The sequence below is a fragment of the Mesoplodon mirus genome (assembly GCF_964341445.2).
Source record: "Mesoplodon mirus genome assembly, chromosome: 4".
Lineage (NCBI taxonomy): Eukaryota > Metazoa > Chordata > Mammalia > Artiodactyla > Ziphiidae > Mesoplodon > Mesoplodon mirus.
In genome coordinates this window covers 59,113,158-59,368,603 of record NC_138979.1, presented here as the reverse complement: position 1 = coordinate 59,368,603, position 255,446 = coordinate 59,113,158, and the positions used below count along the sequence as shown (strand labels likewise).

Below are 255,446 nucleotides of genomic sequence, written 5' to 3'. Positions count from 1 at the left end.
CCTGGCCCCCCCAACACAGTTCCCTGTGCCTCCCAGTCTGTGCTCCTGCCCTTCCCTCCACGAGGCCTCTCCTCATCTCCAGCCACCTCCTCCAGGAAGTCCACCCTGAGAGCCTGCTTATTTAACCACTCACATGGTGACAGCTCTGGAGCCCCACTGGGACCTGCAGTTTACTCACCCTCACACTCTGTCCTGTCCAAGGGTCCCTCTTGTCTTAACTGTACCCATAGGATTTTAATTTACGGAGGTGTCTGAATGGCACACGGAGAGGCTAATGATGTTGAAAGAAGAACGTATTACTTACATTTCCCAAGAGAAGGGGACACAGCACCCAGGACTACAAGGGAAGCACTAGGCTTTGGTCAAGAGGCAGAAGCAGGAGCAAGGGGAAGGCCTAAGGCCAGAGCCTCTTTTGGGGTTTCCACTGGGAAATGCATGGCAAAGAACCTTGGGATTGGCTGGTTTGAACAGTTCCAGTGGCCTCTGAGGCATCAGGGCTGTCCCTAGTTGCCTGGTACCTGGCACTGGATTGGTTTAGGGCAGGGGAAATATTGGCTTGTGACACAGTGAGATAAGCAGGGGATTCAGAGTATGGGGTCTGATCGCAGGGGAAATGTAACCACGTTGGCCGTTAGCCTGGCCTGGTGATTACTGCGTGCCAAACAGACAAGTACCCTATCTAAGAAAACACAGAACACCCATCCACTCACTTCCCCTCATCTTGCTCTGGTGTCAGCGTTCATTAATCTGATCACTCTCTCACTAATACAGTAGTTCTCCTCCACTCTAACTTTCTGATAACTTGTTAACACTATCCCGTGCCTGGACGAACCCAGCTATCTGCCCTTGCTCTCGAAACTCGCTGCCACTAACCCCCTGGCACCGGCACCGTTCTCCCACCTGTCCTTCTGCCTGTTACACAGCAAAGGTGTTTCCCATCCTGGTCTCAATCTGGAACCCACTCCAATGCTTCCTCAGGGACCCCTGAGCCAGGGACCCCCACACCCCAGCAAATCTCTCCCATCAGCGTTCATAATTCTGAAAACATAGCAGCAACAGCAAAAACAAAACAAAACAAAAAAGTTCCTTGATTAACTGGCGGCGAAAATGCTTGTAAATTACATTCCCAACAAAAGACTAGTTTCCCCAATACACAAAGATCACCTCTAATTCAATGAGAAAAGAGCCAACAACCTCACAGAAAATGGGCAAAACATATGAATAGACAGTTCATAGAAATGGAAATACACATGGCTCTTATATCTATGAAAACATGTTCAACCTTACTCAGAGCAAGAAAAATGCAAATTAAAACTACATCAAGAAACTATCTTTGGGACTTCCCTGGGTGGCACAGTGGTTAAGAATCCGCCTGCCAACGCAGGGGACACAGGTTCGATCCCTGGTCGGGGAAGATCCCACATGCCGCGGAGCAACTAGGTCTGTGCGCCGCAACTAATGAGCCTGCGCGCCACAACTACTGAGCGCACGTGCCACAACTACTGAAGCCCGCGTGCCTAGAGCCCGTGCTCCGCAACAAGAGAAGCCACTGCAATGAGAAGCCCGTGCACTGCAATCAAGAGTAGCCCCCGCTCGCCGCAACTAAAGAAAGCCTGCGCATAAATAAATAAACAAACAAATCAATCAATCAATCAATCAAAAAAACCATCTTTGTCTTCCGGATTGGCAAACATCAGTAAGTTGGTAACACTCTATCTTGGAGGGTGTAGAAAAATGAGCGTCCTTGCACACTATTGGTAGGAGTGTACATTCTTATAAATTCTATGGAGAGCAACCTGCTGATATCTTTCAAAATACAAACCATCCGACTCACCAATTCCATTTCTGAGACATTTCCCCACATGCACCCACCAACACGGCAAAATGACTGAAGCACAAGGAGACTCACTAAGACACTGTGATGTCCCCGAACAGGGGATTTGTTAAATAAATTACATGCCATCCATATCATGGAACATCATATAGCTGTAAAGGAGAATGAAGAAGCTCTCCACGTACTGATCTGGAAGCTTCTCAAGAGAGCTAAGTGGAAAAAGACCAAATCAGGGGTAGAAGAATACATATAGTGTTGCTACCATGTGGAGGGAAAGACCACATATGCGTTTACTGATCTGTGCATGAGATATCTCTGGAAGAAAATGTTAAGAAACTGGTAAAGTTGCCTCTGAGGAGGGGAGGGTACTGGGAGGCCAAAGGAGATGGGGGTGGAGACTTCTTCACAGCGAAATCTTCACAATTTTTTAATTCTGAACCATGTACTTTTATTTTCTAAGAAAAAATAAGGGAGGGTGGGCGCAAAACAAGCAAGATTAAACAAATAAAACAAAACCCTCCCTAACGTACTTCCTTTCTGATTTCCATGCTCTCTCCTCACCTTCTGCTGACACAGGTTTGGAAAAGCTGTCTACCAGCACCCCCCCTCCTGCCCCTTCCTCAGCGACCCCAGGCTGACCTCCCCCGTGGCAGCCACCGGACTCTCAATCCAGCGGCCACTTCCCAGTTCTCATCTTACCTGAAGGCTCCAGAGACTTCACCGTGGGCCAGGCCCCCATCCTTCAGCATCCTCGGGCTCCTCCAGCACCGGGCTCCCCGGGTTCCCTGCTCCCTCTCTGGGACACCTCCCCGAGCTCCGTCTCTGAATGCTGGCACCCCTGGAGCTCACTTCTAGGCCCTCCTCTTGGCTCTTCTCTTCTTGGTCCACACACTCCCCTTGGGCCATGTGGTCTACCCAAGGCTAAGCTCATCATTTACCCACATGTCATCCCCAAATGTGCATCTCCAGCCGGACCTCTCTTTTGAGCGCAGGACCCCACCTGGAGGACTCCCAGGTATCGCTCACCCAACAGGCCCAAAATGTAACTTGCCAGCTTCCAGCCACTTTCATCCTCCACACCCAGGAGGCTCCCTTGCCTGTGTTCCCTCCTGAGTATCCCTGAATCCATCCGCTCTTCCCTGCCCCCACCACTGCCTGCCTAATGGAAGCCTTCCTCATCGGCTCCCCCAGCCTCCTCACTCCTTCCCACCTCAGGACCACTGCACACAGTTACCTGTGCCCCGAATATTCCCCTCCACTCCCCACCCCTGCTTTATCTTGATTCTTATCTAACTTCTAGAACTCAGATTACCATCATTCTCTCAAGAAGTCTCTCCTGGCCCCTAGGCAAATGGCTCTCAATGGAGGGTGACTTTGCCTACCAGGGGACATTCGGCAATGTGTAGAGACGTTTTTGTTGATCACAACTGGGGGTGGGTTGTGTGTGGCTACTTACTGGCATCGTGTGGGTGGAGACGAGGGAAGCTACTAAACATCCTGCAACACACAGGACAGACCCCACGACAAAGAATTACCTGATGCAGAACGTCAAGAGTGCCCATGTGAGAAACCCTGCCCTAGATTAAGCAAGTCCTCTGACACACTTTCATAACATGCTCCATTTCTCCTGCATAGCACCTATCCCAATTGTGTCAATATTTAACTGTGCAAAGGCATTGGCCAAGTTCCATTTTCTAAGCTTTATGGGATGAATAAATGAATTTAAGTCACTGGCTTGGGTTTATCTCTGTATCTCCACCACCTCCCGTGCCCAGCCTCAAGCTCACAGCCTTGAGCTTGGCAGTGAAAATGTGCGGATCAATATGAAATACGCAGGGCAGGGACTGAGCGGTACTGAGCAGAGGCCTCCCTGTGTCCTGGCCTCCAACTCCGCTGGGTCCTCTGTGCCATCCGATGGCGGTCCTTTCCCTGCCCTGGACCAGCTTCTCCCCCTATTCCACAGCACCTAGCTCTGCCCAGCTTTGCCCAGCCCTCAAATCCTGTCTCTACCCAGGTGGCTCCATGGCCCCTTCAAGCCAATGGATATGCCCTCATCATCTTGTCAACCCGGCTGCTCCTCCTATAAGCTTATCGGCAGCCTCACCACCACTCACCCAGCACCAAAGCACAAACCTGGGCACCCTGTGCAGCGCACCCACCCTCCAGACCTGCTCCCTCCACCCGCCCCAACCACGAGGCTCCAGTGTTACCCAGTTTTCTCCCACTTGGTTCTTGCCTTAAGCCTCTTTCCCTCCCAGACCATCTGTGACATCACTCCCAGTTCTGTCCATCTAAGATGATAATAGGCCTGTATCACTTCCTGATTAAAACCCCCTTCAGTGCTTCTCACTGCTTACAGCGTGGAGCCCAAGTTCCTCGCCTGGTCCGAGACCCTTCGCACTTTACCCGTCCGGGGCCCCATCTCCAGCCCCAAGCACAAACACCCACTGTGGCACTTGCCTCCTGCCGCAGTCCAGGCTCTCTCCTCCCCTGCCCTCCCTCCTCCCCCTCCCCCTTCCCTCCCTCTTCCTCTACCTAGAGGCCTGGAGAGCTCATGTTCATCCTTAAGATCTAGTTCCAACACCTATTCCTCAACGGTATGGTGGTTACTCAAAAAATGAAACACAGAATTTCCATATGATCCAGCAACTCCACTTCTGGAAATAGACCCCAAAGAACTGAAAGCAGGGACCCAAACAGATATTTGTACACCCATGTTCATAGCAGCAGTACTGACAACAGCCAAAAGGTGGAAGCATCTGTCCATCGACGGATGGATAAACAAAACATGGGATACCCACACACTGGAATATTAGTCAGCCTTCAAAAGGGAGGAAACTCGGATGTATACCACAACACTGATAAACCTTTAAACATCGTGCTAAGTGAAAGAAGCCAGACACAAAAACTCACATGTCATAAGACTGTGCTTAGGTGAGGTACCCAGAAGAGTCAAATTCACAGAGACAGAAAGAACCATGGTGGTTACCAGGGGCTGAGGGGAGGAGGGAAAGGGGAGTTAACGGGTACGGAGTTTTGGTTTTGTAAAGTGCAAAGAATTCCGGAGCTGGATGGTGGTGATGGTCGTACAACGATGTGAATGTCCTTGATGGCACTGCACTGTATACTTTGAAATGATTAAAATGGTAAATCGTATGTTATGTATATTTTACCACAATAAAAAAGGCAAAAACACAAACCCAAACCCAGCTCTCCTCACTGAAACCCTCTGCACGCTACCATTACCTCCCCTAAAGACCCCATGCACGCCCCCACCCGCCATCCCCAATTCCCTACCTCACACCCTGGGTGGAGCCGACCAGACCCTCCTCTGGGCACTGCAATTACAGACTGACCTCTGTCCTCCCAGACTGCAGGGTTCTGAGGCAGGGGGCTTGTCTGACTCCCTGCTCCTTCCACAGCATCTAACCTGCCGTCTAGAGCAGTCTCTCGTCCTTCAATGAGAACTACAAGAATGAATAACCCAAACCGATCATTTTGGTTTAACACTACCCCAAATTTCTGAGCCTGTTATCCTCAGAACAGTGATTTACTTCCAAGATTCATTGACAAACTCCTCCCATTCCTAGAGAAGATAAATCTTCACCCTTCCATTAAGCAACAAGGTCAGAAGGGGCTTCCATGGGCGGGTTAATAAACAACTAACTTGGGAGGAATAAACAAAATAAAACCAGGGATGGGTTGGAGTAAGGGCGTGTGGCCCTTGGGTCTAACACTGCTGTGCTCCACCTTCCCCTTCCTCTGCACTGCGGGTGGGCTGATTCACTTCCTGTGTCCCCTCCCAGGGCAGTGGGAGAGCGGACCATGGAGCAGCTAAGTCCTTAGGACATGTAGAGATGAATAGTCACTGGCTGGAAGGCTGCTGACCTTAGTGCCTGGGCCAACCACAGGCCTGCTTCCCCGCCTCCTCCCTTCTTATGTAACCCAAGGTCTGGGAGGCGAAGAGACCTTGGCCCTGGCTCTCAGCAAGAGGCCCAGTGGGCCCAGAGCCTTTCCTGTTCTCATAGCTCACATCCTACCCTGTAAGCCCTCGGAGACCCCATGCCCAGGCTCCTGGTTCTCACACAGTCAACATCTCCAAAACAGGGGCTGAAAGAGAAAAGTGTCTTCCTGGTCCTGAGGGTAATCAGTGGGAGGGTCTTCAGAGATCATCTAATCCCGTGGTTCTCAACCAGAGATGGTGGGCAGCATCGTGCTGCCCACCGCGGTCATTTGGCAATGTCTGGAGACACTGCTGTTTGCCAGGAGAGAAGTGAGAGGTGGTGTTACTGGCATCTAGTGGGTAGAGGACAGGGCTGCTGCCGACATCCTACAAAACACAGGACAGCCCTGCAGCAAAGAAGTATCTGGTCCAAAAGGTCAACAGTGTCTGATCTCAGCTAAGCTGTCTCTTCTACAGATGAGAAAACTGGGGCCCAGGAAGGGACAGGGCCAAAGTCATACGGTGAGTTAGATCGTGTCAGAATCCAGGCGGACTTCCCTGGCAGTCCAGTGGTTAAGACTCTGAGCTCCTGCTGCAGGGGGCCGGGGTTCAATCCCTGGTAGGGGAACTGAGATCCCGAATTCCACACAGCACCGAAAAAAAAAAAAAAGTATATATATATATATATAAAAAAAATTAGAATCCAGGGCTCCCCACCTGCCACACCAGACCTTCAGCTCCCCAGACTCCAGTGACCGACTCAAAGACTGGTGGCAAGCTGGCTGAGTAGCCGAATTCAGGCCCCTGGGATCTAGACACCCATGATGGCTGGGCTCTGTGCCTGTGGCCGGCTCCAAATGCATCCCAGCAAAGTCATCCTGAACACAGGGCTCCCACATAATCAAAGAGGAAGAGTGTCTTAAGGGGCTACAGTGTATCCCAGCAAGATGCCCATTTGAGGCTTAGGCAAAATTCATCACGCAAGTTCCCCACAGAGCTCGCTGGGGGTGGTCCTAGCCTGGTGTCAAGGACGGAAGAAAGGACAACTCTGTAAGATAAACCCTGGGTGAGAGGACAGAGCATGGGCAGAAATCATACCTAGGATCACTGCTTTGGGGGAACGCTGTCTTTTTCCCTAGCTGCCAAAAATGACTGTATCTGGGCTTCCCTCGTGGTGCAGTGGTTGAGAGTCCGCCTGCCGATGCAGGGGACACGGGTTCGTGCCCCAGTCCGGGAAGATCCCACATGCCGCGGAGCAACTAAGCCCGTGCGCCACAATTACTGAGCCTGCGCTCTAGAGCCCGTGCTCCACAACAAAGACAAACCACCGCGATGAGAAGCCTGCGCACGGCAACAAAGAGTAGCCCCCGCTCGCCGCAACTAGAGAAAGCCCGCGCGCAGCAACGAAGACCCAACGCAGCCATACATACATACATACATACATAAATTTAAAAAAAAAGAATGTACCCCTGCTCCTCCAAGCAGTTAGGAAAGAAGGAAGGGTCTACATTCCCAGTGAGTGTCAGGAGGAAAGACACTTCCTGCAATAGCCTCTTTGGGGGGTCTTCTTGCCATAGGTATCTTTTCCTCCAATCAATTCCACACAGCCTAGAGTTCTCCCTTAGAACACAGACAAAAGTCCTTTACAGAAACAACACTGGCCAGCAGAATGATGGGGTGGGGAAGGAGACTGAAGTTGCTTGGTGTTTGTGGATATGTCTCCCATATTTTCTATCCCATAGATAGTTCCAGCTTCTACCCTATCCCCTCGCCCATACACACATGCAAGCTTCTCCATCCTGCTTCTCCTGACACAGTGCCTCAGAATTTCAAGCTCTTGGGGCCTCCAGAAAACCACTCATCAGATTCCTAAGTGAGGCCTCAGAGCCCCCCACCTTCTCCCGTGCCTTGGGCAGAATAATGTCCTCCCTCTTCCTGGCCCAGACATCTGGTTGCGTCTTCTCAGACTGGTTTGTTATCCTTGACCCAGCAGATCTGAAGCTCCACCTCTTTGCCCAGGGCTGCCAGGGACTTGGCTTGTCCGCCTGGGTTGTCCAGTGCCCCGAGGAATCTGAAAAGGCTGCCTGGAGACGGCACTATTTTCACCACTAATAGAGGCACCACTCACCTTTGGAAAGCAGCATTAGGAGGTTTCTTTTGGGGATGGGGGTCTAACCGGGGGCGCTCCCCGCTTTGCTCTCTCAGATCACTCTATGTGGATGGTGATCTATTCAGCTAGGAGCAGCCCCTCTGAGTAACTGGAGGCAGCTGGTCTGAAGGTTCTTTCCAAGGCAGCTCCTAAGCACCCCTAGCAACCTGGTGCAGGGGACAGAGACCCAGCTTAGAATGAACTCGAGTCCAATCAAGAAAAGCGCCAGCTCTGTCTTCAAGAGGTCACTCCTATCTCTGGACCTCAGTCTCCCCAACTGTACAATGAGGAAGGGTGGCCTGGATGTATTCATTTACTCAATGCATATTAACTAAGCACCCACTGCACACCAGGCACTGCCTGACTCCTGGGAATAGAGCAGAATAAAACAGACTGAAAGCCCTGCCCTCATGGAGCTGATACTCTAACAGGGAAGACAGCCAAGAAACAAGATTCTTCAATATTCTTAATATACAGGATGTTAGATGGTGATATGTGCTATGGAAAGTAAAGCAGGGAAGGGGTGTAGAGATGTGACCTCTAAGGCTTATTCCAGCTGAGATATTCTGTGTCTAAAGGTCTTACTCCACTGGGTTCTTGTTAAGAGCCAGGAACAGGCAGTAGGAAGCTGGGTGGGCCCTATGTGTGCACAAGCCCCTGGGGAGGAACAGGTGGGGTGTGTGGGGGTGGGTGGGGGGATGGGAGTGGGGATGTGCAGGAGCTTGAATCCCAGCTATGTTCTCAGTGGTCTCCCCCAAGGAGCAGAACTGGTCAATTCTGGGTGTCCTGGCCTGTCCTCAGGCCAAAGCAGACACCACATCTGCTAAGGAGTCCAAGGTTATAAGGTTCCTGGCAGAGCCTCAAAAGTCTTCAGGGCACTGCCATGGAAAGTCTGCTACGCCCTGGCTTCCCACTCGTTCCTGGTCTTGGATCTCAGACCCCTCCTGTCCCTCCTAGACCCTCCCCTGTATTGTAGAGTATCCCCTCTCCTTACATGGGGGCAGGGGTGGATTTTTCACCAATTTTAGCAATTCCTCTTCCATTCCTGTGAACCTACTGTGTGCTCACAATGAGGAGAGCTCTCAGAGGGATACCAAGTTGTATGATCACGTCCCAGAAGGAATTTACAGCCCACCAGGGGAGGTCAGGCTAACAAACATGTGAGGAAAGAAAAATCATCTCTCTCAGTCTGCTTTGCAGCTTGCAGAGCTCTTTGGACCACACTCTCATGTAAAGCCATGCAGATTCTATCGTCCCCATTTTACAGATGAGGCAACTGAGGCTCAGAAAAGCAAGTCCTCTTCCCTGAATCCATGAATCCATGGATCCAACCTGAATCCATGGTTGCCCCATGGAAGGATCAGGGAAGAGGCAATGAAGATTAGAGTTTCCAAATAAGATTTCCTGGAGAGATGGGTAAGACTTTGGTATAGATGGGCCAAGGGTCCTCTGCCTCCAACCTAGAGCAGGGCCAAGTTGGGCATGGAACCCACTTCCTGCTGCTTCTCCTAACCTGACAAGAAGTAGATTGGGGGTAAGGTGAAAGCCTGGCTGTCTGGAAAGGCACATGGGATTATGAATGTGCTCATTGGCTTAAAAGAACCAAGTGGGGTAAGGATTTCAAGGACCCACAGTGATGGCATTGGACCCCTTTCTGGTCTGACTTTTCAGAATGCCCTTTCTGCTCACCAAGGGCAAAGATCCATCAGCTGGAAAAGAGTCTCTGCTATTTCAGGTTAATTCATTCCATTCTTGTGGGGCACCTTCCGAGTGCCAGGTACTATGGTTACCGCCGTGAACAAAACAGGTCCTCGCCTCCTGCAGACCTCCTAGCTTAGCAAGGAGCCAGCCCTCTCTTGGAGGAGCTTCCTGACCAGATTTTTTTTTTTTTTTTTTTTGCGGTACGCGGGCCTCTCATTGCCGTGGCCTCTCCCGTTGCGGAGCACAGGCTCTGGACGCGCAGGCTCGGCGGCCATGGCTCACGGGCCCAGCCGCTCCGCGGCATGTGGGACCTTCCCAGACCGGGGCACGAACCCGTGTCCCCTGCATCGGCAGGCGGACTCTCAACCACTGCGCCACCAGGGAAGCCCCTGACCAGATTTTATTTCTTCTCGGAGGTGCACTCTCTGGGCCTACCCCTTTCAGGGAAAGAAGCTCAAGGGAGGGGGAAAAGAAATAAACCCCTGCTGATAAGGGGCCCAGAAAAATGGAGAACCAACCATCTGACTGTGGTTTGTGGTCCAGGTCCACCACTTTTCTCCAGCAAGTTACTTAACCTCTTGGAGCCTCCTGTTTTGCTCACCTGACAATTAAGACCTACTACCTCACGGGTTAATTAGGGAAGGGGTGTGGATGAAATCAAGGAAGTGTCCATGTGAACGCTGCTAGCTCTTCTCTGATCCTCTGATCTCCCCCAGCTGTCCTCTCTGCTTCTGCGTGGTTAGGACCATCTTTCATCCCCTTTCCCACACACAGCTGAGCCCTCCTCGCAGCCAAGGCAAGAGGAAGCCCATTCTGTTCAAATCGTCAAGGGTTATAGAGGTCGCTCTAGATCCCTGCCTCTGCCTACCCTCTCCCCAGTGCTCATCTCGAGGAGTGCTGGGGGAGCCGAGGATGCCCAGCCGGGCTGTGTGACCTGCGGGAGACAAGACAAAAGCCCGGAACTCCCCGTGGCAGGGCACCCACTTCAGCACGGCCCAGACGGCGCCCGCCCCCCACCCCACGCCCGGCAGAGGGCCGCCCCCTCACCCGCACCCTGTCTGGCTCAGCCCAGTCTCCTATCGTACATCTTGGCCGCAGGAGGCGGGAAGCACAAACGTAAACATCCCTTAAGAAATCGCCAACTCTGCCGTCCCCATCTAAGGATATCTACATATTTTTAAAGGAACTGAGGGACACGGGGGAGGGACGCAAACGCTCAGAAGAGTGAGGGATGGGAAAAGCGAGAAGGCAAACTTCCAACCGATCTCAGCGGAGACCCCGTGCACCGGCAGCGGCCACCCCACCGCATCGGCTCCCGGGCGGAGGGCGCGAGGGCAAAAGTGGCTGCATTTCGCCGCCGTCTGGTGCACGGCTTTCCGGGCGCAAACTTTCCAAGAGCCGCCCGGGGAGCGGCCGGCAGGCTCCGGGGAGCCTGCGGGGCGGCCGCCGAGGTGGGGTGCGCGTGGACAGGGAGGCGGGAGGACGCGTGCCGCGGGGGAGTCCCGCCCTCGGTTACCTGGGTTCTGAGTGTCCCGGGCATCCGGCTGAGAGGGCGCAGGGACGCCGCACATTCAGGAGGAGACCCGAACTCTTCTCCCGGCCGCGTCCGCCACGGGACAGCCCGCGCTGCACCTGGCTGGTAGGTCTGCGCGCTTCCCCGCGGTCCCCGCCCACCCCTCCCGCGCGGGGCGGGGCCGGGAGGGGCGGGCGGGGGAGGAGCCGAGGCAGGGCACAGGTCCCATCGTGGGGCCTGCACCTAACAGTGTGCCAGCCATGCCGGGCTCCGTGACCTCCAAAGGGTCGCCCCCTCACTCGCCAACCTGCGGTGCGAGGCAAGCCCGGCGCCCAGGTGGAGTCGGGGGTGTCCATAGGCCCCCTCTCCCCTGCACCTTCCACGCCCTTCATGCCCACCCCCACTTTCAGGGGCAGAGACCTGGGAGCCCCGAGGCCTCCTGGAGGGCAGGGCCACTGAGCCTGCTCTTCGGAAGAATGCATGGGGTGGAGCACAGGGAAAAAAACAACTGGGTGCCCGCAGCCCCACCCAACCATGAACTCTCCCCCGTGGGAGAGGCTCCTGGCTGTTCTGGGCCCCTGTCATCAGTTCCACCCAGCTGTCTCGGGAGTGCCCCAGCAAGGGGGTGCTTTGCCACCCTCACCCTTTCCCCAGGTCTGGAAGGTGCTGGGCCTGGACCTCTGCCACTCAGAGGACACGGTGATAAGAGTCAAAGGCACACAGAGGACAAAGAAAAAACATTACCCCCAACCCCCGCCACCCAGACTCCGTGGCTACTCCCATGTGCTGAAGGAACAGGTTGCAGCTACTTCCGGCCCTCCCCCTCCCCCTCCCAGAGGAACTCAGGAAAGTCCACTCTTTGGGTAAAACTCCCAGACTGAAGCCGAGGTGCGCCCCACCTGTGGCCCCAGGCTATCTGAGCTCCTTCTCCCTGCCTCGCCTTGTTTGCTAGGTGTGCAGGCAGTGGCAGGAGTACTGGACCTGGAGTCCAGACACCTGGGCTCCAGCCTCCATTTAGCTCTGTAACCTGCAGCAAATCTCTGTCCCTTTCTGAGCCTCAGTTTCCCCATTTGCAGTGAGTGGGTTGCAGCTGATGATCGCTAAAGTCCTTTCTATGGATCCTCAATCATGCTAGTGAGCATCCGGCTTATTAGGTTTTCCTGTGGCTACATATCTTGTAAAGGGGTGTGTGTGTGTGTGTGTGCCCCTCAGTCTAGACTAGCTTGTCCTCTCAGACTTATGTTCTTGAAGGACAAGTGATGTGACTGTACCAACAGGGAGGCAGTTATCCTGTGCAAACCAGAGCTTGACAAGGGAGTGTGGATCCCAGTCCCAGCTTATGCTGAATTCAGAGTGGCCTCAGGCAGGTCCCTCGTTAATCCTTGCTCTGCCTTCCCAAGGTTACTGGGGGACTAGATGAGCTATGAGCTATGAAGGTCTTTGAAGGGGGAAGGCAAAGGGTGTGTGCTTTCTTTTGATGCCCATGGCAGCGAGGGGCTTCGGAGACAGAATGGGGCATGAGCTGCTTGAAGCCTGTAGAGCTGGCTCGTCCCCACCCTGTAGGCGCTGCAGCAGGTACAGGTACCCCCACATCCCAGCCATACACAGACACCAGGAAGGTGAACAGAGATGCAGTGCCTCACCAGACTCCAGCCCCCTGCAGGCCTCCGGGTGTGTGGCTTGGGAAGCGAAAGAGGGAAGATGAGTCTCCCAACATAAAGGGAAATGGTCAGTGGGTTTCTTTCTTTCTTTTTTTTTTTTTTTAATTAGCTTTGGCTGCGTCGCGTCTTCGTTGGTGCGCGCGGGCTTTCTCTAGTTGCGGTGAGCGGGGGCTACTCTTCGTTGCGGTGCGCAGGCTTCTCATTGCGGTGGATTCTCTTGTTGCAGAGCACGGGCTCTAGGCGCATGGGCTTCGGTAGCTGTGGCGTGTGAGCTCAGTAGTTGTGGCTTGCGGGCTCTGGATCGCAGGCTCAGTAGTTGTGGCGCATGGCTTAGTTGCTCCATGGCATGTGGGATCTTCCCGGAGCAGGGCTCGAACCCGTGTCCCCTGCATTGGCGGGCGGATTCTTAACCACTGCACCACCAGGGAAGCCTCGGCCACCTTATAAAACGTAACTCATATAATCCTTTTTGGGAGATTAGCCCCGTGCATCCATATGACTTGGAGTCTCCCATCTCTCCCTCTGCCCCTCCCTGGCGCCTGCGCTTTTAGGGTGCAGGTATAGGAAGTTATTTTCCCAACCAGGCACCTACTCCTCAGGGGGCCGGCCAGCTCCTTCTGGGTGGGCCCAGACTGTCCTCTTCTTTCAAAAGTCTGTCTGAGGGGCTTCCCTGGTGGTGCAGTGGTTGAGAATCTGCCTGCTAATTCAGGGGACACGGGTTCAAGCCCTGGTCTGGGAGGATCCCACATGCCGTGGAGCAATTAGGCCCGTGAGCCACAACTACTGAGCCTGCGCATCTGGAGCCTGTGCTCCGCAACAAGAGAGGCTGCGATAGGGAGAGGCCCAAGCACCGCGATGAAGAGTGGCCCCTGCTTGCCACAACTAGAGAAAGCCCTCGCACAGAAACGAAGACACAACACAGCAAAAATAAATAAATAAATTACTAAACGCCTACTCCCAACATCTTAAAAAAAAAAAAAAAAAAAGTCTGTCTGAAGGCAGAACAGTGCCAAAGAGACCCTCAACCCCGCTTAATAGCAGAACGTGGGTCCCTTGCGCGTTCTCGGCTCCCTTGCACCCAACCCTAACTTAAGCCGTCAGAGCCCCTCCCACTCTTATCTCGCCTGTGATGGCGTCATCAGGTCAGGGCTTACAGCTCCACTTTGAGAAAACTGAGGCGGGAAAGCTGCCAGGACTCACCCAGCAGTGGCGGATCTGGCACGGCACCTCCCGCACACTGTCGGAGCTGCCCTGCTGACAAGGCCCTTTCCCGGGCATCATCTCATCAGGGCTGCAACCATTCGTCTCCTTTCACAGAGGCAGAAATGGCCACTCAGGTAGAGCGTGTGGTTGATGGGAACTTCTCGAAGAGCATTCCTTTCAGCCACTGTGTTCACACAAGTGGGCAGTGCTGGTATTAGTTTCCTAGGGCTGCCGTAACAAATTACCACAAACAACAGAAGCTTAATCTCCCACAGCCCGGGAGGCTGGAAGCCCCGAATGTAGGTATCAGCAGAAGTACACTCCCTCTGAAGCTTCCACAGGAGGGTGTGTCCACGTCCCTTCCAGCTTCTGGTGGCTGCAGGAGTTCCCGGGTTGTGGAAGCATCACTCCAGTCTCTGCTTCCGTCTTCCCGTGGCCTTCTCCTCTGTCACTGTGTCCTCTCCCCTTTGTGTAAGGACACCAGTCATTGCATTCAGGATGATCTCACCCTGGGATCCTTAATTCCATCTGCAAAGACCCTTTTTCCAAATAAGTCACAGTCACAGGGACTGGAGGTTCGGGGGTGGACTCAACTTTTCAGGGGAGTCCCAAGTGTGCTGTTTTTGTTGGGTGGGGGCTTTATTTGGGGTGGCTTGGGGGGAGCGCACTCACAGAGATTATGAAGGGGGTTTAGCCCACCCTTCCTTGCAGGCACCATTGTTACCCCACAAGGTACCTTCGTTTTCCCCTACTAGCCTCAGAAGGTCTCTGTCCCTGCATCCAAAGATGCCCTAACAAGAAAATGTAACACCTGATCCAGTGGTTCTCAACCCTGGCCAGATGTCAGCATCAGCCACCAATTCAGTGGGAATCTCTGGCGGTGGGCCGAGGTCTTCTGTAAAGCTCCCCAGGTGATTCTGATGTGCAGCCGGGGTGGAGACCCCCAGGTAGTGCAACTCCCTCGGCTGCCTGACTCTGGAGTGACTAGCGAGCCAAGGCCACGTCTGCGTCATCGTCCTGCCCCGAGGTGCCCTGGGATGGCCCAGCACGCAGCAAATATAAATACAAATAAATGTGTGAGGGGGCAGGGGGAGCCCACCCCGACGGCTCCAGCGCCCAGCGATGGCGGTGGATTTTCCCAGCAGCGATGGCACTTGCACATGCCTGATTTCTGGGCCGCTCATTGCTCACCACTTCCCTGTGTTTCTCCCTCTCCCAGCCCCCTGAGCCTGCGGGGCACTGGGGGTGGATGCTGCAGAGCTGGAGGGCAGTCAAGCACTCCAGAAGGGGTGGGAAGATGGGAGCTCCTCTGGGCAGCCTCTGGCTTCTGCTGTCAGCCTGAGGCTGCTGACTCTCCTACATGGCTAACGGCCTATAAGGATTGCCCCCCCCAAAGTGTTGACTGCCCCCAGTGAACCCAGAGATCTCCCTCCCTGACCCCCGGCTCTCTCTCAGCCCCCAGGCACCAGCTCTCTGCAAGCTCTGGGCAAAACCCGGACTCAGCTCTCTTTCAAGAGCCACACAAATATCCATCACCTTTAACCCCGCAATCCCATGCCTGAGAATGCATCCTAAGGGAATAATCCTCAAGGAATGAAAACGCTCTTTGAACAAAGTTTCAGCGTTCTAACAGCAGGAAATGAAGGACCCTACGTGTGCAGCTCTAGAGCGCTGGTAAGCAACAGCGCACCCATTTTAAAAGCTAATTGTGAAGACCGTTGCACCATGGGAGAGCGCCAATGATACTCTGTTGAGTGCAAAACTGCACTGGGCAGGAGGCCAGCTGTGAAAAAGTTGTATATGTGCATGTACAAGGGCTGGAGGGGAATTGCGGGGAAAAGAAGGAAAACCGAAACGCCCATTTACTAGGTTTGGGATTGTGGGTGATTATTTTTCTAACTTCTGGTATTGTTGTAATATTGTTTGTGCAATAAATATTTGTATGAGTATATAATAATAGTAATTATTGTTAGTCTTGAGATCAGGAAAGGCTCCTGAAGGCACCTATTCAAAGCAGGTGTAAATGAGCACATGTCCTAATGTGGGCTGCCTCAGTGAAGTATTTGCATTTGAAAGAAGCTAAAGTTTCAGACAAACAGTGGCCTTCAGGCTGGGGCGGTAGAGCTATTTTACAGGCAGGGTAAGGTCCTGCAGTCCCCACCTGTGGATGAGCCCCTGTCTCTGCACGCCCACTCCCGGCAGCCTTCTTTAACTTAGTGTGCCCACTTTATGGGGCAACGGAGGAAGGGAGAGCTTACAGGTTACTCAGCCTCTGAGCATCACCTCCTCTGCACATTATTTTATCCAATAATAAGAATATCTGTGGGGGCACTTCCCTGGTGGTGCAATGGTTAAGAATCCGCCTGCCAATGCAGGGGACCCGGGTTCAAGCCCTGGTCCGGGAAGATCCCACATGCTGCAGAGCAACTAAGCCCGTGCACAACTACCAAGACTGCGCTCTAGAGCCCGCGAGCCACAACTACTGAGCCCATGTGCCACAACTACCGAAGCCCGCGCACCTAGAGACTGTGCTCCACAACTAGAGAAGCCACTGCAATGAAAAAAAAAGCCCATACACCGCAACAAAGAGTAGCCCCCACTCGCCGCAACTAGAGAACTCTGCTGTTCTCGTGCAGCAACAAAGAACCAACACAGCCAAAAATTAAATAAACAAATAAATAAATTTATTAAAAAAAAAAAAAAAGAATATCTGCGGGGTCAAACAGGAACACCCTGACTAGGTTCATGGCTAGTAAAAGGCAGGGCAGAGAGCTGAACCCAGGTGGGTCTCAGCCAAAGGCAAGGGCCTCCTCCCCTGTTTTGGGGTCTTCCCCCTGAGGTGGGGAGGTGACCCAGTGCTGTCCACAGCCACCTCAATGGCAGCCTGGATGGGCAAGGACACTTCTAGAAATAGGGCTGGGAGTGCTGACCCCAGGGAGGAGGGGGGTTGGCACTGGGCCTGAGGCTTTCTTAAAGTCTGGGTGTGGACCTTTTGAAGTTTGTTCTCAGGAAAGGCCGGAGAAGCCCTGCTGTGTTCTCTGTCCCCACCCAGCTCAGGAGCTGTGAGAGGTGGAGACAAAAGTGCTCCCCTGTGCTCTCCCGGGGGCTGACCCGCTGGGCAGGGCAGCTCGGGACAGCTGATGAGCCCTGTGACGTACCCGGCTGCTTACGGTGCGGAAGTCCAGATTTACACAAAACATTTAGCAGAGCGAAAAGGCTTCACTTTGACAGGAGGATTTCAAGTGACAGTCATAACCACTGTTTACCAAGCTCTTACTACAGGCCAGGTGCCCAGAGCTCTGTAGACACGGAATCTCATTTGACGCTCATCAAGAGCCATGTCTATCTTTATCGCCATTTCATAGATTGGAAAGTTGAGGTAGTGACTTATACAAGGTCACACAGCCAGGACTCAGGACTGGTCCATCAATTGCTGTGCTACAGTCTTCCTTGGGAACCAGAGGGTACATTTCAATTTCCAAAAATTAAATATATATACAATTTTCCCTGGAGCACATCTGCTCTGAGGTTCACCACAGCATATATCCTACAGGTAACATTGAAAATATGACTCCTATTCACATTAGCCAGCCAATCTTGAGGCTTTCACAGGATCGAGCCTTTGAGAAATGGTCCACTTATGGGAAATAGGGCATGCTTGTAGTCAATTTCCTACATTAGAATACAGGGATGTAGAGATCTATTAGGTATTGTAGGAATAGTGAACTCCTAAAAGAGCAAGTGACTTCCACGAATTAAAGGCTGAGTCTGCATTAGATTGCCATCTGCCCTGCTCGAGTTTCTCCCTCCTCAAAAGTTGTTGTGCAGCTATTTTCGAGGTGGTTTCTGAATGAATACTAGAAAGTCCCTTTGGGTCCAGCCTGTGTCAGACCTAGCCTACATGATTTTTTTTTTTTTTTTTTTTTGCCTTTTAAAGATTCAAGTGCGATATCTTTCTTCTAACACACAGATCTGGGAATCTGCTAAAAGCAAGTGGTCACCATCACCCTCACTCTCAAGTAACTTTCTGCACCACAGCTGGGTTTGAGAATACTCCTGAAATCCCTGCTAAAGATTTTAGCATGGGGAGGGAGCTGCTAAGAGAGGGAGAAGATAATTGAGAGCTGTGTAAATATTTAATTTAGCCCCAAGCTAGTATCCTTAATTACAGAACACTGATGGCTTTATCATAATATTCTCCAGTCTAACTAATGACAAACAGCCCTTTCTCAAGCTCACTTCAAACCCCGGGTCAGAAGACTCCAGGCAGAGCCTCTTTCTGTTACTTGCACACTCTGTGCCCTCTGTCCTCCCAGTCCGCTCCCGTGTTACCCTTCACCTCCCTGGCACGTCCTCACCACCCAGGGCCAAGGGAGGGGTGGGATGGATTGCATCATCTCTGCTTACAGATAGGGAAACTGAGGCTTAAAAGGTCAGCAAAGCTGACCAAGCCCAGGTGTCCTCACCCGGATCCTGAGTATTTTCTGCCCCACCTTGGGGCCCACAGGGAGGCCCTCTGGATCATTGGGGCCCCTATGGCTCCTCCCCCACTCTGAGTTCAGTTCTCTGTAATGAATGAGTAAAGCAAATTGCACAGAGAGAAAGGGTCATGGACTGCCTCACTCTCGCCCAGGACTGCCAGGGCTGGGGGCCAGGGGCCTCTGGGTAATTGCCAGGCAACCAGGCAGAGTCAGCACCCGTCCCACCACCGCAGCCCAGGCCCTGGCTGCAGCTCCCCATTTTGCACCCTCCCTCCCTGCCCTCATTCACCCCTCCAGAGCCAGGTACTTCATGCCTTATCTCTGGTTCTCACCACAACCTGAAAACCTGGTGAGGCTGGCATTGCCATTCCACATTGCAGATGAAGTCACTGGGGAGGTGCAGAGTGGTGAGGTGGCTTGTGCAAGCTCGTGCACTTGGCAAATGGCTGAGTAAGGACTTGACCCCAAAATGTGTGTTCTCCAGACACCAACCTCTCCATCTGGCACCCCAGTCTTCCCCTCACAGCCCTTCCGATCGCGGCTCCGCCTGCCCCAGCGCTTGGTGGGGGCCGCCTGCCAGGCTCCGTCCTGGCTGGTAGAGCCTCAGTTTTGAGCCTCACCTGCCCAACAAACACTGCACCTAGTCACTTGCATTGAAGGATCGATGTGCTGAGAAGCACTGCAGGATCCCATCACCCCGGGGAGCAGGTCAGATGCTCACAGGTGGGCTAGGGCTCACAGGGTAGGGAGGATGAAGTTTCCTCTGTCTCTGATTTCTTTCTTCATTCACTCACTCATTCATTCTTTCTTCAGCTCCTTGCTGAGAATCTGCTCTGTGACAGACGCTGAATAATGGCCCCTCAAAGATGTTCACGTCTTGATCCCAGATCCTGTGAATATGTTACCATACCTGGTGAAAAGGGTTTTGCAGATGTGTTTAAGTAAAGGAGCTCAAGATGGGAAGATTGTCCTGGATTATCAGAGTGGGCCCCTTGTAATCACAGGGTTCTTACAAGAGGGAGGCGGGAGGGTCAGAGGTCAGAGAAAGAGTGTGATGATGGAACTAGAGGTCAGAGGAATGCAGCCACGAGCCAGGGGATGTGAGCAGTCTCTGGAAGCTAGAAAAGGCAAGGAAATGGATTCTCCCCTAGAGTCTCCAGAAGGAACACATCTGTGCTAACACCTTGATTTTAGCCCAGGGAAACTGATTTTGGACTTCTGATCTCCAGAACCATAAGATAATAAATTTATATTGTTTTAAGCCACTGTGTTTGTGACAATTTGTTATAGCTGTACTAGGAAACTAATACAGATATGAAGATAAATGACATGTGGTTCCTAACCTTGAGGAACCCTTTATGAGGCCCGTGCAGAAGCCCCTGAGGGTTTGTTAAACACAGATTCTGGGCCCTACCCACAGAGTTCCTGTTTCAGTAGACCTGGGGTGTGGTGAGAGTTTGCACTCTGACAAGCTCCCAGGAGATGCTGAGGCCGCCGGCTGGGGAACCACACTTTGCCGCTGATGTACAACAGCGGTTCTCAAGTTTTAATGTGCATTCAACTGTCCTGGGGACCTTGTTAACATGCTGGTTCTGAAGTTAATTTGTTCATTTGTTTGTTGCCATGTTAACTGCCTGAACCCTCTTTAGAATGTCAGGTCCGTGAAAGCAGCACCTCTGCCGTTGCTGTTAGAACAGGGCCTGGCAATAGATACTCGATAAACATCTGCTGTTAGGACGGGTGAATGAGCAAGGGTTTGGAGCTTGCAGGAACAGTTTAGTCCAGACATCGTAATGTGGGTGTTCCGGGTGCCCTTGCTGATGCCACAGAATGAATGAAATCCCAGGGGGACAGAATGAAGATCAGAAAGGAAAAGGGGGTGGAAGGGATCCCGGAGGACCCCATCATAGGAGAGGGCTGCAGGAGTATCCACAATGGAGAAGGAGCAGCTAGATGAGAGGGGAGAGCAAGGAGACAGCCAGGGGAGAGGGTATTCAGGAAGGAAGGTCTGCAGTGCCAAGAGCGCAGAGAGCTAGAAGGGGCTTCTGGATGAGGCTATAGGGAGGGAGAACTTCAGCATATACCTCCTGCTATTGGGAACTGGGGAGGCATCTCCTAGGTGAAGGACTGAATGATTAGGGAGGACTTAAGGGCTCAGCTACTAGGCATCCATTTTTTTTCTCTCCTGACTTAGACAATTTGTAAAAGCAATATGTGTATGTTGGGAAATATTTTGGAGAATTCTGAGAAGTATAAATAAGAAAACTGAAATCTTTTATCATTGTCATACCCAGAAATGACCCCTATTTACATTTTTATGCATTTCCATCTTTATTGAATACATGTATGTAATACATAAAATTTTCCTTCAGATTGGGATAAGACTGTTTATATGTTTATATCCTGCTTCTTTTACTTAATACATTGTTCTATAAGTATTTTTCATGTTATTTTGAAGAGCAAAATATAATTTTGAAGGGTAGATAATACACTTTTGCACAAATACACTGTAATTTAACCATACCCTTGTTTTTGAGGATTTTGCATTGTGGTTTTAATTTGAATTACCTTAAGGCAAATGATGCTCAGTATCTTTCATGTGTTTATTTGCCTTATTTCTTCTTTTGCAAAGTGTCTGTTGAAATCTTTTGCCTATTTTTGGATTGGCTTATTTCTTTTCCTATTTTTGAGTCCTTTATATATTCTGAGTATAAGTCCTTTGTCAGAGATGTGATTTGTAAATATTTTCTCCCAATGTCCCAGGACATTTTCAGTGTCCTTTGCAGAGCAAAAGTTTTTAATATCGATGAAGTCCAATTTATTATTAATTTTTTTCTTTTAAAGATTATGCTTTTGATATCTAAGAGCTCTTTGCCTAACCCAAAGTCACGAATATTTTCTCTTGTATCTTCTAGAAGTTCTATAGGTTTGCATTTTACATTTAGAACCATGATCCTTTTTGGAGTTAATTTTTGTATAAGATGTGGAGTAAATTTTGTATAAGATGTGGAGTACCTGGTCTTTTTGCTTTTTTTTTTTTGTCTTGCAAATACATGTTGAATTGTCCTAATCATTCATGCACTCGTACAAAGCCCGTGAGTGTGCACCCTGGGGCTGGCACATCCCCATTTACACACAGCATGGACACAGGAATTTGCCTTTGCACCACACTCCCACACAAGGGGAGACCATGCTTGGCAAGGAGCGCCCTAGGCTCAGGATCAGATCTCTACCCTGTTTCCAGCCTGCCCCTGACTCTCAGGAAGAAGTTACACCACCTCCCTGGGCCTCACTTTCAACATCTGAAAATGGCAATAACAATCCTTACTTCACTGGGTTGTTGTGACGCTGCAGAGGTGTAACTTGGTAGCAGGATTCTAGACACACACACGAACAAACTGAGGAGTTCTGTAAGGCAAGGAGATGGGTCTGAGCGAGAGTTTTGGGTGGAGGGATGGGGTCGGCTTGAATGGGAGAGGAATTTTTTAATGCATTTTTTATGTATTTAAAAATTGAAGTATAGGTAATTTACATGTGTTAGTTTACAAGATATTGAGTATAGTTCCCTGTGCTATACAATAGGTCCTTGTTGTTTACCTATTTTATATAAATCAATAGTAGTGCATGTATGTTAATCCTAAACTCCTAATTTATCTCTCCCCTCACCCCATCCCCTTTGGTAACACAGTTTGTTTTCTGTCTGTGAGTCTATTTCTGTTTTGTAAATAAGTTCATTTGTATCATTTTTTAAAGTTTCACATATAAATGATATCATATGATCTTTGTCTTTCTCTGACTTACTTCACTTAGTATGATAATCTCTAGGCCCATCCATGTTGTTGCAAATGGCATCATTTCATTATTTTTTATGGCTGAGTACTATTCCATTGTATATATGTGCCACATCTTCTTTATCCATCCATCCGTCAATGGACACTTAGGTTGCTTCCATATCTTGACTATTGTAAATAGTGCTGCTATGAACATTGGGTTGCATGTCTCTTTTCAAATTAGAGTTTTCTCTAGATATATGCCCAGGAGTGGGATTGCTAGAGCATGTGGTAGCTCTATTTTTAGTTTTTTAAGGAACCTCCTACTGTTTTCCATGGTGGCTGCACCAATTTACATTCCCACCAACTGTGTGGGACAGGAATTCTTGATGGATTTCCAGGGAGCTGTATCTCTGCAAACCCTGGGAAGCAGCTACAGAGACTGCCTGGGGTTTGTCCTATTCTCTGTTTCCCTGCAGTGAAAAGGGCTTCCATTGCAGTCTGAGGGACTGAGGTTAGACGTTGGGAATAACTTTCCCTCTGGCAGAGGAAGAAGTGAAAAGGGATCACTGAGTTCATGGTGCAGGGAGTAGCGTGGGTCTTTCCTGGTTGTGCCTGTCCAGACTTCCTTCCTTCCCTGAGGGACCCAGCTGGGCCTCTCCAGGCTGGGGTCTGACTCTGAGGCAGGCAATTTGCTGGAGAAGGGCCTCGCTGCCCTGCAGGTGGCGCCCTTGAGCCGGCCCGGGAGGTGGCTCGGTCTGCACCCAGCTCTGCAGCAGCTCGAACGGGCGGCCGGATTCTGCTCCCCACCCTGTGCTCGCAGGGCCTCAGGCTAGGGGTTGCAGGACCCCAGGCCTCAGGCCTGAGTGAGCCAGAAGTAGCTGCTGTAGCATCAATGTGAAGACGGAGAAAACCCTGGGTTTGGGGGCCTCCCACCTGCCCAAAACAGTTCAGAAGCCCCGCCCTGTGGGCCTTTCCAAGGGTGGCGCTCAGTGTGTGGTGACTCAGAAAAACCTGGTACAGATCTTAGTTCTTCCCCTCACTGCCTGAGGACACCCGGGCATGTCCTTAGTTTCTCTGTTTTCCCCCCCAAAAAAGTGAATGATCCGTCCTCCTTCATAGGGCCGTCAGAACACCTAATAAGCACTTAATAAATGTTAGCAATTATTGTTATTCAGCAAACGCGATGTGTCAAAGCGTCAAGAAAGATGATATTGCCAACTAGATGGATACTGAACGCTAGAATCACAAGTGGTTTTATTTTTAGAAAGTATTTAAGAAGATTTAATTATAATTTCAAGAAATTAAATTGAGAATTCCAGGTTTAAGTAAAATTTTGATTTTACATTTTGATATCCATTACTTATCATTTGTATTTGGCCTTTAAAGTTTAATAGATATGTTTTAATATTTTAGAAAAAATAAACTTTTTTCACATACATAACTTTTCAAAAAAGTTAATTTTTACAACTGATTTAATTTACATTTCTATGACGAAAATGTATTCAAATTTTATACTCTGGATGTAATTCATTTTATTTTTAATCCCTTGGATCATTGAGAATGAGTGCAAATAGACATGATGGTAGAAAGAGCAATTATGGAAGTGGAACTCAGACAAAAAAAGGCACAAAGAAACAGAAAATCTTGAAAGAGACAGTCTGCTTAAAATTTTAAAAATTGCCAACAACAAGTGAGCAGCTTTCACTGTACCCCTCCCTGTCAAAAACCCCACTTACATGATTACTAGAAACGAAAAAGGAGCTGAATAAACCACCAACGGTGGATAGTCTTCAATAAAGATAATAGGGAACGTTGATGAGATGTTCTTTTTTTTTTTAAGATTTTATATTTATTTATTTTAGCCAAGCCAGGTCTTAGTTGTGGCAAGTGGATCTTCACTGTGGCATGGGGGACTTTTTAGTTGCAGCAGGCAGGCTTCTTAGTTGCAGCATGCATGCCGGATCCGACCAGAGATCGAACCTGGGCCCCCTGCATTGGGAGGGCGGAGTCTTACCCACTGGACCACCAGGGAAGTCCCCAATAAAATGGTCTTAAAGGCATCAGAGGTAATTTGGACAAGATACAGTAGCACTAGAAGAGTTCAATGAAACAGCAGATGGTCCTCAAAGAGCAAACCATGGACTTTGGCAGAAAATGAAAGTATCTTTAAAAGTTTGTTAATTATTTGCTTGCCACTAATAATGTTAGCAAAGGGTTATTTTTAAAAAAAACAAACAAATCTAAATTGGCTGTGTCATTTTTTAAAAGACTAAAAATATTTTTAAATGTTTAGAGAAAATGTTTTTATAAGTAGAAAGAACCTTCATATATAATATGCAGTAAAAGTAATATTCCAATAAAATGTAAGGAAACTAGAAAGCAGAAAGAAAACGCTCATATGAGCGTAAAGGAGAAGATTCACATTCACAGAGTCCAGTTTATAGAGACTATTTTCTAGCCATTTCTGCCTAGATTAAGGCAGAATCTCAATTGAGAGATTTGAACAAATGAGCAAAATACTGGTATTTCGGGTTTTCTTTATAATGTCCCAATGTTGAAAAATGTGAAAGAACTTAAGAAATGCTTCATGGATTCTTCATGCTAATCAAGGAATATAAATTAACACACTGCTTCCTTTATCTGGAAAGTCCTGCTATGAAAAAATACCAGCTGAATTAAAGAGTGTGCTTGCGGGGGTACAGTCTATCATAGCCTCCCTGCCTCATCACAGACCTGCAACAAATATTTTATGGCTTGGCATTTGGGGTACAACCAAGCTAGATTCTGCTTCAAGAGATGTTGAAATCTATAATGAGAGAAATTCCTAGGGGACAATTAGAATATTATGTAACGTTTCCTGTGATAATGATGAGTTATTCTATATAAGCTTATTACACTATTTGAACATGTAAAATTTATGATTCACTTCTGAACCTAAGGACCACTTTAAGGAATATATGACTAATTCCAGTCGCTACTGTCTCAGAATATTGAACTTTCTCCATACAGAATTTAAAGAAAAACTAAGAACTCAAGAAAGGTTGTCTAACTTGGCAGTAGAACAAAATTTTGTTACCAATTATTTAACAATATTGTGATTTTGTTGAAACAAAGGAAGAGATGCACTAAATGAATAATGAATAACTTACTTGTTTTTATTTTATTAGTCTTTCAAACATCACGAGCCCATCAACAGAACACTCAGACACACATAGTAATGATTAAATTCAGCCATCTTTGATATTTTACTAACTTTCAGCCATATAAAAGCCAGTTTTCAGTCACATGAAAAACACTATTTTCAATTTTGTCATTATTAAGGTATATCTGTTAAGGTAGGAGGAGAAAACAACTTTCTTTAAAGGGCTTGTGAGCCTGATTAAGAACTTTGAAATATTTAGTCATGTGGTTGGTGGGCCTCCATTTGTACTCTTGTTCCAGGCCCCAGAAATGTTAGGAGACCACCCAAAGACCCTTCTTCAGAGAGGCTGTGAGGCATAATGGAGAATCACTGAGTATGGAACAAGAAGACCCACCTTACTGGACTTATTTTCCTTCCTCGTCCATGAATCCGAGGTGACATGGCCTGCCTCCCAGCACCATTTAGAATTCCCAGGACATAGTACATGTGGAAGTGCTTCCTGACACGGAGACAACTCTCCAGGTTGTCTGGCCCAAGATCCCTGGTTTCATGCCTTACCTCCTTCGTAAGGGACACTGGCTTGCCCCAGCTGTTGACTCACTGGCAGTTCTAGGCCATCATATTTTATACCACAGCTGTCCTCTTACCCCTGGTTGACCAAAGGGTAGTCAACTGAACTATGACATAAGAGTAGACAAAGATGAGCTGGAATGGAGAATATTTCCACCTTCCATCGACCCCACTCCCTTCCCCAGGACATCCTGTGTATACGCAGCAACTCAGGAGTGCTGCTAAACTTCTGTCTACTCTGCCTGCCCTCTGGCCCTACCTCATCTCTCTAGCTCATAAATGTAGTCTCAATTTTTTTGTGGTATGAGCTAGGAAATTGTTAGAGACTCGTCTTTTATCTAATGCAGAGAAAAACTGAGATGGTTAAATTAGATGGGTTGTTACCTACTACAATTATGAAAGAATCAAATGATCCTGACCAAATTTCGAACAAAACTTGGCCCTAGAAAATGGACTTGGTAGAAATAAAGCTCACAAAAGAGAACTTGTCATGACAGAAACTATCATCAGTGAAATCTGGTACTGACAAAAATGTGATCTATGAACCAAATTTCTAACCTAAAACTTATGTGAAAAAGAATTGGTCCCCATGAAAATAGTTTTAGTCAACTTGAAATGAAAAAGTGAAAAAATTGGAAATGGCTTAACTGGGCTTTATAGAAAATTGATCAAGGAATTAAATTGACTTAATGGAGTCCATTCCGGAAAGCCCTTTCCCAAGGAAAAGTCATCAAAGTCAGCGTACTTCCTAGTTACATCTTTATATTCAAAATGTCTCCAGTGGATTCTCTGTGGAATTTTCAGTAAGAAACAAGGTGAGGTGGTTCATGGTGGCTGCACCTGAAAGGTCACGGTGTAGAGGGGCTGGGGAGGGTGTGGGCAGGGTCTTTGTAGGTGGGCTCCTCTCTCCCTAAAAATGTACTGGAATTATATGACTACATTGGTATTATGACAAATATAATCCAGGCTGGATTCATTGTTTTCTATTCACCATTATTATTATTATTATTTTAATTAATTAATTTATTTATTTTTGGCTGTGTTGGGTCTTCGTTTCTGTGCGAGGGCTTTCTCTAGTTGCGGCAAGCGGGGGCTACTCTTCATCGTGGTGTGCAGGCCTCTCACTATCGCGGCCTCTCTTGCTCCACGGCATGTGGGATCTTCCCAGACCAGGGCTCGAACCCATGTCCCACGCATTGGCAGGCAGATTCTCAACCACTGCGCCATTAGGGAAGCCCTGGCCATTATTATATTTGTCTTTTTCTTCTGATTTTAAAATAAATTAAAATTAAAACACTTCTGTGGGCTCCTAAAAAGCATTGAGGGCCTTAGGTGCTGTGACTAATGGATAAGTTGGCCCTGGTAGGGGCCCAGGTCAAGGGTAAGCAGGAAAGTCTGAATGAACCTGGGGGTAGGGTGGGGCCGGATGGAAGGAAGAGACAGGGCTTTACCTTCATCTTCTTAATGGAAGTTGCCAGAGTGACAGCTCCCAGTCCAGCCTTCTTGCAGCTGCTCTGCTTTTCCTAAGGCCTGGTTTCTATTCACATATCTCTTTACAGCGAACGTTCCATCTCTCAAGGAGCCCTGGGTTTCTGTTCTTGCTACCTGAAGAGCCCAAGTAAACAAACAGTTCTAAGGCCCTCTACCCACACTCGTGAAGCCCCTCTCAGCAATCCACGTCAGGGTCGTCCTGTCTCGGTTGAGTTGAGTTGTTTGTGTGGAGGAGAGCCGTGTGCATGTGGTTCCCCCCACCCCACCCCCGACTCAGTTGTGCACTACTGGGGCCAAGATTGGCTTTCTCTTTAGACCCGCCCCCTAACCATTCCACCTCATCAACATTTGAGTACCTCCTGTGTGCCAGCCCCTGGGTCATAGAGCCTGAGGCAAGCATTAAACAAGACACAGCCCTGCCCTCAAGGAACACATTCAGGGCCAGCTCAGGACAGAGTTTCTCAACCTCAGCACTACTGACATTTGGGCTAGATAATTTTTTGTGTGGACAGCTGTCCTGTGCATTGTAGGATGCTCAGCAACACCCCTGGCCTCCACTCACTAGGTGCCTCCCCCAGATCATAACCATAAAAATTCCTCCAGGGCTTCCCTTGGTGGCGCGGTGGTTGAGAGTCCGCCTGCCGATGCAGGGGACACGGGTTCGTGCCCCGGTTCGGGAGGATCCCACGTGCCGCGGAGCGGCTGGGCCCGTGAGCCATGGCCGCTGGGCCTGCGCGTCGGGGAGCCTGTGCTCCGCGACGGGAGAGGCCACAACAGTGAGAGGCCCGCGTACCACAAAAAAAAAAAAAAAAAAAATTCCTCCAGACACTGCCAAATGTCTCCTAGGCGGCAGACACTGCCCTAGTGAGAACCACTGGTTTAGGCAATGGGTGTTGACAACTGAGTCAAAGGGCTCAGGGATCACAGTGTAGCTCATCGTGGGCACCCCAGAACGCCCATAGGAGCTGGAGGGGAGAGACATGCAGGGATGCAGGTCTGGCTGTCAGGGATGCTTCATGGCTGAAGTGCTGTTTTAATTCGGGTCTTGGAGCTGAGCAGAGCCCTGAAAGAACTGTCAACAACATGGAGGAGAAGAATTGAGAGAACTCTTATGACGTAAGACTGAGGAGAAACGCTTATGCTCCAGTAGGAATGATGGGGGTTAGATAATGGGTAGCTCTCATTATCAACTGGAGGGCGGGGCATGTGTAAATACCTAGGAAATCCTTAGACAATACTTAGGTTACCCATGAGTTAAATCTAGTCTCAAGATGCATTTTGTTTGGTTCATCTACTAATAATTTAATTTTTTTTTTTTTTTTTTCTGCGGTACGCGGGCCTCTCACTGTTGTGGCCTTTCCCGTTGCGGAGCACAGGCTCCGGACACGCAGGCTCAGCAGCCATGGCTCATGGGCCCAGCTGCTCCGCCGCATGTGGGATCTTCCCCGACCGGGGCACGAACCCATGTCCCCTGCATTGGCAGGCGGACTCTCAACCACTGCGCCACCAGGGAAGCCCCTAATAATTTAATTTTTGACATGATTTTTTTTTTTTTTTTTTGGTACGTGGGCCTCTCACTGTTGTGGCCTCTCCCGTTGCGGAGCACAGGCTCCGGAAGCGCAGACTCAGCGGCCATGGTTCACGGGCCCAACCGCTCCGCGGCATGTGGGATCCTCCCAGACCAGGGCTCGAACCCGTGTCCCTTGCATCGGCAGGCGGACGCTCAACCACTGCGCCACCAGGGAAGCCCTTTGACATTATTTTAAATGCTTTATTTTAGCCACAGTCCCCACTATTCTTTATCACTCACTGACCCAATTATTCTTTTACAATTATTTCACTTGCCAGGTTTCTGAAGGCTTGTAAGTTTACATCTTTAAATATAAACAATATAGTGACTTTTCACTTGGGAGTTCATAGATACTTTCCAGATCTTTGGGTAAAATTCAGGACATCAGGAGGCTCAATAATCAGCTGAGACCATGGGGCCCAAAAATGTACCTAAAATTTTCTGGGCATTTTTCTGGTGAGAGAGTCTCTGGCTTTCATAGAGTTCTCCAAAGGGTCTGCCCTTCTCTCCTAAAAAAAGGCCTAGCTAGGTGGGGCAGAGGTCTTTGCAGGTCCCTGGAGACATTTTGTGCAATCAGCAAAGGAGACACTCAGGGCTGACTTCTGTTCACCTTTTCCTCTTAGCCTCGGTTAATTCAGTTAGTAATTAAAAATATGAATGCACTGTGGGATCTGCTTAGAGCACGGGCAGGCGTTGCGGCGGTCACCAGAGGGCTGGGCGCATTGATTTAAGATGTCTGGGCAAACTTTGTGAACCAGAGAGAAAGCCTTCAGTTAAAGATTTCTTCCAACAATTAAGAGGCCACTTTGAAGGACACAGAGCCAGAGGCAAGACAAGAATTGCAGCTTGGAGGTGCCAGTCAGCCAGGGAGGACACGGGCGACGGTGGTGGTCGGCAAGTGGTCTCCCTCACCCTCCTCAGCCCCCTGGCCCCAGGGCCCGCTGGCTGTGCCACCTCCCAGCAAACCACTCTCACAAAGGATCTGGTCACTCCATTTACACCAAGGTGTACATGATGAAGCAGCTTACAATTAGGTTCGCATTTTGACTGTAATCATGTTTTAGCCCAGGAGTCTCTGATTTCACGGGTAGCTTGCTGGGGGTGAGATAAGGGTGGAGGATAACTTTGGGGAAGGGTCCGTGAGGTGGGGATTGGGGGAGGGGGCAGGGGTCCTGTCCTCAGACTCAAAGCCCTTTTCCTCAACTGAGAATTGGAATTGTTCTTTGAGCTGCAAGGACAGCTGGGGCATTTCTTCTGGGTGGTTCCAGTGTGGGCAAAGACTCTCCTTCCCACTGAAAAGACAGCAGCTGTGTGTGATTTCCCTAACTTCTCTGGGTTTTCTGTTAATCCTACCTCTCTGTAGTTTTTGCTCTCAGGATCTGCTGGGCCCACCAGGCCTGGGCTGAGTTCTGAATTTCCCAAGAGGGTGGGCAGGCTGCACTGTGTATGTGTGTGTGTGTGTGTGTGTGTGTGAGTGTGCTCACACACATGGGTCTGGGGCTTATCGTGACCCTGACCCATCTCCCAGAGAACTCTGTGCTGAGAACTCTGGGGAACTGGTTTGTTCTGGGGGATGGAGAAAATGAGCAGCTGTAGGGAGGCCTGCACTCTGCCATTAAAGGGGATGCCCACTCCATTTGTCCCCTAGGACCACCCTGAGGATAAACTAATGTAAGGATGCTAAAAAGTTTAATGTAGGAAAGTTCTTGAGAATTTCATTAATTCAAACTCTAATTTGGAATTTGTAATATTTTTAAATGTTTTGTTTTCATAGCAAAGAATAAAAACGTGTGCCTCCTGAATCTGTTACTTTTGCAGATTATAGAGGGCAGGGACCCATTCTTACTCATCACTGCCTCTCCAGCTGCTGACAGGCTGCCTGGTAACCGCCCGCTGAATCCTTCCAGATGTTTCTTGTGCATTTACATACGTGTGTGTGTATTTGCACACACAAACACACTCTACTTACATCTTACTCTGTAACATACAGAGATTTTGAAAGTCCATTACGGAAGACGGTAAACAGCAGGAGGGTGCCGGGGGGGCTGTGATGCTGGGTCATCCAAGACCTAATGTATACAGATGGTCCAGAGATGCAGAAGGAACGGGGCACATACCAAGGAGACCTGATCGCTGAAACCTCCTGTTTCCTGGATCTTCTAATCATTTAGTGGAGCAAGTATCAATTTCAGCAGATCTCATAGTGTCCATAGAGGAAATGGGCTCATTTTCCCATCTGTGGGCCAGCATTGGGGCTGAGATCTGCATCCCTACTTGAGCCCCCTGGGGTGGAGTCAGGAGCTAGTGGGTCATGGCTATTGCTTGGGGATGGTGGCTTGGAACATGGAATCTGGGGGCAGACATACCTGGCTTCCAGACCTTGGCTGTCAAATTACTGAATGACTTCTGGCGAGTCCTTTGACCTCTCCAAGTTTGTTTTTTCATCTGTGAAGTTCACATAGTACTTCCTCCCAAGACTGTCAAAAGAATTAGGAGTACATGTGGAGTCCTTTTGCCAGAGTCCGACTGTGGGCACGCAGACACTTGAGCTGCCCATATTCCCACTATTACTTGGCTTTGATTTGGGTGGGGGAGGATACCCAAAGCCTACCAGAGGAAAAGCGCTCCCGGCTGTGGCTCAGGGCAGGCACAGCATCTTCTTACCTTTGCTGTCCTGGCACCTAGCACGTGAAACGAACTGCATGACCTTGAGCAAGCTGCTTAAACAGTGTTTTGTTTTCTCATCTACCACCCGAGTCAGGCTGAGTGGTAAATGAGGTTGAGCTTGGGGGGCACCTACAATGGTGCTTATTCCCTCTACTTATTCCTAAACAAAGATCAAGAAACACCAATCTAGGGACTTCCCTGGTGGTCCAGTGGTAAAGAATCCACCTTGCAGCGCAAGGGATGCGGGTTCAATCCCTGGCTGGGGAACTGAGATCCCATATGCCGCAGGGCAACTAAGCCCGCGCGCCGCAACTACTGAGCTCGAGCACGTCAACTAGAGCCCGTGTGCCACAAACTACAGAACCCATGCACCCTGGAGCCTGCGTGCCACAACTGGAGAGAAGCCTGCGCTCTGCAATGAAGAGCCCACGTGCCCCAACGAAAGATCCCGCATGCTGCAACTAAGACCCGACGCAGCCAAAAATAAATAAAATAAAATAAAATAAATAATAAATCTTTAAAAAAAACCCTTTCTATCATTCTACTTTAAAAAAAAAGAAAAAGAAACACCAATCCAGAGCCATTGTGGGCTGTACTTTGCTGTACCCTGATACTCAAGAGTTCTGAATATTTACTGACAAGAAGCTGCCTGGGTGACACCTCCTGGTGAGTATTTCCAGATGGAGACAGTACCCTCCCTGTTGCCTGCAGGAGTTGAGAAGATGCACTCTCCTCCTCCTGATTACCTTGCCACACCATTGATGGGATTTGGGAATTAGTTTGGGGCTTCCTACTCTGTATTTGACTGAATTGCAGAGATTTAATTTCACCAGTGTTAAAAAAGGAAAGACAGAGTAACAGGCATTAAATTAAGCTCCTGCGCTTTTGCAAAGACCCCTCCCCCCCCCACCAGACCTCAGGGATTTACTTCCTTCTCTAGTGCCCAAAGAGATTACCACTCTAGTAGATTTTCTAAACTGAAATGGAAGAGCCGTTCTTATCTCGGGGATTTCACTAGGTGCTGATGAGAACAGAGCAAAATCCCAGGAAGGCACTGGCTCTTCCAGGTGCACTAGAGGCAATGTGCGCGGGGTTGCCTAATAATATCCTCCCTAAACCGTGTGTTTACCAGCAGTTCCTGGGCTGCTCTATTTCTGATCGTTCCCAGGACTTTTTTCTTCCTCTTTCGCTGTCCTCTTGGCTACTGCTTGATGGTTTGCTTTGCAGTCCTGTCATTTCACAAAATCTTACTTCTGGAAAAGGATTAGCAAAATGACAGTGTTGCTGCTACTTAACATTCAGGAAATGCAGCATCCACACACAAGTTACCAATCATACTTACCAGATGGTAACTGTATCTTTTCACCAGAAAGTGAGCCGCAAACATTGAAACTCATCACCAACACATTTAAATTCACATCCATTTTCAATTTGACATCCTTAATGAGTTGGTATAATGAAAATCAGTATTTTATCCCTATATTGTTAACTATTTGTAACAATAATGCTACAATAATGCAGACTTGATATTTTTAAAATGGTTATGAAACAAAATCTCACAACCTACAATTCTGATATACTCTGTATCTAAATATATTTTTCAATACTTCAGAGTTCTATATTCAGAATGGGCTAATGGAAATGGCACATGGCAGGAAGAATAAAAATCTTGCAGCTGATGCTGGTGTCTATATACTTTTTTAGCACCACTGCTTAAGCTTAGTGGTTACTTTTTGATCAACTATTTCCCTAAAAAACTTTAAGATCAACTAGTTCTTTCTTATTGGACTTGTGTTAGGAGCCAACTGAAGCCCATGGGGGTGGAGTAAGTTCCTGATGTGATAACAGCAGAGCCAGAGAGCCTTGCCTCCTGGGTCCCTGGTCTCGATTTCAGTCCACCTAACACTCCCTAAAGGTTTCTGAGTTTTGGCCTTAGCTGGTTGTCAATAAATTAAATGGCAACCCTAGCTAGTTTGGTTTCTGTGCACTTAATGAGGGAAGAATGGTTGCTAATGGGCTGAATTGTGTCCCACCCAAAATACCTGTTGAAGTCCTAACCACTAGGACCTCAGATTGTGACTGTATTTGGAGAGAAGACCTTTAAAGAGGTAATTAAGGTAAAATGAGGTTTCTGAATTAATGGACCCTGATTCAATATGACTGGTTAGGACACAGACAACACACAGAGGGATGACCATGTGTGAGGACACAGCAAGAAGGCAGCATCTGCATGCCAAGGAAAGAGGCCACAGAAGAAACCAACCCAGGTGACACCTTGATTTTGGACTTTTACCCTCCAGAATTGCGAGAAAATAAATTTCCACTATTTAAGCCACACAGTCTGTGGCTTTTTTTTTTTTAATGGCAACCCTAGCAAATACAGTGGTCCAGACTGAAAGAAAATGTAGAACTCACATTACACTTTTCTTTATAATAGAGACATTATGTTATTAAGTAGGGCTCATTTATCCTAAGGATACAGTGGAATCTCATGGAACCGGAGTAGAATGCCGATGGCCTCAGAAATGCATTGGAGGGACTTCCCTGGTGGCGCAGTGGTTAAGAATCCACCTGCCAATGCAGGGGACACGGGTTCGAGCCCTGGTCCGGGAAGATCTCACATGCTGTGGAGTAACTAAGCCCGTGCGGCACAACTACTGAGCCTGCGCTCTAGAGCCCACGAGACACAACTACTGAGCCCACGTGCCACAACTACTGAAGCCTGTGCACCTAGAGCCCATGCTCCGCAACAACAGAGCCAGCACAATGAGAAGCCTGCACACCGCAACAAAGACCCAATGCAGCCAAAAATAAATAAATAAATTTATTAAAAAAAAAAAAAAAGAAATGTATTGGACCCAGGTCCTGGAGCATTGTCAAGATTCTATGTTAAGGCTTCCCTGGTGGCGCAGTGGTTGAGAGTCCGCCTGCCGATGTAGGGGACGCAGGTTCGTGCCCCGGTCTGGGAGGATCCCACATGCCACGGAGCGGCTGGGCCCATGAGCCATGGCTGCTGAGCCTGCGTGTCCGGAGCCTGTGCTCCGCAATGGGAGAGGCCACAACAGTGAAAGGCCTGCGAACCGCAAAAAAAAAAAAAAAAAAAAAAGATTCTGTGTTCATATCTGCTTTTCATTGTGTATCTGCTTCAGTTTTGTTTTGTTTTGTTTTTTAAATCCACCCCAATTTCCACTTCCTGGGGAAGAGACTGATTGGCCCAGCATGAGTGAGGGACTCACCCCTGGTCTAAGAGTCATGTTAGAAATGACTGTTAGAGGGAGGCAGAGTCACATGGCACACCGTGGCCATCACAGCCCTGTGGAGGGCTTCCCTGGTGGCACAGCGGTTAAGAATCCGTCTGCCAATGCAGGGCACATGGGTTCGAGCCCTGGTCCGGGAAGATCCCACATGCCGCGGAGCAACTAAGCCCGTGTGCCACAACTACTGAGCCTGCACTCTAGAGCCCGCGAGCCACAACTACTGAAGCCCGCACGCCTAGAGCCCGTGCTCTGCAACGAGAAGCCCATGCACTACAACAAAGAGTAGCCCCCGCTCGCCGCAACTAGAGAAAGCCTGCGTGCCGCAACAAAGACCCAACACAGCCAAAAATAAATAAAAATAAAATAAATTAAAAAATAGAAATAAAAAAGCCCTGTGGAGACAAAGGAGGCGTTCTCAGGAAAGGAGAGCTCACCAGACTACGGGATAAGTCCTGTGCAGCACGGAGGGTCTGTCTCCTCTCAAGGGCAATGGGGAGGCAAACATGTGATGCTCAGTGTGCTAAAGCAGAATGGCCGATGTATTAACAGTTTGGCTAAAGATAGCAAAATTAAGGCAAGAGCAGTGCAAGACCTCATTCAGACCAAGGACTGCTTGCAGTCTTATGGCTGTTTCCCAACTGAGGATGAGAGAACAAGAGATGACAACAACGTTGATTAGCAGCCTGTCAAAGTATGTGCACCCATCAGGTAGAAAAAGTTGATTGGTGATCAACTGGAATTCCATTATAGAAATGGTACAGAATGTTTATAATCTAAAAAGTAATGTGCAATGAAACATAACAGGAAGCCAGACTAGTCTCTGGTTTCATACACATTAGGGAGCCTAAATCATTACTTTCTGAGAGGAAGAGGTGGGGGAGATTAAATAATGCTTTTTGTTCTGGAGAAGGTTATGTATGGGAAATACAGCAAGAACAAAACTTTCAAATAAATCGGAATCAGACAAAAGTGGTTACCTGAATTAGCATGGGAAAGGGCATCCTCACAACTGTCACAGCACCTTGCTTTTGTTCACGTTACCCCTTCTTCTTCTTCCACCTGGTACCCAGGCCTGAAGCCCCTGCTTAGGCTATCTCCTCTGTAACACCTACCCTGACTGACCACACAATTTGGCATTTTATTTTTCTGAAACTGTTTTGTGGACATTGTGTTCCCCCTATAGACTAAACCTCCTTAGGATGAAGGCCTATATGATATTCCCCACTTTGTCTTAAAGGGCCTGACACACCTTTAATGAACATTTGTTGCCTGACTAGTTGTCACCAGCTGAACAGAAAATGGTCAGAAATATGCTTGCTGGGCTCAAGTAATCTTAGAATAATCAGAGAAGAAAGAGAAACATCCAGGTATGTTCCTTTTAAGATAAAAACTTTATTTTACAATTATATAAAGCTGCTTTACATTAAGCACAAACAATCCATTTACTTTGTATAGAAACAAAATACCTTTTCATCTGCAAAAAATCAAGTTTTGCTGTATATAAAACTAACATGTGCACATTGTGCTTAAACTGCAAAGTCTGTACAGCTTTACAAAGGACTACCCTTCAAAAGGGCATCCAGTAAACACTTTATTGCATATTTAACACATGGTCTATAACCCACATGTACAATGGAGGAGAAACAAGAAAAACAATTAAAAGGAGGATGAAAATAGCAGCTTTCAGTGAAAGTTTGCACACCAACAAAGAAAAGGGTCTGCCACATCTGTAGAGTTGTGCTTGTGTGACAATTTTTATTTCCTCACATACACTGGATGGTTTTTGGATGAAGCCTTTATGTACAATAACTCTGAAAGGGTCAAACCTGACCTTCATCTGGAAACTTCTGGCTGGTTTTATAACTGAAGTGGCAATAGGTTTAATTTAATATCAAAGCTAACTCAAGGTAAGTGTAAACAACTAATACCCATATTCTTGGAGCAAAGAAAAATTTAAAGAAATAAAACAAAACTTTAAAATACCTTCCCCATTCTCACAAAGCTCAGGCTAAATAAACATTTTGTATGATTTAAAATCCTAGAAAACTCCACAGGTGCTTAGGAAGAAAAATGTGATGGGTGGTCTTGGGCAGTGTTTCTCCACAAATATCCCCCGGTTCACTTGCATCAGAATTACCTGAACACTTTTTTAAAAAATGCAGGTTATCATGCTTCACAGGCAGATTTACTGAATATCTGGAATCTGTATTTCAGTAAGCTCCCAGGTGATTCTGAGGCATTAGTCTGAGAACCACTGGTTTGTACTGACAGTGCTGCTACAGGGTCAACTCACCCTCTTCGAAAATTCTGGGATCACAGGAAAAATCGAGCTGCTGTCGCAACATGGAAGGCAGTGCGAAACCAAGAGCAATGAAGTAGCAATGCCATTTCTAGATCAAAATGTCTTTCTTTTTTCAGTGGGAAAAGACAGCCACATTGTTAAGGCACTGATATTTGTCACAGAAGCAGTACCATACTGTTTTCTTTGATTCCCTCAATGTGAAGTACCAGTATGCAAACACAAGGCAGAAGTCTGGACTGCTCTAAATAATAACAAATACGATGGAGTAAAAACGATTTCCAGATTGGAGAAGGTTTATTTTTGAGCCCTGAAATAAAAAAAGGAGTCCAGATATTCTTGTTGAGACATCTAATGTATAAGAACTACAAAGGTCAACATCTAGGGGGAAACCTAATAACCCACAACTGTTTTGTTGTGGGCAAAATCGACTTGTGGTCACAAAAATTGGGAGTTTAAACTTACTTTTTCATGGCCAATTTAATATTATCTTCAGTTGTAGATCTTCGTTCCTGCCCCCCTTGCCACTGATACATATATTTTGTACATAGGTATGTATGTATTGTCTAGTTTCCAAGTGGTGTTGGTAGGCTGAGTTCAATCAAGATGTAGCGTGCAGGCAGGTGCCCACCTGGCTCTTGATGTGCATTTCATACAGGTCACACACACACTGCACGGTGTTTGTCAGACTCAGTACCCTGAAAATATGGGGTCTCATATTTCCATTCTGTATAAGTTATTATATTGATTTAGTGTATTGTCATACATTAAAACAAAGACAGCAAAATCAGCCTCCCTCAATTCTGACCTACTGCCTGAAGTCTTATAGCAGACACTACCCAGGGTATGAGGGCTATGATATCTATTTATGTGAGGTATAAAACCAAAATAAAGGTCTGATTACACATGTACAGCTAATGCAGTAGCATCACTTTTACCCAATAGCTGAAATAATTTAAAGTTAAAATTGCAAGGGAAAAACACTGATGCACAAAAGGCAATAGTTTGGAAAGTTGTCGACCAAGAATGATCTAAGTAGAAAAAAAAACCTGCTATAAACCTTATAATATCTGACCCAGTAATCTTCTTTAAAGGGGAAAAAAAGTCTTAAAAAGACAGTGGTAGTGGAGTTATCAAAATTACCACCTCCTCCCCAAATTTAGGTTTATAATAAAAATTCCCAAATGTCCCCCCCAACATAGAAAAAACTCTCTAGCATAGTCTGAAATGAAATACAAAATTCTAGATAGTGACAAAAAGAAGCCACCACAATGGGGGGAGAGGAGGGATAGAATGATTATCAAACCTTTACTGATTGTAGATCAAGTTTCATAAAACAGATAACATTTATGTAATTTCTTGTGCAGTCAACAAGTTTCATTTTAATTGTGCTTACATTATATAACTGTGAAGCCTGAACACTGGTTGTGTTTTTAATTTACACGTTTCAAGAAAACCATAAATTCAAAATATTCTCCATATATAACAAATTGAACAAATGCAACAAATGCTCATTCACTCCCAAGAAATTAATATATAGAAAAGAAACATTCTTAAAGTTGCACACAGTCCACTATTCAGGCTACAAGTACATATTTACTGTATTACAGCACATTATTTTTTTAAAGTCTGCTTTCAACATAAACATAAATAACCACATTTTAAAAGAGCCCCATACTAAGTTTGCAGGCAAGTGCTGGACAGTTGGCCAGTAAGAGCTACTTACCATTGTCTTTCCCAAACCGAGAGGACTGGACTATCTGTGGAACTATCTGTATAGGGTGATAAGCAAGGCCAAGTTAAACATTTTCATTCACCCATTGACTAAACACTTTTCTGCTCTAAATGCCACCTACATTTCTAAACACCCAACTCATGGAATGCAATTATCTTAGAAGACTGGTTTTAAGGATCATTTATCACTTTGATGTAATCCACAAAAACCTAGTATACAACCTTTTAAAATGTGCCTATGCTCTGCTGACAGAGAGCCCGTAGTTTTTGTGTACAGCAGAGGCTGAAATATGATTTTGGTTCTGAGCTCTAGTTGTGCTTTGCCCTGCTGCCTTTAAGGTAGCTTTTCCACCTCTTGACAAATTCTTTGAAGATTGGGGACTCATCAATGGTGCTGAGTAGCTGCAGTTGATTGATGTGGGTGGTGTGATAGTCCCAGCGGGCCAGGTTGGGGGCAATGCCAAGCATGAAGTGCCGGAGGTCATAGATGGTTCCTGAGCCAGTGTCGTACAAGGGGAGCATGGCTTTAAGGGATTCCATGCCACGCTCAAACAAGGACCTCGCTTCTTTCCCGAGTTTTTCCCCTGCAGTTTCTTTTAAGTCATACAGCCCAATTAAAGAATACATAAAGCCATTTAAAACAAAAGAGCTAGGTGTGGTTGGATATTCTTCATACCAGTCATGTTTATTCATAAACACAGCTTTAACTCCATGCTGCTCTGACAGAAATTTGTACGGGGCTGTTGCCCTTAAAGCTGAATTGAGGAATATACGGTCTTTTGTTAAGAGATAGGCCCTGACTAATGTAGAAATGGCTTGACCTTGGGCCATGGCAGAGTACCACCCTGGCTCTAAAGACTTGAACCCTTCCCCTAACTTACGGGTCACCATAATTGGCCAGCCACCTTTCTCATCCTGGTTCCTCACCAACCAATCACTGGCAGCAAAGAATGCGGCCATGTGGGCTGTGGTAGAGATGGTAATGTTGTCGAGGAAGCCTTTCCCTTTTGCAATCAACCTAACTACTTTCTTGGGCATTATTTTGGTTGGCTTGACAGCTTTTGTGTTGGAAAGACCCACTCCTTTCCGGAGGTCAGTGACCAGGTCCCTGGTAACCGTGCTCCATGAAGTTCTGGGCCCAATGCCATAGTATATGTCTCTTTCTTTAAAAGCAATTAGCTGGGTATTTGAGACATAATGTACAGTGAAGAGCTGATTCTTTTCTGTGGTCTCCAGAACCACAGACACACTTCCGTTTGTTAAGAACTTGAGGTCAAATGAAATAATAAAATCTTTTGTGTTCCCCAGTTGCAAGGATACACCATCACTGGTTTCTGTAGGGGGAAAATATACCAAAAAAGACTGGTTAGAATGGAAGCTCTTTGTATTTAAAAGTTACTTGCAATTCATCCTTGATAATCACTGAGCATACAAAATTAATACTTCAATATTTTATATGTCAGGTTTTTTTTAAAATTTATTTTTACTAAGTTAACCATAAACAGATGACAATTGTTGAGTCCGCGATGGCTTGTGAGCATCAGGGCAAAGCTCTTACCTTTTGGCCTGTCTAGTTTACATTAGAGGGGTTAATGGCCTTAGCAGATAGCTAAGGTACTGTGGTCAAACTGCCTTTTCTAGATCAAATACTGGCTGACCAATAATCAATGACTATCTAGTATACCCATTCTACAAAAAGAAAACATATAGCCAAAAGCTGGCTCAGCACATAATATTACAAGAAAGAGCCTAGAAGAAAAGAATGGTTAGACGTGAACTAAAAAAAAAAATTTTTTTTTTTTTTTGGCTGTGCTGCGCAGCTTGTGCAATCTTAGCTCACCAACCAGGAAGAGAACCTGGGCCACCAGCTGTGGAAGCAGGGAGTCCTAACCACTGGACCACCAGGAAATTCCCTAAAAAAATTTTATGTACTCAATATTTAGTAAGTATTTACTATGTTCTAAGTGCTTGACACATATTAACTCATTTAGTCACTATAACACTTAGCAAGAGTAGTGCTATTATTACTCTTACTTTATGAATGATGAACCCAGACACAGAAGTTAAGTAACTTGCCTAAGGTACAAAGAGTTGAACACAGGTTGACTAGTCTGGCTGTATAATACATGCTCTGAATCACCAATCGATGTTGAAAATGATAGGTTTGTTTTCAGATATTCATTGGAATTGTGAATAAATTCTGGAAATTAAGCAATCGGCTCATGTAGTCAACAAAAAGTGAGGAATACTGGGGGAGGCTCTGGAGTTAAAACAAACAATCTTCGTTTGGATTCTCACTTCACCACTTACTAGCTTTGAGATGTTCAACAAGATACACCTATTTGACCCTCAGTTTCTTCACGTGTTAAGTAGAAATAATATTACTTTGCAAGGTAACTGTGAGGATTAAAAAAAAAGGATAGTGGCTTGAAACATAGTATAAAATGATGATGATGATGATGATGATGATTCTGAAGCCAATGGTTTCAGAGGCTGATAAAATAGCAGAGCTGTTTTACTTGGCAAATCGTCAAATAGGAAATTTCTCTTGCATGTCTATAGTACGATGATGGCTGACTCTCAGAAAGTTGACTTCTACCAAGAAAAGAAACTGAGCATATGAAAACCAAACAGTAGCAGCAGCAGGAAGAAGAAGAGGAAGAGGAAGAAGAAAAAAAGGAAGAAAAACAACAAAAATATATGTAGTACAAATTTTATAACATTAAAGGTAAATGTGAATATCTTGGTCTATACAGAGCTTAAATCTTTTTAAAATTTATTTAATCAATTAATTTATTTTGGCTGCGTTGGCCTTCGTTGCTGCACGTGGGCTTTCTCTAGTTGTGGTGAGCAGGGGCTACTCTTCGTTGTGGTGCACGGGCTTTTTTTTTCATTGCAGTGGCTTCTCTTGTTGTGGAGCACGGGCTCTAGGCGCGTGGGCTTCAGTAGTTGCAGCACGTGGGCTCAATAGTTGTGGCGTACGGGCTTAGTTGCTCAGTGGTATGTGGGATCTTCCCAGAACAGGGCTCGAACCCGTGTCCCCTGCATTGGCAGGCAGATTCTTAACCACTGCGCCACCAGGGAAGTCCCCAGAGCTTAAATCTTAAAAATACATTCACATGTATTATCTCATTTGATCCTTACAATAACCTTCTGAGGCTGGTAGAGCAGGAATTACTGCTTCCATTTTAGAGATGAAGATATGGAGGCTTTGCAAGGGTAAAAGGTTTGCCCAAAGCCAAATGCTAACTAGTGGTAGAGCAGGGACTAGAAACCAGGGTTCCTGGGTCTAAGCTCAAAGACTGTGAAAAAGAAATGATATTGGAAATACCATCCTCATGAAAATAACCAGTGGAAGAATTATTTCTCTTAAACATAGCTATAGAATCAGATCTACTTTAAGGCGTCCTTGAGGAAATCTTGGGTGCTCCTTATTGGAGCAATGATTGGGAGTGTGAACTGATGATAGTGTAAACAGTGTGATTAGCTTGGACAGTATTATCACCATGTTGAGCTGATCATTTAACTCTTCCAACACTGGACTCTACCAGTGTGGATATAATTGACCCAAAGCTCTTAATTACTTCATTTGATGGAATAGACAATTATGGAAGTTGTACTGAGAATGAGAACATCTTGCTAGATGTATGATGCTTTGACTTTTAAAAAAGTGATTTCAGAAGTATATTTCTAACACAGTAAAAATCCATTTTATCTGGAGAAATGTCAACATGCAACCTCTCTCTTAGCTGGCATTTTCCTGTATCTATAGTAAATGGAATCTGATGCTCAGTACAACATACTTGATGTTTCAGGATGTTTCGCAGGATTCTGAATTGACTTATGAATTACTCAAGATTAAATTATATTCAGCAGAGGCTATCTTGAGTGGTACTTATTTTTTTATTCTTATGGTAATGCCTCATTAATCAGACAACACTGTTAACTATGGCATCCATTCTCACCACCATCTTCAGAAGTCCAAATGTGAGAAAGTTGAAGAATTATATTTTCTTCTCAGAATTCCATTCTAATTTTCACTTTATGCATACAAATCTAATGAAATGATATAGTTCGATCAATCACCTTATGTTTCAATGTAACAGATTATGTAGTTCAAAGAACTCAGTAATGAATGATGTCATTTAACACCACCAGAGGGGGTTATTGAGCCACAGAGGAGAAGTGACAAAGAAGTCACAATCCCCAATTTAAATCAATCCACAATCATATGAGACAGGTCTTTTAATTCCTATCTTATAGGTGTACAGAGAGGTTAAATATCCTGTCTACGTCACTCAGAAGGGTCTGAATGGTAGCAACTGGGACACGACTGTGGTTATGGCAACCACTTTGGAAATATACCAGGCAAGATTTTGAGCTCTACTGGAGAGTCCTAAGCTATCTGGAGACCTGTGCTTTAAATCTACTAATAGAAAGTTTTGAGCTTCCTGACGCTTGAAATCCATGACTACTCTCTCTGACCAGTTATTCCCAGGAGTCACTGTAAGTGTCTATTTTTGGTATATGTGGTACATATAAATGTACTTTACGCAACAAAGGATGATAAACATTTAAGAATAGTCTTTAAATCAATGTTTTCACACATAACATGAACGGTTATTAATCAACAGGTTTAGTATGTGGAGTGAGAAGAGGCCTTAATCAGAACCTCAAGGAACAGAGAGACAAGCGTCAGGCAGAAGAAGAGAAGTTCATAAGAAGCCTCAGAAGGAATGGCTACACAGAGAGGAGAAAGTGAGGTCATGGAAATGAAGTGAAGGGAGTGCTTAGGAAAGGGAAAGCTAATTTAATAAAGCAGGACAGGTATAAAGTTTTAATTCATTCAATTTTAAAATTAGGTAGAAGGAAAAAAAAACATTCTTCAACAAACAAAACAATAAAAAATATGCTGCAGACCCATGTTATGGTTTTTCCCTCTAGATAATCTTATTTCCTTTCAGGGAAAAAAAATCAAGGCCAAAAAGGAAAAAGACCAACAGCATGTAGCCTCTGGTCTTCCAGAGCCTTACTTCACTTAGGCCTATGCTTTTAGGCACAAGTTCCAATTCCTTCTCATCAATGATTCTCTGAATTTATCTCCCAAGAAGACTATATCATCTAAAAAGCCTCATTTCCCATTCCTACGTTTCAATAAACGTCTCACCTTTTTGATTTCCTTTTCCTGCTCTGAGCAACAACTCCAACTAACTCTCCCTCATATACCTGTATCAAACACAACTCCAGACACATCCAAGATATCAAAACAAGCACCACATTCTGAGGTAGCACACTCCTACCAACAGAGAGTTCCAGTTGTGAGTAGCTAGTGTGCCACTGGCAGAATGTCTGTCACAGACAGTTCTCTCCTCCATATGCTTAAACCCACCTTGGGAAGCAGTTTCATCTCTGGTTGCTGGCTGCAGAATGAAGGACTAAAGTGAAGGTCCTTCACTTAGCATGAGGAGACCTATTGTTTGTATTAACCAGGGTACCCAAAAGTGCACAATGAAATCCATTGCTCTGAATAGGGCAGAGTTCAAGAGATGGTTCTAGAAAACCTCCCAGCACTTGAGGAGATCGGGATGAGGTGTGCTGTTTTCCACCCTAATCCAGACTACATTATTAATCAGTGTAAAAATAAGCCCTCTAGATGCAACCAAAATCAAATGTCCTTTTCAATCTAATAATTTCCTGCTATAAATCATAAGCTAAATATTCTTAAACATCTCCATGTACTTTCTCACCCAGTCAAGCCTGTTGTTTTACAATAAGCAAAGATGCTCTATGTACTGGAATACCACAGAATGCCATAGGATAAAAGAAGTTTTAGTCACAGAATAAAAAGTAAAGGTCACCACTCATTATTTGCATTGCATTAAGCACTCATAAATCCATTACTTAAGGCCATCTAGAATGAGTAGATTTGTACTGCTGTTTTCAAGGTCTGTGAATCACACAGTCATCAATAAAGGACAAGGACAGAATACAGAAAAGGTCTTATAACCTTTTCTCTCTTTTTATTTACCAACTGGCAAGGTTGGTGGGAGGGAGGATGAGTTCTGTTCTTGACAACATTTCCCCCCCCTCCACCCACAGAAAATTAAGCCTGAGGTGCTAACTAAAATTATTCCATTGTCTTTTTAAGTAATGAACTCATTAATTCTCATGGATATTGATTAGTGGAGAGAAATACATTACATCCCAATTAATGGGACCGTCTTAGAAAAAGGGCAAATATTGCATAAAGTTAATTTGATTTTATAAAAGATTTTATTAATGAAATGGCTTTATATGAAGTTTGAAACAATCTAGTACATTAACAAAAGTCAATATAGAAAGCAGGCCTGGTTGTTAATGCTATATTACTTTGAAAAAATAAAAAGCTACTGGTAAAAAATAGGCAAAGGAAAGGATGGCTCTCGCTATAAAGAAAAATTTCTGCCTTAATGCAAAATAGTTTAAAAATTAAAGGATGAGTGCTGTGCTGAAACATTAAAATAAAACTGAGAAACTTTATTCCTGTGGGATCTGGTTCCCTGGAAGGAGAAAGACATCATGCAGTAACCTGGTTCTTGTGGCCTGGCTCTTCATGCAGTAAATATTCCTTATATAACCTTAAATTTTTTAGCTAAAATCCGTTTTTAGATTTCACTTGGGTGACACTATTTGTTTCTTCATATATGTAATATCAAGCATCTGCTAATGTGTTTTTTAAAAACCATAAAAACAATTTTAAGGGAGTATCAGGTGCCATAAATCAACATAAAATTAGCAAACACATATAAAAACACATCACTTACCCGGAGCAGTGAACTGTTTAACATTGGTGAATCTAGACTTATCAGCCACACTAGCCATAAAGCAGCCCTTTGGCACGGTCCAGTCATTGGGCTTGCTATTTTTGTCCCTGTCTTCTGCTGTTTCATATACCTCTATGTGAGGGGGTTTCTCAGTTAGATTCTTGCTGTAATGACTTAACCCATACTGTGCAATCTGGATTGGGTAGAAATAGCCTTGAGGTCCCCATTGTGTAGACAGAGGTACACCTATAAAACAGAGAAACAAAATAAATAACTATCTCCAGACATTCATAATCCTATTCTGAATACCACTCTTCACTGTTTTACTTCTGGGGGAGTTATAGGGTTATCAGCAACTTTTAAGCTTCCTTATTACACTGTTTTCATAATTACTAAAAACAAGTACCAAATTAATCAGAAATGAAAAACAGAACTAAATGCTCATTCACTCTCATTCATTATTTGTTGACAGATAGCAATGCAATGTTGTAGATCATCCTTTGAAGGACTAATTTTTAATGTGTGCTACTTTTGCTCATAGCTACAGATGTAATTTCATAATTCTGTTTCATACATTCAAGTTTTACACAATTTAAATACATATAGTTAATGTTACCAGCTTTATTCTAGAATATTAAACCTGAAATTTTCTTAACATCTGTACTTAACAGTCAAGTTAATTACATACTAATCTTTCCCTCCGGTGTCAAGATGTGGTCTAGTAACTTTATCATCTGACGGTTAAAAGCATTTGCTTAAGAAGCCAGCTATGGGGGGCTTCCCTGGTGGCATAGTGGTTGAGAGTCTGCCTGCCAATGCAGGGGACACGGGTTCGAGCCCTGGTCTGGGAGGATCCCACATGCTGCGGAGCAACTGGGCCTATGAGCCACAACTACTGAGTCTGCGCGTCTGGAGCCTGTGCTCCGCAACAAGAGAGGCCGCGATAGTGAGAGGCCTGCGCACTGCGATGAAGAGTGGCCCCTGCTCGCTGCAACTGGAGAAAGCCCTCGCACAGAAACGAAGACCCAACACAGCCAAAAATAAATAAATAAATAAATTTATTTATTAAAAAAAAAAAGCCAGCTATGATTAGGCAACTTGAAGTATAAACACAGTTTGCAATTCTTTTTCATATCCTTCACATCAAAATGTAATTCTTGAGAACAAAGAGTGCTTTTTTTAAAGAATGAATTAAAGTTGTATATTTAACCATAGATTCTTCATAAATTCATTAATGGATTACCTCTTGTAAAGTTCTAAGCAAAACTTTTAAATGTTTGGTATTAGTGTTTATTTTAGTAATTTTCTACATGGGAAATACAATAATACCACACTGTACAGAATAGTGTATTATTGCATCATGGTGTATGTGTTGAGAGATAAACTCCTATTTATAGTCCTAAAATAAATTAACAAGCAACAGATGGGCATGGCAGACACTGGGAACCTACAAAACTATATGTGTTTTGATGTAGTTTCAAAATAGTTTAAGGAATTAGAGACCATACGGGCTAAGAAACCTAGGCTACAGATAAGCTTTTTAACTTCAATATTCTTTCTCCAAGGGTAGATCTTTTTTTTCAAAATTCAAACAATTATTTTCACTTAATAAAAGCAAGGTTTATACTATCTCATTTGATGGGTAATAACTACAATAATGTGCAATTGGCCTAAGAAGTGATAGACTGATCAATGGAACAGAATAGTAGGCCAGAAACATACTCTAGTAAAGATTTAGAAACATACTCTAGTTTCAAAATATTTTAGTATAACGATAAAGATTGAATCATTGATCAGCAGGGAAAAGAGGAGATTATTCAATAAACGTTAAGGGAAAAAAAATCTAAAATTAGGCCCTGACCTTGTACCATTTGTCAAAATATAGATCAGTTTAGCTGGACTAAAAAGTTAAATGTAAAAAAACCCCCATAAAACTATTAGAGAAAATACAGATGAACAGCTGATCATGGCATGGCAAATGATTTTCTAAGCATAAAAGGAAGAATTTTTTTAAAAAACCCTAAGTTTAGTAAATAGAACTAAAAATTTCTAAAACTAACAAATCATAAATAAAATGAAAAGACAGCCAAATTAAAGGAAATATCTTTAACAAATGCAATAAGGTGCTACCACCCTTGCTATATATATAAAAGGTCTCACAAATATATTTTTCTAAAAAACAACATTAATCACATTGAAAAAGGGGGAAAGAACATCAAGCCCATTCTATAATGGTTAAAAGCATATGAAAAAGATATCTGACCTCACTAATTGCTAAAGAAAGAAAATTATAAGATCCCTTTGTAAACAACAGATTAAAAAATAAACTTTCATGATGGCAGGAGTTGGGTGACAGGAGCACCCTTATACTCTGCTATTGGAAGCATGAATAGGGTCAACCTTCTTGGAAAGTAGTTTGGTAAAATAGATTAACTGATACTATTTGACATGACAATTTATTTCCTAGGGAACTACTCTGAGAATACAATTAAAACAGCAAATGATTAACTATGAATATCTATACCATTATGTATAATGGCAAAAAAGTGGAAATGACCTAAATGTCCAATTAAAGAGAAAGGTTCCATACATTATTATGGCATGTCCTTATTATGAATACTAGTGATTAAAATATTCAATAACAAGAGGAAATAATCATAACATGTTGAATGAAAAAAGAATACAAAATTGACTATACAGCATGATTCTAATTTGTTTAAAAATGTATATCTACAAAAACAACAAAAAGATTGGAAAAGACATCAAAAGATTAACAGTGGTTATGGTTGCTTTTTACTTTTTCTTTAGCATCTAAGCACCTATTAAGCTTATACACTTCTAAAAATTACTGGAAAAAAAAAAAGGTTTGGCGATGGATATCTTCCAAGCCTCTAAAAAACTATTACCCTCCTGAACACTGCACAATAAATATCATTATAACTATGTTAAAACATATACCTAGGTATAAAGACCTTTTGAGAATATACAAAAATGGTAATAATTATCTTGAATGGTAAGAATATAAGTGAATTTGCCCCCTTCCTTCTTCTAAACATTCAGTAAAGATATTATAAAAATTAAAATATTAAGGTATTAAAATCACTTTCTATAACAAAATGAGAAAAATGAAATAAAACCCAAACTAAGCAATCTTAAAACACACCAAGTTCTTTCCTCTGATTAAATGATATACTTTAAAGTCAAATTCAGTTTGGCTCTCTGATCAATCCTAGGTTTGAAATACAAATTCCAAAATGTATTAATTATACCCATAAGGAACCCCCAGGTTTTAAAGACAATGAAAGACAATATGTAATAGACTATAGGAGTTCATGAAGTTCAGATAAAATGGTATTATGTATTATCTTGTTCTGAGAACTGTAAACCTCCATCCAGGGATGATACCTGGCTAATCTGGTAATAAGACTTGGTACATTGATGGGTCCACTGGATCGTCTGTCTCCCTTTCCCATCTCCTCTCATAGGATATGATAATAACCTATGACGATAGGTTATTAGGATAATAACCGTACAGGATAATAACTGTATATTTTAATGCAAAATTTCTGGAGATGCTGTGCCTTGACTTTACTGATGATAATTTTAGTTTCTGGGGCAGGTTAATGGCATAATCCTATTTAATCAGGTATGATCTTATTGTAGCCCTTAAATCACACCATCTAGAAAGTTCAGGTTTAACCTGTTCCTCCCTGCTAAGTCAGAGTGATGAAAGGTCTCTTGATAGTAAGCTATGTAAGTACTTGCTATATAATTAACACAGTCTCTTATTCCTCAACACAATCAGGACAGAAAAATGCAATGGCGTAGATGGATACCAACCTTCAACCCCACTTATGCACTTGACTCTGTCTCGGACTTCCACATTGTAGCCTTCAAAGGACATAAATACACCATCAGGGTGATAAGGGGCTCTCTGTGCATAGACTTTGGAGTAGCTATGAGAGAATTCAAACCGATCATAGCCATCGTACTGAACCACCTTTCCGTAAACGTCAAAATATTTCTCTACCCAGGTGAATGGAAGAAAGACTTCATTCCCCTCTCGTCTCCCTTTAATTGTGTGTTCATCATTTATGAGACAGTCAATTTCTTCATATTTGAGCCCTAACACCTTGCTTCCCCCATTGCTATTGAAGCCCCCAACAACAGGGGGTGCTTTCTGCTGTTCCTGAGGGAATGCCTCCTCAGAGTGCTTGGCCATGTGGTTCACATAGTTGTTGCTCTCAGATGCTGCTGCTCTTTTTTCTAACGCATCCACTCTGAAGCCACTACTCGAGTGCCGTGGAAACTGGATCGCTTTGTCGCTGGAACACTTATTCCACAAAAGTACTGTGACCAAAGTGAAGAGTGCGCAGATGACAATCAAAGTCTTATAGTTGACCCGAGCTGCCAAGCAACGCATATTCAGACCATACCTATGGAGGCAAGAAGAAAAATTCACACAAAGATGTACTTACTGACATTTCATAGGATAAGATTTACTTTTTTATACTGAACCACCACATTAGGGCAATTTTATTAACTGCACGTAATCTGATCAGATTTAAAATTACTAACTCAAACTTTTCAGCAGAGACAAAGAAAAGGCAAGAGGTGCTTCCCCCTCTTAAAATGCTCAGTTAGCATGATCCTCTAAAGCAAAGATGCCCAGTCTTTCTGTTTGTGCCTCCCTTGGATTCTTAATAATTTTTTCATGAAGCCCCTAGGTCAAAAAAAAATACCTATTGGGCTTCCCTGGTGGCGCAGTGGTTGAAAGTCTGCCAGCCGATGCAGGGGACACAGGTTCGTGCCCCGGTCCAGGAAGATCCCACATGCCACGGAGCGGCTGGGCCCGTGAGCCATGGCCGCTGAGCCTGTGCGTCCGGAGCCTGTGCTCCGCAATGGGAGAGGCCGCAACAGTGGGAGGCCCACGTACCGCAAAAAAAAAAAAAAAAACCAAAAAACCCCGTATTACTTCCATTTGTGAAGCAGTTGGGCTCAAACAACTTAATACATATTTTTGCCAGTAGCCGTTTGAAAAAAATATAACAGGTCATGTCAAGATAAACACTGACATCCATGTTGCCAAATCCAACAATGAATTTTTAGTGCTCACCCTATGTTGCTTCTCAGCAGCATGGAATAGTAAACGACTTTTTCCTTCCTGAAACACTTTCTTCCCAGGACTCCCGGGGCACCTTGCGTTCTTGGTTCTCCTTATACCCCAGCTGGATGCTCTTCCTACCTAGTCATCTCTGATCATTCCTTCTCATCTCTCTGAACCTGAATGCTGAAATGCCTTAGGGCCCCAGTCCTCAGACCTCTTCTTTATCTCTATTCACTCCCAGGTGATCTCACCCAATCTCATGGCTTTAAATACAATTTATATGTTGACTTTTCCCAAAATTCTATCTCCAGGCCAGACCTTTCTTCAGAACTGCAGGCACATATACCGATGTGCCAATCCAAGTATCAATAACTGACATCTTTATTTGAAGGTCAAATGGACTTCTGAAACATAACATTCAAAATTTAATCCCTAATCTTTCCCTTCAATCTGCTCCTCCTTTACTGCTCAGACCAGAAATATTGACTCCTTTCTTGTTCACCCCATATCCAACCAGTCAGGAAATCCTGCTGTCCCTACCTTCAGATTATACCCAGAATCTAATCACTTTTCACCAACTACACAAGTTACCAACACATCAGAGCCACTACCATATTTCACTTGGAATGTTACAGTGATGTCTAACCTGCTCTCCCTGCTTTTACCCTTGCTCTACTATTCTACCCCAAAGTCTATTCTCAACATAGCAGTCAGAATGATGCTTTTAAATATAAGCCAGATCCTGTCTTTCCAGTCATGATGGGAGAAGAATTTGATGCTGTTGCCCCTACTGGCCATGTGGTGTACCAACCAGTTGTGATTGTACTGTAGGTAGTCCTGGAATGCCTGCTGCTGGGGTCACTGGGAAACATGGAAAATTATGGGTTAGTTACATGTGCAACATATGGAATATCTCTGCCCACTGACAGTAAAGAGAGTAGGCTTACTGCTGTTTGCTATAGTAGCTCTGTAATTTATTTTATGGTGTAAATCCAAAACTACTTATTTTATGGTTGTAATCCTTCTTCCCCCTTTTCCTCTCAATAAACCCTTCTGGCAGCAATGAGATTTAAAAAAATCAAACCGTAAAATGAAAACGTTTAATGAAAAATTACACAATGATTTTCTGTTTTTCAAGAAAGCTGATGGTGTTTTTCAATTAAAAGCTCATTTCTTTTAATTCCAAGAGGAGGTAAACCCTGAGTCCTTGCATGTCTGAAAGCAACTTTATTCTGTTCTCACCTTTGATTAATAGTTTGGCAGGATATAGAATCCTTGGGCTGCATGTTATTTTCTTTCTAAATGCTGTAGGCAATGTTTTACTTTCTTAAAGCATTACGGGCTACTGATGAGAGGTTTGACTTCAGTCTGATACTTGCCATTTTGTACATGACTTCCCTCTGAATCTTGTGTTTACCCTAGGAATTCTGCAGTTTTGCGAGAAAGTGTTAACAGTATGATATTTGATTCACTACTTCAGCACTTGGTGTGCCCTTTCAACCTGAAACCTTGTGTTCTCTTATTCTTGTTTAAGGGATGTAGTATCTTCTTGCAGCTCTGAGTATGTTAGGGTTCTGTTTTTGTAAAGTTCTCTCTGATTATCTCTGTTTTCTTTGTGGTCATTTTTCTGGTTATTTTAGTCTCTTTCATGGTGTTAGCTTTCCTCACACGCCTGTGATCTTTGTTTACTCATTCATCTTTAGGCTTGAATGACTCATTAGCCAACACACATTTCCTCTGTTATTGTGAAGATGGTCTGATTTTGGGCTAGATTGTTCTGAGAGGGGCTCTGTGTGGGTTGGGTACAGGCAGAGTGACAGTGTTCCTTTAGGGTGTGTGGGTGGGTAGCCAGCAGGCCCTCTAAATACCAGAATGAAGATGACTTTTTCTTTTGTCCTGGGGATATAATTCGTACTCTAGAAGCCTTAGCTTTTCCCAATTTCTCTAAAGAAAATCTGGCTGGTGTTTTGGCTGGGGTTCACGGCCAGCTATCTATAGTTCAAGTGCAGGGGTGAGAGAGATAAGGGGAAGGAAGGAGAGGGTACAGCCGTGCCTTCTAGTACTGGAACAGAGATCTGGAAATCTGTTTAATTATCACCCTATGGTAATCTTCCTATTTACTGTTATTGGCTTCTTCATTTCTTATTTCTCAGTGGAGCATCAGGAGGGAAGGGAGGCAAAGATATGGGTCTGGTACAACTTGGAAATCATACACAGATTGTAAGAGCTGGAATCCAATAATATATTTCATCATCTGCATTATTGCTATGAGAAAATGTGTCTAATGCTAAAAAAATAAGTGTGGTACAAGCAAACCTTCAGAAGTCATATATTTATAAATTGAGGATTTCCTTATATAGTAGCATGGGCAAACTGATAATACTAAGTGATGTTCTTTGTTTTAATTTTATTTATTTCTTTTTATTTTTGGCTGTGTTGGGTCTTTGATGCTGCGTGCGGGCTTTTCTCTAGTTGTGGTGAGCAGAGGCTACTCTTCATTGCGGTGCGCGAGCTTCTCATTGGGTGGCTTCTCTTGTTGCAGAGCATAGGCTCTAGGCGTGCAGGCTTCAGTAGTTGTGGCGCTTGGGCTCAGTAGTTGTGGCTCGTGGGCTCTAGAGCATAGGCTCAGTAGTTGTGGCACACGGGCTTAGTTGCTCCGTGGCATGTGGGATCTTCCCAGACCAGGGCTCGAACCTGTGTCCCCTGCATTGGCAAGCAGATTCTTAACCACTGCGCCACCAAGGAAGCCCCTAAGTGATGTTTAAACAAACAAACAAAAAAAGCCCTCCATTAAAAACATTTATGTGCTAACATTTGAATCACCCGTCAGCTATACTAACATTTAGACCAGTTAAAACAGAAATATAAAGCTTTTGTCCCACCTTTGAGACGTGCCCTTCCTCCATGACCCAAAAGAGAGTAAACCTGCTTATGGAACTAGTAGGCTACCATTATGATGAGGCATGTGATGGGAAAATAAAGAAAAGTCAAAATTAAAAACTTTCAATAACCTTTATGTCCAGATTTTGTATCTGATACCATTCCTTACTAAAAGCAATCAGGAAAAAAAATTATAAAAGCAATCAGGGCTTCTTAGAGAAATCAGTCGGAAAGGTCCCTTTCCCCATTAAGTCAAAGCTGTGAGAATTATGACTGACGTTGACTGAAACACACTGAATCAATAAAGATCCATGAGTCTATAATGATATTCAAAAAAGGAGATAGCCAGAAAAAATACTTAAATCATCTTCTGACGAAAACTGGTAACTAAATGAAAGAATTTATTTATCTATCTTTGCAGGAGAACACACCAATAGCCCCAGATGACAAAAGAATTCTATTTTACAGAAAAAGGGTGGCTAATAATGTGGAAGAAAAAAATTAAAATCAGAAAATTAGTATTATGCAATTCCTCATGAAATTATTAATTTAGGCAAGTGTTATATTCAGGCATATGTTTGATAGGGATTTAGTGATTCATACTGTGCAAAGTAACACCAAATACATTATTTCCTAGTCACAAGGAGAAAAAGGTGAAACTCTACAATGAAGGGATCAGTCAGCACCCTAATTCAGTGATCAAATTCAGTCTCATTAATGATGACTCATGCAGATGTTGTGTCTCTTGATGAGTTAAAATAAAAAGTACATAACCTATTGTATATCCCAGCCAAAAATGTTTAACTTGGATCTCTCTGACCCTACGATTTAATTTCTAGTTAACAGGAAATACAAGGGAAAGAGGAACAAGTTAAGTGCAGATGCAACCAGTACATCAAGAAGGTGAGAAACCCTGGAGGAGAGTTAGCCCCATCTCCTCAATAAATTAGTGGTATGAAAAGAAAAAGGAGACTGGGTTAGACTTTTTGAAAAGAGACTTAAGAAATATAACAACCAGATGTGAGACTTGGTCCTAAGCTGGGAAATCTGACTATGGCTTTGGTAAGAAGGAAGGATGGAAGGACATATGGAGGTTGTTAACTGAAAAAAGGAGGTTACAGAACAGCACATATAGTATGATTTTCTAATTTTCCATGAATATGTTTAATGTGTTTTTAAACCATAAAAAAAGAAAATTAAGAAGGTCAAAGTCACTTTTGTTAAAATATTTAAAGAAAGAAATATAAATTTTCTTTTAAAATTTCTTTTAAAATTCTTAGCTTTCAAAATAGGCACTGACATTTTTTGGAGGGGAGGATGGAGAGAAAGAAAACTCTGAGTGTTGACATGCAGTACTAACTACCAAACAGGCTTATCTAAAGGTAAGTACAATAATTTTATTATGTTTCTCATATTATAGAAAACTGACTATAGAAACTTTCAAATTTTGAAAACTAAATTGCATTGACATTTTGCTAAGTATAAATGATAGTAACTTTAAAAGCTAAAACCAGGGTTTTCTGCTGAGTGGTGATAAGCTTCCTACTCATTTTAAAGCTTTTGCTACATCCATGAACTAGATTAACCTTTCAAGTTAAAGTAAAAAAAAAAAAAAAGTAAATAAATAAATTCAAAAACCTTGAAAGCTCATGTATTGCTGATCCTAAAGATTTATTTCATTAGAAACATAATCCAATAAAATTTAGTTTTAGTAACTTTAGAGCTCTACAACAGGAAATAACATTCAGTAAACATCATAAAGAAACTGTGGAATAAGTTCTTTGCACAAACAGTTAAAATTAAGTAAAGCAAAATACAACTTAGTTTTCCTTTGGGAGAGCAAACTGTTCTCTTCTAAAATGATGTGCAATTCAAAGAAATTTTCCTGATACCTTACTTTTCAAATTCATTTTCCTGAGTAATTCAGTAAACATTAAAACTGTGGATATCACCATGAGTTTTTAAAATATGAAGTTAAGAAGTTAACAGTTAAGAACAACCTTCAAATAAATTTGTAATAGATTTCAGTGAAAGAAATTATTGGCTTTTTCCTTCCTCTGAATAATGTAGACCAATGCCTGCTTGCCCATTATTTTCTTTTTTATTTATATGTCCAACAATTTATATTCATATAATCCTTTGGTAGCAAGTAAATAGAAGGAATAGTAGTTGCTCAATAGAAAATCAAACTGACTGGTTCAATCAATATCTATTCGGCAGCTAACATGTGGCAGGTAAGGCACAATCCCTGTCCCTAAAGGCCAGATTGGTAGGAAACACGGGCATAAGAAACAATAACGCAATGATACACAAACTGTAAAAAAAAAAAAAGTTATGTAGAATGTGTTATGAAACACAGTAACGTTTTAAGTGAAAGCTTCCAGGTGGAATGAGTAGACTTACAGTCAAGCATGCTCCAAAATCAGGGTGTTTGCATTTGCCATTCCCTCCGCTTGGCAACTGTTTCCCCAGATATCCACTTGGCTTGCTCCCTTACTTCTTCAGGTCACTGCTTAAGGGTCAGTTTATTAGAGAGGCCCTCTCTGACCACCCTATCCTAAATAGCAGTTCTCACCCATCATTCTCTAGGTCCTTACTTGGCTTTATTTTTCTTCATAGCATTTATCACTACTTGGTATTATACATATTCAGATTATAAACCCTCTCCAATCCACTAGAATGTAAGTTCCACAAGGGTTGAGATTTTGCTTCTCCTGGTCATTGCTGCATCCCCAATGCCTAGAAATGTGCCTGGTTCAAGTAGGCATTCAATAAATATTTATTGAATGAACACTGTTAAACATGCAATTTTAAAAAATAACAGACATTTGAAATAGACAGTTTTGTTTCCTTCCCCATATTTGGGTATTCTGAAATCATAATCCAAATAAAAATGAACATAACTGACATAACAGAATACGGATTGTGATGCTGTATATTGGCGAACTCTTTAAAATGGATTTATAATTTAAGTACTGCTGTTAGTAATGTTCCATCTGTTTACTGCTTGATAGACCAAGATTTAAATTACACAGTCAAATGTTTAAGTATTCTGTGATAGCTCCAACTCAAAGGAGAACTGCTTAATACTTTTGGTGGTCAGGACTCTTCCAGTAATGCAAGCAAGTAGTATTCCCTAGCAACTACTGAAAATAAAGGACAAAACGAAATGGTAATTCTGCTAGTCCATTAAAAAAAAAAAAGTTAAAATAATCTTTGATACAAGTGGCTCACAATGCTTCAAATGAGATTATATTCCTAGGCAAACATCCCAAAGAAATTGAGCAGGGGGTTTATAGTATATTATATTATTCACATTTTAAGGATGAAGAGACCAAGGTATAATAGCCCACAAGAGATTCATTAAAACAGAGGACAAGGACAAAGCCAAGATAGCTGAGAATTTAAGATTAAAAATTATATTTGTATTTTACAGATGATGAAACTGAGGCTCTGTGATGTTAAGTAATTTACCCTAGGTCATGTGATTATTTGATGGTTCACTAGAGATCTGAACTCCAAACCCTGTGCTCTGACGTTCACAGGGTATCTTTGAGCTGATATATATTTTATTTCAGAAGCTGAATACCACCCTTTCCCAGAAGATACTCTAATTTATAGCAGGTTACCAGATTGTGAATTGAACTCAGACATTAACAGATCTTATTCTAGATAAAGCTGAATTTTGACCTTGAATCAACAGTTTACACAAGTAGAGTACAATTTTAGAAAAAGTTATCTAGTTATTTTAAAAACGTATTAGCATTTCTAAATGAAGCTACTGTTATTTTTGAATCTTCTTCAAATCTAACAGTATAATTACAAACCATGTTACCATCAGAAAAGAATAGAAAGGGAAGTCATAATTATGATATTTAGGTATACATAGCCCAGTAAAGCTACCTGGTCTGCAGGTGGATTAGAATAATTAAGCTCTTGAAAATAGGATTCCCATTGGCCCTACAAATCTAGCAACAGCTTACAAATTCATTACAACGCTTCATTCTGCCAATAATTATAATGATGTTCTGGGATAGCTTGTTGAAGCAAAACCTTTCTCCAGAGATAAAAATGGAGCTTAATAACAGTTTCATCAGTCCATGTTAATTTGAGGCTTTGAAAATAATGTACTGGTGTTCTAAAAACCCCACAGTGGCAGTATTTATAAGAGTAACTAACATTAGTATAAGGACTAATTACTAAACTAAAATTAGTAACTAACATTAGCTCAAGTACAAGAAAGTAGAAATCTTAAGATAAAAATTTTTTATTCCATGATTGCATTTTTATTAGCTGGGGGGCAGGGAGAAGAAACAAAGAAAAACCCGGAATATAAATGCTTTACGTTTTTTTTCTACTTAGCTTAATTTCTGATAAGAACATAGAATCTTTGATATAGATTATTTGTAATAACTCTCAGAATGAAAATTACCCAAGACATCAAAGCTCAAATTTATCTGCTCGGTTACTCAACACAAATCTGCTTAGAAGCAACTTAAACCAATACTTCTGCTTTCCATTCTCTTATAAACATTTCCATTGTCATGAAAGGAAAAAACAAAACAAAAACGAAAAACTTCAAACTATAGAGATAAAGGAGAACCATGTATACAGCAGCAATTAACACATTATAAATCAACTATACTTCAATAAAAAAATTTTTTAAAGGGAGAACCATCTAATGAAGAATATATTAATTGTATTTAAAAAACTCAAATTAGAACTCAGGAGTTAGGGGAAGGTATACTTGTGGTTCTGTCTGTGCTCTATTTGCAAGGAGACCTGAGACCACCTGGTATCTTCTATTAGCCCAGAGTGTAGAAGTGCACATTTTTTTTCCAATATTTTTTCTTGGGTGGTAAAATGCAAGTAACATAAAATTTACTATCTTAACCATTTTTAAGTGTATAGTTATGTGGTATTACATACATTCACAATGTTGTGTGGCCATCACTACCATTCAATACCATAACTCTTCCCATCTTGTAAAACTGAAACTCATACCCATTAAACAATAACATTTCCCTATTCCTCTCTCCCCACCAGCCCCTGGCAACCACACTTTCTGCACCTATGATTTTGACTAGTCTAAGTATCTCATATAAGTGGAATCATATAGTATTTGTCTTTTTTGTGCCTGACTTATTTCACTTAGAATAATAAACCCAAGTTTCATCCATGTTGTAGCATATGTCAAATTTCCTTCCTTTTTAAGGCCGAATAATATTTCATTATAGGTATATACCACATTTCGCTTATTCATTCATCAGTTGATGGGCACTTTGGTTGCTGCTGTGAATAATGCTACTATGAACATGGGTGTACAAATATCTTTTTGAGACCCTGTTTTCAATTCTTTTGGACGTAAATCCCAAAATGGAATTGCTGGATCATATGGAAAGTCCATTTTTAAGTTTTTCAGGAATCTCCATACTGTTTTCCACAGAGATTGTAACATATTAACATCCTCACCAAAAGTGCACAGGGTTCCAATTTCTCCACATCTTCGCCAACACTTGTTATTTTTTATTTTATTTTTTAAAATAAAACCATCCTAATGTATCTCATTATAGTTTTGATTTGCATTTCCCTAATGATTAGTGATGCTGGGCATCTTTTCATGTGCTTATTGGCTATTTGTATATCTTCTTTGAAGAAATGTTTATTCAAGTCCCTTGCCCATCTTTGGCTTTTTTTTTTAAGCCGGGTTGCGCTGGCATGCAGGATTCTAATTCCCCGACCAGGGATCGGACCCATACCCCCTGCAGTGGAAGCCAGCACAGAGCCTTAGCCACCAGGGACCACTAGGAAGTCCCCCATTTTCGATTTTTTTTTTTATTGTTGAGTTTTAGGAGTTCTCTATATATTCTGGATTTTAATCCCTTATCAGATATATGATTTGCAAATATTTTCTCTTATTCACCTCAGTCTACTGTCTTCTAAACTCATTTTCCATGTCTTAATCCAAAGACTCCACAATTTTTTAAATTTCCAAGCATAAAAACCAATTTCTAAAATTTCCTTGTTATTGAAGTAACCTGTGATATCAAGAGTATGCTTCTGCCTAGTATTGAGTGCTACCTTCCTCTCTTTTAGTGGCTGCAATGTATTAACTCTGATTCCATCCCTGGGTACTTCCTATAAACCAGCAGCTGATTCCACAGCTTGACAAAAGTAGGGTTTGATTTTTCAGCAAGAATACTTTATGGTAGAGGTGTGAACTTTCATCAGGAAATATATGTCTGCTAGTCTCTCTCTTTTTTTTTTTTTTCTGTTAGGATTAATCTGTATGTTCAGGTGTTGTCAGCCTGATCTAGTCATTATAAAGTTCTGCATTAGCAGTCCATCAAATGGTTTTAGCAACCACTGATAATTCTTTCATTAGGGGGACTGCAAAATGGTGATATTATAATTCTATCAGCCTTTCTTAATGTAGTAGCTGAAATATTTCTGAATCTTGCCCTTAGCAGCTATTTGGTTATCCCTATACAGTTTGTACAGGAAAGCCAGAATTAATGCTTGAATCTTTCCTTTACCAATTTTTGAAATAATGAATTGACTCCCTAATAACCTCCAAAAATAAACAATGACTTTTTAAAAGTAACATCTGAATTCATTAATTTTAAACATACTTGATGTGTTTCAATCCACCACAGTTACTACTTTTTCTTTTTTTTTTTTTAACATCTTTATTGGAGTATAATTGTTTTACAATGGTGTGTTAGTTTCTGCTTTATAACAAAGTGAATCAGTTATACATATATACATGTTCCCATATCTCTTCCCTCTTGCGTCTCCCTCCCTCCCACCCTCCCTATCCCACCCCTCTAGGTGGTCACAAAGCACCGATCTGATCTCCCTGTGCTATGCGGCTGCTTCCCACTAGCTATCTATTTTACGTTTGGTAGTGTATATATGTCCATGCCACTCTCTCACTTTGTCACAGCTTACCCTTCCCCCCCCCCATATCCTCAAATCCATTCTCTACTAGGTCTGTGTCTTTATTCCCATCTTATCCCTAGGTTCTTCATGACCTTTTTTTTTTTTCTTCGATTCCATATATATGTGTTATCACACGGTATTTGTTTTTCTCTTTCTGACTTACTTTACTCTGCATGACAGACTCTAGGTCCATCCACCTCACTACAACTAGCTCAATTTCGTTTCTTTTTATGTCTGAGTAATATTCCATTGTATATATGTGCCACATCTTCTTTATCCATTCATCTGTCGATGGACACTTAGGTTGCTTCCATGTCCTGGCTATTGTAAATAGAGCTGCAATGAACATTTTGGTACAAGCAGCTCATGCAGCTCAATAACAAAAAAAACACACAACCCAATCCAAAAATGGGCAGAAGACCTAAATAGGCATTTCTCCAAAGAAGATATACAGATTGCCAACAAACACATGAAAGAATGCTCAACATCATTAATCATTAGAGAAATGCAAATCAAAACTACAATGAGATATCATCTCACACCAGTCAGAATGGCCATCATCAAAAAATCTAGAAACAATAAATGCTGGAGAGGGTGTGGAGAAAAGGGAACACTTCTGCACTGTTGGTAGGAATGTAAATTGATACAGCCACTATGGAGAACAGTATGGAGGTTCCTTAAAAAACTAAAAATAGAAATACCATACGACCCAGCAATCCCACTACTGGGCATATACCCTGAGTTACTACTTCTTGATGCTCAGATTATCCCATCTTTAGCCAGTGCAAATCTCTTCAAGTTGATTCCTAAGTCCTTTTGACACAACCCAAGTAGTTTCTGAGAGCTTTTTTCTATGAAAAGGTATCCCAGGTTCATCACGTACATTTTCTACCAAAGACCTGAAACAGCCATTCTTCAAAGAGCTCTAGTTGCTTTCAGTGGGAATATTTAGGTTATTTCTAATAGAAATTTCTTGAGATTTCTATATTTCAGGTATATGAACATGCCTCTTCTATGTTTAAGTGCTGGTGTACTATTTTTAGATATTTTAGTGGTGACTAGAGGTGGGTTTAGAAGGGGTCAGATGTATCCAGCCTGCTATCTGAATCAGTATGGATTAGGTTCTGCTGCTAGTAACAGACACCAGAAACAAACCCTTATATGTTCCACCCATTGATATTTTTCACTTATGCAAAAGAAACCCAGAATTAGGCAGTCTAGAGCTAATATACAGCTACATGGTCAAGGACCTGGGCACTCCCTATCTTTCTACATCACACTATGGCCCAGAAAGTTACTGAAGCTTCAGCCATCACGTCTGTGTTGTAGTTCAGAAAGAAGAGGAAAGACAGAAGGGCAAACGAGCATACCTCTCAGTCGAATGTCTTATCCATATCCACTGTAGTACGTACTCCATAAATATTAAATTGGAATGTGTGTTAGTCACGCAGGAGGTCTGTATCTAGTCACAGTGTTTATAGCCATGTACATTTTCAAACTAACCTAGTCTTCCCATAGTCCAGAGTTTGTGCTGAAAATCATTACCAGCACTCCATGAGTAGGTCAACTCTGCTATCTTCATCTATCTCAAACCTTCAGGAGACATATTTAGGTTAGCAACAACAACAAGAAGTCACATTTGAGTGATAAAGGAAGTTATTCTTTTTTTGAGGGTGTAGGGGAAAGACTACAGGGAAAGGAAATATTTAGTGTCTTACCATCTGCCAGGTGCTATACATACATTCAGTTACTGAAATCAAACCCTAAGAAGGAGCTCTTATTATCACTACCATACAGTTGAGGAAACAGTGCTGAAGAAAATTTAACTCTGCTGAAGAAAAATTGTTAGCAACCACATAATGGGATTTAAACCTAGATTTATCTGGCTTCCAAGTGTAGGTTCTTTATATCAGACCACAACAGCATATTATCTGGCCCCAAATCACTATTTATTTTCTCACAAACTAGGTAAGAGCAGAATGAGTTGCCCTTGGTTTGTGCAGACATTTTAAACTACTAGCATTATGCAGCAGCTTCTGAAACTAAAATTTGTTTCTGAAAAGAGCTTCCAAATGTATTCAGCTTAATTCTCTCTAGCACTGAAAGCAGTAATATAAAGAACTAGGATAGGAATGTTTTTTAAAGAGCAGAGAGCCGCTTTGTATCCAGAAAAGCTGAACAGCTACAGCATAGCTAAAATGTTCTTTGAAGTATTATACAGTACTTAACTAAAAAAGCTCTCTGCTTCTTCTAAGCAAGTGTCAAACTAAGCATATGCTATGTAAATATATCAGTTCAGAAAGGAATCCCAGGCTGCTTCAGCTGTGTAAGATTTCTCCCCTCATTAAGAAAGCCAAGAGAAAGAAAAACTAATGATGTGTTTACTCTTCATGGCTCATGCATAGGAGGACTTTACAGCACAAATTGGTAGAACTATCCTAAGAGGTTCTACAGAATAGCTGCTGATAAAAAGTTTTTATCAAGATTGGTGCAATCCTGCAAAACAGGAATGACAGAAGGGGAAAGGTTCATCAAGTTGCTTGCTTACAGTAATTTTAAACACTCATAGGGCATAAAGATAAGAGTCCTGGCCATGCAGAAGAAGCTGTATGTGGAAGAAATCAGTGCCCAAGCTGATTTTCAAATATGAGTAATTACTGGGCTGATTGTTGACGCAGAAGTAGTAGAATGCAGTTTTGAGCTACTGCACAAAGCAATGCAGAAAGCATCACATTGGAAAAAATGATTGGAGAACGTGCTAACAGGAATCATGTGAGAACAATCTGTCAGGTTGTTAGACTATATGGTGAAATTCTATTTGCTAGTCAACTTATTAGTGTTTTTCTAATGTTTATGATAAAAAGAAAAATCTAATATACCAGCCCACTGACATTGTATAATCTTTTGCAATTAAAAGAAAAAACATGGTAAGGTTAGCTCCCACATTTTAAATTCTCTTAATAAATAACAGAATAGCTGGGCAGGAGACAAGGAAAGGGGGACCTTTATAAAAAGGGAAGGAGAACATACAAACTACTATATATAAAATAAATAAACAACGAAGTCCCACTGTATAGCACAGGGAAATATATTCAATATCCTGTAATAAACCATAATGGAAAAGAATCTATGCATATGTATAAGTGAATCACCTTGCTGTACACCAGAAACACAACATTGTAAATCAACTATACTTTAATTTAAAAAGTAGGGGGGCAGGGGAAGCAAGAGACTAGCAGTTTTGAGTCTTATTAATGTAATCACATTTGATTCTCATTAACTACAAAGTGAGTATTATCTCCATTTTCCAGAAGGAAACTGTAAGGAGTCAAATGTTGACCCAACCACCATTGCCAGCTGCTTCACTTCTGTGAATTACAGTTTACTCACCAGTAAAATACGACTAGTACTATATACCTCATAGGTACATCATATGGTGATCTTTAGGACTAAATGAGATAATGTATATACTTAAAAATGTGGAAATGTTAGCCCCATTTTTCTTGCAGAGATGTTACTAATTTGCTCAAAGTCACGAAGTGTTAGAAGTCTAATAAGAGATAAAACTGGAGATTGAAACCAGATTAAATGACTAGAACCCAATTTTTAAACTCTTAGTCCAGTGTTTGCCATCACACTACATTTTCATTGTACTCCACTTTGTATTATTTATCTTTCTACTACTACAGCATGCTAAATTAAACAACAAAAAAGTATGTCCCAAATGTCACATACTACCCTCCAAATTTTCATTGAAAATAGTCAACAAGTTTCTTCATTCCTAATTGCTAATAGAGGGCTCATATTTTAGATTATTTAAGACTAAGGAATCCATGAACTAGTCACTCAACAGAATGCCATGTCCTCAAGATAATGCCATATTAACCCAGATATTCTAAAACTAAAAAGGTTATAAACATGAATGTATAGCAGTTTATTCACAATAATCCCAAACTGGAAACAAATCAAATGTTCATCAACTGATGACTGGGCAAATAAACTGTGGGTCATCTATACAATGGAATACAACTCAGCAATAAACTGATACCTGATATCGGCAGCAACATGGATAAACCTTAAAAGCATTTGCTAAGAGTAAGAAGCCAGACACAAAAGGTTACTTATCCACTTATGATTCAATTTATATGACATTCTGGAAAAAACAGTTATTGGGATAAAAGATCAGCAGTGGCAGAAAGGGAATGACTATAAAGGGGCATGAGGGACTTTTGGGGGGTAATGGAAATGTTCTAGATTTTGATTGTTATATATACATGAGTATATACATCTGTCAACTCATCTAACTGTACACTTTAAAAGAGGTGCATTTTAGGGACTTCCCTGGTGGTCCAGTGGGTAAGACTCTGCGCTCCCAATGCAGGGGGCCCGGGTTCGACCCCTGGTCGGGGAACGAGATCCCACATGTGTGCTACAACTAAGAGTCCGCACACTGCATGCCGCAACTAAGAAGCATGCGGAGCAGCCACAGATAGATAAATAATAAATAAATAAATAAATAAATATTTTAAAGGGGTGCATTTTATTGTATGTAAATTATACCTCAATAAGTCTGACTTTTAAAACAACTTGTAAAATTAGTCAAGAATAAATGCATTGCCATTGGTTTTTTTGAGCAATAAATGTTATGAAAGTATAGAAGAAACTAATAAAATAGGTCAAATAAGCAAAAAGAGATAGTATATTTTGGAAAAATTCTGAAATTTTGAGCCTGATAGGCCTAAATTTGAATACTGGTAAGCTAGACAATGCTGGACTAGTTAGGTAAGCTTTCCAAATCTCAATTTTCTCATCTGTAAAGCTGAGATAATACTTTCTACTTCATAAGGTAGTTGTAAGATTAATTGAACAATTTGGTTCCTACCACATAGTAGGCAAACAAAGGAAAATGTCTATGGATGAAGTGGTGTTTCTCTTTTTAAGTCAATAAAGAGTAATCTTCGGGGGGCTTCCCTGGTGGCGCAGTGGTTGAGAATCCGCCTGCAGATGCAGGGGACACGGGTTCGTGCCCCGGTCTGGGAAGATCCCACATGCCGCAGAGCGGCTGGGCCCGTGAACCATGGCCACTGAGCCTGTGTGTCCGGAGCCTGTGCTCCGCAATGGGAGAGGCCACAACAGTGAGAGGCCCGCGTACTGCAAAAAATAAAAAATAATAAAAATTTAAAAAAAAGAGTAATCTTCATCTCTCTATCTGTATCAGTCCATTTAATCACCACATATTTGTTAAATATCTATTATATCATATATTAACATTTTCTCAAATAAGCAATCTCAAAAAAAGAGAAGTATATGTGTCCCCTGAAAAGAACACCTTCCTCTAAGCTTCTGTAATTTTTATCATCTCAGAAAAGTTGATAAGAACAGCAATCAAGAAACAGTACAGGGCTTCCCTGGTGGTGTGGTGGCTGTGAATCCGCCTGCCAATGCAGGGGACATGGGTTCGAGCCCTGGTCCAGGAAGATCCCACATGACGCAGAGCAACGAAGCCCGTGCGCCACAACTACTGAGCCTGTACTCTAGAGCCCGCGAGCCACAACTACTGAAGCCCGCGTGCCACAACTACTGAAGCCCACGCACCTAGAGCCTGTGCTCTGCAACTAGAGAAGCCACCGCAACGAGAAACCCACGCACTGCAACGAGGAGTGGCCCCTGTTCTCCAAAACTGGAGAAGGCCCACACGCGCAGCAACGAAGACCCAGTGCAGCTATGAATGAATGAATGAAACAGTACAATCTGCCTTTCCACAGAATGATATATGGGTAAGGAACATAAATTTTATCAGCAATAAATGTGAATTAAATAAGATTTAAGCTAAGATTTCCCAGATATACAATTTTCTAAGCAAATAGGAAGGTTACCAAATTAAATTAACTTCAGCACTGTAGGAACTTTCATTTAACTCGTACTTAAGACCCTTCTGCATGCTAAGCAAGGGGTATAGATACACTGTGGGTTTTAAAATTTGAGATGAATGTAAATTACACAGAAATTCCACTTACCTACATAAATAAGGTGACTGAAGTAGAAATAAAATGTATACAAAATAGAATTTTTTAATGTGTAGAAATACATTTCTATACATTTACTAAGGGTTGAAACTAAGTTTTCAGTGACATTTTAAATAAACAGTCTCAGATCTTGGCACTAGAATTATTTACAAAGGTGAAACTTGAATTACAAATATTTGGCAAAGATAAAATTATATCTTCTGTTTTTCTTCCCAAATCAAAATCTTTTCCTCCACGTATGTAGGTGTATATCATGTATACTTCATATATATATACATACATTGTTCTTGCAACAAGCCCCATCATATAGCCCATACACTGCTTCATGTTTTTAAAAAATTCCTCCTTTAAAACAGAATTTAAAGTATTATCCCACATCTCATAAGCTTTAGGTTTCAAAATGTAGCAAGTATTGATTAAGGAATAAGAAATTAAGATGACACACAAATCTTCCCGTCTCTATAAACCCGAAAACAAAGCAGATATGGCCTCCAAACAATCCAATAGGAATCTGGGTTATAAATCGAGCTTCTCTGTGATGCACATTTATAAAAAGGATAGAGAGCATTCTTTTTTGTTAGTGCTAAAACTCCATCTCTGGGAAGCAGAATGAGTTTAAAAAGAAGCTTAACATTATACACTAAATTTGAAGACATGGCATCAATGTTTTCCATCTCTTTACTATCGCCTGGAGAAAGGAAGGGGAAGGGTGTTCAAGCAAGTTATTGACGTCTATTTCTTGACTGAAAACTAAATTCTTCTAGCAGTTTCTTGGTGTAAATTTACAGTCTGAAATCAAAAATCAAACAAAGGGACTTTGTTTATAAGCTAAAAACAAATGTAAAGTCCATGAAACTTTTATTTCTCATTCTCCACTTTAGTCATAAGAAGTAACTACAGAGGTCACAGGAATTTGGTGGTTTCAAGATTTTGGGGGGTCATATGGAATCTTTTACATGTTTTTCATATATTTTAGAAGTTAAAACTCTTGGAGGTTATAGAGTACCCTAAAGTTAAATATGCCCAACTTGAACATAAGGAACTCCTTTTCTATAAGGAACCCCTTATGGTGACTCATCTAATTCTAAGCCAGTATAACTTCCTTCAGCCTTTCCAGGAAAATGAGAAATTACCCTAAAATACCTAAATATGGATATTCTACAATATTTAATAATGCCAAATAAATTATTTCTTTACATTATTAGGAAATTATTACTCATTTGTATATTCTCTGCCTCATTCCTTACTGTCTGCTCCGCCTCCCCAAATAGTACATACTCTACTCAAACAGACACACTAACAATTAGTCTATGATTTTAGACTAACCTAAAGCTTTTAACTCTCTTGGGATGAATTTTACATGCCCTCGCTGTTGCATTTATATCAGAAAATAAACTCCTTAAGGAGAGAAACCATGTGTAAATGGATTTTTTTCCCCCTTCTGAAGTGCCTAGGACAATAATGGGTTTTTGTTTTGTTTTTTTTTTTCTTTCCATACAATGGTCTAATTATTCTTGGAATACATTTGAATACATTTCTATGGATATAATTCCCACCCCCAATTCTACTTTGCTAGCCTAAACATGGAGTTATTTTTTCCCTGTAAGGAGAAGTAGCTAGTTTGGGAAGTGCAAAGGATCCCAAGCTCTGCAACAATTAAAAACATTTAAAGAGCAATGCTTCAATTTTTTTTTAAGTACTTGAAATCTTTAAGACAAATGGCAGAATAAGATACAAGTACAGCAATTTCTATTTTCACTACAAATAAACCTAGGAGGAAGGAAGGAAAATGGGCACATGAGTGTACACATATACACACACACACGCACACACAAAGAGGATTCATGTAGTTACATAAACCCCATTGTACCAAGTGACAAATCAAGATCTGTTTTCCTGGAAAAACATTTTGTAATATAACATAATATTATGTATTTCATTTAAGGTGCTGTTACCTAGAAGTATCACTGATTATTTAAAATAGAATATTACAGCTGGATCAGTCCAGAGCTGCTAATGACTATATTCAACCATATTCTTCTACCAGACTGATACTATTGTCTTGACCCATCAACATACTAGCTACATACAGGAAGTTGTCCTCTAGCTTAAATAATTAGAAATACGTTATTTTCCTGCAAATAAAAGGGAACTATGATCACTTAGACAATATTCTGTTTTACTCCATCCAAAGGTGTATATGAAAAAATGAAACACATATATATCCTAAATGGGAAAAGCTCATAAGCATATATAAAGATATATATCATAAATGGGTGTTGAATCCTGTCAAATGCTTTTTCTGCATCTACTGAGGTGGTCTTATGATTTTTGTCCTCTATTTTGTTAATGTGTCATTTAGGCCAGTGTTTCCTTATTGATGTTCTGTCTGGATGAGCTATCTATTGATGTAAGTGGGGTGTTATAGTCCCCTACTATTGCCTTACTGTCAATTTCTTCCTTTTTGTTTGTTAATAATTGCTTTATATATTTTGGTGCTCCTATGTTAGGTGTCTTCTTTATGGATTGTTCCCTTTATCATTATATTATGCCCATCTTTGTCTCCTGTTACCTTTTATGGCTTGAAGTCTATGGTGTCTGGGTATGGCTACATTCACTTTCTTTTGCCTGCCATTAACTTACCGTATCACCTTCCAACGCTTCACTGTGAACCTGTGTTTGTATTTAGAACTGAGATGGGGCTCCTGGAGGCAGCATCTAGTTGGATCTTGTTTTTGAATCCACTCAGCCAGTCTAGGTCTTTTGATTGGAGCATTTAGTTCATTTACATTTAAAGTAATTGATAGATATATATGTACTTATTGCCATTTTGTAAATTGTTTTGGGGTTGTTCCTGTAGTTCTTTTTGTTCTTTTCTTCTTCTTTTGTTCTCTTCCCTTGTTACTTGATGACTCTCTTTAGTGTTATATTTGGATTCTTTTCTATTTTTTTTTTTTTGTGTGTGTATCTATCATAGATGTTTGGTGTTTGGTTACCATGAGGTTTATATATAGCTATCTATGTGATTATTTTAGTTGCTAATCTCTTAAATTCAAAGGTATTTAGACAACTCTGCATTTTTACTCCCCTCCCTGCACAATTACTATTTTTAACATATTTTACATCTCTTTGTTTTTTGTATCCTTAACAACTTATTGCAGATATACATTTACTACTTTTGTCTTTTAACCTTCCTACTAGCTTTGTATGTAGTTGATTTACTATCTTCACCATGGATTCGCTTTTACTGATGAGCTTTTACCTTTCAACTTTCTAGTTGTGGCCTTTTCCTTTTTGTTTAGAGAAGCCCCTTTAACATTCTTGTAAAGTTGATTTGGTGGTGCTGAACTCTTTTAGCTTTTGCTTTGTCTGTAAAATTTCTGATCTCTCCATTAAATCTGAATGATAGCCTTCTTGGGTAGAGTATTCTTGGCTGTAGGTTTTTCCCTTTCATCACTTTAAATATATTGTGCCACTCCTTCTGGTATGTAGAGTTTCTGCTGAAAAGTCAGCTGATAGCCTTATAGGAGTTCCCTTGTACAAGACCTGTTTTTTCCTTGCTGCTTTTAATATTCTCTCTTTAATTTTTACCATTTAAATTATAATGTGTCTTGGTGTGGTCCTCTTTAGGTTGATCCTGTTTGGATCAACTCTGTGCTTCCTAGGCATGGATGTCTGTTTCCTTTCCCAGGTTAGGGAAGTTTTCAGCTATTATGTCTTTATATTCTCTGCCCCTTTTTCTCTCTCTTCTTGTGGGACCCCTATAATGCAAATGTTAGTACATTTGATGTTACTTCAGAGGTCTCTTAAACCCTCCTCATTTCTTTTTATTCTTTTTCTGTTCAGCTTCAGTGATTTCCACTACTCCTTCTTCCAGTTTGCTGACCTGTTCCTCTGCATCATTTAATCTACTGTTGATTCCTTTTAATGTACTTTTTATTTCAGTTATTGTGTTCTTCATCCTCCTCTTTATATCTTTTAACTCTTTGTTAAAAATTTCTAACTCCTAACACTCTGTTCGTACATTCTTCTCCTGAATTTATTGGTCATCTTTATGGTTATTACTTTGAATTCTTCATTGGGTACACTGCCTATCTCCACTTCACTTAGTTCTTCTGGGGTTTTATCTTGTTCCTTCATTTGGAACATGTTCCTCTGTTGCCTCATTTTGCCTAATTTTCTGTTTTTACTTCTATGTATCTGGTACGTTGGTTATGTTTCCCAGTCTTGGAGAAGTGGTCTTTTTAGGAGATGTCCTATGCATCCCAGCAGCATACTCCCCTCTGGTCACCAGGGCTATATGCTCTAGGCGTGCCCCCTATGTGGGCTACATGGGTCCTTCTGTTGTAATGGGCTGACTACTGTGGGCAGTCTGGTATGCATGGCTGGCCCCTGGTCTGCTTGGCTGCCAGGTCCTGCCTTGAACAGAGGCTGCTGGCTGCTGGTTGGCAGGGCTGGGTCACAAAGAGGCTGTTTTCCAGGGTGCCTGAGGGTCAGTGCTGGCTCACTGGTAGGCAGAGCCAGGTTCCTGGGTGGGTGGTTGCCGATTCCAGGGTTTTTCAAAGCTCATGCTGGCCTGCTGGTGAGTGAGGCTGGATCTTGGGCCGGTTGGTCCAAGGTATCTCAGAGCTGGTGTCTGACTACTGGGCTGGGGCCTGGGTGTCCCTGGGCTAGTGTCAGCGCATTGGTGAGTGGAGCAGGGCCCTAGGGTTCCCAACACTGGTGTCAGTTTGCTTGTGGGTGGAGCTGTATCCTTGAGCTGCTGGCTAAGGGGCCCAAGGTGTCCCAAAACTGGAGTTGGCCTGCTGGTGGGCAGGGCTGGGACCTAGGAGGTCTCTGAGTTGGTGTCGGCCTCCTGATGTGTTGGCAGGGTTCTGACAAGGCAGACTATAGGGCAGTGGTACTGGGGCCAGTGTCAGCCTGCTGGTGGGCAGAGTTGGGGTCCAGGAGATCCCAGGGCTGGTGCCTGCCCACCAGTGGGTGAACCTGGGTCTTGGGGATAGTGCCGGCCCACTGGCCAGCAGAGCTGGGTCCTAGGGTCTCTGGCTGCAGGGCCCAGGGGTCCCAAAGCTGGTGTTGGACTGCTGGTGGATGGGGCCAGTTCCTGACACAGCTGGCTATGGGGTCCTGGGTGTCCTGAAGCTTGTGTTGGCCTGCTAGTGAGAGGGGCTGGATCCTGGGGCAGCTGGCTGAGGGGGCCAAAGTATCTCAGAGCTGGTATTGGCCTACTGGTAGATAGGCTGGGTCCTGACACAGCAGGCTTCAGTGGTCCTGGGGCTGATACCCACTGGTGGGCAGGGCCAGGGCAAGGGGGTTCTGGGGCTATGCCTGCCCACTGGTGGGCAGAGCTGGGTCCTGGGGTCTCTGGCTGCAGGGCTTTGGGGGTCCTGGGTCTACTGACTGTGCACTGGTCTGTGGGGCCAGGTCCTGGGCCCTCTGATGTACAGGGCCATGTCAGGGGAAGCTCTGGGCTCAGGGGATCTTAAGGCAGCCTGCCTGCTGGTGGGCATGGCTGTGCTCAGCTAGTTGCTTGGCTTGAGGTGTCCCAGTACTGGTACCTACAGGCTGGTCAGCAGGGATGGGGCTAGGTCTTGAGCCTAATAAGCTAGAGAGAGGATTACAAAATGGTGCTCATTAGCACCAGTGTCCCTGTGGTAGAACAAGCTTCCAAAAATGGCAGCCACCAGTGTCTATGTCCTTAGGGTGAGCTCCAGCTGCCTCCTGCCTCTGTGGGAAACTCTCCAAGATCAGCATGTGGGTCTGACCCAGGCTTCTTTAAAATTACTTCTGCCTTGGGTCCCGGAGTGTGTGAGATTTTTGTGTACACTCTTTAAGAGTGGAGACTCTACTTCCCACAGCCGTCTGGTCTCCTGAGAGGCCCATGTTGGGATCCCCAGGCCTGGGGTCCTGTACCAGGAAGATGAGCCCTCAGACCATTTGGCTTTGAAGGCTAGTGGGCCTTGCTTTTCTTTTTTTCCTGCCATTTTCTGAGTATTTTTTATGATTCCATTTTCTCTACCACTGACTTATCAGCCATACCTCTTTTTTTCTTCCACTTACATTGTAAATACCACAATATATTGTTATTCTTGATTTAAACAATTATCTTTAAGAAAAAAATTTCTTAAATGAGGAGGAAAAGGCTTTTATATCCACCTACATGTTTACTCTTTACAGTGCCCCTCATTTCTTTTCATAGATGTAAATTTCCATTTGATATCATTTTCTTTCTTCCTGAAGAACTACTTTTAACATTTCTTACAGTGCAGGTGTGTTGGTGACAAATTCTCTAAGCTTTGTTTATCCCCAAAAGTCTTTATTTTGCCTTCATTTTGGGAAAATCTTTTTTGTCAGGTACAGAGTTCTAGGTTGAGTGGGGTTATTTGTTTGTTTTTAAAATTTTTATTTCCAGCACATTAAGGATGCCACTTCTGGCATGTTTCGTTTCTGACAAGAAGCCTGCAGTAATTTTTATATATTTGCTTGTCTGTTATTTAAGGTGATTCCCCACCCCCCACCCCTGGCCGTTTTTAAGGGCATTTTTCCACGATTTTTGTCATTAGTTTCAACAATTTTTGTGCCTGGTTCTTCTGCTTAGAGATTTGTGAACTTCTACAATCTTTGGGTTTATAGTTTTGAACAAACTTGGTAAATATTTGCCCATTATTTCTTGAAATAGTCTTTCTGTCTCCCTATCTCCTTCTGAAACTTGTTACACTTACATTAAACTGCTTGATATTGTCCCCATAGCTCATTGGTACTGTCATTTTTCTTTTTTTTTCCCCCCCAAGTATTTTTTTCTCTTGGTGCTTCATTTTAGATAATTGCTATTGCTATGTCTTTGGGTTTTAACTAATCCTGTTCTCCTGCAATCTGCTGTATTTTTCATTTCAGATATTGTATTTTTCATCTCTAGAAGTTCTATTTGGGTTTCTCTTTTTAAAAATAACTTCCATGTCTCTTCTTGGCATGTTCATGTTTCCCTCTACCTTCCTGAACATATGGAGTATACTTATAATTGCTGTTTTAATATCCTTGCCTGCTAATTCAATCATATGTGTCATTTCTTTCTCTCTTCTTATTGGTTGATTTTGCCCCAGTTATGGGTCATACTTTCCTGCTTCTTTGCATGTCTGGTAAATTTTTTAGGATACAAGACATTATTTTGTATTGTTGGGTATTGGATATTTTTTTCAGATTTGTTATGGATATATTTATCTTTTGTGCTTCACTATATGGATATGTAGCAGATTTTTAAAAAGCAGAAAACAGTATTTATAGCAAAAAATGAATGAACAAATGAATTTGTGCAATTTATTTAATTATTTATTTGCCCTCAACAAATTTTTAAGTGTACAGTACTGTTAACTACAAGCTCAATGTTGTACAGGTGATCTCTAGAACTTTTTCATCTTTTATAACTGAAATTTATACCCATTGAACAGCAACTCCCCATTTCCTCTTCCCTCCTGCCCCTGGCAACCACTATTCTACTTTCTGCTTCTATGAGTTTGTCTATTTTAGATACCTCACACAAGTGGAATCATGCAGTATTTGTCCTTCTGTGACTGGCTTATCTCACTTAGCATAATGTCCTCAAGGTTCTCCCATGTTGTTGCATGACAGAATTCCTTCTTTTTTAAGGCTGAGTAATAGCCCACTGTATGTATATACCACCATTTTCTTTATTCATTCATCTACTGATGAACATTTGGGTTGCTTCCACCTCTTGGCTATTGAATAATGCTTCAATTAACACAGAAGTGTAAATCTCTCTTCAAGATCCTGATTTCAATGATTTTGGATAAATACCCAGAAATGGGATTGCTGCATTACATGGTATGGATTTTTTTTTTTTTTTGCATTCTTTTAAGTGTTTTTCAGCTTTGTCCTGTGTGTAGTTAAGTTACTCGGATATGGTTTGATCATTTCAAGGCTGACTTTTAAACTTTATTAGGTAGGGCCAGAGTAGCTTCTAGTCTAGGGCAATACTCTTACAACTTTACCCAATGCCTGTCTATTAGAGGGCTTTCCACTCTGGCTTGTAGGGCCACCTTACTCTCTGTAATCTCTGAGGATTCTTCTTCCAGTGGTTCTTTTTCTGGTGTTTCGTAGTTATTTCACATGTATGCACAGATTGATATTTAGCCAAAGACTTGAAGGGGCCCTCTATAGGTCTCTGGAACTCTACATTTCGCAGGCCTCTCCTTTCCAATATTTTACCCTCAAAATTTTAGCTTCCTTGCCACATAGCTGAACCCCAAACTCAATCCTATGAGACTCCTGGGCTGTTAAGGTTCCCTCTCTCTGCACTGTGGCTTGGAAACACTGTAGGATCACCTCATTTCTCTTCTCTCAGAGATCATTATCCTGGATTGACTTTTACCTAATATCTGAAAAAAGAACAACTAGGAAAGGTGAAGTAAAATTGAGAAGTCAGTTCTTACCACTAATGTTTCATTTAATCATTATGCCATTGTTTTGCTGCAACTTAAAAAGTTTCACTTCATTTGTAGCTGACTTCACAGGGGCAAGTGTTAATTACTAAACTACCTCATAAAATATAGTTCTTCTAAAGAGTACATTTAACTCAAGCATGACTGAAAAGGATAATCTTCCATGGAAATATAAATTTTTCTTTGTTTCTTCTTGTGCTATAAACAACATGAAATCTTTGGCCATCACTCTAAATATGCTTTTAATTTTTTAAATATTAAACTTTTAAAATAAGCTTTTAATCACAATGTAATACACACAATGTAGTTAATATACATTGATTAATTTTCATAAAGTGAATGCACCCATGTAACCATATCCAGATCAAGAAATATACTATAGGAACACAAGGTTGGCTTAATACTCGGAATTCAAATTAACAGAAAAAAGAGAGAAAAACCATACCATCTCAATAGATTTTATCAAATAGAAGCATTTAATAAGATTTACCCAGTCATGAATTTATTAAATGTTTATAGCAAACTATCAGTAGAACAGAATTTCCTTAACCAGCTACAGAGAAGATTGCCTCATGTTATTCCCCTGTCAAAACGCTTCTTCCTAAAGTAACAACTCTCCTGTCTTCTAACACAATAAATCATTTTTTCCTGTTTTTAAACTTTATATAACTGGAATGATATAAAATGTATACTCTTGTGACTGGATTTTTCCACAGATCATTATGTCCCTGAAATTCATCCACATAGTTGTGTACTGTAATACTTCATTTCTTCTCATTGTTGTATAGTATTCCATTGTACAAATATACCACTATTTAGTTATCCAGTTTGTTGTTGTTGAACACCTAGACTGTTTCCAGTTTTTGGCTACGTGAATACAGCTCTATGAACACTCTTATACATGTGTTTTAGTGAACATATATTAGCATTTCTATTGGGTATACACCTATGAGTGAAATTGTACAGTCATGTGGTTTTGAGTACGAGTAAGTTAAGCTTTAGTAAAAAACAATTTTTAAAGGTATTAACCAGAGTGGTTAAAGCAATTTATATTCCAACCAACTCTGGAAAATGTGTTGCAGATGCAACATAATCTCACCAACATTTGGTATCGTCAGTCTTTTAATCAGGTGTATGTAATGCAAACTGCAAATGCCCTTTCCCAATCTGTGGCTTGCCTTTTCATTCTTAATAGCGTCTTTTAATGAACAGACTTTCCTAATTTTAGTGCAGTTCAATGTATCATTTTTTCCTTTTATTGTTAATGCTATATGTATTTAGTTTTAAGACTCTTTGCCTACTTCAGGGTCACAAAGATAATGTTTTCTTCCAGAAGCTTTATTGTTTTACTTTGCATATCTATAATTTATCTTTTGATTTCTTTATATGTTTTGAGGTCAAGATTCACCTTTTTCCCCCCCACATGGGTATCTAATTGACCTAGTACAATTAATTGAGAAGAATGTCCCTTTCTCTCTGCACTGCAATGTTATCTTTGATATAAATCAAGTCACTATATATGTGTGCATCCGTTGGCTCCATGTTGTTTCATTGGCTTATTGTCTTTTCTTGTGCCAGAACCATGCTGTCTTTACTATTGTAGCTTTGTAAAAGGTCTTGATATCTTGTAGTAAAAATCCTCCAGTTTTGTTATTCTTCAAGACTATCTTGGCTATTTTTCCCTTTGCATTTTTATAATTTAAGAATCAGCTTGCCAATTTCAAAAGCTAACAAACAAATCTTCAGGGATTTTGCTTGAGACTACACTGAATCTATGTGAGAACTGAAATCACAAAACACTGACTCTTTTGATCCATGAACTGCTATCTTCTTCTATTTTTTTGTCTCAAATTTTCCTAATAATGTCTTAAATTTTTCAGTATAGAGGTCTTTTGTTCGATTAATTTTGTGTATTTGATATTTTTGTGTACTAATATGGTATTATTTAAAAATTTTTACTTTTCATTTATTGTTAGTATACAGGCCTAAAATTGATTTTGTATACCAATCATGTATCTGGCAACCTTGCAATATTAAAATTCACTTTTAATTCTATCAGTTTATAGATTCTTTCCAATTTTCTTTGTAACAATCATGTCATCTGTAAATAATTGCAGTTTTATTTCTTTCTAATCATTATGCTTCCTCCCTTACTGCACTGTCTAGGTCAACACTATCCAATAGAACTTTCTGTGATAGTGAAGTGTTCTATATTTGCAGTATATAGTAGCCACTGGTCACATGTGCCTACTGAGAACCTGACACGTGGCCAGTGTGACTGATGATCTATAATTTTAACTAATTAAAATTTAAATTGCCAAATATGGTACTGGATAGCTCAGGTCTAGGATCTCCAATATAATGGCGATACACATGGTTATGGCAGGGATCTTTGTTTCATTCCTAATTGCAAGATAAATGCCTTCAACGTTTTGCCACTATATGTGATACTTGCTGGAGGTTTGCAGGGGAGGCAAATAAAACACCCTATCAGATTAAGGAAGGAATAGTTTGCTATAAGCATTTAAAAAAATCATAAGTGGGTAAAGTTTATCAAATACTATTTGATAAAACCAATTGAGATGATGTAATTCTCTCTCTCTTTTTCTATTAATTTAGTCAGTTACATTCATTGAGTTCTGAATGTTATAACAAAATTATGCTCCTATAGTAAATTCAACTTGGTCATGACATCTATTTCTTTATCTATCTATCTAGATTTGATCTGCTAATATTTTTAGAATTTGTTCACCCATGTTCCCAAGAGAAGTGGACTTGAAATTTTCCTTTCTTATGATGTCTTTATCAGGTGTTGATATTAAGGTTATGCAAGCCTCAAAACGGGTTGGGAAATATTTTCTTCTTATTCTCTGAAAGAGTTTTAGTAATATTGATGTTATTTTTTCTGAACATTTCTTGGAAAAATGTATTTGTGAAGCCACCTGGACCTAAAAATTTCTTTGTGGAAAAGTTCCAAATTACAGACTCAATTTCACTAATAAATATGGAACTATTCAAATTTTTAATTTTCTGTAAAGTTTTAGTAAACTTTTTTTCTAGGAATTTGTCCATTTCATCTAAATTTTCACATCTTCTAGCATAAAGTTACTTTTTAAATTCTCTTATTATCTTTTTTCTTTTTTTTTAGAAGATGTTGGGGGTAGGAGTTTATTAATTAATTTATTTATTTTTGCTGTATTGGATCTTCATTTCTGTGTGAGGGCTTTCTCTAGTTGTGGCAAGCGGGGGCCACTCTTCATTGCGGTGCATGGGCCTCTCACTACCGTGGCCTCTCTTTTTGTGGAGCACAGGATCCAGACGTGCAGGCTCAGTAGTTGTGGCTCACGGGCCTAGTTGCTCCGCGGCACGTGGGATCCTCCCAGACCAGGGCTCGAACCTGTGTCCCCTGCATTAGGAGGCAGATTCTCAACCACTGTGCCACCAGGGAAGCCCTCTTATTATCTTTTTAAATGTCTGTAGGACCTGCTAAGATGTCCCCTTCTCATTCTTGAAATTGGAAATTTATGCCTTTTTCTTTTTTTCTTCATTAGTCCTCCAGAGGGTTACCACTTTTATTAGAAGTACTGATTTTGTTGATACTGTCTTTTGTACTTTTGTTTTTACTTTATTAATTTTGTCTCTAACTTTTATTTTCTGCCTTCTACATTCTTTGTAGAAGAATGCTTCTTGCAGGGCTTACGTATGGCCCAAAGCTTTTGCTTAAAAAAGATTACCCTGTTGTTTTTTTTACTGTCATGTAAAAAATAAATTGAAAAAAATGACTTCCCTGATTTGAGTATCTAAGAGTTCATTCTAGTGAATGTTGTGTTTTCAAAAGCTTCCACTGACATACTCTACAATGAGCAGTCAGTGACTAGTGACTTGGTGTGTTACAGGGCTTCACTAATTCTGCGTTCTCTCTCCAAAGTATCATTTTATATAAATAGAGGTCTCTACTGATTAATTGGATACCCTTAGTATAGAGCATATGAATTAGCTTAGTCAGCATATTCAAGGCCTGGGACAGTAACAAATATTCCCTACACTCTTAGTGACTTAGCAAAACAAATTTATTTCTTGCTCACACAGGGTCCAATGACTCAAATTATATTTAAACAATTAGTCACCATTGACTTAAGCAGGCAATAATTTTATACATGTATGTATGTGTATGTATGTATTGATATATATGTATATATACATAAAATAAAAATTACATATATATATATTTGTCTACTGAAATCTACTCGAGAAAATACTAATTAGTTAGCAGGCTTACTCTGGCCATAGACAGAAATCTATATTAAGAGTCCTGATTTACAGATTAGGAATATACATGAACTTCGTGAAGTCCTTATAATGTTTCTATATAGCCATATTTTGACTTTCACTAAGGAGTTGGGATTTATTTTAGTATAAACTTTCCTGCTGGCAATTTAGCTTTACTCTGAAGACCCATTGTTCCTATGCTGTTTTGCAATAAACACTATGGACAAAAAAGTAAAAATGCTACATTTAAACGGTGACCGATTGACTATATTATTGCCTCAGATTTTCCCATCTTCTGCATCTGTACATTTGTGAGATAGACAAGGCTTATACAGACCAGGAGGTTTATGAGATATTTGCAAAAATACTCTATTTGCAATGTCTACCTTAATACAGTACTCAGAATTCTATCTAGCATGACACTTCTAACAACAGCAGTGTTTGGAACTTTGCCAAAATCACGTTTATTACTCATGGAATGGTTCTAAAATGTCAATAGTTTGGAACAAAAGACACATCCTTATCCAACTCACCTAACGATAAGCATGTTAGTGATAGAAAATGCCATGACCACAAGATAGTCTAATTACTCTCCCTAATAACGAGGAATTGAAATAGGGCGTGTCTCTGTGTGTGTGTGTGTGTGTGTGTGTGTGTGTGTGTGTGTAGGAGGCTTAAGTTTGATGAATTTAGAGCCTTAAGTTAGACAAAATCTGAAAATTCACATATATAATACTGGGAAGCTGTACAGCATAGTTAAGGATGTAGGCTTTTAACTGTTCCTTCTCAGTTTGAATTCTTGGCTCTATCACTTATTAACTGTGTCTCTAAGAAAGTTATTTAACTTGCTTACATCTCAGTTTCCTCATATACCATATGCGTTTAAAGAATAACTACTTCATAGGGTAGGATTAAATGAGTTAATGTATGTAAAGTGTTTCAATCAATGCCAGGCACATACAAAATAATCATACTAAATTTTTAAAAAGTGAGAGAAAGAGTCTTTAATAATTAAAAATGTAAGTCAAAGTTCAAAATTTAAACATACTTCACAGGAAGCCATACACACTTTCAACCTAATGTCTACCCAAGTTTCAAAACCTTCACTACTCCACAAAATAATATTATGCTTTATATATGATGACCTTATCAGTAAGTATTTATTGAACATTTATTAGGCACTGGGATGTAAAAACAAGAGGCATAACAACTGCCCCTTAAAACCTTATAATCATCATTAACAAACAAATTATTTAGAATATAAGACCATATATAATTAAGTGCTAAACTCTGTGGGAAAGAACATAAATCCTGACTAAGAAGACAGGGAATCCCATGAGAGCTGATGTAGGGATGCCTAGTGTACTGCAGGCATTCCCATAACTCAGGGTTTACTCTGCATTATGCCAAGTCCTCGAGAGAACTAAATAGTCTAACCGTTCCCTACCATCCTGCAAAAAAAAAGCTTAAAATATATTTGGCTAATGTTGTAGTCTTTTACTTCTAGTGGTAAGAATCATACTTTTTACATATGGTGTACTACTATAGGTATATATAGTACTTTCAGCACCTAACTTCACCAGCATAGTTGTGTTGGGCTGCCCATTCTAAAAACAAAATACAAAATGAAAATCACTATTTATTAGTTAAGAGCCAGAAAAGAAAAGTAGACCAACTATACCTTTTAAGTTAGGTTTAGTACTGACATAATTTCTGATGTAAGAATCCTAGAGCTGAGAATATATATACTGAAACAATTTTCCATGCAGTTTTATCATACTTGAAATGTTTTCTATATTTATTGAGAATTTCAATATGCTAGAAATAAATACTAAATAACTAGCGACTTGCCTACATATAAATTTACATTAAGTGTACAATAAGACCACTAACATAACGAAAATGTTAAGGAAAACACTTACAGCAATTCTACACATAGTTGTTAATTCTGACAGTATGACATTACTACAGGGTAAAATACCATTAAGATAAAGACGGTTTAATCATTGTGCAAATGGAATTTATTGATCTACCATAAAATGAGCTTATTGACAAAATAGTTTAAAGTGTTATTTGCAGCTATACAACACTTTGTCTGCAAATGTTATACTATGAATCATTTTTCTAAGAGTTTAATTAGACTATTAAAAAGTTACTGCAAATGTCTTGAATTTGTGAGATGAATATTTTTACTGCTAACACCACTGCAGGCATGTGTTGTTCGATTTATAGATGATTTTTATTTTCAAGAAAGCTATTATCATTAATATCATTAGAGAATCGTTCCGGAGACATCAACTGGAGACCCAGTCATATGATTAGCATTAATGAGTATTATGCTGGCGGTTCTTTCATATAACATGTGTAAAATAGGTTTTCCAAAAGTGAAGCCGCTTGAGGTTGAAGAAAACACTATATAAGGTTGAGATAATCTCAGTCTTATCTAATTATTAGTTTCCCTCCCAGAGGCTTAAAAGTTTAGAAATATTTTCTAATAATTTGCATGACTCTTCTAGTCTTAGGAGAAGCAGTATAGTCTAGTGGACAAGCACGTAGATTTTTAGGCCAGAAAACAAAAGCTCACATTCTAACGGTGCCACTACTAGCTGTGTTACCCTGGATAAATTTTCTCTATTTGTGAAATGTGGACATTCCATGTAGGCTAACTGTGAGGCTTAAATTAAATAATATGGAAAACAAAGTGCCTGACTTGAGTCAACCAAAGAACAGCTGCTCAGAAGAAGCTAAACTCCATCCTTCCTCCATGTTGCAATTTTGGAATGCTGAGTTCAACACTGGAAGGTAAAACTGATATTGTCAACTGACACACAAGCACAACTACTTGTAGGTGCTACTTAATAGTCTCAGACTCTAAAGTACACTCAACTGAAGCCACAAAGTTCACCTGCCTAGCCTTCTAAATGTAATAAGGAAGTAGGCTGCCATCAAACCCCTAAAAAACAAACAAAACCCCACACTCTTTTTTTCCTGTTCAGGAAAAGGGAAGAAGGAAATTTAAAAAAAGAAAAAATATATAAACTCTTCTGGTGTTCTGAGACCAATTCTCAGGACCAGCAGGGCATCCAAGAATTCAACTCAATTCTGACTATCTACTTGGAGACAGAATAAAATTCCACAGGTGGGCTCAGTCCCACAAGATGGCCCTCTACTTCAGAGGCCAATCAAGTCCAGGTTGTTACCTGTACTTCTGACTGACTGGCTATAAATCAGAGGTTCACACAATCCCTTCCTCAGGTTTGATTAATTTGCTAGGATGGCTCACTGAACTCAAAGAAACACTTTACTTACTGGATTGCCAGTTTATTATAAAAGGATATGATGAAGGATACAGATAAACATTCAGATGGAAAGGATGAGTAGCACAAGGTATGGGGAAAGGGAGTAGAGCTTCCATGCTCTCTCTGAGCTCACCACTCCCTCTAAACCTCCACATGTTCACCAACTTGGAAGCTCTCTGAACTCTCTCCTTTTGGATTTTTATGGAGGCTTCATTACATAGGCATGCTTGATTAAATCATTGGCCATTGGTGACTGATTCGACCTCCAGCCCCTCTCCCTGGAGGTCAGGAGTGAGACTGAAAGTTCCAACCCTCTAATCACATGGTTGGTTCTACTGGCAACCAGTCTCCATCCTTGGGTGAGAACCAAGAGTCACCTTCCCTGAAGCGTTTTCAGGAACTGAGGACAGGAGACCAAATATTATCCCGCTCTTATTGCTCACGAAATTCCAAGGGTTTTGGGAGCTGTGAGACAGGAATTGTGGTGAGAAATTTTTCTGTAAATCACAATAGTACTTTTTTCCCCTTTCACAGGGCTAGGAAAACACTGTTTGTCTTATTTGTATCTTATTTACAAAGAGAGCCTTGAAGATACAAGAATATAAGTTATGTACAGTGATCAGAGCAGCCACCATAGAAAGATCTGCACTTTCCAATTTAAAACTTGCAGGTTTAAATTCAAAGACTGTCATCATCATAAGAACAACAACCACCCTGGTTTAACCACTAGAAATATCAGTGGTGTAATCATGCTGTCAAATACCATATTTAAAGAGATGTGCTCATTCTAAAGCATACAAGAAAGCCATCCTCTCATTTGTAATAACTTCTAATCCTAACATCATTTTCAGAATCTATGTAAATAAAATACTGCTTGGCTGGCTTTCTCCTACTGAAATACGGGATAACTTACTCAGTTAACTAGAATCTATCAAGAGAATCAATCATAATTACCTAAACAATGTGACAGAAATGCTATCCTTTAAGGCATATAGCATTTTCCAAATTTAAGCATTATTTTATGCAATATATTAAGTTCTTAAGAGGAGTTTAAACAGCAAACAGAAAAATCTATTTAAACAGTATGGTGTCCCTGCACATATTCTAAAAGATCAAGTATAGGTCTTTACAAAACAGAAAGAGTAAATATAAAACTCAAATAGGGTAAAAATCACTCACTAAAGCTAAAAAAATCACTTACTCAAGTTTAAAAATTAAAACATGATATGACTTTATTCCATTCTGATAAAAGCTAAATGTAAACCAAGAACTCATTTACTGAATTTCAGGTTTTTTAGCAATAGTCTTTGAAATGACAGAAAGTAGGTTATGAGTATTCCATACATTTTTATTAATTCAGATCAATGAAGCAATATATTAATATATTTTTAAGCTGTCAGTCAATATAAATGTTTATGTAACGTGGCCCAAGTTTAAAACATGCATTTTTTTAAAATTAATTTTTATTGGAGTGTGGTTGCTTTACAATGTTGTGTTAGCCTCCACTGCTCAACAAAATGAATCAGCCATACACATACAGATATCCCCTCTCTTTTGGACTTCCCTCCCATTTAGGTTACCACAGTGCATTAGGTAGAGGTCCCTGTGTTATACAGTATGTTTCCATCAGTTATCTACTTTATAAATAGTATCAATAATGTATATGTGTCAATCCCAGTCTCCCAATTCCTCACACCCTACCTCATTCCCCCTTGGTATCCAAACATTTGTTCTCTATGTCTGTGTCTCTATTTCTGCTTTGCAAATAAGATCATCTATACCATTTTTCTAGATTCCACATAAATGCATTATTATACGATATTTGCTTTTCTCTTTCTGACTTATTTCACTCTGTATGACACTCTCTAGGTCCATCCACGTCTATACAAATGACCCAATTTCATTCATTTTTATGGCTGAGTAATATTCCGCTGTATACATGTACCACATCTTCTTTATCCATTCCTCTGTTGATGGACATTTAGGTTGCTTCCATGTCCTGGCTATTGTAAACAATGCTGCTATGAACACTGGGGTCCATGGTTTTTTTGAATTATGGTTTTCTCTGGGTATATGCGCAGTAGTGGGATTGTTGGGTCATATGGTAGTTCTATTTTTAGTTTTTTAAAGAACCTCCATACTGTTTTCCATAGTGGCTGAATCAATTTACATTCCCATCAACAGTATAGGGTTCCCTTTTCTCCACACCCTCTCCAGCATTTGTTGTTTGTAGATTTTCTGATGATGCCCATTCTAACTGGTGTGAGGTGATACCTCATTGTAGTTTTGATTTGCAATTCTCTAATAATTAGTGATGTTGAGCATCTTTTCATGTGTTCGTTGGCTATGTGTATGTCCTCTTTGGAGAAATGTCTATTTAGATCTTCTGCCCATTTCTTGATTGGGCTGTTTGTTTTTCTGATATTGAGCTGTATGAGCTGCTTGTACATTTTGGAAATTAATCCTTTGTCAGTTGCTTCATTTGGAAATATTTTCTCCCATTCTGAGGGTTGTCTTTTCGTATTATTTATGGTTTCCCTTGCTGTGCAAAAGCTTTTAAGTTCAATTAGGTCCCATTTGTTTATTTTTGTTTTTATTTTCATTACCCTAGGAGGTGGGTCAAAAAAGATGTTGCTACGATTTATGTCAAAGAGTGTTCTATGTTTTCCTCTAAGAGTTTTATAGTGTCTGGCCTTACATTTAGGTCTTTAATACATTTTGAGTTTATTTTTGTGTATGGTGTTAGGGAGTGTTCCAACTTCATTCTTTTACATGTAGCTGACCAGTTTTCCCAGCACCACTTACTGAAGAGACTGTCTTTTCTCCATTGTATATTTTTGCCTCCTTTGTCATAGATTAGTTGACCAGAGGTGTGTGGGTTCATCTCTGGGCTTTCTATCCTGTTCCATTGATCTATTTTTCTGTAAAACCTGCATTTCTAATCTCTTTCACCTAACACTAACTGATTAGTTTTGAGAATATACCAAAAGTTTCATATGTTGACAGACATTCCAAGAAAATATCAGGTTTGTTTGTTTATTTGATAGTCAAAGGAGAAAAGATCTCACCTAAGACTCTAATATTTCTTTTTCTAAAGTGACATTTGTCAATCCAAAGCCAACTATTAGCACTAGCAGAGTTTATTGCACTTTACCTTGCCCTACAAGTCTTTTTAGCCACAGATGTAATCTATGAATGCATTCTTATAAAGTAATCTAGCTTTGGACAACAATGAAATTATCATTCAAATATTCAGCTATACAAAAACTATACATTCATTCCATTGTAATAAGTACAGAAAACCAAAACTCGTATATGGAAATGTGCATTTTATTATAAAATATAGCCAAATATTCAGAGATGATGGCAACCAGTACAATAAAAAATATATTGGAAAAGATACTATCTACCCAGTTGATCATAAAAGGAGAAAATCAAGAGAAAATAAGAGGGACCAGCTGCCCATCCACAAACATATGGATGGCATATCAACATCATTAGTCACTGGGGAAATGAAAATTAAAACCACGAGATACCACAACACAATATTAGAACAGACAAAAACAAACTGACAATACCAAAGTGATGACAAGGATGCAGAGGAGTAGAAACTTTCATACACTGGTGGTAGAATGCAAAACTGTACAGCCACTTGGAAAAAAGGTTGGCAGTTTCTTGTAAAGTTAAATACATATTTAAAATAAGGTCCATAAGCCCACTCCTAGATATTTACCCAAGTGAAAAAACAGTGACAAAAAAACCCACACACAAAAAAACCTTTATGTAAATGTCTGTAGTACCTTTATTCACAACTGTCCAAAGCTGAAAACAACCAGATGTCCCTCAATAGGTAAGTGGATAAACAAATTGTGGTAATATAAAAGAATGCTACTTGGCAATAAAAAGAGAACAAACCAATGATTTATGCAACAGATGGATGAATATTAAATGCATTTTTAAGTGAAAAAAGCCAGTCCTAAGAAGCTACATATTAAGGCTAACTGAAGGTACAGGAAACACATCAGTGGTTGCCAGGGTTTGGGGTGGTAAGAGGAGTTGACTACAAAGGGACTCACAACACAAGGCAATCTGTGGAGTGATGAACTGTTGTTCGTAGATACATGACTCTATGCATTTCTCAAAACCCAGAGAACTGTACAACACAAAGAGTGAATTTTACTGGATATACATTAAAAAAACAAACAAACAAGGGTGTCAGGGAACGAAAGATGGAAAACAAACTGTGACAAATGAATCTAGCTGCATTACAAATGAATGACATAGCAGACTGAAGGAGATATGGAAGAAAAGACCTGACTTAACTAACTTTGGAAAAGAGCTAGGTAGTGTGAGAATAAAGATTAAAAGATATGTATACAAATACTGTATTCTATTTGGTAAATTTGTTTCTCACAGGAGTATGGGTTAGCAATTCTGAAACTATTATACATGTATAGCAAATACATAAATATGTTGTAGATAATAAGAATCAGGTTTCTCGCTGTGAGGGAAAGAAATTACAAATAAGCAAAAGCGGAATGCTAGGATAGTCCCTACAATGCTAGACTGGAGTTGGAGGTATCAATATGAACTTATTTGTTTTATGTATATACAGATAGATAGTATATACAGAAATAAACATAGATGTGTGTATACATGCATACACTTCCTAGCTCTGACCTCTGAAAGGTGTAGAAGTAGTGACCCTTCAGTAGCAACCTAGCACCCAGATGTTGGTCTCTAAATACTTTTCTCCAATAAGATGGACCTGGACTCCTTGGAGAAGTGGGTGATTCCAGGCCTGGGTCAGGGAAAACACAAGATGAGCCCGGAGTATCTTGTGGAGCCAGAAAGTAAGAAATTGCTTTAAAAAAAAAAAGAGAGAAGACGTGTTGAAAGGACACAGAAGCAAACTTCAAAGGCTCCCAGGGGAACAATTTAAGCAACAAAATAAATAACAACAGTACTGATTCCAATCCACAGAATGAAATAAAACTCCATGAGTGCACACTGATATAAATTATTAAATAAATAAATATGAAAAGGGAAAACTCTTTCTTACAGAAAAATTATAATTAATACATGTAGAAGGAAGGACTGGAATAGAAAATCACCATCAGAACATCAGAGTATTAATTGCTGCAGGCAAGATCCACCAATCAATGCTAAAATTAGTGGCCAAAAAGTTAAGGAGAAATAGGGTATATGTGTAACCTCAAAGTATTTTCCCTCAAATTAAGGGGAAAATAATTAAGGGAAAAATAGTAACTTTACAGTGGAGAAATCTGGCAAACACCACCATAATCAAGTGATCATGGTTAATAACATCACCAGTAATGAGACATACTGACATCATATAATCCCTGATACGATGCACCAAGAAGGACACATTACCTCTCTGGTATTCTTTCCCAAAAGCTGTAAGTTCAGTCGAACTCTGAGAAGACAAAATTGAATGATATTCTACAAAATACCTGACCAACTGTCTTTCCAAAGTGTGAAGGTGATGAAAGACAAGGAAAGACTGGGGAACTGTCAGAAATTAGAAGAGACGAAGGATAGAAATGTAATGCGGGATCCTAGGAAAGGACATTAGTAGAAAAAAATCAGTGAAATTCTAATAGTCTATAGTTTAGTAGTCAATGCTGATTCTTTAGTTTTGATCATTGTACCAAGGTTATATAAGATGTTAATACTAGGGAAAGCTGAGTGAAGAATATACAAAAACTGTGTTATCTTTAGAACTTATCTGTATTATTAAAATTATTCCAAAATAACAAGTTGTTAAAAAAAAGGAAGCTTTAAAATAAAAGAAAAATAACCTTGATTTCTCTCTTTCAATTGTGTATATACCTATCTTGACAGTAAATTCTATGAATAAAATTGTTTTTTCCCTCTAAAACATATTTGGTAGAAAATAAAATGACTGTGTTGAAAAATAGCCTTATAAAATACATTACTTAAAGTTTCTTCAAGAAAAATCCCATAATGGACAATTAAAATAAGATATTTTTACATTATCTCTTGTGAGGATAAACCTTGGAGGTTCATTTCCAAACTAGTTTCTTTATTGCCCTAAAGCCTATATAATAACATTGATCGGGGTCTACAAAATTAAAAAGTTGATTGTTATAGACTGTTTGTGTCACCTCAAAATTCATGTTGAAATCCTAACCATCAATGTGATGGTATTTGAAGGTAGGGCCTTTGGGAGGTGATTAGGTCATCACTGCAGAGCCCTAATGAATGGGATTAGTGCCCTTATAAAAGAGGCCCTTGAGAGCTCCCCTACGCCTTCATGTAAGAACACAACAAAAAGACAGTCATCTATGAACCAGAAAGCAAGTCCTCACTAGACCCTAAATCTGCCAGAACCTTCATCTTAAACTTCCCAGCCTCCAAAACTGTAAGAACTAAATTTCTATTGTTTATAAGCTACCCAGTTTATGTTATTTTGTTATAGCAGCCCAGATGGAATAAGACATCAACATTCTTTTTTAGTCTGAATACCTTCGAAGATATGAACAGAAAAAATTCCAAAACAAAACCATCCAAGCCCTTTCTTATCCAGCCATATATACTCTAAAAGACATGTATATTCAACTTGAAGAAATTCTGCCCCTGTCTTCAACACACACATATCTAATTTCAATGATACTGTCAAACTGGCAATGACTCTGTATTTGATTTTTTAAATGAAATATTTTACGTTGACCTTGAAAAATCTAAATAATCTAACTTTGTATAGAAAATTATATGAAGAAAATTATCAAAATGTAAACTTTTCTGTAAGCTTATTTCTCCTTCTTCTACTTTTAAGTACCACATTGAAACATAAATTAGGGAAGCTTTTAAAAAAATGTCTTAAGATATGGTCTTGCTAGAGGTAAAAAGCTTTAGCAATACCCACTTATATCACCCATTATTTAAAAAAGAATTCTTATTCAGGAGAAGCCCTCTAGTTCTGGCACTAGCAGAAGGAAAGGGATCTTCCAACACTCATAAGAAAGTGTGGAAATCCCTCCCCCCGCTTTTTTCTCGATTCTCTCAAGCTTACCCTCCTGTGGCAATGGAGGCCATCAGGAACCTACATGTCTGAGGCAGGGGAACACCTTCCTCTTTGATAAGAGGAGCTGTGTTCCCAAGAGGATGTGATGAATCCCTGATGCTTTTCTTTTCTTTTCTCTTTCCTCCTGCTACATGGCCTTGGCTATGGGCACAGTTGTAGTGAGTGCACATTAGAGAGGGATAAATAAAGCCCTACCTTTCTGGTCAGAGAATGTAAAGGGGAGCTCCAGGGAATCCAAAATTACTGGCAGATGCCAGAGAAGGAGAAGCTTGGGAAAGCAATGCTTCAAAGTTGTTTACGAACTCCTGGGCTCACCCTTCAGCAGCACATGTGTAGATTTGACCCAAACAAGCATACACAGACTTTGAGACTTGAACTATGGGACAGACCACTACCCAAGTTCCGACTGGCCAATGGTGCACATTTGGGACATAACCAAATAGCACAGCAAAGGCTTTGAAAATTGAACCAGTGTTGTAATCACGACCCACAGGAACTTGCAATCTGAACCTAACTGGGCTGATTGCTTACTAAAACAAATATATCAACATTCTGCATAGGATTTAAACAAGACCTAAAGTCTCTCATAACATAATAGTCAAAATGTTCAGGGTATAATTGAAAACTACTTGGCATTTGAAGACCCAGGAAAATCTCAACTTGCATGGGAAAAGATGCCTACACCAAGAAAACACAGATGCTGGAATTATCTGAGGAAAATATTAAAGCAACTATTATAGAATGCTTCATCAAGTAAGAGCAAACATTCTTGAAGCAAATGGAAAAATAGAAAGGCTTGGAAAAGAAATAGAAGATATAAAAAAAGAACCAAATGTAAATCTCAGAAGTGAAAAAAATAACAACCAAAATTAAAAGCTCACTAGATGAGCTCAATAGTAGATTGGAGATGACAAAAGAAAAAGTGAACTTAACATACATGAACAGAAATTATCCAATGTGAACAGCAGAGAGAAAAAGATTGAAAACAAAAAATGAAGAGTACCTCAGGTCCAGCATTTGTGACACTAGAATCCCAATGAGAGAAGAGTTTGGTGTAATAAAACATTTTAAGAAAATAGTTTCCAAATTTTAGACATAAACTTACAGATTCTAGAAGCAAACCCCCAAACAGAATAAATACAAAGAAATCCATGACCAGATACACACTAATAAAACTTTAGAAAACTGAAGATAAAATTCTGAAAGCAACCAGAAAAATTTAACATTACCTATACCCCTATAGAAATGCTCAAATGACTATGGATTTCTCTTAAGTGAAACATTTTTAAAGCTCTGAAAGAAAAAAACCCATCAACCCAGAATTCTATATCCAGCAAAAATATTCTTCAGAGATGAAGATGAAATAAAGACATAAAGGAAAACTAAGAGAACTGTGTTGACAGTGTAAGTGCTTTGAAAGCACTGCTAAAGGAAGTTCTTCCAAAAGACGGTAAAGACACCATAAGGAAACTCTGAAACATCAGAAATGAAGTTTACAGATGTTAAACATCTGAGAAAATGTAATAGACTATTCTTATCCTCTTGAGTTCTTTGAAAACTTTTGATAATTGAAAGCAGAATGTATAACCACTATCTGATGGAGCTTTATACATATAGAATATGTATATTGTAATATATATGTAATTTATATACAATATATATAAAACAACTACTACATAAAGGAGGAGGGAGTAAAGGGACTTGTATGGTGGCACAGTTTCTATGTGCCACCTGAAGTAGTAAAATAGTGATTAGAAGTAGACTGTGAAAAGTTAAGTACACTGTAATCCCTAGAGCAACCATTAAAAAAAAAAAACCACACATACACACACACACACAAAACTATACAAAGATACAGTAAAAAACACAATCAATAGATTATAATGAAATACTGAACCAAAAAACAAACAAATTCAAATAATCTAAAAGAAGGCAGGAAAGGGAAAACAGAGAAACAAAAAAACAGGCAACAAATGGAAAAAAAGAAAATGATGACATACATTCAAACATATCAATAATTACATTCAATGTAAAAGATCTAAACACACCAATTAAAAGTCAAAAAAGAACAGTAGAGGGCTTCCCTGGTGGTGCAGTGGTTGAGGGTCTGCCTGCCGATGCGGGGGATGCGGGTTTGTGCCCTGGTCCGGGAGGGTCCCACATGCCGCGGAGCGGCTGGGCCCGTGAGACATGGCCACTGAGCCTGCGCGTCCGGAGCCTGTGCTCCACGGTGGGAGAGGCCACAACAGTGAGAGGCCCACGTACCGCAAAAAAAAAAAAAAAAAGAACAGTAGAAAGAAACATTCTTTAAACATAATACCATAGGTAGTGAGGCCATTGCTGAAAGGAACCATGAACCAAGGAAAATGAGTATCTCTAAAAAGTGGGAAGAACAAGGAAACAAATTATCCCATAGAGCATCCAGAAAGGAATGTGGCCTTGCTGACACCTGCAATCTAGCTCAGTGAAACTGGACTCAAACTTCTGACCTCCAAACAATAAGATAATACATTTGTTTAAGCCACTGTTCATGGTAATATGTTACAGAAGTGATAGAAAACAAATACACTGGATCATAAAACAAACCTTCACAAACTTAAATCATACAAAGGATGTTATTGGACCATAATAAAATTAGACTCGATATTAATAACAGAAAGATAATAGGATAATCTCTAAGCAGCATGAAATTTTAAAACACACTTAAAAGTAATCCATGGGTAAAAGAGGAAGTCTCAGGGGGAAACAGAAAATATTTTGAACTGAACAAAAAAAATAAGACAACTTAGCAAAATTTGTGGGATGCAGCTAAAGCAGTACTTAGAGGATAAGTTATAGCACTAAAATGCTTATATTAGAAAAAAGTCTAAAATTAATAATCTAAGCTTTCATTTTAAAAGACTAGAAAAAGGAGAGCAAATTAAAAAGCAAGTAGGGGCTTCTCTGGTGGCGCAGTGGTTGAGAGTCCGCCTGCCGATGCAGGGGACATGGGTTCGTGCCCCGGTCTGGGAGGATCCCACATGCCGCGGAGCGGCTGGGCCCGGGCGCATCCAGAGCCTGTGCTCCGCAACTGGAGAGGCCACAACAGTGAGAGGCCCGTGTACCACAAAAAATAAAAAATAAATAAATAAAAAGCAAGTAGGAGAAAGGAAATAATAGAGAGCAGAAGATCAATGAAATTGAAAAGAACAAAATAATACAGAAAAGCAATAAACCCAAAACTGGTTCTTAGAAAGGAGCAATACAAGCAACTGACAAAGACAAAAAGGGACAAGATACAAATTCTCAGTATCAGTATAAATGAGATTTCAAAATAGACCCTACATGTATTTAAAGAATAATAAGGAAATACTGTGAACAATTCTATGCACGTAAATTCAACAACTTAGATTAAATGGACCAATTCCTTGAAACCACAAACTGCCAACACTTACCTACAGAGATATGGATAAGCCGCATAGTCCCATAACTATCAAATAAATTGAATCTGTAGTGAAAGAGTTTCAAAAAAAGGAATTCTCCAGGCTCAGATGGTTTCACTAATGAAATCCAAAGGTTGTTAGAAAAAATGATTAAAGAAAACAATTTAGGTGATACAAACAAACATTTAACACTTCATGAGGTAGACAGTCTCTACTCCTAGAACTGCAAAATGGTGTGGAAGGCAGGAAGCTTTTATAGGATAATGAATAAAGAACAAGGAAGAGAAAAGTAGAAAATACCTGACTGGCTTGGGCCACAAAGTCAAGTTTGTTTGGGGTGAGAAGGCCCAGAGTTGGCTTGGTGTTTGGGGATTGGCTGACTGGATATACCCTTTCTGGTCAAGCGGAGCATTTATAGAGGACTTGAGAAGTTTCAGTTTGCTGGTGTGGCACCTGGGGCAGGAGCAGCTTCATCTTGGGCCTAGAAAGCTATTTCAACAAGAATGGATAAACCAACTGGGTACACCCATACAATGGAATACTCTGCATGAATAAACTATTTGATTCATGCAGTGACATGGATAAATCTTAATGCATTTTGTTAACCGAAAGAAGTCAGATCCAAATGCTACGCATTATATGCCTGCATTCATATGACATACTGGAAAAGGCAAAAACTATGTGAAAAGAGATTAGGGATTGTCAGGGATTGGGGAATTCGGGAATGGCTGACTACAAAGTGGAGGCACATGTGCAATATTGTGATTGATAAGAAATATACACATTTGGTTATTCAGATGACTAAAATATATTTCTCATATATATTCGGTCTTCATCTGTGGTAAAACTCTTGGAATTTCCTGAGCAATAAGAGCAATGGGAGCATCCTTTGTTATAATATTTGGGCTCTTGTCCTTGGTTCCCATAAATGCTTCCAAGGTAGAGGAAAAATGAGCTGATGTTAAGTAACCTCGGGAAACAGTGTTTTGAATGGAAACTTTAAGGCTAACTACAAAAGAACCTGTATATTAACACTGTACTCTAGTTGGTAAATTTATTTCTCATGGGGGTACTGATCAACAATTCTGAACTTGCTCTACATGTATACTGGGGTCGAACAAATAAGTAAATGGATGACTGGAACCAGGTTTCTCACTGTCAGAGAAGTTACAGATAAACAAAGGGGAGAAGGCTAGAGTAAACCCTGTGGTAGTGGATTAGTCACAGACATTGTTATGAACTTAAACATAATACTGCTCATTATGTAATACAGATGGATAAATACAGAAACAACTACAGATATGTACAGATAGATGGATTAGTATACAGATGAATAATTCCTAGCTCTGTCCTCTGAGAAGCCCTAGAAACAGTGCTGACCCAATAGCAAGGAGTAAACACATAACCCAAACATTGGTCTCTAAACAGAGTTCTCTAGTAGAAGAAACCAGAGCTCAGAGAGATGACTGATTCTAGGAGCAGGGCACAGAAAATACAGGATGAGCCTGGAACATCTTGCAGTACCAGAAATCAAGAAAGGACTCAAAAAAGAAAAAGGATGGGGACAGTTTAAGAGACATGAGGGTTAACTCTGGAATAATTTTAGCAACAAAATAAATAACATGGTATTGGATTATAAGTCAATGTATAAAGTAAGTACACATACTGAAATAAATGATTCAATGAATGACTGAATGAATGGAAGAGAAAGGACAAACTTCCTTACAGAAGAATTCCTAATAATACATGTAAATACACTCCCATCCATAACGTGAAGCCTAATCACCCCAACCCCTTGAATGCAGGCTGGAATTAGTGACTCACTTCCAAAGAACAGAAGATGGAAAGGCAAAAATAATAACTTTACAGTGGAGAAACCTAGCAAACACTATGTAGTCATGTACTCCCTGATATAATGTAATGGGAAGGGCATTTCACGTCACTGTCACCTCTGATATTCTTCCCTAAAACCCTTAACTTCAGTCTAATCATAAGAAAAAAGTCAGACAAACACAAATTGAGGGACATCCTACAAAATACCTGCCTAGTACTAGTACTCAAAACTATCAAGGTCATGAAAAACAAGGAAAGACTGAGAAACTGCCACAGACCATAGGAGACTAAACAGACATGAAAGTTGCCATGTGGAATCCTGGACTGGATCCTGAACAGAAAAAGGAGACTAGTGGAAAATCTGCCAAATATGAGTTTAGAATTTAGAATTTGACTAATGTACCAATGCTGGTTTCTTGGTTTTGATAAATGCACTTGGTTTTGGTTTTGTAAAATGTTATCATGGGAAGCTGGATGAGAGATATACAGGAACTATCTGTATTATCTTTGCAACTTTTCTGTAAATCTAAAATTATTCCAAAATAAAGTTTCTATTATTTTAAAAAATGGACAAAAGACTTGAACCAAAGAGGATCTGTGTATAGCAAAAAAGCACATGGCAAGATATTCAAAATCATTAGCTATTAGGAAAATGTAAATTAAAACTACTATCAGATATCATTCTAAACCTATTAGAATGGCTAAAATTAAAAAGACTGACCATACCAAGTGCCGATAAGTAGACAGAACGACTAGAACTATCATACATTGCTGATGAAAATACAAAATGGTACAGCCACCTTAGAAAAGTTTCGCAATTTCTTATAAAGTTAAATTATATACTTACCATATGATCCAACAGTCCCACCACTATATATTTACCCAAGAGAAATGAAAACTCACATTCACACAAAAGTCTGTACACCAATGTTTATAACATCTCTATGCAAAACAGCTAAAAACTTTAAACAACTCAAAGTCCTCAATAAATGAATGGATAAACAAACTGTGTTACAACCACACAATTGAATACCACTCAGCAATGAAAAAGAAGGAAATAGTTACACAAAACAACTTAGATAAATCTTAAGGCATTATGCTGAGTATATGCATGTGTAACAGTCTCAAATGGCTACATTCTGTATGATTCCATTTAATAGCTATTTTTCAGAAGACAAAACTAAAATGACAGGGTGGTTGCCACGGGTAATGTGTGTGGGATGGTACAACTACAAAGGGATAGCACAAGGGAGTTTTATGAACTAATGGAAGTGTCTGGACACTGACTGTGATGATGGTTACATGAATCCACATACGTTAAAATTCATCAACTGTACACAGAAAAAGTCGGTTTTACTGCATGTCTATTTAAAAACATAAATTTCTGATACTTAAATAAACTTAAAGTCATCAAAGTTTTTCCAAGATATTTAGTTTGGATTCTTATAGTCTGTAAAAATCCTCTTGTTTATTTTGGCTACTTTTAAGATAGCAAGTGACAAATTTCTCGGCTCAGTCCTGACATGTAGAATCACTGGGGAAGCAATAGCCTAAAGGTCAGTTACTCTAGGCAGTGCATCACCTGCAAAGGAGTCTAATCAGCTAACAATCATAATCCCACCTAATTGAAGAGTAAATCCTAACATTTACTTAATGGCATCATAAAAAACTTTCATTGAAGTTTTTTTTTTAAGAATACTGATTTATACTCAGAGAATTCCAGGGAGAGAAAAAATGTGATTAGTTCCACTTCAATTGCATAGACAGCATTCTTGAAAATGAAAAGGTCAATCATTTGTTTCCACCTTTATTATCAGGGAAAAAATTGTTTTATTTGAATAAGTAGGATAAAGTGAAGCAAGGATATAAATCAGATAACATAATATTTCAGAATTAATTCTATTCTTCTGCAAGAGTTTGTCTGACATCAACTAATATAGTAGTACTATAAGCTTCCATTATATTATACATACAGATGGCACAAAACATTCAAACCTACATAATACAGGAATTAAAAAAATCTAAGTACAAAGGTACTGCCTCTCTTGAACATCTTTATCATATCATCTATTTGATTCCTAAGTTTATCTTAGGTGTTATTTTAAAAAATCATATTTAGCCAACTACTTGTATTTAAATGAAACAATGATTACTTGTTTTTAAGGATATAATTGTTCTCAGTTGTGCTAGTAAATTTAGCAACAATTTCACATTGTTATACTTTATTTAAAAGAAACAGGGATTTTTTAAAAAAGCCAATCTGCAATCACGCTAATTTCAAATTGAAAACAAAAACCTCTATGAGGAACAGTTTTTGCCTTAAGGCCTTTGTTTTTCTAATATTACATTTAACTAGAAGTGAAATGACCTGCTTTAAGAATTTAGCTTTATTTTCCCCAGAAACACATTTGGAAAAATATATGAGTTACACCTAGAATCATACTCTTGCTAACTGAAGCCATTTGTGTGCAGTCACTATGACGGTTCAGTAAGGCCAGTTAAGTTTTGACATCCATTAAAACAATGCCTACTGTAAATCTGTATGCTTATTCCTCCCTGTAATCTTCTCAGTAGATGTTCAATGTACTAAACAAAGGCTACTTTAATCATTCAAACCTGACTTCTAAAGATGCAATGGACCTGTCAAAAGCTTTCAGAAAGCCAGTAAATTTCATCTGTCTATCATGGCATTGCATACATTTAAGTCACTCTTATATTTTAATGTCGAAAACCATGGAGGATTTTTTTCCCTCTCTTTGTAAAATAATCAAGAGAACCCCAGTCATTTTTATTACTGCACGATTCACTGTTATATTTCTAGCTTTCTTCAAAAGTTTCTATTTAATAAAAATGTTTACATATGAACTAAATCCAACAGGATACGCATTCCTAGACACTGAGGCACCAAAAAAAAAAGTCCACAGAAATCAACATTATCTAGTACATTAAGTCACCTCAATAAAATAAAACTAGCTATCATCTCCCTTTACTCAAGTTAATATCACCCAAATGTAATATAATAGCCATCTTTATATAGGCAAGTCAAATGAATTTTCCGTCCACCACTCCAAAATTTCTTTGACCAGGAATGAAATCTTATATAAATATATTTAGGCTATTTGTTTGGAGAGTCATGTTGATAAGAAATTATTCATAAATAATGTTAAACTGCCAAAGAATCATGAAGGAATTTTGGACAGAGAGCTTGGTGTATATTGCAATTTAGAAAGTATCTTAAGACCCCATGTGATATTTACACTCTGTAGCTCAGACTTGTGTAACAAATATATTTAGCCACTTACCAATAGTTCTGATAAAAAGTTCTGTGATGGTCTCCTTTGAAATTACTGCCTGCGTATATTATCCATAAATCTCACATACACTTACTCCAACCCGTCACTATTACTAAAGCTCCCCTCTGCTGCTTCCGGAAACTATATTACACAGAATTGTAACCTTGACCATCACTGAAAAAATTAAAAATAACTGTCATCAGAAGTCTTTGAACAACTGATAAGAATCCTGTGGTTTTCCATAAAGAGTAAACTGATACCCAGCACATAATGGGAGCATACCAGGGCACTGTATATGAGGAAGAGAGCTCTAAGAGTAGTAAATAACAGACAGTACATCTTTTTTTGTTATTTTAAAAGTCTATCCATCCACAAAAAAGCATATTGAAAAGTTTACTTTAATGTGCTTCTGGGTTGTCAATTCTTCACTATCTATTGATGAATACTGGTTTAGAGCAACTGCTGGTGTTTTAAGAAATTGGGTAAATAACTACTTTCTGGCTGTTGAATCCGGGAGGGGGGGGCCGGAAGCAAAAGTTTGCCACTTAATACAATGATAACATTTGTAAAGCTGCCTTTAGCACTTTAGTGTTTTTACTAAGAAAAGGAAAATGGAGTACAAGATAATACTTAATGCTTTTTAAAAAATTCTTCAGTAGGTGTCTGATTAAATCTTACATTACCATCTGAGTCTGGATTGCTGAACTCAAAACTCCTCTCTTCTTTTGGAGTAGAAAATAGTAGAAAAGAGAGACAAGTTCCTAACAATGCAAAGGAAAAACAAAGAAAGCCTCTGTGAACAATAGCTATTGAGCATGTAAAACACTATTGTAGTGGTAGGGTGAGGAAAGGGCCAAAACAAAGAACATTAGTACCTGCTTTCAAAGACTTTGTGTAACTATGAAATATGTGAAGAATCCTTTATAAAACACTGCTACATCTGTTTTGCTTGTTTTTGTAAGTATACTGCTATATACGTAAGGGCAGGGACTGTGTCATGTCTTGTCCATTCACCACAATAAGCCCAGTGCCTACTGCGATGCCTAGCACAAATAATTCAAAAATTATTTTTTTGATAAATGAAGACTTTCAACAGCTATGTCAATACTGTTACTTGGCTTCCTTGATTTCAGTGACCTAGTCCCTTCTGACAGGCAGAATAGTGGTCCTCCAAAGATGTCTTTGCCCTTTCCTCTCCCTCTCCCAGCCAAGCTTTCCTTACTTGGCAAAAAGGGTTATAATTAAGGTTAAGGACATTGAGATGGAGAGATTATCCTGAATTATCCAAGTGGGTCTAATCTAATCACATGAGTCCTTTGAAGTTGAAGAGAAAGACTGAAGGTGGGTCAGAGAGATGAGACTGAAGAAAGAGGAGGAGATAGTAGAAGTGTGAAAGAGACCTGACCTGCTGTTGCTGGCTTTGAAAGTGGAGGAAGGAAGGCCACAAGCTGAGGAATGAGGTGGTCTCTAGGAGCTGGGAAGGGTGCTCATCTGACAGCCAGCAAGGCAACTAGCATGTAAACCCCCACTGCAAGGAAAAGAAACCTGTCCTACAGCCTCCAGAAAGGAGCACCGCCCTGCTGATTTTAGCCCAGTGGGATCCCGGTGTTGTCCTACCGACCTACAGAACTGTAAGATAATACATTTCTGTTGTTTAAACAACTAAATTTGTAGTGATTCACTATGGTAGCGATAGAAAGCTAATATATCCCCTTTAACCTCTACTCTAGCAACCCAAATATACAGCCTCTTGCCATCACCCTGACACAACTTCAATAAAAGATCTAAAATTCTTAAACGTTTCAATCTGATCACAATCTCCTATTCTTAACTCTTCTACTCCATATTCTCATACCTGTCATTATGAAGGAAAGATCTTGTGTAAAAAAAGTGATATTTTGAAACAAATGTCATTTATCCAGCATGAATTAGTATTTTCTAGTTACGTTTGGTCAGCATTGTACCAAACAGTACATGATAGCCCCACAGAATGATTATAACCAGACTGCAAATTTCACATTCCTTACAACATGCAATATGAAGGACATACACAGAAATGTATTATTAAACTACACAGTGTGTCAAATCCCGACTAACTTACTTCAAAGGAAGTCTTTTGTGTTTTAAATCTGGAACTATTTCTTTGCCTCTTGATATTTATACACTTGCTCTAAAATATTAAAGACAACCTCATAAACAATCTGTTTAACAGTAATTAGAATTTTATCTAGTTAAAACAACAGCAGAGCATGCCACAACACAGATGGCAGAAGACTTTCTCCTTGCCTGATCAGTGTCAAAAAACTGTTCTCCTATTCATGATTAAGAAGAATTTTATCACAGGCTATCTCATTTACAAAATATATACTAGTGAGTGAAAAGAAACAGCTTTATTAAGAAAGCCTTTGTTTAGCAGAACTCTTGGCTATTTCTCAATGTAAAGACTTCTCTTACTGCCCAGATAAAACCTAGCCAAATATATAATTAAGGAATCAGAATGGACGGAAGTCTACACTATTGATTTCACTCTGGTTTCAAGTGCTTAAGCACACTAATTCCTTATGGAACAGTTCCCAAACTTGGAGCTTTTAAAAAATGAGGTGGATCAAGTTCCACCTCATACCAATTAACTCAAAATGTCTGGGGATGGGACAGGCATAAGTATTTTTAAAGATTCCCTAAGTGGTTCCAGTATGATTTATTATTGGCAATGTGGCATGGTACAATGCACTGAATGGAATCAGTAGGCCTGGGATCTGGCATTGGCTCTGCTACCAGCAAACTTGGGCACATCACTGGGTACCCATTTCTTCATCTGTAAAAAGTTAAGATAGGAAAATTCATTTCTAATATCTAACATGTTATGAGTCTCGGGTGAGGTTCCTTAGTTCTCTTCTAAAGATTAAATTGCTTCAACATTTAAACTATCCAAAAAAAGAAAATCAAAACCCATAATCTGATATTTATTCCAACCTATTAGGAGCTTATTTTTGTAAGGAAAGATTATTTTACAGTAGATTTCAAATTTAACTGTACTTTAATCCCACAGATTTTGATATATCATTATGTCTATCCAGGTCATAAAATGACATGTGTGTTGGCAATGACTGGGAAGCTTGAATTATCTCCAAATGTAGCTTGTTATTAGACTATTTCTTGAATTCCCATTAAATTATATACTGCGCATATTCTGATTTTCTTAAATAGAATTTCTAGTTTCATAAATATAAAATGATTTTACCTCTTCACTAAATATTGACTTATTGCATAAAAGCACATCATTAATGACACCAGGAACATGGGATAAAAGAATCCCTGAGTAGCAAGTTATTGTTTGATAGTCTCAAACTGAATTCTCACCCTTGGCCAGCCCTCTTACAAATGTATGAGGGTGCTTGGGAAAAGGTTAATTCACTCAACACATTAAGCATTTTATACTACCAGGATCTGAGGACTGAGTGGCAGACTTCTAAGATGCACCTCCAGTGATCCCTGAGTCCTGCTATTCATACGCTTGTGTAATTCCCTATTCCTTTGAGTGTGGGATCGGTCTAGTGATATCCTTCTAAAGAACAGAATATGGCAAAAGTGATGGGATGTCATGTCTGCGATTAGGTTATAAAATTGTGATGTCCTTCTTGCTAGCATTCTTTTTTACTGGCACTCTTTTTTGCCCTCTTGTGTACTTGCATGGAGGGAGATGCTCTATGGAGAGGTCCATGTGGCAAGGAACCACAGGAAGCCTCTGGCCAACAGCCCATCGGGGAAATGAATTCTGCCAACCATGTAAGTGAGCTGGGAAGTGGATCCTTCCACAGCAAGCTTTTAGAATAATGCAAGCTCAGCCAACACATTGATTTTTGCCTTGTATGAGACCCACCTAGGCCATTCCTGCATTCCTGGCCCACTGTGAGATAATAAATATCATTTTGTGCTAAGTTTTGATGTAATTTATTATGCAGCAATAGGTAACTAAGATAGGCATGTAGCAATGAATAAAAACACTGTACTGAAGAAACCAAGAGTTGAGTAATAAGTAGGTTCAAGGTAACAATAATCTAGTAATGGGTGAGAGACATGTAAATAAATGTAATAAAGTGTTTTAGGCTGTTTGACAGAAGTACACACGTGAGGGTATGTGGGGACATAAGAAAGGGTTTGTGTCAGGAAGGGCACAGGCACTGAAGTTCTTTAAAAGAGAGGAATGTGAGTTATAAGCATAAAAGTAGGAAATATAATGGTCAGCTTGGGAAACTATAGGTAATCCAGTAAGACTGGAACATAGAGGGAAGAGATGATTATTCATCTTCCAACTTCAAAAGTGTACAAACATTTACAGGTAGCATAAGAATCAAAGAGGTCTCTAGCACTGTGTATAGTATAATTTTAGTTATATCAGTATAGTAGACTCCTAACCTACACTAGATTACAGATCATCATTTTATTATGGAATTCTATCACTGATTATGAATAAACTGGTCCATACTCCAACATAGGATCTGACCAGGGCCAACCCTTCTACCGTATACTAGATCCCGATTCTCTCCCACCTATTCAAGGAAATTGCTCCAGCAATTATCTCTTCTCTCTACTGCACTGTCAAATATCCCCTCTCTACTGGATCATTCCCATCCCATATTCTAAACAAACAAAAAAGCCCCTCCCTTAACTCTACATGCCATGTATGCATAGCTCCCCCTTTATAATAAAACTCAGAAGTGTTGTCAGTACTCACCATCTCCACATCTCCTCCCATTTTCTCCTGTATCCATAACAACCAGGTTTTTTCCTCTACCTATCTGCCAAACTCGCCCTTATTAAAGTCACCAATTGACTTCCACATTGCTAAATACAATGACCGATTCTCCGTCTTCCTCTTACTTTACCTATGACCAGCAGCTGACACAAACAATAACTCCTGCCTTGAAATACACGGCTCCCAGAACACCACACTCTCCTGGTGTTCATCTTTCTCATTCATTTTCTTTTGCTGATTCCTCATTTCTCTACCCTCTAAATATAGAGTGTTCTAGATCTCAGTCCTTGGACCTCCTGTCTCTTCTGTGATACTCTGACTTATAATATTATATACATTTTTATTTGGTATTGGTCCCTGTTTCTGACACACAATTCCTAAAACTCTTGGAATTTTGGAATTTCCTAACAAATGGAGAGCTATAAAAGGTGTCTTTTGTTATGTTAATGAGGTAAGGTGACTTGGAAAGCACTAAAGATGGGGGCTAGTTGCCAGGAGAACAAACCATGTGGTTAGAGGGTTAGAATTTTCAGTCTTATCCCCTGACCTCCAGGGAGGGAAGAGGCACTGGAGGTTGAACCAATCGCCAGCTATCAATAATTTAATCGATTGTGCCTATGTAATGAAGCCTCTATAAAAACCCAACAGGAAGGGTTTCAGAGAGCTTCCGGATTGGTGAACACGTGGAGATTTGGGGAAACTGGCATGCTCTGAGGGGACATGGAAGCTCTGTGCCCTTTCCCCGTACCTTGCTCTATGCGTCACTTCCATCTGGCTGTTCCTGAGTTCTAGCCTTTTGTAATAAACGAGTCATCTAGTAAGTGAAATGTTTCTCTGAATTATAGAGTGAGCCACTCTAGCAAATTAACCAAACCCAAGGAGGAGGGTGTTGGAACCCCTGATCTATAGCTGGTGGGTCAGAAACACAGGTGACTACCTGGGCTTGCAACTGGCATCTAAAGTGGGAGCAAGGGTAGTCCTGTAGAACTGAGCCCTTAACCTGCGGAATCTGATACTATCTCCAGATAGACAGTAAAACCTGAGCTGAACTGTAGGACCCCCAGCTGGTGTCCAGGAATTGCTTGGTGTGGGGAAAAAGCCACAGTATGAAACTGGATGCAGAAAGTACTTCCATTTACACCTACTCCCTATGTGGTCTCCTCCAGTCTGAGGTCTTTAAATACCACCTACAAACTGATGACTCCCCAAATTATTCATAGATCGATAAATAGTTCCTCACTCCATAATTGTCGTCTAGTACAACCAACTGCCTACTCAACATTTTTTACTTGGACATTTCTTACCATTTCTTTTCAAAACCAAACTCCCAATTCACCTCTCCACAACCCCACCCACAAACCTGCTTCTCTCCCAGTCTCTCCCATCTTGGTGAATGACAACTCGAAGCTGCTAGGAGCTCAGACCAAAAATCACCTGTTAGCCCGATTTCCTCTCTCCTTCTCCCTCTTATCTCTCATCTATCAGCAACACCTGTTGGCTTTACTTTTAATATAGAATCCAACCATTTATTACCATCTCCACTGCCACCAAGCTCACATTTAGTCTCCTAAATGATCTATTTCTGCCTCAAACCCCCATTTGCCCACCAATGGTAATCTTTAAAAAAATAAATAAATAAGACAGGCTATGTGATCACTCTGCTCAAAAGTCTCCAATGGCTTCCCTTTTCAGATTAAAAGGCAAAGTTCTGGGGCCTCCCTGGTGGCGCAGTGGTTGAGAGTCCGCCTGCCGATGCAGGGGATACGGGTTCGTGCCCCGGTCTGGGAGGATCCCATATGCCGCGGAGCGGCTGGGCCCGTGAGCCATGGCCGCTGAGCCTGTGCGTCCGGAGCCTGTGCTCCGCAACGGGAGAGGCCACAACAGTGAGAGGCCCGCGTACAGCAAAAAAAAAAAAAAAAAAAAAAAAAAAGGCAAAGTTCTCATAAAGTTCCATTAACTAGATGTCATTACCCCTCTGACTTCATCTATTACTCTCCCCTAAGCTCACTCCACTTTAGTCACACTGGCCTCCTCCTTGGCCCATGACCACATTAGGCACACACTTAGGGCCACACACTTGCTTCACCTCAAAACAGGAATGCTCCTCCTTGAGATATTCATCTGTATAGACTGCTCCTTCAGGCCTAGGGTCAAATGTTATCATCTTTCTATGGCCTGTGCTCCTCTGATCCCCAAGCCTCCCAACACTCCCTATTCCCTACCCCTGCTTTATTTTTCTCTACAGTACTTATTGCTACTTGACATACTATGTATTTAATCTGCTATTATCTGTCTCCCTTCACCAGAATGTAAGCTCTATAAGGGCAGGAATTTCTGTCTATTTTGTTTACTGTTGGGTAGTGTTGTAGAACAGTATCTGGCAATAATAGGCACTGTATTTGTATTTGTTTAATGAAAGACTAAACCAACCAAGGTGATTCTCTCACTGATCCATTCTAATACAGGGGAGTAATTTGAATAATTTCAAAGGTACCAAAATATTACGTTGATTGTGATTACGTTCTGACAAAATTTAACTCTCTAATTATACTCACACTGGGCTTATATTAAATTAGTTTGAATTGCCCTCACTACATATTAATTAGGAAGGAAAGAGTAGTCTATAATCATCCTAGACAAAAGGAACAATTAGACTGATTTAAAAAAATAACATTCCATAGATAAGCCAAAATTGGAAAATCCACACGCAACATTTCACAGAATCTAACTGTTAAGGATTTACAAAACATGGGACTAGAAAAGAGGATAAGTAAAAATTCCAATCAAATTTTATTAGTACCAAAAAAACCAAAAACCTTTTAAGGAGATTTTTTTTTTTTTTTTTTTTTTTTTTTTTTTTTTTCTTTTTGCGGTATGCGGGCCTCTCACTGTTGTGGCCTCTCCCGTTGCGGAGCACAGGCTCCGGACGCGCAGGCCCAGCGGCCATGGCTCACGGGCCCAGCCGCTCCGCGGCATATGGGATCCTCCCAGACCGGGGCACGAACCCGCATCCCCTGCATCGGCAGGCGGACTCTCAACCACTGCGCCACCAGGGAGGCCCTTAAGGAGATTTTATAAATTTTCTCATAGGTAACTTATAACCTTTGCCTAAGACACCATCATATATTTCCATCCATTTTTTAACCTATGTCTTCTTCATTTTCCTTTTTCTAAACTATCAGTGATAAAAGAAATAAAGTATTTAGATGAAACTATATTTACACAGTCTCTCAAAGAAGAGGACTTAATTGAACTGAGATAAAGAAATTTTATAAATATAGTTTTACATTTTTATTCATAGTGTTTTACACATTTTCCAAAGTGCTTTCACATCTTTACTTATGATCTTCATACTGACAAGTACAATAAGCAGACAGATATTATCACAACCTCCCCTACCTCCCACATACTTACACTTTACAGATGGAAAGAATTTTCAGTCTCGAAGAGATTAACTGACTTGCTCAAGGTCAGAAAGCCTTAAGTGGTTCAAACGTGACTATAACTGAGTTCTTTCAAACCTAAGTCCACTGTTTTCTATCATAATGACCTATTATCTCACTCAGTGATTAAGAAAGGTACCACTGCATAAGTCTACAAAGACTTGACTGTAAAACCATCTTCCTTCAACATCAGGAATTTTTACATTCCAATCTATTATAAAAATGCTTTGAAGATGGTACAAATGTGCTAATATTCTTAGAGAAAAAAAAGGAAAAAAAGCCCAAGAAGTCAATAAAGAAAATTTAGGATCCAAAGCAGGAGTAACATGAGATTAATATTTATTCTCTGCATACAAGATCAATGTTTTAGAACCTCTGAACTGTCAAACAGATGCCTAATACCACTGCACCCAGACAGAGGAAGACATTTAACAGAAGCATTCCAGGTAAAATCACTTATTACCACTAGAACTCACACTAGATTCCTATCTGAATAACCCTGGAAATCTGGACTGAAAATATAAGAATGAATGTTTTCTGCCCTTCTGTCCAAGGCTTAGCTCAGTTTCAGATAAACAAATGGCTCCATGACTCATTTCATCTGTATTTCTTCCTGGTCTTCTCTAATATTCTAAGATGAAGAAAGAGGGATTTCTTTTTCATTCCAGCTGCACCCTAAAGCAATCCAACTGTGGGTCAAGAGTCAAAAGAACTCAAAAAGAGTACATTCCATGTGAGATCAAAAGCTTCAATTTTCTCATCATCAGAGCATAACTGTGTCTCTGACCCATATTAAAATTTCTCCTAGTAGAAATCAAGACTCATTTCTGAAGCGAAGTCAGCCTTACTTGGGACTCTCAAATTGCAAATAAGGGTGCAAGCCCAGTGGGTAATAGCACACATGGAATTAACAGAATCTAGCCCAGGTGGGGAGAGCCATTCATTTCTAGGGCCAGGACAGACTAACCTAAAAATAGATAAGCCTTCAGTACACATGGTTTGGCTCTGTGGTACAGTATTTGCCACCTCAGATACTCTTTTCTTTCTTCCACTTCTCAGCCAATACCAAGGGACTGACATGTTACATCAGATTTTATTACAGTTCCTTTAAGAAAATAAGTGGTTGGAGAGAAGTTAAAGTAATTTAACTATGAAGGTTAAAAAAAAAAAAGACTTAAACCTATGCTAAAGGAAATACATGATCTAGAGTTAACAGTGATTTGGAACCAATGTCCTAGGTAATGAAAATGATCTTTGTCTAGAATATCCCCTGCAAAGCCTAAAATAAAGTGAGGCAAGCAAGGCAATACGTAGGAGAAAAGAATTTAAGGAGGCACTGACTCCAAAGGCTGTGCAAGTGCAGGACTGGCACCTGAGAGTGAGCGCCTCCTTAAATTTTGTACCCTAAATGCCCCACTTGCCTCACCCGATTTAGAGCCCTGATCTACTAGGAGATATATATATTCCTTAAAGGCTAGCAGATTTTATGGCTACAGCAAGAACCTGAGCAGAATGTGAAGTCTAAGATCCTGATCACATTCATCATGGCTATCTTCTGAACACAGTTAAGAAAACAATTGGCTTGACATTGTTTTTTCAAGAGAGGCTTGACATTTTTGCATATATTCTGAAATAAAGTTGCCTTAGAAAAAGGAAAAGTTTATAGTGAAAATGGAAGTTTAGTGCTTATAGGGAGATTTCCACTTTGAATGTGAAGAACAAAGAGGGTCTGAAATTACCCTTCTGTGTAAACAACTAAAAATTAGAAAAAATATAGGAAACAACTATTTTCTGATGCTGAACAAAGGTAGCACAATACTGTGATCCCAGATTATTGCCCTAAAAGTGCAATAAATGAGACAGCCCTCCAGCTTTATGCCTAGAGGTAATTTCCAGACAACAGTACAGAGAAGGGCAACCTCCAAAGAACCCACTAACCTTTCTGAGTTGAAAAGACACATATCAGAGTTTGGCGAGGCCAAGGTGAGTAGAACAGGGGGCGGGGGGCAGAATAGCTGAGAGGAGAGATCTACACAAAGAGATTCAAAACAACTCTCGCACGTGGAGAATGAAACCCCAAGAGGCAGGGCAAAATCAAAATCAACCTCTAGGGAAAGAAAATTACCATCGGCCCTCTGTATCTGTGGGTCCTGCATCCATGAATTCAACGAACTGCAGATCAAAAATATGTGGGGGGAAAAATTCTAGAAAGTTCCAAAAAGCAAAACTTGAATTTCCTGCACTGGTAACTATTTACATAGCATTTCTATTGTATTTACTACTATTTATGTTGTATTAGGTATTATAAGTAATCTCGAGATGATTTAAAGTATATGGGAAGATATGCGTAGGTTATATGCAAACTCTATGCTATTTTATACAAGGAACTTGAGCACCCATGGTATTGGCATTGGTGGGGGTCAAGAAACCAATCCCACACAGATACCAAGGGACAACTGTACCAGGAGACTATAAGATAAACAATTGTCAGAGCTCACAAAAGGCCAGGAACTGTTAAAGTTCCCACTATCCAAAGCAGAAAAATCTTGCTGAATACAGAAGCCAACAGTGACCCCAGAAGGGCCATGCCTTAGAAGTGAGGTTAAATTAGCCCTAAAGACTACTATAGGTTTGCCCTAAAACTCTTAAAAATAAACCACAAAAGGATCAAATTTACCTGCCAGTAACTAAGCAGCTTACCAGAAAAATATCCAACATTCTTTAAAGATAATACAACAAAATCCAGCAAAAACCACAAAATTCACAATCATGACCATACAATCAAAACTTATTAGACCTATGAATAAGTAATGAAATGTGACCCAGGAACTAGAAAAACAGTCAACATTAACAGAACCAGAAATGAAAGAGATGATCAAATTAGAAGACGAAGATGTTAAAACAGCTATAATAAATGTTTGCTCAGTGACATGACAGAAAACGTGAACATAATGAGACAAGGAACCATATAAAAAAAGAATTAAATGGAACTTCTAGAGATGAAAAATACACTATCTGAAATAAAAATATCACTGAATAGGATTTATAGCAGATTAGCTACTGCAAAAGATTAGTAAACCCAAAGACTCAGGAAAAAAAACTATTCAAAAGAGGAAATAAAGGGTAAAAAAAGATGTCTCCTTCCCCCAAATGAACAGTCTCAGTAACGTGTGTGACAGTAAGCAATCTAACATGTTTAACTGAAGCATGAAAACAAAAGAGGTGGGGCAGTGCTGGAAAAAATAATGGCTGAGAAAATTTCAATTTGTGAAAACCACAAACTCACATTTCCAAGAAGTTCAAGGAATCCAAAGCAGGATAAACACAAACACACATTCATACATGCAGGTAAGGCACATCATAAACAAATTACTGAAAACAGTGATAAAGAGAAATCTTAAAAGCAGTCAGAGGAAAAAAGGTACTTCACATACAGAATAAAGGTAAGAATCATCACAGATTTCCCCCAGAAGGTCTGCAAGCCAGAAGACAACAAAATAAAATCTTTAAAGTGTAAACAAACAAACAAACAACAAAAAGGCAACCTAGGATGCAGAAAAGAGTCAACATAGCAGTCCCAAGACTGCCTGCAAGGTTAGCCCCTGGCTGGTGCCTGTGAACTGGGATTTCGGGAAGATTCCTAACATTCTCTAAATAATAAGGTCGTTTTCTGTCCCTAAAGTGTTTGTGCAAACAATAACAATAAGATTTATGCTAAATACCAGTTTTGCTTCTGGAGTCTAGAATTTTGGTACTTGCAAGGGAGAGGATGCCTGTGTGACTAGTCTTCAATAAAAACCTTGGGCACTGAGTCTCTAATGAGTTTCCCTGTTAGACAACATTTCACAAGTGCTGTCACAATTCATTGCTGGAGGAATTAAACATGTTCCCTGTGACTCTACTGGGAGAACTCTCCTGGAAGCTTGTGCTTTGTTTCCTCCAGACTTTAACCATGCACTTTTTTCCTTTGCTAATTTGGCTTTGCATCCTTTCGCTGTAATAAATCTTGAGTACAACTATATGCTCAGTCCTGAGAGTCCTCCTAGTGCACGACCAAATCTGAAGGCAGTCCTGGAGACTCTTGACATGCTAAAATTCAGTACCTAGCAAAAACATCTTTCTGAAATGTTGATGAAATACTTTTTCAGACAAATAAAAGCTGAGAGACTGTGTCACCAGCAGACCTACACAATAAAAAATGTTGTGGAAGAATTTTTGCAGAAGAAAAATGATACTAGACAAAAATGTGAATCTATACAAAAGAATGAAGAATGCTTAAATGAAAAAATTTGTGGAATAATGTACATTTTCTTATTTTTAAAGGCTTTTAATAGAAAACTATTTAAAGTAAAAATAATAATAATCTATTATGAATTTGTAACATATACAGAAGTAAAATGTATGACAACATTTGGACAAAGGATGGGATAAGGGAAATGAAAATATACTGTGCTTAAACTCACACGTTACACATGAAGTGGTATAATATTATTTGTGGGAATACTACGATGAATTAAAGATGCATATTATAACCCTACAGCAATCATTAAAAAAAGAAAGAAAAGAAAAAAAGGTACAGTCAATAAGGCAATAATGGAGGTAAAATGGAATACCAAAATGTACTCAATCCAAAAGAAGGCAGGAAAAGAGAATAAAATGCAAAGAACAGATGGGACAAATAGAAAACAAATAGCCATATAGCAGACATAAGCCCAATCACATCAGTAATCACATTAAATGTAAGTGGTCTGAACTCCTGTTTGAAGGAGAGAGATTGTCAGATTGGATAAAATGCTGTCTACAAGAAACCCACCTTAAATATAAAAAGGTTAAAATTAAAGGATTGTAACTAATCCTTTAGGCTAATACTAATCAAAAGAGAGCAGAGTGGGACTTCCCTGGCGGTCGAGTGGTTAAGACTTCGCCTTCCAATACAGGGGGGGTGGGTTCAATCCCTGGTCAGGGAGCAAAGATCTCATATGACTCGTGGCCAAAAAACCAAAACAGAAGCAATATTGTAACAAACTCAATAAAGACTTTAAAAATTGTTCACATTAAAAAAATAATAAAATAAATAAAAAAGAGAGCAGGGTAATTATATTAATATCTGATAAAGCATATTTCACAGAAAAGTCTATTACCAAGCATAAATAGGGTCATTTCATGATAAAGGAATCAATTCATCAAGTGTATAAAAGAATCTGAAACTAATAACAGTTTCAAAATACATAAAGCAAAAACTGACAGAATTGCAAGGAAGAATAGACAAATCCACAATTATTGTCAGAGATTTCAACATTCCTCTCTCAATAACTGACAGAACAGAAAATTAGTAAGGATATAGCAGACTTGAATAATACTACCAACCAACTTGATCTATCTGACATTTATAGAACATTTCACCTAACAACAGCAGAATACACATTCTTTTCAACTATACAATGAACTATTACTCAAGATAGACTATATTCTGAGCCATAAAACCATTCTCAATACATTTTAAAGATTTCAAGTCATACAAAGTATATTCTCTGACCACAATGGAATTAAATTAGAAATTAAAATAAGAATAACATCTAAAAAATCCCCAAACATCTGGAAACTAAATGATACACTTCTAAATCTTAGATAAGAAGAAAAAGTCTGAAATCAATGATGACCTAAGCTTCTACCTTCAGGAATTAGAAAGAGGAGAACAAATTAAACCTAAGAAGTAAGTAAAGTGTTCCCTCCTTTTCTGTAAGAAAAGTAAGCAGAAGAAAAAAAAGAGAGAAAAAAAAAAAAGAGTGGGGGAGGAGGAGGAAAAATAAATACATAAGGACAACGAACTAGAAAATAGAAAAAACTCATTAGGACCAAAAGGTAGTTCTTTGAGATCAGTAAAATGCAAAATGGTAAAGACATTCTAGAAGACAGTGTGGTAGTTTCTTTATAAAATTAAACATATTATTACCATGTAATCCAGCAATCATGCTACCTGGTATCGACCCAAATGAGGTGAAAATTTATGTCTACATAAAAACCTGCACACAGATGTTTATAACAGCCTTATTCATAATTGTCAAAACTTGAAAGCAACCAAGATGTCCTTCAGTAGGTGAACGGATAAGCTGTAGTACATCCATACAATGGAATATTATACATCACTAAAAAGAAATGAGCTATCAAGCTATGGAAAGACATGGAGGAACCTTAAATGCATATTACTAAGTAAAGGAAGCCAAAGTGCAAAGGCTACATATTGTGATACCAGCTCTACGACATTGTGGAAAAGGCAAAACTATGAAGATAGTAAAGATCAGTGGTTGCCAGGGCTCAGTGGGGAGGGAGAGATGAATAGGCAGAGCACAGGATTTTTAAGGCAGTGAAGCTACTCTGTATGATGGTAAGTACATGTCATTAAACATTTGTCTAAACCCACAGAATGTACAACACCAAGCGTGAACCCTACTGTAAACTATGAACTTTGAGTAATAATGATATGCCACTGTAGTTTTATCATGATGTGTCACATTATGTAGTTTCATTGATTGTAACAGATATAGCACTCTGGTGAGGAGTGCTGGTAGTGGGGGAAGCTGTGCATGTGTGGGAGCAGGAGGTATGTATATGGGAAATCTATACTTTACATTCAACTTTGCTGTGAACTTAAAACTAAAAAGCTCTGAAAAAATAGTCTATTTATAAAAAGTTTTAAGAAGTCAATGAGACCACCAGTCCCTCCCATCAGGAAACTTCCACAAGCCTCTTAGATAGCCTCATCCACCAGAGAGCACACAGCAGAAGCAAGAAGAACTACAATCCTGCAGCCTGTGGAACAAAAACCACATTCACAGAAAGACAGACAAGATGAAAAGGCAGAGGGCTATGTAACACATGAAGGAACAAGATAAAACCCCAGAAAAACAACTAAATGAAGTGGAGGTAGGCAATCTTCCAGAAAAAGAATTCAGAATAATGATAGTGAAAATGATCAAGGACCTCGGAAAAAGAATGGAGGCAAAGATTGAGAAGATGCAAGAAATGCTTAAGAAAGATCTAGAAGAATTAAAGAACAAACAAACAGAGATGAACAATACAATAACTGAAATGAAAACTACACTAGAAGGAATCAATAGCAGAATAACTGAGGCAGAAGAACGGATAAGTGACCTGGAAGACAGAATGGTGGAATTCACTGCTGTGAAACAGAGTAAAGAAAAAAGAATGAAAAGAAATGAAGACAGCCTAAGAGACCTCTGGGACAACATTAAACGCAATAACATTTGCATTATAGGGGTCCCAGAAGGAGAAGAGAGAGAGAAAGGACCCGAGAAAATATTTGAAGAGATTATAGTCAAAAACTTCCCTAACATGGGAAAAGAAATAGCCACCCAAGTCCAGGAAGCGCTGAAAGTGCCATACAGGATAAACCCAAGGAGAAACACACTGAGAAACACACAGTAATCAAATTGGCAAAAATTAAAGACAAAGAAAATTTACTGAAAGCAGCAAGGGAAAAATGACAAATAACATACAAGGGAACTCCCATAAGGTTAACAGCTGATTTCTCAGCAGAAACTCTACAAACCAGAGGGAGTGGCATGATATACTTAAACTGATGAAAGGGAAGAACCTACAACCAAGATTATTCTACCCAGCAAGGACCTCATTCAGATTCGATGGAGAAATCAAAAGCTTTATAGACAAGCAAGAGCTAAGAGAATTCAGCACCACCAAACCAGCTCTACAACAAATGCTAAAGGAACTTCTCTAAGAGGGAAACACAAGAGAAGAAAAGGACCTACAAAAACAAACCCCAAAACAATTAAGAAAATGGTAATAGGAACATATATATCAATAATTACCTTAAACGTGAATGGATTAAATGCTCCAACCAAAAGACACAGGCTTGCTGAATCAAGACCCATATATATGCTGTCTACAAGAGACCCACTTCAAACCTAGGGACACATACAGACTGAAAGTGAGGGGATGGAAAAAAGATATTCCATGCAAATGGAAACCAAAAGAAAGCTGGAGTAGCAATACTCATATTAGATAAAATAGACTTTAAAATAAAGAATGTTACAAGAGACAAGGAAGGACACTACATAATGATCAAGGATCAATCCAAGAAGAAGCTATAACAATTATAAAAGTATATGCAGCCAACATAGGAGCACCTCAATACATAAGGCAACTGCTAATAGCTATAAAAGAGGAAATTGACAGTAACACAATAATAGTGGGGGACTTTTAACACCTCACTTACACCAATGGACAGATCATCCAAACAGAAAATTAATAAGGAAACACAAGCTTTAAATGACACAATAGACCAGATAGATTTAATTGATATTTATAGGACATTCCATCCAAAAACAGCAGATTACACTTTCTTCTCAAGTGCACACAGAACATTCTCTAGGATAGATCACATCTTGGGTCACAAATCAAGCCTCAGTAAATTTAAGAAAACTGAAATCATATCAAGCATCTTTTCTGACCACAACACTATGAGATTAGAAATCAATTACAGGGGGAAAAAAACGTAAAAAACACAAACACATGGAGGCTAAACAATACATTACTAAATAACGAAGAGATCACTGAAGAAATCAAAGAGGAAATCAAAAAATACCTAGAGACAAATGACAATGAAAACACGATGATACAAAACCTATGGGATGCATCAAAAGCAGTTCTAAGAGGGAAGTTTATAGCTATACAAGCCTACCTCAAGAAATAAGAAAAAAATCTCAAATAAACAATCTAACCTTCCACCTAAAGGAACTAGAGAAAGAAGAACAAACAAAACCCAAAGTTAGCAGAATGAAAAAACTCATAAAGATCAGAGCAGAAATAAATGAAAGAGAAACAAAGAAAACAATAGCAAAGATGAATAAAACTAAAAGCTGGTTCTTGAGAAAAACAAAACAGATAAACCTTTAGCCAGACTCATCAAGAAAAAGAGGGAGAGGGCTCAAATCAATAAAATTAGAAATGAAAAAGGAGAAGTTACAACAGACACCACAGAAATACAAAGCATCCTAAGAGACTACTACAAGCAACTCTATGCCAATAAAATGGACAACCTGGAAGAAATGGACAAATTCTTAGAAAGGTATAACCTTCCAAGACTGAACCAGGAAGAAATAGAAAATATGAACAGACCAATCACAAGTAATGAAATTGAAACTGTGATTAAAATTCTTCCAACAAACAAAAGTCCAGGACCAGATGGCTTCACAGGTGAATTCTACCAAACATTTAGAGAAAAGCTAACACCCATCCTTCTCAAACCCTTCCAAAAAACTGCAGAGGAAGAAACACTCCCAAACTCATTCTATGAGGCCACCATCACCCTGATACCAAAACCAGACAAAGATACTACAAAAAAAGAAAATTATAAACCAATATCACTGATGAATATAGAGGCAAAAATCCTCAACAAAATACTAGCAAACAGAATCCAAGAACATATTAAAAGGATCATACACCATGATCAAGTGGCATTTATCTCAGAGATGCAAGGATTCTTCAATATATGCAAATCAATCAATGTGATACACCATATTAACAAACTGAAGAATAAAAACCATATAATCATCTCAACAGATGCAGAAAAAGCTTTTGACAAAATTCAACACCGATTTATGATAAAAAGTCTCCAGAAAGTGGGCATAGAGGGAACCTACCTCAACATAATAAAGGCCATATACAACAAACCCACAGCAAACATCATTCTCAATGGTGAAAAACTGAAAGCATTTCCTCTAAGATCAGGAACAAGATAAGGATGTCCACTCTCACCACCATTATTCAACATAGTTTTGCAAGTCCTAGCCACGGCAATCAGAGAAGAAAAAGAAATAAAAGGAATACAAATTGGAAAAGAAGAAGTAAAACTGTCACTGTTTGTAGATGACATGATACTATACATAGACAATCCTAAATATGCCACCAGAAAACTACTAAAGCTAATAAATGAATTTGGTAAAGTTGCAGGATACAAAATTAATGCATAGAAATCTCTTGCATTCCTATACACTAATGATGAAAAATCTGAAAGAGAAATTAAGGAAACACTCCCATTTACCATTGCAATAAAAAGAATAAAATACCTAGGAATAAACCTACTGAGGGAGACAAAAAACCTGTATGCAGGAAACTATAAGACACTGATGAAAGAAATTAAAGATGATACCAACAGATGGAGAGATATACCATGTTCTTGGATTAGAACAATCAATATTGTGGAAATGACTATACTCTCCAAAGCAATCTACAGATTCAATGCAATCCCTAGCAAATTACCAGTGGCATTTTTTACAGAACTAGAACAAAAAATCTTAAAATTTGTAGGGAGACACAAAAGACCACGAATAGCCAAAGCAGTCTTGAGGGAAAAAATGGAGCTGGAGGAATCAGACTCCCTGACTTCAGACTATAACTACAAAGCTACAGTCATCAGGACGATATGGTACTGTCACAAAAACAGAAATATAGATCAATGGAACAAGATAGAAAGCCCAGAGATAAACCCATGCACCTATGGTCAACCAACCTATGACAAAGGAGGCAAGGATATACAATGGAGAAAAGACAGCCTCTTCAATAAGTGGTGCTGGGAAAACTGGACAGCTACATGTAAAAGAATGAAAGTAGAACACTCCCTAACACCATACACAAAAATAAACTCAAAATGTATTAAAGACCTAAATGTAAGGCCAGAAACTATAAAACTCTTAGAGGAAAACACAGGAAGAACACTCTTTGACATAGATCACAGCAAGATCTTTTTTGATCCACCTCCTAGAGTAATGGAATTAAAAACAAAAGTAAACAAATGGGACCTAATGAAACTTAAAAGCTTTTGCACAGCAAAGGAAACCATAAACAAGACGAAAAAGACAACTCTCAGAATGGGAGAAAATATTTGCAAACGAACCAACGGACAAAGGATTAACCTCCAAAATATATAAACAGCTTATGCAGCTCAATATTAAAAGAACAAATAACCCAAGCCAAAAATGGGCAGAAGACCTAAATAGACATTTCTCCAAAGACATACAGATGGCCAAGAAGCACATGAAAAGCTGCTGAACATCACTGATTATTAGAGAAATGCAAATCAAAACTACAATGAGGGGCTTCCCTGGTGGCGCAGTGGTTGAGAGTCTGCCTGCCGATGCAGGGGACATGGGTTCATGCCCTGGTCCAGGAAGATCCCACATGCTGCGGAGTGGCTAGGCCCGTGAGCCATGGCCGCTGAGCTTGCGCATCCGGAACCTGTGCTCCGCAACGGGAGAGGCCACAACAGTGAGAGGCCTGCGTACCTCAAAAAAAAAAGAAAAAAAAAAAAAAAAACTACAATGAGGTATCACCTCACAACAGTTAGAATGGGCTTCATCAGAAAATCTACAAACAACAAATGCTGGAGAGGGTGGGTGCTCTCTCTTGCACTGTTGGTGGGAATGTAAATTGATACAGCCACTATGGAGAACAGTATGGAGGTTCCTTAAAAAACGAAAAATAGAACTACCATACGACCCAGCAATCCCACTACTGGGCATATACCCAGAGAAAACCATAATTCAAAAAGACAGATGCACCGCAATGTTCACTGCAGCACTATTTACGATAGCCAGGTCATGGAAGCAACCTAAATGCCCATCGACAGATGAATGGATAAAGAAGATGTGGTACATATATACAATGGAATATTATTCAGCCATAAAAAGGAACAAAATTGGGTCATTTGTAGAGACGTGGATGCATCTAGAGACTGTCATACAGAGTGAAGTAAGTCAGAAAGAGAAAAACAAATATTGTATATTAACGCATATATGTGGAACCTAGAAAATGGTAGAGATGAACTGGTTTGTAGGGCAGAAATTGAGACAAAGAAGTAGAGAAAAAACATATGGACACCAAGGGGGGAAAGTGGCGGGGGGTTGGGGGGGTGGTGTGATGAATTGGGAGATTGGGATTGACATGTATACACTGATATGTATAAAATGGATGACTAATAAAAACCTGCTGTATAAAAAAATAAATTAAATTAAATTAAAAATAAAAAAAAATAAGAAGTCAATGAAACCAAAAGCTGGTTCTTTAAGATCAGTAAAATTGATAAACTTCCAGCTGGGGAGGAGTGGGTGGGGTGTGGGCAGGCAGGACAAAATATCAGTATCAGAAATGAGAGAGAGAAATCACAGACATAAAAAGAAGGGACTGTCATGAACAACTTTATGTCAATAAATTTAATAACTCGGATGAAATAGACAAATTCCCTGAAGACAAACTACCAAAGCTCACTTAGGAAGAAAAAGATAAGTAAATAATGCTTTATCTATTAAAGAATTTGAAATTATAGTTTAAAATCTTCCCATAAAGGAAATCTAAGCCCAACTGGCTTCGTTGGTGAATTCTACCATAAATTTCAGGACAAAATAATACCAATTCTAAAAGACATCCACAAAATTGGGAGACATAAATGTTATTTACTTGGTATGCTTGTGCATAGTAACAAAGTCAACATTTGTTAGTTCTCTTCTTATGTGTGTAAGCCAATACACATTATCTCCCATGTAAAAGAAGACATACTGTAAGGCTGGTCTTCTCATTTAGAAAAGGGTACTGCCCCAAATTTAATATGATAACAGCAACTACCTCAAAACAAAAAGTTGAATGATATCAATTGAAGAAGCACAAATGCTGTTTCACCAATAGTAATAAGACACAAAGAGAAACTATTTAATACTCTATAGTTTATTAACACTTTCAGGTTCATTATGTACAGTAACCTAAGACATGATAAATAAATAGTATTTTAAAACTCAAGTTCCTTATCATCATCTTAACTTCATTCAACTCTAAATACAAAGTTTTGCTTTTTAGAGTTCTCGGTTTAGTAATAACAACAAAACTCCACCCACATTTCTGTGTGAAACCTCAGGGTTCTTATAAAGAATAATGTTCCAAAAAGGAAGACAACAAAGTGCATATGAGAAAACAGTCGATAACTGGAATAAATAAATGTATCCATCATACCCTCGAAGCCACATAAAGCACTTTAGTTTACAATTTACTCCATAGTTGTTATCTTCAAAAACATCTTTAACCAAAACAAAAAAACACAGCAAAAATTTGAAGTAAACAAATTCTGGGGAATACTTACCTGAAAAGTAGCTGGTAGGATACACTAGCTAGAATCAAGTATCCAAATAGCTGTTCTATGATAAACCTATTTTATTCACTAAGCATCTAATGTGAAAAAAGCTACACACATCCCTTATCATCTACTGATACGTCCTGAATACGCAGAATCTAAGATCAACTATTTGCTTTTTAGGACCAGAATCTCCTGTGTTATTTAGTTCCCCTCCCCTTAAGTCTTTTTCATTAATGTAATAATTAAGACATTTAAAATTGTATGCTAGTCTATACTTTTCAATTCCTTGAATTGAAAATCACTTTATTTAACTCCCATAAGAACAACTTGGTGAGAAGATAGGTACTATTATCTCAGCTTATAGAGAAGGCAGTTGAAGGTCTGAGAGATGAAGTGATTTGTCCATAATTACATAACTGGAAAGTTGTGAAGCTAGAATTAAAAAGAACCTTAATCATAACCCAGTTCACTTTCTACTTTAACACAATGTTCCAGGCGACTTTTGAAGAGAGAAAGGAGATACAAATCAAATCACTAAAGTCTCTATGTAAATGGTAACTAAGTCAATTACGTGGAGGTAAAAGAGGTTAAATATTATGGGTTACAAGGAGATACAGACTCAAATTTGCCAACTATCTTCAGTCTTTTCACTACTCTTTTTTTTTCTTTTTATAGACAGAAATGCTTAATATTGCCGTATTGCTTTATGTGATAGAAAGCTCTGAACATGGGCAATTATACCCATAAAGATGACTTAGCATATTTTGACTCATTATAGGAGTACAACAGAAAAAGAATGGATTAAAAAATCTCAGAGCACTAGGACACAACCAAAGCAGACACTGTTACTGCTCCAACATCCATTCCAATGCCATTTGACTCTAAGTGGCAGCAACCTGAAGAACTGACTTCAGCTCAAAGATGGGCCTATCCCACTGCCAGAAACTGATTCAGACGTGAGGAGAAATTGTGCCAGTGAGATATGAAAAGAAGTTTTCTGGCAGCTTCTGGTTAAGTTTGTCCTTTCTGATAAGAGGAGGCCAGATTGTTTCTTATTTGTAGAACATATGGTTCCTTCCTGGCAACCATAAGACAACTACAAAGAGAATCCTACTTGGTATAAAGCCAGCATTAAGGAGTGCACAGTGGAACAATAGAAAGAATCTGAATCCTTGGTGTCTTCATTAAGGTACTGACCAACTAATTCTGAAGCCTACTGTGCTTCTGGACTTCCACTTAACGTTAACCTATAAATTTCCTTATTGCGTGAAGCTGTTTGAACTGGACTTTCTGATACTTAGAGCTGAAAGAAGGCTAACTGAAACAGACATTGAAATTAATACACCTAGCTGATGGACTACAAAAGGTACCTAAGAACCAAGATGAGCTCTTGAATTTTTAAAAAGATTTTAAGAACACTGTTATTAGTAGGTAATTTAGATGTAGTAATATAAAATAGATAAAACCAATTATAGAACTGGAAAAGAAGTGGAAACTCTATGCTTATTTTTTATAATTATAATTTTTCTCTGATTTGGATAGTCCTGAAAAACTTGGAGGGATGCAGGGTTCACCAGGGAGGCATCATTATTCTGCACTGCATGCCCAGAGCTGCGACTAAATTGAGAAGGTGGTTGGGAAGCTTCAACAAAAATCGTTGTTAATGTTTCAGGATGAGTCCTAGGAAATAATAAACCAAGGCCCTGCTGATTTCAGTCTTGGGGCTGAAATTTTCTGGATGCTGAAATACAGAGAATGCTTGTAAATTCTAAGTACTATGAAAAGGGATAAGGCTACAAAGACATCAAACAGGGGTAAAACTCAAATTCCAAAACTGCACTATAATTTTTGCTGTTCTCCAAAATTAGTACCTTCTATGCCTCTATTTGGGATGATCTTCACCAGCTCAACCGGCTAAACATTGTAGTGCCCCAAATATCTGTCCTGGGACCTTTGCCTATTTACCCTTACTCCCTTGGTGAAGCCATCTGGTCTGATTTCTTTAAACACCATGTAGACATAATCCCCAAACTTAAATCTTTAGCCCATACATCTCTCTTGAACTCTAGACTCATACATTCAGCAGTCTCTCCACTTAGACTCCTACTGCATATCTCACATTTACGTTGTCCAAAATCAAACTTTTCTCCCCCCAAATCTTTTTCTCCACAGTTTTACCCATCACAGCAAATGGGTAATTCTGTTCTTTTAGGTGCTCAAGCCAAGCACTCTGTACCATCCTTAACTTCCTTCACTCTGTCTCCCTCTTTCTCCCCCTCACAACAACTCCTGTTGACTCTACCTTCAAAACACCAATTACTTACCATTTCCACCGCTACCATTTTGGTCTAAGTTGCCATCTCTCACCTAGATTATTGCAACAGCCTCCTAAGTGGCTTTACAGTTTCTGCCCTTGTCCTTCTTCAGTCTATTCTCAAGACAGTAGCCAGAATGATTCTTTAAAAGGGAAGTCTAACCACGTCACTATTCTGTTCAAATCTACCCACTGTCCTTCTATATCACTTACCACTTAGACTAAAGGCATAGGTCCTTAAAATATCATGTAAGACCCTGCTTGATCTAACCACCATCCACCCACCACCACCACGCTCTGACTTCATCCTCCATTTACTCCTTTACTAAAGCCAAACAGACTTCTTGGAATGTAAATACCTCAGGCATGCCCCAGCCTCAAGGACTTGGCATTTGCTACTTCCCTGGACCTAGAATCCCTTGCATTGGTCTGCATACCTCATTCACAGACTGCCTTCATGTTGTCATTTAAATGTTGCCTTCAGCAGTGAATTTTCCTAGCTATACTTTGAAGTGCAACTCCTCCCATGCTCTACTCCACCTTCCCTGCTTTATTTTTTCTCTTTATTATTGACCATCTGACATGCTGTATATTTACTTATCTTTTGTTATCATCCCATCTAAAATGTAAGTTTTATGAGGGTAGGTAATTTTATCTGTTTCGTTCACTGATATATTTCCAGGGCCTACAGGAGTGCCTGGCATAAAGTGGTCATACAAACATTTGCTAAGTGAATGAAATCATTTCCCTCCTTCAAGGATGATATCGAATTATCCACAGTATCAAGATTATATTGAAAGGGGCCAATGAAAACCTCTCTCCCAACTTCCTTATTTTAAACATATCTCGTTAGTTAGCAGCTGGTTTATGCAGGATTAGAACTAGAGCTAGTTCAACTAATAACTATACTAATGCTGTTTCCATAAAGATTTTTCTGATCCCTCTTTTCTAATCTTTGATCACCCTGAGCTCTCAAAGCAATAAATATGTTCTGCTCTTTTGGTATTTGCCAAGTTCTGTTCTTTGTTCAGGATTGTTTGTATATCTCTATTATCTCCCCATAAGCCTATATACTCTTTACATCCAAGGACTCCATCTTCTCCATCTTAATACCTTTAGCATTTAGCACAGTAATTTATTCTCAGTAGAGTCTCAAAATATTTGTTGAAATGAATATGCAAGAAAGTCAAACAGAAACAAGTGCTAGGAAGCAAACTATTCTGTTTTGCTTATGACAATACTGAGGCCCAAGAACCAGAGACAGTGACTGATTTAGCAGATTATATTCATAGACAAGTTACAGACCTAAAACCTACAATATGAGTGTTTAACTTGGGGTCCAAGGAAAGGATTTGGAGAATATGTGAACTCCCTGATATTATACATAAAATTTCCTTCTGGGTTGCAACTTTTAAAATTTTCTCGAAGTCTATGAAGAAAGTGATTGCAAGCAAGCTTTTTAAGGAAACCATTCTAAAGTTGCACTTTCTACTCTTTTCTAATGTGGTACTGACTGAATCAGCACTTTTTAAAAATTTAATGAATGACTCCAGAACACATTTCACTACAATTTAAATTTTATAGTTCTTCATAATCCCATGACTAATCAGATGGCTAACTATAGCACTGCACCTAAGAACTGCCACAGTGATTTACCTTGTTTCTAAAATAGTAAATTCTATAATATGTAATTATATCATTTAAAATCATAGTTCAACATCAATACCACATTTTCCAGACTACAACATATGGCATCACAGATATTAATGCTGTTTAGAAAAGGAAAGACAATTATTATCTGACCCTAGCCTGACATTTTTCTTTAAGAAAAGAATTGCTCCCAGGAAGGTGGTTTGGGCTGAGAACAGTAAATGTTTAGTAAAATGCATTCAAGGCAATTTAACAACAGAAATAAAAGCAAAATGAAGTTCACATAAGTTTGCATTTTACCTTTTTAAAAAACTTTACAAAACAGATTATTAGCCTTAGGTTTCCTAAAAGGGAAAATAAAGGTTTTTAAATTTGTTCTGTTTTGATTTAAATACAAAGGATACCAACGACCCAACAAAATAATTTTTGAATATTCATCTGACAAATTCCTAAATGTACCTAAAGAAATAGGAGTATTTTTTTTAATGAATAAATCATAGTCCCTGCCATGATGAAGTTTAAATGGAGGGATAACAATTAGTGGTTTCATACATCTTAAAATACAAATCATATCTTAAATTCAGTGTCTTGGTCTGTTTGGGTTGCTATAACAAACTACCACAGACTGGGTAGCTTAAACAGCAAATATTTATTTCTCACAGTTCAGGAGGGTGGAAGACCAAGATTCAGGCACCAGCAGATTCTATGTCTGGTGAGGGCCTGCTTCCTGGTTCACTGATGGTCTTTTGCCATCACATGACAGACAGGGGCGAGGGACGTCTCAGGGATCTCTTCTATAAGGACACTAATGCCATTTATGAGGGTTCTGCCCTCATGACCCAATCACCTCCGAAATGCCCCACCTCCAAATATCCTCCCCCTGGGGATTAGGTTTCAACATATGAATTTTGGGGAGACACAAACATTCAGTCTATAGCATGCAGTAAGAGGAATATAAAGTACCATAGGTGTCCACAACATAAAATGATACCTAGTACATATATCTCTGACACAAAAAATTCATAAAATAAGCATATACAATACATACACTATACACGACAATACACACAATCTGGTATATCTACTACATATACTATATACACACATGTTAATATACTATGTACTTAAATATATCTCCTGGTGGTTCTGCTTATTCCATTGTCTAAATTTATAGTAAATAAGCCATTTCCCATTGTTCACTTTACTTGTCAATTGACACAGACACCAAAGGTCACAACAGCAAGCAGAACTATGTGGCCATAACAGTAGTAACTAATATACCTGTCACAACTTTCACAGATAGCTATATGAAACAAACTTAATAATCAAGTTTAAAGAGTAACTTCTTATACACCTGAAGTCCCATATTAATAAAGTATTATGCAAAATCCCTATATCACCAGATACAAAGCAAAAATGCCCCCTTAAATCTTTTTATAGAGATCTTACTAAGTGCAAGGTACTGAATGTACCCTCAAGGAGCATACAGTCAGCCTTTCTTAAAAGACTATAGTCAACATACCAATAATTGCCTCTTGGCTTACACTCCCATATTAGAGAACCCACCCTGCTCAACCCCTGGATGGTAGAGCCCTATGTACCAAGTCACCTGGTTCACCTAAACCAAATGAGCTACAGTCTCTCTCCCTATAATCTGGAAAATGACACAAAGAGAATGACTAAGTTAAATACAGTGATCTTGGAAGTAAGAGGAAATATATTCAGAGTTGGAGTTAGTGCCAGGGCAAATCAACCCAAAGTTACGTACAACCCAAAGTTATGAGGTAACAGATACTATGAGTATACAGAGGGACCTACACTGCAGAAAAAAAGAAGAATGGAGCAAGCATGCAGAAAGAAGCAAAGACAGAGAGCATATGGCACCAGGAGAAAAGAAAGAAGTTACAGTCATTCACTTTAGTTGAATGTCCCCCATGGAAGCACAGCTATATTTTATTTTCAGTCCTTGGTCACTGGTGAAGTTGCTCGTTCAACAGCAGGGAAATGGCTTATTTACTATAAATTTAAACAATGGAATATTGGACAAACATCGAAAAAAACTTGTATTCAAAAATGTTTTATCACATGTAAAAATGTTCATGAATATTGGTAAAAAGCAGGATAAAAAATTATACATGCATAATAATACCTTTTGTTTGTTTAAATGCACAGATAAAAAACAGTGCACAGGAAAAATAATAGAAGAAAAAAAACCCAACAGTAAACAGTGGTTGGTTTTGGAGGCAGGAAATACAGCTGATTTTTGTGTCCTACAAATATATTCCAGTAAACTGATAATAAGATTAATACTGCAAAAAACAAGTGAGGTTATAGTGGCAAAATGTAAATACTTTAATTCAGTTGCACGCAGATGTTGTGTGGTTATTTAAATGTTATATAGTTAGTATTCACACAAATGCTTCTACATTCTAAAAACTAATTTTGAAAAAAAAATCTTTTTCTTCCCCTTAAATGACAAAATTCTTTCTTCTGTTTTAATTTTGTTTCTAGTCTTTTTTTGGTATGTTTTGCCTCTTATCACTAACAAATGATAACATTCCCATTCATAAGAGGAGCCTATACATACATACTCTATTACAACATTCTTAAGAGAATTTCATGCTTCTTAATACACCTAAAAAAATTCCATGGCATGAGTATATCAATGCATCTAGCGACTATTCAATGTAATAGACTTATTAATCAGTACTATGAAGTAAGAACTAATACAGGTATAAAATGTTTTGAAGTTGTCCTTTTATTACAGAGGTGTATTTATGAAAGGTAGGAGCAGAAGAACCAACAGCAGGAAAAAAGATTCAAAGCTTCTGCAAGACCAATGTTATTCAAGGATCTAAAGACAGATTTTAAAAATAGAGCAGTGACATAGTAGCATTCTCTCATGAATCAAACCAATTTACTTTAGCTGCATAGATTTATTCAATTAAGAAATTTAGGGCTCCCCAATAAAGTAAAACACACTGGTCTCAAAATCCACCCTTTAACAAGTTTCTCAAAAGGAGCACTTTTAACTTCATTCACATTTACTGCAGATACATCATTACACAGGTTGTAAAATTCAGTCTTTTCGATCTCCAAAATTCATCGGCAAAAAATAATCTGTTTTTTTAATAAAAGGAATAAATAAAAGATAAACTGTTAGATTTTAATCACTGTTGAAACATGTTGGATTTTTAAGATAGAATAATTTAGCATACCCACTCCTTTGACCAGGACATTGATTACTGAAAACTGTTACTGAACTTTCTTACAGTTTATCAGAAAAACAGTAACAAAGAATTTGGGAACACTGGGTTCTTGTTACAGTTGTATGACTTTGTGCAACTCAACAGTCTCCCTAGGTATTGTTTTCTCCACGTGCAAAATAAAAAGTTCAAACTAGATTATCAGTGGTTTCTAAACTATTCTATGGAAGTACTTCAGGTGTTTTGCAAAGATCTACTTTGAATTTCACTCCTTTATTTTAGCTATAATTTTAAAAACATACTCAAATGTGTTACACCCAAGGGATACAAGTAACATATTATGAACATAGCAGAGTAACTCATTTTGAGCAAACTTCAGAACAACTTTTTTTATATATAGTAGGCCTTTTTGTAAATGTGTCATTATTTAGCAAGACTGCAACTCTGAACTACTGTTTTATTTAATCCAGGTCCATGTATAGCCCCTGATATAGAATTCATTACCTAAGCAAACTAGTAAACAACATACAGGTACAAACACATTTTCAGTTCACATGGGCTCAGGCTCATTGCCTTGTCAAAATGTACTGACACAGTTAAAAAAAATAACTAAAATCTACCATTTCTAACCAAAATAGAGTAACAGGGACCAAATTTACTCTCTAGTCTGAAAATAGAAAAAAAATATACTAAATAGTTTCAAGACATTGGCTATCAGGCTATGTAGGGCAGTGATCCCTGAAATGAGAAACAATTAAGGATGAGTCCTATTATTAGCCCCATCTTCCCTTCCTGCCTTGAGAGAGTTTCCAACCCATGGTGCAGGGAGGGAGAACTGAGGCAAAGCACAGCACACTCTTTGAGTTAAGATGGAGCTGAAAGTCTAAAAGACCAAGGCAACTAGAGTTAACAGAATAGAGTACTAGAGAAGTACACAGCGAGTACAGAGAGAACATCAGGTATCTGCAAAGGATTCTTCTCAAGCATTCAGCAGAGTACTAAGCAGTGCTTGCATGTGAGGAAACTACTGGAAGACGAGGAAAGAACCATCTGAAAGGATTAGACAAAACAGTCCCAGCACACACATGGGGTCAGAACAGTGTCTGTACCCACCAGCCAGACTGGAAAAACTCCATAAGTCATGGATTGGGTATACTACTCATGAAAGTCTTGACTCAGTAGTGGAGAATACTGCCTCTTGTCTGAGCACTGCTCCAGGCCCATCTAACAAATCACAAAGGCAAGAACTGAAAGGCTCAAACTGTTTTCAAGTAACTTGATGGAAAGTAACCTAACAAAAATATGTTAACATGAAACTATCTAGCATCAAAAAAGAAAAATTCACACTTTCTGCCATCTGAAGACTAGCAGGCATAAAATAAGATAGAAAAAGATGATCTGTCATTAGAAGAATAATCAAAACTGACCCAGAAGGAGTGGTATTACTGAAAATGGAAGAGCAGACAGCTCAAGGATCCATCCCTCCTCTAAGGCAACAAGTAAACTGGCAAAAACTGTTAGAATCAACTTTTTTAAACTCTGGAAATTAATCAAAAATGTACAACAACCACAGGAGTGCTTATGAAGAAAAAAGTTTACATAGTTCAATAAGACATTCAAAAGTTCAAAAGCACTGTGGCATTCTGGTTTAGCAGCCTACCATCCCCCATTCTCCAGCTCAGAGGTAGACTTGTGGATAGCAGCCCACATTACTGGTGTGACTTGCTGGTGCCAGATGGAGCAATAAAACCTTGTTCTCAAAAAGTATAGTTGTGGGTTTTAACCTGTCTGGTGGCTTCCTGAAGGAATGGCTCAGGGGTTTGTCTGTGTTTTGCACACCCTTGGAACTCCCTCAGAGCTGAGGTGGCCTCCCATACAGCATCTGTTGAAAACATTTAAAGGCATATCCGTGGTTACCTGGGGCAACAGAGCGGTTAAATAGCCAACAGAGCAAGAAGCCTAGGAAGACGGTAGGGAAGGAGACAGAGCTGTGAAAAGCTCTCCTATGAACTGGGGAATCTAGAAGGCCACACACATGTCCAGGGCTAGATGCATGTCAGAATATAGCTAAAAAGATCCTAAGCTTTCACCTCTCGCTCATTTTTAGGCTCCATGTAAGCAAAAAGCGAGGAACTGTAAACAGCCTCACTAAGCACTGAAGGAGCACCCCCAACTCAAAGTCAGTCTACAAAGTCCAGAAGAAAATTTTTTGTTTGTTTGGATATTGTTTTTGTTTTCTTTTTGGCTCCAGGTGTTTAGAGAAATCTGTCAGATAACTAGCTGACCACTAAGCTAATGGAACAGAGATGTCAATGACCATACACTAAAAAGAATACTCTTTGCAAAAATAGTTTAGAAAAATAACTAAAAAACAAAAAACTACAACCCATAACAAGCAGCAACAATAAATACTGGGGTGGTGGGAGACTTTGTTCTCTAAAATTACATTATTAAAAATGTTCACATATTAAAAATGTCCAGTTTTCAACAAAAAATTATGAGGCATGCAAAGTAACAAGAAAGTATGGTCTACTCACAGGAAAGGAAAAAACAGAAACTGTCCTTAAGGAAGGTTAACATTAGACAGACATATTAGACTAACTGACTTTTTTTAATTTTTAATTTTTTCAAGGTTACTTTCCATTTACAGTTACTACAAAATATTGGCTATATTCCCCATCTTGTGCAATACATCCTTGAGCCTATATTACACCCAGTAGTTTCTACCTACCACTCCCCCACCCCTATATTGCCTCTCCCTCTTTCCCTGGTAACCATTAGTTTGTTCTCTATATCTGTGAGTCTGCTTCTTTTTTGTTATATTCACTAGTTTGTTATATTTTTTAGATTCTACATATAAGTGGTATCATACAGTATTTATCTTTCTCTGTCTGACTTAATTTCACTTCGCATAATGCCCCCCCAGTCCATCCATGTTGCTGCAAATGGCGAAACTTTGTTCTTTCTTATGGCTGAGTAGTATTCCACTGTACATATACACCACATCTTCTTTATCTATTCATCAGTTGATAGACATTTAGGTTGTTGCCATATCTTGGCAATTGTAAATAATGCTGCTATGAACAATGGGGTGCATGTATCTTTTTGAACTACTGTTGCTGTTTTTTTCAGATATAAACCCAGGAGTGGAATTGCTGAGTCATATGGTAGTTCTATTTTTAATTTTTGGAGCATCCTCCATACTGTTTTCCCACAGTGGTTGCACCAATTGACATTCCCACCAACAGTGTATGAGGGTTCCCTTTTCTCCACATCCTTGCCAACATTTGTTACTTGTGTTCTTTTTGATGACAGCCATTCTGACAGGTGTGTGGTGATATATCATTGTGGTTTTGATTTGCATTTCCCTGATGATTAGCAATGTTGAGAGTCTTCAAATGCCTGTCGCCCATCTACATTTCCTCTTTGGAAAAATGTCTATTCAGTTCTTCTGCCCATTTTTTAATCGGGTTGTTTGTTTTTTTATGTTGAGTTGTATTGAGCTGTTTATATATGTTGGATATTAATCCCTTATCAGTCATATAATTTGTAAAAAAATTTTTCCCATTCAGTAGGTTGTCTTTTCGTTTTGTCAGTGGTTTCCTTTTCTGTGCAAAACTTCTAAGTTTAATTAGGTCCCATTTGTTTATTTTTCCTGTTATTTCATTTATTTTAGGAGACAGATCCAAAAAAATATTGCTGTAATTTACATCAAAGAGTGTCCTACCTATGTTTTCCTCAAGGAGTTTTATAGTATCTGGTCTTACATTTAGGTCTTTAATCCATTTTGAGTTCATTTTTGTATATAGTGTTAGAAAATGTTCTAATTTCATTCTTTTACATGTAGCTGTCCAGTTTTCCCAGCACCACTTACTGAAGAGACTGTCTTTTCTCCATTGTATATTCTTGCCTCCTTTGTTGTGGATTAATTAACCATAAGTGTGTGGGTTTATTTCTGGGCTCTCTATCCTGTTACACTGATCTATGTGTCTGATTTTATGCCAGTACCACACTTACTGTAGCTCTGGAGTATAGCCTGAAGTCAGGGAGCATGATTCCTCCAGCTCTGTTCCTCTTTCTCCAGATTGTTTTAGCTATTCAAGGTGTTTTGTGCTTCCATACAAATTTAAAATTTTTTTGTTCTAGTTCTGTGAAAAATGCCATTGGTATTCTGATAGGGATTGCCTTGAATCTGTACACTGTCTTAAGACTAACTGACTTTAAATCAACTGTCTCAAATATGCTCAAAGAACGAAAGGAAATCACAGACAAGGAACTAAAGGAAACCAAGGGAATGAGATCTCATCAACTAGAGAACACTAATAACGAGATATAAATTATAAAAAAGAACCAAATAAAAATTCTGGAGCTGAAAAGTACAATAACTTCGAAGAAAAATGAACAGAACCAGTGGGATATCATCTTACATACTAATGTATACATAAAGGGAGTTCTAGTGGGGAAAAAAAAGGCAAAGGGTCAAAAAGAATACAGGAAAAAATACTAGCCAAAAACTTACCAAATTTTATAAAAGCTGTAAATTTACATATTCAAGAAGCTTAAAGAACTCCAAGCAGGATAAACTCAAAGAGATCCTCATACTGCCAACCCAATAAAATCTGTCCAAAGATAAAGACAAAGAAACAATCTTGAAAGCAGTAAGAGAGATGCAAGATGTCACATACAAGGGATCCTCAATAAGATAACAGTTAATTTCTCATCAGAACCCATGGTGGGATGATATACTTATAAAGTGCTTTTCAAAAAACTCTATAAATGAAAAAGTTTATATTCAGCAAAGCTCTCCTTCAAAAAATGAAGGAACTGGGAATTCCCTGGCAGTCCAGTGGTTACGACTCAACACTTTCACTGCTGGGGCCCAGGTTCGATCCCTGGTCGGGGAACTTAAATCCCACAAGCTGCGTGGTGCAGCCAAAAAAAAAAAAAAGAAGAAACTAACACATACTCAGGTAAATAAAAGCATCACCAGTAGACCTGCCTTACAAGAAATGTTAAACAGAGTCCTTCAGGCTGAAATGAAAGGAAACTAGACAGTAACTCAAAGTCATACAAAAAAGAACTCTAGTAAAAATAACTACATAGATAAATAAAAAAGCCTGCATTGTTGTATTTGTGATTTTTAACTCCTTTTTTCCCTATATAATTTAAAAGACAAATGCATAAAATAATTATAACTCTAGGTCAATGGACACACAATGTACAAATAAGTAATTTTTGACAATAACAATAAGAGGGAGGTTGGAGCTATATAGGAATAGTTTTTGAATACTACTGAAGCTATGTTGTTATGAATCCAAACTAGTTTCTTGTAAGTTTGAGATCAATATAGCCTTCATCCTCAGGGTTAAGGGAAAGAACTAAAAAATAAAATGAGAGGGAATCAAAATAGGACACTAGAAAAAATAAACTAAACACAAAAGAGGGCAGTAATGGAGGAAATGAAGAACAAAAAAGATATGATGTTTTTTTATTAAAAAGAAGACCTTACCTATGAATAGTTATTTTATTTATTTATTTATTTATTTATTTATTTATTTTTTTTGTGGTACGCAGGCCTCTCACTGTTGTGGCCTCTCCCATTGTGGAGCACAGGCTCCGGACGCACAGGCTCTGCGGCCATGGCTCACAGGCCCAGCTGCTCCGTGGCATGTGGGATCCTCCCGGACCGGGGCACGAACCCGTGTCCCCTGCATCGGCAGGCGGACTCTCAACCACTGCGCCACCAGGGAAGCCCTGAATAGTTATTTTAAATGTAAATGGTTTAATTCTTCAATCAAAAAGCAGAGATTGGTAGAACAGATTTTAAAAAGTGATCCAATTATATACTGTCTACAAGGGACTCACTCTGGATCCAAAGACACAAATAGGTTGATAGTGAAAAGATAGAAAAAGACATTCCATGCAAACAGTAACCAGAAGAGAGCTGGGGTAGCTATACTCATATCTGACAAAATAAACTTTAAGTCAAAAATAATTATGAGACAAATAAGGACATCATACATTGATAAAAGGGTAAATCCAACATGAAAATATGTCAAACATAAACATATGAACCTAACAATATATCTCCAAAATATATGAAGCAAAAATTGACAAAATAGATGTGAGAAATGTTCTATAATAATAGTTGGAAACTTTCAAAAATATCTCACTTTCAAAAAGAAAAACCTGGCAGATAACCAATAAGAAAATAGAAGACTTGTTGAACAACACAATAAACCAACTAGACCTAACAGACACATACAGAACACTCAACTCAACAACAGCAGAATAGTGCATTCTGGAATACTCTTCTCAAATCCATGTGGAACATTTTCCAGAATAGAAACACAATAGAGAGAATCAGCAAAACCAAAAGCTGGTTCTTGAAAAGATCAACAAAATCGACAAACTTTTAGCTAGACTAACTAAGAAAATAAGAGAGAAGACTCAAACTATGAAAATTAGAAATTATTAAGGGGCATTACTACTGACCTTTAAGAAATAAACAGGATTATAAGAGAATACTGTGAACAACTGATTGTGAACAAATTAGACAACCTAGATAAAATTGATGGATTCCCAGAAAGACATGATCTACCAAAATTTACTCAAAAAGAAATAGAAAATCTGAACAGAACTATAACAAGAGATTGAATCAGTAACCAAAGACCTCCCAACAGGAGAGTGGTAAAGATGGCTGAGTAGAAAGACCCTGAGCTCACCTCCTCTCACAAGCACACCAAAATCACAACTATCTGCAAAACAACCATTGATGAAAAAGAATGGAACCTACCAGAAAAGGTCTTCTACAACTTAAGACATAAAGAAGGAACCACAATGAGACAGGTGGGTAGGAGGGGTGAACTCACAATATAATCAATTCCCATACCCCCAGGTGGGCAACACACAAACTGGAGGATAATTCTATTGCAGAGGTTCTCCCACAGGAGAGTTCTGAGCCCCACAACAGGCTCCCCAGCCCAGGGGTCCTGCACTGGGAAGATGAGCCCCCAGAATATTTGGCTTTGAAGGCCAGCAGGGCTTTAATTTCAGGAGCCCCACAGGACTAGGGGAAATAAGAGACTTCACTTTTAAAGGGTCTACACAAAATCTCATATGCACCAGGACCCAGGGCAAAAGCAGTTATTTAACAGGAGCCTGAGCCAGACCTGCCTCCTGGTCTTGGCGAATCTCCTGGAGAAGTGGGAGATGGCTGTGGCTCACCCTGGGGACATAGACACTGGTGGCAGTCATATTTTGGAACGTTCTACCACATGAACGCTGCCATCTTGGCTCATTATTGCTAAGGCCTCGCCCCACCCAACAGCCTATAGGTGCCAGTGCTGGGATGCTTCAGGCCAAACAAGTAACTGGGCAGGGACACAGCTCCACCCATCAGCAGACAGGCTGCCTAAAGACTTCCTGAGCTCACAGCCACCTCTAGAAATGCCCCTAGACACAGCCCTGCCCACCAGAGGCCCAAGACCCAGCTCCACCCATCAGTGGGCAGACACTGTCCCTTCCCTCCAGGAAGCCTGCACCAACCTCTAGACCCACCTCACCCACCAGGGACAGACAACAGATGCAAGAAAACTAAGATCCCACAGCCTGTGGACCCAGCCCACCCACAGAAGGCCAGACTCTACCCTGGAACCAGTTGGGCCCTGTCCACTTACAGGCCAACTCAAGCTTCCGGACACCGCAGACCCCAAACTCAACTGTGTCAGGACCCCTGCCCCAACAATCTGAAATGAACTCTGGGATCCCTGGGCTCTGCAGCCAGACTCTAGCACTAACCCCAGGACCTGGCTTCACCTGCCAGTGGGTGGGCAACAGCTCCGGAGTCTTCAGGACCCTGCCTCTGTCCACCAGTAAGCCAGCACTTCATACCCACTAGGATGGCTATAATTTCAAAAACAAAAATAACAGCTAGGATGTAGAGAAAGTGAAACCTTCATACATTACTGGTGAGAAAATAAAATGTTATAGTTGCTATGGAAAATGGTATAGTAATTCCTCAATAAGGTAATCATAATTTCATATTACACAGCAGTTTCATTCCTAACTAAATACATTCAAAAATTGAAAATAGGTGTTTAAACAAAAAAATTTACAAAAAAAGTTTATAACAGCAGCATTCACCATACCCAAAAGGTGGAAATAACTAAAATATCCATCAATGAACAAACAGATAAACAAAATGTGTTATATCCATACATGGAAGTATTGTTCAGCCATATAAAGGAATAACATGGTGATACATGGTATAAAATGGATAAACCTCGAAAACAATGTGATAAGCGAAAGAAGACATAAAAGGACACATGTTGCATTATTCTATTATATGAAATATCCAGAATTGGCAAATCCATGGAGACAGAAAGTAGATTAATGGTTGTCAGGGGCTGAGGGGATAGGGGGAATGGGGAATGATTGTTTAAAGGGTACAAGCTTCTTTTTGAAGTTATAAAATGACTATGACTAGATAAGGGTGATGGCTGCACAACACTGTTAGTGTATTAATTTTCACTGATTTGTACACTTAAAATTATTAAAATTATAAAATTTATGTGATGTGTATTTTACTACAATGATTTTTTGAAAGACCCAGAACTGCCACAGATACTGGAATTAAGATAGAAGGACACTAAAATCGTCGTTATAACCACATTCCACGTATACAAAAAGTTTAGCAGAGACATGGAAGATATTTTTTAAATAGAAATTTTAGAAATGAAAAGTACAGTGATTAAGATGATAATACACTAGATGAGATTAGCACAGAATAGACAATACAGAAGAAAAGATTAGTGAACCTGAAGGCACAGGAACAGAAACTATCTAAAAGAAAGAAAGAGAAAAAAGAAATTAAAAAAAAAAAAAGAACATAGGTAAACCACTGAACTTCAAGTGGCCAAATATATGGGTAACTGGAGTCCCCAAAAGGGAGGAGCAAAATATATTTTAAATTTGCAGAAATAATGGCAAAACTTCTCAAACTTAATGAAAATTATAAAGCTAGCTAGGGTTTTATAGCATATATAAAAGTAAAATTGATGATAACAATAGTATAAAGGCCAAGAAGGGCCTTATAAACTAGCTCAACAAAACCCTACCACACACACACACACACACACACACACACATATCAACAAAACTGCATCAACATACATCATAATCAAATTGCCCAAAACTACTGATAAAGAGAAAATCTTAAAAGTAGCTAGAGGAAAAAAGACATGTTACGTACAGAGGCATAACAATAAGGACACCACCAGATTCACAGAAACAATGTAAGTGAGAAGACACTGGAGCAACATCTTTAAAGTACTGAAAGAAAAAAAAATCAACATAGAATTCTATACCCAGAAAAATTATCTTTCAAAAATGAAGGCAAAAGTAAAGCAACCACACCAATAATAATTAATTTTTAAAAAAGAGAAAAACTAACAAACAAAAATGAAGGCAAAATAAAGACATTTTCAGACATTCAAAAATGAAAAGAATTCATCACAAGCAGACCCACATTACCAAAAATGTTAAATGAAATCCTTCAGACAGAAAATAAATCTTGATACAAATATGGATCTACATAAAGGAATGAAGAACACTAGATATGGTGATTTCAAAGATAAATATATATTAATATTTAAATCTCTTTAAAAATAACTGACTGCTTAAATAACAATGTACTGAGGGTTTATAACATATTTAAAAGTAACATGTATCATAACAATAGCATAAAGACTAACAGAAGAGAAATGGAAGTATACTTTTCTAAGGTTCAATACTATATATGAAGTGGTATAATATTCTTTGAAAGCAGATAAAGATGTATTATTATAAACATTTGTGTACTAAAAACCCTAAGCAAACACTAAAATAACCAAATAAGTAGTTATAGCTAATAAGGTAACTGATGTGATCAAATAGAATCATAGAAAATACTCAACTAATACAAAAGAGGACAGGAAAAAGAGGAATGAAGGAACAAAGAACAAATAGGACAAATAAAAAACAAATAGCAAGATGACAGACTCAAACACAATCACATCAATGATCATATTAAATGTAAATGGTCTATACACTCCATTTAAAAGATATTATCAGACTGGATTAAAAGCATGACCCAACTAGAAGCTGCCTCCAAGAAACTCTTTAAATATAAAGACACAAGTAGGTTAAAAATAAAAAGATGGGAAAATATATACCAGAAAAAAAAAAAGCTGTAATGGCTATATTAATGTAAGACAAATTCTTAGAGTAAAGACTATAACCAGGAATAAAGACAGTCATTTCATAATGATAGGTGAGTAATTTCATCCTAAAAACATAATAATCCTAAATGTTTATGCCCCTAATAACAGAGCTTCAAAATACATGAAGCAAAAACTGATAGAACTGTATAAGAAAATAGACAAATCCACAATTATCCAATACTTCTCTCTCAAAAACTTATGTAACAAATAGGCAAAAAGACAAAAACCAGAAATGAAAGCATGGATATAGTAGATTTGACAACACTATCAATGAACTTTATCTGACTGACATTTCTAAAACACACTACTACCCAATAGCAGAAGAATACACATATTTCTCAAGAGTACACAGAGACCTTATGAAGAGAGACCATATTCTAAGAAATAAAACAAGGCTAAATAAATTAAAAATGATTCAAGTCGTACAAAGTATGTTCTCTGACCACAATGTAATCAAATTAGAAATCAACAGCAACAAGATTATAGGCAAATCCTCAAATATCTGGAAATTAAAGAATACCCTTCTAAATAATTCATGGATTTAAAAAAAGGCGGGTAGGGCTTCCCTGGTGGCGTAGTGGTTGAGAGTCCGCCTGCCGATGCGGGGGACACGGGTTTGTGCCCCGGTCCGGGAGGATCCCACATGCCGCGGAGCGGCTGGGCCCGTGAGCCGTGGCTGCTGGGCCTGCGTGTCTGGAGCCTGTGCTCTGCAACGGGAGAGGCCACGACAGTGAGAGGCCCGCATATCACAAAAAAAAAAAAAAGGGGGTGGTGTAAACTAAAAGGAATTATTAACTGAATGAAAAGAAAAGCAAAACACATCAGAATTTGTGGGACTGTGCTAAAGAGGTATTTAAGGAGAAATTGACAGCAATGAATGCTTGCTTCTACCTTTTAGAAACTAGAAAAAGAATAGCAGGACTTCCCTGGTGGCGCAGTGGTTGAGAGTCTGCCTGCCGACGCAGGGGGCGCGGGTTCGTGCCCCGGTCCGGGAGGATCCCGCATGCCGCGGAGCAGCTGGGCCCGTGAGCCATGCATGGCCTGCACGTCCGGAGCCTGTGCTCCACAGCGGGAGAGGCCACAACAGTGAGAGGCCCGCCTATCGCAAAAAAAAAAAAAAAGAAAAAAGAAAAGAATAGCAAAGTAGGGCCTCCCTGGTGGCGCAGTGGTTGAGAGTCCGCCTGCCGATGCAGGGGATACGGGTTCGTGCCCCGGTCTGGGAGGATCCCATATGCCGCGGAGCGGCTGGGCCCGTGAGCCATGGCCGCTGGGCCTGCGCATCCGGAGCCTGTGCTCCGCAACGGGAGAGGCCACAACAGTGAGAGGCCCTCATACCGCAAAAAGAAAAAAAAAAAAAAAAAGAATAGCAAAGTAAACCCAAAGTAAAAAGAAGAAAGGAAATAATAAAGATCAGAGCTGAAATCAACAAAACAGAAAATAGAAATAATAGAGAAAATCAATGAACTCGAAAGCTGGTTCTTGAGAAGAGTAATAAAATTAGTAAGCCTCTAACCAGAATGATCAGGAAAAAGAGAAATACACAAATAACCAATATCAGGAATGAAAGAAGAGACATCATTACAGATTCTACAGATACTAAAAGGATAACAAACCATGATAAACAACTTTATGCCAATAAATTTGACAACTTAGATAAAATAGACAAATATTTGCAAACCACTTATATGACAAAGAACTCATATCTAGCATATATAAATAATTCTCAAAATTCAAGAGTAAAAAACCAAAGATTCAAGTAAAAATGAGCAGAAAACATGAAGAGACATTTCACCAAAATGGATATACAGATGGCAAATATAATAAGTTCAACATCATTAGTCATCAGAAAATGAAAATCAAAGACATAATGAGATACCACTACATATCTATTAGAACACCTAAAATAAAAAAGTGACAATACCAAATGCTAATAATGAAGATAGAAAAACTAGACCTCTAATACAATGCTGATAGGAACATAAATTGGTACACCACTCTGGAAAATGGTTTGGTAGTTTCTTAAAATACACTTAACACTTTTTAAAATATATTTACCATACTACCCTGGAATTTACACTCCTAGACACTCATTCCAGAGAAATGAAAACTCATGTGCACACAAAAACTTGTATACAAATGTTGATAGCAGCTGTATTTGTAATAGCCAAAAATGAAACTGCTCAACTGTCCATCAGTGGGTGAAGATTAAACAAACTCTCATACATTTATACCATGGGATACTGTTCAGCAATAAAAAGGAACTATTGATACATGTAACAACTTGGATGGATTTCAAGGGAATTATGCAGAGTTTTTAAAAAGCCAGTCTCAAAGGTTACATACTGTATGATTCCATTTATATAATATCTGGAAATGACAAAACAGTAATGGAGAACAGATTAGTGGTTGCCAGAGGTTAGAGGATATTTCTGGTGATGGAATAGTACTGTATCTCAATTGTGATGGTGATTACACAAATCTACACTTGATAAAACTGCAAAGAATTACACACACAAAAGAACACATGTAAAACTGGCGAAAAAGGAATAAGATCTGTGGATTGTACTAAAGTCAATTCCCTGGTTTTGATACTGTACTACAGTTATTTAAAATGTTACCACTGGGGGTTCCCTGGTGGCGCAGTGGTTAGGAATCCGCCTGCCAATGCAGGGGACACGGGTTCGAGCCCTGGTCCTGGAAGATCCCACATGCCGCGGAGCAACTAAGCCCATGTGCCACAACTATTGAGCCTGCGCTCTAGAGCCTGAGAGCAACAACTACTGAAGCCCGCACACCTAGAGCCTGTGCTCTGCAACAAGAGAGTCCACCGCAATGAGATGCCTGTGCACCGCAACAAAGAGTAGTCCCCACTCGCTGCAACTAGAGAGGGCCTGTGCGCAGCAACAAAGACCCAATGCAGCCAAAAATAAATAAATAAAATAAATTAATTTAAAAAAATAAAATAAAATGTTACCACTGAGGGGAACTGGATGAAAGACACATGGGACCTCTCTGTACTAATTTTGGAAGTTCCTGTGAATCTATAATTACTTCAAAGTAAAAAAATCTTTTTACAATACACTTTTCAAAAAAGAAAAAAGAAAAAAAAAATCAAGAAGTATAAAAGTGTACACAACTAAACCAAACCAGTCTTACTGAGATCTCAGACGTCCAATCTCCTAACTCTTTTCCAGAAAAGTCTATGCACACAGAAACATAACTGTGTTTATTAATGTGTGAATATGTATGTTATTTAAACCCACACATACACAACTGTTTTGCAGTAATGTCAGCATACATAAACATTGTCCTGCCACTTATTTTTTTCACCCAATAATATGTCTTATCATTTTATTAATAAGTAAAGCCAACTTGCCCTGCAAAGAAACTGCACACATTTACATTCCTGCCTACAGTGTATGAGAGACAGTGATCGTACACATCCTTGCCATTATTGAACATTTTAATCTTTGTCAATCTGGAAAGTGAAAACATGCTCTACTGTTGTTTAAATGTGCATTATAATAATAATATTATTATTATATACTAACGTTTGATACTATATGAAACCATAAGATGTTGAGAATAAGTGAGGTACCCAACAGAAAGTTTTGCTATGGGGAATTATAACCAATAAAAAAATTTTTAAAGGTTAGAGTTGGAAAAGTCCTTACGGGATAGCTTGAGTAAACTGTACTCAATACATGCTTTAATGCCTCAATGACAGAATGTCCACACTATTTTCAGTTCAATTGTTAAAAGCATCCTCATTAGTACCAGTACTTCCCTTCCTCTAACTTTCACTCATTGTTCATAGTTCTACCCTCTGGGGATGCAAAAGATATGTTTAATCCCTCTTCCATATGCCATTCCTTCATGTGTTTCACAGAATCACATATCTGAGTCAGGAAGAATATTAAAGATCATTCAATTACCCAATTTGAAAAGCATTACCATATACCCCACTGAAGTCTTCTTTCTTCCAGGCTGAAAACCTCAAATATGTCAATTATCGTGCAAGCATCTGTTTCAAGACACTGCTTCATTCCAATTACTCTCCTCTGAACACACTGTCTATCAATGTCCTCCTTAAAATGTGGCAAACAGAACTGACTGCACTAAGCTAAATGCAAAGTAGAAAAGGAAAATCAACTGCGTTTTGGACAACATGCCTCAAAATAACACTGTTAAACGGGTGTTAGCCTTTAGGGCAGTTATAATAAACCATGGACTCACCAACTTCAGACAAATAAGAAGACACACCCAGGCACACACCTGCTTTGAAAAAAAAAATACACCTACACCTACTGCTGTTAGCCCTCCTAGTCTCCAACCCTGTATTTGTGCAGATTTTTTTTAAAAAAATATTCAATTATAGGGCTTTGTTTGTCCCTATCAAATATTAACACACCAAAAATAAAATTATCATAGGGACTGCCCTGGTGGTGCAGTGGTTAAGAATTCGCCTGCCAATGCAGGGGACACGGGTTCAAGCCCTGGTCCGGGAAGATCCCACATGCCACGGAGCAACTAAGCCCGTGCACCACAACTACTGAGCCTGCGCTCTATAGCCCGTGAGCCACAACTACAGAGCCTGCATGCTGCAACTACTGAAGCCCGTGCACCTAGAGCCCGTGCTCAGCAACAAGAAAAGCCACTGTGATAAGAAGCCTGCGCACCGCAACAAAGAGCAGCCCCCCGCTCACCGCAACTAGAGAAAGCCCGCGCACAGCAACGAAGACCCAACGCGGCCAAAAATAAATAAATAAATAAAATAATTTTTTAAGTGTGAAAATAAATAAATAAAATTATTATAACAAATATTTTCTTAGATACAGTCCACCGTTCTAATTATTAAAAATAAAGTGGGCTGGGGAGGACCCTGATTCTGTCACATAACATACTAGCACTCCCTCACAATTTTGAGAATAACTTACGATAAACATCTTAAAAGGACATGGGGGAAGACAGCATCTTGAGGCTCACCACTAAGAATGAACTGCAGTTTAATTTTAACATCAGCCCATTCATTAATCAATTAAAAATCCACCTGCCTATGCAACTATTAACTACATTTCTGTAACTTTTCTACAAAGATATAATAAAAAGCTATCAAATGCTACCTGTATAACCTTTGGGGTCCCTTTCCTCATTTGTAAAACAGGACTAAATGAGGCAATCTATGTAAAGTGTTTAACCCAGTACCCAGCACAAAATTTAAAATCCAATAAATGTAGCTATAATTCTAGATATATTATGGCCAGAGCATCTCCTGATGTACCTACCAGTTTACATACCCTATAAGAAAAAAAGTGAGGCTAGTGTGGCATGACTTGTCCTCTGTGAACCCATGCTGGCTCCTAGTGATTAGTGTCTTCTTTTTGGGGTACCAAAAATATATGTGTTCAATAATCTGACAGTTTGTTCAGGAATAACACCAACTTCACCATTTTATTATTATTATCTGCAACCTTTACTTCTTTTCCAAATTGTGTATCAGCAGCTAAAACACTCTGTTACACATAATACGTATTCAAAAAAAAAAGTTTGCTGAATTCCCCTTTAAAAAAATCAGGATTACTTTCTTAGTTTTGATAAATTTGCCATGGTTATATAAGATGTTAACATTAAGGGAAGTTGGGTGAAAGGCGTATGGGAATTCTCTGTACTTTGCAATTCTCCTATAAACATGTAACTATTTCCACATTCAACGTTTTTTTTTTAAAGTCAAGAGGATCTTTTCCCACCTCTGGTAAATTCTTTCTTAAAACCACTCATATATTACCAACCACTATTAGGTGCAAATTCTTTAGCAGCCTTTACAGCCCTATAATTAATCTGGAATAGGAGACATGAATTCCAGCAAATAGGAACTCTCATAATACCCCTAACTTATCCTGGCCCACACAGAGTTAGTATTCAGTAAACAATAGTCATCCCCAAATTTTATCTTTGGAAACATGGGCTTAAAAAAAAAATCTATCCCCAAAGCAAATATCTTTTCCCTAAAGCATTAAAGCTCTGTAGAATCCAATTAAAACCTCTCTTATTGTTCAAATTACTTATTTAGCAGTGGCCTCCAAGTCAAGCTCAAAAAGATCTTTGATTGTATGAGACAAATTACTACTATATTATTAGCATGAAAATCTTTTAAAAATATGTTCTAAAATATTTTATATCATGGCTGATTGGTTTTTGAATTAGGTAAATAAGAGTTTAGGGAAATGATGAATTTCATTTATAATTATTCAAGCTCAAACTTTCACTGTTAAGCAACAAAGTCATGAAAATTCTGATACAACTGTACTTGCCAAAGAAATCCTAAAATACCTAAGAAGAAAGTATCTTGTTCCTAAATACCTCCAAATAGCTTTTGTACTTTAAAGAGTTTCTTTCAGGCATCAACTAATTTTCAAAAACTTGGCTTTCCTTTTTGGAATAGAACTACAGAATAGGTACTATAAACAGAAGTGCTATTGTCAAAGAATCGATCCAATAATAAAAAGAGCTAAGGCCACTTGTCTTATAGAAAATTACTGCCAAACGCTGCCAGACCTTGCTTTTCTTCCTTCTGGGCCAGTAGCCAGATACTAATCATTTTTAGACCCTTTCTAATATTTAGTACACAGTTTAGTACACAATACCACACCTGAACTAGACAGTATTTTAATGAATGTTCTCCATAATTCGTCTTATGTTTTGGCACACACACACATGATTTACAATACCTTTGGAAGTACATATAAGAAACTGGTAACAGTAGTTGCCTCTAGGGCAACTGTTTGGGTCTTTGAATTTTGTAAGTTTTTTTAATAACTATTCAAGAAATTAATTTATCTATTAAAAGAAAAAACTACAATAATAAAACATTAATTCCAGTTAAAACATTTTACCTTATAACATAATGCATGTGGTATTCTTTTTAAAATCTTTTCTTTTAATATGTAACTTCAAAAAAAATTTTTGCAATGCTCTTCAGTTATAATCAAAGAAATACAAATTAAAGTCAGATCATTTTTGCTTATTAAATTAGAAAAGGGTTCTTTTTTAAATTTTTTAATTAATTTTTTTGCTTGTGCCACACAGCATGCAGGATCTTAGTTCCCCAACCAAGGATCAAACCCGTGCCCACTGCAGTGGAAGCGTGGAGGCTTAACCACTGGATAACCAGGGAATTCCCTAGAAAAGGTTTTTAAAACTAATACTGATATTGGCATGTAAAGTGGCATAACCTTTCTAGAAAGTAATGTGGCAATACCTAATTTTTTTAAGATCTTCTTACCTTTTGACTCAACATTTTTATTCCTATCCTAAGAAAATAATCAAGTATGGAGAAATATTTATGCACAAAGACTTTCTTCAAGTGTTATCTGCAGAGGAAAATATATTCAGTAATTGGGAATGGTTAAATCATTACGCATCCGTTCAACAGAATATTATGCTGCTATTAAAAATTCGGTTTTGAAACAATTTTGACAAAGTACGAAAATCTTTATGATATAAATTCATGGTGGGAGAATAAACAGTATACAAATGAATAAATATATTCATGGAAGGAGGAAGAATGTGTACCATAATGTTAGCAATGCTTATATTTGAGCTGAGGCATTAGATCTTTGTCTTTAGTATTTCTCCACGTATTTAAAATGAGTTCCTAGAATTTATAAAATAAGGGGGAAAAACAAGCTACACACACATTCCTAAGTTTATAATATTGGAAAACTGACTGATATTTAAACAGCTGAAATAAACTAAAGCTTTCTAATTAATAACATTTACAAAAGCTAGTGACAAACTAACTCAAATGACTATGTATCATTAAGATCATTCCTACCATATAATAAGCACTACCAGCTAGCTTATTTTTTAATCAATACAATAAAAAAGAAGACTTTGAACTATCATATGGTACAACATGGACAAAAATTAAATCCCATCAAACAGGGTTAAAAATGTAATTATGAGTTAAATTGTAATAACACTTATTATATAATAAGTAATAATATCCCTGGAAGAAAAAAAAGATTAAGCTAACATATAACATCTAAATTAATAAACATAACCAAACTTCTCCTTTAAATGAACTGAATCTGCCACTGGGAAAAACAATAATTATTAATGAATGGGTAAACTATCATTGCTCAGACATTCAACTGTACAGTTTCAAATGTAGATGGAGTTTACCCCTAAAGATGATTTCCACCACTACTGCCCCCTCGAAAATCACAAATCTCACAAGGTCACTATTCTGCTTAGCACCCTTCAGTGGGTTACCACTGCCTTAAATCCAAATTCCTTACATTAGTTGTAAGATCCTCCATGATATGGTCCTTGCTTTCACTCCCCACTCCTTCCTTCTCACTTGCTTCCTATACTCTGGCCCAGTGGTTTGCAAAGTGTGATCCTTGAACCAGCGACATCTCTACCACCTATGAACATGTTAGAACTCCAAACTCATGAGCCCCACTCCTACCAGGAGATTCATATTCACATTATAGCTTGAAAACCACTGCTCTAGTCCTCCTGAATTGCCTGCAGATTCCCAAATCTGCCCTGCTCTCTCTCTGCAAAGACAGCTCCCCACCTACAGTGCTTTTACCCCATTCCCTACCGGGCATCTCATCCACCTTGTTTCCTACTCATCTTTCAAGTCTTAGCTTAGAAATCACTTCAAAAGGGAACTGAAAACTTTTCCAGAATTAGAAGAATATTTCTCATGATTTCTTCTATTATTGTAGGGGTTCTCATTTGCATTCTTCACCAACTAAAGCCATTTCTAAAATTTCTTAAGACCATCAAAGAAAGCCTTTGCTTGACATATCTCAAAACATAACTTATGCATTGGTATAAATGATTTCAAATGGTACAGAATAGTAAAAAATATATATAACGTACAGTAGAACCAAACTGTCAAAAAGAAATGACTTTTTTAAGTTGGGAAAATATAGAAAAATAGCCAACCAGTTCTGAAATTCACACCTTAAAATTAATTAATTTGAATTTCCTCTTTTCTGGACATATTTCTCCCATCTTCTGGAGAAGGGGCATCAACTAATAACGAACATGATTTTTAAAAAAGAGGCTAATCAAGAGGAAAGAGAAATGTGTACAGCCTGGATAAAGTTAAGTGCTACATGTTTTAAGTCAGATATAAGAACAAAAGCATGGACCAGAAGCTGTTCTCCAATATTTTTAATAAGTTTGAGATAATCTCACAGTACATGATTAGTTAATAATTTATCTTCAGTCATTTAATGATCATCTATCATGTGCTAAGGACCACATGGAATTAAGAATTATGTGTATGTATCTATATATCTATATCTATATGAAGATGAGGTTAACTTCTAGTTTTTTACCCAAGAAATGAATCTTTATGCCCACAAAAAGACAGGTACAAAATTGTTCTTAGCAGCTTTGTTCCTAAGAGCTAAAACCTGGAAATGGCCCAAATGTCTATAAATAGTACAATAAAAAATATACACTCACACAATGGAATACTATACAGCAATGAAAAAGAAGGACCGTCTGCTAACTTAAAAACTGATTTGATTCCATTTATTGGGTTGGCCAAAAAGTGCCTTCAGTTTTTTGGTTTTTTGTGGGGTTTTTTTGCAGCACATGGGCCTCTCACTGTTGTGGCCTGTCCCGTTGCAGAGCACAGGCTCCAGACGCGCAGGCTCAGCGGCCATGGCTCACGGGCCCAGCCGCTCCACGGCATGTGGGATCCTCCTGGACCGGGGCACAAACCCGTGTCCCCTGCATCAGCAGGCAGACTCCCAACCACTGCGCCACCAGGGAAGCCCACCTTCAGTTTTTAAGTAAAACTAAAAGACACGTTTTTCATTTTCACCAAGAACTTTATAGAACGACCTATTCACCCTTTTGTTCCACTACCTTCTGCCATTTTTCAGGCAACTTCATAATTCTATCTTCCCAAAACTTTTCAGCTTTTTGAGCAAAGAACTGTTCCAGGTGCCTTTTACAGTCTTCCAGGGAATTGAAATTTTTTCCATTAAGAGAATTTTGTAAAGACCTAAATAAATGGAAATCTGAAGGTGCAATGTCTGGTGAATATGGCAGATAAATCAGAACTTCCCAGCCAAGCTGTAACAGTTTTTGCCTGGTCATCAAAGAAACATGCAGTCTTGTATTATCCTGATGGAAGATTATGCCTTTTCTGTTGACTAATTCTGGATGCTTTTCATCGAGTGCAGCTTTCGGTTGGTCTAACTGGGAGCAGTACTTGTTGGAATTAATCGTTTGGTTTTCCGGAAGGAGCTCATAATAGAGGACTCCCTTCCAATCCCACCGAATATACAACATCACCTTCTTTGGATGAAAACCGGCCTTTGGTGTGGTTGGTGGTGGTTCATTTCGCTTGCCCCGCCATCTCTTCCATTCCACACTGTTGTACAGTATCCACTTTTCATTGCCTGTCACAATTTGTTTTAAAAACAGAACGTTTTCATTAAGTAGAGAATTGTATGTGGAAATACGGTCAAGAAGGTTTTCTTTGCTTAACTTACGTGGAACCCAAACATCAAAGCGATGAACATAACCAAGCTGGTGCAGTGATTTTCAACACTTGATTTGGATATTTTGAGTACGTCAGCTATCTCCCACGTGGGATAACGTTGACTGTTCTCAATTAATGTCTCAATTTGATCGCTACCAACTTCAACTGGTCTACCTGATCGTGGAGCATTGTCCAGTAAGAAATCTCCAGCACAAAACTTCACAAACCACTTCTGACATGTTTGATCAGTCACAGCACCTTCTCCATACACCGCACAAATCTTTTTTGTGTTTCAGTTGTTTTTACCCTTCTTGAAATAATAAAGCATAATAGGCTGAAAATGTTGGCTTTTTTTCTTCCATCTTCAATATTAAAATGGCTACACAAAAATTCACCAATCTTGATGTCTTTCTTTAAAGGCATGCTGATATACAGCTGTCACATAAAATCTAACAAAATTGTTTCGAATGAAGTTAAAGACAGCTAAGTGCTACTAGAGCCATCTTACAGAAAAAATTGAATGAACCTTTTGGTCAACCGAATGTATGAAGTTTAAGAAAAAGCAAAACTAATCTACTGTGATGGCAGTCAGAATAGTGGTTACCTTTGGGAAGTACTAACTAGCAGAGAGTAAGGAAGGATGCGGAGGTCCTAGAAGTGTTCTATTCTTGGTGTGGTTGGTGATCACATGCTTACATATGTAGAAATTCATTGAGCTGTTTATGATTTCTGCACTGTATACAATGTAAGTCCTAGAAAAAAAAATTTTTTAAATAGAAGAGAAAGTTCTTCGTCCTCCATGCCAGCCAGCAAGGAAGGAAGGAAGGAGAGAGGTTAGATCAAACAATCTTCAAGTTTCTGTATTAAAGTTCGATTGTCTTACTCATTTAACAAAAATGTGAGCACCTACTTTGTATCCCCTGGGTGCTGGGGATATAGCACTGAATAAAATGGGTAAAAATCCCTGCTCTCATGGATCTTACATTATAGTAGGGTTAGAAAGATAATAAAAGCAGTGTGTTGGACTGCAGAAAAGCACAAAAAAGAAACAAAGCAGGGAAGAGGGATAGGAAGAGTATGTATGGGAGGGATGCTGTAATTTTAAACAAGGTATCAGTAAAGGCCTTTCAGAAGGGGTGATACTTTAATTCAGACCTGAAAGAAGGAAGGGAAGGAGACATACAGATAATCTGGAAGAACATGTTCCAGGCCTTCTAAAACAGCAAGGAGGCCACTGTGGCTAAAGGGAAGTGAACAAGGGTTAGATTAAAAAAAAATACACACACACACACACACACACACACACACACACACACACACAGCCAGATATTCTTTTCCCCAGTCTTTCCCTCCAATTCCTCATTTAAAGACTAACTTAAATCAAACCTTTTCTACATAGAAACTTCTGCAGCCACTAGCCCAGTCCACATTTACCTTTACCTTCTGAGCTCCTAAAGCTGCATCACTCATGGCATCTTTATATACTGCCCTGCAATTAAATACTTACTGCCTCCCACTCCCAATAAACTGAGCCTCTTCAGGGCAGTGACTGATTGTATGCTTTTTTGTATCCCTGTTAGTTAGCCCATGGTTGGCATGTAAATGGTTACTGGTCAGGCTGCTGCTAATAACTTTAGCAGGCAGAAGATTAGTAAACTGTGAATAGATTTTTAAAAAGTAAAAAGAGGAAGGAAAGAAACCAAGACTAGGGAGCTACGCGAGTGAAGAGGCACTGAAGCGTCTCCATGTGTCATGATCCAAAGTCTGGATTTTCTCTGAGCCGTGTCCTTAAGACTCTGAGATCCTCAACATCACTTTTCTAAAAGCCACTGTAGGCTTTTTTCCTGGGGGGAACATCAGGCACCTGGTTTCCTTTCAAATAATGGTTTTACAACACCAATGGTCATAACTAGCTTAACAACAACAACAAATCTTAACCAACTACAAAGCTGTGTGATCTTGAGCAAGTCATTTAACTATTCTTGTGTATGTCAGTTCCCTCATATGGTAAATGTAGGAGTTGGATTAAGTGATCTCTAAAGTCCAATCAATCTCAAATCCTCTAGTTTAGCTTTTTTTGAAAAAGCTGAATGGATAAACCTCACAACCTACTTTTTCAATTTATAAAATGAATAAAGTATCTATTAATAATTTTAAATACACTGAATAAGAACTCATATTCAGAAAGCAGTGTAGCATTTTGAAAAAGCATAGAATCTGGCATAAGACAGACCTGGATCTACATAGCCTGCTTCTTAGTAGATAATAACCCTGAGAAAGTTACTAAATTTGCAGGATTTGTTTTGCAGAATTAAAGGTAATATATGTAAAGCAACTATTAAGCCACTATAAAATCCCATACACACTGGCAACAATCATTTCCCATACAGAAAGCAGCCAAGGTAAAATATCTACCAAATCACTGATGTCTAAGATCTGAAACACTCAAACTAGTTCATAACTCTGCTAACAACTTTAGATACAGGGATTAGTAATTGCCTCAAAATTCTGCATGACTCTTCTGCAGGTTTATCAGAGTAACTCCTAACTCCTACAGTGCTGATAGTCTCTTTTCTTAAACATGAGGATAAGAACTACAGATCTAATGTCAGTTTGTGGTCATAGGGGCAAGAGAATAAGATAATATAGAAAGCCCAAAGTTTTAGAAAAATAGGACAAGACTGAGATTTGGGCTTAACTCAGACTTTATGAAGATATTAATCTTGGCACTGAGAGTTCAAATCTGTAATGAGAGTCAACTATGTAAACTAAGCAATAGATATTCAATAAGTAATAAGACAAATATACATCGGCTTTTGAGTCCAGGAAGAGAGAGACATACATAATTACAGCATATTAATGAACATAAGAGAATGAATGAACAAGATACAGAGAGTGAATACCTAGTGGGGCTGGAAGAGCGAGGACCAGAGCACACAGAAGACTCAAAAAGCAGACAGCGCTTAAGTTGTATCTTGAAAAATCACTAGGGCTTCCCTGGTGGCGCAGTGGTTGAGAGTCCGCCTGCCAATGCAAGGGACACGGGTTCGTGCCCCGGTCCGGGAAGATCCCACATGCCGCAGAGCGGCTGGGCCCCTGAGCCATGGCCGCTGGGCCTGCGCGTACGGGGCCTGTGCTCCGCAACGGGAGAGGCAACAACAGTGAGAGGCCCACCTACCGCAAAAAAAAAAAATCACTAGACTCTGTCAGTAAGACAGGAGAAGGAAAGGCATTCTAAGCAGCAGGGAGAATATATAAGAAGGCTCTGAGTCAGGAAAAAGTATGGCTCTTTCAGTAAACTGATGTTATTAGTACAGTTGGAGCTTGAGATGTATGGTGGGAGAAATGCAGGAGATGAGCCCGACGATGAAGGGCCTTATAACCATAGAACTAAATACTGTAGGTAAGGGAGAAGTATGGGTTTTAAGAAAAAAGCACTGAACATATTTGCATTTTAGAAAAATCACATTGGCAGCAGTGTAAAGGATAGATTAAAGGGGGTCAACCACTAGAGACCTCATTCTACACACAGAGTTAAATAAGGACATTACATTATCATATAGATACTCTATTACAGAACCAGGGATCAGAAGCAAAAATAATAATGCTTTTAACAGATAAAGCTAAATTACCAAAAGGAAATCATTTACCTTCATGAATGTATATTCTTGAATTAAATATTTCTTATATATCTTAAAATAGAAGAGGCTCTAAAATTAGGTGTGATATATAAAAGTTAAATGGAACTAGTTTTACCCTGAGAACTAGCTACTCTTGCGGCATCTATCCCTTTTTGTACATATAATACTGTAGATCCGCAACATGTAATAAAAACCTTGGAAATGGAATTTATATTGATTACTGACAGGGACTTCTCTTTCTTTAATTTTATATATACGGAAACTGAGGCCCTGAGAGACTAAGGAATCATCCAAGGTCAGATGGTTAGCAGCACAGTTAAGACTGGAATTCATGTCTTATGATTTCCTTTCTAGAAATTGGCTAGTACGTCACATTTATAATTTCAGAACTTTGAATGATAATCCAAAAGACACTGGTATTGTCATTTTCAGCAGTGTAATAATGAACTATAAAACTATTTTTGTTTCATATGCCTCACAAGAAAAACATCTGTTAGGTGTCCATATGTCTGACAAAAAGAAATCCCATCCTGAAATCTGTGCCACAATAAAAACACCTCCTGCCCCGCCACAAAAACACAACCTATTCTTCTCTAGGGAGTCTAAAAACTTCCTTTTTCAAACTCGGGAAACAAATTTGAAATAAGAAAGGCCTAAGATTAATTTATCTTTGTATAATTAAAGATCCAACATCTTTACCATGTTTTAAGATTTAACTTGAGCCTCAGTCTTCTACTTATTCTGCTGTGCTCCCCTCCCCACCCCATTCCTATGATTTTACATATTTGAAATACATTTTTCCTTCACTAGTACGCACAGTAGAAGTGGCAACACTGACAAAATGCCTTATAAATACAGTACATTTCACAAATTTGCATAGTGACCAAATTTTTAATTTTTAGACTTCTCTAATTTACCCTTAAGTAATGTCTGCTCACTGAAGTAAATTCAAATAGTATAAAAGCATATATTAATAATTAATAACTCTCTTCCATGCCTTTGCAACTCTCTCCTGAAGAATCCCCCGAACACTTAAAAGTCTGATGTTTATCCTTACAGACTTTTTTATGCTTATATAACAGAAGGTGCTAATCCTCAGAGTCAAAATATATTTAACACTCAAACTCTACTGATCATAATTTAATCTTTATTAATTCAGAAGGTAGATCGTTATCTTGCCTGGTTTCTGGTTAACATGACAGACATCAATTATATTATCATTCAGAGGTTATTTTTTTTTAAGTGAGCAAAACCCCAACTATCCTGTTTATTTCTTCCTTATCAGCATCTCAGTTATTTTATGTATTTATTTTATTTATTTGTTGTCTTTCTCTCTCTTGATATAGGTTTCATGAGAGCTGGAATCATTGTGCCTCCATGCTGTGACACCTAGCAGACAATCAAATATTCTTTGACTGATCAGTATGTTTACTTAGAAATTACGAAAGCTGCTTTTTAAAAAGTTACTGACACCTGCTTAATTTTTCATTGGCTTTCAAAAATAATGAGGAAAAAAAGATCTGCTTAGAGTTTTTTTGGCTGTGGTTCCAATCAAATATCTGCTCAACTGATCAGTTTTGATAGTCAAAACTATCTTATAGAAGTCAATCAGGCATTTTGGTTTGATCAGGAATTTATAAACAAAACAAAAACCAAAAAAACTTAAGCTTTTCAGAGAGTTATGCATTGCTATGCAGAATTCCCTTGTTTTTTAAAAATGATTACAAAAGTCAAGTATTAAGTAGATTATCACTAATGTTTCTGGTTCTAAGATCAAAAGAAATGCCATTAAAAAAAAACTGTCACTAAGGAAAAGAATGAGGCAGGCAAAGTTCTCTGCTTTGGCATACTCAAATTTGTCTGTTTATCCCAAATTACAGAATTACTGTGAGTACAGGTTCCACTGCCTGCCACATACAGACTTCATTTACGGGCCTCTATGATAAAGGAGCTATCTAACCAGGAGAACTGTCAAGCAAACAAACAGACTGTCTGACTTAAACATTAAAAAAAAAAAACCCACATACACATATATACAGGTCATTTTATTTGAATTCCACCTAAGTCTGGGCTAGTTACCAAGGACTCTGCATAGGAGTCAAGACTAACTGTACCTTTACAATAAAACTGTTAAGCAGGATTCTCTAAAAGAGCTGTTAGCCATGCTTACACGTCTCAAATGACGCTTCTGCAGAGCTCTAGCTTTGGAACTTCGAATTCCAATGCGTTATTTGGAAGCTGAACTTGAAGTTCCCCCTCTCCACAAATGCTTTTCAAAGGACAGGGAGAAGCCAGAACACACTTCCCAGCATTGCTTGACTGCCTAACACTGGAGCAAGACTTCAGGACAGATCTAATAATGCAGGATCAGCAAAGCAGACCACCTAGGAAAGGAAGCCAAAACCTCACAGCCTTCCCTGTCCTCATTGGCTTCCACGCTGACCCGGAGGACACTCGCCTCCTTAAGAATCTACAGTCTACATGCCCACTTTAAGGTGCTGCCTGCCACTCTCCCGCTCCCAGAGCAGGGAGACCAGCACGCCTCCACAGGGATCCCGGGACAGAGAGAAGGAAACTGCAGAACAAACCCACTATTTCTCCAACTAGGCAACAACACGGATCAATCCTCCAACTAAGCATTGAGTAAATCTCATCTAGAAAGAGATTTGTTCCAGGATGCTGACCAGCCACAGACTGTGTACTAGGCTGGCTCGGGATGTCACCAGAGTCCCCTTCCCGCCCCGAGCCGACCCAGCGCCTGCAGAGCCGCGCCCTCCCTTCGAGATCTCCCGGGGACCCGCTAACTCGCCCAGTCGCCCCCGAAAAGACTGGAAGCCGTGCCAAGTTACCGCCCCCCTCTGGGCAAAGCAGAAACCCCAATAAAGACGCTGGTCTCCGCTGTAAACCCTTCCGCCCCCAGCAGCCCACCAAGGCTGTCCCGGCCACTGCAGGACGCAGATACATCGCCCTCTCTCCCGGAGACCCCGATAAACAGACGGAACCCCAACACACTGCTTCTTTATCCCAGGAATGCGAAACGAGACGCCCACTCTCGCTCAAAGGACCCCCAAAACCCCATGGATTTGCCCCTTCAGAGACCTAGGACCTTCCTAAACTGAATCCTCTGCCCCCAAAGAGCCTGAGACCGCAATAAAAGGAGCCCTTGTCCCGGAACCGCGCTATACCACCTCAAGGAACCGAAGGATCCTGATAAATCTCCTTCGACCCCGAAGACCCGGGACCCAATATGCTGCCAGCCACCACCACCCCCCAAGCCGGAAAAAAACCCGGACCCCCATTAAACCGCCTCCTCACGCCGAGGAGCCCTGGCACCCGCTACACCGCCCTTGGGCGCCCGCACCCGGATCCCATCCCACCGCCTCCTCGACCCCCGCACTCACGAACCCCTCCAAGCCTCGCGCCCACCCGGCAGCGCCGCGCTGCCCGCGGAGCCGCCCCCGTCGGGAGCCCCCCTGCCCCGGCTGCTCCGTGTCCCCGCTCCCCGACCGCTCCTCAGCGAAGACGAGCTCCGGGCTTCCTCACCTGGGTAGCGTCGGAGGGCAAGAGGACCGGGGAGCCCTCAGGAAGAGAAGGAGGCGGCAGAGAAGGGGCTGCCCAGGCCTGCGTCTGCCGCAGCTTCAACCCCTCCGCGAGGAAGCGCTTGTGTGAGAAGAGCCCTCCCGCTCCGCGCGCAGCCGGGAGACGGAGCCACAGCCGTGCCCACCGCTCTTCCCGCGAGATCCCAGCCACAGCGAGGGGCGGGGCCACGGCGAGGGGCGGCTGCAGAGGATCGAGTGACAACCCCGAGAGCCTGTCTGCGGCGGGGCAGGAGGCGGGACTTGGAGCCTAATACTACCAATCGTAAAATAGGAAAGGTGATTCGCCTACCGCTTCTCTTCTCCCTCGCCCCTCATCAATAAACTAGGCAAAAGGAGCAGTGGCCTTAAGTAGTCAGGGGCAGAGGGAAGGTATCTTGGATGGAGAGGTTTGGCTTGTGTCTGGTCCTGGTCAGCCTCCGCAGATATACCTGGTTAGGGAAGAAGGTGGTTTTCACACCGCCGTGGACTGGGGCGCTGTTACCCTCGGTTACCGCGCGGCCTGAAGTGCTCAAGAGGTTCGCCTCTTCCTGGTTGAAGGCGCACCCTCCTCGGGTTACCCAGGTCTAAACCTGTTTTCCCCCCATCGGGGCCTCTCCTCCCTCTCCACCTCAGACAGGGCGCCATTGTTGAGATGCCAGTGTTTTCCCAACCCCTACTAGGGACGTCTGGTCTGACAAAGGACACCCTTCTGATTCGTGTTTATTTCTACTGAAAGCCTTCTAGAAGAGTAGAAAGTAAATCTCAGTCACCATTATAACAAATTCCGAAATTAAATGAAAAGTTGTATCTGTGTGGACCCCAGTGTCTGGCACACGCAGGGCACTGAATAAATGTGAAAGGAATGACTGATGAATGTGATATTTAAATACAGTCCTCTCTCAGTATCCTGGGGTATTGGTTCCAGGACCCCTGCAGATACTAAAATAGTGGATACTCAATTCCCTTATGTAAAATGGCTGTAGTATTTGCATATAACCTACCTCCCATATCCTTTAAATCATCTCTGGATTATTTATAATACCTAATACAATGTAAATACTATGTAAATAGTTGCCGGTGCAACTTTTTAGAACTTTCTGGAATTTTTTTTCCTGAATACCATGATTGGTTGAATCCGCAGATATGGTGGCCAACTATGTATGAAATCTGAACCCACTCCAGAAAATTTGGGCTTTCCTAGCCTTTCCTCTACAGTGACAGTCAACTTTTTTCACCCTTAAGCCCAGTCTCTTCATTATTATGCCTATCCTATAGCCTTCATTCGTTCCCTGTCCCACAGCAAGAAGTGTCCTTTCTCCTCATCAAGGTTAATCCCTGAACCTGTACACTGGATCACAGCCATTCCCAGATTTGATGAATAAACTATCCTTTCCTTGTTATCAATTTTCCCCTCTAATCTAGCTCTTTTCTCCCACAAACACAGTCTCCTCCATGCTTTGAACAGAACGAAACAACTAACCTCCTCCACCCTTTCAAACTACTCTACCTCCTTTCTTCTCAGAAACAGTGCTTAAGAGACATGAAACTGTATTTGCTGTCTTTACTTTCTCATCTCTTGTTTTCCCCACTGCAATGCTGCTTACACCCACACAATGGGCTGATCTCTCAGTGATCACAAAAGACCTCTTTCCTCTTTCTATTTTGGGGGATCTTTCCCAATGACCATATTGCAGCCTTTTGACAATGCCAGACATCTCCTCCTTTGGTACCTGCCTAACTACTTTCTCCAGATTCTCTAGCTACTCTTCTGATTTTTTTTTTAATCCTCTTTCCTCATTCAAAAACTATTGCATATTGCAATCTCCTTATCTTATAGCCATGCCTTGTGCATAATAAGAAAAATGGTTTCCACACATGGTTCCACACTTTGAGTGTCAATAAGTGGCTCAGACAAAAGCTGTTAGAAGAATCCAGAGGGAGGAGACATGACTGTGAGGCTGGTCTTAAAACAGTAGTTGGCCCATACAAATGCAGAGCAGACACAGAGGCTTTTCAGAAAAAAAAACTGAGTGAACCTGAGCACAGAGGAAAGGATGTAGGCCGAGCCTGGCTATGGGTGCACCAGATTGGTCTACAGAGGATTCCTGCAGAAGAGCAGTAAAAGGTAAGTTTAGGGAAGAACCAATAGTAAAAGGCCTTAAAAACCAGGCCAAGTTGATTCAACTTGATTCTATATCAAATGGGAAGCCAGAGCCAACCCTAGCATTTGTAGGGCCCACAAAAGGCTACACATGGAGTTCCACGTATCAAATGTCTAAATATTATGTAAAAGTTATAAAACAAGCTAACAAACTGTGAAGTTAAAAAATATATCCTTTTGCTTTGACAAATTTTCCTAACCACTTGGAAGGCCAGGTTTGAACTTAGGGTTCTGGGACTTTTCAGAGTTCCCTGCTTGGATCAGAGAGAGCTGGACCACACACAGAGCAGTCTTCCCCCCTTTTCTTCCCACAGCCAGTTCACCCCCACTCCATGGGTACCCCAGCCCACATGTCCAAGCTCCATTCACACTTTTCCCTCTACAAAACTATAATTTCTTAGCCACTCCACAAGTTCAGGAGTTGATATTTCAGGCTCAAGGGGGGAAGACCACAGAGGCCCTGGAAGTGAGCTCAGGGTCATTGGGGTAAAGAATTTGGGCTTCCAATACCTGAAGCGAGGTCTGAAGGGGTGAAGTCAGCTTCAGGTGGGCATATTCCTTTGGTTTGATGGATTCCCGTCCCACGTAGGAGTGCAGCTGGAGAAGGGCCAGAGCAGAGCCCCTTAAAAGTAGGCCCCTCTCACCTGCATCTAAGGTGGTAGCAGGTAGCAGCAGAGCCCCTGAATGTCTTCAGTAGGGTAATGACATATATAGTAGATCTATAGCTTGAAATATAAATCTGTGTATTTTCTGTTTCCCACCTCCTCTCCTCTTGCACTGGTATCTTAATGGCAGGAATGTACTGGAAAGAAAACTCGATCCTTGACTCCACTCTCTCCTTATGTGGCAACTCCTCTCCAATGCCTGGTTTCACAAATTATACTATTCTATGACTCCCTTATTAATCAGTGTATTAGAAACCTGGGTGTCTCTAAATGTGAGAAAACAGAAAAGCTATGAAGCACTCTTAGCCTGGACTGGAGCTTGGAACACTCACATTTGACTTCTAAATTAAAATGCTTTGGAAATAGAAGCTCCTGAAGAGGCCCAATGTGAAGAGTACACAGGCGTGAAGAGTACACAGGCAGGAAGAGTACTAAAAAGGCAGTAAGCCACCACAGACGGGGGCACCCCTCTCACCATCTGTCTTTATGGCACGACGCTTCACTCTGTGGCCTGACAGTCATGCTCTGTCCTCACAACCTCTCCATCTGGTACCAAGTACACCCTTCAGCACATTGTATGTTAAGAGCTGCCAAGGAGCCAGAACTACCATGGTTTCTGTTTTCAGGATCCAAGCCTAGAATTCTGCCTGTGGATCCTGTACATCTCTCAGCGGTGCTGCAGATGATTTCAGCAGGAGGCTCCGATGCTTCCTTAATCCCAGGACCGACATCTACTCATAGCCACACTCTCACTCACCATCTGTGGCTGGTCTTCGCCAATCAGCAGCAGAAGAGAGCCAGCTAACTTCTTATTCAGGTCTTACCATCTGCTGCCTGTGTCTAACCTGTTAGTCCAGGTAAGGACAATCCAACGCTTCGATCCCTGTTCCTTTCTAGCCCTTCCATCCTTACTGGTGTCCCCCTCTCTGAGCATGTGCTGGGGAAAGCTTCCTCCTGGCCGCTGCATATTCATGAGGGGCATAGAAAACAGTATCGTTGGAGAATCTGGAAGAAGAAATCTGGCTCTGTTGGACCCAACCTCCACTCCACCCTTTTCAAGTTTTGGAGGAACACCTATTTGGTTAGGTTAGAAGGCTGAAATTCTGCATGAATTACCCCAAGATTGAGGGAACAGTATTCACCTGTCCATTTGCTGACCACACGCTAAACCTCTGAGTTTGGTTTATTTTGAAGATACCCAGTTACAAAAGGGGGAAATCCAGAGGGTTGTAATGGTTTATAAATATGTCCACAAAACTTTTGATACATCTCCCTTCAAGAGGTGGAGCTTAATTCTCTTCCCCTTGAGTATGGGATCAAGGGGAAGTGCTAGAAGTGAGTGATTCAATTCTAGCAAAGAGAATATGGCAGAAGTGACAGTGTATGACTTCTAAGACTAGGTCGTAAGAGACGTTGCAGCTTCCTCCTTAGTTTCTCTCTTTGATCACTTACTCTGGACGAAGCCAGCTGCCATGCCATAAGGACATTCAAGCAGAGGCCCACATGGCAAGAAACTTAGGCCTCCAGCTAACAGCTGTGTGAGTGAGCCATCTTGGAAACCTCAGTCCAGCTCCGGTTAAGCCTTCAGATGCCTACAGCCCCAGGCCAACACCTTGACATAACCTCATGAGCCGGGACCACCCAACTAAGCCTCTCTCAAATTCCACACAGAAACTGTGTGAGATAATACCTGTCTGTTTTTTTTTTTTTCTTTTATTGAAGTATAGTTGATATACAATGTTGTGTTAGTTTAAGGTTACTCGTCTATTGTTTTAAGCCATTTCCTTTTGACATCACTTGTTATCCAGCAATAGATAGCTAATACAAAAGTGTTGAGAGTAGTTTAGTCTACTCCTACTCCTAGGCAAATATCTAAAAACTCACATCAGGCACTAACATTACCTAAAGAGCGAGGAACAACAGATTTGTAGCTATAATGGCTACATCTAAACTTCAAGCGATACTGCACCAAAAGAATGTAGAAGAAATCATTTCTTGGTGGGAACAAAGATTCCAAGGCCTTCAGACTGTTAAGAGTATCAGAGCAGATTGGAGATTGCGACAATTGCGGAGCCATTTGGAGGCAGTTGATAGTAGGTCTTGAGCAGTAGGAAACTTTTCACCCTCAAAAGCTTAGAGTGCTTCACAAACATACTACTGTCATCCAAGTTTATGGGAAAGTATATATTTCCATGAAAACAGAGGTGGAAAAAACCTCAAGCATCCTCTTATCCATCCATATTAACCGAGAATAAGAAGTTGAAGATTCCATCTACAGGGATCCTGTCAAAATGAAATTGACATCCTGACACCATTAGTACCCATATGAGAGCAGAGTATGTTTGACAGCAAGAATATTGAAATTCTTTCTTGCATATAAAACTATATTTCTGAAGTCTTAACATTGTGAATTAAGATTCAGTGGGAGAGCAATTTCCCTATTAAGTAAAAAATGAGGAAAGGACATAAAAAGGAGACCAGTTAACTGAGTTACATACATTGCCTGTCTAAATTCATCTTACATCTGTAAGAACCATCTAGGTGGGCCATATATACAAAGAGTCAAATACTTTACAAGTTAACCAGAAGATAACTTAGAACTAAGAAGATATACTTGAGATTCATTTGCAGGTCCATGATTCAAATGACCACAGCACAGATGTGGGATCTTTCATTTCCTGCAGCAGTGAGGGCAAAAATTAAGTCTTTGAACAACAAGGCCTTAGAAAGACTCTGAATTCTATACCTTTCTCTCGATCCCTCACCATCAGATTTTTTTAATCAGCAAATACTTATTGAATAGCTACTAAGTGCAGGGCATTGTGATGATGCAGAGTACAAGCCACTGTTCCTGTCATTAAAAAAAAAAAATCATATGAACGAGATGAGAATCTAAAACATGCTGTGCCTTGCACGTAGTACTCAATTGCTAGCAGGTAAGTTGATGAAAAAGCATCCTGGGCAGTTACTCTTGGCTACCTTTGAGATTGGCCTCATCATTTACAACAGAAAGGTTCTAACATAGGTGGCTAGGGACTGTTATACAGAGAAAATGGGATATAAGCTATACTCTTAGGTCGGATAGAAGTTTGGTAACAGAAGAGAAGATGGCGCTTCTGGGGGGAGTAAATAATATAAACAAAAGCTTAAAGTCAGTGGATAAAAATGTCTGGTGGAACAAACAATTTACCTTAGAGAGTAAGTAAATACAGAAATTTAGGTCAGAATCAGATTAAAGATGGACTTGAAAGTCACGTGAAGTCTGAGTTTATTCAGTAGCCAACTCTTTTAAGCAGAAGAGTCACCTGGTCTAATCAGTGTTTGGGGAAGATTAATCCAGCAGGATCTCACAGGGTGGACTGAAATGGGGAAAGCTCAAGTGTGAGACAATGAGGGCAGAATCCAAGTACAGCGTCTGCCCAAGACAAGAGGACTTAAACAGTAGGTAACCACTCAGCAGGGCAGAGCTAATCAGTTTTTTTGTTTTGTTTTGTTTTTTTGGGTTTTTTTGGGCTGTGTCGTGTCTTAGTTGTGGCACACGGGCTCTTCGTTGTGGTGCCAGGCTTCTCTCTAGTTGTGGCGTGCGGGTTTTCTCTCTCTAGTTGAGGCCCACGAGCTCAGTAGTTGTGGCGCAAGGGCCTAGTTGCCCTGCAGCATGTGGAATCTTAGTTCCCGACCAGGGATCCAACCTGCATCCCTTGCATTGGAAGGTGGATTCTTTACCACTAGACCAACAGGGAAGTCCCTAACCAGTTTTTAAATTACCAAATAGTAAGGGAACTCTTGATGAAGTTTTGACTTAGAGACATGGTACTTAAGATTAGTAAGTACTTACGATTAGTACCTATACAGTACTTATGATCGGTCGTGGATATGTTCTACAGATATTTACTATGAGTCCAGCACTCTGCCAGATGCTTGGTACATAATAATAAACATGACAGCTGTGAAGACCAGTTGATGAGGTATACATCCATGAAACAAATAACTGAACACAACCATGATAAGTGCTCTGAAAATTACTGGGTATTCTGAGATCATGTATCAGGGAACCTAATCCCAGCCTCACTAGGAGTCAGGGAGGGCCCCCGAGAAGAAGTAACATTTAAAATGAGACCTGGGGACTTCCCTGGTGGCGCAGTGGTTAAGAATCTGCCTGCCAATGCCGGGGACACAGGTTCGATCCCTGGTCTGGGAAGATCCCACATGACGTGGAGCAACTAAGCCTGTGTGCCACAACTCCTGAGCCTGCACTCTAGAGCCTGTGAGCCACAACTCCTGAGCCTGCATGCCACAACTACTGAAGCCTGCACGCCTAGAGCCCATGCTCCACAACAACAGAAGCCACCGCAATGAGAAGCGAACGCACCACAACGAAGAGTAACCCCCCGCTCACTGCAACTAGAGAAAGCTCATGCACAGCAACAAAGACCCAACGCAGCCCAAAATAGTAAATAAGTAAATAAATTTATTAAAAAAAAACAAGAGACCTGAAGCAGGAATAGGAGTTATTACGGTGAAAGGGGTTGATGAGCAGTACACTCCAAGCAGAAGCATGCTAAGATTAGATGGTATTTCTAACAAAGACCTGACAAAATTCCAATGTGGCTTTCTTCCAATGGTGCAGAAAGAGTCTAAAGAGTTAAGTAGGAGGCTGGATTATGCAAGGTCTTATGCGCTAGGAAAAGGATTTGGAGCTTTATCCTAAGAGCAATGTTAGCATGTTTTTCTGAGATTGGTCAATTCCATTCTCTGATGTGATGACAAAAAGGAGCCAATGAAGGCACCAACCTCGTGCATATTCTACGTGGGTGGTCACCAGTTGATGGGACCTAAGGTTTTGGAGAAGTTCCTCTGCTTTGAAACTATCTCTCCTGCTTGCAAACTGATGTCTAAAATTTATTGAACATGGAATATTTGATACAACAAATGGAAAATCAAATGTCAAATGCTGATTTCTCCAGCAAGAGGAGCACTAAGGTGCAAATGACTGATAGCTCAACTGCCCTGAGAACAGGTTTTGAGGTCACTGAGAGGTGGAGGAAAGGAGGAAATCTGATACAGAAAGCAGTCACAGAGAGGGGAAAGGGATACACGAAAGAAACACTGGAGGCACCAGAGAGAGTACCTATCACGTAGTACGTGCTCAACAAATACTTGTAGGAAGAAATGGAAGAAAGGAAGAAAGAAATCTCATAGTTTTATCAAGACTTGGCATCTATTTGGGGCAAGCAAATTGGCTCTTTTCTCCCTGATCCCACATATGTTACGTATTAGGAAGACCAGGGGCAAGGAAAGGAGAGGAGAGAGCACAAATACAACCTCTAGAAGTCCTCGGGGTACATGGAACATGAGTTGTGATTCAGTTGGTTCCTGGGACCACAAGGTAAGACAATGGGTTTGTCTTCCAATGAGGAAGACATCCAAATTTTCCCCAGGAAGGTGGGGAGCCTGGGAAATGGGCAGGGATGGAGCCCTGTGAGAATAGTGGGCAGAAAACCATGGCAGACCCTGCATTTCTGTGCCTGCAAGGTTGAGGCCCAGCATCTGGCCTGTGGGACACTATATCTCTGAGGCCTCGCTCTCAAAAACCACCGCCCTTCTTCTGACATTTCTTTAGTAGCACCTGGAACAAACTGTTCATTAGCAACCCCCAGAGGTTTTGTTTAAACAGCCATATTGAATCATTATTACTGACCAAGAGTCACCCACACCTATGGGCTTTAGTTGGGACAGAAAAATCTAAGAAAAACTGCTTTTGAGTAGTTAAGGATGGTTTCTCTTTTTCTTTCCATGCAATACAAAAGATACACATCCCATTTTCCTTGCGCACATTTCAATTAAATATGTGTTTTCACCATATAAGCCTCTGCTGTCAGAATAAAAATACTTCTGGAATAGCTCAGTAAACTCACTGTGTTACTTGGTAACTTGACCTTTCGCTGCTTTTAAATTAACCAATGGGGAAACAGTAAGTTTAATATAATAATTAAAGCATTATCTTCATTAAAGATTATTAGATAAATAGGAAAAGGGCTCCCTGAAAACCAGCGCGTGCTCTGTGGTTATAACAACCCCAGCATTTTGAAAGTAGCATGATTGAAGGGTCTGGAATTGAGTTTGGTGATTGGGTATCTCTGTAAAATATGAACCATGTTAACAATGATTCCTTCTCCCTAGTGTGTTCTAAAGATTGTTTCCATGGCAATCTACATTGTTTTGTCTAAATTATTCTTCATGCCATTTTTTTCTCTCCATCTAGGTATTTGTAAAGCACCTATCACTTGAGTATCTCTTCTCTGAACAAGTCCCCAGGAGGGAAAAGAGAATATTTCTTGGAAGAAATGAAAGGCTGACACTTGTCTAGAAGAGCCCAATTTGTGAGATTATGTAGGGCCTGAGGTTCTCTGTAGACTGCCCCACCACCTCCCACTGGGATCCACCTTCTGCTCAGGTGATGGGAAGGCAAAAGCCCTGGTCTACATATCTGTCACTTCTGAGATGTCTTCTCAGGAGTCCAGTCCTTTCTAGGCTTTGGACAGAATGATAAACTGGGGGTGGGGTGGGAGAGATGGGCTCTTAGAAAACAGATGCCTCTACTGTGTAGCAGAGACAATGCAACTTGTACACCAAACAATTCTATTTTCTCCCAGCACACAGGAAGATTTCATTTTCGAGGTACGGCCAAGTACTAGTTCTAGCAGAAGCAATGAACTCATCATTGCTGCCTCATCAGAGCAGAAGCAATGAACACTACTTCTTGGCCGGGCCCTAAAATGTCCTGAGATATCCTTTGCTATCTCTCCTCCCTCATCTACTGGCTGGCTGGATACGGAGGAACCAGTGAAGGATTCCAAGGTCCCAGAAGATGGAGGGACCGCTGGATGGAAGGAGAGGGTCCTGAATCACTGTGTGGTAAACTGTCATACACTTGAACTGATGTGAGTGAGGAATAAACCTGTTATGTGTTAAGCTACTGACATTTGGCATTGTCACAGCAGCTGGCCTAATGGATGAGATATGGCAGGTTTCTGGGCAGAACCAGCAACAGATGGCAGCAGGAACTCTGTGTAGGGAAACAAAGTGTAGTGACTAGAGGTAAAATGGACAGGAAAATGGTCAGAGTCCAGATCAGGGTCTTCAAGGTGGTATTAACAGCCATAGCTTGACATTAGCTGAGCATGACAAGAGAGGGTCTTGGGATCCAAGGATTGGGGCTCTCACTGGACTTCAGCCCCTGAGGGCACAGTTTGCACAGTAAGGGTAAGACAGGGCCTACATTTCAAAGGAATGAAGTGAAGCATTTAGGAAGGAATCAGGCAGGGCAGAGGTTTGAGCAAAAGGATAAGACACAGACCTGGTGACTGGGATTGCAGCACAGTGCAGAGGCTTGGACACGGGAGAACAAGGTAAGAACTTCTTCCCAGGCCCAGGCACATGTCAGAGGAACAAAAGTGGCAGCTACAGCATGGCTGACTCAATGTCAGTCTCCTGGGGTAATAATACTCAGGGAGCAATCTGGTCGAGTTGTACTTATAGGAGGGTACAAAGTGGCCTTGGCAGCAACAGAGGACAGCAGAGCATGGAGAAAAACCCATCACACGGTGAGCAATCAGGAAATCAGAGCTCAGGAAGTGAGACAAGAGTCAGGAGACCATCTATGGAGTCAGGAGCTGAGAGATGGTGACAATAAGAGGTTAAAAGAGTAATCTGAGAAAAAGCAGCAAGAATGGAGCTTAATGATCATCAGTCAATTGCCTTCGAAGGCCAGGTCAAGTTGACTTCAAGGATGGCAACAGGTGGGCGATGAGAAGGGGCACTGATGAGCCAGGAAGTCAGGCTGTACCAGACACCGATCAACAAGGAAAGGAAACCAGTCACTGCGAGGAAGCATCCTCATTTCTCCCTTGCAGCACTGTGAACGAACTGTGTCAATGCGCTGGTAAGGTCTGGCTTTCCCCGAACATCACTATAACCCACATGTTCTCACACAGAGAATCAGCACTCATCTCATTCAGCTGGTAGGAGGTGGAATTATCACTCTAACTGCAGGCACTGGACAATCGCCTGTTACTTAGACACTCATAAAAGAGTTTTTATAGGCAATGAGCTATGAGACTGTTAACATTTACATTCTGACCCATGCCTAGGAGTTTGGCTTGCTGTATGTGAAGGATATGAGTTCTGCAGGTTGATCATTATGAGTTGGACTGTATTTTATTGGGAGACGTCGTTAGCTTCTCTTGGGATAATTAAGCTCTCATCCAGAGAACAGGGAAGCTCAAAATGACCAGGAATGGTACAGGCACATTGAGTTGGACCAATGGCTAGTTGAACACAGGATTCTGTCTCTGGTGAAGAGTGGTAGATGTTTCCCCACAAGACACTCACTGTGGGCTGAGAGTTCATTGGTCACAGGAAGGATCTCCACAACATTCTTTCAAACAAGAGGGACACAGCCTTTTATTTTATAAGCTGAAATCAAATTTCTAATAATAATAAAACTCTCCAAGAAAGAACTCACTTCTTATAGGCTATGAATAATCTCATTTACACTATGGTGTAAATGACTGATATCAGACACTTTCCAGAGTAGATTTTAATTGTGGAGAGGCAGAGAACAGGGTCAAAGAAGTGGGAGAAAAGTGAGACTATAAGGAAGGGGAAGCTCACGGAAAGGGTATAGCTAGGGATGCTACTGGTACTCCTTTACAAGGTGACCTCAACTTACTGCTCCAGTCTCCTCCCCTGCTTGTCTACTCACCTTTCACACCTATCCTCCAACACTGACAGGTGTCTGCCTTTCTCAAGACACATCGTAACCTTTCTTCTCTGCCTCCCATGTGTATTCTCCATGCTTGGGACTTCTTCCATCACACAGTCTCTGCCTGGACAGCTCTTACTCTCCAAGTCCGGGTTAAATGTTATCTCCCCTGAGAAGCCAGCCATCTCTCAGGCAGTGCCTGTTGCTGCTTCCTCTGTGTTCTATCAGCACTTTGCTCCTTTAGCACTAGTTATGTTAGATATCTTCTCCTCTGGGCTGTGAAGCCCTCAATGGCAGGGACTGTTGTTAACTTGTTTCTGGATCCTGTGTCCAACACAGGACCAGGCATTGCCACTTCCCAATCAATGGTTACTTGATCGGTAAAAAGTTTTCTATTTCACAACTTCTCCCAAAGTCCAACTCTTTCCTCAGCCTCCACCCTGTATCCTAAGCTCTCCCTTGGTCTCTCAGCTCTCATTTTTCTCATTGGTGAATTGGAAGTAAATATACTTAGGTGTTGTGAGAATGGATGAAGAGAGAAGTAAACTCCAAGTAGGAACAATCAAAGCATCAAAGCAACCTAAAAGAATTGTTTATATGGCCTTGACTCTGGAAAGGATTTAAAACAAAATGCTGATTCATTTTTAAAAAAGCAACCAGACAACCCTTTTCTAAGTACCAATTATGGTCCTGATGCTGGACTGGAAAACAGCCTTTTACCTCAATTTTAATAGAATTTATATACATTTTCCATTCCAATTTTCTTTTTTTTTTGAGGTGTAATTGATGACAACATTATATTAGTCTCAGGTGTACAACATAATGAGTCTATATTTCTATATATTGCAGAATGATCACCACAATAACACTTCAATTTTCTGAGAAGAGACAAGACCAAAATGTTCCATCCACTAAAATATATAGTTCTCCTTGGCTGGTCATGCACCATCATGATGAAGATTCATGTTTGAATCAGTCTATTCACTAAATTAATGACCTGTTAATTCAGAAAGATAAAACCCAGATCCAAAAGCAGCATGGGAAAGTAGAAGGAGCTCAAATCTGAAGGACTTGGTTCTAGTCCCAGCTCTGCCCTTAGTAGAAGGGTACCAATTCTTTGTCTATCTCTTCATCTCTCAAATGAAAAGGGCTTGACTATATTCTCTAATCATGGCCACAACACTAGCTCTCATTCCACAATCTTTTCTTACAGTGTGATAATGACTCTTGTCCCATCTTGTTCTTTCCCTTGATCATGGGACTGCTTCAACCAATAGAATATAGCAGAAGCAACACTGTGTGACTTCTGAGTCTGGATTATAAAAAAGCCATGCAGTTCTGCCTTGCTTGTGGAACACCAGCTCTTTGAACTTAGCTGCCATTATATGAGGAAGCACAAACTAGACCATGTGACAAGACCACAGAAAAAGGCCATATATAGGTGTCCCAGTCAACAGACAGACCTGTGAGTGAGACACATCCAGGGGAGCCTAGCCCTTGGCCATTCAGTCATCTCCAGCCTTTGAGTCTTCCCAGCTGAGGTCCTGGACCTCATGGAATTGAGAAAGCATTTCCTGCTGTGCCTGTCTGAAATTCGGACCCAAAGAATCCCTGAACATAATAAAATGGTTGTCTTATGCCATCCAATTTTGGCATAGCTTGTTATACAGCAATAGGAACTGGAAGAGATGGTAATGTCTCTCCTGACTACCTTACAACGTTGCGAAGATCAAGTGAGATTAGTATGTAAGACCATGCTCTGCACAGTTAAAAATAGCCTACAATAAAATTCAATAAGTGGGACTACCCTGGTGGCGCAGTGGTTAAGAACCCGCCTGCAGATGCAGGGGACGTGGTTTCGAGCCCTGGTCCGGGAAGATCCCACATGCTGCGGAGCAACTAAGCCCGTGCTGCACAACTACTCAGCCTGTGCTCTAGAGCCCACGTGCCACAACTACTGAAGCCCACACGCCTAGAGTCCATGCTCCACAACAAGAGAAGCCACAGCAGTGAGAAGCCTGCACACCACAATGAAGAGTAGCCCCCGCTCAACTAGAGAAAGCCCACGCAGCAAAGAAGAACCAACACAGCCAAAAATAAATAAAATTTAAAAATAAAATAAAATTCAATAACCTGGTATGAAGCAGCTGTGCCTGGCTTCACTAACCTCCCCATTTCCCTGCCCTTGTAGGTTCAGAGGCCCCACTACAGAACGGTAAGACCTTGAGGAACCCAGTTTGAAAACCACCCTTCTCATCCAACCCATTCATTCTATGGATGAGAAAACAGGCCTAGAGCGACTCGTCCAAAGTCACACACTGGCTATGTGCTGGCTTTGTCACGCCGCCTCCAAAAAGAGAACTATTTCAGGTAGGACCATCCTTGTCTGAGAGCCAGAAAGTTGCAAGAAGGGACAAGTAAGATCATTGCGTGATATTTCTTTACAAGTGTCCAACAGACACTTTGAGCTGTTGCCCAAACATGCCAAAGATAAGCCTACTTTATTCCCCTCATCCCCTCCCTGCTCCTCTCCCACTCAGTCCTGGTAGCATAGATCATTCTGTTGGGTAAAACAGAAAGACCAAGCTTCATGTTCCACGCAGAGCTCTGCAGGCTGTCAGCCTGGTGATGAATGGAGATCTGAGCTCATGCAGAGGTCTGCCTGGTTTGGGTGAAGCTCTGATCACCCGTCATTGGCATTAGGGAGAGTTCCTAATTGTCACTTGGTGATGGGGTGCTGCTCTGTGGTTAAGTGCGTGGCAGCCTCTCTCGATTATTAACCTTTATGTTGCCCCAGTAGCAGTGAGGGCAAAGGCAGGCTGGGATTCTGATCAAGTTATACTTAATGCACTGCTTCTCTTACTCAGAAAATATCCCAACTATTTCAATGGAAGGAAAAAAAAAAAAAAAAACCCAAACCAAACCAAGCAGAAAGGATAAAGGTGAAAACTATTGACCCAAGTACAATAATGTCTTTCCATCTGATGTGATATGTTCCTCTACCTGGGAAGGCCCTAGAGGTACTGATGAAGGACCCCTGACATTCTGAAAGCCACAGATTCATAAATCATTGAGGCTGAAAAAGGCTTTTGTTCCTGTCCCCTGAAATAAGGGTGTCATTCATTTAGGATTTATGGCTCCGGGGAAGGCTATTTATCTAAATGACTACAGAGAACATTAATGGGAAACTTTAGTGTTTCTGATCCAGTGGGAGCCATGGAGCTGGAAGCTTTACATGGGAACCAGGGAATATCAGGTTTCAATGAGCTTTCAAAAAATCTATGGATGTAGTAATTACTGAACAATCATTTGGTTGGAATATTAGTGTCAGCATACTCGAAGAAGAGATAATGAATTATCTTTAAAGACAAAGCAAGATGTTTATTATAGTGTTTCATGGCAGAGTACTGGGATTTTAAATTTTAAAAAGATTAGAAACAAGCATTTTTTTTACTATAAAAGTGCATGTTCATTGAATAAAGCTCAGTAAATACAGAAAGTCTAAATAAAAATTAAATCACCCATACTCTCACTCAGCAATGATAATCACAGTAAACATGCTGGGTGTCTTTCCTTCCAGTCTTTTTTTCTGTGAGTATGTGTACACACACATACACACACACACACACGATTTTATGTTATAGGTATATATATATAATTTAAAAGTAAGAGTTTTGCATTACACCTTTGCATTCTACTTTTTTTATTTGACATTATGTAAGATCATTTCACATCCTTCAAAAGTATGTTTTGTAGAAGCCACATCATATTTAGTCACATACGTGTACCATAGTATATTCAACAGTTCCCCTTTTATTAGACATCTAGTTGTTTCCAGCTTTCACACTGTCTCTGAAATTTTCTTTATGTTAAATCCTAGAAGTGAGATTTGTGGAGGAAAAGATCTATACTTTTTTATAAGGCACTCAACACACATTGCCTTTACACTCTTCCAGTCACCTTATTTTCTCTTTTCTTATGCAGTGGGCCATGTGTGAGCTATGGGACTTCAGCCTGACTTTGTACCCCTTCTTCAAGAATGATCACTGGGTGTGTCATTCTGCCCCATGACTCCTAGCCCCAAGGTTCCACGGTTCAGTTGTTTGCCCTTGTGTTTACTTATTCCCACACCTTCCCTAGGAACTTGTTTACTCAGTGTTCTTTGTGTTTATGTTGCCTTGCCACCCGCACTCACTTTCCCCCTTTTCACTTCTTCCAAAAATCACACCCATCTTCAGGGTCCAGTTTAACTCTCTCCTCCCTCACAGGGCCTTCCCAGTATACTCTATCCACAGGCTTCTCTCCTGAACTGTTCCATATTTTATTGTCTTCATACCACTCCCCTGATAATCACCACTTAACAGCTGTGTGACCTTCAGTAATCCCAGAAACTTGTCGTGAGAATTTAATGAGATCAAGCCTATAAAATAAATACCTATCACAGAGTGGGGCACATGCTGCAGTTGAGCAATAAATGGAAGCTGTTATTGTTATTATGGCCAGTTGGCCTTGTGACATTTCTTCTGTGGAATGTTACATACATCCTCTTCCACTGCTATTTAACTGTGTGTAACCTAGATTCCAAATTCCCTGAGGCCAGCTGCTCCCTGGCACCCAGAGCTGTGTCCTCTCGGAGGAAGATCACAGGGAATATTGCCCAAGTGGTAGGGTCATCCAAGTCTCTCTCCCTTGCTTTCCTCAGTTAGTTTTGCTTCTTAGATGACCTCAGAACCCAAAGCTCTGAACTTTTCTGCCTCTTAAATGACTGTATATGCTGCTGGAGCACATAGCAAGATTCAGCAGGATGCAGTGGTTCAGGGCTAGTTTTGTATTTAATTTGATTGAGGAGTAGAAATGTGAGTGCATATGTGCATCAGAGTTTCTGAGTTGGAAGGACACTTAGAGGTCTCCTTGTCACTTGCACCCATTTTCCAAATATGGGGAGATACCTTAGTGCTGTGCCTGGGTGGAGTGCTAGGAGACCTGAGCTCTGGTTCTTCTATTTACAAATCTTTGTGTCCTCGACAAGTCACTACCCTTTCTGGTTTTCAGCTTTTTCATCTATAAAATGAGACAGTTGGACTACATAATATCTTAAGTGCCTTCCAACTAAATTTTATGATTCTATGAAACTGAAGCCCAGAAAGGTTAAGAAACTTTCCCTAAATTATGGAGAACACAGACTAGAATAAAAATCTGACTTAAATTCCAGCTCTTTGCCTATCCCTCTAGTCTAACTTGCCAATCACAGACACTCATCTAGTGCCTTACATATGCTAGACAACCAGAAGGATCACAAGCAGGGATAAGTCAAGGGCCCAGTTTTCATGGAGTTCATAGACTAGCTGGGAACACAGACACAAACAGAAAATTACCAACCAGCTAGGTTCTTCCCCGACATCTATTCTCCCCTTTCACTCACACAATTCATAGAATCCCCAGTTTTAACCGAGCATGTATTCATGCAGAATGAAGTTGAATCTCTCAACCTTTGTTGCAGCTAAGTGTGGCCATGGGATCAAGTAGTTCTGGAAAGGGCAATGTTCTCAGAATTGTTCTGTGCAACTCCTAGGTCACTGCTCTCCCTTATCTCATTTTCCCACTGACTGGGATGTGGACGTGGTGCTGAGCCATCTTGCACCACGTGCACAAAGACACTATCCTAGGGATGAGCAAGAAGATAGCAGAAGTCTGGGTCCTGGTGCCCTGGAGACACCACTGGACTGATTATTCTTGCACTGTTACAGAATACAAGCATATTTCTAGGTGTTAAATGAGGCAAAACTGTTATTTTGGGTCTCTGTTACAGCTTCTAAACTCACATCCTAATATATTTGACAGCTAAGGACCAAAGGTGTTCGTGGAGTACAGATGAGAGGGCCATTCCTGGAAGCCGTGATGGTCAAGATCCTTATAGATGGAGCGTGAGCTGGGTTAAAAGAATGATGGGTAGTAATAGAGAATAGCCTGCCTAAGTGAGGTTCATGGCAATGAGCCAAGTCACCGAAATGGGAGTATAGGTGGTAGTTTGGAAAGGGACTAAAGAGAAGTCTTCTGTAAGATGATGATCCCCAACTTATCATCATAGTCAATTGGGAGGCTTAAAAACAGATTCCTGGGTCCCAGCAACAAATATTATGATGACAGTAAACCAGACATGGGATCCAAGTATCTGTACTTTAAAGCTTTCAGGTGATTCTGATGATGGAAAGCACTGTGTCTACAATAAGAAGCAGCTAGAATGAGACTAGGCTATGGAGGACTTTAAAATCCATGCTAAAAATTTATTGCTCCCCCAAGACTGTGCTTGGAACCACCCGAGCATCTTAGACTGTGCTTTTAAAACAAATTGTCAGGACTTCCCTGGTGGTCCAGTGATTGGGACTCCATGCCTCCACTGCAGGGGGTGCGGGTATGATCCCTGGCCGGGGAACTCAGATCTCGCATGCTGCATGGCACAGCCAAAAAATTAAAAATTAAAAAAAGTTTTAAAAAATAAAGCTAATTGTCAGGTAAGAGGAATTCTAAGAGGAAGTCCACATGGTATCCTAGAAATTTCAGACCTGGGCTCTCATTCTGGCTCTACCCCTCATCAACTGTGTGACCTGGAGAATGAGCGTCAATGTCTTTATTAGGAAAAATAGAGAAAATAAGCATTGCTGTGGAGATGAAATGGGAAAATGTATGCACAAATATCTAGCTCAGTGTAAACACCCTATAATGTCGTTGACATGTTAGTTGCCCTCCGGGCACTGAGCTCTTGCTCTGTCTGCTGTGCTCGAGGTGGGTTGATTAGGAGGTATGTACGGGTGGAGGTGGGGGTGAGGGTGGGGCTGGGGGTGGTGGTCTAGAGACCAGGATTGCAGTCCTGCCTCTGGCATCCACTCACCTGTGACCTTGGGCCCCTAGCACTCTGCTAGCAGTGGACCACACCATCATGAGTCTTTGGCCCCTGTATAAATAATTCAACCTTGTTATTATTTAGCATTCTGTAGTCAAGGCTGGAGACCCGCCAAAGTCAGGCCAGGCCTCTGTGGCACTGAAGGGCTCTCGTGGACTCCCCTGCAAGCTCAGCCTTCAGCCTTGATTTCCATCAGTTCAGGATGGAGGAGAAAGGGCACATTCTAGAAGCTCCCAGGGTTCTACATTGTGACTTGGAGAAAATAAAAAGGCTTAATTAATTTGGGCTAAAGTACACAAGCCTTTGACATTTTGAAAAATGGTTTTATGACATTTCTTTGATAGGTCTGGACCAAAGGCAGCTGCTTGTACTTTAGGGAAGTGACAGAAAAGGGGAAGGAGAGAGAGCAAGTGAGGAAAACTAGCATTTTAACAATACCCCTAACATTTACATTTAACAGCTCCTGGGAGCTGCGTTATACTTTTCAAAGCAGCTTTACATTCATTACTAAATTATTTGATTTTTACAATTACTGAGCAAGAGAGAGAACAGGGGTGAAGAAGTTCTGCCACTTACTAACTGGATGTGCCTTGTCAGATTAACTTCTCTGACCTCAGCTTTCTCTCCTTTGAAGTGGGGATATTGCCTGCTGTGCAGGCTTGTGGTAACAATTAAATGAAATGCAAATTGTAAACAAAGTCCCTAGCGTAGCTGATGGCACAGAGCAGATGCTCACTAGCTGTGAGTTTCCTTTGCCTCTCATTATATAGATGTGCCAACTGATGAGAGAAATAATTTGAGCCCATGTCGTGTTGAAACAAGTGCCTGGCCCAGGGATTTTTCTCACTACAGCATATAGACTCTCAGGAAAGGCTAGTTCCCAAAATACAACAAATGCTGCTTGTGGCTTTCCCTCCAAATTCCATACTGGAAGTAGAATCTGAAATTGGTTTGTGGGGCTCCTAATAGCAGAATGACAGGCAAGTAGGAGGAGAGAGATTCACTGTGGAAGGCAACAGCCAAGCAGATGGGTGAGGGGAGAAGGAAGCTCATGGTGAGTCTGGCTTCAGGCAATGCGTCTTTCTGCCAAGCTACCAATAGAACAGGCTGGCAGAAGGTACAGAACGAAGGGCATCCAGAGATATGGCAAGTTCCAGCACCAGGCTGGGAAGACCTGCCACAGCAATGCAACACGAAATCAAGGCCGGAAATTATCTTGACAGATCGAATGAAATGAGTAGGATGAGATCCAAAAGAACTAAACGCAAGGTCATGCACTGAGTTCAGAAACCCAAGGGCACAAAATACTGAATGAGAAAAACTGACTTTAAAGCAGAAGATGCTTTCCACTTCCTTTTTGAAATGTCAAGCAATCAGAAGGCAGCCTCACGCAAGAGAAAGAGTACCTGACCAGTAGGGGTCCCTATTCTGTCCTCACTCTACATAAGCTGTGAGTCATTTAACCTCTCTGGACCTCAGTTTCTTTTCCTATAAAATTAGTGGCTTGGACTACTAGATAATTCTTATGGTTTATATTAACTTTAACATATAACTCTCGCATTTTATCAAGTCAAGAAGACTTGGTAGGGCTTCCCTGGTAGCTCAGTGGTTAAGAATCTGCCTGCCAATGCATGGGACATGGGTTCGAGCCCTGGTCCAGGAAGATCCCACATGCCATGGAGCAACTAAGCCCATGTGCCGCAACTACTGGGCCTGCGCTCTAGAGCCCGTGGGCCACAACTACTGAGCCCGTGAGCCACAACTACTGAGCCCACCCGACTAGAGCCCATGCTCTGCAACAAGAGAAGCCACTGAAATGAGAAGCCCACGCACCACAACGAAGAGTAGCCCCCACTCGCCACAGCCAGAGAAAGCCTGCACACAGCAATGAAGACACAATGCAGCGATAAATAAATAAATAAATAAATAAATAAATAAATAATAAAATAAAATTTAAAAAAAGAAGACTTGGTAGTTTTAGTTGGCTGTAAGTTCAATAATAGCCAGTAGGATGCAAATAGCAGTTGACAGTAGGAATATAGTGGTCACTTAAGACAAGGCAGTAGCCCAGCTGACCTCAGTTGCTGGGCAGACCTCTTTATAGTAGTCAATTTGAGGGGAAAGTGCACATTTTGAGGGGTCTATAGGAAAGCTAGAGTCTGTCCAGAGAAAGCTCTTCAGGATTGTGAGAGCTCATATTTGAATTTGGAAAAGTTGAGAAAACTGGAAATATTTACTCTCAGGAAGAAAACCCTGAAAAGGCACGGAATAGCTATAATTCCAATATCTGATGGGCTGCAGCTCAAAAGGTGAATCAGGATTATCCTGAGCTCTAACTTCTGTGGTCCAGACAAAGTGGGTCAGCTTGCACTCAACATATGAATCTGCCACCGTGGAGCTGGGGCAGGAGGCCCATCCCTCAGAGGGAGCAGGCTGCTGCTGGAGGTGCCGGCCTGCACCCTGGGAACAGCCTCGGGATGCGCAAGGGGAAAACACATGCATCCAAGATCTCTTTTAATTCTGAGATCTGAGGATTCAAATCAAGGAAGGAGCAGGAGGGACTGAAGACAAGACCACTGGAAAAATGAGAGAAGCAGGGTGAAGGGGGGTAATGAGCAGAGAGGGCCTGGCTGCCTCTGTAAATGCCTCATTCATCCCATGGCCACTGCAGGCAGCGCTGTTAGACCAACTAGCAAGTGGGCAAGAAGCAAAGCAGCATGACCAGTGGACTGCCCCTCACAACCTGAGTGGGGGGAGCTAGTTAGGGTGGGAGTGATGGGACAGCAGAGCTCAGTGGCTTCCGGTTTCTGTTGGTTTTGTCTTTAGTTGGTTGATCCCCAGAGAGCAGGGATCTTATTTAGATCTTTCTGCTCCCTCACCAGTTAGCTCCTGGCTCCACTTCACACACACCACCGGTGCTCAATAAACATCTTGTCAAGTGCCTGCATGAATGGACGAAGGAACAGCTGGAGCTCAATAAACAGCTATTGACACAATTAATTAATTAATTAATTGATGGGAAATTGACCCGGCCTTTCATTCTGCTCTCAGGAGGGTGAAACTATAAGAAAGGAAGCTCACAATGGAAACAAAGATGGAGGAGATGAAAACTAAGGAAGTAAGAAACATATTGGCAGAAGGAAAGGAGAGAGAGGTGGGGAGGAAAAAATTGCAAATAAAGATCAGTAATAGGGGACCACCAATACTGGCTTCCAGGCGCTCCATCCATTCATCCATCAGTTCATTCCATGATTCCTTTATTCATTCCCTTGAGCAGCCTTTTTAAAGAGCCTACTATCACTCCAGCTTGTTCTTGAGACTACCTGAGACACCACGAAGCATAAAATCCAGCTACTGTTTCTAGTGTCTATACCAGAGGCTCATAAAAAGAATACTGCTAGAAAATAATATAAGACGCATGATGGCTCAAGATCACACACCAGCTCTGTAGTTTCCTAAATCACCAGGGGCCGGATTGGAGGCAAGCTCTAGGAATACTATTTTTAAAATGTTTGTCTGGCTGCCTCCATATTCTCAGGCACCTCAAATTTCTTCCCACATAGTTCTGAGGGTTATCAATGGGTGACACACTATGTTTATAGGGGTCTCAGGGCCCCTGACACCAGCCTGCTCATCGGCCCTGCCTTGCTGAGCTGAAACCTTCAGTCACCTTGTGCAGCAGCCACGGAGCGTGCCTGCCAAAACCTGGTGCACCGGGGGCACCACCAAGGGCCCTGCTACTGCTGCTGCTGGTGCTCTCCGGTACTTGTATTGAAGCCACTCATGTCCCAAACCTGCCCATGCTCCACACTTGCCTATATCCAACACCCAGCATAGGTGACCAGGCTGGAGACGCTCCTTCGCTTCCCACTGTGGCAGCAGTTGCTGGCCTCAAAGCAGCAGCTATCTGAGACCATTAGCACCCATGACCGTCATTATAAGGCTGTCCTTTTACAATTTTTTGGTAGCTCTTCCTACACAAAAGGGCTCAGACATTAGACCAGTGGACTGGGCATAAGTCACTCTGAGTGGCAGAATCCACATCCCCACTCCCCACACCCTGGGCCGTTACTCTTAAATCTAACTTCTTCTTCTCTCTTCTCTTAGGGTAAACTCTTTTCCAGGAGACTCCTTGGTTCCTCATGTAAATAGAGCCTTAGTGGGTCTCCCAATATCTACAAAAATGGGACTGCCCCACCATCAAGGAATGAACCATATTAGTTGTACAGGAAGTGGTCTAGGTCCTAACTCGTTATGCAGACTGGAATGGTGGGTTGAGGATCAAGGCCTACAGAGCCCAATGCAGTGATTGATTATTGATGCCTGCCACATGCACTGGAAGGGCAGGGGTATCACATGTGCCAAATGTAGGCCCTCCCTGAAATAGGCGACTGTTTGCCTTAGGAGGGTAATGAGTGAACAGGAAGGGAAGGGACTTGAGATTTGATTATACAAAATATTTTCACAGTGAATATCTCATTATATCTCACAACAACCCTGAGAAAGAGATACTACTAATAATCCCTTTTACAGATGAGAATCTAAAACTCAGAAAAGGTAAATGATTTGTTTAAAGCCAGACAGTTACCAAGGGCACAGGCAGGATCCACACACAGGTTTACTCGACACCAGAAGCCATGCTTTGTCCACCATGTCTCTTAGTGCTTAGGTTGAAATGGGATGGACCACAAGACCATTGAAGGCAGTGATGAGGATTTGGGTCTTATCCCAGACAGAGCTTTATCCAAGCTCCACACGTCAGCAGGCATTTCAGTAACTTACCCTGGCAACGATGATGGCTGTTAATGATAAAGACTGTGGGGCTATGGACCAGGTCCCCCTCCTCATAAAGGGATGGACTTCACAGCAGTAGAGAAAGGGTTAGTTGCCCCCAAAGGCATCTTTATATGTGATAGATTATCAGACTAACTCCTGATCATTTCAAAACGCACATATTCATCAGCATTATCCAAGCCCCACAGGAGCAGTCTGCCAGGAGATTCACCCAGATGCTTTTCCTAAATGCAGACTCTGTCTTTGTCCTCCTTGCTGACTCCGACCACTGTGGCCGGTCACCTTTGACTCCCTGCTGTTCTTGACCATCAAGGTGTCTGTGTGCAGTAGCTGGATTTTACGCCTGAAGCTTTCCTGTGGCAGTTTCCAGTTTAACAAAGCACAGCACACACATGCTTCGATTTGACATTTATGTATCTGCAAGTCTAGCCATTTCAATTAAGGAGTGTTAAGGTTCCACGAGAGGTATTAGAGTATGCTCTCATGTTTGCCCTGCTCCGTGACACAAAGCAGCAAATTCCCCCTTCCCCTATTCCACGCCGCTCTGGGGGCAGGAAGTGGAGTTACAGCCCAGCTCGGCTACTTTCTTCAATAACGGTGGATCATCACAGATGTACTGAGCACTCAGCCCAGTGCTGGTCACCGTGGAGAAGACAAGAAAAGATAGAATTCACAGTCTCTGACCTCGGAGAGATGAGGCAACAACCAGGCACAACCACACCACGCAGCAGAGAATAATGTGCTGGATTTTGAGGCAAACAAAAAAAAAAGAGGGTTTCCTTCTTGGCGCAGTGGTTGAGAATCTGCCTGCCGATGCAGGGGACACGGGTTCGTGCCCCGGTCTGGGAGGATCCCACATGCCGCGGAGCAGCTAGGCCCGTGAGCCACAACTACTGAGCCTGCACGTCTGGAGCCTGTGCTCCGCAACAAGAGAGGCCGCAACAGTGAGAGGCCCGCACACCGCGATAAAGAGTGGCCCCCGCTTGAGGCAACTAGAGAGAGCCCTCGCACAGAAACGAAGACCCAACACAGACAAAAAATAAATTAATTTTTTTAAAAAAGAAAAGATTTGTAAAGTCAGAGGTAAATGTAAACCCGCCTTGTCAGGGGAGGCCTCATGAAAGGTGGCAGGGGCTGGGAGAATTAAATCTGGGTCTTAAAAGAGGCTAGGATTAGAATTCAGAGACAAATATGGGCTGGGGGGCTGGGCTCTGTCCCTCACTAGCTGGGTAACCTTGACCACATGCCTTCTCTGTGTCTCAGTCTCCTAATCTACCAAACAGGATAATCATATGCCCTCCTAGGATGGTGGTCCTGGCCACCCCCTGTCCCCCAACAAGTGCCCAGTAAAGTGTCAGAATTACAACACAATCCCTTAGCAGCGATTCTGATATCCCTAAGGCTCTGAGGATCCAAAGTGGTTTTTATAACTCATTTGGCAGCCACATCTAACCCGACTTGATGTATTGAGTGGTAGAACCTGGCCTGAATTGATGGGAACCTGTGGATGATCTTATTTATCCCACGTTGCGAGAATAGTCATATATTTCACTACAGAAAAACACTAATGTGTTTGATTATGGCATGCTGCCTCAGACCCCACAGGGTGATATATAATACACTACAGAGTATGTATTCATATACCAAACTCTGAACAGTTCTGAGGTCTGAAACACCTCTGGCCACAAGAGACCTCTATTATTACACCTGTATTATTATACAGCCTTGTCTAAAGGGAGAGCAGTGGGCATTTCCAACGACTAACCCCTATGACTGTGACAGTTGCTATGTAGAGCAAGGCTCGGCAGACTTTTTTCTGTAAAGGGCCAGATAGTGAATATTTTAGTCCTGGTAGGACACATATGGTCTCTGTTGTAACTGTTCAACTCTGTAGCATGAAAGCAGCTACCACAAACGGGCATGGTTGTGTTCCAATAAAACTTTATTTGCAAAAAACAGACAGCTGGTTGGGTTTGGCCCATGAGCTGTGATATGCCAACTCGGATGTAGAGGAACAGGTTTGAGACCTGGAAAGAGCTCCTGAGGTCACCTACTTCGTCTCACCCCCATTTCATATTCTGATCTCCGAGAGGGGCAGGAAAAGGCTGACCTAAGTCTAAAGGGCAGGCCTCTGGCCCTGTCAATACCCGTGTCGGGTGGCAAGTCTCCCCTCCTCCCTGGAAGGGACTCCGGCCTGCCACACAGACCTTCCAACACCTGGGAGCAGGGCACAGAGCCAGTGAGCCTCTTTGGATCCTGATTCAGTGCCAGGGAGCGTCGGAAGCAGAAGAGAATCTGAATTTCCTCATTCAACAAGATGAAAAATGCCAACTCAAAAATCAAAAGCGATGCGAAGTAGAAAACCAAGTCTCAGTGCTCTTGGCCCACTTGCCAGGCTGCAGGGTGGGTGTTGCCAGCCCAGACCGCAGCCAGAGTGAGGGTGGCAGATGACAGCCACCCAGGGCCCGGGGCAGGGGCAGCTCTGCTCGCCATCTGCCATGTTCCTTCCCGCTCCTCAGCCAGCTTGATAAGAGCCCTGCCTTTTGGCCAGGCACCACAGGATGCCAGCCCCTCCCAACTTCACGCCAAGAAGCAGAAAGCAGTGACAGATGCACACCGAAGGTCCTGGCGTGGGGTGAGAGGGCACAGCTCGAGTAGAAGCCACAACCCTGTGCCTGCTGAGAGAAGGGCAGCTGAGGGCAGGAGCTGTGCAGCCAGCCTAGGCCCAGGAAGCCAGTGGAAAGACAAGGCCCTGAGGGGAGTACCGGAATCACAGAGCCTTAGCACAAAGAGCTTAAGCAATGCTGCACTTCAACCCCTGCTCCTATTTTACAGGGGAAAAGACTGAGACTCGACATCACACACTCATCAGCAGCAAAGTGGGATGTATAAGCCTGGTGTCCTGACTCTTCTCTTACCTAAAAGGCTTTTGCCAATGCGAAATGTGTCAGCCTATTGAAATGGATATGACAGTAGTGGCTACATCACGGGGTTGTTTTGAAGGTTAAACGAATAACTACACAGTATAAGCTTTCCCAGAACTGGATTTCATCACTTGGGCTGTCCTGTTGCTCCTCTTTGTTGGTTCAGACTGACTAATTGATTTTTTTCGTGGATGAAAAGAATGGCCTCACTGGTCATTGATCGGCTCAGCATAAAGGCTTCTGCCTTTGTATTAGCCAAGAGAGGAGGGATGATATGCTGCTGACTGTATGTATATATCTCCATCCTCCATCCATATCTGTCTTCTATCTCTATCTCCCATCTTGTTTTCATATATACGTATATTTAACCTTGTCCTGGAGACCTGCTTAGAAACCAACCAGTCAAACAAAACAGTCACTTTCCACTGTCTACTCTTCCCTCCCCCAGAATAGGGAGAGGGTGAGCAGATAGCCCAGAACACCTTCTCAGGTGCCCCCCTCTCTGCAGTAGCCCTCACTCTCAGAAGCCCCAAGAGGCATCATCAATTGCCAGGTGGATGCTTCCACCTCAAAGCCACAGGTCCCAACCTGGAAGCATCAACCTTCTCATACACTGGCACCCTTTCTTGATCATACTGATGAAGCCAGGATCACATAGTGGCTAAGAACTCAGGATCTGGGACCCAGGATGCTGGGTTCACATGTCAGCTCTACCATTTATTTGCCAGGTGACCTTGGGCTAGTTAGCCTCTCTGTACCTATCTGTAAAAAGGGAAGAAGAATGGTACTTCCCTTATAGGACTGTTGTGAGAATTCACCAGTTATACACATATTCAGCACCATACAAACGTGAGCTAATAACATTCCATGCCTACAGCCACCACTCTTAACTCTTCCCAGGCCCAAAACGCGGAGCAGGCTTGGCTCCAGTCAGAGTGGGCCACAACTCTGTGCCCCAAGCTTGCTTTACACTTCCGGCTCTGCCCTCACATATGCCAGAGCCTCCGTCGTCTTCTCCATCCCATCTCCCCTCTGAGTGGCCCCTGTTGACCCCTGTTGAGAGAGGGCTTTCCTTTCTCGGAAATCTTAAGCACACCAGTTCTGCCTTCCTCAGGGGCCACTCTCGGGCATGGCCTTGCACGGTTGGTTTCCTTCTGTTTTTCATGAAGAAGAAGAGTCTGCTTTCCAAAATTTTTATTTCAGGACCCTTGAATTTTACTTCCTACCACTGAGTCAGCTCTGCTAACAAGGTCTGTCAGTGTAGACACTCATACCCTGTTCCTCTTTCCTTCCTTTAATATTTAAAGTCACTGGGCAGCTTTCAAGAGTGGCTCACTTTTTAGAACATGTGACAACATTTTCTCTCTAAAAAAGGCCTCAAGGCAGTGATCAAGCACCTCAGTTGGACTGTGTTCCCCAGAACACCTTGAGAAGTGCTCAGCACAGACAGAGTTATTGGTCAGGTGATTGGCTGGCTGACTGACAGTCCTTCCAGTGAGCTTGGCGCAAAGCCCCGGGTCCAGCTCACATGGGAGGGGTCCTGGTCCTGGGCCACAGCATCCAAAGGAAGCGAATGTCAACTCCACCCTAGTTCCTTTGATCTTACTTCGGTTTCCCCTCTCCTTGGGGACACACTTAGGCTCAGACTGGCTCCTGCATAGAGCCTGCTGGGCTCCTGTTCTATCAGGGCAGTACTCTGCTCCCGTGATTACTGGTGCAGCCTTGATGGATTCTGCCTGGCAGGGGGACTGGGGCCTAGTTGCCCAATCGATACTGCTCAGCAGAGGCCTTTTTAGAACAGAACCAAAGAGAAATAGAAAGGGTTGTTTGCTTAGTAAATGGACCTTTGCTGCATGGGGATGGTCTTTTTTTTTTCCTCTTAGCTACTTGTCAGTTATTTTAGCTTCTCTTTCCTCTTCTTTTTACCCTCCTCTGCCCTCCCCTCTCTCCAACACAGTAAAAGGTATTGTATGCCTTATGGTAACAGAGTAATAGCTTTTGGTTTTGTTACATCTGCCTCAAATAATTTTTGGAAGAAGATGAGGTATACAATAACTGGATGGATGGATGGATGAGTGGGTCACAGCTATCTAAGCATATGGCCCTTGAGCTTGTTGGCCAAGTCTTGTCTTTTTTTCACCTGGTTTCCTGAAATCATTAGGATAGGGACAAATTAAATGCTAACCAAACCCTCCTAATAATTCTGTTTTCTTTTACTTGAGGCTGCTCACTTGTATTTGTGGATTGGGTTTGTCGGGCCATCTCATCCTTCCTGGGTCATATACCTGTAATCCAGGTATGCTGTCACCAGGTAGCAGGCCACCGATGCCCCTTTATGGCCTGCTATCCAACTGTCTGGAGTTTCCATCGTCAATGCTAAGAAACACAAAATGAACTTTCTCATTTAACAATTGGGGAAGGTAAGGATTAGTGGGGTTAGGTGACCAGTCCAAGGTTATGCAATGAGTTAGTGACAGAGCCATGGCTAAGGTAGACAAATGGCACGAATTTCCTGGAACCCAAAGCAGGGTTATTTGGGATTAGAGTCAGTTGAGGCCTTTCTGCAGTTGGACGGGTAGAGGAAATTTCAATGACTGGAAGACCCAAGGAACCCCACAACTTAAGTCACCTTCCCCCTGGATCCTTAATTTCTAGTTTGCTGACATTTGTGGAAAAGGACAGAGTGGAAGTTTCTCTCTTTCAGATACATTTTTTTTTTTTTTAAGGCAATGGGGGAAAGAAACAGAAGACAAAAAGGTGGTGTGAAAGCATGAAAGGGGATAAATTTTGGCTGGGATTTGACTGAAGAACACAAACTTGAGAGGCCCAGTGTTGGGAAGTATGAGGATTATAAAAATAACCATTTCTCTGGTGCCCCAGGAAACAACGTGCTGGGTGCTACATGAACATTACCTTGCATCACCACAGCCAAGAGTATAACTAAAATATTTAACAGCCAGGAAGGCACAGACACCAAACTCTCAGAACTGACCCTGCCCACAGCTCTGGAACCGGGTCCGAAGCTCCTGTTGTGTCGGACATGGCCTTCAGGCTGCTGATGGTATGGACGTCTGAGGGTCCCAGAAGGGGGTGGCTGGAATGTTTGGGAGTGAGGGAAATCCAGGGGCTTAGGGCAGTGGTTTTTCACCAACTGCTACAGACGCATCTGAATGTTCTAATAAGCAGAACACCTCCACTGGTGTGTACCAGCTGAATAGCAACCTGCAACTCAGATGTTGCTACCCCAGTTTCATAGATGAGGGTGCCCAGGCTCAAGGGGTGAGGAGATTTCCCTGAGGGCCGATGGCTAGTAAGTGAAATGCTTGGTTGGGAAGGAAAGGATGTCAGAGTTGCTAGGCGGGTGTGGGAGTGTCTGGGCTGTGCTTCAGAGAGAGTAAAAGATTTCATCTAGGAAATCTCCCCTGACAGTTCTCATCCTAGGAGCTTAGAGAAAAGCAGCTACTCATCGAAGAGCTTACAAGGGGGAATCTCAAGGCAACTTCTTCCTCCCCAGGGAGCCCCGAGTCTCATGGTAAATATGATGAAAGCTCATCAGCCGTGCCCAGACGCTGAGGCCTCCCACCCCGCGAGGGACAGTGCAGTATTCAAGCTGCTCAGCTGGGCAGCCCTGTGTGCAAGGAACAGAATAGAATGGAATGTCCAGATATTTCCAGGCTGAGAGCCATGGAACAGAACATTTCAACGTGGCTGCAGGAAAGGCTGGCAGAAGTCAAACCAACTGGCCGATCATGAGTATTTAGGAAACACTTGGCATGTGGAGCATTAGCAGGTATAAGAGGTCAGCTGAGAGGCCTTCCACTGGTGTCAAGTCACACAGCCAGTGAGGAGACAGTTTGTCCCTTTCACCCCGTCTCCCACCTCCAAAGTGCATATGTACCCATTAACAGCCAACTGATGCTTTAAACTCAGCACCAGGACATTGATTTTTGCAAACTGAAAAATTATTTTTACTGGATATTTAATCTAGGCTCACTGGAAGAAAATTAAGAATTATATATTAGAAATAAAGAAAGAGGAAAAATCACCCCAAATCTCATTTTAATGAGATATTCTTCCAAACATTTTTCTATCCAGATGAAATCCTGCTTTATTTCTTTAGTAAATTCACTTTCCCACATTTCTCACCTCATGTTTCTTTGAGCAAATAGAAGCCCTCCCTCAGACATAAACTCTCTTATCCTCTCACCACCAGGCCTGTGAACTTCATCTTCACCTGTACACACACCCTTACCTTCCCTCCTATTTCAGTGGAAGTGGACTTGCTCTTGTCAAAAACCAGTCCCTCCAGGGCTTCCCTGGTGGCGCAGTGGTTGGGAGTCTGCCTGCCGATGCAGGGGACACGGGTTCATGCCCCGGTCCAGGAGGATCCCACATGCCGCGGAGCAGCTAGGCCCGTGAGCCATGGCCGCTGAGCCTGCGCGTCCGGAGCCTGTGCTCCGCAACGGGAGAGGCCACAACAGTGAGAGCCTCGTGTATCGCAAAAAAAAAAAAAAAAAAAAAAAACCAGTCCCTCCAGCCACTGAGACTCTGGATACCATCCTCTCTTTCCTCCTGGTGACTCCACTCTGGCCATTACCCAGCACTCCTGCATCCTCAGGGTCTCATTCTCTCCACCATTCCCAGTAGAATACAAACTCTCCCCTGTTTAAAAATCCCCTCATGGAACGTAAATTGGCACGGCCACTATGGAAAACAATATGGAGATTCCTTAAAAAACTAAAAATAGAACTAATATATGATCCAGCAATCCCACTCTTGGGCATATATCTGGAGAAAACTCTAATTCAAAAAGATACATGCACCCCAATGTTCACAGCAGCACTATTCACAATAGCCAGGATATGGAAGCAACCTAAGTGTCCACTGACAGATGAATGGATAAAGAAGATGTGGTACATATATATTATACAACGGAGTACTACTCAGCCTTAAAAAAGAACAAAATAATGCCATTTGCAGCAACATGGATGGACCTAGAGATTATCATACTAAGTGAAGTCAGACAAAGACAAATATCATGATATCACTTCTAAAAAATGATACAAATGAACTCATTTACAAAACAGAAACATAGTCACAGACATAGAAAACAAACTTATGGTTACCAAAGGGGAAAGGGGAAATGATAAATTAGGAGTTTGAGATTAGCAGATACAAAAAAACAAGGTCCTACTGTATAGCACAGGGAACTATATTCAATATCTTGTAATAAACCATAACAGAAAGAATCTGAAAAAGAATATATATATGTATATATATATAGACTGAATCACTTTGCTGTACACCAGAAACTAACACAACATTGTAAATCAACTCTACTTCAATAATAAATAAATAGATAAATATCTCCTCCCAGACCACTGTATTCATTTCCTATGGCTGCTGGTAACAAAGTACCAGAGACTGGGTGGCTTAAAACAACAGAAATGTATTGTCTCATAATTTTGGAGCCTAGAAGTCCAAAATCAAGGTGTTGGCAGGGCCACGTTCCCTCCGAAATCTGTAGGTGAGAATCCTTCCTTGCCTCTTCCTAGGTCCTGGTGGTGGCTAGCAATCGTTTATGTTCCTTGGCTTGCAGCTGCCTCTCCAGTTTCTGCCTCTGTCCTCATGTGGCATTCTCCCTGGGTGTTTCTGAGTCTCTTCTCCTCTCTTATAAGGACACCAATCATTTTCTATTAAGGGCCCACCCTACTTCAGCATGACCTCATCTTAATTTACACCTTAGGATGTAAATTTCAAAATAACAGTTACAGGTACTAGGGGTTAGGACTTCAACATAACTTCCAGAGGGGTTCAACTCAACCCACACAACCTCTGCGGCCCTCCTGCGTCTACTCCATCTCTGTTTCCCTCCCCCATGATACTTCTCCAAAGCAGTTCCATCTCACTGTCTTTATCTCTGTACCTCCCTGTCTTACTCTCCAACCCTCCACAAGCCCACTGTACCATGGAGATTACTTGTGTCATCATCCAAGCAACCATCACCAGAGTACTCCTACAGACTCCTAACTGGTCTCTCTGCTTCCACTTTTGCCCCTCAATTCATTCTCTGCACTAAGCCAGAGGGATATTCTTAAATATAAATCAGATCATGTCATTGCTCTGCTTAAAACCATCCTTTACATCACACTTAGAATGAAAGCTAAGTTTGTACATGACCTACAAGGTTCTTCTTTATCTGCCCCTGCCTGCTTCTCTGACATCCCCTCCTCCACACTCCTCTTAGCTCACTCATCACCGTTTATAATGACCTTGCTTACTTCTTTATGATCTCTTCCCTCCCCCTCCCCTAGAATGTGACCTCCAGGAGAACAGACACCTTGTCTCTCTCTCTCTTTTTTTTTTTTGCAGTACGTGGGCCTCTCACTGTTGTGGCCTCTCCCATTGCGGAGCACAGGCTCCGGATGTGCAGGCTCAGTGGCCATGGCTCACGGGCCCAGCCACCCCGCGGCATGTGGGATCTTCCCGGACCGGGGCATGAACCCGTGTCCCCTGCATCAGCAGACGGACTCCCAACCACCAGGGAAGCCCCCCACCTTGTCTCTCTTTTTGTGTGTGCACCCTCAGTGCAGAGGCAGTAGGGTCTGATGCTCAGCAGGTACTCAAAAAACTATTTATTTACTTATTTATTTTGGGAGATGTTATTTTATTTTTTTTAACATCTTTATTGGAGTATAATTGCTTTACAATGGTGTGTTAGTTTCTGCTTCACAACAAAGTGAATCAGTTATACATATACATATATCTCCATATCTCTTGCATCTCCCTCCCTCTCACCCTCCCTATCCCACCCCTCTAGGTGGTCACAAAGCACCGAGCTGATCTCCCTGTGCTACGCGGCTGCTTCCCACTAGCTATCTATTTTATGTTTGGTAGTGTATATATGTCCATGCCACTCTCTCACTTTGTCCCAGCTTATCCTTCTCCCTCCCCGTATCCTCAAGTCCATTATCTAGTAGGTCTGCAACTTTATTCCCATCTTGCCCCTAGGTTCTTCATGACCTTTTTTTTTTTTTTAGATTCCATATATATGTGTTAGCATACGGTATTTGTTTTTCTCTTTCTGACTTACTTCACTCTGTATGACAGACTCTAGGTCCATCCACCCCACTCAAAATAACTCAATTTCTTTTCTTCTTATGGCTGAGTAATAGTCCATTGTATATATGTGCCACATCTTCTTTATCCATTCATCTGTCGATGGACACTTAGGTTACTTCCATGTCCTGGAAAAACTATTTATTGAATGAGTACAAACATTGCAGTAGACGGCCCTCCAAGATGACCCAATGATCCCTGCCTCCTAGTATTCATGCTATTGTGTAGTCCCTTTCCACATTGCATAGGGATAATTTGCATAATCAATAGAATATTGCAGAAGTGACAAGGTGGGACTACTGAGGTACGTATGAAAGATATTGTGACCTTTGTCCTATTCTCTAGGATCCCCTGCTCTGGGGCAAGCCAGCTCCCATGCCATGAGGATACTCAAGCTGTCCTATGGAGAGATCCATGGGGTGAGAAACTGAGGCCTCCTGGCAACAGCCATGTGAATGAGCCATCCTGGAAGCATCCTCTATCTGCATAAAGACTTCAGGTGACCGTAGCCCCAGGTGACATGTTGACTATAACCTCATGAGGGACTATGAACCAGAAGCCACTTCTGAATTCCTGACTCAGAAACTGTGAGGCTACACATGCTTATTATTTTAAGGCACAAAGTTCTGGGAGTAATTTGTTATGCATCAATAGATAATTAATACACTTGTAAATGCTATATTTTTTTGTTAAAAGATAAGATCATAATATACATACTGCTTAGAAAACAACTTTTTCATTTAAATAGTATAACGTGAATATCTTCCATGTCATTAAATCCAGATCTATAATCATTTTTAATAGATATTCAGAATTTCATTGAATAAATAAATGTACCACAAATTAGCTAATCACTCTTCTAAGTCTCAAATTTTTCACTACTATAATAAAAATTGCAATGGCCATTTTTGTGAGTAATTCTTGATGACATTTATGGGTTTCTTAGGATATATTTAGAAGTGAAATGCCTGGGTCAAAGGGTATATTTTGGGAGACACATTTCCAAATTGCGTCTCCAGAAAGCTTGCACGTTTCCTTCCAGAAGGATCTGAGAGCACCTGTGTAGTAGGCAAACTCTTCAAAAAACTTTTACTATTTTGCCCGTCAGGTTTTCAAAATGGCCTTTGATGATTTGAACATTCATCTCTTTGATTCTTAATTACAGCAGCTTTGAAACTAGGTATATGAGCAGCCCTGGGTGAGGAGGTCTCAGAGACGGAGAGGGCTCTGCCAGCCCACTCCTTTGCACAGTCCACCATCCCTCCCCACACAGCCCTGGGGAAGGCCTGGACTTCCTCTGTTTCTAAGCCATCCCCTTCTTTTTCTCTCCCCAGGGCATAGGCAGAGGAGGAATAAGGGGTTTCCTTCTTGAGGCCAGGCTTGGTTTGCCCCTGCGGATGAAAGCTCTGGCATTGCTAGGCCCCCCAGCCTGCCAACCCTGTCCTGCAGGCTGGCGGGCTAGCGTCCAGCTGTCTGTCCTCTCCACCGTTAAGTGGGGAGATGCCTGTTCTCACAGATAAGGAAAAAACACTTATCTGTAAGGAGAAGGAAAGAAACGGTATTTAAATTAGTAATGCCACCGGCAGGAGTCAGGTTAACTCTGCCGTTAGACTAAGCCATTTAGAGCTCCACTCATCAGAAAGAAGATGGATTCCACTGTTCTCAGGGAGGCTTCCTGACCCTCCTGCTTGGGGTTCCCACAGTTGGGAGCTCTCCAGTGGGCATGCTTCTCTCCACTTTCTGGAGTGTGAGGAGAAAGCAAAGGGAAAGGGGAGAAGGGGGAGGAGTATCGGGCCAGAGGGGAGGGAGGGAGAGAGGGAGGGAAGGGGGGAGGGGAGAAAAAGCGAAGGAAGATATGGGGGAGAGAGGAAGGAAGGAGAAAAGAGCAAAAGCAATGAGGCAGACGGATTATGGGAACCCAGGCCGGGTCTGTCTGGCAGTTAGTGATATCGTCAAAACACACCACTCAACCCCCAGCGCTGGGGTGAGCAATTCGGATTTTATGGTGATTCCTTGGGGAGAAGGAACGAGTTGTGTCACACCTCAGAACAGCAGGCCCTAATCAAACTTTCCCATTTTCCTCTCCCCTAACTCTCCCAAAGTCTATTTTTGAAAAATCCCTTCAATTTCCAGATGCTTTGGATCTTCATCTCAGCTTAGGTACCCCGCAGAGCACGAGCAGGACGACCCCTGGTCTGCAGGTTGGCCGAGCCCCTCACACCTGGAGGCCCTCTTGCCTCCCTCTCCATCCCCCCCTGCTCCCCAGGTTATTCCAGAAGCCAGCTCAGCACTCCGCCCAGAGTTATGTGGTTCCCTGAAGGCTTCTGTCTCCCTGAGTCCCCACGACCACTGCAAGACCCAGCTTAGTCCCCCAGCGTCTCCCTAACTTGTTTTTTCTCAGAAACGGGACAGATGGTGACTGCCTGGTGGATGTTAGGCTGTCAGGGTGTCGTGAAAACACTCACCTGTCCTCTGGAGCTGTTCATCCCCAGAGCATGCAGGGGATGCCCACCTTCCTTCTAGGTAATGAGAATGCGGATCTTTTATATACCCAGTGCCTGTTTACACATGTTCACACAGTTCACGGTTATCTCCTAGAGCTGGGACTGACAGGAAGGGAAGAGGGGCCCTCAATCCTCTCCTGCACTTGTAGGCACTGAACCAGGAGAAAACTGCAACCCCAGGTGAATGATTTGCTCAAGGTCATGGGGTCAGCAGGCCTGAGGTGGGACCACAGCTTTGTCTCCAAACCCCATTCAAATCTCTTCCATACCCCACACTCAGGGCTGCATTTTATGATCCCCCTGGACCCTAGGCACTTAAGTTTTTGTGGATTTCTTCTCCCATAAAAAATATTAAAAATGATACTTTATGATTGCATTGGTATAAAGATAAATATAATCTTGGTGGGATTCATTATTCTATATTCATTATTATTATATTCATTTTTTCTTCTGATTTTAAAATCAAAACCTTTTTATGGCCCCTAAAATTCCCATGGGCCCCAGGCACAGTGCCTGCTGTCCCAAGGGGCCGTGGGCCCACCCTGCTGCCTTGCCTTAAACACTCTGCACTGATACACCGAAGCCCGCTTTTCAAAGTGCTTCCACAGCTTTGGAGGGAGATGAGATTATTAGGAAGGAAAGAAAGATCTAGCTGATTAATAATGTAAAACATCTGTGCGCCTTACAGACCGCCAGCTGTGAAATACACAAAAGCCACAGTTGATCTGACAAATAGCCAAGGGGCTGGAGTTCGGGTTCCCCTGGGATGCTCATCCACCTCTTAGTCTCCACCTCCCCACCCCACCCTGACAAAACCAGCTTCACCAAACATCTGTCTAATGCCACTACAGAGAGAGCACTCCTCTTTATTTCCCGGCGAGTCGACATCAAGGACTTTTATCACAAAGATCAAGAGGAGGTGCGCTGTGACTGGGGACAGCTCCACCATTCCAAAATGATACCGCGGGACGGTGTTCAATTAAGAGGCTGAGTTACTCTTTCTGTGTGAGCCTTTGAAGATCCCAGGTAATGGCTTCTATAATTCTACTGCAGGTAACTGCAAGAGTCACATCCTGTCTTTTTGCCTTCAGGGAGGGGGCAACTAGAGCAGAGATGGCAAATGTGGGTTGCACGTGCAACTGGGTCCCTTGCCCAGATTGGAGTAGATATTTCCACTCAGTCACGCACCCTGTCTGCAGAGACTGGGGTCTCCTTGGAATCCTTCACAGCCCTGATATAACAGTGTTCCGCTGGCGCCTGCAAGTCCACCCATGTGAGACCTCCTAGCCATTCCCGATCTCAACCATTCTCTTCAGTCCTTACTCCCTACACTCTTTTTGAAACTTTAAAGAAATACATGCATGAGAAACCCAAACAGCACTGCATATTTTTAACCCTTGAAATTATTATAAGTATATGCATACACTTATATATATATAATCACTGTTCCCATTTCACAAAGGCAGAAAGTGAGGCTTGAAGAGGTTAAATATTTAACCCAGAACATGATTACTAACAAATGGTAGAGCTGGGGTTTGAATAGAGGCTGACTCACCCAAGCCAGAACATAGCTTAATGGAGATGCAAGTTCTAATAGGGATGCCTTAAATTAATGATGAAACATTGGCTCTGGAGTTCCTGGCAATGGGAAGCTAGGGAAATTGGGGTGTCATTACCCCAGAACCATGTCACGTGAGCCTGCCTAGTGAGACTGAGATCTTAATTTGTCCTCCCATCAAAGGCTCAAGAGGCAATGGAAAGACTTTAAAAGAAAGGGAAGCAGGCTGCTCTGGGACACATGCATCTGTTTCTCCAGGGCCACATCTGCCTCTCTTCAGATGCGGTCAGCTGCCTGCCTTTTGGCTCCTTGGGAGACCCTGGCAGTGTCTGTGCAAGAGTCAGGTCCCCAGGGTGGCCTCTGTATCAAATGCTGGCTCTCTTCTTAACCCCAATGACCCAGAGTTACAGGAAAGTTCCCCATTTCTATATTTCCACCAGTCATCTCCCTGCAGGAAACCTTTAGATCTGTAAGTCATGTGCCTGAAAGAGGTTAGAATCAAGTAGGGGAAAGGTGAGCAAAGAATCCACCCCACCCAGCATCTGGGAAGGATGGTGGTGAGACTGGGCCACTGGAGGTGGACCCTGCCCTGAAGGGCCAGCCCCAGCAAAACAGAGGGCACCAGGAGGGTGAAGTCTGAGGGGAGCTCCTTATTCTCCCTTCTGCTCCTCCTCTGTCTCAGCATCCCATCCACCTCTATAGTCTTTCTCTCCTGGTCCACGCCGCTGCGATTCACAAATCCCCATCTGTGTGATCCTCTCCCCTACCATGGCACTTGACCTAGACTCCTCTATGAGAACTGAGGTGAGGTGGGGTGGGGAGAGGATATGAGCACTCATTAAGCACTTAGTATGTGCAAGTACTTCATGTATCTTATTTCATCTTAGGCCCTTTGAATTGGCTGTACAATCTGAATTTTATAATGGTGTAAATGAAAGCTGAAGAGATTAAGTAATTTGCCCACAGAGCTAGAAGGCAGTGCTAAGAGTCTGTCCCGAGTCTAAACACAGATAAGTCCCTCCCCCAGATCCTGATTTCAGAGTCTGGGGTGGAACCTAAGAATTTGCATTTTTTTAATATTTATTTATTTGGCCATGCCAGGTCTTAGTTGTGGCATGCAGGATCTTTTAGTTGAGGCATGTGGGATCTAGTTCCCTGAACAGGGATCGAACCCGGGCCTCCTGCATTGGGAGTGAAGAGTCTTACCCACTGGACCATCAGGGAAGTCCCAGAATTTGCATTTCTAATGAGCTCTCAGGTGCTGCTGCTACTGGGGTAGAGGGGGAACCACACTTTGAGAACCACTGCTTTAAACCATAAGATTGGGTATCTAATGGTGGAGTTTCAACTTTCTAGCAGGAAAATATATGGGGCTCCAGGGATTTTTCCAGCGATCCTGGAATCATATGAAGTAGACAGCTGCCTCCGCATCCCTGGGCAGCCTGCTTTTGCTCAAGCCTTTGATGTGCTTAAACGTGCAGCCATAGCGTGTGCCCAGTCACTTGATCTTTGGAGAAGGGCACCTCAGTGCCAGGACTCTAGCCCTGGTCGTGCGGAGGGCTGGAACTGCTGAAGCACATGGGAAACAAGAGGAAAGGCCAGGACCGCAGCTGCGGGGCTGCTTCAGAGGCTGCAACTAAGCTTTTCATCAGCTGGAGCCCTATTTGCCCTCAGGGTGAGTCTGACGGGGACTGACAGGCCACAGCAGATGCCGCCCAGTCACAGCAGCTGCTTCCACCTGCCCTGTAATCAACACAAAGCAGCAAGGAGGTTAAAAGGCAGAGCAACTGCTCCCCTCGGGGCTCTGCACCCAAGGCTGGAGGAGCTGACACACAGAGGGCGGAGGAAAGAGCTTCCTGCTCACCCAGGCTGTCCCAGGAACACTCTCCTTAACGGGAAACCCATGATCAAGAAGAATTAGGTAATGAGGGCAGCGTCTAAATACCCATGAAGGTGCAAATAACAGCCCCGCCCCCCCATTCTAATAAGAGCTCACATTTATTGGGCTTTTACTATGTTCCAGGCAAAGCACATTAGATGGATTACATAAGTTACTCCTTACGACAGCGCTATCAGAACTTTACTATCCTCATTTTCCTGGTAAGGAAAGCGGGGTTCAGAGAGATTGAGGAAACTGCCTAAAGCAGCACAGCTACTAAGTAGCAGAGCTGGGATCTGAGTTGAAATCTATCTTCTCCAGATGCCATGCTCTCTCTTATAATGCCTCCCTTCTAAGGTTGGATTCCCATAGTTTATTCATGTATTCATTCACTCATTCATTCATTCATACATGCATTCCCTCACTTAAACATTTTAGGCACTGGGAGTAAGAAAGGAAGACCTAGTCTTTACACTCAAGAAATTCACCGATGTGGGAAGAAAAACAAATGATTCACAGAGGGATAAATGCCATGAAGGGCAAGTACAAGAGTGCAAGGACTAGGGGTGTTAGATGAGGGCAGCTCACCCACGTGGGCAGGGACAGGGCCCTGGATGCATCATCAGAGGTGGTAATACTTGAATAAATGAATGAAGGAGCCAGTCTCCTGACCCCCAGTGAAGGGCTGGCTTAGTCTGGATGTGCCACAGGTAGCAGCAGATCATCCCATTTAGGAGGCTTGCGAGCTTCCTAGTCCAGTGGTTCTCAACTCTTTTGTACAATGGAATCATCTGGAGAGGTTCTAAAAGTCCCTATGCCCTGGCCCCTGCCAGTCAATCAGAATTCTGGGGTAGGGACTCCCCAGGTGGTACCAGTATGTAGCAGAGTTTGAGAACCACTGTTCTAGATGGACCATGGGCGCTCCGATAGAGCTTTGCAGGTGTTCACCCATTGCTTGCCCATCAAATGAGCCAGGGTTCGAGGAAAACTAAAGTGGGCCCCTGGTGAGTCTGGAGTTTCAAGCAGAGGCATTCTAAAGGCCTCTCTGCAAAGCACAAAGTTGTTTGCATCAGTGTGAGAAGAAGTGTGCGAGATGAGCTGGGAAGGGAGGTTTGGGGGCATCCTCTGGACTGGGGGGCTTTGTGTCCTTCAAGGTGCTGGTGGGGAGGCTAATCCTGTCTTCCCTTTCCCATTTCTCTCTCTGCTTCCCAGGAAGGGCTGTGTCGAGGCTGGGGCAGATGAGGGGTGCTGATGGTCAGACAGGGTGGGGGCAGTAGGGAACAGAGGCTAAGAGCTGAGATCAGAGCCGAGATCCTGCTCATCAGAGGTCAGGCCAGAGCTGCCTGTGATGTGGTCATTATTCAGACCATATTCTCCCAAGCACAGTTATAACTCTACTAACTCCCATGGCAAATCGCTGAAGAAAGTTTGTTCCCATTTTAAAGATGGGAAGTCTGAGGCTCCCAGATTATTTATTTGGGATCTGAAGGAAACCAACATTTGCAGAAACCCTGCAATATCCTAGATACTTTGCTAAGTGTTGAACATACTTGATTTCATTTACACACCAAACAATGTCATAGGGAAGGATGCCTTCATTTTACAGAGGAGGAAACCAAGGCATGAGAGATTAAACTCCCTGAACGAGGCTCCCAGCACATTTTAAGCCAAAACTTCAAACCAAGAAAGGGCCCGGGAGGAACCTGCTTTGCTGGCTTTATCTCAAAGAGTATCCCCCAAAATCTGTGGGCTGGGGGAGAAGGTAGCTCAGTGGCTAAAGTGACCTGAAACCCACTTAGACTGCCATTTCATGCCTCATCCTTTGGAGGTAAACAACCTGACTGCAGCCCAGATGCTGGGCCAGCTCACAGGGAGCATGGCACTGTGATCACCAAATCCACACAATTCATAACCATACATGTCAGGAGGAGCACCAGATGCCATCATTTCAAACAGGCTGTAAAGAGACAAGTGAGGGATAATTGGGGCAACCTCATGATTTAGGCAGCTTGGCTGGGGGCGGGGGGGCTTCCCAGAGGAAAAGGGGTTTCAGAAATGGTGGGTTGGGAGTCAGGTCAGAGTAGTGCTTGGAAAGGGGGATTTGGACTCAGTTTGGTTTCTATCCTGGCTCTGCTTACCAGCTGTGTTGGCTAACTTCTCCCAGCCTCCGACTTACCATCTCTAAAATGGGAACAAACTTTCTTCAGCGATGTGCCTTGAGAGTTAGGTGGGGTAAACTGTGGAGCTCTGGGCACATAAATGGTAACTTCATGAGTGGAAGCCAGCTAATATAGAGAGAATCGGTTTGGCTTTTGGAAGCAAGGGGAGGAAAGCCTTAGCTCAGAGATAAGTGAGACTGTTTCTTTCTACCCTCAGACATGGGAAAGGACAAGGTCAGCATCTGGGCCACCCCCTTCAGGATTCTTGGAGAAGAATCCCAAGAATTCGTGGAGATTCTCCATAGATTCCTGAAGAATTTTGCTCTCAGTTGCTAGAGGATAGAGGCTTCCTAATGTCTAAATGTGACTTGTTTCCCCGCAGCTCGTTGTGAAGGGAAGATGGGAGGAGCCACTGCCCACTCCCCACCTACCCCAGCAGTGGGGCAGCTCTGTAGTAATAACGGGGTGATCTGGAACAGCCAGGGATGTGGTTCAGAACCAAGAATATCTCGGGCACAGTTGACAAGAGACAGCTTTCCAGGCCAAGCACCGTGCCCACAGATTGGCACGTCCTCTGCCTGCATCCCCGAAATCCCATCAGCCCGCCTACCACACGCTGCTCCAAGGCAGGGCTTCCTGCTCTCAGCACATCTGAATTGTCCACCTCAAGACAGCCCTGAAAACAGGACACAAAAGAAACTGGTGTCATCCTTTTTCAGGGAAGGCTTAGAAATGGCTTCATTCATTAAGCAAGAAGCAGGAACCAAAAGGCATGTCCTTGCTTTCAAGGGAATGCACTACACAGCTGAGAGCGTGGAGAGACATCACAAAGCAAGTTATTAAGGATCAAAAGGAACGCCCCATACAATAAGCACTTGAGCTGTTTGAAGGAGACTGACCTCTGGAGGCTGGGGTGCAGTTGGGAAGGCTTAATGGCAGATGTGGGGTTTGGGCTGGGCCTTGGGCAGGAAGGATTTTACTGAGAGAGAGAAATGGAAAAGGGTTTTGTTTTCTTTCAGATGGAGTGGCTGGTAGGAGCAAGGTGTGAGGGCAGGAAAGTGCAGAGCATGTTTGGAGGTGAGGAAGAGGCAATCTGAAGGGCAATCTGGGTACCGGGGGTGAGCAGACGCAGGGGAGGTAGGGGAAGCCGTGCCCACCAGGCCATCGCGGGTGGTGAGGGCAGCTGAGGACTGATGGACGAGAGGCTCGGGCTTGATCATGGGGGCAGTGGGGAGTGGTTGCAGGATATTGAGTCCGGGCTTGTCTGTTCACCTTGGCAGAGAGAGGCATGCAGGGTGGACTCTGGGGTGGGTGCCAGGATGTAGCCATGCAGAGGTGAGAGCCGAGTGGAGATGGGGACCCAGATAGCTTGTGGCAGCTGCAGGCACAGACAGCAGGAGAGAGAGGCAGCTTCCAAGGGAAGAAGACTTGAAGGGGTGACGTGACTCACTGCCTGTTGGAGCGGAGGGGGAGACAGGAGTCTGAGGTGACTCCTACTGTCCAGCTAGAGTGACTGGATGAAAGGAGTCATAGAATCATGAAAGGCAATGAGGTAGTGGGGGAGGGGCTGGCTTTTCAGGGCAATTGGCCGGAAATGCAGAATGCACACTGCTGTGTGCGGAATAGGGAATGAGGGATCTGGAGTGTGAGATGGGTCTTGAGAAGGTTTCTCTTCGACTCCAGACACAATGCAACAATATCAGATGCTCCCTGGGGAAGGCTCAGTGCAAACGCGCACCCATCCCTGCCTCCTGGACCCCTCTTGTTGCTCCACCCCTAAGTCGTGAGTAGAAGCTCCAGAAAAAGCCCTAGGACTGCCCTGATGTCCTCATCCCACATCATCGTTTAATTATTTCACTCCCAGACCGTAGGTGCCATGTCATAATATTGTTGCGGCCAACGGCAATTGAACAGTAAAAAGGTTAATTGCATTTATTTCTAAAAAACTCTGTGCAACAGGAAGGTGTTCAAACAGTTGGGCAGACTTGTTGAAAGCTGATGTTGTCACTAAATTGAATTTCAAATGAACTTTACATCCATATTTCATTTTGCTAATTTCATTCTCTGCATCTTGTAATTTGTTGACAGTGATTGATTATTTAAGTGAATAATATCTGTGTACCGGGATCATTTAGTAATAGAAGATGCCACACATGATCATAACGTTAATGAGTATTGTTTACTTAAATTTTCATCACCTACTTAGTCTGTTGAAGGTATTGGCTCGTCAGAGCTAGCCCCAAAATTCAGGGGACCAGAATGACCATAGGAACACAGGGCACTGGAGTGATCTTCACACCAGGAGCTAGATGGGTTCCTATACGTTTAAGACACCCGACCACAGATTCACATCATTCATGGGCCATCTATCACTATTTTTTTTTTTCCCAGCAAAAAGAAATCAGAAACACACACAGATTTCTGGGTTTGGAATCTCAGAATCTCTTTTGGATGGATTACTGGCTATGCTGGTGATGAGAAAAACATGACTTGTACATGGGGAGTACAGAGGAAAGGTGAGGAGGGGTTTAGTATAGAGCCACAATAGTGTTATGTGGATGGAGCTACAAGTAACAACACACACACACACACACACACACACACACACACACACACATCCTAGGGCCTGAAATTCTCAAATCTCAATGTGCATCAGAATCGTCTGGATGCTAGTTTAAAATGTAGATTCCCAGACTCCACTCTTGAAGACATCTAGGAAGGGGCCCTAAAATCTGCATGTGAAATAAGCACCTAAGGTGATGCTAATCTGGGTGGCTCTTGATGACACTCTGAGAAACACTATTCATCCCTAAACCTTCACCGTGACCTGCCTCAAATTCTTTTCTCAACTGTTTTGGATCCATTTTACTCCTTACTGCCTCCTCTCCCACCCTCAAAACAACTTTATGAAATAATTCCCATTATTATCTCTAGGCTATGATTGAGGAAACTGAGGCACAGAGAGGTTAAGTGTACAGTGATTACAAGTCCAGATTCTGGTAACAGACCAGGAAAAGAATCTTGCTTTTGATTCTTACTGGGTAACTTGCGTAAGTAAATTACTTAACCACTCTGACCTCAGTTTCTTCAACTGTAAATGTACTATTAATCCCTCCCCAAAAGAGGATTAAATGGGATTAGGTACTAGATATAATGCCTAGTGCCCAGTAAGCATCCAATGAACTGCAGCTGTTACTCTTAGCTGGCTCTGAACACAAGCCCTGCCCAGAACGAGACCAAAAGAAGCAGGGAGTATGGACAACGAGATGGCCAGCCCAGAATTTTGAACGATATGTATGTATGACATATTGAGAAAATTAATAATAATTAGAAATAGAAAAAGTGTACTAACAGCTATTTATTTACTCATTCACAAAACAAATGTTCTTTTAATGCTCAGTTCTTTTGCACATCCGCTTGTATGGAAAAGTAAGAGCAAACAGAGGGAAGGCTAACCCCCTTGCAATTTGGGTAAATTCCAATACACTCTCCAAAAAGGACCTGGACCGTCACACCTCCAAGTTCATCTTCACTACAGAAGATGGTTTCCATTTTTTAATTTTTTTCCAAACAAAAGGCCAGTCAGACACATCAACTCAGATAGAAATCACTGCCTATCGGAATGCCATTGCCAACCTGTGTCCATTTCTGCAGCCTTCAACCCCCAGTTCTATTTGGGGAAAGATGAGAAACAAATACATTGGCAGCTTGTCATGAAATATTTTCTCCCTAAATCCAATATACCATGTGTGATTCAAATCTAATTATACTCTTAAAAAATTAAAATCAATGCTTCTGTTTCTAGTATGGCCATTTGTTCTTAGCAAGTTTGACTTCACAATGAAGAGACCATAAACTCTGGCGAGAACTTTGTCCATTCAGGAAAATTGTGTGTTTCTGCAGGTGGTTGATGGGGCCAAGGTCCTGGAATAGGCAGAAGTGGTCAGCACGAGCAAAGCCAAGGTCAAAGTTGTCATATTTTATTGACTGTCAGTTTAGTTATGTTTTATGGCCACAGAATATAAGTCCTTGAAATTATGCTTTGGGGGTAAAAAGGAAGGCAGTAGTTTGCCTACCGTATTGGAGTTTCAGTTGGTACAACTGATTCATACGTTGCTTGAGATGTGCATATTCTCCAACCTGGTCATTCCTCACATGGGCACAGAGCCTACAAATATCCTCACGTATGTGCACAAAGCATATTGCTAGGATATTACCTGAAGCCCTCTTAGTGATACCATAAAACTGTAAATAACCTGAAAGTCCATCAACAAACACATTTTTTGTACCATCTATAAAATGGAATACTATGTATTTTATGAAAGTCTGGATGTATAAGTTTGCTAGCGCTGCCATAACAAATGCCACAGAATGGGTGGCTTAAACCACAGAAATTAATTTTCTCAAAGTTCTGGAGACTAGCAGTCCAAGATTAAGGTGTCAGCAGGGTGGCTTCTTCTGAAGCTTCTCTCCTTGGCTTGCAGATAGTTGCCTTCTCTCTACGTGTACACGTGCCTGAGGTCTCTATGTCCTAATCTCCTCTTCTTAAAAGGACACTAGTCGTATTGGATTAGGACCCACACTAATGACCCATTTTAACTTAACTACATCTTTAAAGGCCTTATCTCCAAATACAGTCACATCTTGAAGCACTGAGGGCTAAGGCTTCAATATATGAATTTTGGGAGACATAATTAAGTCTGTAACACTGGACTAGCTCCATATACTCTGACTTGGAAAAATGGCCATGAAATTCTGCTTAGAGAAAGAAGTAGGTTGCAGAAGAGTATGTATGGTATGATCCTGATGTTGCTTTAAAAATAATGTATGTGTGTATGTGTATGTGTGTGTGTGTGTGTGTGTGTGTGTGTGTAGAAAAACGTCAGCAGGGGCATACCCTAAACAGTTAACAGTGGCTCTCTCTCGAGAGTAGAATTGGAGGGCAGAAGATGCCAACTTTTTATTTTATAAATGCCTGTATTGTTAGTTTGATTTTGTTTTTTTGTTTTTTTTACCACAACCAAGCAATAAGTTTATAATTCAGTTTTTGCAAACCTGGCAGGAAAAAAGGAAGGCTGCTCTTTCTCACTGGGAAGGGCTAAAGACGATGTCTGCCTCAGTATTTGTGTCATCATCACTATATCAAGTGCCTACTATGTGCCTAGTATTTCACTACAAATCTCATTTGATCGCCCACCATAATGCTGTAAGCTACATATTAGTGCCCACTTTTTACAGATAGAGTACCTGTGCTCAGGGAGAGTAAACAACTGGTCCCGAGTTACCCAACAAGTAATTGGCAGAGGCAGGAGTTAGCCCTGGGCCTTCCAGAGGCCGTCCCCTGGGCCATGTGGACAGCTTAAACCAATCCTTTCCTTTCATCAGAAAACCAACTCGGGGTGCCTGCTGCTGAGCTTGGTGGCGGAAGGGAATTAGTGACATTTCCTTAGGGAAGGGGGTGTCCCCTCTTTAGCACCTGGGGGCTAGATCAGGAGGTGACCAGCATGAGTTCTCCAACTACTGCTACTTCAAGCTAACATTCATGAGTGCCCACGACATGCCTGGCTCTGTTATAAATGCTTAACATCAATTAATAGATCCCTCAAAAACACCCACATTTTATAGATGAGAATAGTGAGCTATTTCACAAAAAGAGAAGGAATCTGAGGGAGCATGTACTGCTGGCTTTGTGCAGGCTGGTGAACAGCTCGGTGCCCTGCTCGCAATTACTCACAATAATGAGGAGGCAGGAAGAGCATGAATAATACAAATTCCCTGATAATCAAAAAGGGCCAACTGAAAAATGTGGGCCAGATGGCAGTGGGAGCATGCGGATGCACCATTAAGTGAGATCATGGATGTTGCAGCGCCAAGGACAGTGCCTGGCACAGTGTGTGTCCCCCTGGCCAAGCAGGAGTTCAGTCTCAGGCACAGGCAAAGGCCTGGGTGCCTGGGATAGGTGCTGAGCAGGGGCCACACTGATCCTTGGGCTGCCAGGCGAGGGCTGACATCCAGAGCTGAGACTGAGACCCAGAGCCAAATACACAGTTTGATCAGGAACCAATCTGGGAATTGCAGACCAGAGTTGAGAGTTCAGACTTAGTGATATGGGGTGAAGCCTGGGGGTTCTTCCTTGGCCACAGGGGCAGAGCTGCAGAAGGGGGTCTCTACAGTGGGTGGAAAGCGAGGATGAGGGAGCTGGCAGGCTTGAGCTCAGAGTAGGTGCCAAACGCAGGCTAGTTTCCTTCCATTCTGAAGCTAAGGAGTGTTATTAGCGCATTGGTGACATTTGGGGTGCCTTGGAACTCCATATTTCTAGCCGACATTTTAATTAATGCCCTCAAGATGGGTCAGAATTCATCCGGGTATTGGGTCCAGCTGGTGATTTCACGGAAGGAGCATGGGTCAAAGCTGCACACAAAGGCAGGGAGAAATAGACAAAACTCTCCAACGCAGAATGGGGACCAACAGGGAGGAACTCAAAGTCAGACAGTGAAGTTCAAAATATCATTGCACAAGATGGCTGGAGAGGCAGGCTGGACAACCCTGTACATGAAGACTTGAAGTTACTCAGCCACAAGTTCCATGCGAACTTAAAGTATAATGTGATACAGCTGCTAGGAAAGCTCCTGCAAATTTAGTCTGCATTCCTAGAAGCATGGTGTTTAGGTCAAGCGAAGTGAGGGTCCCACTGTCCTCAAGAGCAGTTGTAGACCAGCAGCCCAGGGGCTGGATCCAGCCTGCAGACACACTTTGTTTGGCTTATATCACACTGCAGGAAAAACGAGAAAGAAAGACTGATCTGATAAAAATCAAAAGTTTTCCAGTAGAAACCCGGGTTTCTGGCAGCTTTTGAAAAGTTCAGAAACTCTGGCACCACCTTTATGACGGCACCGGCTGGATGTGAACACTGTCTGCTTTCTTTTGGTTATGCACTCGCTTCGCAGTTTGCCACAGTGTTCACCACCCCCTGTCATCCCCAAAAAACGAGACTGAGGGTTAGTTGCCTTTGATGGTTGAATTTGCAGAGACAAATTTTCAGGATCCGTGTCTCTATGAAAAGTGGGCAAGTAAAAGAAGGAGAAGCCCATGTGATTTTACTGTACCTGGCCTGCTTTATTTATTTTCATTACTGGTCTGGTGTCTGTAGAAGTTTGAATTTCCAGTCTGAGTGCAGTATACATAGAGGAAGAAGCACAGCACGTAGAAAGGTCTTACGGGGCAGGGTTACAGTAGCTGTAGATATTTAACCTGGGGAAGAAAAGGCTCAGAGGATGCATGATTCTGGAACTGCAGATATTGGAAGGACAGTCAGAGGACAGAGGGACTGGCTTATATGTTACTTTGGTGGGCAGACAGATGACACAAGTTCCAGAAAAGCAGATGTCAGCTTAATATGTGGAGGAATGTTTGAGAAACCAAGCTTTCCAAGTAGGAATGAGGAGAAATGCTGGCAAAGACAAACCAGTCTCTGGAGGAGTGGAGAGCTAGAAGAGCCTGGAGTTGTCAGGGGATGGGATAGAAAGAACTAAGGAGAAGGCAGTACATATTCAGGAATTCTGGTCCAGCCATTTATTCACTGTGGCCTTGAATAAGTTGCTTAACTCGATGCCTGGAAGACAGACATTAAAATCATGCCACCTTTTAGAGACGTGGTAAGGGTAAAACTAAAGTAATAAATAAAAATCAAGTAAATTATTTTGTATAACATTTGGCATGTAGTAAATAAATGTTAGCTATTATTATTTGCAATTGGGTGAAAGGTTAGATAATTTATTTCTAAGAGCATTGCCAAGTCTAAGTTCTGTGATTTTTATGTCTTATTCATCTCCATTTCCTCCCTCCAAGAAGTTGTTGAAAAGAAAGAAATGAGTGAGTTCCAATCTCATTTTCTTTTATTGCTTTTCTCCCACTCCCACCAAGCCCACTTCTAACTCACGAAATGGCCACAGGCTAACTTTGTGAACTACAGACTTTATTTTTAGCTCCGTCTATGGCCTCTTCTTTTGTGCCACACATCCTGAAAGTCAGCTAAGGTTTGCAGAAGGTATGCCCATTTGAAAATGTCTGCTCATCGCCATTGCTTCAAATCTAAAGTTGACTGCCCTGAGATCTTTTATCAGTAATGATATTATCAATGGACTGAATCAAGTTCAAGATCAATCAGCGTCTTACCAAACGAACCTGGAACCAGACTGTTGTGTATTGGTTTGATATCATTTCCAATCTACTTGTTTACGACTTAAGTGAAATTGTTTTAATCCATTTATGACAAAGACAAAAAAAAGTTGGTTTTAGAAGTAAAATGGTTTTGATGTAAGAATGAAGTAAGCTGTATCAGGATGTCATCATCTCATCTGTTGTCAGTGGATAAAGCACTTAGTAGCTCAGCTGCTGGGGGGCCCTGCTGGTTAAGAACAAGTGGAGAAGCAGCTATGGCAAGGGGACATTTAGAATATAAATAGCAAGTGTTGTATTGGGGAGTTTAAGTCTGGGCAAAGCCACCATTTGCTGACCTAGCTCTCCAAAGATCTTGAGACACTCATTCCTGCGTGACGAGGCTGCTCTTGGTCGGCAAAGGTGTTAAACTGTGTGGCGGTCTCAGCAAGAGAAGGGACATCCGTTCCCGCCTCAGGGAGGTACTCGTTCTAAGCGGTGGAGCAAACCCTGCCACAGTCCCTGGAGTGATAACCCTTGGAGCAGCCTAGCCTGCCTGTCAACACTGGTGCACCTCCGTTCCCTAGTAACGTGCTCTAGCAGCAAGAGACTTTTATTTTTGCCCTGGTAGCTGGATGTCAGCTCTCAGATGACAAAGCCAGCTCTCCCTAGAAACCACAGCTCATAGAAAAGGTACACCTTGAACTAAATTTGGACTTTCTTTCTGTCATCTCCCCTTGCCTGGAACAATAGTGTGATTAATCTATTATTTGTTTGGAATGTGTTATTTCTTTGTTGGCTTATTAAGAGACATTATCCTGGATGCTATCGGCTTGTGAAATTATTATAATTCCCACAGTGAACCTGTGTTAAATAAATTGCTGGCAAAGACAAACCAGTCTCTGAGCTTAATTTGCCACTCCCCAAACAAAACACAGACAGGCAAATATGAAATGCTGAGCCATTAAATTAATAGAGACCTCATCCTTGGAGCATGGGATAGTTGTGTGCTGGGTGTACAGGCTGCTGGGCTGGTCTAATGGCTACATTTGGGAGAGAAGGGGAAAATCATGAAATACACATTTCTTTTTCCAGCAGAAGCGGGCTGTGGCCAACACTGCAAAATATATACCCATTCCTCCTTCTTCCTTGCTAGTTGAAACCCCATTTCACTGGGGATGTGAATGCGCCTAGCTAACTGCACTTCCCTAGTCCCCCTTGGTGCAACTGATTCTGACCAATGATTAAAAGTTTATTTCTCCTGGGCTTCCCTGGTGGCACAGTGGTTGAGAGTCTGCCTGCCAATGCAGGGGACACGGGTTCGTGCCCCGGTCCGGGATGATCCCACATGCCGCGGAGTGGCTGGGTCCGTGAGCCATGGCCTCTGAGCCTGTGCATCCAGAGCCTGTGCTCCGCAACGGGAGAGGCCACAACAGTGAGAGGCCCACGTACCACAAAAAAAAAAAAAAAAAAAAAAAAAAGTTTATTTCTCCTGACATGAGCATGATAAATCTCTTAATTGCTTAGGCCACTGTTTCTCAGATGTTCTGCTACTTCCAGCCAAATGGAATCTCTACAATTCTCAAATCCTCAACTGGGTGTCCAACAGTTCAAGTCTGACACTCTTACTTGGAGTTAACGTCAGACCCCACAAGTTAAGGACTCAGTCCCACATGACTGTGCCCACTTTAGATACCAATCATGAGTCCTGGGCCACCTGTACTTCTGACCAATGAGCTATAAATCAGGGGTTCTCACGACCCCCTCCTCAGGTTTGATGAGTTGCTAGAACAGCTCACAGAACTCAGGAAAACACTTTACTTAATGTTTACCGGTTTATTAGAAATGACAGAATTCAGGAACTGCCAAGTGGAAGAGATGCGTGGGGTTAGGTATGGGTGTGTGTGTAGACACAACTGACTAAAATCATTGGCCATTGGTGATTAAACTCAGTCTCCAGCCCCTCTCCCTTCCTTGGAGGATGGGTGGGTTAGGGTTCTAAGTTCCAACCTTCTAATCATGGCTTGGTCTTTCTGGTGAGCAGCCTCCATCCTGAAGCTATGCTGAGACCCCAGCCACCAGTCATCTCATTAGCATACAAAAGACATTATCATTCAGGAGATTCCAAGGGTTTTAGGAGTTCTATGCTATGAACCAGGGACAAAGACTAAATATTTATTTTTTATTCTACCACAGAATCATATCTAATTCATAGGCCAACTACTCACTAGGTGTCTCCATTAATTTTCACTGAATAAAAAAGTACAGATGGTCCCTGACTTATGATGGTTCGACTTTTACCATGGTGGGAGAGTGATACGCATTCAGTAGAAACCTAATTAGCATTTTGAATTCTGATCATTTTCAGGGCTAGTGATATATGGTAGGATATTCTCCGGTGAAGCTGGGCAGTGACAGTGAGCCACAGCTCCCAGTCAGCCCTGAGATCCCGAGGGTAAACAACCAGTACACTTACAACCATTCTGTACCCAGACAACCATTCTGTTTTTCACTCTCAGAACAGTATTCAACGAACTACTTGAGATACTCTTATAAATAGGCTTTGTGTTAGATGATCTTGCCCAACGGTTGGCTAATGTGAGTGTTCTGAGCAATTTTAAGGTAGGCTAGGTTAAGCTATGATGTTTGTAGGTTAGATATATTTAAAACACATTTTCAATTTATGATCTTCTCAATTTATGATGGGTTTATCACGATGCTTAATCTATCATAAGTCAAGGAAGATCTTTACTCCAAAACGTAGTGGCTTAGAACAACCACCATTTTATTATTTCTCATGACTCTGGGTTGCCTGGGGCTCAGCTGGATGGTTGAGCCCATCTGTTGGTCTCTCTTGGGGTCTCATGTGGTTGCAGTCAGACAGTCCAAGATGGCTTCATTCACATGCCTGGCACCTTGGCAGGGACGGCTGAAGCGGGGGGACCTCTTTTTCTCTCTACGTGGTCTTTCCATATGGCTAGCCTTTACATGGCAGCTGGATCCCAAGAATAAGCATTCCACTGTGCAAGGACTTATCAAGGCTTTGCTGGCATCATGCTCGCTAATGACCCTTTGGCCAAGCCCAGAGTCACTATGGGAGGGGACTCCACAAGGGCCACCAAATTAACAGTCTACCACACCAGGGATGTTATAGAAGTGATATATTCTTTCTGTAGGGATAGGACCATATAAACTCCCAGGTCACTTCTAATAGTAGATTCCTTCTTTTTACAATGTTTTCCCTGATTTTCATCTTTCTTCCCCTTCTTACTCTTTTCCTTTTCCTCTCCTTATAGCTAACCCTCACCCTAAAAAAGCAAAAAATATGCCTGCAGAAGCATTCCAATGAATTGGGATCTAGGAAGTAGAATCTGAACTCTTTAAACTAGTGTCATAAATTAATAGCCCACAGGCATGTTTTGACTGGGGCTCAGTTTTTTTAAAGTTGGGAAATTTCATATTAGAATTCAGACTCCCAGCTTCTCTTGAAATTCAAAACAGCAAACCATTCCTGGGCCTAAATTCTTTCCTGGCAACAACAGCAAGAGCAGAGTTGAAGGGGAACAACGGGCTCCCCTTCTAGAAGGGCCAGGTCTTTCCAGTTCACCATGTCCCCCTGCCACTCCATGTTCTTATTCATATCGGAATCACAGATTCTAATTTGACTTGTCTGCCTCACTCATTTCTGTTATCCGTCTGGCCTCTGAAGGTTTTTGAGTTGCAACCCCTGCTTTATTATTTATTTATTTTATTTATTTTTGGCTGCATCATGTCTTAGTTGTGGCATGTGGGATCTTTCATTGCAGCACGCAGGCTCTCTCGTTGAGGTGCACGAGCTCAGTAGTTGTGGCAAACGGGCTTAGTTGCCCCATGACACGTGGGATCTTAGTTCCCTGACCAGGGATCGAACCCACATCCCCTGCACTGGAAGGCGGATTCTTTGCCACTGGACCACCAGGGAAGTCCCGCAACCCCTGCTTTAAACCTACTCTTTTTTACCATTACCACCGCCCCTCCCCCCATTTATCTCCCCTCTGTAAAATGTGCACATTGTTATTTTTCACTCATTCACCACAATTCCATTGTTGCACCCTATGGAAAGCCTTTCCCAGACTGAAGTCAGCTCATCAAATAATTCCTTGCCTTCTGTTTAAGCAGTGTCAAAAATCTCACCTCCTTTTAAAAGCCTTGCTTGACTTAATAATGGTAGAAAAGTATGGATTCATCTGGATTCCATGTGTTTAAATCCAGGACCCTGGATTCAACTCCTTCATAATGCCTCAGGCCAAAGCTTGATTACAAATACCACTGTTTCTGGGTTATAGATAGATGTCCAAGACACAAGCACAGTCATCATGTAAAGCTACAGTCTATAACATTAGGACCAAGAAACACAACTGAGTCCTTTTCAGAGACACACTGGGTCCAAATTTGGAGAATCACTGAGGCTAGTGGTTCTCAAAGTGCGGTCCTTAGAGCAGCATCACCACTAAGCTTGTTAAAAATGCAAAGGCTCGGTCCCACCCCTGACCTAACGGATCATACACTCTAGGATGTAGGGCCCAGCAATCTGTGTTTTAAACAGCCCTCCAGGTAGCTCTGATACATGCTGTAGTTGCAGAACCGCTGACTTAGAGCCATCCCACACCATTAGACTTCATGGTTCCAGTCTGAGCTAAGTAGAGTAAGTGGACCCACCCCCCACGCAAGTGGCAGCTTGTTCTGCTGCCTTTTTTTACATTTTCCAAAGTGCCTTGTAGCTGCAGGTAAGTGACTCCCACAGTGACTCAGCATGGGCACTACCTGAGGAGTGATTTCCAGCCCGCCTCCCCATTCCCAATCAATAAGTCTGGGCTGGAGCCCAGAAGTGGGCAGCTCCACGGAGCTCCCGGCGATGCTGGGGACCACGTGGGTTTGAAAAACCTTGTAGAAAGTACCTGCTAACGGGGTCACCTCTTTCCATCTCCCACTACACACAGGCTGGGGCAGTTTGGCACTTGAATTCCTGGAAAAACTGCTTTCAGAGACTCTCGGTTCTGCCGCTGGCTTTGGAAGGTCGCTGGGTGGCCGCGCGGCATTTGCGGAGCGACACGTCGTACCACTTGCACATGCAAACTTCTGCTCTCCAGCCCAACTGCCCACGTGGCCAAATCATTCGGTCGGCCCACCCTTTAGGGCTTTCTGTAATGGCATTTGACCCATAATATGCTTTCTGCCTGGCCACAGGGGATTGTTTGCAGACCTTCTGGAGGGTTAATAAATAAATGATGGGCTCCTTTCTGGCCACGGGAAACCATCTCAAGGTCAATGCTATTGCAGAGCAGGGCTTCACAGAGCTTGCTAAGATTAAAAAATCATCAGCTCCCACTAACCACATCCCCTCTTTTCTGAAATTTTGAAGCTTCGCTGCTGCAAAAAGGAGCACAATTAAGCCTCGATAAAATTTTAATAGCGGGGAATTATGCACTATGCAACCAGCCTACAATTAGCCGTTGCTATGCTACGGGCAGAACCTAATCACAATAATGAGGGAAACAAAGGGAGGGAATTAATCAGGGCTATAAGGTTAGCACACAGCCGTTCCATCTCAGAGCGCTGATTTCTGAAACACAGAAGTTGGGCCCCTGGGAAATCTCAGTCCTATGCCAGGTCAGATTCACTGGCGTGGGGTGTGTGTGTGTGTGTAATCATCTGAGTAAGGAAGGCTGTTATGTGCAGTATCGTTTCTTCTACCACCTTGAGGATGCATTCACTTTAAAAAATGATGAGGCCCCTATGCTGTGCAGGAAACCATGCCAGATTCTGCGAGAGAGATATTGTTATCCAAGACACAAGCCCCGCCCTCTAGAACTTTGCTATTCCAAGTGTGGTCCCTGGACCAGCAGCATCGGTACCATCTGGGAGCTTGTCAGAAATGCAGGCTCTCAGGCCCACCCCAGACCTCCTGAATCTTACCTGAATTTTAACAAGATGCCCAGGTGATCTGTGTGCACACTGAAATTGAGACTCCTGCTCTGGGAGATTTCAACCTAGTAATAAAAACAGTTGTTATTACAAAGATAATATCTATTGTTTCTGCCAGGTCCTGTGTGAGGCATTCTACATGTGTGACTATCTCATTTCATCCTCACCATAACTCTATGAGATTATCCCCATTATGCACGTGAAGAAATTGAGGCTCAGGGAACTTAAAAAACTTGCCCAAGTTCACTGGAGTAGTAGGAGGAGGAAATAGAATTGTAATTTCAGGGTTTCTTGATAGCAAGACCTGTCTTCTTACTTAGCCCCTGGTCTGGAATGCTTCCTGTCACACATAGAGGGAGGGTGATTAAAGATACACAGTGCAGTTCAGTGTATGATAAAAGGTCACTAGTGAGTTTATAACGGATAGTTTTTTTTTTGTTTTTTTTTTTGCGGTATGTGGGCCTCTCACTGTTGTGGCCTCTCCCGTTGTGGAGCACAGGCTCTGGACGTGCAGGCTCAGCGGCCATGGCTCACGGGCCCAGCCGCTCTGCGGCATGTGGGATCTTCCCAGACTGGGGCACGAACCCGTGTCCCCTGCATCGGCAGGCGGACTCCCAACCACTGCGCCACCAGGGAAGCCCTATAACTGATAGTTTTGAGAGATGATAAAGGGGCAGTGGTCCCATTTGGTTGAGGTGATCAGGGCTGGAGGAAGTAGCATTTAAGCTGGAATTTGCATGATAAGTTGGATTTATTTAGGAAAAAATGGTGGGAAGGGCATTCCAGGCAGCTGGATCAGCATAAGCGAAGCCCAATGGTTTGAAGACATGAAGGATGTCTGTGGGGCTAAGGATTAGAACACTTCATTTAAGTATGATATGTGTGTGAGGTGGGGCTGGATTATGGAAAGCCTTAAAAGTCAAGATAAGGGTTTGAACTTCATTAGGAGGGGATGAGGATCCACGGAGGGTGTCTGAGCTGGAGGTGTGTCGTGGTCAGGCCAAGCTCTAGAAAGAGCCGTCTTGAAGATTATGAACTGCATAGGGAAGGCCACAGGGAAGGCTGAGAGCCCCAAGCCACCATGGGGTCTGAGAGACAGAAAGGAAGCGGGGGTCACAAGATCCTGCGGTGTGGGTAGCGGGATGGGCAGAGCAGTGGGATGAGTCGGAGCCTCCGACTCCGGCCTCCAACCTTGGTGACCGGGACAACACTGAGATAGAGGGAGGGATAGTTTGGGGAGAAAAATGGTGGCTCTGAGATGTATTACATTTGACATGATTCGCAGTCTTCCATCAGCAGCATCCACGTTCACCTGACAGCCGTTTATTGAGAGGGACAGCCAAATGAATAAGGCACAGAAGCAAACACATGAAGCTCAAGGGAACCGAGTACCAAGTGCAAGGCCTGAGCTCAGTGTTTTACAGGCATTGCTTTTCTGAGCCCCCTATGGCCCCCTGAAGTGACTTGTCTCCCAGTTGCTCAAAATCCAGGACACACATTATAATCACCTGGGGAGCTTTAAAAAATACCAGGACCTGGAGGCCCTCCCACCCCCCGAAAGATTTGTGCACTATGACTGCATTGAGTGAGGGTCCTGGTCTAAGGTGGTGAGGGTCTCAACTGGATCTTGGTGGAACCTCCAATTCTGTCGATGCCTTTCAGCCAAAGACTACCAGGAAGACATCTATAGTTAAACCAGCTGAATTCGCTCTTCACCGTGGAGAGGGAGAGCGTCCCCCTGGGGAATCTTGGGGCTGCTCTGCCGACTAGAGGGTCTTAGAAAGAACCCATCGTAGCACTGAGCTTTGATGGGGTGATTTGGCGGAGCATCTCAGGAAATGAGGTTGCTCTAGATCGGATGGCTTCAGAAAGTGGGGCACTTCTATGACTACTTCAGTAAATCTCATCTATGGGGAGGGGAGACTAGAATAAAGAAAGTTGACATTGGTAAAGAAGTAGCAGTCACTTATTTGGGCCAAGAGGAAGTATTTGGTGGGTGGCTGAGTAACTGTTTTTGTCTTAGACAAAATTGTGAAGTGGCCTTGCTTCATGTCATTTTATCTTGGTCTCAGAGTCAGCTTGTCTGAGGTTGGTGTTCTGTGAAATCATTTAAACCTAACAGGAGTATAACCCGGCTTAGCTGTGAGCATCAGGCCAACTTCTGAATGTCAGGGTTGCCGGGGTTTTTCTTTCTCGCTCCCCGTGCCTTCTTGCCACTCCCCATCCCCCATCCTCCTCCACCACCCGCAAAGGAGAAAGAAGACAGAATAGAGAGGAGAAGGAAGCATGCAGAAGTTTCAAATTTAAGAAAGTGAAAAGAGGAAAGAGAAGGAAACTGTGAAGGTGGGTGTGGGGAGACTAAACCGAGTGGGTTCCGCTTCCCAGCTGAACATATGTGGCAGGGCAGGAGGGCCCTGAGCCACCAGGATGACAGGGAAGCCGTTCGTTTATCTTTCCACTGCCCTGCAGCCCAGCCCTCACTGTCAGCAGTGACCTTGCTGCCCACCCCCCCTTGAAACAAGCGCTCTTTCCCGCCATCTGTTTGGCATCAGGCGATTGGTGATGCTCAGCTTGGTGTGAAGGGGAATCTGCTCAAGGAAGGGGAGGAGGGTGAGCAGTGAGAGGATCCAGGGAGCCAGGCCCACGCAGCCTTGTGTGTGTGTGTGTGTGTGTGTGCATGCATGTGTGTGCTCACTCTGCCTTAGAGAAATCTTGGCCAGACTATTCCTACCCAAGGTGTGTGGACTGAGGGCTCTCCCTGAATCTGGAGTCTGGCCCCAGAGCAGGCGTCTGTGGCCTCCCCACCCAGCTCCAATTTATAGAGAGGAGATGGGGGCACAGCACGCGGGGCCCACCTGGCTCGGGGGCTGCCGTCTGAGAGGTCTGGCCATTCCTCCACTTTGGGGCTGGCTCTGTGAAACCCTGATGATTCCGGGGCCTTGGAAGCAGCAGGAGTCAGAATGGCAGCAACAGGCCGTCTTTTGTGCCTTTCTTGCCTTGATGCAGGCTTTCCCTCTTTCTGGAAAACCTGTGCTACCCTGCCCTAGTCAGCCTTGTGACAAAGTGAGAGAGTGGCATGGACATATATACGCTACCAAACGTAAAATAGATAGCTAGTGGGAAGCAGCCGCATAGCACAGGGAGATCAGCTCGGTGCTTTGTGACCACCTAGAGGGGTGGGATAGGGAGGGTGGGAGGGAGGGAGACGCAAGAGGGAAGAGATATGGGAACATATGTATATGTATAACTGATTCACTTTGTTATAAAGCAGAAACTAACTCACCATTGTAAAGCAATTATACTCCAATAAAGATGTTAAAAAAAAAAAGACTAAATGCAAAGGCCAGCCTCACCCAGCGGAATCAATTATCCCCGCCTCCGCTCCCAGAGGGATGCCTTTGCCCCCTGCTTCTGCTTACACTCTACTTCTTATTATATGTTGCTTACCTGCGTGTCCCTCCAACAGGACAAAGAACTGGCTTATTTATCACTTGGGCCTCAGCTCCTGGAACTCGGCCAGACTCATGGTGGACATTTGGTAGATGTTTGGGAAGGTAAAGGAAGGGGAGGGGAGAGGATCGGTTGCCGTTCTAAACCCGCAGCAGTGTCCTAGGGGTGGCGAGGGCTGCAGAAGCCCTCCCTCTGCAGAGCAGTCCGCGCATGCCTCGTTGCTGCTGAAAAGGGCAGCGGGCTTCTCACCTGGGCCAGGCTGCAGCTGGGGCCCCTGCCCTTATCTTCTAGGGAGTCAGGAGTGAATGAGGCAGACCTGGGAGAGTCCTAAGCTCAGGAAGACTCTAGGCCCCAGAAAGCAGCAGGTGTCTTGGCGTTATTCAGGAAGTTCTCAAAGGAAGGGTGACTGGCAGGTGGCTTCCCTGTTGCCACAACCTGGTCACGATTTCAACCCAGTGACTTTGGTTGCTCTCTAGAACCAGCTCTTCACCAAAGCCGCAGAGAAAATCCAAAGCAAACCAGAAATGAAAGGAAAGTTCCCAGGGAAATAAGATGTGGGAGTTGGGGATTAGGAAACATCACTCACCCCCTGAGCTCCGTTGGGCAGAAGCAGAGCTATGGCAACACTCACCTGGGGCAGCAGGGTCCCTGGGCAGATGCAGGCTGTCCCCTCCTGGCCTTCATCTGGGCCCCCGCAGAGGGGACCCTTACACCAGGATGGGCAAGCAGAGCAGAGCCTCCTCTGTGCAAACTCAGATGTGGAGCTTTCCAATTCCGCCCTCGGCCCCAGAGCTTCAGTGGAGATGCTAAATGAAAATGACCATCAACACATGCATAACGATGCAGAGCAGCTGTAATTGGTGAGGCACATAAAGAGAGGTGGGAGAGGCAGTTCAGGTAGGGGGGATTTCTTTTTTTTTTTCAGCTTGAAATGAGCTGGGTGATCAGCACCACTTGACTCACCTGTCAAGTCCTACCTCGGCCCCGCCAGGAACCACAGAGGCTCAGAGGATTCACGGTGGGGGGGGGGGATGGGGGGGATGGGGGGGGAGGGGGAGAGAGTTGGGAATAACATCTCAAATGTCCCCCTGAGTCCATCCCATGAGGCACTAAGGGACACAGGGGCAAGATCTTGGCGGCAGAGATTTCAAAATGGCCTGGCATAGTGCTAGGAGCAAAGACTTGGAAGTCAGATAGATCAGGGTTCAAATCCCAGCTCCACCACCTACGAGTTCTGTGATCTTAGACAAAGCACTTGAACTCCCCGAGCTTCTGTTCCATCTTCTGTAACAGAGAGAACATGACCTTCCTCTGAGGCTGTGGAAGTTGGATTAGTTAAAGGAGATGGCCTATAGGACGGGAGGGAGCACAAGGCCTGGCATATTGGAGAGGCTGGGAAAGGAAGTTCCCTTCCCTCCACCCCACCCCCTTCACAGGATAGCAGCATGCCCTCCCAGCACCCCGCCCTACCAGCACCCCGCTCTCCGCCCCTCCCCGCCCCCTCGCCTCCACAGCCAATGACCCGCCAGACAGCCTTGTTTCCCACAAAATTAATTATCCAGGAATTCACCAGAATCTAAACACTCTGTGGGTATGTCTTTGGCAAAGAGGAAGCAGCTGGCTGGAGGTGGTGGTCGGTGGGTTCCAAATATTGACTCTCCTATGGGTAAGGCAGAACTTCTAATTTGTCCTAAAGTCTATCCATCCAACTGCAGGGAGGGCTTCAAGCGGGAGCAGGCGGGGACTGGACAAGGGTCTCTCCTTCCCCATCATCATTTTATCAACTCTAATCACCTCTCTGTCCAGACTTCCAGCCTCTAAGTTTTCAGCTTCAAATGATTCCTCTCAAAGGCCACCCCCATGGACCCCTCATCTGCTGTTTAATTGGAGAAGGGGGTGCTAGAGTCCCCAGAGCCTTAATTGCATTTGTTAATGGGTAGGTGCAATTATCCCTGCCACACTCCTGCACACTGCCAGGCAGACGGAAGATGATTAAGGGGATCTTGAAAACTGCAGTTCCCTACAGCCCTCTCCACTAATTGAGCAGTGGAGGAAGTGTTATTGAGCTCCCCCACTACTTTCTTTAAATTAACTCCTGGCTCTGAAGTCCTCCTCGGCACAGTGCTTTGGCCACATGGCTCAGAACACTCAGTTCCAACCCCATCCGTCACCCGTCACTTAGGCATGGGGCCCAGCCGGATGTCAGTGGAACCATCCATCGCCCACAGACTGGGAGTGAACTGTGGGTGGGTGGTGCCTTCATGGGTCCCGGAGGGTGACATCTAGACTGACTGTAGCACCTGATTTAACTGCGAGGTGGCCTAAAGCTGTCCCACCGTCCTCTGTCCTTGGCCACCTGTATTCAGCCCCAGTCTGAACCACCACATCGCCTGTTGACGGGTCTGTTGCTCCCTGATTTAGTGTGTTCTTCACCCGGCAGCCAGAGGGATCACTTTGAATCATAAATGGGGGTCAAGCACTGTTTACCCAGAATGCAATGGGTAATCCTTGTCATGTCCTACGAGGCCGCAGGGGGTCTGGTGCCTGGCACATACCCCAGCATCAAACTGTATCCCCCCTAGCCCTTGCTTACTAAGCTCCAGCCACACTGGTCTTATCATTCCAGTGCCCCAAACATACCAAATTCTTTCCAGCCTCAGGGTCTTTGCATGTGCTCTTTCCATTGCTTGGAAGAATTTGCCTTCACACTTTTCACCATCAGCCCCTTCTCACCCTTCAGGTCTCTGTTTAAATGGTTTTTGTTGTTGTTGTTTTTTGGCTGCATTGGCTCTTCATTGCTGCATGTGGGCTTTCTTTAGTTGCAGCGAGCGGGGGCTACTCTTCCCTGCGGTGTGCGGGCTTCTCATTGCGGTGGCTTATCCTGTTGCGGAGCACGGGCTCCAGGTGCATGGGCTCCAGTAGTTGTGGTATGTGGGCTCAGTAGTTGTGGCTTGCAGGCTGTAGAGCTCAGGCTCAGTAGTCATGGCACATGGGCTTAGTTGCTCCACGGCATGTGGGGTCTTCCTGGACCAGGTCTCGAACCCATGTCCCCTGTATTGACAGGAAGATTCTCAAGCACTGTGCCACCAGGGAAGCCTTCTGTTTAAATGTCGCTTGAGAGAGGCCTTCTGTCCTTCCATGACTGCCATATCTTAAGTAATTTTCCACCTTCTTTTTTTTTTAACACTTATATATTTACTCGAAAGCATGTATTACAATTTTTCATTAGTTTAGTTTTATTCTTTTGCTATATATTTGCATTGTTGTTTCTGTGTTACTCGACTAAAGCTCTGTGAGGTCAGGATCCTGCTTTCAGTTCACTACTGCACCCCGAGTGCCTATTGGAATGCTTGGTACTTCCACACTCGTTCAGCATTTACTGAGCACCTATTATGTGCCAGGCACTCTTTTATGCACAGAGGACACAGCAGTGAACAAATAGGAGAAAACTGCTGCTCTCCTGGGTTTTATACACTAGAGGGGACAGGAGAGGCAGGCAATAAACAGCTAACATACAAACATAATAAGGAAATCATATAGAATGTTAGAAGTTTACTAGGGCTCTTTCTAACAACCAAGGCTAAAAGCTAAAGAGAATAGGAGTGTGTGGGGTGTGTGTGTGTGTGTATTGAGTGTGGAAGTTCACTTAGCGTGGATAACATCGTTTGCCCCATCATGGTGTAGTACAGTCAGGTGAGTTTGGGTTTGGGCCTGCCTGGCATTCATTCCCCTTTCTTCTGGAAACAGCATCCCAAGATTTTTGGAGGACCTCTCTCTACCCCACTGGATATAGGCTTGGTAGGCCTGTCAATCACAGCCCGTGCCCTCTCCCAGCCAACAGGTGGCACTGGACCCAGGGCCTTCTGAACCTGAGTCCTAAATGGAGAGACAAAAAGATTTAAAAACTGAAGTTTATTCATTCTGATGAAATGACTGTTCATTCCTCCCACCCAGACCCTTGAAGCTGCCCTGCTTCCTGTTCTTTCCAATCACGTGTCTCACTTTTCCTTTTTTCTGACACCGCACCACGGTCCCTCCATACATTCTTTCCTGTTTACAAGTTTTTGTTGCTGGCAGCCAGAGACCCTGACTTCTGCTGACCCATGCTGAGTGCATCAGTACAAACTGATACAACTGCAGACCAGTTCTCTTCTTGTTTGTTGGTGGGTGAACCTGGATCTCTACTTCCATGTCAGTAAAATGAGAACAATAATAGCATGTTCCTCTCAGGGTTATTTTGAGGATTAAAAGATTGAAGTGTTTGCATGTCAAAGTGATATCACCTTCCTGGCAGTCTGGCCCTCATCCCCCATCCTCTTCCTAACCTCTAGCACAAGTCCAGGAGGACCTGTGGTGAAGCAGGGACAGCAGGCCCCCACAGAGGTTGCTATGGGAACCCCGCTACTTGTGCAGTATCCTGAGGGTGCCTGCAGATGCTGAGGGGTTGGCTGCAATGATTCTGCCTTTTGGAGCAGAAAGGCCCGGCTCTTCCCCTCCCACCAGGTCCCGACTCAGCTCAATTCACAGAACTGCAAACAGAGCATCTGTGCAGCTTGGGAAGACAGGCAGAGGAATGTACTTTGTACAGCTCTTGGCTTCCGGGCTCAGGGGAGGCTGGCAGGGAGGAAGATCATCCCTCACATTTATTCACTCACTCCCAGGAGTTAGTTGAGTACTCGTCTGTTTTGGGCTCTGTACTGGATATGCTTGGAGTCCAGTGGAAGCAGCTCGTGTGTACACAGGTGACAGTGGAACTGGTGAGGCCCAGAGAAAGCACAGGGAAAGCAGTGGGATGGGACAACGGCAATGCCTTGAATGGCAGGGTGAAATGGAGAGATGGTGGCTGAGCTGGGCCTTCGTGAAGGATGGCTGTGTGATGGTTCAGCAAAGGAAAGGGTGGAGGTGGAGGAGGGGATTTCACGTGGAGAGCCAGCAGGGGCAGCTTCTCGCTGGAGTTCCCCGGCTGGAGCCTCAGTGCCTGGGACTCCAAGCCAGGAGCTGAAGCTAGATTGCAAAGGGCCTTATATGAGATGCCAAATGATTTGAATTATATCTGGTAGGAAAGGGGAGCCCTCTGAAGGGTTTTAAGCGGGGAGTGATGTGGACAGATTTGCCTGATACACAGGCCACCCCTGCCCTTGTGTGTAGGATGGACTGAAGGCTGGACCAGAATGGGGGCAGGGATCCAGCCAGGATGGGGTTAAAAGGACTAGGGCTGTGACACGGTGAGAAAGAGGAACAATTAGGAGAGACATTTCAGAGATGGGATCAGTAGACTCTCGTTGGCAGGAGGCTAAGGACAAAATTACGTTCCTTGCCAGAAACCTCCGAGTGTGTCTCTGTAGTGATTGCGTGTACAGGTGTGTGTCTATCGACATGTCTGTCACATACATGCGCGCCTGCATGTGAGGATGCTGTCTGGATGCACTTTGGGGGCCATGTATGCTCCCGTGTGCGTGAGCAGCGGTTTGTGCTCAGGCACATCTGTATCTGTGTGTCTGCGCCTGTGGCCTGTGTGTCTGCGCCTGTGGTCTGTGTGTCTGTCTGCTGCTCCCAGTCCGGCTGTGAGTCCCTCCCCTCGCCCCTTGTTGTGCTCCAGGCTCAGTGCAGGATTCTGTGTGCCAGGCATCCACAGGGACTAAAGCTGCTTTAGAGGCTCCCAATTGCTAATGCGAGCTGCCTCTTCCATCCCTGTTTGATGCTGCAACACGAACCCCAAGGCAGTTCTTCAAAGGGAGCAACTGGGCATGGGCAGCAAGAAAGTAAACATCAGGATGAAACCTGTGCACTCACTCCGCTCCTGCTATAGCCCTGGCCCAGCGAACTCCGCCGACTGCATTTTCCCCAGGCCAGGATCCTGGGGGCTGAGAGGCTTCTGGGAAGGGCTTGTGGGAGGCGGTGGGGACTCCACAGCTCGGGGAAACAGGCAGCCAGTGGGCCTGCCCCCAGGGACATAGACAGAGGACCCCCTCCTTTCCTTCCTTCCCTCCCTCCCTTCCTCTCTCTCCTCCTCTCTCCTTCCTCCACCCTTCCCTTCCCTTCCCTTCTCCTTCCCTAACTGCCATTTCCAGAGGACTCCAAGGCTTGAAACTGACTCCCGTCTGTGTACCAACTCTGATTTTTAGCAATTATGTGATTGTGGGCATGGTGGCCTCTGTTTTACAGGGCAGCTACTCTTCCCTCACAGGGCCGTTTGGATGAAGTAAATCCAGCTGTGTGAGTGCACAGCGCCGTGCCAGGCCCATCAGAGGAACTGGCCAACGGCAGCCATCAGAACTGCTGTACAGCCATCAATAAGGCATCTCCCCATCTCAAACACCTTCCTCCACGTCAGAGGTTTACAAAAGGCAGGATGCTTGGAGGGGGCTCAGAAGGGCAAGGGCCCACTCGTCCTAGAAAAGGGGTAGGATCCCGGAGAGCTTCCTGGAAGAGGTGACTCCTGCGTCTTAAAGGACAGCTGAATTTCACCAAGTGAGTCCGGGGTGAGGGCATCCAGGCCAAGGAGAGGATTTTGCTGAGGTGTGAGTGGGGAACTGCAAAGACCCTGCAGTGCCTCCAGGCCTCTGGGCTTGTGTGGGAAGCCTGCTTCGGGCTGCAGTGCCAGGCAGGTCCTGTGAGTGAGCAACAGCCCTGGAAGAATTCAACCAAACTGGGCGTGCTGGAGCTGAAGAGCCCCAGAAAATCTTTCTAGGCCGAAAGATCCTTTCGACCCAGGTGGCAGGCTGCCTGTGGAGGCTGCCCAGATGGCCCTTCCGTGAGGGACCTGCCGGGAGGGTTGTAGCAGGCCCAGCGCTCAGCCCCTTCAGGAGAGCCTCAGCTGCAGAGGGAAACCCTGCCCAAGATCCCTCCTTTCCCCCCATGGCCCACATCCAGCTACTGACAGAGTGTAAAGATCTGGTCATTGCAGTCCAAGTCAGGAAAACGCTGAGGGGTGGGTCAAAGCTCCAGGGCTTCTCCGAGGGGTTGGCTGAGGCCATCGTGGGCTGAACCTCAGCCTAAACTTTCCCTATATTCTGTATACAAGTTTTTTGTCAGATCCCATTGCTCCCCCCCTTTTTTTCTTGAGATTCAAATACCCGCAAAGGAGGGGAGGGGGAAAGGTGGGGGTGAGGGGGGTGCCCAGCATCACCAATACCTGTGTGGTACCAAATTGCTTTCTCCTGTCTGGGCTTGGGAAGCCCTTCCAGAAAGGGGCTTCCTCAGTGAGGCTGCATTTCCCTTGCTCTTCTCAGCCTTCTCTCAGCTGGGAGAAACTGGAATACAAGAGAGAGTACACAGAGAGGAGCCAGGAGCGAAGATCTGGAGTTTTCACAGCAGGGGAGAGGAACCCCGGGGAAGAGTTTGACCTCTCGCTCCACCTTCTGGGCACTAATACGTGGTGAGCATCAAAAAACAAAAACCAAACAAACAAAAAAGGGACTTCCCTAGAGGTCCAGTGGTTAAGACTCTGTGCTTCCACAGCAGGGGGCACAGCATGGGGCATCGCTTGCCACACAAGGCCAAACAAACAAACAAAACAAAACAAACAAACAACAAAAGCGGTGAGCATCTACTGTCTGCCTCTGAGTGAGGAGATGTGGGAGGACAGCAGGAGCTTCCAGGCTCAGGACACCTGGCAGGGGACTGGAGGAGACTGAAGCACCTTTTCTTTCCAGAGAGACAGTGTACTGCGCCCAGGGGGGCACTGGAGAAGGATATGAGAAGGAAAAACCAGGTGCCAGAATGTCTTGGGGGACGATGTCCCCTCAGTGGACAGGACTCCATCTTCTTCATTCCCACATCCCTGGCCCTTAGCAAAGTAAGTGCCCCAGATTTGCCCAGCAGAAAGTAAGAGACATGTAGAACTCCCTGAAAGTAAGCTCTGTGAGAGGAGGGCCTGTAGGTGCTCATTCGAATGAGTTGAATGAATGAAGTTCAACATGCCATGTAAATAATAATAGCTCCATTTCTTGAGCCTCTCGCAGGAGTCAGGCACATTTACACACTAGCAACTCATTTAACACAGTAAGTAGTTTCAGTTTACTTAACTTGCCCAAGGTCTCTAAGCTGGAATCCACACCCAGCCTGCCTGACTGCCCAGTGCACTCTCCCCCTAAGCCAGGCAGCTTCTCATTAGGGGAGCCAGAGAGGGCAGCTGTCCAAGGTCTTCCACAGGCAGGAAACCCACGCTCTCCCTTCCAGGTGAGGGATTACAGACACCACATCAGAGGGGCTCTGAGTAAAGGGGGGGGATAAAGGTGAAATCACAGGCACTCTTCCTCTTATCCTGCCTACAACCTCCCTCAGGCTCTACATCAGCACCTTCCTCCCTCCCTCCCTTCCTTTCTGCCACACTTACTGAGCACCTACTGTGTGCCAGGCCCTGTGGACCAAAGTGAACACAATACACACAAAAATCCTGCCTTCATGCAGGTTAGGCTCAAGTGGTGAACACAGGAGACAGTCATTAATCAAGTGACTACGTAATCAGGAGTGGAAGGGATGGTGGAGATATTCACATGAGCTTGCTCTCCCTGCGGCAGACACTGCCCCCAGCACCAGAGGAAGCCCAGCGTTGGCGAGTTCTGTTCCCAGAGGCCTTTGTGTTGCTGGGTGAGCCTGAGCTGCAGGCTGCTGTTGCCAAGCACCCAGAAGACACCCCTCCCCTTCCTGGCTTCTGTTTTGTGAAAACACGTTTCCTTCGGAGGAATTATGCTGCATTGTCTGAGACAGGGAGGGCTGGGAGGGGGCAAGATAGAAGCAGCTGGAATAGAGAATTGGGGAGCTTCTCCCAACCAGAAAAGGGGGCAGGTTTGGGAGGTGGGGACTGTGCCCTGGGGGGACCTTGGACAGAAGTGGCCTTTGGGCACCCTACTTGTCACACAGGCTCCCAAGCTTCGCAAAGATGCAAATAGTCCCCTACACACACACACACACACACACACACACACACACACACACACACACACACACACACACACACACACACACGCTTGGCAGGGACATCCTAGAGATTCCAGTCTTCAGGGTCTAGGAAATCTGGACACAGCCATTACCTGTGGCTTCCAGGGTAGAACACAGACCAGAGGACCTAGCCTGACCAATGTGGATTCTCTAGGCCCCTAGAGACGCTTGAGTGGGGAGGAGCCCCAGTGTCCAATGAGATGAAGTTTCTCGCACCTGAGATCACCCCCGGCTCCCCACCTGGTTCTCCCCACTTCATGTTCAAACTCTTACCTGACCTCTGGACAGTCTTATTTTGTCTAACCTTCCTCATTGATCCTCCATCCATTCCCTAACTCCAGGGTTGACCTCAGTCCAGAATCCATGTCTGCTTTTCCAGCATCTTCCCCCATGTCTGAATCACGGAGACAGGGGTGACACTCTGGGAGCGATGGGGGTGGGAAAATAGCGCTACACGTTGGGAGGTTGTGAGGATTCAATGAGACGATCCACATGCAGCATGTCGTGCTGTGCCTGGTCCATGGAAAGTGCCCCCCAAACGTGAACTATTGTTAGTAACAATCTCTCCAGGCAGAGGGAAACAGGCATTCAGGTGCACAGGCGTGGAAAGGCATGGCATGTTCAAACCGTTTTATGACAAACCGTGCGGTGCTGGACTCACGTGAAGGTAGCCAAAGAAGGAAGGGACCTACCGTCTAGACCATGTACGTGACCACATGCACCATGCTAAGGGGTTTGCAATTTATTCCAGCGGGCCATGGGAGGTACTGGTGTCTTTTAGGCAGGGATGTGTATTTTAGAGGGCCCACTTGGCCACCGTGTGGAGGATGGATGTGACTGGGGAGAGACTCAAGGATGTGCCATTGCACACCACTGACCCTGGTTGATGAGGATGGCACTTCAGTATCTGGGCAGACAACATAAAGAGAAGGGGAGTCTAACCTATTTTCCAACAACGCCTCATTTTTAGTGAGTAAGCAACTTTAGAATCATGTTAATTGTACTGTCAGGGAGGTGATACAGCAGGAGAGGGGAAAAAAAACTGTAAAGAGATTGCAAAATAGAAAATCCACTGATGTGGCTCTGTAGGTGATACTGATTCAAGGACACAGAAGTGTCAAAGTTTCTGAAATCCTGACACCTCCCCTCCCATCCCATGCTCTACCCGCTGACCTGAGGAGGTCTATTCCTCAGCTCGTGTATTAATTAGGACTCTGCTTTGCAAGCAGCAAAACAAACAAAACTCTGCTCAAACTGACCTGAACAGTAAAGGGAAGTGATTGACTTGCATAACTGAAAAGCCTAGAAGTATGCTAGCTTCAGGTGAAGCTTGATCTAGTGGCTCAAACAATGTCATCTAAGACCTGGTCTCTCTCTGTCCTGCTACCTACAATTTAGGCTTCAAACTCAGGGCTCACTTAGAGGACCTCCAGCAGCTCCAGGCTTTCCCCTCACAATTTTAAATGGCTGCATTGGGGCCTGACTTCACATCCTTACCCTACTCTTTCCAAGCCAAGGAGGAGTCTCTCTTCTGGTAGAAGAATTCCTCTTTCCCCCAAAGCCTGCCTTTCCCCCATGCCTCCTTGCTGTTGGCACTGAGAGCTTATACACCATCCCTAGACCAATCAAAGGAGGGGGGGCTGGGATACAAAGTTGCCTAAAGACCGAGCCCCTCCCGCCCCAATCACTCAAAAGACAAAGGAGGAAGGGTGGCTTATCAAAGAAAACTGCCCTCAAGAAGTGGGGTATGGACATGGGGCCACCATGATATCACCTCCTCCATGTGTCCTCCTTACTTTCCATGCCCCCTCCTCTCAGACTCTGGGGCTCCCATCCTTTAAGTATAGGGGCCTCAGAATGCTGTCTTAGGTCTTCTCTCTCCCAAGCTGTCTCTTCCGCCTTCCCTGACCAACCATTTATTGATGACTACTGAATCCCCATGGCCAGTCCAGATGTCACTCCTGTGCCATGAAACCATAGCTCCAGCTGCTTCTGGGCCTGTCCACTTGGAGGTGGCCCAGAACCCCACATGTCTAAAACCCAACTCATTCTCACTTCCCCCCAGCCCCACGGCCCCCCACCTGATTCCCTGTTTGTGTTCTTCATCTCGGGTGGCCTCTGCCTGCAGTGGCTTGAAGCAGGATTTCAGTTCCCAGCCAGAGATCGAAGTCAGGCTGCAGCAATGAGAGCACTGAGTCCTAGTCACTAGACCAGTGGCCAGTGACAAGGCCCTGGTCCGTCAGCTCTGTAGAAATGAATTCCCACAAAGATGGAAAGTAGTGAAACAAGCAAAGTGTTTATTAGGAGGAAAAAGAGTACATGTGGATAGACACAAGGGCAGGCTCAGAGAGAGAGTCTTGGCCTCATGGTAGTTTGAATCATTTATATGGGGCATTTCTTCTGGGTTTCCTTTGGCCAATCATCTTGCTTTGCCTGGTTCTGAGTCTGTATTTGGTATATCTCGGGGTCCTCCCATGTGTGCGCATGCAAATCTTAGCCAAGATGGATTCCAGTGAAGAGGCCTATGGGTAGGTTGACATCACTTACTATGAGGCGAGGCCCCCTCCCTTTTGACCTCCAAGGAGCCTTTCTGTGCATGTGTAGTCAGGAGGGTCTGCTTGACCTTGAGAATAAGAAATATGTGGTCTCTTATCTGGGCAGAGCTTAGCCCTTCCTCCTCTTCGTCTTGGAGTATCTGCCCACAGAGGGCAGACTCCAGCTGTTCAGCCTGGGGCCCATCTATCTCCTGCATCGTTCTCACCATCACCACTGAGCTGGATCATCCCTGACTCCTTCCCTCCCTCACGCCCCAAATTTAATCAAGCCCCAGGCCATAAATCTCTCTGGACTCCATCTCCTTCGTTCTAGCCCTACCACCTTGCTCATGTTAGGTGCTCAGGAAGTCCTGGGTGACCATTGGTCTCTATTTTAGCCAAGGCACCATCCCCCATGCTGCAGGACCTTCTCACTGCTCCCTTCGTCCTCTTTGTGAATGAAAACTATTGTCTACCATATCCGTAAACAAAGGATGTTGCAGCCATCAAGCCATCACATTACAGCTGCCCTGACGGTGCACCCTGAGGGGACTTAGGATGAGAAAGCACAGGATACTGGCCCCAGAGAGCTGAGGTGCACATCAAAGGAATGATGTCAGCCCAGACTCTTGCATCTTCCCATACATAGAAAAGCGCTAAATTCCTTAACTTGAGATATCTGGTTTCTCTTAATTAACAGTAAGTTTTTGATGTTCTGACTACTTGATCCCTGTTGCAAAAACTCCTATGTATCCTGGCTCCCTGCTTGCCTCTTCAGAGCCGTCCCTCAGAATTATCTGAGATGCTGTGTCCCAGGCTTAAGTCCTCAGTTTTGTCTACTGAATAAAACATAACTCTCAACTCTTAGGTTGTGCTTTTTTTTTTCAGTTCACACCTTGTGACTTTGTCCTGAGGGCAGGGTCTGTGTCATGGCCACTGCTGCACTGACCAGAGCCCAGGACTTAAAGATTTCCACCAAAATGTGTGGATAGAATAAATAAATGGATGAATGATAGAGAAAAAAGTGAGGGAACTCTTTTTAGGAAAAAGAGTCAACCTCCCTGTAGGCCTGGACAACAGGACGGGACTCTGACCGACAACCTGTGCAGTCTCCAGCGTTTGGACACCCCCTTACCCATGCTCATCATGCGGAGGGTTGCCCCCGATGGTCAGGGCATTGCAGAGAGGCTTCTGGTGAGAGGTGGCCACCCAAGCAGAGGATTCCTGAAGACCCTGCAAATCTCCAGATTCTGGGATTCCAAGACTTCAGCTTCTCCCGTCAGCTCAGTACAGTTGGTCCCAGTTACCTCTTGGAGCAGCTGTAAGCTGAATTTCTCCATTTCTTGTTCAAATTCACCAGAAAACTAGCATCTCTACAGGGGCCCTGGGAACTAAGTGTGCTTGTTTCTGTCCCACCCTAGTCACGGGTGGTGGGCATGTGAGCCAACGACACCTAGGATTTCAGCTGCTGCAGCAACATTAAAGTTGTGTCAGGGAGAAGGCAAAATGTGCCTGCTTGGCTCTAAGCAACTCACAAAGTTTATTAACCTTCTGTGACTTGGCAAAGACGGCAAGCTGGTGGCAGACACACAAATGTGGAAATAGGTATGTGACTTCGTGACTTGGTTTTCTCTATGAGGTTGCTGTACTTTTATAGGCAGAGACTTGCTCTTACCTCTCTTGTTAAACAGGGTGTCCTTCAGCCCTCGACAGGCTTGGAAAGAAAGGTAAGGAAGGAGAAGAAAACTTGGTTTTCTTCTCTTCCTGCCTGGGCTGGTCGCTGCACTGGGCTCTCCCAAACATTGTCTTATTTAAGCCTCATGGAAACCCCGAAAACGAACATCCTCGTCATCCTGATTTTACAGATGAAGAGACAAAGGCCCAGAGAAGTCCTCTGACTTACCCAGAGGTGGAATGATTAAGGAGTGGCAACACTGGAACCTGAATGCAAATCTGTTTTCCCCATAGCTCTAGAGGCACCAGGCTGACAACACAATCATGTTTAGATCTGAGGGCCTTGGTAACCCATGTCCTGGGGATTTATCACACTTCTTTTGACTGTCCCCCAAGGAAAAGCCTGAGTAGCAAATCTTATAGAACAGCCCAGTGCTTCCTGTTTGCAAGAAAATAATACATATTGGGTTGGCCAAAATGTTCGTTCGGGTTTTTCTGTAAGCTGTTATGGAAAAACTCGAACGAACATTTTGGCCAACCCAGTATATACCATACTAGATTCTCTCAGATTTCTCCCTATGTGGTCCACCTTTTATTGTGCTGGGGTTTTTTTGTTTTTTTTTAACAACATCTTTATTGGGGTATAATTGCTTTACAATGTTGTGTTAGTTTCTGCTGTATAACAAAGTGAAGCAACTATACTTATACATATATCCCCATATCCCCTCCCTCTTGCATCTCCCTCCCACCGTCCCTATCCCACCCCTCTGGTGGTCACAAAGCACAGAGCTGATCTCCCTGTGCTATGTGGCTGCTTCCCACTAGCTATCTATTTTACATTTGGTAGTGTATATAGTCAATGCCACTCTCTCATGTCATCCCAGTTTACCCTCCCCCCCCATGTCCTCAAGTCCATTCTCTACGTCTGCATCTTTATTCCTGTCCTGCCCCTAGGTTCTTCAGAACCATTTTATTGTTTTAGATTCCATATACATGTGTTAGCATGCGGTATTTGTTTTTCTCTTTCTGACTTACTTCACTCTGTATGACAGACTCTAGGTCCATCCACCTCACTACAAATAATTCAATTTCATTTTTTTTATGGCTGAGTAATATTCCATTGTATATATGTGCCACATCTTCTTTATCCATTCATCTGTCGATGGACACTTAGGTTGCTTCCATGTCCTGGCTATTGTAAATAGTGCTTCAATGAACATTGTGGTACATGACACTTTTTGAATTATGGTTTTCTAGTATATGCCCACTAGTGGGATTGCTGGGTCATATGGTAGTTCTATTTTTAGTTTTTTAAGGAACCTCCATACTGTTCTCCACAGTGGCTGTATCAATTTACATTCCCACCAACAGTGCAAGGGTGTTCCCTTTTCTCCACACCCTCTCCTATGCTGGGTTTTTTGTTTTTTTTTTTAATGCAAAGAGGTACCAAGAAACAAACCAAACATGAGTTATAACCTCCTTGGTCAAAGTAGCCTTTGTTGACATTAAAAAAAATTATTAACTATACTTATTTCATCATTTTATAATATATACATGTACCAAATCATCATGTTATATATCTAAAACTAATACAATGTTACATGTCAATTATATATCAATAAAACTGGAAAATAATTTAAATTTAGAAAATTCAAACAGCAGGAAATTTAAAAAATTAAATGCCACTCCCCTCTATTCCTCTCCTAAAGGCAATCTTTCTAACATTTTCTTGGGATTCCTTCCAGTAAAAAAGAACATATGTAATATGATATGGATGACTCAGTTTTGTTTTTCACACAAATGGGATCGTATGATACTCCTGCAGCTTATTCTTTTTCACCCAGTAACACATTTGAGAGAATCTTTCCATTTCAGCACAAAGCCATCTGCCTTTCTTTTCCTTGAACACATAGCATTCATCATATTCTTTGCTCATTGAGAAATCTGGTTTAGGATCTTTTTCTTACCAAACTCTTTATATATTAATCAGTTCTTGGTCAACTTTATGGGTTCTAAATATGTTTTCCTTGTTTTTTACTGTTTAATTTCAAATACATGTTGGCATTTCTTGTTTCTAGGGGTAGGTCAAACGATTGCCTCACAGGGACTGCAAGGGCTGTATTGGTTTTCTATTGCTGCAGTAACAAACTTCCACAAACTTAGTGGCTTAAAACAAATCAAATGCACTATCTTACAGTTCAGGACGTTGGCCGTCTAAGACGGATTGGCGGGGCTGCATTCCTCCCTGAGGCTTTGGGTGTGGTGCGGAGAATCCACTCCCTCACCTCTTCCAGCTTCCAGGGATCACCTTGGCTCGTGCTCCCTTCCTCCACCTTCAAACCCAACAGTGCAGCATCTTCTTCCCTCTCTGGCCTCTGCTTCCACCCTCACATCTTTTCTCTCTGTCTGGGCCTCCTGATTCCCTCTTATAAGGACCCCTACCCCTGCATTGGGCCTATCCAGATCATCCAGGATAATCTCCCCATCTCAAAATCTTTAATTTAATCACATATTCACAAATTCCAGGCATTAGGACAGGGAATCTCTGCATGTGTGTGTGTGTAGGGGGGGGCACTATTCAGGGAAGAATTGGAGGAGGGTGTGTGGGGGGCAATAGTATGGCTCCAAAGAAAAAGCATAGCCATCCCTCCATCTCTGGAACTCTGGAATGCTCTACACTTCGTGTGACCTAAGCCTCATCACAGACCTCTTCTTGCAACCCCACCTAAAAGGCGACATCCTTGCTCTTCAAGGCCTGTCACATCGCCACGTGTGTTTCATATTTGCCTCCCCGCCATAGGGCACAGGAACAGCTTACGGAAATCAGGCACCTGTGCTAGGAAATTAACACTCCCGCGTGGGTCTTCCCTCCTCACCAGGTTATAACCTCCCGGAAGCCAGGGGCCAAGACCTAGGCTTCCATTGGTGTTGTAGTCCACTCAACATGCCTGGCACAGCACCTCATGCGATTGCTGAGAAAAGGAAGGAAGGAAAAAAGGAAGCGAGGGAAGCAGCTGCTTCGTGCAGGCCCAGCAGCTCTCCTTGCTGAGTCCTGGGCAAACTGTGCTCCCTCCCTCCTCACCTGGGCTCCCCCTGCCCTGGGGCCCAGCTTGACTCCACTTCCCCCTAGGGTGACTGGGTCTTCTCAGAGGACACTGCCCACAGGCAGGTCCTAGAGCCACCTGGGAGCAAAGACTCTGCAGGAAGATCATGCCCTATTTTCTATTTAAGAGAATGCTGGAAACATGAGAGTGATAAAGACATTTACCATGAAGTTGAACCTCTTTGGGGGTTCTGCTGGAGCTGAAGGATGAGGGGGGCAAGGGGCAGTTTCTGACATGGGGAAGAGGTCCAGCTATTGTGTCTTCTTCAGTTCCTTCATCTCAGAGGCAGGGGAATGGACTGGATGTCTTCGCAATATTCTTTCCAGCCCGACATGGTCCATATCCCCACCCCTGCAAAGCTGCCTCAGGCTTCTTACTCTGAAACCTCCAGCCTTGAGACCTTCCTGGGAAAATGGCCATGACATTTTTTCCCTCCTGATTGTAAAAATAGCACTTATCTCTTATTACCAAAAAAAAAAAAAAAAAAAAAAAGACGAATTTTGAAAAGCTTAAATAAACAGGAAGATATAATAGCCATAATCCAGATATTCAGAGGGAACCATGGTTAGCATTTAAGCCTATTTCCTTTTGTGCAATTGTGACTCCTGTGAAAGCCTTCTTTCTGGGGTCTTCTGGGGAGAGGGTGTCAAGAGATCAACTTGCTACCTCTTCATGTCCCCAGTGGGCGCATGCTATGCATGACCCATGTTACTTCGGCCCAGGGCTTTGTCCAAGCCCAGCCTTTCTCCAAGGCGCCCCTGGGACCTTAAGAAAGATTCCAGTTCCGCACTGAATGAGAACAGATCTGGGGTCCTATTTGGCGGGGATGGGAGGGAAGGTGGAGTAGGTTGTTGCATGAACCTCCCCAAGGTCTCCTACTGGGACCTCTTGCCCCCTCTCCTCTCTTCCAGTTGCCCCTCTGACTCTTCACCTCTTTCTGCTCAGAAATCCAGCTCATCCCCTTCTGGAACCGACCTCTCTCCCTCAAACAAATGAGGAATTCTTGAAACGACTCCTATGCCTCCCGCATTCCCAGCCTCTGGCTTTGAATGGCCATGTCTTTTTCCTATGCCGAAAGCTGCTGCTGCTCCAGCAGAGGAGAAGCAGGTTTTCTGGGGAGGTAGGGTGCAGGGGGGGAAGGGGAAGCACTGTGCTCTGGGGTACAAATGTGGGAGGCGGGGAATGGGGGGCGTCTTCCACGTAAATGGCAACTGCTTCACCCAACAGTGCATCTAAAACAGAACCTACCTTGCTACCCCAAGATTAATTTCTTCCAGGGGGAAAAAAAAAACCCACAACCATACAAATAATATTTGACCCGCATAAGAAATTAATATTCTTCCTACCACTGTACTTGTAACTCTATTTCCTGTGAGCAAACACCCTGACCTTACTGGTGGAAAGAACATTTACCTCCTCTCTGTCAAGGTTAGATAACAAGATATCCTTCATTAACTTGACAAAAAAGCATATGGCTTTAATTGCTTGGAAGGGATATAGGGGTGGGTGTGGGGTAGCAGGGAGGGCAGGGTGAGAAGCCTCTTTTCATTCTATCACACACAGTGTTTAACATACTTGAAATTGTACAATTTTGTAGCCTGCTTTTTTCACAATATGGTAAGCATTCTCTCAAGTTTTAAAACCCTCCCTAAACACCGTGTCTTATATAAGCCCCATTTTATTTTATTTTTTTTTTGGTGGTACACGGGCCTCTCACTGTTGTGGCCTCTCCCGTTGCGGAGCACAGGCTCCGGACACGCAGGCTCAGCGGCCATGGCTCACGGGCCCAGCCGCTCCACGGCATGTGGGATCCTCCCGGACCGGGGCATGAACCCGTGTCCCCTGCATCGGCAGGCAGATTCTCAACCACTGCGCCACCAAGGAAGCCCCTATAAGCCCCATTTTAAATGGTTGTATAACATTCCATTGTAGAGCAGAGCACAGCCTGGGATTTTTAGGGGCAGAAAGTCAATGTTCCAGGATTATTCTTGCTAAAGTAAATCCTTATGAGGCTTAATAACCAGCTTAGGAACTGCTGAAGACTTGCCAAAGAAACTGCTAACAGGCAACAGCCTTTTTAGGTTGGGAATGAGGCTCTAAGTTACTGAACTGTGTGCAGAAGGTGTCGATGCCAGCCCTGCTGTAACACGTGAGCCAGGCCAAGAAACATACCATAGGTGGAGCCAAGGTAAGAGTGTAAAACACAAAAACAAAAACAGATACAAAAGACACATTACCTGGGTGATTGTGTCAACAGCCATCAACCTGTCCCCAGGGACTAGAACTGGAGCCATTTCATCTCGGACACAGGCAGACAGCTGTGTTACTGGATAGGAGTGGACAGGCCTGGGGCCAGCAAATTCCTAACTTTGAATGAACTCTGACCATCTCTGAGACTGTGTAGCACTTAGTTCTCAACCCTGACCACATTAAGGGAAAAAAACAAGGAAATTCCCAGGACTTATCACATTCTGATTAAAGAAAAAAATCTGATCTTTTTGCTCTGGAGAATCCTAGAGAAAGACAATGCTCTCTGTTCATTTTTTCCAGTTTCGATACCTGAGAAAGCATTTCTGGAGGCAGGAGACGGGGTGGGCTATAGGACCTCTAATTGGCTCCCACCCTCACCCACCGGAAGTTAGGAATCTATGTTCCTTAGTCAGAGCTTGGCAGGAAACACTGGGATATCAAAAATTTTACAGAGCATTTTATGCCCAGTTTTTTTTTTTAATCTTGCAAGCCCTATTTTCAGGTCTCATCATCAGGGAGACTGGGTTAATAGGACAGAAATTTTGGAATGGCAAGGAACTCTGCTTCTGATTGCCTCAGGTCTTCTCGGAGGTCTCCATCAGAGTTTCATACAGATATCTGCAGGGGACCTCCCAGGGAACGGGTGGGAAGCTCACTGTCCCATTAGGACCCTCCTACACTCTTCCCAGAGGGCCCAGCCTAAACAGAGTTGGTTTGGAACTTGGCAGGAAGCTGCAGAAGAGGAAGCCCAGCTCCATGTTACATCACAAGCAGCTTCCAGCAGCCTGCCTTAAAATAGTCCACCTCCTTCTGGTCCACACCCCCTACCCTCACTCAAACATCTAATCAGCCAGTCAAAGTTATCAATGCACCTCCTAAGTCTGTCTTGGGTCCACTTCTCTTCCTCCCCAACATCAACTCCCAATGCAGGAGCAATCTCCTCTGTGGTCTACCAGCCTGCCATCTTTCTGCCTCAGTCTGTCTCACTGCCACAGCCAACATGGTCTTTCTAAGCTGAGAACTTCTCAATTGAAGATGGTGTAAAGTTAGCAATCCCCTTTTCTTTTACTGGAAATAATCTAAAACTGAAAAGAAATTGAGTAATTAAAAACTCCATTTTTAGTGAAAGTAGGAGATGCTTAAAACACAAAATAGGTAGAAGAGTTGCCTCCAAAGCAGAGACACTCAGGGAATTCCCTGGCAGTCCAGTGGTTAGGACTCTATGCTTTCAGTGGATTCAATCCCTGGTTGGGGAACTCGGATACTGAAAGCAGGGAGAAAAAAAAAAAAAAAAAAAAAAAACGCAGCAGAGGCACTCATAGGAGGAAGGTGGAGTGAGGACAATTTACTGCAGAGTCTCAGGGACAACCTGCAAAACGCTCACCACAGGGCGAGGGGCACACCTGGAGGTGCAATACAGAAAACCCTTGTTTACAACAGCAGGAAGCAGGCACACATGCTGGTGGCATGAGTTCTGCTGGACCAGGACTAAATGAGGCATCACCCAAACAAGCCATATTTGTAGGAAGTGGTCTGTTTCTGTGGCAACAGGGGAGGAGAGACTTTGCACTGGAAAAAGCATCACCATTGGCTGGAGACAATTCAAGGCTAAGTGCGCTTATATTAACCCTGGGTCATAAGGAAAATTTAGACCACCTGGAAGGCAACCTTGGCCACTCTCATACAGGAGGTCCACGGGCAAGGAAAAAAATAAATCACCAGCTTCAATGATGAATCATCTATACAGAGATTTGACAAGAAAAAAGGAGGGGAAAAAAAAAAAAAGCAACAACAGGCAAAGGCGCATCAAAACAATGTTGCCACAGAACACATGAAACTTCTAACCAGAAAATTAAGAAAACATAGTGAAGAGACCTCAGGGAAGAGGTCATGAAATAATAGGAGGAAAAGAATCCTGAGCAGGCAGGGCTCAGGGAAGAAGTGGAAGAAAAAAAGAGAACTGTTTAACCTTCATTCTTAAAATGAAGTCTAAAATCTGAAGGAGAAGAAACAGAAATTCAGGAGAAAGCAAGAGAAATAAGGGAAGTCAGAAAATTAAATGAAAATAAAAAAAGGATTAGAGAGAAAATGATAGAAACAAAAGACAAAGAAGATCTGTTTGTATGTGCATTAAATATCTCTGAAAAGACACACAAGAAATTGGTAACATGGTTTGCTTCTAGGGAGGGAAATTAGGTCGTAGGGGCCAGTGGGTCGGTCGATGGGAGGAGGGCAGGGGTGGAAGGGAGAATTCTCAGTCTTTTAACATTTTGACCTGTATGAACATGTTAGCTCTTCAAAAAAATTATCATTAAGCAATCCTCACACACCCCCTGACACACACACGCACACATTCACAAATCTGATTGTGTTGCTCTCCTCACTTAAAACCCTGCAATCTTTATCATCGCTGTCAGGATAAAGAGCGTCTCAAAATGGCTTATTAGTAGGGCAACAATAGAACCTACTGCCCAACAGGGCACTTCTGAGGTTGAAAGGAGGTGGGACAGATGTAACCCGAGACTAAGGTCACTTACACGGTGGGTCACAATGTGGCGCTTGCTGCCCGCTCTAGCCTTACCTCCCACCTTCCAGCCCATGGGCTCTCAACCCAGCCATACTCCAGACCTCCCCGCACATGCTGCTCCCTCTGCGGTAGTCACTCCTGCAGTCCTCCACACTGTCTCAGGGAGGGATGTGCGGAAATCAAAATTAGGAACTTGCTGCCCTCAGGCTATCCTCCCCCCACCCAGGAATCAGGAACTGAGCTCTAGCGTACAGCTGCCTGCCTGTATCCAAGATGAAATGTCTTCGGATCTCCACCCAGGGACAGGCTGATAGCTAGCGCGGGGACGGTATCTTTTGCATCTGGTTTTATACTTTTACCTTGACTCCTGCTTGCCTCTACTTCCTGTGCAGAGCCAAGTCTGCAAGGGGACCCCTCCTATACCATCTCCATCGTGCCTGGCCTCAATACCTTCTGTGCACAGCTGTGAGAACCTGGAGCAACATTTCCAATCTCCCAGCACAAGCCACTCTCTATTAGCAATTTCTCTGGAAATTGTGTAATTCCCAGTGTGTAATTTCTATTACTAACTTCATTTTGCAATCCCATCAAGTTACCAGGTGCTATCCCAGCATCCCAATAGGCAAACACCCTAACAGCTCCCCCTTTAAAAGAAAAGAAAAGAGTGTCCTCCTTCAGCTCAAAATTTCCAAAATCGTTACATCCCTACATGTGGTCTCAGGAGAATTGAAGAGGGAGAAGAGAAGATTAGGGTCCTAGGAGCACAGCTCTCCTCTTTTCCTGTGACTGGCCTCTGAAGCCCCTCCTGCTCAGAGAAGTTGAAGGGAAGACCCCCAACTGCCTCAGCTGGAGCTGTGTGACCCCTGTGAGCCTCAGCTCTCCATCGGTCAGTGATATCGTGAGGATCAGAGGCGACATAACTGAAGCCACACGTCCTGCACATTGCACATAGTAGGCAGCTGTGATGGTTATTCCTTCCCTTCTGCTTTCTGGTGTTTCTTGTCTAGAGAACTTGATTGTGTTGGGACTTTTCTACAGCATTGCTCAATGAGCCGGAAATGGCAGCCCTGCTGATTGGGATGCTGGTTTGCTGGGAACAGAGTGGTAGTGTTGACATTTGCAGAAAGCTTTCTTGCTAAACTTTAAACACTTTGCAGATCTAATCCTGCTGGCATTGCCTGCTAGTGATATTTCTATGGCTATGATGGACATGCTGAGTTCAATCAGACACCTGTGGAGAGGGCAGGATAATTGGTTTCCTTTAGGGTTCCAGCAAAGTTAGGTGGACACCAAGTCCATTTTAGTATGAGGAAACTTGACATATATTGACCGTTATCTGTCTGGCACATGGGAGGAGTTCAGTAAACATTGACAAGCTGAATAATGTGAAGCAATAAATGAATTAATTGCACAGGCCAGAATAAATTATGCAGTTCTACTTTGTACTGTATGTTTTGCTAGGTATGAGTGGCTAATTTCAAATGTTTATATATTTATTTGGGCACAGTGGTGTTTCAGGCCCTGCCCTAGGTTCTGGGGACATAACTATAAGCAAAACCAAGTCTCTCTGCCTTCTGAGACCTCTCAGTGCAGAGAGGGTGACAGAGAAGAAATGGGAGTATTACCTATATTAGTCTGCTGGGGCTGCCATAACAAAATACCATAGACTGGGCAACTTGAACAACAGACATTTATTTTCCTGTAGTTATGGAAGCTGAAAGTCCAAGATCAAGGTTCAGCTAGTTTGGTTTCTAGTGAGCACTCTCTTCCTGGCTTGCAGATGGCTGCCTTGTCGCTATGTCCTCATATGGCCTTTCCTCAATGTGTGCAAGAGAGAGAGTTCTCTGATGTCTCAACATCACTCCTCCTCAAACTCTTACAAAAATTTGAGGAGAAGGGAATACTTCCAAACTCATTCTATGAGGCCAGGGTTACCCTGAAACCAATGCCACGTAAGGACACCACAAGAAATGAAAACTATAGATCAATATACCTGATGAATATAGGAACAAAAAGTCTCAACAAGGTAGCAGCAAACTGAATTCAAGAACACTTAAGAAGGATTATACACCACGACCAAGTGGAATTTGTACCTTGTATGCAAGGATGGTTCAACATATGCAAATCAATAAATGCAGTACATATTAATAAAATGAAAGGTAAAAATCACATGATAATCTCAATAGATACAGAAAAACCATTTGACAACATACAACATCGTTTCATGATAAAAACCCTTAGCAGGTTGGGTATAGAAGGAACATACCCAAACATGATAAACGTCATGTATAACAAATGCACAGCTAACATTATACTCAATGGAGAAAGATTGAAAGCTTTTCTTCTAAGATCAGAAATAAGACAAGGATTTCCACTCTCACCATTTTTATTCAATATAGTATTGGAAGCCCTAGTTAGAGTAATTAGGCAAGACAAAGAAATAATAGGCATCCAAATTGGGAAAGAGTAAGTAAAACTTATTCTTCCTGTATGTAGAAATGCAGGTGATATGATCCTGTATATAGAACACCCCAAAGACTCTACCAAAAAATGGTTGAAACTAATCAGTGATGTCAGTACAATATCAACATACAGAAATTAGTTGCGTATCTATACACTAAGGATAAAACATATGAAAAAGAAATAAAAATATCCTATTCACAACAGAATCAAAACAATAAAATGCTTAGGAATAAATTTAACCAAGGAAGTGAAAGATCTGTACAACAACAACTATAAGACTTCTGAAAGAAATCAAACAAGACAAAACAAATGGAAAAATATCTGTGCTCATGGATCAGAAGAATTAATATTGCTAAAATGTCTGTAATACTCAAGACCATCTATAGATTCAATGTGATCACCATCAAAATATCAACAGTATTCTTCACAGAAATAGAAAAAAAATCCTAAAATTTATATGGAACCACAGAAGACCCCCAAATAGCCAAAGTAATCATGAGGAAAAAGAACAAAGCTGGAGGTGTCACACACTTCCTGATTTCAAACTGTACTACAAAGCTACAGTAATAAAAACAGTATGGTACTGGCACAAAAATAGACACATAGACCAAGAACAGAATAAAGAGCCCAGAATTAACCCCAGCTTATACTGTCAACTTATATTCAACAAGAGAGCCAAGAGCACTCAATGTGGAAAAGATAGTTTCTTCAATAAATGGTGTTGGGAAAAACTGGATAAACACATGTAGAAGAATGAAATTGGACTCCTATCTTACACCACTCACAAAAACAAACTCAAAATGGATTAAAGACCTACATGTAAGACCTGATACTATAAAACTCTTAGTGGAAAACATAAGCAGAACACTCTTTGACATAAATTGCAGCAATATCTTTACTCTCCTAGAGTAATGGAAAAAACAACAAAAATAAACAAATGGAACCTAATTAAACTGAAAAGCTTTTGCACATCAAAGGAAACCATAAACAAAATGAAAAGACAACCCACAGAATAGGGGGAAATATTTGCAAATGATGCGACCAACAAGGGCTTAATTTCCAAAATATAAAAACAGCTCATACAACTCAACAATAAAAAACAACCCAATCAAAAAATGGGCAGGGGCTTCCCTGGTGACGCAGTGATTGAGAGCCCGCCTGCCAATGCAGGGGACGTGGGTTCGAGCCCTGGTCCGGGAAGATCCCACATGCCGTGGAGAAGCTGGGCCCATGCGCCACAGCTGCTGAGCCTGCGCTCTGGAGCCTGCGAGCCACAACTACTGAGCCCACGTGCCACAACTACGGAAGCCCGTGTGCCTAGAACCTGTGCTCCGCAACAAGAGAAGCCACCGCAATGAGAAGCCCGCACACCACAACAAAGAGTAGCCCCCACTTGCTGCAACTAGAGAAAGCCCACAAGCAGCAATGAAGACCCAGTGCAGCCAAAAATAAATAAATAAAATTTATTAAAAAAAAAAACATGGGCAGAAGGCATAAATACGTCTCCAAAGAAGGCATACAAATGGCCAAGAGGCACATGAAAAGATTCTTAACATTGTTAGTTACTAGAGAAATGCAAATCAAAATTACAATGAGATATCACTTTGCAGTGGTCAGAATAGCCCTCATCAAACAGTCTACAAACAATAGATGCTGGAGAGGGTGTGGAGAAAAGGGAACCCTCCTACACTGTTGGTGGGAATGTTAATTGCTACAGCCACTATGGAGAACAGTATGGAAGTTCCTTAAAAAACTAAAAATAGAGCTACCATAGGATGCAGCAATCCCATGCCTGGGCATATATCCAGAGAAAACCATGGTTTGATAGGATACATGCACCCCAATGTTCATTGCAGTACTGTTTACAATAGCCAAGACATGGAAGCAACCTAAATGTCCATTGACAGGTGAATGGATAAAGAAGATGTGGTGCATACATAAAATGTAATATTACTCAGCCATTAAAAAGAATGAAATAATGCTATTTGCAGCAACATGGATGGACTTGGAAATTAGCATACTAAGTGAAGTAAGTCAGACAGAGAAAGACAAATATCATATGATAGCACTTACATGGGGAATCAAAAAAAAATGATACAAGTGAACCTACTTACAAAACAGAAACAGACTCAGACCCACAGACTCCAAAAACAAACTTATGGTTACCAAAGGTTAACCAAAGGGAAAGATAAATTGGGATTTGGGATTGACATATACACACTACAATATTTAAAACAGATAACCAACAAGGACCTACTGTACAGCACAGGGAACTCTGCTCACTATTCTGTAAGAACCTAAATGGGAAAAGAATTTGAAAAAGAATAGATACATGTATATGTATCCCTGAATCATTTTGCTGTACAGCTGAAACTAACACGACATTCTTAATCAACTATACTCCACCCAAGCACCCCGGACGGGGGACAGCACCCTTCCCAGGCTGATTTAAGGGGACTGATTGAATCAAAGGCAATCATGTGATTTAAGGGGCTTATTGTTTTAAGGGTGGTCAGGAGATTAAGAAGGCCCATTGATTTAATGGGGTACAGGAGAATTAAGAAGGCAGAATGGGGACTTCCCTGGTGGCTCAGTGGTTAAGAATCTCCCTGCCGATGCAGGGGACATGGGTTGGAGCCCTGGTCTGGGAAGATCCCACATGCCGCGGAGTAACTAAGCCCACGAGCCACAACTACTGAGCCCTCATGCCACAACTACTGAAGCCCACGTGCCTAGAACCCATGCTCCACAACAAGAGAAGCCACTGCAATGAGAAGCCTGCACATTCACTGAGAGGAAGAGTAGCCCCCCTGCTGCAACCAGAAGAAAGCCTGAGTGCAGCAACAAAGACCCAATGCAGCCAAAAAAAAAAAAAAAAGAAGTAGAATGACTTAATGGGTGTCTGGAGAGTTAAGAAGGAAGATTGATTTAATGGGGGTCAGGAAAAGTAAGGGGTTTGATTGGTATAATGGGTGTCAGGAGATTTAAGAAGGATGGTTGATTTAATGGGGGTCAGGATATTTAACAGGGCTGATTTAATCAAGGGGAGTCATGTGATTTAGGGGGCCGGTGTAATATATGGGTGTCATGTGATACAAGCATGCTGATTGAATCAATGGGAGTCACCTGATTTACGGGGACTGATTTAACAATAGGAGTCACATGATCCAAGGGGCTGATTGAATCAGCCCAAGCACCCTCCCAAGGAGGACAGCACCTATGTACACAACTGTGTGTATAATATGTGTCCACACAGGAACTTTGGGTACTCAATGCATATATACAACTGTGTATATACTAAGTGTCCACAAAAGGCACTTTGGGTACACAATGCATATACACAACTGTGTACATACTATGTTTCCACAAAGGAACTTTGGGTACACAATACATATACACAACTGTGTACCACAGGGAGTGCATCTGGGGCCTCCAAGCACCCTCCCTGACCTCCCATCATAGACATTTCTGGTATTTCTAACTTTTTTTGCTATTACAAGCAAGGAAACAATGTCTATTGTATTAGTTATTTACTGCTGCCTAACACATTACCCCCAAACTTTGTGGGTTAAAACTATAATAAATATTTAATATGGCTCACAGTTTTTGCCAGACAGGAATTTGGGAGCGGCTTGGCTGGATGGCTTCCAGCTCAGTGTTTTTCATTGGGTTGCAGTCAGAAGGTTGGCTAGGGCTACAATCACTGAGGTTTGACTAGGCTGGAGGGTGTACTCGCTCCAGGGCTGGCAAGTGGATGATATCTGATGGTGCAGAGCCCTAGTTCCTAGTTCCCCGTGTAGCCCTCTCCATGAGGCTGATTGAGTGTCCTCACAACATGGTGGCAGGTTTCCCCCAGAGTGAGTTATTCAAGAGAGCAAGCAGAAGCAGCAATGCCCTTTATGACCTAGCCTCAGAAGTCACACACTGTTACCTCTGCCACATTCATCAGAAGTGAGTCACCAAGTCCAGCCCCTTTGAAGGGAGGAGTGTCAAAGAGTTTGCAAACATATTTGAAAGCCCTCAGTACTAACCTTATACATAATCTTTATGTACTTGTGTGAATATTTCCTTAGATTTTTTTTGAACTAGAATTGCCAGATCAGGTGATATGTAGACTTTTAATTTGGGTAATTCCTGTATGTGTCAAAACTGCTTATTTTCTCCCAGTAAATATTTTCTCGCTTCTTCCTTTAGCAATGAATCTCCTGAGTTTTAGCTGGGCACAGTTTGAGAATGGATTTCCCAGGCTCCCTTGCTGCATGGGGACAGGTAACTAAGTTCTGGCCAATGGGAAGTATTGTGTGAAATTTCTGGGTCATGCTCTTAAAAGAAGTTGTCGGCCTACTTCCTCTTTCTCCATGCAGAAGGCTGTTTGGAGATCTGATGTGGTGGCAGTGAGAACGAGCTTCCACCAGGTGATGAAGACAGTACTTTTGAGGATGGTGGGGTGACGTATAGAAAGAACCTGGGCGTCTGGATAACCCCATGCAGCCAAGCCACCCTTCTTCTCAGGACTTCCTACCAGCTTAGATTTTTTTTTTTTTTTTTTTTTCCCGGTACGCGGGCCTCTCACTGTTGTGGCCTCTCCCATTGCGGAGCACAGGCTCCGGACGCACAGGCCCAGCGGCCATGGCTCACGGGCCCAGCCGCTCCGTGGCATGTGGGATCTTCCCGGACCGGGGCACGAACCCGTGTCCCCTGCATCGGCAGGCGGACTCTCAACCACTGCGCCACCAGGGAAGCCCACCAGCTTAGATTTTTGAAGAAAAATAAAACTTCTGTCTTGTTTAAGTCACTGTTGTTTACTGATGATTTGCCTTCTAAAAAGGCCTCACCAACAGTATATGAGTATCCATTCCCCCACCCTTGCCCACACACAGTATTATCAATCTTTAAAATTTTACCAATCTGATGGACTTCCCCCTTTTCTTACAACTTTATCAGCTCCCTCCTTTGCTGCTGGACCAGATACTAGGAACAGGAGGAGGGATACTGATCAGAAAGCTCACCACAATCTGGGTTAATAGAAAACACAAAGATACAATGTTACTCTCGAAAAAGATCCTCCTACAACTCTAAAAGTACACATCCATCACCAACAAATGTCTCCGCGGAGATGCTATGCCTGCCCTCAAAGGCATTACAGCGGTACTGGGGAGAGGAAGCACCTGGAAAGAGACAACTAGCTGTGCAAAGTGGAAGGGTCTGGCTGTCCATTTATCGGGGCTGACCCAGGGACCTCGGGGAGGGAGCTATGATGGAGGACGTTAGCCTCCCCCGGGCCGGGCCGTGGTTCACGAATTCCTCATGCTACTCTGGCCAGAAGTGGGGAGGAGGGAGTGGGTTACCTGGGGGAAAGTTACGGCAAACGGCGAAGAGCACGGGTTCTGGATTTAGAGCGCCTGCATCACGTCCCATGCCTGGCCCTTCACTCTGTGGACAGGGATGCACTGAGTGCCTCCTGAGACCCAGGCACTGTTGGCGGTGCTGGGAGTCCCATGAGAAACTCTGCCGTATCCAGAGCTTACCTTTAGAGTGCTGAGATGGACAAGCCAGGCTGGGCCACGGCTCCCTCACCTGCAGAGTGAGAGGGCTGCTGGGAAGACTGAATGAAATAACACGTGTGTTAGATTGTGCCCACAGCACCTGCGTAGCAAAGGCTCAGTATGGGCAGCTGCTATAATTAAGAAAAGCTGTGAAATATCATATGATATCACTTATATCTTGAATCTAAAAAAATTATACAAATGAACTTATTTACAAAACAGAAATAGACTCACGGACATAGAAAACAAACTTATGCTTACCAAAGGGGGAAGCAGGGGGAGGGATAAATTAGGAGTTTGGGATTAATATATACATACTATTATATATAAAATAGATAACCAGCAAGGACCTACTGCATAGCACAGGGAACTATACTCAATATTTTGTAATAACCTATAAGAGAAAAGAATCTGCAAAAGAATATATATCTATACATATATATGTATAGATATATGTCTGAATCACTTTGCTGTACACCTGAAGCTAACAAAACATTGTAAATCAACTATACTTCAATTTTTTTTAAAAGTCATGAAGGAGAGAACCCTTCCATGAAGTGTCCAGGACGCCCAAATTTCCTCTCTGTGACCTTTCGTTCCCTCACTGGTGACTCCCGTAAACTTTGCATTAATGCCCATCCCCGCCTAGGAAAAAGAAAAAAAACAACAACCCTGCTTTCGTAAAATATCTTTCTCACTGAGAAGCAGTTGGTGTGGTTTTATGCACTGATCCTGTTACATTTACACTTTAGTGGGGGACATGCTGTGTTTGATTAAACCAGAGGAATGAAAGTCTAATTATGAAATTTTTGGCATCAGTCAAGCTAAATGGGGACACCTGGCCCAATTGGAGGTGCTTCACTGATGCTGTTGAAATCATAACGTTTAGGAGATGGCCCCAACCTCCTCTCCTCTCCTCTCCTCCTCTCTCTTCTGCTCCCCTCTCTCCTTCTCTCCTCTGTCTCCTGTCTTTTTCTTGCCTAAATGGCCATCTGGGTCTCTGATGATTCAGTGTGATTGCGTTTCCACAGGCAGGTGTGTGTCTTGTTTAGTCACATTAAAAATAAATCACTTGGCCACACACAGACAATCTGTTACTTTTCTCTGCTTTCCAGGAACAGACTGCTCAAAAAGCACAGGACCGTTGGATGAAATGCGAGCAGGGAAAGGAGTGAGGTGGAGTGGACAGAGCCCTTCCAAGCCGGCCATCTGACTTCACATCTTATCAGAGAGTGAATCAGTTATGCCTGCAATTATGCCAACAACTCAGCGTCGTGGCTGCTGCTGGGGACCCATGATGGCGAGCTGTGGAAGAAATAGGTTTGGGGTGGAGAGGTGGCGCTCATATGTTACTGAATACCTACCGTGTGCCGGGCCCCGTGTTTACTGGACACCTCCTATGTACCAGGCCCTATGCTTGCTTTTGCATCTGTTTTCTTCCAAGGGAGGATCAGGATCCTGGTTGAGGGACCCTGGCCAATTTCGCCTTTCAGGGTCTTGTTTCTGCAGACTAGAAACATTACATCATTCTCTAATGATTCTATTTGGTATGATGGAAGGGTCTTGGGGTTAGACAGACATAACTCCACCACTGTGAGCAGATGACCTAACACTTCTGAGCCTCAGTTTCTTCATCTCTAAAATGGGGATGAAGATCAGGATTGAATGAAATAATATTTAAGACACCTCATAAACAGGCAGCTAAAAATGATAGTGTTTAATCTCTCCTTCATAACATACAACTTCACCCTCTTAGAGATTTTTATTTTTACATGTTAGGGTGGCAATGTTCCCAGAGCTCTGTGTGTGTGCGTGTGTTTCTTATTCTTGATAAAAAGATAGTCTGAGGGAGAGAGAGCTGAGTCTTTTGTAGCAATCTTGGTGCTTTAGAAAACCAGACCCCCGCCTCGATGAAATGCCATTGGGCATTCCGTCAGCAGGCAGAGTGTCCAAGACACCTCCCAGTGAACCAGGCCTCCCCACGGTCATGCCCTGCATGGTGTCCTTCCACCTTGGATCTGGGCTGGTCTGTGACTTGCTTTGAACAATAAAATATGATGGAAGTGACACTGGGCCTAAGCCTTAAGAAGCACTGGAAGCTTCCACCTTTGTGCTCTGGGGGAGGCCTTGAGCCAATGTATAAGAAATTTGGTCTCTCTGTACTGTGGAGATGTTAGGCCAAACAAACCAAAATGTCGCAGTTTGGAGCAGAGAAAGGTTTATTGCAGGGCCATGCAAGGAGATGGGTGGCTCATGCTCTGGGCAGCTCAGGCCCCCCAAAACCCCCGAGCTCCCCAAAGAGACTCCCCTAAGGGGCAAAGCATTTTTAAAGGCCAGGTGAGGGAGGGGCGTTGCAAGGTATGTGATCAGCTCATGCACAATTCTCTGATTGGTTGATGGTGAGGTAACAGGGAGCTGTCACAGGGGTTAACATCATCAATCCTTAGGTTCCAGGAGGCCTGGGCCATCAAGTAGTTAACATCTTCCATTTAGTGGGTGTTTTTCACATCTGTAAAACAACTCGGGAAATGTACATTAAATACTGTTATCTAGGTACTGAAGTACCTGGAGAGGAGCTAAAGCAGAGGATATGGGGGAAGGCCGGTCCCGGGAAGGTCCCATAGGGTCCTGCTCCATTACAGAGACAGTATAGAGAGCTGGTGGAAAAGGAGAGACCCTGAGAATCTATGGGAGGAGAGAAAGAAAGAGAGGAAGGAAGAGAGAGAGAGAGAGAGAGAGAGAGAGGGAGAGGCCCAGCGGTCCCAGCTGAGGCGGGCCTTCCAGCCACCCCTCTGTCGACTTAAAAAATATGCACAACCTAAAAGTTGAGAGTTATGTTTTACTTGGAGGAAATTTTTAGGACTTTGAGCCACGTAGGCAGCATCTGCAGTAACCCTGAGAGAACTGCTCCGAGGAGGTGAGGGAGCAGCAAAGTTATATAGGAGTTTTGCAACAAAAGGCAGGTAGTCTGAATATCAAAAGATTATTGTTAATTAAAGAAAACCAGATATCTCAAGTTAAGAAATTTAGCGCTTTTCTATGCATGGGAAAATGCAAGAGTCTGGGCTCACTGAAATCATTCCTTTGATACGCACCTCAGCTCTCTGGGGCCAGTGTCCTGTGTTTTCATATCCTGAGTTTCCTCAAGGCTCACCATGGGGAGCGACTGCAGTTTGATGGCTGCAAGAGGGCAGGTATTCTTTGTTTCCTTCCTGAGTTCCCTCAGGGCTCACAAGCTCATGCAATCTCTGATGACTGTGACATCCTTTCTTTACTGATGTGGCAGGCAATATTCCATTTCTCACCTCCAAGGCACCAGCCACGTGAGTGACCCATCTTGGATGTCCCAGCCCAGTCCAGCCCCCAGATGGCTGCAGTCCCAGCCGATATCGTATGCAACAAAACTACCCTGCGATCCCAGTCAACCTATGAACTCATGAGAGACAATAAAATGGTTGTCTAAGCCATTGACTTCTGGAGTGGTGAATTATACAGCAATAGATAATTGAAGCAATCAGCGAAAATTTTGAACTTTCACTATGTACTACACCATGGTGTCTCACTATGAGAGATACAGAGAAATCACCCTCAGGAACTTAGTTTGGGCAAGAAGATGGCGCATAGGCGAGTATAAAGATTTGAAGCATTTACTAATCCACACTCAAATGTGTGCTTAGAAACATGATGCAAACAGACTATTTGATGAGAGGGTTGGGAGGCTGAGGAAGGTAATATTTCTGAGAGAAAAATATTTTGAGCTGGATTTTGAAGGAAAGGGCAGATGACATTAGATGACATTACAGAGAATGGGGGAAGAGTGGGGCATTTATAGTAACGTGGCAAGAAAATAAATTGGGAGCCCCAGGAGGAGAAGTAGAGAAGCTTAAAGTTTGATATTAGCTGTGAAACTGCACAGCTCAGATTGGGACTTGAACCCACCATCTTTTAATTGAGATCACACACCTGGTCTCAGGACTTAATGAAGCTCAGCTTCCTGATGTCTCATCTCAGAAAGAATTCAGTGAGAGACAAAGCAAAATGTAAGAAGTGGATTTATTTAGAGAGAAACACACTCCACCGACAGAGTGTGGCAAGAGGCCCTGAAATAAGAGGTGGTTAGTATTTATGGGCTGGGTAATTTCTTAGGCTAATGAGTGGGAGGATTATTCCAACTATTTTTTGGGGGGTGTGGATTTCCAGGAATTGGGCCACTGCCCACTTTTTGACCTTTTATGGTTGGCCTCAGAACTGTCAATGGGTGTGTCATTTAGCATATGCTGATGTATTACAATGAGTGTATAATGAGGCTCAAGGTCTACTGGAAGTCGAATATTCTGCCATCTTTGACCTAGTTGGTTCTAACCAGTTTTTGTCGTGTCCTATGCCTGTGTCATTCCTTTAAAGGTTGTGCCCTGCTCCCTTCCCTCCTGTTTCAGCTGGGTATAAAAATAATGGGGCTATTACAAAGCCAGGTTTTAGGTCTGCAGTGAGGACCTCAGAAAAGCTGGTCATCTCATGATCTTTACTTTTTCCTACCCATTTGGCAGAAATACAACTTGCTTCCCTGCTGACTTATAAATGCTCGTGATTGTGGAGTCTCTTGGGGGAAGTTCTCTTCAGCACCCATTGGAGTGGGTGCAGGAGGATGTTCAGAACCTGTCTGCAGAGGGCCCTTTTAGGTGCCCCCCAAGAACAGCTTATGGGGGGTGGGAATTGAGGTTGTCAGGGCCCTTTGTGTACTGAGGAGGAGCAAGGCTTAAAAGACTGTGGAAGCAGCAACCTCACCAGAGCTAATTGGTTGGTAATCAGCAGGTTAATGGCTCACATCGGGGATAATGCAAGGCTGGAGCCATGGGGCAGGAAATGACTCTAAAGCCTCCCCCCGCTTTGCTCCCCTCCCCTCTAATGTTTGGTGGGGCTTTGATGTCTCCTACCTGGGAAGGGCTGGGTTCTCTTTGCCTCCTCGGCTCTGGGGGTCGGGACAAGGCCAGAAGGTGATGTGTAGTACCAAGACACTGACTCACAAAACAATGAGTGACTGCCTTTCCCTTGAAGAAAAGGAGGGGTGCAAGTGCAGGTCGGAGGGGGGAGAGGGGTAAGTGGTCCCCACTCTAGGCAGAGAAAGGTTGAGGGCCAGGGAGCCAGCTGGCTCATCATAGCATCTTTTCTCAAATTTTAGGGTGCCACCTGAGATTGTGGGTCCACCCAGCCTACTCCATTGATAATCTTAGCAGACACAGATTTTTACAGATACTGAATCAGTTAGGAATATGTTTAGTTGTAAGTAACACAACTCCTAACAGTGGCCTTAAAAATAAAGACATTCCCTCAATCCACAGAGAACTATTGAGAGGTGACCTCATGTCCAGCACTGTTCTAGGAGTTGGGGACACAGGAGAGTAAAGCAAACTTCCTGTCCTAGAGCAAGAAGGCAGTGGGTGAGGGCAGAGGCTTGACACTGCCTGGAGTGCCCAGGGCTCTCTACCTTTGTCCTCCATTCACCCTGTGTATTGGTTTCTGCCTCCTGGTCATAGGATCCCTCGGATGTCCAGGAATCTCGGCCAAGACAGGAAGTAGGAGATAGAGGGGGCACGAGCCTCTCCTGTTCCTTTTATCAGGAAAATGAAAACTTTCCCAAAACCCCCAGCAGATTCTCACCATCACTGGGGAGAACAGGCACATGGCTACATGAATTCTCAGGACTAATTAATCTGGTCGTTATTTTCACCTGCGGTTGCCCAGAACACCATCAGGGGTCAGTTTGCAGAGAAGAGGGAAGGATGTCGGGGTCAGGTTGTTCACGGGCCTCGCTGTTCACAGGGCGAGGCCCTGACAAAGGGACAAATATCCTATTGCAAATCTTAAGTAAATAGTAAAACAATTAAAAATGACATTGGATGCAATCCAAGATCAGGCAAAAAGTCTTTATTTACTGCTGTTTACTAAGCTCTTTTCCAAGTGCTCTGTAGGAAATGTGAGGGGTGGGAGAGAAAGGATCCAGCCTCAGGGAGCTTTCAGGCTAGCTGGAGATGACAACCACACAGACGAAACAACCTGGGACCACGAGAGAGTGAAAAGGCTTTGGTTGGGTCTGAATGCACAGTATCGAATAGAGGCACAAGTAAATGCCGTCACGGTAGGAAGCACGATCACTGCCTGCCCTGCCCACACCCCTTCTGGGGAACCTGTCACAGCTCCTAACCGTGCAGTCCTGTGACGTCCAGGCCCCTCCCCAACCCCAGCCATGGCTGATGGGACCAGATGTGGACCCTGAGCCCAAGGCAGCCAATCCACTGCCTGGCAGCAGGGTCAGCAGTGTCATGTGAGCTGAGTCACTCAGATGTTCCCTCTTGAGAATCTGAAGTAAAAGATGCAGAGACTACTGCCCAGGGTGAGAAGTCCTGTGTCAAGAGACCACAAAGGACCTCTCAAGAAGGGAAGGGCAGGGACTTCCCTGGCGGTCCAGTGGTTAAGACTTCACCTTCCAAAGCAGTGGGTGTGGGTTTGATCCCTGGTCGGGGAGCTAAGATCCCACATGCCTCGTGACCAAAACATAAAACAGAAGCAGTATTGTAACAAATTCAATAAAGACTTTTAAAAAATGGTTCACGTCAAAAAATGTTAAAAAAAAAAAAGGAAAGGGCAGCCTCACTCCTGACTTGCGTCCATCCTGAACTGGAGTTGGTGTTGCCCATTCCATCCTGACCATCAACATTCCTTTTACTAGGGCTGCTTTGAACAGGTTTTGTGTCTCGACTTGAATGGTATGGTGTGGGAAGGCTTTGTCCTCAACCCTCATCCCTGCATCCCCCTCTTACCCATTCCCCAATCCATCCCCCGCCTCTGCCTTAGTCCAGGTGCTCTTCCACCAGCTGCTCCCCCTGCTTTTGCTCTCCCCTTCATTTCATTGTCCACACTGTGGACAGTGGTCTTTCCAACATGACCCTGTCATGCCCTTGCTTTACATCTGTGGCTCCTCATAGCTCAGCCTCCAGGCCTGTCTCCACTGTGCACTCCCTCCCTGGTTAGGTTCCTGACCCACCCTCCAGCCACCCTGAGATTAGACAGTCACACCTCTGTGCCTTTGTACATGCCCAGACTTGTGTGTACAAATACACCCTCCACCCCTGCTTCCCATGTCTCCTCCAAGATCAAGGTCAGGGGACATCTCACCCCCACCCTGACCTTGATTCCCCTCTCCTTTGGCCATGACAGCAGTTCATGAGGCCCTGTGCTGCCATCTACTTCATTGTGTTAGCACCACACTTTGTGTCCTTGTCACCTGGCACTGTGCTTGTGGGGTGGATGAATGAATCAATGAATGAATGAGTGATTCTCTAATAATAAACCTCAGCTGACTTGATAGGATTTTGTTGGGAGATTTGGGTGTGAGGAGGGGGCTTTCCTTCCTGGGAGATTAGCCTCGGTCTAGCCTGGATGGGGGAGTCAGATTGTTTTTTGAGGCCCTCCTGCCCTTAAAGACCATCCCACCTGCCTGCTCCCCTGGTGATGTGGGGACAGCCTCACTGAAACTGGCCTTATTGTCCTCAACACTGAACAGAAATTCCCCTGGAGCACTTCTCTGTTTTCCTCTTCTCGAGAAGAGGCACACAGACAGAGCCAAAGAGCAGAGGGCGACGAACCACTCAGATTTGAGAAACAGGCAGGAGATTTCAGAAGCTATCAGGGGAGAAAAGAACCTACATTATCCCCCAAATTCACAATGCAGCCCTAACAAGCTGGAGCGCCTGTGATTTGATCTTCCCATCTTCCCGTGTCTCCTGCAGCCCAGGATTAGCCAGTTTGGGAAAGGATGCAGTGATGTCCACAGCTAGCCAGGGCTTCCCCGGGGACGTGTGAGGGCGATGTCTGGGGACTCCTGGGAGCCGGGTGGTCTTTCCTGGGAGGGGAGGGCATTTATCAGGCCCCCAAATATGTCTGGTCATAAAGGACCTGAAGATAAAGGGCTGCAGACCCCTTCTGATGGCAGAGGGGCAACTTGGAAGAGAGTCCTCACCAGAACCCGACCACACTGGCCCCCTGATCTCAGACTGCAGCCTCCTGAACTGTGAGAAGTAAATCCTGTTGTTTATGAGCCCCCCATTCTATGGTATCATGCTATATAGTCCCAACGGACTAAGACAGAAATAACCAGCATCTGTTAAAACTTACTACCTGCCGAGCACTGTTTTAAGGACCTCATGCACATTTATTTATTTATTTAATCATTTTACCATTTCTCTATCTAATAGGTACCATTATTCTTGTTGTCCCCATTTTACAGATGAGGAAACTGAGAGCAGGGACTTTGACTCTTTTGTCCACTGTTCAACTCCAGCACCCAGAACGGCAGGAATTCAACAAACTCATCCACTAAACAGCATCAAAATGTGCTCTAATGTGGAGCCTGGGGGCCAACAATCTCCCAGATGATGATGTCGTGGGACCTTGGAGATGCACAGAGGCTCTGCCCCTCCCTCCTGCCCTCTTTCCTTCCATACTTATTTTTCAAGGGCTTCCTATATGTAGAACTTGTGCACAGAGAGGAATCAGATTTCCCTTCTGCCCCCAAGTGGGTTATAATTACAGTGTAATAATCAGCAATAACCTATGCAGAAAAATTCCAGTAAAGTAATAAAAAACACAAAGAGAAGCAAACAATGTGCTGTAACAAGTTTGTCATCCATCCATCCATCCATTCACTCATCCAAGGAGAATGCATTGAGCTAAGCCCTGGGATGCAGGGATGAATGTGATTTAGGTCCCCCTTCTGGTGGGTGAGGCCGTGGCTGCCTCCCTCAGGGAAGCAGAGGCTTGGGGAGAGCAGGCTCCAGGCTTGAGGTCCGCCCCCGCCATCTAGCTCTGCTCTGCCCCAAGGGGTGCTTTCCCCAGAGCTGGCCCAGCCCAGAGTGCCGGCTCCAGGGCTGTGGCCTGTCGAGAAAAGCAGGTCAGTAAGACTTGTCCCCAGGCTTCAGGCTGACTGTCCCCTTTCAGTGTCCCTCTGGGCTCCCTCCCTCCCTCCCTGTGGTGCCTGGCAGAGGGCCTCAGGCCACTTACTCACACACTAAGCCATCCGCACACAGAGCGGCCATCTCCCCCCACTGGCCCCCAGAGCTCTGTGGGGTGATTGATGGGGCTACTCTGTTCCTGGTCCCAGAGAGCTCCTTTGAATAATAACTTGGCAAAATTACTCTCTCTCTCTCTCTTTTTTTTTTCTTTCCCTATTTTCTGATTCATTGGCTCTAAGTCATTCATCTCTTTTGAATTAGAGGAAGAAAGAAGAAGAATGAGGAAGAAGAGAAGGACGTGTCCCAGAGGTACAAGGGACCCTGAGCCCCACCTCCTCATTCTACAGGGGGAGCTGGAGGTGGAGCCCACCTCTGCCGTTAGGATTTCTATATTAATCCTGACCTCCGCTTGTAGAAGAGAAGCAAGTGTGGGAGGGATGGGAGGTGGGGGAGGCAGGGATCTTTCTAGGGCCCCTGAAGTTGCACCTGGAAGGCAGCTGCCCACTCTATCCACATGTAAGGCTGGTCCAGTCTGCCTGCAGGGATATTGCAGTTTGCTCATCCTTGAGGGGGCACAGGCAGAGCAGGTAGGGAAAGGAAGGAGACACGGGGGTTCGTTCAAGTGAGTTGTGTCAGCTCATCAACACCAACGCTTGATCACCTACTATGTGCTAGGCACGGGGGACACAAAGATGCCTAAACCCTGTTCCTGCTCTCAAGGAGTTCACAGACATGCATAGGTAAAGCCAATGCCTGCGACAGATGCTCTCGTGGAAGTAGGTCCCATGCAATCACACTGAGGAGGCTGTTCTTCTGCGCTGAGAGGGATCAGCAAGGAAGTCTTCACAGATGAGCTGATAAAGTGTTCTGAGATCTCAATCTGAAGGCGGGGAAGCATGCTCCAAATGTTAGGCACAGCAGAAGCAAAGGCTTGAAGGTGTGAAATTCATGGTGGTCGGGGAAACTCTGAGTTATATGGCATTTTTAGAGTATGAAGGTGAGATGGATGTTGGCAAGACACAGGAGGAAGGGCCAGTAATGATACCGGCTGCAGATCTTAATCGAGTGCTCATGCGGGGAGGCCTGTGTGCCAGTCTCAGGAGTTCGATGACTGCGATAGGACAGTTATCCAACAGGAAGGGGTGCAATCAGATCTGCAACAGTGTGGAGGATGGATCAGACCCGGAGAGACTGGAGAAAGGAAGACAGCCAGGAGGTGGATGTAATAGTCCAGGCAAGAGGCAATTGAAGGACTGAACCAAGGCCGGGCCGATGCAGGAGGGAATGGATTTTTGAGAAACATGTTGACAGTGCTTGGTGGTTGGCTGAGGCTGAGGATGGGGAAATAGGGGAGTCAAGGGTACCTCATGGGCCACCAGCTGAAACAGAGATCATAGAACAGAAACATTCACGAACAACTGCCAAGCACCTATTAGATGGTAGCACTATTTCTGGCACAGAGGCACAGAGACAAATAATTCATGTCCCTTGGACGTACACTTTACGGTTTTTTAAAGACAAGCTTAATCTGTATATACAGATATCCAACCAAGTTTGGGGGAATCTCAGAACTTTTTTCTTTTACCAGAAAAATAATGCACCCTTTCCCCTCCACCACACTGAAACTCCCTCCCTATTTTATTTTGTTTTCTCCAGGAGGTGACACTCACAGAATTGGGATGATTCCAGGTGGCCCCATTTGTCCCAGGGTAGGATCAGGGCAGCTCATTTGGGGCCACTGCCACATGGCTGAGGTTGGGAGCGGGAAGCTTCCTTGAGAGTCGAGTCTTTCTCTAGTTATCTCTGCCTTTCAGCTGGAGCCTTCTTCCCCCTGGGATGGATTTCCCCATAAAATAAATGTCTTGTCTGAATTAATCTTATTTTTAAAAGGAGAAAGTCATCATATTGTAAAGACAGATCATAAAAAGATGCATCAGTCTATCAGGAAGACTGGTTAATATGAATATTTGTTTAGCAGAGACAGTGCACCCGAGGCAGCCTTTCTGGGCCAGCCCTGGGCCTGGAAGGGGCCTTTTATTTGAATACTTAGAGCATCTATGGCTGGCAGCTTTGCCTTCTGAATATGGGCACTGTAGCAGCCACACTCTGCAGAAGAGGCCGGGAGAGGCCCCCCAGCTGGAGGGACGGCTCCCTCAGTCCCAGCCATGCCCCAAACACTTCCATTCGAGAACTAATCAATATGAGGGATCTTTAGAAGACACCTCAGACAACCTCTCCATTTTGTTTCATTCTTTAAAAAAATGACATAGACCATCACATAAGTATGTAGATAAAAAACGAGTAATATATGAAGTGCATGGTATAAAAATTCTATGCTGTGAAACATTACATGGGTAACACATAAACACATGAAACAGAACAGAGAAAACCACAAAAGTGCTTTTGCCTTCTCCACAGTTGACCACTGTGAACTGTTTGGTGTGCACCTTTCTCAACGTCTTCCAATACATTTCTATCTATTTGTCTCCTGCATGATACACATACTGTTTGGTTTTTGTTAGATGGAATAGAAACATATCAAAACTTGGTACTTGAATTTTTTTTAAATTAACATTCTACTTTGGGTTTCTTTTTAAAAATAAAGCTATAAAACGAATGCTTGTTTATCATAGAAACTTCAAAATCGATAGAGGGGTAGAAAATAAAAAGTAAGAAAGAACCCTAAAACCCAAAAAAGAAAATCTTTTCCTTCCTTTCTCTTCATTCCCACTCCCCAGAACAAACAGATAAAATATATTTGTGTGTATCTTTTTGGAAATGACTATGCATGTACAGGCGTTTAAACACACACATCCTCCATCTGTTCATTGAGGAAGTGAGAGCTCGGAGAGGTCACGGGGCAGATCCAAGGTCACACAGCTGACTGGGGCAGAAGCAAATGCAGAGCCGGGCGCCCCAACTTCAGAGGGCAAAGGCCTTTCCATGGCACATCTCCAGGGAGTTTGCCCAGAGCCAGTCTCAGCTGGTGTGGCTAATCCTAACCTCCACCTTGTCTGCCAGGTGGTGACTCTTCTCCATACCACCCATGTCCCCCCGGCCCGTCCCCCCAACACTGCTGCGTCGCAGCTTAACGGACTGCACTTGTGCGGCTTGTCCGGGGCGGGAGCCTAACGGTTTGTTTCACTAACACTGCTGTCTCTGCCAGAGCTGTCGTCACAGCAGAACAGCGTCGTGGAGCCTCCTGGCAAAGCGATTCGTTCAGTGGGCTTGTGCCTGCGCTTTTGTTCCCCAGATTACAAGTGACAGTTACAGGCAGAAGACCCTTCCCGAGGATGATTCCATGTAAGTAACCCCTTGCCCTGGTGGGAGCTGGTATCCGGTTAGGGCTCTTGCCCCTCCCTCTACAGGAGGCTATGGGGCCACAGGCCTGACCCCCAGGAGCTCACAGCTTGGTGGAGGAGGGCAGCACACACCCTGATACACCCACCGCTGAGCTGCAGTTCGCCTGTGTTCCCGCTCTGT

At 42.5% G+C, this 255,446-nt stretch overlaps 1 protein-coding gene across 1 annotated transcript; it reads right to left on the bottom strand.

The window, feature by feature from the left end:
* Nucleotides 1–36,327: 36,327 nt before the first annotated feature.
* Nucleotides 36,328–155,070, bottom strand: GLCE (glucuronic acid epimerase). Its single transcript, XM_082617875.1, has 4 exons — nt 154,881–155,070; nt 49,632–50,227; nt 45,792–46,037; nt 36,328–40,322 (listed from the first exon to the last, which is right to left on the bottom strand). Exons 2-4 carry the CDS (start codon nt 50,212–50,214, stop codon nt 39,298–39,300), a joined length of 1,854 nt encoding a protein of 617 aa, XP_082474001.1. The 5' UTR covers nt 50,215–50,227; nt 154,881–155,070; the 3' UTR covers nt 36,328–39,297.
* Nucleotides 155,071–255,446: the final 100,376 nt, after the last annotated feature.

Excerpts from the sequence above, each read along its gene's own strand:
- GLCE (XM_082617875.1), bottom strand. The coding sequence starts at position 50,214 with ATGCGTTGCTTGGCAGCTCGGGTCAACTATAAGACTTTGATTGTCATC. Across the intron at positions 46,038-49,631 it reads GTGCATAAGTGGGGTTGAAG|GTGTACCTCTGTCTACACAA; the intron begins GTTGGTATCCAT and ends TCTGTTTTATAG. Across the intron at positions 40,323-45,791 it reads TAAACAGTTCACTGCTCCGG|AAACCAGTGATGGTGTATCC; the intron begins GTAAGTGATGTG and ends TTCCCCCTACAG.